A 288358-nucleotide genomic window follows, 5' to 3' on the forward strand; every position below is an offset into this window, starting at 1 on the left:
ATGAGATATTCACCAAAGAGATAGAAGACATGTAGAAGAACCAATGAACTTTGGAACCGAAGAATATAACAACTGAACTGAAAAATCTAAGAGAGATCTTGAGCCTCGGATACAATCAAGCAGAAGAAAGAGTGAATTTGAATACAGGTCATTTGAAATTATACAGTCATGGGGGGAAAAAAGCACAAAAAGTAGTGAGGAAAACGTACCAGATTTATGGAACACTATCAAGCAAAACAATATATCTTTTATAGGAGCTCTAGATGGAGAAAATAAAAAGGGACATAAAGCTAATTTAAAGAAATGACTCAAAATGTCCTAAATCTGGAAAATAAATCCAGACACAAGGGCTGTAGATACCAGATTTACAATACCCACAAGACCCTGACTAGATTGAACATAAAGAAATCCACACCAAGACACATAATTAAACTGTCAGAAGTCAAAGGCATAGAATTTTGGAAGCAACCAAAGAAAAGTAACTCAAGAATAAAATGAAAAGTTTTCAAAGAGAAAACATAAAAAAAGAACCAATGAACTTTGGAACCAAAGAAATAACATCTGAACATAAAATAGAAAAAAAAAATAAGACTATCAGTAGATTTCTCAACAGAAACCTAGCAAGCCAAGATAGAGTGTGGATTGATCAAAGTACTGAGAAAAAACTGCTAACAATACTGTGCTCTGCAAATATATTCTTTAAATGAAGGGGAGATTGTCTTTTCTATATTAAAAAAAAAAACTCCTTAGTTTCTCACCAGTGGATTGACTACCTTTTAAGAAATATTTAAGGGAATTCTTCAAATGGAATATAGAGCATACTAAGTGGCAATGTGATAACATGAAAATATAAATCTCACTGATAAAATCTCACCATTTGTAGTAAAATATAGAATAATATTATACTCTAATGGTAGTGAGCAAATTGTCACTAACATTAATGTAAAAATTTTAAAGATAGAAGTATTTGAATAACTATGACCACAGAAGTTGGGTAACTATATAAAACTATATAAAAAGAAGAAAACTCTGACTTCAAAAAGACAAACTTTGTACGGGAGAAAGTAAAGATGTAGAGTTTTTTTATGCAATTGAACTTGAGTTATCAAATCAAAATAGAAGTTTATAATTATAGGAAAACTTATACAAGTCTCATGGAAATAAAGGAAAAATGTAGAATATATATGCAAAAGATAAATGAATCACCATAAAGTAAAATAAAAGACAAGAAGAGAGGGATATGAAAACAAAATGACTGCAAATCAGAAAATAATTAACATGGCAGTAGTAAGCCCTTACCCATCCATAATTACTTTAAATGTAAATGCATTAAACTCCCCAATCAAAATGCATAAAAAAGCCTGAGTGGATAAGAGAATAAAAGCTACCAGTATACTATTTGCAAGAAACTCATTTTAGCTATAAAGATGAAGATAAGCCAAAAATGAAGGGATGGAAAAAAAAAAAGATAATCCATGCAAGTAGTAATCAAAAAGAAAATAGGGAATTTCAATTGGTTGTACACTTCTGAAATTTGCTTGTTTCAGAAGTGTACAACCAATTGAAATTCCCAGTAAAGCCTACTGATCTTAAGAAGAGAATAGAATCCTTAATTGACCGGGACTACATGGAAAGAGATCAAGAAAATCCAAACCAGTACAACTATATTGCACAGATGTTGACCTTGGCACGCTTGGGGTCCTATGCAGTAGCCAGTGATAAACTAACCTGTTGATCCTATATTATCTGACTCTGTTTTTTATTACCAATGACCAAACGAAGCGGTGTAATGGAAATAGTTGAGTGAACATTTTTTTTCAGTGGTTAACATGCCCATTTTTAAGAGTAATACTTACTTTAAGAAGAAGTGGGAAAGGGGAGGGTTGTGGGTGGGAGGGACGGTATGGGGGGGAAAGCCATTGTAACCCATGAGTCGTACTTTGGAAATTTATATTCATTAATTAAAAGATAAAAAAAAAATAAAGTAAATTTGTAATTGGCAAAAAAAAAAAAAAAGAAGAATGCTGTTGAACTCTTTGCATTTTATTTAGTATGATGTGCAGAAAACTCTTAAGAAAGTACCTGGTCTTCATGAATCCTCTTTGGAACAAGGGAAGAGGTCCCTACGACTATTAAAAAAAGGGAGGGGGGTTCTTATACACCATTAATGATGAGGCAGAAGGTTTATTTGCTTAAAATGTCATTTAAAGATACAAAATTTATTTACTGTACAGAGGTCTGGATGTATTTATCAAATAGAAAAACTACCCTGGACTTGGTTATTCACCTGTTTTGTGATTTTCCTTGAAAAGAAAAATAAGTTGTCATAACTATTAATATTTTACTAGGTAATGTTCTGTTACACTGAAAGGAATATTTGAAAAAGAACTTACTTGGAAACAAGTTTTCAGGTAGGGGAACAGTTGCTTATATAGTATCATATATTCACATCCTAAAATTTTCCATTTATGAGTATGGGATGTATGTATGTGGCTTAGCCCCAGGTTTACTGTGCTGATTAAGAGGTACTTCTAAAAATAGCCAAAATAGAACACTGCTGATCTGTTGTACTAGAAGAACATCATTGGAGAGAAAACTCCAATACTTTCTTCATGTTAAAAATGAATACAATATGAAAATTACAAAAGTGAAAAAAAAAAGAAAATAGGGACTGCTATACCTATATTAAACAAAATTGACTTCAGGTAAAAAACTATCACCAAAGACAGGGTTATTATATAATAGTAAAAGGTTCAATTCAATGGAAGGATTATAATTGTAAGTATATATGCACCCAACCTAAGAGCACCCAAAATATAAAATAAGATACATATCTGGAAAAATTGACAGCAATATAATAGTAGTCGGAGTTCTAAAATGCTCTAATTTCTTTCTTTCTTTTTTTTTGTGTGTGTGTGTGTGTGTGTGACAGGCAGAGTTAGACAGAGAGAGAGAGACAGAGAGAAAGGTCTTCCTTCCGTTGGTTCACCCCCTAAGTGGCCGCTACAGCTGGCGCACTGCGCCAATCCGAAGCCAGGAGTCAGGTGCTTCCTCCTGGTCTCCCAGCGGGTGCAGGGCCCAGGCACTTGGGCCATCCTCCACTGCCTTCCCGGGTCACAGCAGAGAGCTGGACTAGAAGAGGAGCAACCGGGACAGAACCGGCACCCAACCGGGACTAGAACCCGGGATGCTGGAGCCGCAGGAGGAGGATTAGCCTAGTGAGCTGCAGCGCTGGCCATAAAATGCTCTAATTCCAATATGGATAGCACATCCAGACAGAGAATCAATAAGAAAACAGCTACTGTTGAATACTACTACAGATAAAATGGACCTGATACCAACAGAACTTTCCACCTAAGAGTAGAAAAATACAGTTTTCTAATATGTACATAGAACATTCTCCGTGATAGTTCATGTTAAGTCTTGACAAGTTTAAGAACATTGAAATATACCAAGTATCCTCTCAGATAACAATGAAATCAAACTAGAAATCAATGACAAAGAATATAGGAAAGTTCATAAACACTTGGAAACTAAATAAACTCTTGAACAGCCATTGAATGCAATAAAAGAGTAAATTAAAGAAGTATTTAAAAAATACTTTGAGACAACTCGCCTAAATTTATAAGATTGTGCAATAGTATACTAAGAGGAAACTTTACATTGGAAAAGACGTATATTAAAAAAAAGAAAGATCTCAAAAATCTAACTTCTACTAAAAGAATGCTAAGAAAAAAGTTTACAGTGGTAACTGCCTACATTAAAAACATATATCAAATAAGGTAACTTCAGTAATGGGACTAGAGAAAGAACAAACCCCAAATCTAATAGAAGGAAGGAAATGATAGAGTTTAGAGCAGAAATAAATGAAATATATTATAGGAAAACATTGGGAAAAAAACAAAATATGTAGATTGTTTGAAAATATAAATTGACAAATCATTAACTACGAAAAAAAGAAAAGACTCAGAATCAGGAATCAGAGAGGAGATGTTACAATAAATAATACAAAAATAGAAAAGGTTATGGGATGGAGATTTAGCATAGAGGTTAGGATGACTGTCCTGATCCAGAGTACCTGGGGTCAGTACCTGGCTCCAGCTCCTGACTTCAGCTAATGCACACCCTGAGAGGCAGCAGTGATGACCCAAGCAATTGAGTTCTCAGTACTCAAATGAGAGACCTAGATTGGGATCCCAGCTCATGGTTTTGGTTTGACCCAGTCCCAGATATTGCAGGCATTTGGAAGCGAACAAGCAGATAGGAATGAGCACTCTCCCTCTCTCCCTCTCTCCAATAAATGAAGAGTTCTTAAAAAGGGATCATGTATATCAGGAAATTGTAGTAACCTAGAAGAAGTGATAAATTCAACCATTTGAAACATACAACCTACCAAGATTAAATCAAGGAGAAACAGCCTGAACAGACCAATAGCAAAGAGAATCATCCGTCAGAAACTTTCCAATGTGTCCCAGGACCAGAGAGCTTCATGGGTGAATTATAGCAAACATTCAAAGAAAGAGTAACAACTTTCCTTAAAGTCTTCCAAGATTCAGAAAAGAGGAAACACTTCCAAACTAATTTTATAAGGCCACCATTCTCCCTGATTCTTTTTTTTTCTTTTTTTCTTTTTTATTTATTTATTTATTTATTTTTTTGACAGGCAGAGTGGACAGTGAGAGAGAGAGACAGAGAGAAAGGTCTTCCTTTGCCGTTGGTTCACCCTCCAATGGCCGCCGCGGCCGGAGCGCTGCGACCAGCGCACCGCGCTGATCCGATGGCAGGAGCCAGGAGCCAGGTGCTTTTCCTGGTCTCCCATGGGGTGCAGGGCCCAAGCACCTGGGCCATCCTCCACTGCACTCCCTGGCCACAGCAGAGAGCTGGCCTGGAAGAGGGGCAACCGGGACAGAATCCGGCGCCCCGACCGGGACTAGAACCCGGTGTGCCGGCGCCGCAAGGCGGAGGATTAGCCTAGTGAGCCGCGGCGCCGGCCTCTCCCTGATTCTTAAGGGAAACAGAGACACTACAAGAAAACTGTAGGCCCATATCTCTGATGAACGTAGATGCAGAAATCCTCAATAAAAGCTAGCAAACAGAATTCAAAAGCACGTGCAAAGACCATACACCAAGCTGGTATTTATCTCTGGGATACTGTGCTGGTTCATGTGATGCACCACATTAACAGAATGATGGATAGGAACCACATGATCATCTCAATGGATTGAGAAAAAAAATTGTAAGAATTAACACCCTTTCATGATTAAAAAAATAGGCATACAAGGAAAAAAGCTGAAAGATTTTCCCGTAAGGTCTGGAGCAAGAACGATGGCCCCTTCCTCTAGTGCTGTTTAACATGGACTGGAGGTCCTCATCAGGATACTCAGGCAGCGTTTGAAATGGCATCCAAAGTGGAAGACACAAAATTATCTCTGTCTGCAGATGACATGATCAGGTATATATGGAAAACCTTGAAGACTACAAAAAATGATTTAATAAGTAGATTCCAGAAGACTAGAAATTTGCAAGATAGAAAAATCAACATATAAACATCAGTGTCATGTCTCTACAATGACAATGAATTATCTGAAAGGAAAACTAAGAAAATAATCCCATTTACATTAGCAACAAAAAGAATAAAATATTTAGGGATTAACTAAAAGAGATGAAAGACCTATATATGAAAATCATAAAACATTGATGAAAGCAATTTGAAAAGGTACAAAGGGAAGAGACTTCATGTTAATGGACTGAAAGAATTAATGTTGTGAAAAAGTTCATCCTTCCCAAAGTGATCCCCACATTTAGTGCAGTCCTTATTAAAGTCTCAATGGCACATTTGTACAAAATGGAAAAAAATCCCTAAAGAAATTTATAGATCACATATACAACAAAGAGTTAAAATTCTACACATCTAAAGAAATAATATAATTCAATAGCATTAAAACATAATTAAGACACAAAGGACCTACATATACACTTCTCAAAGAAATTCAGTGGATCAACAGAAATATGAAAAGGTGCTCAACAACTCAAATTATAAGGAAAACATAAAACCACAGTGAGATATCTCTTCATAACTGTTAGGCTGTTATCAAAAATGATGTGTTGATAAGGATGTGGAGAAAAGGGAAACTTTTGTCTTGTTGTTGGGAATGTATATTATAGCCATTATGGAAATTATTGTGAAGGTTTTCCAAAAACTTAAACATAGAACTGGCATTTAATCCAACAATCCCAGTCCTATGTATATACAAAGGAACTGAAACCAGGATCAAAAAGAGATATCTACACTTCATGTTTACTGCAGCATTATTCACAATAACCTCAATGTGTGATTAATGTGAAGTATCCCTCAACAGATGAATGGATAAATAAAATGTATGTCAATACAATGAACTAGGATTCAACCTAAATAAGAAGAAAATCATACCATTTGTGATCCCAAGATTGGAGCTGCTGGGCATTAGGCTTACCAAATAACCAAGACAAAGAGAAGTACTGCGTGATCTCACTTATGTGGAAATTTAAAGTAGTCAAACTCACAGAAGCAGAGAACGGATTTGTGATTGTCAGGGCCTGGAAGGGGTGGGGGGGGATTGGGGTGATATAAGTCGGAGGATGAAAGTTTCAGCTGTGCAAGATGAATAAGTTCTGAATATCTAATATGCAACATGATAATATCTGACGAACTGCATTATATATTGCAGGCGTACACCTTCCGGATAGGTTAACGCCGGCGAGACCTCGGAGACACCAGACGCGTTTATCGGCTTTTCAGCTTCACTTTATTTTTCAGCAGACTCGCGTTACATGTCGCGAACGCCCGCCCTGTTACCGGCATTCATTCACAACTCCTTCATTCACCACTACCGCTTACTACTGGCGTTCATTCACAGCTCCCGCCTGTTACCGGCGTTCATTCATAACTCCCGCCTGTTACCGGCGTTCATTCACAACTCCGCCTGTTACCGGCGTTCATTCATTCACTCCGCCTTTTACCAGCGTTCATTCATAACTCCGTCTTTTACCAGCGTTCATTCATAACTCCGTCTTTTACCAGCGTTCATTCATAACTCCGTCTTTTACCAGCGTTCATTCATAACTCCCGCCCACCGTCCACCTATTTATATATGATTCACGGAAAACATGTTACCAACTAAGTGTGGGAAACATGCAATAACAGGATGCTTAAAGTCAAAACAGCATCTTGCAATTAGCAACGGGCAGGGTGGAAAAAGCCCAGCACTAAACTTCTTGTGCTTGTACATGTCGGCAGGGGCACAGCTGGCCAGGCTGTCCCGTTCCCCGACAATATAGTTTCTGTTTGCTGAGAGAATAGATCTTATATCTCAACACATACACCATAACTATGTAGAGATAAAGATGTGTTAATTACCTTGGATGTAGGCAGGCAGATGGGATAAAATTGATTGGAGTTATGAGCTGGAAGACCACTCCTTTACCACGACCCCTATGTGATTCCATGCCCCTACCTGACCCCACCTATATGCCAACTTGCCAATCAGGCTACATAACCACACCTCTTTGGAAGTGGATAAAAGGTCTGGAACACGGTGGGCCTGGCCTTTTTCCCATTTCCCCTTATTTTCCCTCGCTGCCTTGGATCCCCTTGTTGCCCCACACCTTCAGGGTATCCTCTCTGCCTTCACTTTGCTACCCATGCTAAGCTGCTTGTGGCTGCTCATAACCAGACTCTTGCTGCATGTGCCTCCTGGCCTGCTCTCTGCTTGGCATGGCCCCAACTTAATTTCCAGACTTTTCTTTCTCCCTTAGATAAAGCCCTCACTCCCCTATGCATTTCTCTCACTAAATAAAAAGCTTAAAAAAAACTTACCATGCTGCCTGGTCTATTTGAGCCAGTATTCAGAATTCTCTTAATTTTTTGGCTTATTAATTGTGGCTCTGAATTGTGGCTTATTAATTGCAGAAATATTGATAAGCAGATCGATTTCACCTCCATTGAAAATCCTTTTACCATGTATTCATTTATCAAAATTTAAAGTCGTGTACCTTAAATACTCAATTTTTATGTGGCATTTTGTTTTTATAAAGCTTTTAATAAAAAAAAAAAGATCTTTAAGGGGGCTGGCACTGTGGCAAGCAGGTAAAGCCACCAGCTGCAGGTAAAGCCACCAGCATCTCCATTACAGGTGCCAATTTGAGTCCCAGCTGCTTCAGTTCTGATCCAGCTCCCTGCCAATGGCCTGGGAAGGAAACGGAAGATACTGCTAGTGCTTGGGCACCTGCATCCATGTGGGGGACCCAGAAGAAGCTCCTGGCTCCTGGCTCCTGGCTCCTGGCTTCAACCCTGGTTTTTGCAGCTATCTAGGGAAAGAACCAGCATATTGAAGACCTACCTCTCCATCTCTCAAATAAATATATTTACGAGGGACCAGCACTGTGCCACAGCAGGTTAAAGCCATGTCCTGCAGTGCCAGCATCTCGTATGGGTGCTGGTTCAAGTCCCGGCTGCTACACTTCCAATCCAGCTCTCTGCTATGGCCTGGGAAGGCAGTACAAGGTGGCCCAAGTCCTTTGGCCCCTGGGCCCGCATGGGAGACCCGGAAGAGGCTTCTGGCTCCTGGCTTCAGATCAGCTCAGCTCTGGCCGTTACAGTCATTTGGGGAGTGAATCAGCGGATGGAAGACCTCTCTGTCTTTCACTCTCTCTCTCTCTCTCTGGCTCTACCTCGCTAAGTAACTCTATCTTTCAAATAAATAAAATAAATATTTAATATATATATATTATATATACGAAAGAGTATTTTGCTATATTTGTAGATTAACTCCAAGGAATACAGAACATTAGAATTAGGAAGATAAATTAAGTTTCTTTAACTGAATAAACTAACTAACTTGTTTTCATTTCATTTGAAAGAGAGGGAGACAGAAAGACAGTGGGAGAGATAGGGAGAAAAACATTTCCATCCTCTGGTTTACTTCCCAAATGCTTACAATAGCAAGGACTGGACAAGGCTGAAGCAAAGGGCCTAGAACTCAACCCAGGTCTTCCTTATGGGTGACTGGGACCCAAGCACTTGGCGCCATCATGTGCTGCTTCCCAGGGTGTGCGTTAGCAGGAAGCTGGACCAGAACCAGAGTAGCCAGGACTTACCAGGCACTCTGATACAGGATGTGCGCATCCAAAGACCATAGCATTTACCCTTATTATTGATGGTGGAACAGATAAGTAAATAAAAAAACAGTACAACACGTATGAATTGACTCATGTTTAACATGTTTTGTGTAGGCTGTTATAGCGTGTATACATTTATTTTCCTTTATAATCCCAGCACCACAAAGTAGGCATGTATTTATTATAGCTTCTAACAATCAGAATTATCAGTGACTTCCTTATCTCTTATTCTTCAGTAATGCTGAACCCCTTTTTCTTCTGCATCCCTCGGCCCACAGTAGGTGTTCCTTCAATGTTGATTGAATGACTTCATGAAAGAAAGAAAATACACTACACGTAGGACCAATAATGCAAAGTCTAACTCTGGAAATAAGAGATAAGAGGTCCTGAAAGGACTGTTTGCTATCAGCCAGTCCATCTGCGATTGTAGCCAACAATGGAGAAGATTAGAGAAAGACATTGGCTGTAGCACGGTACTCAAGAAGAAGGAAATGGTTCCTCAGTTCAGAGTTAATATTGATATAGTAAAATATTTTTCAGAAGGATACTCTTAAATTTTTTTAAAAAAAGCAAAGATTTTTTTAAATATACTGATCTCTTTGACCATCTGTTACTTTGTAATAAACACACGCAGACAGAGTTTAGGTGACTAGGACCAGATCCTAAATTGCTGCTGCAAGGGGTGGCAGTGGACCAAGGAAGAACTCATTTGCAGCTGTTTCAAGCATCTTATATTCCAGTGGAGTTTAAAATCCTGTCTATGAAATGCAAAATTTTTGGTTCCCAAGGTGAGCCTTAAAAATTATTTTCCTTCTCAGTGTCTTTTGTTGTTCACAAAGAAGTGAGTATCTGACTGAAGGACTGAATAATTCTCTATATTCTAACTTTCAAAGGTAACTGACCTATTCGATCTGAAACCATGGTTACTTCTTAATTAAGAATTAATATAATAAGTACTTCATGTGATATTTGTGTGAATATTTAAGCAAAAGCATCTCAATGAAATACAGCCCTCTGTTGTTTTTCACTATGAGTTAAATCTTAGTATGTTACATTTAAGTGGGACTAAAAAATAGAAGTGACCCCGACAGGAGAAAATCATTCTGCTTTAATTTGTATAGTATCTAAAGGTCTGCAGGTTCATTTTTGTAATAGAAAGATGTTTTGTTTGTTTTTAAACTATGATAGTGTATATTTCCTATCAATTTGCTTGACAAAGGTTTGGAACAAAATTTGACAAAACACTGTATTTCCAGCAAAAGTAATGCAGACAAGCATAGTGTATTTTCTAAAGATCCTAAACCAAAGAAATTAAACTATTTATTAAGGATTACCATCTATACTTGGTGATTTACATCCATCATTTATTGATTTTCTTAACATGTCTGTAGTTACAGGAGGATATGTAATCTCAGTTTTGCAGCATAAAGATCTGATGATGGTAAATCTTGCCTTTGAATCTAAACCCAACTTTACCTCTCAACTAGATGATTGGTTAAAAAAAAGAAAAGCCCAAAACTCAGCTTGTTACAGTTCATCTGTTTTTAATTGGTGGAGCTTGTATCTCTTCAGAAAGAACCTCTGTGGATTAAAATAAAAATTGAACTCATATTAATGCATTACAACTCAGGGCAAACTTCCAACATCCAAACACACACACACACAAAACCTCATTTCACGAACTTAGAAGTTGGATGGAAGTGTATGAAAGGAACTGAACTGAAGTTATTTTAACTCATGCAAGAGTTCCTCGAAACAAGAGTTGCTGCATGAGACAGTTGCAGTAAAGGGCCAGGACAAGCTTCCTGTGGAGCTCGGCCACCCCCTTTAGGCACGCCTACATTTCTGCTGCAGTAAGCTGAAAGGACGTTAGCTTTCTTGGTTTATGACACAGTTCAGAAAGAAGGTAAAGAAAACATCTTCAATGAAAGACAATGTCTTTGAACATAGGAAGTAGAATAAGCATATCTTGCAAAAGGTTTCCACTTACCAAATAAACTCATTCTTCACAAATTTACTAATTCTCTTATTTTTAAGTAAAATTAGCAATATATGAAAACAAAGATTTGGAGGTGGATTTGTGCATATATAATTCTCAAATAAATGAGTATACAGACACATACTTTGGGGCTTACAAAGATCATGAAAAATACACATTATCTTTTAATTCCATTTCCATGAGTTTTTGATGCCTCCTGGTATGTGTGTGTACTTATGGGTGTGTTTTTATATTTGTAAAGAGTTGGCAACAGCAATGCGTTGAGAAATAGCATTTCCTGAGAACTTTCTGAATCTCATTTTTGTCTACCTGTGAAATAGTATGTTAGTACACATTCCCTCCATCCTTCAGGAAGTACTGGGATTAAATGGGAAAATATAGGTGGATATCCTCTGACACAGATGAGGCACTGGCTTTTCTGCATGATCTGAGAAAGGGGAAGTATAGTTTGGAAAACTGTACCCCCGGCACAATAGCAATACCTTTGGTTCTGGAGATGAACAGAACCTGTGTTCTCCCAGTGTGTCGCCTGTGTTAGTTCATCTTTATTTTCTCACCTGTGAAAAAATGGAAGATATTTTCATAGGATTGCTGTGCTCATTTAGAGAGTTAATGCACGTGGAGCAGCTAGTGCAAGGCACCTGTCATTACTAAGATCCCAAGTCAGTAAAGCAGTGCTTCAAAGGATCATTAGGATCTAACTGGAGAAATAATGAGTATAAGCTATGTGGATACATGTAGAAAAATATTCAAAATTATTTTGAGCGATGGGACTGAATTATTCAGAATTTTTAGAATGGTCATTAAGTTTGCTAGTCATTGAGTTGATACAGGTTGTTCAGTGCATGCCTGGGTTTGGATTCTGTATGGTGGTGGTACCTGGAGATCTCAAACTGTAATTTTACTATCTACAGAGTCGGAATGGTACTTCCCGAGGAAGGGTCTGTGAAGAATACCAGTAAATGAGGTGAATGATTTAGGAACTTTTTCCTGTCATTAGTTTCATTGTTTTGTGCAACAATCCACTGAGGGGTAGACAGCTACCTTGGCCTCACTATTTTTTTTTTTTTAGAAAGTTATGTTAACTGTGGGTAGCTTTCCCCCCATGGCAGAATCTCCTTTGTAGATTTTACAGATGAATGTAAAACATGCATTCAGCCTCTAAGAATGCTGTTGCTCATTCAAATTGTAGAGTGACTTCTCATTAAAGTGTTATTAACGTATTGTTGTAAAAGCAAAGATAAATTTAGTTGAGAACATGTCCTCAGGAACTGATTTCAATCCTATGTTGGATTTGGCACAATCATATTTTATAAAACGAACCATATTCTTCTGTGTTGGAGGGTATTTGAGGCAGAAGGTGGAATGAATCGTCCCGATTGAGCATAAGCGACGCTAGACCGCCTCAGGCATCGGAGCCTCTCTGTTGCTATTAGGGACTTTGCGTGAAGGGGATTGAGCGGCATCTCTTTCAGAAGACTGTACGGTTTTTGTGAACACACACGCGCGCACACACACACTTATTTAGTATTAGATCTTTCTCAGGTTTTCCAGGTTTAGATTCTTCAGATGAAATTAAAAACCATTTAGATTACCAATGTTCCTTTCTAGAGGTCCCAGTCTAGGAAATGTCCTCTATATGTATTTTTACAAATTACTGGCTATTATGTGAGCTTTATATTTTAGCTCTTGAATCTTAGTATAAATGCATTATATGGTCTGAACATTGGTTATATGTGTGTCCTCTGAGGTCAAACACTTAACCATGTAACCTTAGACAATATCTAATTTCTTTGTGGTTCCATTTACTCATCTATAAAATGAAGATATAATCAATCCCAATGTGGGGGGTCTTGAAGATTAAATTAGTTACTATTAAGTGTTTTAAGCAATAGCTAGCACATGATAAGGGCTCTATAAAAATATTTGTTACATAACAATAATTGAGTTTATCTAAAACATTTGTCTTCTGAAACAATTAGTATAGCTCCATTTTGTCCTGTTTTTAATAATATCCTGTTGTTAAATATACTGAAAAATGTATTGAAAAGGAATCGACCACTCTATGCAACAAGGACATGTTAAAAGAATTTTGAATTTTCCTAAAGCATGGGAGAACTTATGCTATCCGGTTGTTCTTTGTGGCCCAGCAGTTGTTCGCGTGCGATATACTCCCACAACTGGGCTGCATAAAGAATGTGTTTTGGCATAGAAGCTGCATAATTTGGAGAGGTTTTTGTTGATAATCTTAAACAAAAGCAGTCAAAATTATTGCAGTTCCACTGGAATCCCAGAGGGGAGTTATTTCTGCCAAATGAGAGGAAACATGCCAGCTTTAGACTTCGGGAGTGTTTTCAAACATTCATGCTGGGAAAATGGAAAAAAGGATATTTAACTTTGGTGAGTTTTTACCTACCAAACATTTAAAGCCCTGTAAAACTATTCCTACTAAAATTGTGTAATAAATAATAGCTCGTAATTGATACACCCTGTTGTCATTTTCTAGAAGTTTTACTTATTTTGCTTTATCCCTTCTTAACATGTTTACGAATTAGGTAGAGCAGGGATTAAAATTTACATTTTGAACAAATGAGAAAACTCACTGTTTGGGTTAAGTGTCTTTTGTAGTTTCACACAGTGGGAATGTTAGTGGCTGAATCAGGACTTAACACCAAATGTTAGTATTTTCCCAAAAATGTCCTATAGAGTTTTCCACTTTTATTAGTTAATTCTCCTTTGGTCTTGAGTTCTTTGTTGGATCATAAGAGGAGATATAATTTCCAGGGATTGCTCCATTTCTATATTCGAGGAGCTTTGTTTCCATTATTCAGAGCTTTTTGTTTGTCAGCAGCTCCAAACACATGCTGTTTCTGCTCCCACTCTGCCCCCACTCACCAGTTCATCTACCTGTTAACTCACCTCTGCTCCACGAACAGGGAGGGAAATTAAACCAGTCAACTAGTAACTTAGAAAAGGTTCATTGTGAAGAGTCCATCAGAATTTTCTTAAATCCAGTGAATCTTAGTTATCACAAAAAAAATACAAATTATCATAATTTGCAAATAATTTTTCTCGAGGATAGGGTTCAGAGATGGAATACTTGAAACATACCTAATATTCACCTCATTCATGTAATGTGCATGATTATAATATCCAGGCCAGAAGATGGCGAGACTTTTGATTGTTCATATTCAAAGTCAGTAGTTCCAGATCATAACTGATAAGAATCAATCAGGAAGCATGTTAACAATCTCAGCCTCTGGACATCCTGATACAATGAATTTAGCTTCTGTGTTTTTAGAGTTTCTCTAGATGATTGTAATGCTTGCCCAGGTTTGAGAAACATGGTTCTAGCACCTCTTCATGGCTGCTCCTTCGTGTGGGATGCTTTTTCTGATTGTAATTTCTGGTTTTTAAAATATTTTTATTGTGTTACACTTTTGACCATCTGGTTTTTATTTTTGTGTTTTAGAAAAATAGGACAACGGGGCTGGCTTTGCCTTACGGTGGGTTAAGTAGCTTGTGGTGACAACACCCCATATCAGCACCAGTTTGAGTCCCAGCTGTTCTGCTTCCCATCCAGCTCCCTGCAAATGCACCTGGGAAAGAGCAGAGGCCAGCGCAAGTATTGAGGTCCCTGCCACTAAGGTGGTGGTGACCTGGATGGAGCTTCAGCTCCCGGCTGTGGCCTCACACAGCCCTAGCCATTGCAGCCATTTGGGAAGTGAACCAGTGGATGAAATATCTCTTTCTTTCTCTCCCTCTGTTACTCTGCCTTTCAAATAAATAAAATACAACTTTAAAAAAAAGTAAAGAAAAATAGGCCCCAAATGCCTTGAGCAACAAAGAGGATAATGGTTGGACCTTGATTTCCATGTGAATGTGTGGATGGGTGCTTCAAAAAGTTTGCAGAGACTGAAATTAAAAGAAGTTTATTTTGGTGCAGAAAGTTGAAATCTATGCAAATGATGGGTCTTCAAAAAGTTCATGGCAAATGTGCCTTATGAAAAAACTTCACAGGTTTAAAAAAATGTTTTGCACCAAAATAAACATTTTAATTCAATTTTCATGAGCTTTTTGAAGTCTCCTCATATCTTCTGAATTATTCACAGCTGACCTTTAGGTCTCAGGTGTTTTTCCTTCCCTTCATGTAAACAGCTGGTGAAGTCACTAACATATTTGTATATTCATTAAGCAAATATTAAGAACCTGCTATGAACTAGATATGATGAGTAGCACAGGGTAAATATAAAATAAGGAGATACGCCTTGACCTCTCACAAATACTTTATGGAAACATGTAACATAAGTGTGCAAAGGAGATGTTTAGATGGGGAATTATAAAGTGTGAAAGCAAAAGAGGGGCCGGCATTGTGGCGCAGCAGGTTAACACCCTGACCTCAAGCACCAGCATCCCATTTGGGTGCCAGTTCAAGTCCCATCTGCTCCACTTCCAATCCAGCTCTCTGCTATGGCTTGGGAATGCAGTGGAAGATGACCCAAGTCCTTGGGCCCCTGCTCCCACGTGGGAGACTCCGAAGAAGCTCCTGACTCCTGGCTTCAGATCAGCACAGTTCCGGCCATTTCGGCTAATTGGGGAGTGAACCAGCAAATGGAAGACCTTTCTCTCTCTCTCTCTCTGCCTCTCCTCTCTCTGTGTAACTCTGACTTTCAAATAAATAAATAAATAAATCTTTAAAAAAAAAGAAAGTGAAAGCAGCTACCTCCTTAATAAGAGAAGGAAGATACTACAAAGGAACCAGCCCTTCATCTTGGTCATAAAGGATGATTTTATCAGGGGAGGAGAGACAGGACATTGGGACTTACAGAGAGTCAGGGAGAAGACCACCCATGAGGGAACTGCCAGAACTTTAGTATGGCTGGGGTCTAAAGGAATGTGGTGAAATCGGGGTCCAAGACAAGGCTAAGATATGCGGTAGAATCACATCAAGGCTTTTCTCTGTATACTTTATTATAGAATTAATGTTTTATCTACTTTCCAAAAACATATTTGGCTGCTCAAATGACACTTCAATCTTATAGTATCATTAAGCATGTATAAATGACACCCCACAGGTCATATTAAGGCCAAGGGGAAGAGTTGGGTGGCCTGTGTTTCTGCAGCCATTTTTCATCTTGTATGTTTACTGAGCAACTGTGCATTGAATACTCTTTATGTCATAAACAAGTTACTGACTTATTAAATATCCTTAAGGAACTTTCAATCTAGCTTAGCCAATTACATAAGAGATAGCATAAAAGAATATTTGCTGACGAGTCAAAGGATAGTATCAATTCGAAGGAAGAAATGGAGTAAGTGGGAAAGGAGGAAGTGCTGTATGTGGAAACAAGGGAGCAGTGGCCTAAAGTGTGGAATCCAGGGTCAGCAAGTTGATCACTTGCCTGGGGCTAGGGTTTCCTGTAGCACATCACTGAGTATCCATCCACACTAAGTAATAGCTTTTTAAATGAAATGAAGTCTTTAAAAAACCTTGTAACAAAGGCTGTTCCTGAGTTTACTTTTGATCCATTTTAAAAATCTCACTCAAACCCCAATTGAACTCTTAAAAGTAAATATTTTGCAATATGAAAGTATTTCCTGGCATTAAGATCCTTTCAAACACTAAACATTGCCAGAGATTTTCTAGCTTATCCCATGCTGTTTGAATGCATTGAAAAGAGCTTTAGTTAGTTTTTTATGCTGGCTTTAAACTTTCTTTTCAAAGAAAAAATCGAAAAGTATAGCCATTAGCCCGGTGTGCACAAAAGCATTATTATCCTATCTTCATCTGCAAGATACCTGCATCTTTGGGGAAGAGGAGTTTGCCTTCATTGTTTTCCTATAGACTGAATTTTAGTGATAATTCCTTCTGCCTTGAACCAAGAGTGAAACCATATAGATAAGGGCCACCACTACTTAGACATGAAAGATGAATATAAAAATGGTTTCTGGTAAACTTAGAACCATTCGTATTTTATATGTTTTTCTAGGTAAAAATTTCAGCTTTAATTGGACTTTTCAAATGTTTATTAAAAGAGGATTCAGAGAAGTAGTTGTATGAAAGTAAAAAGCTTGATATAACCTTAAAGTATATTGTGTATTTTATTGCAATATTTTTGCATTTTCTCAGACATTTTTTACAAATTTAGTATCCTACCATTGTAATGTTAACATGCAGATTTCTTTATTTTTCTAAAATGATACACAACGACATTTCTTAATGGCTGCTTCCTATTGTGTTGAATTCTATAACGTAACTTAACAATCGCGTTATCGTTGGATATTTGTGTTGTTCTCTAATTGTGTAAATCAAGCATGCAAACTGGGAAGGGACATGTTTGCACCGAAGGTGGGTTATCTGATCTACTAAAGCAGTGTGCAAGCAGAAAATGGACGACAGAAGGTGATTCCTCCTTCCTTGTTTGTGCCAGAGCCCTCCCTTGTTGACATACGAGCTAGCCTTGGTGCCATTTTCAGAAGCTTTATTTGTCTCACTTGCTTTTTTTTTTGGTTTGGGCAAAGCTTAAATATAAAAATCCATCTGCGAAGCATATTGTATATTCACATTGAAGGCTAAAAACTCATTTTTAATTAAAACTTTATTCAGCACTCATGGTTCACTTTGTCCTGTTTTTATTATGAAACACTTCAGTCTTCTTCCTAAAGCACATATGTCTTGAACATTTCAAGATGTTCCTTGTTGTTCATGCAAAACTGGTTTCTTTATGCTGTCAGCTCACTGCCATATGTTCCGCTGTTCATTTTGCTTCCTTTACTGGCATTTATGTAGGCAACATCTTGTATGTAGCACAAGTTAGTTTTATTCCCTTCTCTTTTATAAAACTTGTCAGAAGGTAAAATAGCAAACTGGAAACATTGAATAATACTCTGGCATGTTAGGTTTTGGTGATTATAAAGGATGTAGCTTTTCTTAAATTCCTGATGTTAAGTATGAAGGCGCTATGTGTCCAGTAACACCAAAAGTCTTGCCATATGTGAACAATTACAATTAAGATACCATTGGTGTTACCTGTCAGCAACACACATTATAGAAATTGTAATTCTTTGGTATTGATTATTAAACCAAATGTGAGGATTGGGAGGTAGGGGGAAGGAAACAAGAAAATCAAACTACCCCTTTTATTTTCAACAACACACCATCATGTTGTCAGCTGGGAGTTTCTTTGCCAGACTGCCCACAGCATACAAGTGGTTTTGAGATCAGATGTGTTATACCTCAAGTTAGGTATAATGAGAGCTGAGTTAGTTTAAAAAGTGGTGATATTTAAGTTGAATCTGAACTGAAAAGGCAATAATATATAAAATGATATTAGAAAGTTTAACCTGCTTTTAAAGAAAATTATTAGACAAAATAGACTTTATATTCTTCATAATGCAAGTCCTAAAGCAGTCAGACTTCTGTTATGTGACCTCTAATGAGTTTCGCATACCTGGATTTTTCAAATAGTTCTTAATTATGTTTAAATTGTTCCTTTAACTATGCTGACTGGAACACTTCTGAATCAATCACATATTTCCTGTCCTCCTTGAACATACCTGAGCTGAGCCTCAGCTCCTGCAGCAGCCAGTGTAGTGCAGAGCTGCTGTGGGAAGACAGCACCAGCGGCGTCTGCAGGGACTGCCCCAGTGCTGCCTGTCTCACTCCTGTTTCCTTCTCAGCATTTGTCTCTCTTGGGTGTTTGTCCTTCCCTTCCTGACAACTGGCACAAATTTCAGCATCTAGTTTTCCTTTCCAACTTCACTGCTTATGTTACAGAGTATACTTGGATCCAGGTTAGGAGTTTGATTTGTTTGTCTTAGTATAAAACAAAAACAGAAATGTCCTGAGTCAGGGGCCTTTTAAGTATTGCTATTATGTAATCAACTTTGACTGTCGGGAGCATTCCTTTGTTTGCTTCTTGTTTAATCTAGATGAATGAACGTGCAGCTGCCAAAGCGGGTATGTTAGTGTGAGTGTTGACCATCTATCCCCCTCAAGTCCAGTTTGGCACTTAAGGATAAAATCATTTTGGTCTGATATTCTTAATTTTATAGACATTTTAATATGCGAGAAACATAAAAGCATTTAGACACATTTAGATTCTTTCGTATGATCTATGTATCACAAAGCTTCCACCTCAGATAGATTAGAATGCATATCTTAGATGTTTTGACCTAGGATTAAGGGTGATGTGAAAGTGATTGCATTGGGTAGAAACCATACTCTGGATTTTGAATTGCAGGCTTCTCTCAGGCTAGCAATATGTGCTCTCTTGCAATGCTGAGCAGCAGCAGTGAGCGGCAGCTCCCGCACAGGCACCCAGTCACCAGGGCCCACAACCAGCACTCTACAGCGCACCACGTCACTAAGCTAGGACGGTTGGTAGGTTAGGTGTAGCACATGTATTTTTGACTTAGAATGTTTTCCTTGTTTTTGGAAACATAACTCGATTGTAAGTTAAGAAACTGTAGTTTTGCACAACTTATGTTGCAGAATTCATGATTGTACCAATACAGATCATATGGTGTGCTCTAATTACACTCATGGTTGTTTCTTTGATCTTTGTAAGGAAACCTTTCTTTAGTTGCGACACAAATAAAAGAAGAAGCTAAAATAGAGGGTTTTGAATATTTTGTATGACCATTTGGAAATGGGCTAATAATTTTTTTAATTTTTTTGATAAATACTTTATTTAATTTCATTAAATACATCCTGAACTATATCATGCAATTGATAAGAGTTCTTCCCTCCCTGAATGAAGACACATAGCCATGCACACTTAGTAAACAACCTAGTAGGTCTCAGAAACCCCTGCACACATCCTACATGCCTGTGTTTGTCTATGCAATGCACATTTGTTGAGCACCGCAGCCCTAGGCACAGTGTGGGTGCCAAAGAAGGAGTGCGTAGACGTGAATGACACTCTGACCCTGCTCTTGAGGGACTTAGAGTCCTGAGGTGAATGAAACAGGTGAGTTGTATTTCAATCTGGAAAATACGGTGTATACACACACACACACAAACTCTAGAGGCTGAGGGAAGAGTGAAAAAAGAAAAAGATGAGAAGTGGGTACGTGAGTATAAAATGCTCCTTTCTGTTTCAAGGAACAAGATAACTGCATATTCTCAATATTGTGTGAATGCTAGAGCTGCTTTCATTAAACATTTTTGAAGGCTGTTACTATCCCATCTTGGTAAAACGAACTATGCCAGGTAGAGAATACTGTGGAGACAAAAGGGCAGATAGGGTTAATTCTGCTAGAGGAAGGGAGGATCCAGGGAAACTGGTGCAGACATCTGAGCCAGGCCTTGAAAGACACGTGAACTTCAGTAGGCAGAGATGCGCATAAAGATGGTACTGGCAAAAGGAACAGCTGGAACACAGGGAGAGGAAGTCGCTGCAGTGAGGACGGCGCTGTGCTGCCACATCGATTCTCTCCTGATAGAGTAGGAAGTACTCAGTGTGGCGCAGTAAAAGCCAGGGGCTTGATCGTACCAGCTGAGTTTGAGGGGTGTGCACCAGCTGTGTGAGTTGGCAGCAAGGGGCAGAAGCATTCTGGATCTCCATTTCTATATCTGAGAGAGAGACACGTAGCCCAGGGCTGCTGCACTCACAGCTAAGAGAGGCAGCATTCCCACGGGACTCAGGGGCTCTCCCAGGCGAGTTGGGAGGACTGAACCAGATACTCCACCTCACATACTTTAGCATGGCAACCGGCGTGTGGTAAGCACTCAGTACATGCTAGTTACTTCCATCGGACCACCGTAATTTTGAAGATTGAATTCATTTGAAATCCTTTTTATTTAAAGGTTTATGCAGCTTTGTCATTGTTAAAGTAATCTATGTGTTCCTTAGAGTAATTTGAATGGGATGGAAGATGTTCTCTGCTTAATTTACTGAGCTTCATAATTTGTTATATAGGAAATATACATAGTTAAAACCAAAAAACACATGAAAACAAAATTTTAAGAAAATAAATCCCCTCGCATTTTGATTGAGCATCTTCCCACTAGTTGTGAATCATTCGATTCATGCCATTCATCCTAAGTACGTACATTTTGGGTGGGGTGGGGGGGACCAACTTTCATTATCTGAAGGAATGGTACAAATTAAAGTACGCAAGTGGATGTTTTGGTACAATGTCTAGCAAAGGTAAAAGTAGCCCCAACATGCACGCACTGCCGAGGGGCACTGCCGGGGAAGTTAGCCTAAGGCTTTAGCTCTCACTAGCACTGTGTCCCAGGGTGTGCTTGTCAAAGAGATAACTCCGCCATGCCAGATTCGGGGCCTCCACCTTGCACACGTTGGTTACGTGGTCACCCAATTCTTTGATGGACTTCATCTGCTCATTCGGGTAATGCGTCTCCAGGAAGTCACACAAGTGGGGGTCACCTTTGTCCGTGGCCAGTTTGTGCAGTTCCAATAGTGACTGATTCTCACTTTTTTCCAAGTGCAGTGCACACGCGACTGCATTCAGCCCACTTCCCCAGTCATCATACTCTGGTCTCTGGATGTCCTGAAGGAAGATTCGGCCCCCTCGCCGGTTCTGCAACTTCATCAGTTTCTCAGCGGGCTCCCTCTCCTCATGAGACTGGTGGAGAAAGTATTTGGCAAAGTTCTCCAAAGCCACATCATCACGGTCAGAGTAGTAAGACTGAAAGGAGAATATGGACACGTTCATGGACAGGTCGACACAGGAGGCGTCGAGCTCCAGGTGGATCCGGCGGTTGATGGCGTGCTCCGGGTCCTGGTGGTAGTTCTGGCGCACCTGCAAGGAAGACGCGGTCGTCATGGCAGGCGACTGAGACGCAGAGGCGGAGGCTGCAGGGAGCTGGAGCTGTGGCGGGCCTGGGGGCCGTCCCCGAGCGCTGTGAGAAGGTGGCCGCGGGCTGGCTCTGACCAGCCGCCTGGGGCAGGGGTCGAGCGCCGGGTCCGTCCCAGCACTGCTGAAGCAGGAAACCCGCAGCGACTCTCCGGGAAGAACATCTCAACTACGTTGATTTTTATTAACAAAATCTTGCGTGACCACTCAGTGTTTCCATTGGGAACATTTTCTAACAGTTTTGTGATTCTGAAGCTGAACGATGTTTGTTTTTTCCTCCTCTTTTATATCTAGAAGCAAGGTTATTTAGAATGGGTTAGTTGATAAGAACATCTGACTCAGAAAATGGGACAGCCATGAATTTGGCTGAGGATTCAGAAACATGGCTAGGGGTCAATGATTATTACCCAACTTCAAATGTCAGCAAACACTTCAGGGTTGCAGGAGACAGAAAGTAAAACACATAAGGTTTAATGGGCTTTGCTATGGGGTTCTTTGGGGGCAGTTTGCATGGAGTTGTTTGCTGAACACATGATTGTCTTGTTGTGACTTGCCCATCTAAATTAATTGAGGCCCGTTACTGTTCTGTCTTGTGAAATAGAAAATAGGCAGTAGCGCCTCACCAGTGCCCATAGAAAAGGCAGTCATTCAGTCAGGGTCTATCTGCAAAGAGCTAGGCTGAAGAGCCTAACAAAGCTGCACCTACCACGCCACAGGCAGGCAGTCCAAGGAGGCTGCTGAGCCGTTTAGGACTTGGAGTTTGGTGGGCAGGGTGTTCATTAGACACTACCCTTGCACCCAGACCACTGGGGGGAAGGCGGGGGCGGGGGGCAAAGGGATGGGCAGGAAGGGAGGTTGGTCGGACATACAAGCTGACAGCAGCCTCAGCCACACCCATAGGGAGCTCTGGGCTAATGTCCTGTTGGGCCAGAATGGCCATGTCTTTACTGTTACTTACGAGTTGTTGGATATGGACTGCCCCCGAAGGGTGGGGCCATTGGCAAGGAGGCTGTGCAGGTGCGGCGCCATCAGGGCTGCTGAGGCTGCCAGTTGAAGTGTTGCTGGCACCTGAGGCGACAGGTCTTCCCTGGCAGGAGGGATCTGACAGCCCCTCTCCCTTTCCTTGCCTCCCTTCCTGCAGCACCCAGTCCTGTTGCAACATGTGCACCTGTAAGCCAAGCCAGCTTGCAGAAATGTGACAGGACGAAGAGCAGCTCCACCCTCCTAGCTTCACCCACAAAAGAAAGTCTCAAGTATTTCTGTATTCCAAAAGTTGTTCACACCAGCGGACAGCACCACCACTGCCGACACGGAAGCTCAGGGCTGACAGCTGGGTCTATGAGGAAGCCACGAGCATCACCTGACTCTATCAGCAGACACTGCTGGGTAGCAGGAGAGAGAAAAGAAAATGCATAAGTTTTGATGGATTTTGCTATGGGCAGTTTACTTTGTGCTTTTCCCAATCAAGAATTATAGGAAATGTTTACAGCCCTAATCTCTTTCAGATGCGCAGATATAAATAACTATTTGGCATTGCCAGTGGAATATCCAGTGCGTACCTGAAAATCAGCGTGCTTAAATCAATTCACTTTTACTTCCTTCTCAAGATGAAATCTAGTTCCTGTACCTCCATGCGTTAAGCCATCTTCCCTCGAGGTCTGAACCCTGTGACTTGTTCTTGGTCTGTTTCCCCCAGAGTCAGCAAGCCCTGCAGTTTACTTCAGAAATGCCTTTTACGCCCAGTCCTCACACTCCTCTTCACTGCTACTGTCCTAATTCAGGCCCTCATTCAAAGGTGGTTGTCTTTTTGTACTTGTTCTAATTTTTAAAAATCAGAGCAATATAATCTCCTGGTACAAACAGTGCAGTACAGCTTATGATGATAATCAAGTTCCCCTTCCTTGCCCCCCACTGCAGGTACTAAGGGACAGCCTCCTTTGAATGGTCTGCCCCAGTGTTCTGGTGGATGCCTTCATAACTCTAGACATTATGCCCTTAGCTGTTATCTTTTTTTTTTTTTTTGACAGAGTGGACAGTGAAAGAGAGAGACAGAGAGAAAGGTCTCTTCTCCATTCACCCCACAATGGCCTGGCCGCTGCGGCCGGCACACCACGCTGATCCAAAGGCAGGAGCCAGGTACTTATCCTGGTCTCCCATGGGGTGCAGGGCCCATCCTCCACTGCACTTCTGGGCCACAGCAGAGAGCTGGACTGGAAGAGGAGCAACTGGGACAGAATCCGGCGCCCCGACCAGGAATAGAACCCGGCATGCTGGCGCCACAGGCAGAGGATTAGCCTAGTGAGCTGTGGCGCCGGCCCTTAGCTGTTACCTTAACTTAGGCAAGGCAAGACCACCCTCCACACTGAAAGATGAAACTTGGATGTTTACTGCCTTTCCCCCTTTTCTCCTACTCGTATTTCATTGATAACATTTGTAACTTTAGTAATTGACTGAAACCTTTATTTCTTGCCCCATCTACTTTCAACAGTCTCTTGACTATGTCCATTGCAAGAAGACAGATGTTCATACTCCTATCTGTCCATCCCTGCCCTCCCAATCCCATATTTTGCCACTGCATGCTTATGTTGTCAGACTTGTTAGTTTTCCATGCTTCCTATTCATTTTTTAAGATTCTATTAACATTTTGTTTTATTTTATTTAGCACATCCCTGCTTACCCTTCAATCCTTTTTAAAAAAAACTGTGATGAAATATACACTATACTGGGGCCAGTATCGTGGTGCCGTGGACTCAGCCACTGCTTATGATGCTGGCAGGCTGTTTGGGTGTGGGTTTGAGTCGCAGCTGTACCACTTCCGATCCAGCTCCCTGCTAACATACCTGAGAAAGCAGCAGAAGATGGACCAAACACTTGAGCCACTCAGATGGGAGACCCTGAGGGAATTCCTGGCTCCAGTCTTCAGCCTGATCCAGCTCCAGCTATTGAGGTCATTTGGGGAGTGAACTAGCAGGTGGAAGATCTCTATCTCTGTCTCTTCCTCTGTCTCTAACTCTGCTTTTCAAATTTATAAAATTAATCTTTAAAAAAAGATTAACATAATATTTATAATTTTAGCCATTTTATGTGTACAATTGAGTGGCATTAGATACATTTACAGTGTTGTATGCTCATTGCCTCTGTATTCACAAAGTTTTGCATCATTGACAACATAAACTCTGGGCCCACTACCAGTATATCTTCTCTCGCCCCTCTCCCGGTCTGCTGGTAACCTCAGTGTTAGTTTGTCTCTTTGCATTTCCCATTCTAGGGACCTCTGTAAATGGAAATGCATGACATTTGACTTTCTGCATCTAACTTATTTCACCCAGCATAGTGGTTTCAAGGTTCATCCACGTTGTAGAATATATCACAATGTCATCCGGGCAGTGTTTGTTGTTTGTAGAGATCTGTGGATCCACACAGCTGTGGATGGGCTCTCCCCTTTCCATCTGAACTGCTACTGCAACAACCTCCTACGTGGCCGTCACTTAGCAGTCTCTGCCTCTGCGATTTAGTCTCTTCCTTTTGCCAGAATGTCTTTCTTTAATAAATATGGTGCTGCTTGGTTGTATTCATTGCCCTTACTCTCTCCAACTCAGTCCAATTCCAAGCCACCCAATTTGTAGTGGCATTCAGTGTCATCAGTAGCACCTCTGTCCTGTCTCCAAGCTCTTCTAGGTTCACTCCCACATTCCTGTGCTTCAGCCACACCAAGTACCTTACGCTATCCACAAAATGCCAAACACTTTTACCCACTCATCTTGCTTGGCACTGTTTCTTCTGTTTGAATTTTAGCTCATTGTTTCTCTACACTGAAATCGCTACTCACAGAATAGAGTTAAATGTCAAAATACAAGTTAAATGTCATTTTTTGTGATGGTTTCCCCAATTCTACCAGGTAATCCGTTGTTCCTTTCTCTGGTTGCCAAAGTATTTCGTGTGTGCTTGTAATTCCAGTCCTTCTGTGATAGTGTGCTTACTTGCCTGTCTCCTTTATTCGATTGACTTCTATTTGCACTGCAGATTGTTCTAAGTGTTCAATGATCCTAGAAACTCACAACATTCACAAAGGATGCTTCAGTAGTGAGCAGTGCAATGAGAGTAGGGCTGAATGTAGTAGAATCCTAAGTCTGGAGTCAAGGACCAATTTGGCCACCAAGTGGCAAGCCTTGGACGTGTTATTTCATCTCTCTGACTTATTCTTCACTTGCTTATGATCAACATGCTGGAGTGGTGATGACTGACGTGGAACAAACAGTGGGGATGTAATTTTGCAGTAAATGATTCATATGAGTTGTTTTTATATTGTTTGTATAAATGGTTAAAAACTGCATGGATGCAGTTTATTTAATTTTTATTTTCACTTTATTGGAAAGACAAAGACAGAGATAGAGATGGAGAGAGCTTCCATTTGTTGGTTCACTCCCCAAATGCCTGCAGAAGCCAGAAGCTAGGCCAAGTCAAAGCCAGGAGCCTGTGACACAAGCCTAGACCCCTGTGAGGGTGGCAGGGACCCAAGCATTTGAGTCATTGCTCTGCCTCCCAAGATGTGCATTGGCAGGAAGCTGGATTTGAAGCAGGAGAGCTGACACTTGAACCAAGCACCAGGATATGGGATGTGGGCATCCCCAGCAGCATCTTAGCTATTGTGCCGAACGCCTGTCCCAGATGCAGAGTTTAACCAGTAATGGGAAGAACTTCTTTCTTTTCTTTTTTTCTTATTTTTGACAGGCAGAGTGGACAGTGAGAGAGAGAGACACAGAGAAAGGTCTTCCTTTACCATTGGTTCACCCTCTAATGGCCGCTGCGGCCGGCGTGCTGCAGCCGGCGCACCACGCTGATCCGATGGCAGGAGCCAGGTACCTCTCCTGGTCTCCCATGGGGTGCAGGGCCCAAGCACTTGGGCCATCCTCCACTGCACTCCTGGGCCACAGCAGAGAGCTGGACTGGAAGAGGAGCAACTGGGACAGAATCCAGTATCCCGACCAGGACTAGAACCCAGTGTGCCGGTGCCACAAGGCGGAGGATTAGCCTATTGAGTCGTGGTGCCGGCCTCTTTTCTTTTTAACAACAAAAGATTTATTTATTTGAAAGGCAGAGTTACAGAGAGAGAAGGATGGCTAGAGAGAGAGAGAGAGTGAGAGATAGAGAGAGATCTTCCATCTTCTGATTCACTCCCCAAATGGCCACAATTGCTGGAACTGGGCCAGGTGAAGTCAAGAGCCTGGAACTCCATCCAGGCCTCCCACATGGGTGGCAGGTCCACAAGTACTTGGGTCATTTTCTGATGCTTTCCCAGGCGGGGCTCATATGGGATCCCACGCGGTGACTTAACCCTCTGCACCACAACACCAGTCCTGGGAAGAACTTGCCAATTGTCAATGTGGCCCAGTGATGAGTGCTGCGTCTCAGGAAGGAGTCCTTCCCCCACTACTGGAGTGTGCCCGCAGAGGGCTGCCTTAGCTGTCAGCGAGTCGGCTCAGAGAGATCCTGACCTGCACTGAAGAGCCCAGACAGGCTGCACCGGCTCCCTTCTGAGGCTCCTTCCCATTCTGCACCTGTTTAATTCAAAAATTTACATACAAACCACACAGAGACATGAACCCAAACTCTTGAGTTGTACTCAGAAGATAGAATATAAAGCCCCCCTGCCCTGAAGTGAAAGTGGTGACTTTTATAGATCACAGTGGGGCTGGTGCTGCAGCGCAGCTGGTAAAGCCGCCACCCACAGTACCAGCATGCCATAAGGGCGCTGGTTCGAGGCCCGGCTGCTCCACTTCTGATCCAGCTCTCTGCTATGGCCTAGGAAAACAGTAGAAGATGGCACAAGTGCTTGGGCCCCTGTACCAGTGTGGGAGACCTGGAAGAAGCTCCAGGCTCCTGGCATTGGATCGGTACAGCTCCAACCATTGTACCAACTGGGTAGTGAACCAACAGATGGAAGATCTCTCTCTCTCTCTCTCTGCCTCTCCTTCTTTCTCTGTATAACTCTTTCAGATAATAAATCTTAAAAAATAAATCTTAAAAAAAAAGATCACAGTAAGAAGTCTGACATTTCTACTTTGTGAATCTTAGCTAAAGCTGAGGTTTGATTTTGAAATATGAAAGTAAACTGTGACTACCTCAATTTAAGTCTCTAGGATTTATATTTATATATAACCTTTAAATCCTCCCAACTCTTTGCCCTGAGAACAGAAGCTGTAATCTTACTTACAGCTACAAGTCTAGAGAGACACTTGTTCCAGGTTAATGGAAAACCAACAACTGCTTTTGCCTGGGCTCCTAGAGGTTTCCATCACCTCCTGATGTGAACGCTCATACCCAGGGACACATTTGTGAGTCTCACACGTTAAACTGGGCCCTTTGTAGGCTATGCTCAATTGCAAATTGCTTCAAAAACATTACAGCCTGATATTTTCGAGAGCACAGTTTGTTTTTAGACACCATCCTTCCGCAGTCGAAAGCTACTGCTTATCGTTGTTACTGCTAATGGCAAACCCACTTTACCCTCTGAAAACAACTTCTCGGCATCTTATTTGTGCTGTCACCACTCAAGCAGGCCTGTGGCTGACTTTCCCTGAACGTCTCCAACACCACCAACCCCCTGCCCCGTGCCCTACCCCAAGCAGAGAAGGGTGGAATGGAACAGGGCACACACAATGCCAGCGTTGGGAGGGTCCTGATAGTCCATCTCATCAGATTCAAGACATTGCCCCTCCTTCTACTAGGGATGAGGAGCACATATGAGGTGGGGGTGACGTCTCAAAGCAAGCGGCACCAAAGCTGAGCTGGGGCGCAGGTCTTCACCTCTGCTCTGTGCCCTGGGGGAGGTGGGTTGGGGTAGAAGCTCTGAAAAGTTGTAGGGAGGTGGTTGTAGCTGTCATGGGTGACTGCCAGCTGGCCATCGGACTTGCAAGCATGTCACCCCCTAGGGCCAGGGGAGACATGAGCCTGAGAACAGGGCCTTGATGAAGGAGGAGAGAGTGAGGTGGAGGTGGAAACTCAGAGAAGCGTCACAGAGGCTGATGTGCTGCCCCGAGACTGGGGCAGCTACGGTACACCTGGTGGACTAGTGCTACTCTCTGATACTCCTCAAGCAGCTTTGCGTTCTGAAGTGAAGAGGGAGTTGCTGGAAGGTAGAAGAGGCTGCCTGGCTTTTAGTTCTCTGGTGCTGTCCTCCAGTTCACATGGGGGCACCATTGGCCCATCTGAAAAGGCAGCGATGTCTGTCTGCCACCCTGGAGGAGCTGTAGGAGTGTGATAAGACCTCACACCTGGTACAGCCTTGACACTCTGCAGTCCATGCACTGGATTCCTCATCCTTCCTCTTGGTTATGGCGGAGTTAAAATATGGAATGGGGGCCGGCGCTGTGGCATAGCAGGTAGAACCACCACCTGCAGTGCTGGCATCCCATATGAGCACTGGTTCTAGCCCCGGCTGCTCTACTTCCAATCTAGCTCCCTGCTGATGGCCTGGGGAAGCAGAAGAAGATGGCCCAAGTGCTTGGGCCCCTGAACCCATGTGAGAGACCCGAAAGAAGCTCCAGGCTCCTGGCTTCAGATCAGCCCAGTGCCAGCCAAAGCGGCCGTTTGGGGAGTGAATCAGCGGATGGAAGATCTCCCTCTCTCTCTGTCTCTCTGTCACTGTCTCTATAACTCTGACTTTCAAATAAATAAATATATCTTTTTAAATATCCTATGGAATGAATCTAACAGGCACACATTCATTCCCTCACTCATTGGACATTTGCTGAGCGCCCTGGTGCTGTGCAATCCCTGGAAAAGCACAATGCCTACCTTCAAAGAGCACCAGACAGTGACGCAGGAGAGGGAAATGTGAACACAGGCTACGGTAGAAGCCCAGGGGCCCCCAGAAGCCAGAGGAAGGACCGCAGCCAACTTGGGTAGCTGTGAGAGGCTGCAGGAAAGGTTGGCAGGAAGAGACGATCCCTGGAAGGGAAGGAGGGCACAGGTGAACATTTCAGGCAAAGAGGGAGTCACGTGAACAGTGGTGTGGGATGGGGGAGGGGGACCGGACATGCAGACCTCGGGCCTCTTCGAGCAGTGCAAGTGTTACATTTATGAAGATGCAAATGTACCTGTGACCTGTGTGCCCACAGTGGACGCGTCCAGGGCCTGGTGGTGACAGAGGCTTCGAAAGGTCAGCCTCGCCTCAGCCCCTCCCCTGCCACACCGGCTTGCCCACCACCCGGGACACACTTCCAACTCCGAGGACCTGGGCGGCCGTCATTGCTCCTCTGACCTCAGCTGGCGCTTCCGCCTCCAGAAGACTCGAGTTTCCTCTTGTGTGAGATACAGGGGTCTGCTGAGCTGGCCCCTGAGGTCCGCTGAGCGTCCTGCACTGCTGCAGTTTGTCGTGGGCCTCTAAATCCCCTCCCCCGCCAGCCCACCTACAACCTCTCCACCTTCCAAAAAGAAAGCTCTTGGCGTTCCTCCCGGGATCCAGACTCGAGTCTCGCGGGTTTTTCCTTCCCACCCCAATGCCTCTCTGATTCCATCGTAACAGTTAAGGAGAAATAGCTTGGTCCTCAGAGAACTCAGAGCCTCGCTGGAGGACTAGAGAGCTCCAAAACGTGGACACAGACACCACCGCACCCCAGTGCCTAGAACAAGGTGCGGCCCGTGATGTGGTATTTGTAACATGCAGTGACAAAATGGGAGGAATCTGGGTTGTGAAACCTCCAAACCCAAGGAGACCTCAGAGGCTCTGTCTGCCCCTCGGTCTGTCTGGAGCCCTGCCATCCAGAACCCCTCTGCACTGCCCGCAGTGGGGCTGAGGCCTGAAGGTAGAGACGAGGGAGCGCTGTCCCCGCGGAGAAGACTCCAAGGGCGGAAGGCGGCAGGCCTTGCCCCTTTTCATTCTGCAAAGCCCCAATTCTAAGTCTGATTTCCGGCCAGCTGACTGTCACGGTGTGGTTTTCCAGAAGCAGCGGGTGAGACCAGGCGCCAGCAGTTTATCTGGGAGAGGATCCCAAGAAACACCCCCAGGGAAGGGGGAACTGAGACAGGGAAGGGGAAGGAAGCCTCACCGGGCACCTGATGCACCTATTAGTGCTCTGGGCAGCTGGGTCCCAGTGCCTCTGAGGATTCGAGGGGGGTGGGGGTGGGGATCCTAGAACAAGCCTCCAAGGTGTCCCACTTGTGGACGTGGACAAGGACCATGCGTGTTCTCACACCCTTGTTCACTACTGGTTTACGGCTGCTCCTGGGTGCGCTAACTCCCACCGCGTCCAGCCTGTCGTATGCAGGCAGGAGCAGGCGCTGAGCGTTTTCTGTAGCAGAGGAAAGTTCTGAAGGGGGTTTCAGCTGTAAGTCTCAGCCAAAAGGCAGAGTGAGTGCACAGGGGTGTGGGCGCTGGCAGCCCCTCTCCCGTGGCCGAGTGCCCAGTAAACCTCACAGCTCTGCCTTAGAGGTAAGAGGCTACAAATAGGATTTGTAAGGGGAAAATAAATACATCCAATTGATGGTCGCAAAGGACTAATAGTATCTGTATTTTATGGAAACTCATTATGCGCTTTGTATCCTCAACTTTCCTACATGCTGTCCTACCTCTCATGACCTATTCTAGAAAACCCCCATTCATTTTCCATAGTCCGGCAATGGTCACTTCTTTTATGCCCTTTACTGATTTCTGTGATAGAAGCATCTGCTCCCTGCTCTTTGCTCTGACAGCTTGTTATGCTAGCACTGAAATACCCTTGCCGTGTCGCGTCCTGTCTCCTTGCGTGCTCATCTCACCTGCTACTAAGAGCACTAAGAATCGCTGATGGTCGTCAAGTGCTTTAGTTATGTGTCAGGAACTCTTCAATACTTCATTTTAATTAACTCATTCAAACCTCTGAATAATCCTATGAAGTAGCTGTAATTATCCTTTCCATTTTGTGGATGAAAAAATCTAGGACAGAGAAGTTAAACAATTAAGCAATGTTCCCAACATCATGTAGTTATTGAAAGATAGAACTAGGATTTGGTTCCAACAGGTCAGTCTTCCAGGTCCCTGCTCTTAACCCCTGTGCAAAACAACCTCTCTTTGACTGGAGTAGAGAATGGGATCAAAGGTCTAAACTCTGGGGATGTTTCTAGCAGTTTTTACAGGGCCCTCATATCATGCAAGAAAAGATGGTTTATAGAGATTCTTCAATAAGAAATATGCAAAATATAAGATTTGTATTGAGGAAGGATCACTTTTGTTAAAGTACATGGGATCAACGGAAAGAGGAGACACCAGGAACAGAGGGAAAATTTGAGGGGTTGTGAAGGTGACCCAGGGAAGAGAGGAAGCCCCAAGTTCAGCATGGAACCTCATCTTCCAGGCCTGCACCGGCCCCTCCCCAACACTCAGAGCTGCTTATCATGCATGTGCGACTGCAGCTGGCCACAGGGCATGGGGGCTGGAAGGAACCCGAGCTGTATCTGCCCAGTGGGAAGCCTTTTGCTCACTAAGGACTGGCAGAGGCCCTGCCCACACACACTATCCACTCCAAACAGCTTAAGCTATTTTATTCCTGGCTGTGTCATGGTTTTCCCTACTTCTGCATTTTGAATATCTGGTTTCCTCTGCTAAGATGCTCTTTGACTCATTCGTTCTTTCCTTCCATTTATTCATACAACTCATTTTTTAAGCACCTACCATGTGTCAGAATCCTCTCTGGTGATGAGGATTTGGTGGGGAGCTCACAATCTAGGGAGGAGATACACATGAATGAAATAATCACACAAATGTAGCAGTATACGCTCAGACCCATGCTTTGAGGGTCAAGTCAGGGGGCCTGTGTATTGGCTGCTGGGGACTCATCTGCTTTGGGATGCAGGTGGCTGTGGTGAGATCATGAATGGGACAATATGGCTTCCCCTAGGAAGGGACTTGAGTGCTGAGGTGTGATGAACAAGTAGGAGCTAACCAGGCAAAGATAGTAGGGATGGGGGTGGCCCTCCCTCCTGCAGTCACCCACACATGCATGAATCTCTGAGCCACTTGAGATGGGTCTGGAGTGGAGTGGAAGTTCAGCAGGGAGGGAAGGGGCTGAGAACCAAGGCAGGAGGGTGGAGCTTGGAGAATGAGGAGGACTCTGTGAGAAATTCTCATAGCAGGCTGCCAAGGGACTTTTTAAAATAAACAGGTTTATTTATTTATTTATTTATTTGGACAGGTAGTTATAGACAGTGAGAGAGAGACAGAAAGGTCTTCCTTCCATTGGTTCACTCCCCAAATGGCCGCTACCCCCAGTGCTGCACGGATCCAAAGCCAGGAGCCAGGCGCTTCCTCCCGGTCTCCCATGTGGATGCAGGGCCCAAGCACTTGGGCCATCCTCCACTGCACTCCCGGGCCACAGCAGAGAGCTGGCCTGGAAGAGGAGCAACTGGGACAGAATCTGGCACCTATGTGGGATGCTGGTGCCGCAGGCGGAGGATTAACCAAGTGAGCCACAGCGCCGGCCCCAAAATATCTCGTTTTAATTTGTGCTTCTATGTTGTAAAATTCTTCCCCTTCCCAAACTTTCAGCAAAATCCTTTGCACACAAGTGATGTGTGCGCACAGCTGTGGGGAAATCAGGGCGATGGCTGAGTACTCAGTGCAGGCCAGCGGGGGACAATGGGGAGAGCAGTCACCTGGCACAAGGCACAGTGAGGAAACAGGCAGCTAGAAACCAGAATTTGGAGGCAGCAGTGACAGGAGCTATTCATGGAATCAGCTACACCTCAAAGACACAGACTTTTGTTGGCATCCAATTGTATTAGTGATTAGTGTGAAATGATCATCAAAGATAGCATTAAAGAGATATGATGAGAGCAGGCACAGCTTAGGCAGCTGGAAGAAGAAAGGGACATTCCCACGGTGGTCTCATTCTAGTATCCAAGACACAGTTGTTTAAATGCCAATGTAAGGTCCCCGAAAGTCACTACCCAGCCAGCCACAGCCCAAAGTACACGAAAAAGTCCTTGGAGAAATGATTAATTGGACATGTATTTGTTGAACGCTTCTTATTTTTGGGGTACAAAGTCACTTGGGAGCGGTCCTTGGGCCCTGCCCCTTCAAGCACTCAGTATAGGAAGGAGAAAACATGTGATCAGTTCTGTGATGGGGCAGGTGCAAGCATGGTGAGAGTAGTAGAGCTTGACCCACCCGGGGCATTAGGACAGCTTCCTGGAGAGGGGACACTTAAATGTGGGTGCCTGGCAGGCAAAGGGAGAGAGGCAACAGGCCAGAAGCGGAGGCTCCTAGGTTGTCTATGCTGCCTCCTGCTGGTCTTACCCTTAAGTACAGAGTGCTGGGCCTTGATTCCTCTTGTTTTCAACAAGTCATCTCTTTACCACTCAATCCTAGGACTTTGTGGTATGGTGCAGCTTTGTGCATGTTTGAATTTGAGAGTAGGAAGAGCTGGAGTTGGATAGGGGCAAGGACCGTCCATTGTTCAAGAATCTCCTGCCCCAAATACCAGCCGCTACCATATTTAATTCCATCTTTGGCCTCTTACTCCTTTGGCTCTGACAACCACCACTAAGGAGACACCAATACAAACAAAAAGCCCTCCACAGTATACATGTGCTGCAAATAGATTCCTGGAGCTTAAAATCAGAGAAGATGTAGAGGCAGAGGAAGGGGAGTAGGGAATAACAGGGAGCATTTGGATTTTTGCAAATTTCTTGCTACTTCTTTTCTTGTAGACTCCACTTTTCTAACCTCAAGACACACATACTGTAAGAGTTCCTAAGTCGTCTTAACAGAGGTAGGAATGTGAGACAATGTAATGGAGAGCTGGAGTCCCTGGACCCAGGGTGAGTCTGGCTGTGTGACCCTGAGCACACTGAGTGCTCTCTCTGGCCCGCATTTCTGCACTTGTCAAGTGAGCAGTTGGTTAGATGCTCCTCAGGGGCTCTTGTAGTCTCAGCCTCTGTAGCTTCTGGCCTGGACAGCGAGCAGGTAGACAGCCTGTCTCTGTGGCTGGTCAGGCTTGGGCCACGTGTATCTACCTTAGCTAGACAGGGCTGCAGAATCATGCAAAGTAGCCCCAGAGGAAGACATTGATGGCTAGCAGGATGATGGCGTTGACATCACAGATGCTTCTCCAGAGTGGCTCCTCCTCGATGCTGGTCAGCTTCTGCTCCAGTGCAGCCTTCTCTGATGGACTCAGGGTCTGCTCTGGGGCCCGGGAGAGCCCACAGAACCAGCCCCAGAGCAGCTTTCCCCAGGACCTGTGTGGGGCTGGAGGAGAAAAGCCAGAGGGGGAAGGGAAATTGGGAGGAGAGGCAAATGAGAGAGCAGGAGGAGAGATGATGAGAAACCAAAGAAAGGGGTGAGGATGCCCAGGAGGTGGGGGGGTGGCCTTTTTTGCGAAGCCCAGGCAGGTGCCAAGGCCGGCTCCAGACAGCACTGACTACAGCCAGACAGCGAATGCATCTCATCACTGCAAGGGATGCGTGCTGAGGACGGAGCATAAGGCAGTTCGCCCAGATTCAGAGCGTGAAGGAGCACTGCCTGAGCTAGGCAGGGCCAGCTCCGCCTTGGGTTGACCAAGGCCGCACCCAGATCACTCGGCTCCTCTGAGCTGCAGGTTCTTCTCTCCCAAATGCGGCCACGACAGATGCCCTGCTGAGCTCCAGGTTTTCTGAGCGTCAGATGGGGACAGAGACTTGACAGCGCTCTGAAAAGCATCATGGCTGGAGCCGGGCATGAGGATCTGGTGAATAAAGTGCCCTCACTGTGCAGGAGGCTGAGTGAGGCACACACCGTCTCCCCAGTGTGGGCAGCATTAGAAGGAGGTACAATTCACCAAAAAACAAAGAGAAAGTAAATGTTTTAAAGTTAGCACATAGCATATTAAAATAATATAAAACCCTTTCACTGTGATGGAAAAGAATGCACTAGGAATGGATGGTTTATTATCTGAATGGCCTTAGAATGTAGTCCTTGGTAAGTCCAATGCAACCAGAGGGCATCAGAGAAGCAAGGACTCTGGGTACCATCCAATCTGGCTCCCTCATTGCGCAACAGTGAAGGTGCAACAGAGGGAGGAGACCTGTTTAAGGCCCCAGGGCCACAGAGCTGCTTCCACAGCTCCAGCTCACCCCCAGCTCTGTGTGCCTACCTCTCTCATTGGATTCTGAGAATGGTCCTGGAGGTAGAGGATGCACAGGGCTCTCTGTGAGTTCACGTGCCCTGGGACTCTGTGTCACAGCAGCAGTGACCAAATGCTATGCAATAGCTCGGTAAATCTACATCCATCTAAAACCTGGAACACATATGCTGCTTTTAGATCTACTCTGTCATCCCTTTATTTGGGAATAATTCACACCACCTGGCTTATGTCTACTGCATGCCTAGTGGGAGGCGTGCTCCTGCTGTGTCCATTCCGGCGGGGAGGGGCATTTGCACACATCAGTGCCAGCCCGTCCCTGCCCTTTCACCCCTCCTTGGTGGTGATTTGGGGAGGAGCATGAATTTCCCTCATTGGACTTCTTAACCAAAGAGGTGCTTCTTTTTTCTCCTTTGAGAACAAGGCACCCACAGGAAGCGGGTGCTGCTCTCTGCTCTCCAGGGCTGGCACTTCCCCTTGGCCTGGGGGCCAGCCGGGGAGAAGGTCTTGCTACTATGAGTCTGCTGTTTCTGGGGTTCGGTGGTGGAAAGGACCGCTTAAGCTGTCCCCTTCTCTCTTCCCTGGGGAGTCACCTGTGGGGTTCTTCCCTCCCTCTGTCCTCCCTCTCTCGGTAGCTATTTTGTTGTTAGGTTGCTCTCTTCCAAGCTCTAAGTTTTACAGGGGTCACTGCAGTGATGGGCGCAGTAGAGAGAAGCATGGGCCTCAAAACTTGAAGAGACAGGGAGTTACATTCTGCGAATCAAAATACACCAGAACCAACTGGGCTCAGTGATGAGAGGGTGACTCGGTCTTCGGGGCTGCCTTATGAAGTGAGCCTGTATGCGTGTTGATGTTGGATGCTTTTTGTGGGGACCATTGGCCTTGGCCTGCTGCAGCTTGGACAGGAAGCTGTGAACTTTAGATTTTGGTGGGATTCTGGAACTTAGCAGGTCGTCAGCTCTAGGCACGTGACTGCTTCCCCCAAGTCAGGGTCTTAAGCAAAATGAAGAGTCACAGTAAGGCTGGCAGCCTTCTCAGGCCTCAGGGACAGCCCAGGGCCCCTAGAACTGGTTAAAGACCTGAGCACCGAACACCATGCCATTGCCAGCCGCATGGCTCAGCAAGCGATGCCCTGATAGTCTTGTCTATGCTTGGAACCTGCTGGAATCATTCCAAGTTCGACACGCCGGAATCTGGGTCGAGAACTGAGGTATCGTCCAAGGTCCTGATGGAGTTAGGCCAATCCAAAGGCAGAAAGCAGCTGCTAGAGGACCCCCGCCCACCGTGGAGGCATCCTCTCACTGAGGCAGGACTTGCACTCAGGGTTTCCTTCGCCTGGCATCTGTCAACCGCAAGGCCAAGCGAAACTGACTTTGGACTTACCAAATGAACTGATTTAACTTTTTGAATTTGAAAATTTGCCTAGGGAAGTTTATAGTTGGGAAATCTCTATAATGCCACTGTTCGTTGGTACCTAATCCTATGTATCATGTCCAAAATAGATACGTTTTATCTTATAATAATTTTCAACATTAGGTACTAGATGGTTTTGCAGGAAATTTGATGAATGGACAATGCTAACTCAGTTGCAAACCCCCAGGAGGCAAAATCAACAGCTGCAGGAGACAGCCCTGGGTGTGGTGGCTGTGGGGGAACCTTGTGGAGACAGACACAGCTACGTGCACACGTGGCCACTCTTGACCCTTGAGGGCCAACCATGCTTTGTGTGGCTGTGGACAGAATCGCACAACACAGAAATGCTTAATAAAAGTGGTGCTGAGGTCTGTGGGGGAAGGGGTGTCTCTAGCCTTCCATGTGGAGGGAACTCAGCAGGTGGAACCCTCTTGCTCTCTGCCCGGGGCCCATTCATTCAGGTGGATTTGGGAAGGATAAAGAAGACCTTCCTGCTTAGTCCCTCCCTCCTTCACAGGCTAGGCTGCGCCCTGGATCAGTTCTGGAGGTGACTGGATGCAGTGTCTGTCTAATCCTGGGGTTCAGTGTTAGCAGGTGCACCTCCCCGGGGGTATAAACCAGATCTCTTGTCCTACGCTTTATCAGTAATGAGGGCAATATTTTCACCCCCATCTGCCTTCTTCATTTGTCTGTTTTTTCTCAAGTAATTCAAGGGCATTATGGGAAGGGTGATATTTTGGGGGCTTCCTCAGAGACCCTATTCCCAATGACCCCAAACGGGGGCTTGGTGGGCCCTGGCATGGTGTCTGTGTCCACCGTGCATTCCCCTGTGTGGCCCCAGCCTACCTGCCGGCTTCTCCCTGCCCTGACTGGAGTTCTCTGCTGCTCCACTTCCTGCAGGGCACGCTCCTGCCGGCCTCTCCGATCTCCCCGGAGAACTCTCCAAGGCCTCCTCTTCTTGGCCAGGGTGGGGGCAGTCGCGCGTCCACCAGGTCAGGCGGGCGAGCTAGAGGAAAGCAGGCAGTGTTTGCAATCCCTCCCTCTGGCTAGAAGCTGCAGACAAAGCGAGTCCCGCTCACGGGAGGCTGCCAGAGCAGCAGCAAGGAGCACCAGGAGCAAGGCCAGGGCGGGGAGCCAAGCGAGTGGCCCAGTGGGAACCCTGTTTGTGAAACATGAGCACTTGCCCTGTGCCAGGGTCCCGCCCGGTACTGGCATTCAAGCCGAGCCAGGCACAGGCCTTGGCCCCAGGGAGCTCGCAGGCTGGGAGACACAAGGCTGCGCAGGGGGTGAGTACTGATAACAAAGGCTTGGAAGGTCTGTGACAGAGCTGATTTTTTTAAAAAGTTGGTTGTTGGCGATGTAGAGTCACCGCGGACTTTAGGCAGGGGTGGAGACCGGATGTGAGGGGATTTTCAAAAGTCTCTTGGAGTGAACTGAGGACTGGAGGCTGTTGCCGGATTGATGCAAGAAATAATAAGTGTGTAGGGTGATAGGCAGGCAGGAGCAGCCTTGAGGACCAACAAGGAGGTAAAATCTCCTAACCAGGGTGACTGAAGTGCCAGGGGAGGGGGCGGGGAGAGGCTACCAGGGCTCCTGCTCCTGCCCTGGATGATCAGGTGGGTAATGGGGCCCCTCCCAAGGACAAGGAGTGCGTGTTGGGGGGGAGTGCGAGAGGACCTGCACGCACACACAGGTGACGACCAGCTTGCAGGGTCTGGAGGAGCCAGGCGAGCAGAAGCAAAGCAGTGTCCGCTGGACAACTCTGCGGCTGGCTTTCCGTCTTCTCCCTCGCGGGGACTCGGCAGAGGGAAACACGGCCAGCTCTCCGGCTGATGTCAGCGGTGGTGGACCCAGCCGTGAGCTCTGAACCGGCTCCTTTCCAGCCAGGCTCTCCTGGCCCACAGTTGTTTGCTACATGTTGGGCCGAGTGTGTGCAGCTGTGCCCAGCCCAAGCAGGCTTCCCAGTGGGATCATGAGAGCTTGGGCCATTTCTTTTCCTGTCTGCATCCCTCAGCGAGCCTTACATTTGTGCTGTGTGGCAGTAGTGACATATGAGCTGTGTCTCTGTGCCACCAAGAGGCAATGAGATTTGGCAGTTTTTTAATCTTGGGGGAGGGGAGTTTGGCTGGAGATCAAGAATTAAGCAAAGCATCATGTTTCTGTAGAACGCTGTTGAGTTCCTAGTCCAAGGACACCGCAAAGTGGGAAGTGTAATGGGTCACAGGTGGGTTATCACTTATATTTTATGGGGCATGGACCAAACAAAGCCCATGAAGTCAGAAGAGTGAGGAGCAGGGTAGAAAAATACTCAGGAGGGAGAACATCATGGAAGTGAACCGAAGAGCGATCACCAGGGGACAGGAAGTGGTCAGTGGTGCCTGCGTCTCCTGGGAACTCAGGAGGAAGATGGAGAGGTAACCCCTGTTTCACCGGAAAGAGGCTATCAGAGAGCTGGGCGAGAGCAATTTCACAGGACCGCTGGGGCCAGCGGCCAGGCTGCCGAGGCTTAGGAAAGAAACAGGAGGTGGGAAGTGGGGGCAGGGAGTGGAGACCGCTCTTAGCACAAGTTTGCTGGAGAAGGAGGCAGCAGTCACTGAGGGAGAACAGGACCCAGCGAGGGACCTCAGATTGGGAAAGACGGCCGGCCGGCCATGTGAGAGTGAGAAGCAGATGCTGGGGGAGAATCTGGATGCGGAGGCGCAGGAGGGGTTGGTTCAGGAGTGAGGCACCAGGAAGGCAGCTTCCTAGTGGGTGGTCTGCTTGCTGCGGGACTCAGTGAAACCAGAGCTCTACTGTCCTGCTGCAAACCCTAAAGTGCCACCTGCACAGGGGCACTGATAATGAATTCCCCCAGTACTTCAGGGACTGACACCTGCCATGGCCTTTGTTATGGCTGCACTGCACCCCTGAGAATCCCTGTGTTAAAGGCCTAACCCCTAGTGCCTCAACACGTGATTGTATTTGGAAATGGGGTCTGAAAGATAAAATTAAAAGGGACAGCACTGTGACACAGCCATGTAGGCCACTGCCTGCAACGGTGGCATCCCATGTGAACTCCAGTTCAAGTCCTGGCTGCTCCACTGCTGATCCAGCTCCCTGCTAATGCTCCTGGGAAAGCAGCAGGGGATGGCCCAAGTGCTTCGGCCCCTGCACCCATGTGGGAGAACTGGATGGAATTCCAGGCTCCTGGCTTTGGACCAGCCCAGCCCTGGCTGTTGCAGCCATTTTGGGATTGAATAGTGGATGGAAGATCTCTTTCTCTCTTTCCCTCATTCCTTCTCTGTAACTCTACCTTTCGAATAAATAAATACACGCTTAAAAATAGAAAAAGTGAAGACTGAATGAGGTCATTAAAATGGGTCCTAACCCAATATGGCTACTGTCCTTAAAGCAAGAGATGGTCACAGACAGGCACAGAGAAGTTCACGTGACCACAGAGAGAAGGCAGACATGTACAGCCATCGAGAGAGCCCTCGGAAGAAACCAGCCCCGTCGACGCCTCGGTCTCGTCCTCCTCAAATTGAGAGGCAACCAATGCCTGTGGTTGAGGCCACTCAGTCTGCAGTGCTCATCCATGGCACTGCCAGCCAGCTGATGCGGGGGGTAAGGATAGAAAGGACTTCACAAGACTGGGCGTCACTGGTAAACCAGGAAGCTTGGGAGAGGTGAGAGTCCTCCATCTAGAAGACTGTTTTCTCAGGCACTTCTCCCCCAGTCACCCCCAAAAATCTCCATTCATTCTTCAAGGTTAGACTCTGTGGGTGCACTCCAGTCCCAGGGTGACTGCCTCCCCTTCTGTGCTTGGCCCCTCCCACTGAGCTTGGTCCTCCTTTGCATGGGGAGGGATTGTATGGCACCTGCTTCGCCCTGGGGACAGACACACGCAGGGACTCTCATCTATGGCACCTGAGCACAAGGCCTGACACACAGCAGGCACTCACAGAGAGGTTGTGAATTGCACGGGCTGCTTTCTGCTTGGGAATTCACAGCCCCACGAGTTCTCCCTCCCAAGGACAAGTGCGTGGCCATGGGGATACCGGAACCAAGCAAACGAAGCGCTGTCCCGGCACTGGGCGGGGCAGGAAGCGCCACTTGCCTTTTCCACAGGGATGGGGGCTGTGCAGAGGCTGACAGTGACGATGACTATGGCAGTGAGTCCGCAAAGGAGCAGCGCGAAGTACAGGTAGTGGAAGTCCTTCAGCACGGCTGGCCTCCGGTCCACCTCCCCGCAGGCCGGGGCCGGGTACGAGAACTCCAGGACCATGCGCAGAAGCCCCACTCCCAGGCCAAACATGAGGCCCCAGAAGGCTCCCTGTGGAGAGAGGGGTGGGACCCAGGGAAGACCCCAGGACCCTGCAAGCCACCTGCCCCCGCTCAGTCTCCCACTGGCTTCCCCCTGAGTGAGCTCCCAAGCCATGCTGAGACCTTCTCTGACCTAGGGACAAGCTAAGGGGTGTACTGCCAGGGACAGGGGCTGTACCAGGTCTGGCAGGCAGAGCAGGATTTGAATCCGGGCTCCATGTCAGAATGACTCTGAACCAACCCCCTGACCCTGCCAACCGAGAGTCCTCCCTTGGGCAACGATCAGTGGACTTAGTTAGTACCAAGGAGTGGGTACTTGATATTCAGCTACAGCGGAATAAGCTTGTGTAATAAATGGGGAACACCAGGATCCCCAGCCACCTTTGTGCTATGAAGAATCAGAAAGAACAGAGATTTTGCTTTCTTCACTAGAGCTCCCCTAACCTGTTACCTGCTCCTGTGCCTGTTCGGATGACTTATATTTTAAAAAGTGAGATTCTGGGAGCGGCGCTGTGGCGCAGCGAGTTAACGCCCTGGCCTGAAGCGCCATAATCCCATATGGGCACTAGTTCAAGTCCCGGCTGCTTCACTTCCGATCCAGCTCTCTGCTATGGCCTGGGAAAGCAGTAGAAGATGGCCCAAGTGCTTGGGCCCCTGCACCTGCATGGGAGACCCAGAAGAAGCTCCTGGCTCCTGGCTTCGGATCAGTGCAGCTCTGGCCATTGCGGCCATCTGGGGAGTGAACCAGCGGATGGAAGACCGCTCTCTCTATCTCTACCTCTTTTTGTAACTCTTTCAAATAAATAAAATAAATCTTTAAAACAAAGAAAAAGTGAGATTCTGATCATGACATCAAAAACTCTCGGATGGGCAGAGACACCCGAATTGGACGACGAGGTCTTGCTGTGTGCTGGGCTCATCACCTGGCTTAGGGAGGCCGTCAGGGAGAGACTCTGAGATCTTCTCTGCAGTGAACGTGAACTCTCACGATGTCCTTGTGGAGTTGTGTCCACGGCATCACTGCCCAAGGCCCAGCCTGGAGAATCGGGCCTATCTGTTCTATGTACTCCTGGGGAAGGACCAGCTCTCCAGTCCCGGGAGCCCTAGCTTCCTCCCGGCCTGTCAGCTTGCAGCGTGGTCATGCGGGTGATGTGTGCTCAGGCCCCGCTGTGAGTTCACACCTGGCTGCCTTCCTGCCAGCGCTGTTTTGCTCACGCACAGAACTGCAGGGCGCTGGAGACAGCGTGGACTCTGGAGAGCTCCGAGCCTGCTTTCACTCTCACACACACTATCCCTCCTTCCCGTGGGTCTCTCAGGTCTCAGCTCAGGTGTCACTTCACCCAGGGAGTCCACCCTGACGCCCTCCCAGGAGACCCTAGGCTGAGTGCTGTGCTTGATGCCCCCAGCAGCCATTAAGCATTTGTACATTAGCTTGTTAGGTCATTTCTGCCCCCTGGGGGCTCAGCAACCTTCCCAAGAATTCTACCATTGCGTTCCTGGAGCGGCCCTGAGTCAGTGACTGAATCTAGACCTGTTGCTATGGTCAGGGAGACGGACGGCCACAAAGACCAGAGCATCGGCGGGAGCTCCAGACCCCGTGCTGCAGGGGCAGGGACAGGTACGCTGCACTCACGGGCTCCGTGACCCTCTTGCAGAAGATGGCCAGCAGGAAGAGGGCGGTGATGGGCGGGGCCAGGTAGCTGGTGACAGACTGGATGTAGTCGAAGAGCTGCCCGCTGTTGGAGCTCTGGATGAGAGGGATCCAGAGGATGCTGACGACCACCAGGAACACCACGAACACTCTGCCAGGGAGAGCACAGCGCGCCGTGGGGCACCCTCGGCTAGGCCTGGCGAGGGCTGGGGGAAGGGCGAAGGGCTGGGGATGCGTGGTCACTGACGCACAGAAGGTCAGAAAGCCGGAATCCCAAATATTAAGGTTCAGAAATCAAGAGTGCTAAAGCCCCGGAACACAAGAATTCCCAATCCAAACCCCCAGAATTCATCGGGCGCCTTCGAGATCATGTCACTCACCTATTGCTCATGGTTTGTTCCATACCTTTCACTCCACCACCCGCCCCAGTACAAGGCCTCAGATCTCTGCTTGGGAAGCTTTTCCTTCTCTTTCATTCCCAACCCTGCACGGGGCAGAGGCCTTGTCCACGCTCCTTCAGCTCCCACCGGCTCTCCTTGATGTTGGCACTGAGCTTAGGGAAGGAACCCATCCTCCTCATCCTGGCCTGAGCCTAAATCCCTAAAGTACTCCTGATGTACGATTTGTGCAGATGTGGGAACAGAAAACTTTTCTTGCAAGGGCTTGATGTAGTGATACAAATAGCCACAAGATGGAGCCCAAATCCCACTGACTGATGAAAGAAGTGGCATGGAGACCACAGAGTGTGCCAAGAGACAGGGGCTGCTTCCTTTGAGATGTCTTTGCACACCTGTCTTCTGCCTCCCCTTCTCCTTCTCCCAGGCTCCACCAGAGCAGTGGCCACCCAAGTGGCTCCTCCTACCACTCATCCCCTCCCTCGTCCTCCGGCCAGATCCTGGCTGGTCTCTCCTTGCTCTGAGCTGGGGGTGCACATCTGAGCAGGCAGGAGGACCCCGTCAGGATCCCATGGAGGGGACAGTGAGTGCAAAGGCAGGGGTGTGAAGGAACATGACATCTACTTAATCCACAGAACGTCTGCATGCATCCAACGGTGGGGGAAGCTAAGAACCTCTGTCCAGAAGCTCAGTTAGCCAAGCTTAAAGTACAAAACCAGGATTTCAGAGAGGGCGCATCAACCCCATGGAAACCACAACCCCCCAGCCTATGGAGAGCAAGACTACTCAGCCACCACGCTACTCCTTTAAAAGCATAAAACAGCCCCCTACAATGTGAAGTTCCAATTCTTTGGCTTGGTGTCAAGGCTCTGTGTCACCTGGAGACAATCTGCCATGACCTCTCTGTGTTCCCTGTTGCTCCATCTTAAACAGTGAGCACCCTGAGGCAGGGCTATGTGACCCTGGCACGGGGACATGCAAGGTGGATCTGAGGGATGAAATGAGCAGCCTCTTGGGTGTCTGGGGGTAGCAGCCGGGGTTGGGCTGAGACCCTGGAGGGAGCCGCTTGCTCACTTCCCTCCCCTGTGCACCATTCACCTGTCCTAACCCAAGAGCTTTGCCATCTTGTCTCAAGCACCCCGTTGATCAAGTCAAGAGAAAAGAAAGAGGCAGGGAAGAGATTTTTTTTCTCCCTCCCCATTATTCCAGAAGGGGTGGAGTGGCCCACAGTGGGGTAGGGGCTTACCTAAGGGCACAGGAGAGTGCTGCTGGTCCTAGAACCCAGGGCCCTGTCTGCAACCCAGGGTCCCACCCCAGCCAGAGTCTTCAGGGAAACCAGAGCAGCAGGAGACCAAAGAGGGGCGGGGCTCGGCCTGCAGGGAGGGGCTGCTGGAAGGAGGGAAGCAAGGGCCGGCGCACCTGCCCACCACCATCAGCTCCTGCTCTGTTGCCTTGTTGCGGAGGCGCCGCCACACGTCGACTGCGAACAGGGTGCTGCTGCTGTTGAAGGTGGAGGTGAGCGAGCTCATGAGGGCAGCCATCATCACGGCGATCATCAGGCCCCGCAGACCTGGCGGACAGGAGCCGTGGGAGGATGGCCAGCCGGTGGGGCCTGGCAGGTGGGACTGAAGATGGCCGGGAAAGGCCCTGGGGGAGTTCCCACCTGCACCTGCACCTGCACAGCCAAGGAGTCCAGGAGCCCGCAGAGCCAGAGCAGGGTCTGGCCAGGCCGCGTGGCCTTGGGTGTGGCTCATTTGTCCTCTCCAGCCTCAGTTTCCTCATCTGTGCCATAGGGCATGGGAGACAAGGTGCTATTTAGAGCTCTCTGCAGCTTTCTAGTCTGTCTGGATCCATAGCTTTGTAGACTTAGGCAGCGTCAGTAACACCCTCCATGTGGGGCTAGGGTGACTGCTGCTGACCAGTGCCTGTTGACAACTGTGTGCTGTGTGGAATTTTGTGCCTTCTTCCTGACACCTCAGTGCTGGGCTGAAGCCCCAGCCTGAGAGGCAGATGCGGCGGCTGTTTGTGAGTTCTGCTGGGAACTGGCTGGGTGAGTGCCGCTGCTCCCTGGACTGGTCCTGTGCCCTTCTGAGCCTGGTTCTCCACGCAGACAAGGGGAGGCTCCCTGACGACAGTGACGAAGCTACTGGAACTGCGACTCCCGGGGGGATGACCTCCAGCCTTGGTCCCACCTCCGTCCTCTTCTCTCCATGTTCTGATGGAGCTAGACCCCTCCCTGTGGTTGAAGAGGCTCACCCCACCTCCCTGGGGGACCCCCCAGGTGGGTTGCAGTCAAGTGTTGCAAACACAGGTCCCCACTTCCTCGGGCCTCCCACTTCCCTCGGAAGTTGCCAGCATCTTTCTGGTCCCTTGCCGTACACCTCAGGGTTATCTTAGGCCCCTCCTTGACTCTCCACCCTTCATCGGCCCCTCTGTGGCTGCTCTGTCCTAGTTGGGTCTCCAATCAGCTCTGCTATTTCTTTGACTTATTTCTCATTTTATGGGCAAGATGGAATAGCCCTGCTCACCCACTGCCTGCCACAAGCCCAATCTCAGTAGCCTTGCCATCCTACCTTGCGCAGCCAGGAGCTGGGAGCCCTCTTGGAGCCCCCGTCAGTCACCATACCCTGCCCGTTCTGCCTCCCGGACACCTTCAGCTCCCTCCTCGTCCTCTCTAGAGCTGCGGACTCATCCCAGTCGCACTTCCCTGGACTGGACTGCTGCCACCCCTCCTCCACTGTCTCCCGGCTCCTGCCTAAGCCTGCCTCCACGCCCCAGAGGTGCAGTCAGCCATGCTCTGTCCTAAAACCCCAGTGCCCTCTGCCGTCTCTGGAGCGAAGGCTACGTGCAGGACAGGGTCTGGCCATGGCAGCCTCTCCAGGAAGGCTGTCTTTCTTCCTCTGGCCTCCGAGTCCGCCCTGGGCCGCTCTAGTTCAGAGGTCACAGTCTCTCCGCCTTGGGCCTTTGCACACCCAGCCTCTCATCCCTAAAATGGCATTCCCAGGCCGCCACCCCCAGCTTTGTCAGCTTGGGATTTGCCTTGGGACATAGCTCCATTTCCTCCTCTCTGGGAGACCTTCCTGACTCTTCCCAGACTGGGTCACAGCCAAGTCTCAGCTGAGTGTCCGGAAACAGCAGGAAGCCGGGCCAGGGCCTGGCCCTCCTCTGCAGCCCCAGGACCCGAAAGCCGAGCAGGTGCCTTCCAAACACTGCTGCAAAGTGTGGCTGTGTGCATGTGTGTGTCAGGCAGGGGTGCGGAGTGAGGATTTCTCTTTGCTCTTCCCATCTGTTCTTAGTGCTGACCCTGGTGGGCAGCAGGGATCAGAGGAGGCTGAGCAGGGAGATGGGACTCACCAATGGGCATGAGCCCCATGACCAGCTTGGGGTAGGCGATGTTGGAACATCCCACTCGGGCCCCGCAGACTCTTTGGCAGATGTCGGGGTCCACACAGCCCACCTCGTCTGCAAAGAAAGGGGTGGCAGTTAGAACAATGGGGCCCTGTGCTTTCTCGGGGTCACCCCGTTTGCTCTCTGACTCCCGGAGATGCTGGCAATGACCATGACCCTGGTGGTGTCAGGGCCTCTGGCCAGTTTCTTACTTGTGTTCTACCCTGCAAAGCTTGAGAGTTCTTTGGGTGTCAGGCCTTGCATCTTTGTTCTTTTTTTTTATTTGTTTGGAAGGCAGAGTGAGAGAGACAGAGGGAGGAAGGGAGGAAAGGAGAGAGAGAGAGAGAGATGGAGGTAGGAGGAGAGAAAGAAGGAGAGAGAGAGAGAGAGAGAGAGACAGGGAGAGAGAGAGAAATCTACCATCCACTGATTCACTCCCCAAATATCTGCAACAACCAGATCTGGGCCAGGCTGAAGCCAGGAGCCAGACCTTTATCCTGGTCTCCCACTCGGTGGGCAGGGATTCAAGTAGTTGGGCCATTTTCTTGTGCCTTCCCAGGCGCATTAGCAGGAAGCAGAGTAGCTGGGACTGGAACCAGCACTCTTCTATGGGATGCGGGCTTCCCAAACAGTGGCTTAACCTGCGGCACCACCATGCTGGCGGCCAGGCAGTGCCTGATGATAAAGGAACGGAAACATCCTTGGGAGGTGTTTTCCGCCCGTGAGGGGGAAGCAGGGCTTTCAGACGGCATTCAGACATTGGTCTCTTCCACTGAAGGGCGACGAGTTCAGCCCACAAAGCCCAGATGCTGTCTCTGTTCTTACCAGGGAAGCAGCCTCAGCTCCCGCCCAGCATTGCCCAGGGCACCTTGTCCTCGCATCCCCTGCCAAGGAGCAAGGCGAGCACTCACCTGGGTACAGGGCCCGGCTGATCATGCCCGGCATGACGATGAAGAAGGTGGGCAGGATCTTCAGGTAGCCCCCCAGCACTGAGCCTCCCTTGGCGTGGGACAGACTCTTGGCGGAGAGTGACCGCTGCACAATGACCTGCACAGGAGCATAGCACAGGGGTGTGGCCCCTTGCCGGGGGAGCTCTGCCCAGCCGCACGTGCGCCCTGACCCCGTTCCTGTTCCCAGCCCAGGACCAGGCCCACTCCTCTGTGTCTCCTGTGCCTGAATTCTCTGCAGAAAGCCCCCCCCACTCCCTGGTGGGCTTGGATACACCTGCCTGGGGCATTACCTGGTCTGTGCACCAGCACCAGGTGGCCAGCACGGTAAGTCCAAAAATGAGACCCGGCCATGGGATGTCCCCGCTCACAGGGTCCCGAAGCATGTGGAAGGCGTCTGGCCGTGGGAGGTGACAGGTGGTATTGGGGACTGTGACGTTAGGGATGGCCTGCCTGTAGCGCTGCTCCAGGCCTGGGTACCAGCCCACCTCCTGAAAGCCTGTAGGAGCAGACACAGTGAGAGAAACAGCGCCAGGAGCTCACTGGACTGGTAACGCAGCCCAGCCCAGCTCCCAGCTCCATGTGGGCCCCCCGGGGTTACAACTGACAGAGGGGTTGGGAATGGGGCAGGGAGACAGGGGCTAGGCTCAAGACACCTGGTTTGGAAAGAGAATCCTGACCTGGAGAAGAGACATGGCTCTGAGCTGGGGAAGCTTCCAGACAAACCACAGAGAGGGCAAAGCCACATCAGAGAGGACTTTGGGGTGAGCTTAGGGGGGTGTGTATGCCTCTTCCTCACCCAGAAACATGAGGACCAGGGCTCCCCCCACCATGATCAGCGTCTGCAGAGCATCTGTGTAGATCACAGCCATGAGGCCCCCTGGGGACAACAGCAGAGGGTTCATCAGTCAGCATTCCCAGCAGCGCGCCCCCTAGCTCCCATCCTGGGAGGATCCAGGCTGGCCACAGTCAAAGTGCTCTGGGCTAGTTCTGTCCGGTCTGGCGGTGGCCATAGCTTCTCCTTGCTGTTTGGTTTCCCAGGGCCATTCCTTTGCAGGTGCTGTTAGCTCCCCTGGGAGTACAGCCTCCTTTCCCTCTCCATCTGAAAGTCCCCAGCCTATGCAAGTCTGCCCTGCACCGGCCTCTCGGGCCGCCCAGTCTTGCATGGGCGACGTTGAAGAGACAGAAGAGGGTGGATTTGCACTTTTGCATGGAGCTACCCATGGCAACTGTGGTCTAGATCACGGGCCCCTAATGTCGACCCTACACCCTGCTGCCATGGGCCTTTCCTGTGTCTCCTGCCATTCCTCCTTCCTGTCTGCCCTTGTGCGTCCCGCTGTGTCGCTCAGTCTCTTCCTCCAAGCTGCCCCCTGGCTGTGTGTCCCCGTCTCTGCCTGTCTGTCTCTCCGCCTCTCTCTCCGGTCGTCTCTCTCCCTTGGTCATTCTCTCGGTCTCTGGGTCACTCAGAAGCTGCCCTATCTCCTCCCGCTGGTCTCTCAGTGTCTGCACAGTGCTGAGATCCACCCTCAGACCCACCTGCAATGGTGTAGATGGCTGTCACCACCAGCAGAAGCGCCGTGGAGAGATAAAGGTTCCAGCCCAAGGCCATCTGGATGAACAGGGCTCCAGAGAAGATGTCCGTCTGCAGAGAGCCAGGACCCATGGAGCCAGCCCACCTGAGGCCCTCAGTGTGGCGGCTGTGGGCGTGTCACTCAGCTGCTCCGCCCCTCAGTGCCCCGAACCCTGGCCACACAACAAAGAGGGCGGGGCCTTGTGTGCCACACTGAGGACCTGCTCCACCTGGCTGACAGCCGTGGATACGCAAAGCCTGCAGCTTTGAGACTGAGAAAAGTTGAACCCAGTGACGCGGCCAGGCTTGTCTGGTGGCCGTGAGGGGAGTGGTGAGAAAGGGATGGAAGGCTGAGGAAATGAAGAGGAAGCTGGGGTGGGGAGGAAGAGGCCATTTGGGAGGAGAGAGTGGGACCCCAGGGGTCCCGGACTGCTCCTGGACAGAGCAGGGGCCCCAGCTGACCGGTCAGGAGCCCTGTCCTAGGAGACATCTGTGGGCCGGGTGGGCTTATTCGAGGCCCTGGGGAGCAGCCTGCCCTAAGCTGACCCAGACTGTGTTCAGCACTGGAAGAACAGGGACCTTAGGGAGGGTCATTTTCAGCACCAGGCCTGGCTACTGGCTGGCTGAGCTCCCTGTGGTATGCGTGGGGCCCAATCGTGACCGTTTTGTGAACTCCGTACAGGGTGGACAGCCTCACAGCGTGGACAAGAGCCGGCCTGGCCGCTGCGGCTCCTCTTGTGGACTTGGGCAAGGCGGGCCACTTGACCAGCTTTGCTTCCTGAGTTGAGCTCAGTAGAGGGACACTAAGCTTTTTTCTGTCTAACATTCTCGGTAGTTAGTGCCTGGTCACTGAATGAGAATCAATTAATCGGAAGATAAATCAAGGAAGGAACGAATTATGAGAGCGTGAGTTCTTTGAATACAGGGACTTTCATTCACTCAGCAAGCGTTCATCCTTCGTCCCTGCTTGCCCCGCTGCTGTGTGGGGAGCCCGTGCCAGCGGTGTGCGTGGAGCTGGCTGGCCGTCCCTCTCCTCTCCTGCAGTCTCGCCCCTGTCCGTGACCCTCAGCGTCCCCTACGCTGTAAGCCCGTGGCCACGCACGCGGCAGGTCTCTGCACCCAGTGTGCTCAGGGACGAGGCGACGGCAGCAAGCAGGCACCCACCGAGATCTTGGTGAAGATGTAGATGATGAGAGACAGGACGGACAAGTACATCTGGATCCTCTGGCCCCCGAAGCGCTTCCTCAGGTACTGTGGCATGGTGACCACTCCTGCGGCGATGTACACAGGGACGAAGACCCAGCCCAGCGCCAGGAGCAGCCAGGTCGCCTGGGAGAGGGGGGAGAAGAAGGCCTGCAGGCAGCAAATGCAGATGGAGGGGGCCTCCCATCTGCTGTGGACGAGCCCTGGCCAGGGAGGTGTGGCACTTAGGCCACCATTGCAGGCCTTCTATGTGGCCTCGGATGACCCCTCTGCCTCCTCCAGGCCTTGGTTTCCTCCTCTATAAAATGGGTCCCCAGTTCACCATGCGGCCTCCCAAGCACCTGTAAGATCCCTAGCACTAAGGCCGGAGTTGGGGGTGGGTTCAGACCCTTCCTCCCCAGGCCAGGTCAGCTTCCTTACGTTCCACTCGAAGCCTCCCACGGCCAGGCCACCAGCAGCCCCTGTCCCGGCCAGACCGATGAACAAGCCACTGCCCACATTGCTGGACATCAGAGACGCTCCGATCTGCAAGACACAGGTGGGGTCAAGGGTCAGGATTCCTCTGAACCAATCAGGAACCAGGCCTGAGAGTGAGGCGGAGGCGTGCTGCAGACATTTGTAGGGTACCCGCTGGCCGCCACATGCTCCATCAGGTACATTATGCGCGTTAACACGTGTAATCCATGCACATATCCAGATGGAGGACTAATAATTTTCCCAAGGCACAGAGGAAGGAAGGAACGGCAGGAAAAGAGGAAAAGTGAAAATGAGCCCAGTGGCTCCAAGTCACCCGGAGAGTCGGTGGCAAATCTGGAAGGAAGGAAGTCAGAGAAGAGGCCCCGCCAGGGGGGATAAAGCCGCGCAGTGGGCCGTGGACGCAGGCCTCAGAGAGGAGGCAGTGGAGGGGGCAGGGGAGCCCCCTGGGGGTGGGGGGAGGCTCCCCCACCAGTTCCCGCAGGCTCCCGGGTGAGGCCCCAGGGAAGAGCTGAGGGGCTGAGCACAGGCCAGGCCGCCAGGAGCTGAGCGAAGATTTCTCTTCCAGAGGCAGAGGGCAATGCTAATAATAGCAGCAGCGACACTGATCGGAGGCCCGGGGCACTCGCCAGGGCACTGCCGCCGTAATTAACATATTCAGTCCCACACACACCCCACGAGGTACGTGCTATCACTGTCCCCAGTTTACTGATGGACGGACTGAGGTGCCCGAGTCCTACAGCTGAGAAGGGGCAGAGGGAGGATTCACCCCTGGTGCTCTGGATCCCGGAGCCACTGCCCAAAACCATCGCTTGGCACCTGCTAAGCACTCAGTCACTGTTCTCTCTCATTAGTAGGTGGGACCCTTGCCGGGGAGGGGAGACAGGAAAGAGAGAGGGGCTGTGGGGTCTGGGAAGAGGCCTGGAGGAGCCCTCCAAGGCAGGACGGGGGTGGGGGCTGGAAGGGAAGCGTTGTGTCCTATGTCACCTTAATAAAATCCCTTCCTCTCCCACAACCCCAGCTGCTTCCCCTGTGAAGGGTGGGGACTCACCTCCCTATAACTTCCTGTTCTCCTAGTGTTCTTGGGAAATAGAAGCGTATGGAGGAACTCAGAGAAGAGGCAGCATAGCAGGGCAAAGGCACAGAGGTAACAAATGTGGCCTGCTGTCACCACAGCCTGGTGCTATGCTGCCCTGACACCTGTGCACACACACATGCAAATACACCCTCGCACACATGGATACATGGTCACACATACATGTGCACACATGTGTGCACACACATACACACGCAAGTCCCCACATGTGCATACAGTACACACACATGTACAAGCCATTTATGCATGCGCATGCACACACCTGCACACGGACTCACAGTGCACCCCCACATGGTGCACGAGGCCATCCAGCGGGGCTGTGGGTCCCTCAGAACAGGCAGAATGCCCTTCACAAGCAGACTGCCAACCGTGGCTGGAGAGCTTGTCTTCAGACCAAGCGCCGTCTCCCATACTAATAGCTTCTTGCGCTGCATGCGTGACCTTGTGGTTTTAAATCACACCATCAGGGTGGTTGCAATCTTTCACCCAGAACTGGCAGAGGAAGGGGCTGAGCCCTTGGGGAGAGTCAGGCTGTCTCCAGGAGACCCCTGGTATCTCCATGAGCCCCAAGCCAATCAGCATACCGTAGGGGAAACCCCTTGTCCAGTGGGCACCCCCTTAGAATGACCCAGTGAAAAGATGGTGATGCCTCAAAAACCCTGGACACTTCCTGAAAGCCAGCGTCCTGTTCAGGCCCTCCATCTGCTCTCCTCTTGGACCGGATACTTTACTGTCAAATAAAACTTTCTGTCTCTTTGCAAATTGTTTCTTGGCCTTTTATTACTATACTGAGCTGAGGAAAAGAACACACAAAACTCACTCCAGCAGCCACTCTCCCCTGTGCGACATATATGCAAACATTCACACTCACAATCCACTCACACAATGCATTCATTTGCAAGTACAGCCTTACATGCACAATGCACAGTCACACATACATGCATACCTATTATGCACACACTGAGCACATGTGCATGTACTCACACATGCGACCCCACACAGGTGCAGACATGCCATACATGCATGCACATACATGTGAACACTCACAATGCACTCTCACATACACACATCAATTCATGCCTACACTTGCTTGCACATGCTCACACGCATGCACACACTCATTTACTCTCAAATGTGCACACACACATCCTGCCAGGTGGTCCGGTGTGATGCCAGGGCTGGGCTGGGCCACCTGACAGAGCAGAGTCCCCCAAGACCTCCTGCTCCAAAGCAAGAGCTGCCAGGCCCTCAGCGGCCATGGCCACGGCCCCAACCCAGCCCTGGGATTCCTTTATACTGAGCGGAGCGAGAGCTCACCGCCCCTTCTTCCTCTCCCAGATCCTGGACCTCCCAGACAGCCCACAGAGCCTGCAGGGTCTCCTTTGCTCCTTAGAGGACCTGGAGCTGATCGTGGGCCAGGGAGATGGTGAGAGCCAAGACAGGGGAGGGAAGCGGTGGGAAGATGGCTGGGGCATGAGTCTGTGAGCATGTGGGTGTGAGAGTACATGAATGTGAAAGTGTGTGAGTGTGAGAATGTGCGAGTGAACACAGGTGTATGAGTGTATGTGTGTGAGGGCCCTTGCATGTGAGCAGAGGGCTGTGTGTCAGCATGAGAGTGTTTATATGAGTGTGTTTGAGAATGAGAGTGTGTGGATGAGTGTATGAGTGACAGTGAGAGTGTTGTGTGCATGTGAGGGTGTGTGCACATGAGCGTGTGAGAGTGTGGTTAAAAGTGTCAGAGTGAGTGTGTATATGAGCATAGGAGAGTGTGTGTGTATGAGTGCTTTACTGCATGAGAGTGTGAGCATCAGAGTGTATGTCAGTGTGTCAGTGGTGTGATAATGAGAATGTGTGTGAATGCAAGGGAAAGAGTGTCATATGTGTATATATATAGTGTGAATGTGTGTAAGTGTATCATATAGGTGTGTGTATGTGAGTGTGATAGCATGTATATGTATGTGTGAAGATGTATGAGGGTGGGTATGTGTGAGTGTGTATCAGTGTGTGAGTCTGTGAGTATGAATGAGTGTAAGTTTGTATATGAGCATAGGAGTATGTGTGAGTCAGAGTATGAGTGTGTATATATGAGTGTAAGTGTGTGTGAATGTATATGAAAGTGGGTATTTGTCCCACAGAATCTGAGTATATATGAGTGTGTGAGTGAGTGTGTGAGTGTGAATGAGTGAGTCTGTATATGAGCATGGGGGTGTATATGAGTGTGTATATGTGAGTATGTATGTGAAGATGCACAAGGGTGGGTATATGTCCCACAGAGTATGTGTGAGTGTAGGTGAGTATGTGAGTCTGTGTGAATGAGTGTGAGTTTGCATATGAGCATGGGAATATATATGAGTGAGTGTGAGGTTGTGTAGAAGCATGGGAGTGTGTATGAGTGTGAGTCTGAGTGTGAATGGGTGTGAGTTTGTGTATGAGCATGGGAGTGTATGTGACCGAGTCTGTGAATGAGTGTGAGTTTGTGTATGAGCATGGGAGTGTATATGAGTGAGTGTGAATGAGTGTGAGTTTGTATACAGGCATGGGAATGTATACGCGAGTGTATCAAAGTATGAGTGCACGAGAATGTTGTGAGAGCACGTGTTTGTGAGTGTGCAAGTGCTTGTGCACACATGCAGTGCTTGTGAGTGCTGCTTGACGGGCTGTGTATAGAAACAGCACCCATTACTGCTGGGGCTGACCCCCTACAATTCCCTCCTGTTTCGGGAGGAGGGAGGTGGGAGAGACTGGCGTTGGTAAAGGTCTCAAGATCAGTCCCTGGAGCCTGTTGGAGTTTTTGCCTCTGATTCCCCTCACTTAATCCTCTGGCTTTAAACTTGTTTGTTTCTTTCCCAAAAAAGTCTCCCCTAGCCTCATCCCAGGGGACCCAAGGGCTTCCACCAAACTCATAGGCCCTGGGTTTCCTTCCAGCTCAGCAGGGGAAGCTGTTGCCTTGGTCCAAGCAGGAGACAACGAGAGGGAACGTGGGTGTTGGCGTGGAGGTCAACTCACCGGCCACCAGCTCATGGACCTCCCCGCCAGGAAGTAGCCGCCAACGGTCCCTCGACTTGCGCGGATGGACGACTGGAAAGGAAACAGCAGGAGCTGAGAACGCCTGAGCCTCCCTCTAACCTCTCCGTGTCTCCATCCAATACCCTGCCCCTCAGCCCGGCGCTGTGAGGTGCAGAGGGCAGGGTGAGGCAGCACGGAGCTGTCCGAGGGCTGGCGGCTTCCCCAGCTTTGCGCTGTGTGCTTTGAGAGAGCTGCTGCCTCCCCGTGAGCCTCCGCTCATCTCCACGCAGCAGTAACTTGTGTCCCCCACCCCGCCCGCACTGGCTTACGGTGTCGTCCTCAGCTGCAGCGCGCCTACCCCTCCCCGCGCTCCAGCGGGGCTCCCATGCTGCGGGGCGGCGGGCAGCTATTCTGACTGCTCTGCCTGTGGGGCCTGGGGCCTGGCCGGAACTCAGACCACACCACGGAGCCCCATCCAGGCCCCTGGAGGAAGCACGCTGAGCACCAGGAGCTGCCCACTCAGCAGCTGGTTTGGGGCACTGCTCTGCAGCACGCAAGGAGAGTGAGGCAGGCAGGAGCCTTCTCCCGGGACACAGCAGTGAGGGCAGGCGATGGGGAGGGAAGAGCAACCCAAGTGCTCAGATGCCGGACTCCACAGGCCTCCGACCCGGCCTGGGAGCGGAGAAACAGTCAAGGACGGGGAGGAGAGGGGACATTTGAAAAGAAGCCTCTTTCCCCAGGGGAGAGCCATTAGTGATGAGGGACTCACAGTTGCGCAGGGCCTGGTGCTTGAAAGAGAGAGAGAGAGCTAGAGCGAGAGTGAGCGAGAGAGAGAGAGGTTGGTCTTCTACCTGATGGTTCACTCTTCACTCCTCCAGATGCCTGCAACAGCCAGGGTTGGGTCAGGCTGAAGCCAGCAGCCAGAAACTCCATTCTGGCTCCCACATGGGTGGCAGGGGCCCAAGCACTAGGGCCGTCTGCTTTCCCAGGTACATAAGCAGGGAGCTGGACAGGGACTCTACCCAGGCCTCCCACGTCGGTGGCAGGAAACCAAGCTCTTGAACTGTGTTCTGCTATCTCCCAGGATGTGCATTCGCGGGAAACTGGGAGAAAGGGGGGAGGAGCCAGGCTGCAAACCCAGGCGCTCTGATGTGGGATGTGGGGGTCCCACGTGGTGTCTTGGCAGGTGTGCCAAACGCCAGCCCCGGTTCTTCCCAGCAGCCCTGGGTGGGCAGGAACTCCTTGCGTCCCTCTTCAAATGAGGACGTTGCTGCCCTCACCATAGCCTAGGGGACTGCAGGGACTCGAGTCACAGTCTGTCCCACAGAGAGTCTAAAGGTGCTGGCTTTTATGCAGCTCTCTGGGGTGATAATCTCAGGCATTTATTGCCTGTGAGCTGTGTGCCAGGCACCATGCCGGGGCTTATCGGTGCCTTGTTGTGGAATGCTTCAGTTCCACAGTACAGTCCCTGCTCTGCTTGTCCCCATGGGGAAACTGAGGCTCAGAGGAGGCTTGCGTGCACCCAGAGGCCCGTGGCTGTAAGCGCTGGAGATGGGATCTGAACTCAGGGCTCCCTGACCCTGGACACTGCATTTCCCCTGAACAGTGTGGACAGAGGGGCTTGGGAACCTGCTTGGCACCCTTCCCTGAGAGCACAAGAGCCCTGCTTCTTGGCCAGGCCACTAAGCAGTGCAGGATCGGGGCGGGCAAGCAGTCAGGCCTTTGCAGAGGTGGGAGTCTTGGATGAGGACGAGGCAGGAGTGAGGCTCGGGGCAGCCCAGGGTGGGTGGGGCAGAGGCAGCAGGTGCATGAGACAGAGAGAAGGAGGCAGGAATCGGGAGCCCCAGCCTAGACTACTTTTGGCTTGCTGTGTGACCTCAGGCAAGCCACAGCCCTCTCTGGGCCTCAGGCTCCCCTTCTGTGGAAGCAGGGGACGGATGATTCCTGAAGGTTCTTTCATCTCCGCTCCCTGTGGAGCTGTGACCTCCATTCTGCCCACAAGGACTCCCAGTCTGAGATGAGAAGCTGCCCCTGCCCCAGCTTCAAGGCCACTCACCCAGATCCCCACGGCCAGGACGAAGACAAAGTAGATGACCACGACCACGATGTCATAGGTGTGCAGGCTGACGCCAGGGCCCGCTGCTGAGCGTGGAACTGTTTCAGGCCTGCTCCCGGCCCCTGAGGCTCCGGGCCCCATAACTCCCAGCTCCTTGCTCATCTGTGCGCTGGTCCCCTGCAGGCTGGACTTTGAGGCGCTCCCGGCTTCATTCCTTTCCTTTAATGATTAAACAGCCCGGGCACCATGAGCCTGGCACACAAAGTCCTCCCCACCTGTCCTCCCACCTGCCACCCCCGGCCCCGACGGGACGCCCTCCCTCTTTCTCTGGCTCCTTCCTCCCCAACACACACCCCTGCACACATGTACATGCACAGACACACGTGCTCTCCCACCCCCAGGGGAGGAGGAGGGGGAAGAGGAGGAGGGATGAAGCAGCCCCTGTGTCCCAGGGCTGGAAAGGATTTCGGAAATCGAGGGTGCAAGCTCCTGCTTGTGTGCAGGGGATGCTGAGGCCCAGGGAAGTAAAAGTGGAGCTGGGCCTGCAGCCAGGCTCCCTGACAGGCAGCTCTCGCAACTGTCCTGCGGCCAGCAGGAGGGACACCTGCAGGCTGCCCCCAGGCCTCGTGAGTGCCTGTCTCCATTCCTGAGGGGCCATGTCCCCTTCTCCACGGTGTAAGAAATTGAGGCTGGAAAAGTGACCGTGGTTCACTCCCAGGAAGAGAGCAGGGCAAGGCCAGGCCAGAATTCACAGCTTCTGACGCCTGGCCCACACTTTCTGCCCCGTGCTGGGACAGATGAAATGGCTGGGATCCAGAGACCCTTCCTGAGAAGGATGCAGATTTCCGCCTGCAGGGTCTCAGGCAGCTCGGCCTGCAGTCCTGAGTGTGCATCTCGCTATTCTGCAGGTGACCTTGGGCAGGTTGTTAAATGTCTCTGAGGCTGGACGTCTGGACCCGCACCCTGCCTGCCTCAGCACCAGTGAGGTTACCATGTGCTCCTGACATTGTCTACAGATCCTGAGTTAACTCACACCCTCGAGGCTAACACAGAGAAAGTGATGCCAACCACCATCCGGCCGAGGAGGGACCCAGACACCACACACACAGGCTTGCCTGCTCACTCGGTCCCTCCAGAGTAGCTGCATTTGGGACAGCTCAGTCTGGTGTCTCTTTGCATGCACCTGCTGCACACATAGGCCAGGGTCCTGAGCCACAGCAGCAGCTAAATGGGCCCGATCGCCCTGTCCCACTTCCCAGCATCTAGTGAGGGTTCAGGGTTGGGTGTTGGGGCCTGAACCTCTCCTCTTCCCCTCTTGGAGAAAGGAAAGTGAGAAGCAGGGTGCTGGACTTCTCTTCTGGCCCCCTAACAGGGAAGATCCAGCACAGGTCACGCTGAGCGGGGGGGGGGGGGGGCCAGTTCTGACCAGGGAGGAGGGCAAGCTAGTCCCCAACTGGGCAGGGCTCAGCAGGCTCCCACAGCCTGAGGCTTACCAGCCAGAATGGCAGAGAAGTCACTGCTCCAAGTCCCTCCTTCACATTTAATGAGGAAATAAGTTTATCTGATAAACAAGAGGACTAAGGGGGCGGGGCTGCATTCGCAACATCAAGAAACCCAGACGGACCAGATCGTTGGATGGTCAGCCTGACAGTCCCATGGGGTGAGCTGCTTGGGGCGGTGGGAGGTGGGGCTGATCAGAACCGGGAGGAGGGAGGAGGAGGGCTCTGAGCTCAGGGCTGAGAGCACCAGGGGCAGGGCTCCCGGGTGGATCTTTCTTCCAGAAAAGGGAAGGGGAATGCTGCGCTCTAGTAGGGAGATGACGGCTGAATCCCGCTCTTCCTCCTTCCCTTCCCCCTAGGAAGGGCTTACCTTGACCCTGAAGTCTGCCTACAAATCCTCGGAACATAGGTCTTCAGTACACAGCAGGCCAGCATTCACCCACCCCTTCTTTCCTCTTAGCTGAGGGGCTCAGAGGATGGGACAACCAAGGGCGGTAGAGGTGACCGGGAAAGCTTTATGGGGTGGGAGGGCTTAGAGAGCATACAGACACAGAAGTAAGACAGATCATTTATGACAGCTTCCAGGGAGACCCCAGGACACACTGCAAATAAGCACCAAGTGGATAGCTTGCATTTCCTGACTTCAAAACGTAATGACAAGGCTACAGCAATCAAAATGCTGTGGTACTGTGTAAAGAAAGCCATATAATCCCACAGAATAGAATAGAGATCCCAGAAATAAGCATCACATAGCTGGTTAAATAATTCCGGAAAAGCCTGCCAAGATCATCCAAGAGAGGAGGGAAAGTCTCTTCAGCCAGTGGTGAGGGGGATCCTGCATATCAAAATGCAAACAAAAGAGGTTGCAGGACGAGTGTTTGGTGCAACAGTTAAGATGCTGTTTGGGTGCCCACATCCCACATTGGAGTGCCTGGGCTTGGGTCATAGCTCTGTTTCTGACCTTAGATTCCTGCTAAAGTGCACCCTGAGAGGCCACAGGTACTTGGGTCCTGCCACCCATGTGGGAGACCTGAAGGGAGATCTAGGCTCCTGGCTTTGACCTGACCCAGCCCTTGCTGTTGCAGCTTTTGGGGCGATAACTAGCAGATGGTAGCTCGCGCGCTCTCTCTCTCTCTCTCTCTTTCTCTCTGTGGGTCTTTCTACCTTTCAAATGTAAATAATCAATGAAAATTTTTAAAAAGAAATAAATTATAACTTTACACAATACCAAATATAAAAATGAACTCAACATGGATAGAAGATGTAAATGCAGGAGCTAAAATGATAAAACTCTTGGAAGAAAACATGAGGGGAAAGCTTCATAACATTGGGCAATGATTTCTTGGCCATGACATAAAAACCCAAGCAACAAAACACAAAGTAGATAAATTGGATTTTACGAAAATTTAAAATTCTGTAAATCAAAGGACATTGCCAGCATAGTGAAAAGGCAACCCATGGGAGGAGAGAAAATATTTACAAGTCATATATCTGATAAAGGATTGATATAAATCCCTAGTATATAAACATTGCAATAAGTCAACACAAACAAATCAGACAGCCTTATTGGAAATGGGCAGAGGACTTAAAGATTTCTCCAAAGTGGTTGCACAGATGCCAATAACCACCTGAAAGTAGCTCAATTGTTCAGAAAATGCAAGTCCAAACCACAATGAGAAACCATTTCACACCATTAGAAATGTTATTCTAAAACAAATAAAATGGAAGTGAAAGTTTGGCGAGCGGTTAAGATGCCTGCGTTCCTCATGAGGGCGCCTGGATTCAAGCCCTGGTTCTGGTCTGCACTCCAGCTTCTCCTCGCTGATGTTCACCCTGGGGAGAGGTGAGGAAGCAGTGACACTTCCAGGACTAGTTCCTGCCACCCATGCGGGAGACCTGGATTGAGTTCCGGGCTCCTGGCTTTGGCCCAGCCTCGCCCAGGCTGTTGTGGGCATTTGGGGCTCGGAACAATGGATGGGAGCTCTCTCTTTCCCTCTCTTCCAGGTTGGAATACCTATTATAAATGAAATTGCTTTTTTGATTTCTTTTTCAGATAGCTTGTCACTGTTAGTCTACAAATAACCAAAGCAGTTCTGAGAACAAAGCAGGAAACATCACATCAGCTGACTTCAAAATGCACAACAAAGTTATAGTAATAAAGGGGCGGGTGCTGCAGCGTAGCCGGTAAAGTCCCTTGGCTGCAGTGCCAGCATCCCATGTGGGCGCCAGTTCAAGTCCCGGATGCTCCATTTCCAATCCAGCTCCCTGCTAATGCACCTGGGGAGGCAGCAGAAGATGGACCAAGTGCTTGGGCCCCTGCACCCATGGGGGAGAACCGGAAAAAGCTCCTTGCTCTAGGCTTTGGATCAGCTCAGCTCTAGCCCTTGTAGCCATTTGGGGAGTGAACCAGAGGCTGGAAGACCTCTCTCAGATCTCTGTCTCTCTGTCTCTCTCTCTCTCTCTCTCTCTCTCTCTCTCCCCTCTTCTGCCTCTCTGTAACTCTGCCTTTCAAATAAAATAAATATATCTTTAAAAAAATGCTATAGCTACCAAAATAGCATGGTTCTAGCGTAAAAACAGACACATAGACCAAGGGAACAGAATAGAGATCTCAGAAATGAATCCACACGTTGACAGCCAACGTTGTCTTAACAAAGGTGCCGAGAACATACACTGGGGAAGCACAGTCTTTCCAGGAACAGATGCTGGGAGAACTGGCTATCAGTGTGCACAGGAATAAAATTAGACCACCATCTTTCAGGATACATACAAGTAAGTGCACTCAAAACGGATTAAAGACTTCAATTTAAGACCAGGAACTCTGAAATTACTGGACAAAAACGAAAATACAGGGGAAATGCTTTTTTTTTTCTTGTGACAAGACCTCAAAAACACAGGCAAGAAAAGTAAAATGGACAAATGGAATGACAGAACAAAGCTTTCGCACAGCAACGGAAACTATGTAGTGAAGAGAGGAAACACAATAGCCAAGACATGGAGTATTATTAAGCCACAAAGAAATGCACTACTGCCATTTGCAACCAAATGGATGGAACCAGGACATCGCATTGGGTGAAACTAACCAGGCCCAGGAAACAAACACTGCATGTTCTCATTCATGCAGGGAAACTAAGAAAAACATTGATCTCATAGAAATAGAGTGGAAGAGTGGTTACTAAGGCAGAACAGGGTCGGGGAGAGGGAAAGATCGCTCACAAGGTCTGACATTGCGGTCAGACAAGAGGGACAGTCTCCAATGTCCCACAGCACACGAGGGTGGCTATAATTAACAACAATTTATGGTGCACTTAAAAATAACAATAACAGGGGCCGGTGCTGTGGTGTAGCGGGTTAATGCCTTGGCCTGAAGCGCTGGCATTCCGTATGGGAGCTGGTTCAAGACCTGACTGTTCCACTTCTGATCCAGCTCTCTGCTGGCCTGGGAAAGCAGTAGAAGATGGACCAAGTCCTTGGGCCCTTGCACCTACACGGGAGACCTGGAAGAAGCTCCTGGCTCCTGGCTTCGGATCGGCACAGCTCCCATCTAGGGAGTGAACCAGTGGATGGAAGATCTCTCTCTCTGTGTCTCTACCTCTCTCTGTAACTCTGTCTTTCAAATAAATAAAAATAAATCTTTAAAAAAAATAACAAGAACAGAGGATTTTGGATGTTCGAACCATAAAGAGAGGGCAGCTGTTTGGGGCGATGGCCATGCCACTCATCCTGACTTGATCCTTACATATTGCATACATGTACCCAAATATCACTCAGCACACCTCAAATGTACGCAATGATTGTGTGTCAATTAAAAATGAAATTTTAAAAATAAAATTGCTTTTAGGATCACTCAGTACGGAGTCCAGTTCACTTCCTCTACAGTTCACCATAAATGGAGTACCAGGCAGGCCCTACTCAGGCATCCGAGGCCTGCTCTTTCCTGTAGCCTCGCTGAAGATTCTGCAAACCAGAGTTCTGCTCGCTTTGGCTCACTCACTCACCTGTCCCATATCCCTACCCCTCCCCACCTTGCCACTGCTCCTCTCAGCAGTTCTTCAGCCAGCCAAACAGACGCCTCTCTGTCTCAAGCTGTCCTCAGACAGACTCTCTGCCGACTGCCCAGAGACCTGGTTGTCTCGTGGCCACCTTCTTCCTCCACAGCTTCTCATTCAGAGCCTCTTCCTTCCCCAGTGCCTCTTAGAGACAGGGTCAGACCCCTCCTGGGGTTCCCTTGCTGCTCCACTATCCTATGCGTGGCTCCCGGAAGGGCCACGCCCCCCGGCTCGTGTCTTCCATTTTCAGTCCTTGGAGGTCGCCTCGGACTCAGCCTGGCAACACCACTACCCCGGTGGGACCCCCGTTTATCTCTCTGAATGCGATTGCTGATTTGCGGCAGGGCTGCCTTAGGAGTGAGCCAGCCCCTCAGGCTTGGGAGCCTGTGTCTCTGCTGCCAGTGAATGGAGCATGGCCGCCCCCTGGCGTTCAATGTGGGGGATGGACAAGAAGGAGGCACCTGAGCAGAGAGGGGCCCTGAGTTGAGGGGTGAGGACAAGAGGGTCCCGGCTGCTCTTAGGGGACTGGAAGGCTGCAGAATTGCTAAGCTTCTAACCCCGCTGGGGTCCTGCCCCGACCCCTCGGTGGGCCTTCCCCTCAGCCAGCTCCCTGTGCCTGCAAGTGCTCATTCACTGCACAGGGCTGTGGGTGAGAAGCGGCCTCGGGTCACCTCCAGGCCCACAGGCCCTGGCATGGCCACTGGCTGGGAGCCTTTGGCTAAGGGAATGAAGCCTTCATGGTGAGGTCCCGAGCATAGGGCGTCAGCTGCTGGAAGATCCATGCTACTGAAGGAGTTTTTGAGTGGCTAAGAATGCTTCGATTGTTAGTCCGGCTTCCTGCCTCCCATTAGACAAGCATTCTCAGTGCACAAAGTGGTACCACAATTTATTCCAACGGCAAGAAAGTGAACACACATACACGCATGAGCGTGGGCAGCCCCATATGGAGAAACACCTGTTACCAGTGGGCAGTGGCCAGAGGATCGCCTGAGGGACGGAGGGGTGGGGGAGGGAGGGAGCTCGCACCTGTGCAGCTATGTTGACAGGGTGCCTCTCCAGATGGTTTTCCCTTTAATGAGGTGGGGCGAGCGTTAGAGAGTGATCTCTACAGGTGTGAAGCCACCTGGGAATTTCGTGAATCTGCCACACGTTCCACATGGAGCTTCATTTCCGCATTTTCATGGTATCCCCTGTTAGGTCCCAGGTGAAGCAGGTGCATCCTGGGAAAGGGGCCATTTTGACGGACAAGTAGGATAGAGTGACATTTGGGCCTTGCAGACTTCCGGCTCAGCAGACCCGCGTAGCTATTCATCCCACATCATTCTCATATGGAAAGAAAGGCCCCCTTTGTACCGCTGCCCACGGCTCCTCCACAGTCTCCCACTGGCACTGCCAACCCCGAGAACAACCCCGGGCAGCTTCCATGTCCCTGTGGTTGGCCTCCAGCCCGACAGCCGGCAAGTTCTTCCTGAAAAACCACTCTCGGTCAGCGTCCCTGCTGACACCCCTCTCTTCCAGAACAACGCTCCCGGAACAGGACGCTACTGTTCACCAGAATGTTCCAGAAACATTGAGTGGGGCCCGTCACGAGATGATCTCCGTGGTCAGAGCACTCGTATGAGTTGGCTCTATTGCTCCCACTCTTAGAGAGGAAGTGGGGCTCACTGGCCAGTTGCTGTGGCCTGTGTGGGTTTTCAGTCTGCACTTATCTGGCTCCCAAACCTTGACTAACCACCGTCCCCTCTCTGCTGGTCCTGTGTCTAGGGAAAGAGCCTGAGGGGGTGTCCCTCCTGGGGGTGGGAGAGGAAATTGGCACTGTGTTGCCCCCTCCAGTGGCACAAAGATTCCCTGGCAGGAGTCCCCCTGGGCCCGGGCCCCTGTTGTAGATCTCCTGCCGGGCCCACTCCTGCCGCCCCAGCCTCCACTCCCCCCATGCTCCTGGCCGCCTTGGCTCCTGCCCCTGCCCCACTCCACCCATCAGCCTGCAGGGCCCAGAGAGGAAGATTCTTCTCCATACGCCTGTGCTCAGCTCCTCTCAGCTCAACTCCAATCCCATGGAGTTCCTGCCACTCACTCACTCGGCTTACTCCTGCCAGGCTCTGGCTCAGGCTGTGCTGCTGCACAACTCCAGGGGTCATCATCCCCCAAGAATCCAAGGCCGTGGTGGCCCAGCCCTGTGGAGACAGTGCGTGTGCTCCCTGCATGGGGCTGGAGAGAGAGGCAGAGCTGGGTCCCACTGGGGATGGGCACCAGCTGGCTGCTCCTGTGCCCCTTCCCCAGCCCCAAGGACCCTGGCATCTGGAGCGTGCCCATGTCCAGATCACACCTGGGGAAGGTGGAGACCTCATGTGGGCAGGAAAGAGGAAAGATTATTATGTAAGAGAGTAAGACGGAGACAGATGGCGACCAAAACCGGGCACGGAGGAGAGCAGGGAGAATTACACATTCTAGCCACTGGAAATTTCTCCCTGCCAGACTGGACGACCCCTACCTGCACCGCCTGGCCTGAGCCAGACCTCCTGGGCCTGGTCCCCGCACCTGAGGCTCCCGACAGCAGCTCCCACTCCCAGGTGGCTCTGCCTGGCCTCTGACAGCTGCTCCGACAGCTCAGGTAGGGCTGCAGGTGAGTCTGGGTTCCGCCCCCGGCTGAGGCGGCAGGAGGGGCCCTGAAACCTCAGCCCAGCCCACTGGGCCTGGGGTTCTGAGGGACAGCCCCTGTCCTTGCTAGCTGACCTGGGACGTGATCCTGCAGAACTGAGAGTCTGCTCTGGGCTTGGAGCTCCCCAGGCCACCAGGGTCAGGTTGGCACGGAAGACTATGGTGACAGTGAGGGGCCGGTGCCACCGCCGCCGGCAGCCGTGTTCCCACGTATACCTGGGCAAACAGGTTTCTCAAGGCGGGAGGAGGAGACGATTTTCAGCTCTGAGACCAATCAGTTCTGGGGCCCCAGAGCTCGCGGCCATGGTCAACGATACTGCGTGGGAGAGCTGAGGTTCATGCATGTGCTCAGCACACACACAGAATGGTGACTCCATGATGCTTGTTAATCGGCTCCATTGGGGTCCTCCCTGCACAATCATCATATGAACAATTTCTACTTGTCAATTGTACGACAATAAAGTGGGAAAGGTAAAGTGACACACACGTGCAGGCAGGAAGAGAGGCTGGCTGCTGCTAGGAACCGCACATGGCTGGGGCCTGGGAAGATCTCATGGCGGGCCACAGGTCATGTGCAGGCGTGACATCACAGTCACACACACACACGTGCACACACACGTGCCACCGGCGGCTTGTGTAGGGAGACGCTGCGGGGCAGGGATGAGTGTACGAACCTCAGTCAGAGCAGCCCCGGCTCACACAGGCTCCTTCATGCCTTGGCAGGTGGCAAAGCAAAGCCCTGGAGACCTTTAACGCCCCCTTTTGTCCCCTATAAAGGGAGACAGCATCTATCTCACAGGTTGATGGGTGGATGACATGAAAGAGTGACAGGGAAATGTTTTCTAAACCACAGAGTGAGTGCCCCGGGGACACCGGGCTGTTTTGGAGCTCCCAGCAGGAGTCTGGGATCCTGTGTGTTTGGCCAGGGGCTGGCAGGCAGCTCTCGTGGGCTGGGGCTGTGAGTCCTGCTCTGGCTGCTCAAGAGCTGCACGTGGGTGCCCACTGACCCTGGGGTCCTGCACCTGCAAGATGAGATGGCACTGCCTACTTACAGACTTCGGGAACTTAAATGAGATAATATATGGTACACGGGGTTGAAACGGCACTCTTTGTGTCTTGGTTTTGGCTGAGTGGTTGAGTACCATGTAACAGGTGCCTTTCCCAGCCGTTCCAGAAGAGAGGAGAGCCGAGGCCCAGGCACGGCGGCTGGGAGATGCCCCAGCTGGGAGGGCAAGAGCTGCAGCTTGTGAGGCCTGCACGGCTTACGCGGTTGGAGTCCCTTGCGCGAAGCCTCTGAGCTCTGATTAGGCTGTTCCTCCTTGCCCTTCCATGCAGGAATCACCCCTGCCTCCTGAGGTGGCCGCCGTGGTGGGGACATTCTCCCTGGTGGCATGAGGCAAGTGGCAGTGAGCTAGTCCCCAGTGGCCGCATCAAGGCTGTCAGGTTCAAGGGAAACCATCGGGCACGCCCTGGGATGTCCGTCCAGCCTGCCACTGGCTCCACTCAGGCACTGAAATTGCTTTAAAAAACACCGATCAGTCATCAGTTAGCTTTTAATCATCAGCACTCAGTAAACTTCTACTGTGCATCAAGCCTGGGGCTGGTCAGTGACGGGGAACACAGGGAATCCTCAGGAGACTCAGGAGCAGGGGAGAGGGTGAGGGTCTGAGAGGAGACAGGCTCAGGTTTGACCACAGCGCTGCCGTACACAAACTGTGAAATCTCAGGGAGTAGAAATTAAAGCGGTAAACTGCTGCTCACTGCAGGGTCCCTGGGAGGTGCTGTCGGTGGTGGGTGGTGGTCACTGTGCCCTCACAATACAACCACTTAACAAGCAGCAGGGATTCGGAGAGGGAGAGAGGCACGTGGGAGTTTCCTAGTAGGGCCTCAGCTTGTGAGCCCTAACACAGACCCCTGTGATCTTTCAGCATGTGCAGTACAAGACATGACCACAAGGGGGAGGACAAGGGCCCACGCCAGCAGCTCCCAGCCCACCTCTTGAGGGCAGAGAGGCACACAGCCAGGGGTCCATCCTCTCTTTGCTCCCTCCCACATAGGCTAGCTGTAGAAACCTGAGGGGCTCCCCAAGCTTGTCATTTTGCAGCACGGTGTAGAATGTTCTCCGACCCGTTCCCGCCATGTAGGAGCCAGTGTGTCCCCATCTGACCTTTCCCCTACTCTCAACCAAGAGCCAGGCTCTTCCTCTCCAAGGGAAGGGACCTTGTTCTGAGCCACGAGGGCCCCCAGCAGTCACATGAGCCAGTGACTTTTTTTGGTTTTCAAATTCTCTGTGTAAGTGTCCCAATCTCTCCCTCTGAACACCTGCAAGCTACCGACGGCTCTGAAAGTTCTGGAAGCCTCCTCTGGAGCTCTGTGACTCCCCAAAACATTATGATGCTCCCTCAAACGCTATGACTTGCTGGGAGTCTCCCGAAGTCTTTGTCCGGGGGTCTTTGATCTCCTGTGCTCTTTGAAGCCCACGTTCTGGTGACTCTCGAAGACCCCAGACCTCTGTCCTCCAAGGCTCATTCTCACTCAGCTAATGGATGCTGGGCACAGACTGGTGCTGTGAGGAACCCCTCCCCTCTCACTGGCTCAGGTGACTGCTGGGGGCCCTCGTGGCTCAGAACAAGGTCCCTTCCCTTGGAGAGAAAGAGCCTGGCACTTGGGGCAGTCAGGCCAGCTTTGATTCTCCACTTTTTTTTTTTTTTAAACTGTTTTGAGCAAACCACTTCTCCTCCTACCCCCAAGACACTCCATCCTGGTCAAGTGAAAATCTCAACGGAGCAGAGCTTTCTGAAGGTCGGGGGTGACACTCCATAGGCCACCAGCTCTGTGCTTGTGGGCAGGAAGGCGGTAACCAAGGCCGCCACGGCTTCCAGGGAGCAAGTTCAGAGAATGGAGGGATGTGTGTGCATGTGTGTATGTGTGTACACGTACATGCGCATGTGTGTATGTGTGTACACGTGTGTGTGCATGTGTGTGCGTGCGTGTATAGGTGTGCGTGTGTGCATGTGTGTATGTGCATGTGTGTGTGTGTGGGTTTCACAAGCCCTTGATATGGAAAGACAGTGACTCAGAAAGTCTTCAGGGGTTTGCATTGTGTAAACCCACATTTCCTCCTGGGGTTTCTTGCTTGCTTGCTTGCTTTTTTCTTTCTTTCTTTTACTAAGACAAAATTCATCTTTAAAAGTTTATCAGCATTTTATGAAGTTTTTGTTTTGAAGATTAAATTTCTTTTTTTTTACTTTTTTTTTTTTTACTTTTTTTTTGACAGGCAGAGTGGACAGTGAGAGAGAGAGAGAGACAGAAAAGTCTTCCTTTGCTGTTGGTTCACCCTCCAATGGCCGCCACGGCTGGCGCGCTGCGGCTGGCGCACCACGCTGATCCGATGGCAGGAGCCAGGTGCTTATCCTGGTCTCCCATGGGGTGCAGGGCCCAAGGACTTGGGCCATCCTCCACTGCACTCCCTGGCCACAGCAGAGAGCTGGCCTGGAAGAGGGGCAACCGGGATAGAATCCGGCGCCCCGACCGGGACTAGAACCCGGTGTGCCGGCGCCGCAAGGCGGAGGATTAGCCTAGTGAGCCGCGGCACCGGCCAAGATTAAATTTTAAAAGCCATGTAAACCAGCCATGAATGAAGTTTCATAATGAGCATCTCAAACGAATCACTTTAATACCTTTTGCTCATGGGATGACAGCAGCATCACTATACTAGTATTGCTTTCTTATTGCTATTAGGATGAGCTCCTTTCAGGATTATCACTAGCAGGTTCTGATGCTTAGTGCAGGTTGTGGATGTCTTATCTGGAACACTCGGGATTTTGAAATGACTCCATAAATACCTGAGGTACGAAGGGACTGAGACCTGAATCCAAGCATGAATTTCACTTATGTTTTATGTAAACTTGGTGTGCATAGCCTGAGGGGATTTTTTAAAAAGATTTTATTTATTTACTTGAGAGGAAGAGATATAGATAGAGAGAGAGAGACAGTGAGAGAGGTCTTCTATCTGCTGGTTCACACCCAAATGGCTGCAAAGGCTGGAGCTGGACAGGAGCCAGGAGCTTCTTCTGGGTCTCTCACGTGGGCACAGGGGCCCAAGGACTTGGGCCATCTTCCACTGCTTTCCCAGGCCATAGCAGCGAGCTGGATCAGAACTGGAGCTAATATGGGATGCTGGTGCTACAGGCGGAGGCTTAGCCCACTACGCCACAGCACTGGCCCCAGGGTGGGCACCTGAGGGTGATTTTGTACAGAATGTGTGACAACATTGCCGTCAAAGGGTTCTGAGGTGGGATGTCCTACTTAGACGCTGTTGGCCTTGTGAATGTCTCCGATTTTTTAGTGTTCAGGATTTCAGATTAGGGGTGCTCAAAGTGAGCTGTGCTAAGGCAAGTCTGGCATTAAGTATTCTTACGCTCGTATTCTAAAAGCAACCTTAGTCCTCACCTGAACTTTGTGCTCCAAAACTTTTTGATTTTAAGGATATTTACACAACACGCACAAGTGTCATCCCTCAGCCCTTCCTCCTCCCTGAAATACGTGCTTTCTTTATCCCTGGCGTCCCACGGCGTCTGATGCCGAGGCAGCACCTGAACTGGGCTTCCATCTTTTTTGGTCCTTCTGCAGTCTTGCTTGTTAGAAACTGTGGCCTGGCTGAGGCTCCAGAGCAGGGCTTCCCCTTCATCTCTCTCTTCCACTGCCTACATTTCTTCTTGTGGTTCAAGAACTTTCTTTTTTTCCTTTTTTTCTTTCTTTGGAGGCTCATGCCCCCCAAAGGACAGATTTGTTTTTTAAGATTTTTATTTATTTATTTGATGGGTAGAGTTACAGACAGTGAGAGAGAGAGACAGAAAGGTCTTCCTTCCGTTGGTTCACCCCCCCCCCCAGATGGCCGCAATGGCCGGTGCGATGCACCAATCTGAAGCCAGGAGCCAAGAGCCAGGAGCCTCCTCCTGGTCTCCCATGAGGGTGCAGGAGCCCAAACACCTTGGCCATCCTCCACTGCCCTCCCAGGCCACAGCAGAGAGCTGGACTGGAAGAGGAGCAACTGGGACTAGAACCTGGCACACATATGGGATGCCAGCGCCGCAGGCGGAGGATTAACCGAGTGAGCCACGGCGCCGGCCCTGCAGACAGGGGTTTTAAGGTCCACTCTCCCCACACACACTTGCAGCACTTGGATTTTTCAAAGTTGTTTCGTCTTCAGATGCACTCAGCTTTTCTTCCCTTGTCAATCACAACACTTGCTTTGCTTTTTATCAAAATTGTTTTTGTCAAATAACTGCTTGTTGTTTATTGCCCTGGTGCAGTTTTGCACAGACTTTATCTAAAAACAGAATGAATGCAACCCCTTTACTCCTACTGTGATCTTTATCTTTCATGATAGTAATCTTTGCTGTACTTGGAAAATACCCTGTAGAAGTCATTGTCAGGGAGAAGGGCAAGTTGGAGACGTACAGTGTGCTTTTACTTGGGGCCAGTGCAGTGCGACTCACGTCTTCAGCTGCGGTGGCGGGGTGTTGGTGGGCCAGCCCTGGCCAGCCAGCTCAACCTGGACTCTCTGCCCCTGGCTGTGCCCTCCCTCTGCTGATATGGGGGACACAGGATCTACATTCTCACGTTAAATGTGCAATGTCAATAGTTGGACACAAGGTGGCACAATGAGGCAGGTTTCTACATCTGCCGCTGTCTGTCCTGTTAAGAGTGAAGCATTTGGAGGCGTTTCCAGGTGTTACCTCCTGTCTACCCCACCTGCCCACAGGGGTGAGCATCAGATGGGGACGGGTTTGGCACCTGGAAGTCTGAGCTGTACCCCACTGCAGTCAGCACGCACTTAAACCGGCATCGTTCATGAGAAATTTCTGTGATGATGGACATGTTTTACGCCTGCGCTGTCCAAAGTGGCAGCCACCAGCCACACGTGGCTTTAGAACACTGGAGAGGAGACGAGTGTGACTGAGGAACTTAATTTTTAACTGAAGATACAGACAACCACATATGGATAACGGATTCTGGACTGAACAGCACAGAATTCTGCAGAACTCCAGTTTTTCCAGCTCCCCTTGGAGCTTGGGTTTCTACAGATGGATTAGTCAGCTCGTCTCCTAAGGAGCTCCCAGTGGAGGTGAGGAGGGGGCCAGAGGTGTAGGTCATGCTGAGGGTTGCCTTTGCTTTCGAGAGCAGCGCACTTTACAGAGGGATGATGGTGCTCAGAGCATTCCCGGGAGATCTGCAGATGAGGGAACCACACGTGGCCCAGTGGTTTGTTGTTTGTGGCAGGTGTTCAGAAGCCCATCTGGGTGAGCCTCTCCTGAAATATGCATGCCCAGCTGGTGTGGGGTTTGGAGGAGGAGTGCATCACTCCAAGTGGGGCTGTGAGTGCAGGCTTTCTAAGAGGGTTGGATTTGAGCAGGGCAGGAGGAAGATGCAAAGTTTCTCTCGGGAATGGGAGAAGATGGAGTCCCAGCAGAGGGTCATGTAAGCACGTGGGTGAGAAATGCTGGGGCAGGCTCAGCACAGGAACTCATGAGGAGCAGCACTCCTCCCTTCTCCCGGGCTGGCCCCCAACAAGAGGAAGTCTGTGCTTGTAGGAAAGTAGAGAGCAGGGTGGATATCGGGGTGCAGTGCGTTAGGCTACTGCTCGCTTGGGATGCCCTCATCCCGCGTCAGAGTGTGTGGGTTTGAGTCCTGCCCTGACTTCTGATCCAGCTTCCTGCTGATGTGCACCCTGGGAGGCAGCAGATGGTGGCCCAAGTACTCGAGTTCCTACACCTGATGGGAGACCCAGATGGAGCTCTTGGTTCCAGGATTTGAACTGACCCAGCTCTGACTGTTGGGGTCATTTTGGAGAGAGCCAGTGGATGACAGACCTCATTTCTCTCCCTCTCTCCCTCTCTCTCTCTCTCTCTCAAGCACAAATGAAAATAAGTTAAAAATATTAAAAAAGAAAAATAGAGAAAGCGTAACCCAGGGAAAAGAATTGCCTTAGACCACTGGTCTGGGAGACTGGGGTGTCCCCACAGGAGCTGGAGGGATGGGACAGGAGGCAATGGGGCTCCCTCCAAGCAGGTCAGCTAGTGGAGTGCAGATGCACACTCCTGGACACTGAGCTGCCGGTGCAGGTACAGCTTACAAAGGCTGAGCTCTGAGCGCTTGAAGAAGAAGGGAACGGAAGGAGCCAGCCAGCAGGTCTTGCTAGGGGCAGATTGCGTCAGACCCCCTGCTTTGTACGTTTGCTCAGGCATACCAGATGGACAGATCCAGTAACCAAGCAATCAATTTAGCAGCTCTTAGGTATCACTTCTGTGGTGTTCCCAACAGAGAAAACTTTTCATATTGCTTTCAGAAAGATCTTTTCCAAAATCCCTCAGGAGGAAATGTGAAGAAAGTGCTGTTTGGTGAACTCGTAGTTTAGGCTCCGATGACAACCTGGAGGCAGGTCCCCAGCCGTTCAGCATTTAGTTCTGTCTTTGTGGACGTTCTTGACAAAAGCATTGGGTGGCGTGAATGAAGACTGTAGCTGAAGGCTTAGCAGATTTGGTAAAAGAGCTAAACTATTACTCAGAACCCAGAAGTCATTCATTCCCTGCCATAATTGATTTGACTCTATCAAGGTTATATCTAACACAAACACTACGAAGTCTAGCATTTAGCCTTGGGAAAATCAAATCTTAAAGGCAAGGGGTGTCTGGTTTGGTAATGTCAGTCTCTCAGCCAATGTGGCCTCTGGCTCTGGCTGTGAAGATAGCGCGGCCCATAAGCCACAGCTCTCACGGTTCTCACGCTCCTCACAGCACAGCGCTCATAGAGCCGGAAGGATCAGCATGTACACCTGCCGTCTGAGTGGGGCTGCGGACGCCGCCCATCCCGATGTCTACACCCTGCCGAAGGCTGCGCAGGGGTTTCCCGGTGCCATTAGCGTACCCCTCAGAGCCCGGCACACAGTCTCCTGACCTCCACATGGTCCGCTCTGCAACCTCCTGTGGCCTTGCTTCGGCCTCCGTGTGCCACTCCCGGTGATCTTCCACTTCCTGGCAGGACACTGCTCCTCCCCACGGGCGGCCTCTGCACACACTGTGGCCTCTGTCCAGCGAGCTCTCTGAACCCTGGCTCTCTCAGAGATTCATATTCTCATAGGCCCCAGGGGCCAGTGATTGCCTGGGTCCCACTCACTCTGTTTTCCCCAGCACAAGGCACACACACCCCTAGCTGTTGAAAGAAGTTTCTTTCTAGAGGGCAAGATCTTCGAGTTGCCCATCAGATTTAGTATCTAGGAAAGTATGTAGTGTGTTTTCCTCTTCTCCTCTCATTTGACTTCTGGGTGTGTTGGGTCGAGATCTTCAATCATGGCTGGGAAGGCGTTGGCATTGGCAAAAGGCTACCGAGTAGGCGGGGAGGTTTTGGAGGGTGTTGCAAGTGGGGAGGGAGGAGTTTTTCTAGGCTGTTCCAAGGATCCGCCTGCTTTGCCAGTCATTGTTGTCTTTCCTGCTAGGCCCACCCCCCAGGTCCAGGAAGTTAATCTGAATGAGTGGATGATAAGCAGAGCCTGCCTCCAGGCCCAGAGCTGTGAGGGAGCTGAGGCCCCAACAGCTTGAGAAGCAGGGTGCCCGTGAATCCTGGGCCTGTGCCGGGGAGGAGAAACCTCTCTACCACCTTCAGGTCTCCGGCTGGGCCCAGGAACTGAACTGACAAAGCAGACTAATAGGAGAACACTGCGCAAATTCTGGGCCTCCACCTAGGTCTGTGAAATCAGGAAGTTTGTGTTGTAACAAGCCTTGCAGTTGGTTCTTATGCACTAAAGTTTCACAGTCTTTTTTTTTTTTTTTTTTCTCATTAAAGACTTTGCATCTTAATCTTTTACTTATTATTTTAGAGATAAATAGTTTAAATTTACATCGTAGTCAAAGGCTTAATGGCTCTGCTAAATAAAGAGCTCAACAAATAAAAAGTAAAAAGACCATGTTCTCTCAGGAAAAGAGACGAGGGCTAGGCACAGTGATCAGATGAAAAGTGTGCAACTTCACTCCAAGTAGATTTTAAAATAATCACAAAAATCATTAAAACCATAGTCTTTTATAATTCCTATCAATTTGTTTGACAAAGACTTAAACCAAAATTTGACAAAACACCATATTTTCAACAAAACGGATACAGGCAGGCATTTCTTTTTCTTTTTTAACTTTAGCTCTCAAATATAAGGGAGAATATGACATTTTTGGCACAAACAGTACTGGAAGGAAAATGCCAAAATGCTAACAGTAATTTTCTTTAACAGGCGAGGCTACAGTTGTGTGTGATTGTATTAAAATAAATTATTCTGTTTTTTAGATTTTTTGTGGATTCCTTGGATTATGTCCCATCTATAAATCTCAAAAAGTACAGCAAAATTCTTGGTTCCTTTTTGTGAATCATCAGCATATATTTATCAAGTCTGAGAAAGATGACAGGTATTTGTGGCTGATGAGAACAGCAATTTTTCCATTTGAGATTTTTAAAATTTTGAATAATTATAGCACAAGAAATTCCAGAGGCAGAGCTGAAACCATTTGACCACGGCATCCTACAACCTTGCTATAACTTCTTACTGCTCCAGGAGTTTTTTTATTTGTTTGTTTTCTTTGGGATATCCTGGGATTTTCCATATAGAGAATCATAGAGTCTATGAACAAAGGCAGTTGTATCTCCCTTTCCTATCCGTACACCTTTTGCTTCCTTTTCTTATCTTATTGCGCTATCCAGAACTTCCAGTATGCTGTTGAATAGTAGGGTGAAAGGAAACATGCAGAGACAAGGGCTGTATATAGGAATCCAAGTCCAAAATGTCAATTTCACTCCTATACGTTACAGTTTTGGTACTGGGTATAAAATTCTTGCTGACAGCTTCTTTCTTTCAATGTTTTAAAGATTTATTTATTTACTAGACGAGTTACAAAGAGAGAAGGAGAGATAAAGAGCAAGATCTTCCATTCATTGGTTCACTCCCTGGCACCTGGGCCATCCTTCGCTGCTTTCCCAGGCACATTAGTAGGGAGCTGGACCAGAAGGGGAGCAGCTGAGACACAAACTGGTGTCCACGTGGGAACCCGAGTCCCAGGAGGCAGCTTTACCCACCATGCCACATTGCCTGCCCCTCCTTCAAGGTTTTAAAGATTAATGTTCTGGTTTGATGCATTTCCTGTGAGAAGCCTAAATTAATTCTGATCTTTTTCATCTGCCTATTGTTTATTTTCTCAATTAGTGATTTTAGTCTGTAGCCTCAGCTAATGGTCAGTGGCAGAAGTCTTTCAACTTTCAATCTTAAGAGATGTATTCTGTCCTAATTATTTAGTCCAATTGCAACAAGGCTCACCTTTCTGGTTATGTGCTAAGCTTCAACCTACATAGCTCCTAAATGAGAACCAGTGTCCAAGCTGCTTCTATCATCTTTACCTTGTCTGTGGAACAGAACAGTGGATGGGCTGATACTGAATACAGGGGCAAGTCTGATATTCCACGACTATGGGGGAAGTTGGGGTGGTGGGGACTTAGGCAGCAGGAAGTATGAAAGGAAGTGCTTTGGGCCAGGGAAGTTGGAGGCAATTGACCTGGTGCTTAATCACATGGGCCCTAGAATTAGATGGCTAGTGTCAGATCTTGGCTGTGACATTTATTGGCTCTAGGGTTTGGGGTAGTTGAAGCTTTTAGACTTCATTTCTCATGTGTTTCTCATGGAGCCTTACCAGTACTTCTAGATTAAATTACATAATTAAATCTTTTACCATAGGGTTTTAGTTTTATATGGCTTTTACAAACAAAAAGTTAGTTGTTACCAAGTTGTTTTTGAACTGAGTTCTGAAGAATGTATTATTTTCATTGAGGGAAACTAGCACGGTTTGCTTCGCTTTGTGAAAGAATAAAGCCTAGAATTCTTTCCACCATGATACACAAATAGAGTAGGTTGGGTGATTCCTTTCTTTGATATTTCTGATCAGTTTGCAGTGGATTTTGGATATCCCATCAATTATTCTGAGTGTGCAGTAAGGTTACCAATTACATTATGACTATACCAAATGTGTAGAAATTAAACAATTTCCATGCATTAACTTGTCAGAGTAGTTTTATTTCTTACAATGAATAGAGATGAGGACCTTGAAAGGGAGATGATATATTGTAAAGAAAAGGAAACTGTGATTTAGAAAATCTGGGCCTTATTTATTTATTTACTTTTGTTTGAGAGGCAGAGGGAGAGAGGAGAATGAAAGAGGCAGAGAAAGAGAGGGAGGGAGAGGGGGAATACTCCCCTCTACTGGTTCATTCCCCAAATGCCCACAAAGGCTGAGGCTGGCCAGGGGCTGAATTGGGAGCTTGGAGCATAACCAAGGTCTCCCACGTGGGTGGCAGGAACCCAAGTGCTTAAACAATCACTGCTGCCTTCTAGAGTCTGCATTGACAGAAGGTGGGAGTCAGGCAGGCTTCAAACCCGGGCACTCTGATGTGAGACACAGGATCCTTAACCGCTAGCTTCAACATCTGCTGCAGAAATTTGGGTTTTAGAGTTGGCTTGTGACTACGTGTTGTCAATGTATTCACGCTTCAGGCACATTTCTTTCATGAGTCACTTAAACAAGGAGTGGTTTATTTAGAAGTCTCAGAGGGAAAAACAAATGGAGCCGGATGTTGTGACGCACAGTGGGTTAGGCCACTGCCTACAATGCTGGCATCCCATGTGAGAGCACTGGTTCAAGTCCTGGATGCTTCATTTCAAATCCAGCTTCCTGATTATGTGCTTGGGAAGGCAGACGAAGGTGACACAACCCTGTCACCCATATGGGAGGCCTGGATGGAGTTCCTGGCTCCTGGCTTCAGCCTGGCTCAGTGCCATTCAGGGAGTGAACCAGCAGATGAAAGATTCTCTCTCCCTCTCTCTCTCTCCCTCCCTCTTACTCCCCCCATCACTCTGCCTTTCAAACACATTAAATAAATATTTTAAAAATATGTGGCAGCAAAATCATGCACCGTGTTGAATCTGCAGTCATGGTGAAGGAAGAATGGATTTTTTGAACATGATGACAAAGTTGGAATATTTCTTTTTTAAATACTTTTAAAAATGAACAATGATCATATTTATGAAGGACAATGTGACATTTCATTACACATATACATTTCAACTGATCAGAGAAAGGTAATTAGCATTCATCTCCTTTTTATTTAAAAAATTTAGCAGACATAAATATTGTGCATATTTATCAGGTATTATGTGAAGTGTCATTGCATGTATATGTTATGTCCAAACAGCGTAACTATATTCATCTTTTCAAGCATTTAACATATCTTTATGATGAAAACATCAAACATACTATCTACTACTTTTTAAAATGGAGAAATACACAGCAAATTATCTATTATCTATCTTATCCTAATGTGCAAGAGAACATAGAACTTCTTTTTAAAAACTTTTATTTATAAAAAGGGAAAAAATTTCATGTATTTTGTATATATAGTTCTAAAAGCATAATTATAGTTTGCATCCATCTCTCTCTTTTTTTCTTTTAATTTTCACTATGACATACTTTCAATTTTCTTTATAATCACAAGCTTAACACTTCATTAAATTAAGAATTCAACAAACTGTAAGAAAAAAAGATTATAGACAAGGGTTGTAAATAATCATGTCTCAAAATATCAGTTCTGCTCATATACATTATATTTTTATACTCTGTATATTAGTTGTCACAAATTAGAGCAAACATATATTTGTCTTTTTGGGACTGGCTTATTTCACTAAGCATGATGGTCTCCAATTTTATCCATTTTGTTGCAAATATAAGAATTCATTCTTTTTATGGCTGAGTAGTATTCCATTGTGTGTGTATACATATATATATATATATATATATAACATAATATATACCATAATTTCTTTATCCAGTCATCAGCTGAAGGACATCTGTGTTGATTCCATATCTTAACAATTGTGAGTTGAGCAGCTATAAACATGGGGTACAGATAACTCTTTCATGTGCTGATTTCATTTCCTTTGCAGCAATGTGATGGTTGGGTCCTACGGTAGCTCTATTTTCAGATTTCTGAGAAGTCTCTGTATCATCTTCCATAATGGTTGCATGAGTTTGCATTCTTACCAACAGTCTATTAGGTGATCTTTTCCCCGCATCCTTGCCAGCATTTGTGTTTTTTCTTTTGGTTTTTGGATTGTAGCCATTCTAACTGGGGTAAGGTGAAACCCCATTTGGTTTTCTTCTGCATTTCCCTGATGGCTAGTAATCTTGAGCATCTTTTCATGAGACCGTTAGCCATTTGTATCTCATCCTTTGCAAGATACCTGTTCATATACTTAGCCAACTTCTTAACCAGATTGCTTGTTTTGTTGTTGTTGCTTGAGCTCCTTATATATTCTGGATGTTAATTTCTCATCAGATTTATAGTTTGCAAATATTTTCTCCCATTCTGTTGGTTGCCTCTTTATTTTGATGAGTGTTCCCTTTGCTGTGTAGGAGCTTCTCAGTTTCTAAGGTCTTTTCCAAGAAGCATTTGCCTATGCCAATGTCTTGCAGCATCTCCCTGATGCTTTCATCTAGTAATTATGTGGTTTCAGCCCTTATGTTTAGATCCCTGTGAGCTGGTTTTTGTAGAGTGTAAGGTAGGGTCTTGTTTTATATTTCTCTATGCAAAAATCCAATTTTCTAAATACCATTTTTGAAGGGACTGTCCTTTCTTCAAGGGGTGACTTTTAGCTCATTTGTCAAAGATTAATTGGTTATAGATGAATGGAATAATTTCTGGGGTCTCTAGTTCATTCCATTGATTTATGTATCATTTACTACACCAGTACCAAGCTGTTTAGACATTAACTGTACTGTAATATGTGTTGAAATCTGGTTGGTCGGCGCCGAGGCTCACTTGGTTAATCCTCCACCTGCGGCGCCAGCACCCTGGGTTCCCGGTTGGGGCGCCGGATTCTGTCCCAGTTGCTCCTCTTCCAGTCCAGATCTCTGCTGTGGCCCAGGAAGGCAGTGGAGGATGGCCCAAGTGCTTGGGCCCTGAACCCGCATGGGAGATCAGGAGGAAGCACCTGGCTCCTGGCTTTGGATCGGCGCAGCACGTCGGCCGCAGCATGCTGGCCTTAGCGGCCATTAGGGGCGTGAACCAAGAGAAAGGAAGACCTTTCTTTCTATCTCTCTCTCACTGTCTGACTCTGTCTGTCAAAAAAAAAAAAAAAAAGAAAGAAAGAAAAGAAATCAGGTATTGTGATGTCCCCAGCTTTATTTTTATTGCTTTAGATTGCTTTAGTTATTTGGTTTTGTGATATTAATATCTCTGTTTTCAAGAAAAATTTTAAAAAGTAAGAAAAATATCACATGGGCAGAGCTGTGACTCAGCAGGTTAAAGCCATAGCCTGCAGTGCTGGCATCCCATATGGGAGACAGTTTGAGTCCTGACTGCTACAATTCTGATCTGGTTTCCTGTTTGTGTACTTGGGAGGGCAGTGAGGATGGCCCAAGTCTTTGAGCCCTTGCACCCACATGAGGGACCCAGATGGGTCTCTTAGCTCCTGGTTTCAGCCTTGCCCTGGTCATTGTGGCCAATTGGGAATGAAATTATTTTCTCTCTGTCTCTCCTTTTCTCTCTATATAACTCTGCCTCTCAAATAAATAAATTAATCTTTAAAAATAGTAATGAAAACTTTCAAACTTTTATAAAAATATTATAATGATTTTGAGACTCATCCATGTGATTGGATATATCATTAGTTTTTCTTTAATTGCTGTAATATTCTATTATAAGAATACACTTTAATTTACCCATTTGCTTGTTAATGGCAGCTGGGTTATTTCTACTTTTTCACTATTATGAGTAAAACTGCTTCCCAACATGGGAAGCAAGATACACAGTAGATGCATAGAATGGCAGATGTCCTAAACAGCACTATGGCCTCAGAATCAGCACTTAAGGCACGCGGATCTGGCTGAAAAGCCCATGAGAGTATTACAGGCATGGAAAGCCAAAACACTCTGGCAAAAAAAAAAAAAAAAAAAAAAAAAAAAAAGAAAAAAGAAAAAGAAAAAAAGAAAAAGAAAAAAAAAACCACTAAATGAAAGATCTCCGTGAGTGAGATCCCAGTGGAAAGAACAGGTCATCAAAGAAGGAGGTACCTTTCTCTGAAGGGAGGAGAGAACTTCCACTTTGACTACGACCTTGTCTAAATGTGATCAGAGTTGGTAAACTCAAAAGGCTTCCATAGCCTTGGCGACTCATGACAAGAGCCTAGGGTGATTACTGATGCCATAAACAAGAGTGTCAATTCAATTTGTTAAGTCAACCATAGGAGTCACTGTGCACTTACTCCTCATGTAGGATCTCTGTCCTTAATGTGCTGTACATTGTGATTTAATGCTATAACTAGTACTCAAACAGTATTTTTCACTTTGTGTTTCTATGTGGGTACAAACTGTTGAAATCTTTACTCAATATATGCTAAGCTGATCTTCTGTATATAAAGAGAATTGAAAATGAATCTTGATGTGAATGGAAGGGGGGAGGGAGAGGGAAATGTGAGGGTTGCGGGTGGGAGGGAAGTTATGGGGGGGGAGCCATTATAATCCATAAGCTGTACTTTGGAAATTTATATTCATTAAATAAAAGTTTAAAAAAAGATATAAGAGAATAAAAAAAAACTAAACAAACAAAAAAATGAGTCAAACTGCTATGAACATTCTTAAGAAAATATTTGTAGATATGCTGTCATTTTTCATGAATAAATGTTTGGGAGTGGAATTGTTGGGCCATAGCATGGATGCATGTGGAATTAAAAGAATCTACCAGACTTAGGCACAGCACCAGTGTTGGGGCTGCTTTTAGTAATCCACGTCTTTGGTTATAATATTGTCAGCTTTTTTTTTTTTTTCATTGTATCTACCTTAGTGGTCCTGAAATGGAATCTGATTATAGTTTTACTTTTAGTTAAAACCCCTAATAGCTATTATGTTGAACATTTTAAATTTACTTGTTGGTTATATCTTTAAGTGTCTGCATAAGTGTTTTGCTCTCTTTTAAATGGATTGTATTCAAAATCATTAGTGATTATAGGAATTCTTTATGTATTCTGGATACAAAACCTTTGATGTATGTATTGAAATCAGCTCATATAAGTTATTCAACTTTGCTTTTTCTTTCTCTTTTTTTTAAAATTATCTTTGGGGGGCTGGCGCTGTGGCACAGCAGGTTAATGCCCTGGCCTGAAGCGCCAGCATCCCATATGGGCGCCAATTCAAGACCCGACTGCTCCACTTCCAATCCAGCTCTCTGCTATGGCCTGGGTAAGCAGTAGAAGATGGCCCAAGTCCTTGGGCCCCTGTATTCATATGGGAGACCTGGAAGAAGCTGCTGGCACCTGGCTTCAGATCGGCGCAGCTCCGGCCATTGTGGCCAATTGAGGAGTGAACCATCAGATGGAAGATTCTCTCTCTCTCTCTCTCTCTCTCTCTCTCCCCCTCCCCCCACTCTGTGTGTGTGTGTGTGTGTAACTCTAACTTGCAAATAAATAAATAAATATTTAAGAAAATTATCTTTGGGAATTCTAAGTCCTTTGCTTTTCCACATACATTTTAGAAACCGTTGAGAACTCCTCCAAAGAAGTGCCTATCTGAAATATTCATGAATGCTCTGCACTTCAGGGGACAGTGGGGACAGAGAAGCTGAGATAACCAGCCCCGAGGACCCTAAAAGCAATAGTTTCTGCCAGTGTAGCTAAACGTGTAGGAACAGCCAAGCTTGACTTGCCCTCTAGTCTCAGCATTGTTCCTGTGGAACAGCTGTAACAAATAATGCTGCAGAGTTTGGGAGTAAAGATAATGAAAATAATGAGCTCAATGCCAATGCCAATGCCAGCAAGGCCCAGACATTAGTGAAAAGGAAGACTAAGTAGCTTTACTTTAGTGAGAGATGGAAGGACACATACAGCTGGATGAGGGAGTTTAGCAAGTGACATGTTGAATCATGGCAATATAAAAGTATTCCTCCTTGCTCTGAGATACTTGGATTTGAAAAGAATCACCTTCTTGGTTTCTATGAAGACTTAAATGAAATACCAGAAAGCATAAAATAGAAGATTTTTGACATCTTGCCCATGTACAAACACGACCAGACTTAGTTATCTGCAAATTCAGCAGACAGTGCAGGTACAAACGTTGGCAAATTCCATTCACTCCCTAGTCCTCTTAATAAAGAAAACGAAAAGATCTTGTCTGTTAAGTGTCCTCACATCTCGTGCTCAGGACTACCAACAAGGGTGTGATGTGCTTTGCTGTGACATTGAGGTTTTCATAATCAAAGGCTTTGGTTACTTTTCAGTTTCCCCGAAACATGTAGAAATGCTGAATGAGATTTTGACTTTGTAGAAGGGGAAGCAGATAGACTCTTCAGACATATGCCTACGAGACAACTGCCATTGCTGCCAGTCAGAGGAAAGACGCTGAGACGTTGGCCTTACATCAAGTCCTGTTTCAAAGTGGAAGAGAAGAATGTTCACCTTTAATTTGAAATGACTGAGACAGAAAATAAAGCAAATAATTACAGCACCACAAAAATGTAGTTGCTTTTTGTCCAGACCTGCTTGATGAGCTTTGAAGAAGCCATAAGGAGCCAACAAAAGGATAAACTGACTGTCCCTGAGTTATTAGATGTTATATGTAAGTTGTGACAAAAGCTCCTACAGCTCAGAAATGATGCATTTCTTTTGGAAAGAAGACTCCTGCAGAACTAAGAAAAAACTGTCACCAGAAAGAGGCAGCCGAGTTATACAGGAATTTCTCAACTTCTTTGATAGAACTATGACCTTTTGGAATCCAATTTCAATTTGACAAGTTCAGATTACCTCTGTGCTTTGAAACCGTTTTCCCTGGGACAGAGAGGTTGAAGTTACAATGACCTCCAGTGTTCCTCTGAATGCTTAACAACGATGGACATCATTTTATATGTGGACAGCCTCCATGATGAATTTGTCAGTTTTATTAGGAAAATCTTTTTTTAAAGAAAGCTTTATTTATTTATTTGAAAGGCAGAGTTACAGAGAAAGAGGGAGGGAAAGAGAGAGCAGGCAAGCAAGTGCTTCCTTTTGCTGGTTCTCTCCCCAAATGGTCACAATGGCTGGTACTGGGCCAGGCTGAAGCCAGGAGACAGTAGCTTCTTCTCGGTCTCTAATGTGGATGCAGGGGCCCAAGCACTTGGGACACCTTCTGCTGCTTTCCCAGGTGCATTAGCATGGAGCTGGATCAGAAGGAGAGCAGCCAGGACATGATCCAGTGCCCATATGAGATGCCAATATTGCAGGCGGTCGCTTAACATACCATGCCACAATGCTGGCCCAGGAAAAATTTATACCATATCGAGTGAAGGCACTTCCCAACTCTTCTTTTTAAAAATTTATGTGTGTATTTATTTGAAAGGCAAAGATAGGTAGGCAGATAGGTAGATGGTATAGATTACAGGTAGATGATAGATGGATAATAGTGCAAGTTTCCATCCTCTGGCTCACTCCACGGAATGGCTGGGGTTGAGCCAATCCAAAGTCGGAAGCCATGAATTCAGACCTTGTATCTCATGTCGGTGGCAGGAACCCAGCCACTTCCAGAATCACTGCCTCTTCCCAGGTTGTGCACTAGCAGGAAGGTGGAATCGGGAGCAGAGCCAAGACTCAAACCCGGGCATCCTGATAGGGATATGGGATTCACAACTGGCCTCATAACTGTCAGGCAAAATGCTCGCACTTCCAACTCTTCTTGTCACTCTCATGTCTTGTCTTCTAAAGAGGAACATAACTTGTTGAAGTTAGTGAGGGGTTGGGCTTTTGAGGAACCTTGTACTTCCTTCGATGGAAGACTACAGGGGACAATGCCAAGCAATAGGTTAGGGTCAAACATGTTCTTGTGCATCCTACTGGGAAGTTAAAGCTGTATCAGAAGAAGGTGATCATAATGGGCTAACATGGGGAAATGACAGTAGATTAACTATGGCTCTGCCTGGTGAAGAATGCATTAGAAGACAAGTTACAGACGATTAGCTCTAAAGCACTATTTCATCTGTATGCCACAGGAAAAGTGATGGTGGCCTGAACTGGAGCACTGCTTGGAGGGATAGAAATACTGAAAGTGCCTGAAACCCTGAAGAGGCATAACTGATGATTGACTCATGATTGAATATAAGGGTAGAGTAGGGATGGACTTTGGGATAATATAGTGTATATTGTATATATGTATATAAAATGCCATCTTCTAAATAGGACATTGGGTAAATATAATATCTTTTCATACACTAACTATTATACAAAGAAGTAACTTTCATGACCTATTCAACAAAGAGAAAATATATAACAAAGGTTACATTACATTTTTGACAACATGCTATTGGTTTTGCATGATATTACTTATTTTTACATCATCATTGCTCTTGTTTCTTGAGTATAATATGACTTCTCATGTCAAACCTGCTATCATCCTGGACAGTAGTAGGTCTCAGATTATAAAACTGTCTTCCTCCTGATGGTTTGCCATTGCATTGTTTTAGATATACTAAAGAGATGTCTCTTGAAATCCATCAAACTTATGAGGTCTTTCTTATCTTTGTTCACAAATTTGAGGATAGCTTATGTAGTTATATTATACATATCAATTATTTGAGAGGCCGAAGGGCATTACCATTTTTAAAAACTGTAATGGAAGTGAAATATTTGGAAACCAACCACTGAAATCATCATAAATTCTCAATACATTGAGATACATTGACTCTTCTATTTTTATCTTATTGGTTATTTTATTTTATTTTAAAATTTTTATTAATATAAAGAGAACAGATTTCATGTATTCTATAGGTATTATACCAAGAAGACAATAATGTTACCCTGCTCCCCCAGCCCCTCTCTCCCACCCCTTCTTCATCAGTTTTTGCAAAAACATAATTTTAATCCATTCTATATTCACAAACTTAATTCATCATTAATCATAATATTCAACAAGTAAAATGTAGGAAGACCACATTTCCACAGGAGTATAAACAAGGGCTAAAAAGGACAATCATATCCCAAAATGTCCAGTTCATTCTTATACATTTTTTGCATTCTATATTAACTTTCACATATCTGGGAAAACACATGATATTTCTCTTTCTGAGACTGGCTTATTCCACTAAGCATAATGGTTTCCAGTTGTATCCATTTTGTTGCAAAAGACAGGATTTTATTTTTTAATGGCTGAGTAGTATTCCATATTGTATATACACCACATTTTCTTTATGTGGTCATTAGCTGATGAACAACTGGGTAGATTCTATATCTTAACTATAGTGAGTTGAAGTGCAATAAACCTGGGCATACAAGTGAGTCTATCATATGCTGATTTCATTTTATTTGAGTAAATTCCATGAGTGGGATGACTACGTCAGATGGTAGATCTATTTTCAGCTTTCTGAGGAATCTTCATTCTGTCTTCCATACTGGCTGTACTAGTTTATGTTCCTAAGAACAGTCTATTAGGGTACTTTTCCCCACCTCTTCATCAACATTTATTATTTTTTGATTTTTTGGGTGACAGCCATTGTAACTGGGGTGAGGTTAAATCTCATTGTGACTTTTATTTGAATTTCCCTGATGGCTAGTGATCCTGAGCTTTTTTCATATAGCTGTTGATCATCTGTATTTCATCCTTTGAAAATCACCTGTTCACATCCTTTACCCATTTCTTAACTGGATTGTTTTATCATATTGAGTTTCTTGAGCTCCTTACAGATTCTGGATATTAATCCTTTATCAGTTGCATAGTGTGCAAATATTTTCTCCCATTCTGTTGGCTGTCTATTAACTTTGTTGAGTATTTCCTTTGCAATGAGAAGTTTCTTAGCTTTATGTAATACCATTTGTCTACTTTTATCTTTATTCTCGGTGCTTCTGGGGTCTTTTGTAAGAAGTCTTTGCCTATGCCAATGTCTTGCAGTGTTTCCTAGATGTTTTTCTCTAGTAATTTGATGTTATCAGGTCATAGGTTTAGATTCTTGATCTACTGTGAGCTGACTTTTGTATAAGGTATAAGGTAGGTAAGGGAGGGATCTGATTTCATTCTTCTGCATGCATAGGTCCAATTTTCCCAGTACTGTTTGTTGAAAAGACTGTCCTTTCTCCAGGAATTGATTTCAGCTCATTTGTCAAAGATTAGTTGGTTATAGATGTGTCAATTAATGTCTGTGTTTTCTATTCTGTTCCATTGTTCTACATGTCTAATTTTGTACCAGTACCAGCCTGTTTTGATTTAACTGCCCTATAGTATGGCTTAAAGTCTGACACTGTGACGCTTCTGGTTTTGCTTTTTGTTGTTTAAGATTGCTTTAGCTATTCAGGGTTTCTTGTGTATCCATATTAATTTTAGCATCATTTTTCTAGATTCAGGAATGTTGGTATTCTGATTGGGATCACATTTAATCTGTACCTCTCTTTGTGTAGCATGAATATTTTGATATTAATTCCCCCAATCCACAAACATGGGCAATTTTTCCTTTTTTTGTGTTTTCTTCTATTTCTGTAGTTAATGTTTTGTAGTTTTCTTGTAGAGATTATTCATATTATTTGTTAAATTTATTCCAAGACATTTAAATTTTTCATAGCTATTGTGAATGGAATTGATCATACAAATTTTTCCTCAGCCATAGCATTTCCTATGTATATAAAGACTGTGGATTTTTGTATGTTGATTTTATATCTCTCAACTTTACCAAACTCTCTTGTGAATTCCCATAGTCTCTTTGTGGAGTCTTTTGGTTCCCCTATATCTAGAATCATATCATTTGCAAACAGGGATAACTTGACTTTCTACTTCCAATTTTTATTCCTCTGATTTATTTTTCTTGCCTAATGGCTCTGGCTAAAACGTTCAGAACTATATTGAATAGTAATGGTGAAAGTGGACATCCTTGTCTGGTTCCAGATCTTAAGGGGAATGCTTCCAGCTTTTGCCCCTTTCATGATACTGGCTACGGGTTTGTCATATACTGCCTTGATTCTGTTGAAGTTTGTTCCTTCTATATCCAGTTTGATTAAGACTTTTATCATGAAAAGATGTTGTGTTTTATCAAATGCTTTCTCTGCATCTATTGAGATAATTTTATGGCTCTTATTCTTCAGTTTGTTATGTGATGTATCACATTTATTGATTGATTATATTGAACCACCTCTGCATATCAGGGATAAATTCCACTTGCTCCAAGTGAGTGAACTTTCTGATGTGTTGTTGGATTCAATTAGCTGGTGCTTTTTTTGAGGTTTTCTTGAAACTACGTTCATCAGGGATATTGGTCTATAGTTCTCTTTGTTACATCTTTTTCTGATTTCGGAATTAAGGTGATGCTGGCCTCATAGAAGTTCTTTGGGAGGATTCCCTCTCTTTCAATTGTTTTGAATAATTTGAGAAGAATTGGAATTAGTTCTTCTTTAAATGTTTTATAAAATTCAGCAGTGAAGCCATCTGGTCCTGAGCTTTTCTTAGTTTGGAAGGTCTTTATATTGACTTAGTCTCTGTTTTAGTTATTGGTCTGTTTAGATTTCTATGTCCTTGTGACTTAATTTGTGGTAGATTGCATGTGTTCAGAAATCTATCCATTTTTTCTACATTTTTCTACATTTTCCAATTTGATGGCATATAACTGTAGTAGTTTCTGATGATTTCTTTGACTTCTTGGGTATCCATTGTTACATCTCCTTTTCAATCTCTGATTTCTTAATTTGCATTTTTGGTTAGGACAATGGTGTATCAATTTTTTAATTTAAAAAACTCTGTTTCACTGATCTTTTGTATCTTTTTTATTTCAATTTTTATTTCTTCTTTAATTTTAATCATTTCTTTCCTTCCACAAATTTTGAGTTTTCTTTGTTTTTGTTTTTCCCTTTAGATCCATTAACAATTCTTTTAAATAGGCAGGGGCCCTGGCACTGGCTAGATATACATTTACTGTAGTCACATTTTCCTGTTGAAATGTTCCCTTAATCATTGCATAATGCCCTTCTTTATCTCTTTTAACAGTTTTTATGTTAAAGTATATTTTATCTGATATGAAGATGGCTACACTGCCATTTTTCCTTTCTGTTAGCATGGAATATCTTTTTCCATCCTTTCACTTTCAGCCTGTTTATAGTTTTGTTGATGAGGTGTGTTTCTTATAGGCAACAAGTACATGGTTCTTGTTTTTAATACATTTAGCCAGTCTGTATATTTTAATTGGGGGTTAGGCCATTTAGATTCAAGGTTATTATTCATAAGTAATGACTTCACCCTGCCATTTTCCTTAAATATTCCTATTGTTTACTTTGGATTCCCTTCGCACTTTTACTAGGTGATTTTCTGTCTTCACATTCTTTCATAATGTTGACGCTATTTTCCCAGGCCACAGTAGAGAGCTGGATCTGAAGTGGAGCAGCTGGGATTTGAACTGACACTCATATGGGATGCTGGTACTGCAGGCCAGGGCTTTAACTCCCTGTGCCACAGTGCCAGCCCAACCTCTACTCTCTTTAAGATGGTGCTTTCTCCCTGTTGGTTGGTTGTAGGGGCAGGAGAGAAAGAAATGTGCTCTTCCTTCACAGGATTAGGTGGGTACTCTGCTCCCCACTAGCATTCCAGGCCGGACTCAAAGTCTGTGTGGTCTGCAAGGCTCTCCCTTAGGCAAGATCAGCAGTGACAAGGGCTGCAGCAGTCTGCTCTCACCCCGCTCCCAGAAGATGGATCCCCCTGGTCCCCCGCGGCAGATGTCGTGGGTGGTGTCCCTGCTCACTGCTGCGTGTTTGTACTGTCCATGCTGCTCTAAGGAGTCTGTTCTCTCTGTAGAACTTCCAGTGCAAACTTCTCTCCAACTTTCCCCTGGGAATGCACTTCCTCTGGCTTTCTTCTGTTATCTTCCCCTGGTCAAAATCAGCATATCTTTTCCTTATTCAGCCATGGTGGAATCCCACCTCTTCTCTTTGTTGCTTTTTTCCATTATGGAGCTTTGCCAAGTGGTTTCAGTTTGTTCCAACGTTGACACACCTATCATCCAACCATTTTACAATGAGAATTTCATTCCTGTAGCAAGCCTGTAATCTTAAAACCCTCTTGCTTATTTTTTCAACCATGAGGTTGTTTTCACAGGATACTTGTTTAGCCTGTTGTCCCTCATGATGCCTGTATTCGAATCTAATGGAATCCACTGTTTCAAAATTGTACCAAAAACTCATAACTAGTGAATAGCCTGTCAAAAATAGCATTGTGAATTCTCTAACATTTCAAGTATTTGTAGAACTACCTTAGTCCCTAGCACACAAGTCAAAACTTATCAACAAATAACTACAATAGCAACGTGTTAGGGTTTGTCAAGTAGCAGTGCAGTATAGTACAAATTACTATCCAGTATACCTTGTCCCAGTGTCCTACTGATAGGACAACTATGTTCAAATATTATTTTGAGGTGTAGTGCATTCTTCAAAATAAAATGGCAGTCTAGTTCTAGAAAATACTTTCATGAATGCACTCATTATATCACATAACAGTTAGGTACATAATCTTTTGTTCAGTTGAACATTTAGTAGAAGTAACTTTGGGGGCTGGCATTGTAGCATAGTGGGTAAAGCTGCCACCTGTAGTGCTGGCATCTTATATCGGAGGTGGTTTGTGTCCTGGATGACCCACTTCCGATCCAGCTCCCTGATAATGGCTTGGGAAAAGCAGTGGAAAATGGTCCAAATGCTTGAACCCCTGATACCTACGTAGAAGCCCTGGAAGAAGCTCCTGGTTCCTGGCTTCAGCCTGGCTCAGCCCCAGCATTGTGGCCATCTGGGGAGTGAACCAATGGATGGAAGATTCTCTCTCTCTCTCTCACCCTTTCCCTCTCTCTATCTTTGACATTCAAATAAATAAATAAATCTTGGGGCTGGCACTGTGGTGCAACAGGTTAAAGCCCTGACCTGAAGCGCCAGTATCCCATATGGGCACCTGTTCGAGTCCTGGCTGCTTCTCTTCTGATCCAGTTCTTTACTGTGGCCTGGGAAAGCAGTAGAAGATGGCCCAAGTCCTTGGGCCCCTGCACCTGCATGGGAGACCTGGAAGAAGCTCCTGGCTCCTGGCTTTGGATCAGCTGAGCTCTGGTCGTTGTGGTCATTTGGGGAGTGAACCAGCAGAATGGAAGGCCTCTCTTTCTGGCTCTACCTCTCTTTATAAATCTGTCTTTCAAATAAATAAATCTTTAAATAAATAAATAAATCTTATTTTAAAAAGTAACTTGCAATAGTAAAATTTATGTCTTTCCATAATTAATTTAAAAATATTTTCAAATTCACTAATCATTTACTTCTTACTTTTCTCAATAGAATTCAAAAACCATAATATTTATTTCAAAGTTACAAAAAGTGATCTAATTATTGCTCAGTTTATTTTTATAGTTGCTTCATACATAGGCTGATGGGACACAATGGGTTAAGAACTTTTTCTCACGCTGCTTTGTTCTTCTACTTTTGTTATTTGCCTTTCTTCCTGAACTATTTCTTTGTGCTCTTTATAACCACATTTCCCCCAAGCAATAAAAATAAACTCTCCTAGTCCCTTAAATCTTCATTTCAAACCCCTGCTTCTTGCCTTGACTGAAGTCTGAGCCTCTCAGAAGGCACTCCCTTGCCACCACAGCCCTTTCAAGTACAATCTGTTGATTTGTTTGTACTTCAAAAGGCCCCAGGCTGAGCTTTCCCTCCATCTTCGCCATCTTCGTGGCTACTTGGGGACCTTACTCCGTTAATTTTCCCATCTCTCTCGTATTTCCACTCCTCCCTTCTCTACAGACTCATCTCCAAAAGAATCTGTAGCTCTTTAATCATCACTTCCTCTTCTTTCAACCCATACCCCATTCCAGGCAAGTGATCTTTCTTTTACTGTGTCCTAGTTTGAACTTCATAGATTTTTATATAAATGGTATTATACAATATTCTGTTCTTAAATTCAGAGTTGTTATTTGGCACAGTGGTGAAGTTGCCACTCCTGCATCCATTATCAGAGTGCCTGGTTTGAGACTTGGCTCTGCTGCTTCCAGTCCGACTTCCTGCCAGTGTGCATCCTGGGAGGCAGCAAGTGATGGCTCAGATACTTGTGCCCCTTCCACACATGTAAGGCACATGGATTGAGTTCTGAGCCCCCAGGTTCAACCTGGCCCAGCCCTGGATGTTAGGGGCACTTGGGGAGTGAAGAGGCAGATCCCTGTATTTTCCCTTTTCTCTCCCACTGAAACAAAATGAAAACAGATTAATAAAAATTTTAAAACATGCTCAACACTTTTATAGTACAAAAATTAATGTAATTGTCCACTGGAGGTGGGTGGTTGGTGAAGCAGTTAAGATCCTGCCTGGGAAGCTGGCTTTGTGGCTTAGAGGGTTAAGTTGCTCCCTGTTTTGCAGGCATCCCATATGGACACCGGCTCCTGTCCTGGATGCTCCACTTCTGATCCAGGTCCCTGCTGGTGGCCTTGGAAAATCAGTGGAAGATGGCTCAGGTGTTCGGGCCCCTGCCACTCATATGAGAAACCCAAGTGAAGTTCTTGGCTCCTGGCCTCTGTCTGGCATGGGCCTGGCTATCTGGCTGTCTGGGGTGTGAGGCAGTGAATGGATGATCTCTCTCTCTCTCTCTGATTCTTTCAAACTAATAAATAAATCCTTTTTAAAAGATTTAGTTATTTATTTCAAAATCAGAGTTACACAAAGATAGAAGGAAAGGCAGAGAGAAAGAGAGGAGGAAAAAGAGAGAGAGAGAGAGAGAGAGAGAGAGAGAGAGAGAGAGAGAGAGAGAAAGGTCTTCCATCCACTGGTTCACTCCCCAAATGGCTACAAAGGCTGAAGCTGTGCTGATCCAGAGCCAGGAGCCAGGAGCTTCTTCTGGGTCTCTCATATGGGTGCAGGGGCCCATGGACTTGGGCCATCTTCCGCTGATTTCTCAGGCCATAGCAGAGAGCTGGATTGGAAGTGGAGCTGCTGGGACTCAAACTGGAACCCATATCGGGTGCCTGCACTGCAACCAGTGGATTTACCCACTCTGCCACAGCACCAGCCCTCTTTTTTTTCTATTTTTTTTTAAAGATGGTGCTTTTAATGCCTGCATCCCATATTGAAGTGACCATGGTTTCAAGTCCTGGCTCCACTCTGAGTCTAGGTTCCTGCTAATGCACTCTTTGGAAGACAGCAGGTGATGCTATAAGTACATGGGGCCCTGCCACTCATGAGGGAGACCTCAGCTGAATTCCTGGCTCCCGGCTTTGGCCATTCTATTCCTGGTCATTGTGAGTATTTGGGGAGTGAACCAGTGAATAGAGTATATCTCTAGTATGTCTTCTGTCTCTCTCTCTCTCTCTCTCTGTGTGTGTCTCTGCCTTCCAAATAATGTGAAAATAAATACATAAGTAAACAAAATGCCACTAGACACCCTCATGCAAATTAATAAATTTAAACTGCAAGTTCACACCATTTATAAACATTAACTCAAAAGGAACAAAAGACCTGGATGTGAGAGATAAAATGATAAAACTCTCTGAGGTAAACACAGCAATAAATATTTATGATCTTTGGTTAGGCATACCCTTTTTAAATATGACACCAAAATCATAGACAGCAAAACAAAAGCCAAATAAATTGGCTTTCATAAAAGTTAAGCATTTCGTGCTTCATAGAGCAGGCATTAGCCTAGCAGTTAAGACACCCATGTCTCGTACCAGAGTACTTGGGCTGTGTGTCTGGACTTGCCTCCCGACTCCAGCTTCCTGCCAACTCACACCCCGACAGGCAGCAATAACTGCTTAAGTGGTTGGGGTCCTGCCACCCACGTGGGAGACCTGGATTGCATCCCAGCTTCTGGCTCCACTCCAGACCCGGCCCTGATTGCTGTGGGCACGTGCGGAGTAAACCAAAAGATGGGAGCTCTCCCTATATTTTTTCTCTCTGCTCCTCAAATAAATTAATAGATATAAAATTTTTAAAAATTGGTACTTTGAAGGATATTATCAAGAAAGTAAAAAGACAATCCATAGACTAGAACATATTTTCAAAGCATGTATCTGCTAAGGGGCATTGTATCTACATTTATATACTTAACTACTTAAAATGCCTTAATAAAAAGACAATTCAAATAGAAATGGCAAAGGATTTGAATAGTTGGGTCCAAAGAAGTTATGCAAAGCACCAGTAATCACACAAAAATGTGTTCAGCTTCATTAATCTTCAGGGAAATGCAGATGAAAACCAAAATCAGATATCTCTTCACGTCCACCAGGATGGCTACAGTCAGCAAGACAGAAAATAACATGCGTTGGTAAGGATGTGGAGAAACCGGAACCTTCACATGTTGCTGATGAGAGTGTGAGATAGCGCAACCACTATGGAGAATAGTTTGGCAGCTATTCATAAATATAAGCTTCCAGATGACCCAGCAATTCCACCTTTGGGAATATCCAAGAAAATAGAAAACACATGTTCACACAATGATTTGTATTGAAATGTTCCTAACAGTATCATTCATAATAACCAAACAACCCAAATTTTTCTCAACTGATGAATGAATGAATAATGTGTGATTTGTGTGTAGAATGGATTATTCAGCCACGGAAAGAATGAAGCACTGATACAAGCAAGGTAACAAAGGAACTAGTTTGTCCTCCTCCTTTTCCCTTAGTGACATACGCTGGAGATCTGTCCTGTTAACATGGATGGGTCGGCGCTGTGGCGGAGTGGGTTAAAGCCCTGGCCTGAAGCACCAGCATCCCATATGGGCACCAGTTCTAGTTCCGGCTGCTTCTCTTCCAATACAGCTCTCTGAAATAGCCTGGTATAGCAGAAGACGGCCCAAGTCCTTGGGCCCCTGCATCCATGTGGGAGACCCAGAGGAAGCTCCTGGCTCCTGGTCGGATCAGTGCAGCTCTGGTCGTGGCAGCCATCTGGGGAGTGAGCCAGCGGATGGAAGACCTCTCTGTCTCTACTTCTCTCTGTAACTCTTGCAAAACAATAAATTAAATCTTTAAAAAAAAAAAAAGCATACATGCACGTTATCTTCATTAACTTTGTTTGCAGTGGCAGGGTACTCAATGCTACATGCGTGCCACTGGTAATTCAATCAATGCTATTTTATGAGCATATGGATTATTTCCATTCCTTTAATTACATAAAATGCCACAGTGAATAAACATGTGCATGAGCCTTTTTTTATTTGAGCAGATGAGCATGTAAAATACATTCACAGGAGTAAGACTGCCAGACTGAAGGATTAATGAATGTATACTTTTACTGCAAACTTCTCTGCTTCAGAGGATTTTATCATTTTGCTATGCCACCAGCACTAAATGGAAGTTATTGCTTCCTTTTTAAAATTGCAAAGGTTTTGAAACTTCTAAATTGAAATTTGGTGTAGATGTAGATATATATATATATATTCAGAAAAGCATACAAACCATATTTGTACATCTCCCTGTAAGTTTACATACTGAAGGTTCCTAAGTAGATACAACCAGACAAAAATATAGATCATTCATAGCGCTACAAACGTTCTGCTAACCCCTTTGTCACAGATAATTTCCTTAAAGGTAATTTCTTTTTTTAAAAAACCTTTTATTTAATAAATATAAATTTCCAAAGTACAACTTTTAGATTATAGCGGCTTTTACCCTCATAACCTCCCTTTCGCCCACAACCATCCCATCTCCCACTCCCTCTCCCATCCCTTCTTCAACAAGATCATTTTCAATTATCTTTATATACAGAAGATCTATTTAGTATATACTAAGTAAAGATTTAAACAGACTGCACCCACACAGACACACAAAGTATAAAGTACTGTTTGAGTACTAGTTTTACCGTTAATTCGCATAGTACAATGCATTAAGGACATGGGTCCTACATGAGGAATTAGTGCACAGTGATTCCTGTTGTTGATTTAACAATTGACACCCTTATTTATGATGTCAGTGATCACCTGAGGCTCTTGTCATGAGCTGCTAAGGCTATGTAAGCCTCTCTTGAGTTCACAAACTCCAACCTTATTTATATAAAGCCATAATCAAAGTGGAAGTTCTCTCCTCCCTTCAGAGAAAGGTATCAAAGGTAATTTCTAATCTGACTTCTACCACCATAAATAAATTTTGCTTGTTTAACTGTGTAAGTAGAAATCTTGCAAGTATTATTTTGTCTTTTTCTTTCATTTAACTCTTGTATTTGTGAGCTTAATTTATGTGCTTCACAAATTTCTACTTTATTAATTTTTATTGCTGTATGACACTCATTTTTGCCTGACTATAGCACAATTTATTTATATATTTCTACCATTCTATATTTGGGTTGTTTGTTATGTTAGACTATTAAAATATCCTTGTTCCTGCCTTTGGTGAAGATAGATATTCATTTTGATTAGGTAAATAACAAGGAGTAGAATTTCTGGGTCATAAGGTATGCATATATTCATTTTTAAATAATTCTTTTCATTTTAGAAGTATTTCAAATTTATAAAACAAAAATTGTGAGGCGGTACAAAGAGTACTCATACACCCTATAGGGAACTTCTGCTATTGATTTTTAACCCTTTCTTCAAAAATTTATTTGAAAGGCAGAATTACACAGAGAGAGAGGCCTTCTATCCACTGGTTCAAACCCAAATGGCTGCAATGTCCAGAGCCTGGCTGGTTGGAAGCCAGGAGCCAAAAGCTTCTTCCAGGTCTCCCACATGGGTGCAGGGACCCAAGCACTTGAGCCATCCCCTGCTGTCTTTCCAGGCACATTTGTAGGGAGCTTGAATGGAAGTAGAGTAGCTAGGACTTGAACAAGTGCCCATATGGGATGCTGGAGCTGCAGGCTGGGTCTTTAACCTGCTCTGCCACAGTGCAGCCACCCCCCTCTTTTGTTCATATCTGTTTTTTAAATTTTTTTATTTAGTAAATATAAATTTCCAAAGTACAGTTTATGGATTGCAATGGCTCCCCCCCCATAATTTCCCTCCCACTCGCACCCTTCCCATCTCCCGCTCCCTCTCCCATTCCATTAACATCAAGATTCATTTTTAATTATCTTTATATACAGAAGATCAATTGAGTATATATTAAGTAAAGATTTCATCAGTTTGCACCCACACAGAAACACAAAGTGTAAAATACTGTTAATATCTTATCACAGTATTATATGTTTGCCACCGTCTATAAACCACACTCAGCTTCCTATGTTTAACATCTCCTGTTAGTGTCACATATTTGTCATGATTAATAAACCACACCCAGCTTTTCTTTTTAAAAATAAAGCTCCTTGTACCCTGCTCGCGCCCTTCTCAGTCTCTTGTCTTCAGATTGAGGGTTCTTATTTGGTTGGTTGGTTGTTTTGTTTCTTGAGCTCCCACACAGGAAGGAGAACATGTATTAGTCTCTCATGTTTGGCTTATTTCACTTAATGTGATGTCCTCCAGCTCCATATTGCTGCAAATGAAAAGGTTTTTATTCTTTTCTATGCCTGCATAGTTTTCCATTATGTATAATACCATGTTTTCTTTATACATTCATCTGACGATTGGCATCCTGGTTGATTCCATATCCTGGTTAATGTGAACAGTGTTGGAATAGGATGGCAAAGCAGGTTATCTCCTGATACAACGATGTCATGTATTTCAGATATATAATCCAGTAGCTGGATCATGTGGTAGTTCTAGTTCTAGATTTTAAAGAAATCTCCATACTGTTTTCTATAGTGGTTGCACCAATTTGCATTCCCACCAGTGGTGTGCAAGTTTCACTTTCTCTACAACCTCACCTTCCTCTCAGATCTGGAAAAAGACAATCAATGCAGCATTGGGAGAATTATCACGAGCAATTGGGAAAGGAGGAAATAAAGGACATTAAATTTATTTTTATTTTTTTAAAGATTTATTTATTTATTTGAAAGTCAGAGTTACACAGAGAGGAGAGGCAGAGAGAGCGAGAGAAGTCTTCCATCCGCTGGTTCACTCCCCAGTTGGCTGCAATGGCCAGAGCTGCGCCAATCCAAAGCCAGGAGCCAGGATCTTCTTCCAGGTCTCCCACACGGGGGCAGGAGTCCAAGGACTTGGACTGTCTTCTACTGCTTTCCCAGGCCGTAGCCGAAAGCCGGATCAGAAGTGGAGCAGCCAGGTCTCGAACCAGTGCCCATAAGGGATACTGGCACTTCAGGCTAGGGCATTAACCCATTGCGCCACATCGCCGGCCCCAACGACATTAAATTTATAAAGCAGAAGATCAAAATATTCATGTTTGCAGTTGACGTGATTTCGTATATGGAAAAAACCTGTTAGGTTGATAAATCAGTAAAGTTACAAGATGTAAAATCAACATACAAAAATATTTGCATTTTTATACACCAATTTCAGCAATAATAACCATGATAAAAGAGAAATCAAGAAAGAAATCCTGTTTAAAGTAGCTACAAAAATTAAATTTATAAATTTAACTGAAGAAGTGAAAGACTTCTAACATAAAAATTACAAAACACCTATGAAAGAAATCATCGAGGGTATAAAAATGGGAATTTTTAAAATGTTTCATGGATTGGAAGAACTAATATTGTTAAAATGCCCATACTACCTTAAGCAATCTACAGATTCAATGCAATCCCCACCAAAACAGCGATGACACCTGTGGGGAGCAACTCGGACTAGACTAAGTTACTGGAATTAAGACTTATTCTATGCATCTGCTCTCCCACAATATGGCGCTGGGAGAGGAGTAAACAGCTTCTGCGCAGCTGCCTCTCGCCAATTTGATTGACTGAGCTGCAGGAGCTGATCCTGCTCCTGATTGGAGGAGAGCAGCGTACTCGGCGTGTGGGTGGCAGAGTTGGGATTGGCGGAAGAGGACTATAAAGGAGGAGAGAGATAACATGCACCAGGAACATCTATCCGAAGGAACACCTGAGCAGCCCCCGAGAGAGCCGGCCGGGGGTGTGCCGCTCCTCCGTGGAAGTGGGGAAGTGGCAGGGGGAGCCGCCCTTCCACGGAGGTGGAAGGGTCGGTAGCCAACCCGGGAAGAACCAGCAGCTAACCCGGGAAGGGCCGAGCAGACAAAAGAACAGCGCAGGGTCCTGTGTCGTTCCTCTGCAAAGAGGGGGAGCGACAGACACCCTTTACAAAAAAAAAAAAAAAATCCTAAAATTTCTGTGGAACTGCAAAAGACACAGAACAGCCAAAGTAATCGTGAGCATGAGATATAATCAAGCTGGAGGCTTCACAATACCTGATTTCAAAGCATACTACAAAGCTATAATAATTAAAACAGCATGGGACTGACATAAAAACTGACACATGTCAATGCAACAGAACAGAGAGCCCAGAAGTGAATCCATGTACATACTGCCAAATATTTTTCACAAAGGTGCCAATAACATACATTGGAGAAGGGATAATATTTAAGTAAATGATACTGGCAAAACTAAACATACACATGTAGAAGAATGAAATTAGGTTGCTACCTCTCACCCTGTTAACACAATAATTAACTCAAGCTGAATCAAAGATCTAAATGTAAGACCTAAAACTATGAAACTGCTGGAAGTATACAGAGAACAAGCACTTCAAGGCATCAATGTAGGAAATGACTTTTTGGATATGTTCATTTTTAACAGATACAACTTTCAGAATGAACACTATTGATGTCAAGTGTCTGTTCTATACCCTTGGCTATCCCTAATGTCATCAGAATTTTAAATTTTAGCCATTTTGTTATATTTATAATGGTATCATTTGCAGTTTAATTTTCCTGATGAGTAATAAGATTGGGTATCTTCTAATAAGATTAGTGTCCATTGTGACTTACTGTGAAGTAGTTTTTAAGAATCTTGCCCATATTCCTAATGCTTTTTTTCAAGTTAAGCTACAATAAACATATATTCTAAATGTGAATGTTTTATCATAAATAAGTATATTATTACAAATATTTCCCCTTCTGTGCAGATTAACTTTTCTCAGTTTTGCTAAATAAAAGTTTCTAATTTTAATAGAGCCCAAAGTATCACTCTTTTCCTCTATGGTTAATGTCTTAGGTTTCCTTTTTACGATATCTTTCCCTATCCTGAGGTGGGTGACATTGTTGTATTTTATCTTCTCTGTTATTTTATCTTTTTCATTGTTTTTCTATCCCTCATATTTAGAGTTTCAATCCTGGAATTGATTACTGGGAATGATGTGAAGTATAGGTAATTATTCCTTTTTTCAAATTTTTATAATTGCCCCAGAACAGTAGATTCAGAATGTTGTCTTTTTCTCACAGCTTCCACTTCCCCTTTTGTGAAATTCAGAACTCTCTTCAACTGTAGTCTCCCTCTGACCGCTTCTTTTCTGTAGCAAGCTGAAAAATACCAGCCCCCTCAATATGATGTCTGCAACCTCTGAATGTCACTCTCATGTCACATGGAAACGGCTTCTTTGCAGACACAATTAGTTGAAGAATCTTGTGATGGGGACATTATCCTGGATTATCTAGATGACCTCTACGTATGCTAACATCTAACTGTGTAAGAGAAAGGCAGGAGAAATTTGGCACACATGGAGGGCTATGTAAAGGAGACATTTTTTTCTAATTTTTTTTTTTTGACAGGCAGAGTGGACAGTGAGAGAGAGAGACAGAGAGAAAGGTCTTCCTTTTGCCGTTGGTTCACCCTCCAATGGCCGCCGCGGCCGGCGCGCTGCGGCCGGCGCACCGCGCTGATCCAATGGCAGGAGCCAGGAGCCAGGTGCTTTTTCTGGTCTCCCATGGGGTGCAGGGCCCAAGCACCTGGGCCATCCTCCACTGCACTCCCTGGCCACAGCAGAGGGCTGGCCTGGAAGAGGGGCAACCGGGACAGAATCCGGCGCCCCAACCGGGACTAAAACCCGGTGTGCCGGCGCCGCTAGGCGGAGGATTAGCCTAGTGAGCCGCGGCGCCGGCCTGTAAAGGAGACATTTTAAGCAGAGAACAGAAAAAAGAATTTTTAAACTTTTATTTAGCAAATATAAATTTCCAAAGTACAGCTTATGGAGAACAATGGTTTTTAACCCCCCCATAACTTCCCTCCCGCCCGCAACCCTCCAAACTCCCGCTCCCTCTCCCATACTTTTTTTCACCTCCTTCCAATTGGTCCTTTTTTATATTTTACACTTCTCTCTCACTATGTTCTTGTGCTTTGTTAAGTAATTCCTTTCTGCTCATTTTATCATCTTTGTGATTGCTCTTTCCATTTACTGATTCTTCTCTCTGCCATGGGTCACCTTTTCATCCTTTTTGGCATATGTGGTAATTTTTTATTGGATGCTAAGGAGTATGAAATATTATGTGGTTGAGTTTATGAATTTCATTGTCCCTTTTGGATCTTTGGGCTTTGTTTTGCACTCAGATATGCTACCTGCTGTCCAATTTGATTCCTTAACATTCTGTTTTCAAGCTTTGTTATAGGAGTCTAGAATAGGCTTCACTCCAGGGGCAGTTGAAGCCTAATACTATGGTTTGACCTTTCCAAGGACTCCACTGAATTCCATGTGATACTGCTAAAAGTTCTACACTCTGGGTGATTTAAGCTTGAATATTTTTTTGAATTTCTTTGGTTCTCCCAATTCTTTGGCATACAATTACTGGCATGTCTTTTTCAAAGACTTTCAATTTCACTTAACTCATGAACTAATTAATAGGAAATTCTCGGAGGATTATATTGGAAGGTTTCTCGAGCCATTTTTCTTAGTAGCTGCCTTTTTCCTGTTACTCAGTGTTACACCTTCATGAAATCTATCTTCTGGGTCTCCTCAATTCAACTAGATCACTTTGGGGTTTATTTGTGTCCTTGGTTTGTCTGACCACAATAAAAATTGCCTACAGGTAGAAAGTGGAGACAATCCTAGGCTTGCCTTATTGATTTTCTTGGGTCTGTCTTCTAAAATTTAAAACATTTAGGTCATCCTTTTTTGACAGAGTGTCTTGGCTTTCCATGCCTGAAATACTCTCATGGGCTTTTCAGCCAGATCCGCATGCCTTAAGGGCTGATTCTGAGGCCAGAGTGCTGTTTAGGACATCTGCCATTCTATGAGTCTGCTGTGTATCTCGCTTCCCACATTGGATCATTCTCTCTCTTTTTTATTCTATCGGTTAGTATTTGCAGACACTATTCTTGTTTATGTGATCCCTTTGGTTCTTAGTCCTATCATGATCAATTGTGAACTGAAATTGATCACTTGGACTAGTGAGATGGCATTGGTACACGCCACCTCGATGGGATTGAATTGGAATCCCCTGGTATGTTTCTAACTCTACCATTTGGGGCAAGTCAGCTTGAACATGTCCCGAATTGTACATCTCTTCCCGCTCTTATTCCCACTCTTACATTTAACAGTTTCAACACTTAAGTTTCAACACTTATTTAAGTTTGAACACTTAAGAATAACTGTGTATTAATTACAGAATTCAACCAATAGTATTAAGTAGAACAAACAAAAAAATACTAAGAGGGATAACGTATTAAGTTGTTCATCAACAGTCAGGACAAGGGCTGATCAAGTCACCCTTTCTCATAGTGTTCATTTCACTTTAACAGGTTTCCTTTTTGGTGCTCGGTTAGTTGTCACCAATCAGGGAGAGCATGATATTTGTCCCTTTGAGACTGGCATATTTCACTCAGCATAATGTTTTCCAGATTCCTCCATTTTGTTGCAAATGACCGGGTTTCATTGTTTTTGACTGCTGTATAGTATCCTATAGATTACATATCCCATAATTTCTTTATCAACAGTCTATTGTTGATGGGCATTTAGGTTGATTCCAGGTCTTAGCTATTGTGAATTGAGCTGCAATAAACATTAAGGTTCAGACCGTTTTTTTGTTTGCCAATTTCATTTCCTTTGGGTAAGTTCCAAGGAGTGGGATGGCTGGGTTGAATGGTAGGGTTATATTCAGGTTTCTGAGGAATCTCCAGACTGACTTCCATAGTGGCTTAACCAGTTTGCATTCCCACCAACAGTGGGTTAGTGTCCCTTTTTCCCCACATCCTCACCAGCATCCGTTGTTGGTAGATCTCTGAATGTGAGCCATTCTCACTGGGATGAGCTGGAACCTCATTGTGGTTTTGATTTGCATTTCCCTGATTGCTAGTGATCTTGAACTTCTTTTCATGTGTCTGTTGGCCATTTGTATTTCTTCTTTTGAAAAAATGTCTATTGAGGTCCTTGGCCCATCTAGAAAGAACAGGTCATCAAAGAAGGAGGTACCTTTCTCTGAAGGGAGGAGAGAACTTCCACTTTGACTACGACCTTGTCTAAATATGATCAGAGTCGGTGAACTCAAAAGGCCTCCATAGCCTTGACAACTCATGAAAAGAGCCTAGGGTGATTACTGATGCCATAAACAAGAGTGTCAATTTGTTAAGTCAACAACAGGAGTCACTGTGCACTTACTCCTCATGTAGGATCTCTGTCCTTAATGTGCTGTACATTGTGATTTAATGCTATAACTAGTACTAAAACAGTATTTTTCACTTTGTGTTTCTATGTGGGTACAAACTGTTGAAATCTTTACTTAATATGTACTAAACTGATCTTCTGAATACAAAGAGAATTGAAAATGAAACTTGATGTGAATGGAAGGGGAGAGGGACGGGAAATGTGAGGGTTGCGGGTGGGAGGGACGTTATGGGGGGGAAGCCATTGTAATCCATAAGCTGTACTTTGGAAATTTATATTCATTAAATAAAAGTTAAAAAAAATAATAAAATTTAAAACAAAAATATTTATTTCACATGTTTTTCTCATCACTATTTATGGTATAATCTTTATTACTTAATATGGAATAATTCACTGGAACAAAAATTTCTACCCCATATTTGGGTTTCTCATGCTGACTGAAGAACAGGCAGAGGTAGTATATACTTATCAATAGGAAGCAGTAGAGCTAATGTTACACAGTAGAGGTGGAAGGAATATATTTGTTTATGGCATGGACCAACTCTATTTGGTTTGGATTGACTGTATCATTATCTCTAGAATTGTTGACCTTTGGTTAATAATAAAGAATTAATTAACTAAAGGTATATGATATTCTGAAAGTGTGAATCTGTTGGTTGTATTAGAGCAATATTACTGTCTATTTGCCTGGCTTAGTGGTGATAATTTAATTTATGATTTGCACATGATTTCAGTGGAATATGAAGAGTGAGAGTTGACAACGTTTGAAAATTGAGTTTTGTAGCACAGCCAGAGCAGACTTCAGTAAACAGTCTAATATGAGACCCACTATCATGAAGATATTTCTGTTTTCCTGCACCTGAGAAGCTTCACCTAAACTCTGCTGGTAGTTTAAGGCTTGGAGATAATTCATATCCTGTGTGACGGAACCCAGTGGTTGGGAAGTGAGGAAACCTACCACTTAGAACTCCAAGTCCCTTTGAATGCACACCCTTTTTCTGCTGCTAATGTATTGTACCCTTTGTAATAAGGTCGTTTTATGAGTATAAACTAAGTCTTTTGAGTTATCTCAATGATTGAACATTAACTGTTACTAAGTGTATATTTTGCAGTTTGACTTCTTTTTTATACTCCATTTCTCAATATTAAAGGATATATTTTATTGAAATATCATTTACATTGCATTATAAAACACAACCATTTAGAGCATGATTTGATGGATTTTGAAAACTGTATAACACTATCACATTCAAGATAAAGAATGTTTCCATTAACCCCAAGAGCTCTCCCTTGTCCATTGTCCCTTGTCCCTTGTCCCATTCTCTTTTCCAAATCTTAACAGGAAATGAGGAAACATAACACTCATGAGTTGAGAAGGTCAAGGTCAAGGTCTTAGACAATTCAGGGATAAAGGTTTAGTTTATCACATCAGTTGATGTGCATAGATTCACAGAGATGCAGTGAGAGAGTAACTAAAAGTGAGAAAAATCTAGAGCGGTAGAAGAGGGAAATGGTAATTACAGATTGTGTCCTCATGATCTATTGCAATGTCTGCAGAAAAAAGACAGCATCTTCACTCCTAGATAAAATTTATTATAAAATGCACATGGATCAAGGAGTGCATAGGGTGGCAAATAGGGTGCATCACTCCTTGATGCATAGGGTGGAAAATAGTAGACTCAGGAACCTTCAGAACTTAGGTACTTATTCCCCTAGTTATTAGGAGCATTGTTGGTTAAAGTTTATCAACTGAGAGAACTTACCTCAAGAAAGCAAGTTCCTTCCCCAAAGTGTAGGCATCGTCCTCGAGTCCAAGGTGGCTTGTATGAATCACTGGCCCTTGTGGTGGTATAGAGACTTGTCTCTCCTGCCTCAGGACTGGGAAATCCTAAAGAACCATCCTGCCTTACTGTGGGATCAGCCTTTGTAGTAATTCCATTGCAGTTCAGAAATCCTTCCTACTACATCCTACTTCTTTCACTTTACCTTTGGTGTTGATTTCATGCATATTCCCCAATAAACTTCCTCACACAATTCTACATCTTGAGATCAGTTCACCAGGTGCCTCATCTAAGACATTTCTATTATGTGATTTCCAGAAAGAGAAGCCCCCTAATGTCTAAAAAAGTTATTACCCTTGCCAGATAAATGATGACTTGTGTAAACAGAAATACCCATAATCATGGACAGGATGTTTCAGTGTATCAATTATCTTCCCATAAATCCAGCAGGTTTATTTAGCTGGAAAACATTAAGTAATTCTAAAATTTATATGATGAAACAGTAGTAACTTTGAATATCTATGAAACTCATGAGTCTGGTCCAAGAACAGGTAGTCCTAAATTCCACAGTGGGGCAGGTGACAGCAATTTACCAAGTCAGTCTCACTTGGCCCCACCCTAAATGTGGGTAAAGTGTTGAGGTGTGGGATGAACAGATCTCTTTTCTTATTCCAAACACCCTAAAATGAACTTTCACTTTCCCTAAGGCAGTGACTTAGAATGGGAAAGAGTACTTACTGATCTTCCAAGAGTCAGGGGTGTTTTAAAGGAAACGCCTGGATGGTTCTAATTTTTTTAGTGTGCATAAATAAACTTTTATTGGAATACAGCCATATTCCTTCATTTGCATATTGCTTTTAAAACATTTTGTTGAAATGCAATATACATACAAAGAAATGGAAATAAGTGTAAAGATAAATGAGTTTTTGGTTCTCTGACTATTCTCACAACCAACACCCAAAATAAGAACAAAACACTACTAACACCTCCAAATTCCTGGCTATTTTCTCCGTTCTCCATTTCTTTTTCTTAATGCAGTAAAGAAGAGTATATTGTCATTTGCATGGCATAGCTCAATGAAGCAATATTTATAACACACCAAATGATATGACATCCACACAATTTTTATACTCTCCATATATAGTAGCTACCACAAATAAGAGAAAACATGTATTATTTGTCTTTCTGTATATACCACATTTTCTTTATACAATCATCAGTTTGTGGACATTCAGGTTGATTCAATATCTTACTTATTATGAATTGAGCTGCTATAAACATGGCAGTGTAAGTAACTCTTTAATATGCTCATTTCATCTTCTTCAGATATATTCCCAGGAGATGAATAGTTGGGTAATACAGTAAATCTAACTACAGTTTTCTAAGAAAACTCCATACTGTTTTCCATAATGGTTGTACCAATTTGCATTCCCATCAACAGTGTATTACAGCGCCCTTTTCTCCACACCATCACCAGCATTTGTTATTTTTTATGTTTGAGTAATAGCCATTCCAACATGGGTAAAGTGATAGATAATTTGTGTTTTTACTTGCATTTACCTGATGGCTAGTGATCCTGAACATTTTTTTTTTCATCTGGCTGATGACAATAATTTTTTCATCCTTTGAAAATTGCCTGTTCGTATCCTTAGCCCATTTCTGAACTGGATTGTTTGTTATGCAGTTGTTGAGTTTCTTGAGTTTCTTATATATTCTGGATATTAATCACTTATTAAATGCATGGTTTTCAGATATTTTCTCCCTTTCTTTCAGTTGCCTCTTCACTTTTTAATGGTTTCCTTTACTTTGTAGAAGCTTCCTCATTTGGTGTAATCCGCATTTGTCTGTTTTTGCTTTTACTGCCTGTGCTTCTGGGGGCTTATGCAAGAAGGCTTTGCCTAGACCAATGTGGTATAGCATTTCTCCTATGTTTTCTCCCAGGAACTTGATGGTTTCAGGTCTTAAAGTTTAGGTCATTGACCGATTATGAGTTAATTTATATGTAAATTGTCGGGTATGGTTCTTGTTTCAAAGTTTTCCATATGGAGATTGAATTTTGCCAACACCATTTGTTGAAAAGACTGTCCTGTCTCCAGGGAATTATTTTAACTAATTTGTGAAAGATTAGTTGGTTGTAGATTTGTGGGTTAATTTCTGAAGTTTCTATTTTTTTCCATTGGTCTACATGTCTATTTTATGCCAGTAACAGGTTATTTTGATTACAACTGTGCTGTGGTATGTCTTAAAATGTGGTATTGTGATACCTCTAACTTTGTTTTTATTGTTTAAGATTGCTTTGGCTATTCAGGTCTGTTTTGTTTCCATATGGATTTTAGGATTTTTTTCTAGATTTGTGAAGAATGTTCTTGGTGTTTTGATTACGATTGCATTGAATCTGTAAATTGCTTTGGGGAATATGAACATTCCAGTGATATTAATTCTTCCCACTCATGAACAAAGATTTTTCCATTTTATATCTGCTTATTTTTGTTTCATTAACGTTTTATAACTTTTGTTGCAGATATCTTTCATATTCTTGATTAAATTTATCCTAGTATACTTAAATAATTTGCATCCATTGTGAATGGGACTGATCTAATAAGTTCTCTCTCTGCCAGAACATTTTTGGTGTTTAAGAATGTTATTGACTTTTGTGTATTGAATTTATATTCTGTTATTCAGCCTAATTCTCTTATCAGTTCCAATAGTCTCTTAGTGGAGATTTTTGTTTTCCCTATAGAAAGGATAATGTCATCTTCAAACAAGGGTAATTTTACTTCATCCTTTCCAATAAGCATCCCTTTGATTTCTTTTTCTTGCCTCAAGAAAAAAAATGGCGAAAACTTCTAAACTGTATTGAACACTAATGGTGAGAGTGGCCATCCTTGATCCATATCTTAGGAGAAACAATTCCAGCTTTTCCCAACTCAGTGTGATGCTGGCTGTGGGCTTGTCATGCATTGCCTTAATTGTGTTGAGGTATGTTCCTATTATGTCCAATTTTTAACTTTTTTATCATAAAATGATATTGTATTTTACCAAATGCTTTCACTACATCTATTGAAATCATCATTTGGGTTATTTTTAAAGATTTCATTTATTTATCTTGAGAAACAGTTACAGACACAGAGAGGGAGAGAAAGAGAAAAATGTCTTCCATCCACTAGTTCGCTCCCCAAATGGCTGCAACAGCTAATTTGAAGCCAATAGCTTCTTCAGGGTCTCCCAAGTGGGTGCAGAAGCCCAAGCACTAGGACCATCTTCTACTGCTTTCACAGGCCATTAACAGAGAGTTGGACAGAAGAGGAGCTGGGACTCAAACCAGTGCCCATATAGGATGCCAATGCCACAGGTAGAGGCTTAAACTACCGCAGCATAGCACTGCCACCCACCCATCATTTGGTTTTCATCCTTCCTTTTGTTGATATGCTGTATCACTTTTTGATTGCATCCCAGGGATACAAATCCACTTGGTCAGGGTGGATGATCTTTTTAATGTGTTGTTGGATATGATTTGCTAGTATTTTGTTTAGGATTTTTATATCTATGTTTATCAGTGATATTGGTTTATATTTTTCTTTTTTGTTGTATCTTTCTCTGGTTTTAGAATTCATGTAATACTGGTCTTAGAGAATGAATTTGGAAGGGTTCCCTCTCCTTACATTTTTGGAATAGTTTAAGAAAACTTGTTATTATTATAAAACTTGTTATATAGTTCTTCCTTTAAAATTTGGGTGAAGCCATCTTGTCCCAGGCTTTTCTCTGTTGGGAGGCTCAGTCTTGGTTATTGGTATATTCAGATTTTCTGTGTTTTTTTTTTTGTCTCAATTTTGTTAAATTGTATATGTCTAGAAATCTATCAGTTTCTTCTAGATTTTCCAAAATGTTGGGAAATAGGTGTTTGTGACGATTCCTGATGATTCTTAGCATTTCTGTGGTATCAGTTGTAACATCTCCTTTGTCATCTTTGATATCATTAATTTGTGTCTTTCCCTTATTTTGGTTAGTTGGGTGTATGGTATATAAATTTTGTTTAACTGCTCAAAAATCCAGCTCTTAATCTCACTGATATTTTATATAGTTTTTAAAATGTCCACTTTGCTTATTTGTTCTCTAATTTTTGTTATTCTTCCATTCTAGAAATTTTGGGTTTGGTATGTTCTTGCTTTTCTAGGTCCGTGAGATGCATTGTCTGATCATCTATTTGATACCTTGCTAATGTTTTAACTAGGTACTTTTTACTTTTTTACTATATAATTTCCTCTTAACACTGATTTTGCTATATCCTCTAAGTTTTGAGATGTTATGCTTTCATTTTATTCTTCAAAGCATTTTTTTGATTTCCCTTTTGGTTTTCTGTGGCCCACTATTCATGCAGGAGCATATTGTTCAAAGTCCAAGATTTGTATGCTTTCTGGAGTTTCTAATATTGTTAATTTCTAGCTTAATTCCACTGTGGTCAGAAAAGATATATAGTATTACTTCATTTTTTAATTTGATGACACTTATTTTATAGCTTAGTATATGGTCTATCCTAGACGAGTGTTACATGCACTAATGAATGTATATGTATTCTGCAGCTGTGGGATGATATGTTCTGTAGATATTTATTAGGTCCATTTGGTCTACAATGTAGACTAGCTCTGTTATTTCTTTGTTGATTTTTTGTCTGATTTTTTGATTTGTCCATTGATGAAAATGGGGTATTAAAGTCCTCCATTATTACCTTTTTAAATTTTTTTTACTTTTATTTAATGAATATAAATTTCCAAAGTACAGCTTATGGATTACAATGGCTTCCCCACCATAACGTCCCTCCCACCCACAACCCTCCCCTTTCCCACTCCCTCTCCCCTTCCTTTCACATCATGATTCATTTTATATTCTCTTAATATACAGAAGATCAATTTAGTATACATTAAGTAAAGATTTCAACAGTTTGCACCCCCATAGAAACACAAAGTGAAATATACTGTTTGAGTACTAGTTATAGCATTAAATCTCAATGTACAGCACACTAAGGACAAAGATCCTACACGAGGAGTAAGTGCACAGTGACTCCTGTTGTTGACTTAACAAATTGACACTCTTGTTTATGGCATCAGTAATCACCCTAGGCTCTTGTCATGAGCTGCCAAGGCTATGGAAGCCCCCTGAGTTCACCGACTCTGATCATATTTAGACAAGGCCATGGTCAAAGTGGAAGTTCTCTCCTCCCTTCAGAGAAAGGTACCTCCTTCTTTGATGACCCATTCTTTCCACTGGGATCTCACTCGTGGATATCTTTTATTTAAGTTTTTTTTTTCCCCAGAGTGTCTTGGCTTTCCATGCCTGAAATAGTCTCATGGGCTTTTCAGCCGGATCCGCATGCCTTAAGGGCTGATTATGAGGCCAGAGTGCTGTTTAGGACATTTGCGATTCTATGAGTCTGCTGTGTATCTCAGTTCCCATGTTGGATCATTCTCTCCCTTTTTTATTCTATCAGCTAGTATTTGCAGACACTATTCTTGTTTATGTGATCCCTTTGGTTCCTAGTCCTATCATTACGATCAAGTTTGTTGTAGATGCATGTGTTGATTTCTGGAGTTTGTATTCTGTTCCATTGATCTACACACCTATTTTTGTGCCAATACCAGGCCATTTTGATTATAACTGTGGTGTAGTATTTCTTTCTTTCTTTCTTTCTTTTTTTTTTTTTTTTGACAGAGTGGATAGTGAGAGAGAGAGACAGAGAGAAAGGTCTTCCTTTTCCGTTGGTTCACCCTCCAATGGCCGCCATGGCTGGCACACTGCGGCCGGCACACCACGCTGATCCGAAGGCAGGCTTCACCTGGTCTCCCATGGGGTGTAGGGCCCAAGCACTTGGGCCGTCCTCTACTGCCTTCCTGGGCCACAGCAGAGAGCTGGCCTGAAAGAGGGGCAACCGGGACTAGAACCCGGTGTGCCGACGCTGCTAGGTGGAGGATTAGCCTATTGAGCTGTGGTGCCGGTGTAGTATTTCTTGAAATCAGGTATTGTGGTATGGTGATACCTCCAGCTTCGTTTTTGTTGTATAAGATTGCTTTAGATGTTCAAGGTCTCTTGTGTTTCCATATGAATTTTAGCATCATTTTTTCTAGATCTGCAATGAATGTCATCAATATTTTGATTGGGATTGAATTGAATCTGTAAATTGGTTTTTATAATAGGGACATTTTAATGATGTTAATTCTTCCAACCCATGAACATGGAAGATTTTTTTCCATTTTTAATGTCATGTTCTATTTCATTCCTTTAGTGCTTTGTAATTATCATCTTAGAAGTCATTGAAATCCTTGGTTAAATTTATTCCAAAATATTTCATTCTTTTATAACTGGTTCTAATCTTAAAAGTTCTTTCACAGCCATGGCACTGATGGTGTCTACAAAGGCTATTTTTTGTGTTGATGTTATATCCTGCCACTTTACCAGACTCTTTTATGAGTTCCCATGAAGTCTTTTGGACCCCCTATATAGAGAATCATGTCATCTACAAATAGCGATAATTTGATTTCCTCCTTTCCAATTTGTATCTTTTGTTTTATATTTCTTGCTTAATGGTTCTAGCTAAAACATCCAAGACTATAGTAAATAGCAATGGTGATAGTGGGCATCCTGTCTAGCTCTGGTCTTATGGGGTATGTTTCCAGCTTTTCCAAATTCAGTAGGTTGCCGGCTATGAGTTTGTCATAAATTGGCTTGATTGTATTGAGGAATGTTCCCTCTATACACAATTTGCTTAAGGTTTTTATCATAAAAGGATGCCATATTTTATCAAATGCTTTTCCTGCATCTATTGAAATGATCACATGGCTTTTATTATTCAGTTTGCTAATGTGATGTATGACATTTATTGATTTTCAGATGTTGAACCACCCCTGCATACCAGGGGTAAATCCCACTGAGTCTAGGTGATTGATCTTTCTTTCTTTCTTTTTTTTTTTTTTTTTGCAGGCAGAGTGGACAGTGAGAGAGAGAGACAGAGAGAAAGGTCTTTCTTTGCCGTTGGTTCACCCTCCTATGGCTGCCATGACTGGCGCGCTGCAGCCGGTGCACCACGCTGATCCGATGGCAGGAGCCAGGTACTTATCCTGGTCTCCAATGGGGTGCAGGGCCCAAGCACTTGGGCCATCCTCCACTGCACTCCCGGGCCACAGCAGAGAGCTGGCCTGGAAGAGGGGCAACTGGGACAGAATCTGGTGCCCTGATTGGGACTAGAACCCGGTTGTCCGGCGCTGCAAGGTCGAGGATTAGCCTAGTGAGCCGCAGCACCGGCCTGATTGATCTTTCTGATGTGTTGTTGTATTCGATTAGCTCATATTTTGTTTGGGATTTTTGCATCTATGTTCATCAGGGATATTGGTCTATAGTTCGCTTTCTCTGTTGTATCCTTTTCTGTTTTAGGAATTAAGGTGATGCAGTCTTCATATAAGGATTTTGGGAGGATATCCTCCCTTTCAATTGTTTTGAATAGCTTGAGAAGAATTAGAATTAATTCTTCTTTAAATGTCTTGTCTTTAAATGATTGGTACAATTCAGCAGTGAACACCTTGTCCTTGGTTTTCTTCATTAGGAGGGTCTTTATTACTGATCCAATTTCCATCTTGGTTATTGGTTTGTTTAGGTTTTCTATGTCTTCATGACTCTATTTTGGTAATTGTTTTTAGAAATTCCTGATGATTTTTTTAAATTCTGTGGTATCTATTGTTATATTTTCTTTTTTACCTCTGATTTTATTAATTTGGGTCTTCTGCCTCCTTTTTTGGTTAGTTGGACCAAAAAAACCAGTTCTTCACTTCACTGATCTTTTTTATATTTTTGTTTCAATTTTGTTTATTTCTTCTCTAATTTTAATTATTTCTTTCCTCCTACTAATTTGGGGTTTGGTTTGTTGCTGTTTTTCTAGGCCCTTGAGATACATTGATAGCTCATTTATTTGGTACCTTTCCAATTTCTTCATGTATGAAACAATTGTTATAAAATTTCCTCTTAACACTGCTTTTCTTGTAGCCCATTAGTTTTGATAGATGTATTATCATTTTCATTCATTTCCAGAAATTTTTTTTATTTCTCGTGATTCCTTCTATGATCCACTGTTCATTCAATCATGTTGTTCAGACTCCATGTGTTTGCATATGATTTAGAGATTCTTGAGTTATTGATTTCCAGCTTTATTCCATTTTGGTCAGAGAAAATGGATGGTATAATTTAACTTTTTTTTTAATTTTCTGAGATTATCTTTATGACCTACCATGTAGTCTATCCTAGAGAAAGTTCCATGCACTGATGAGAATAATGTGTATTTTGCAACTTTGGTGTGAAAAGTTCTGTAGATATTAGTTAGGTCCATTTGTTGCACAGTGTCAGTTCTCTTTATTGATTTTGTGTCTAGTTATCTGTCCATTGATGAAAGTGTGGTTTTGAAGTTCCCCCATTACTATTTTATTGGTGTCTATATTTCCCTTTAGATCCATTAACATTTCTTTTAAATAGTCTGATGCCCTGTAATTGGGTATGTATAAATTTATTGTATTCATATTTTCCTGTTAAATTGATCCCTTAATCATTTCATAGTGCCCTTCTTCATCTCTTTCAGCAGTTTTTGAGTTAGAATCTATTTTGTCCAATTTTAGGATGGCAACACCTGCCCTTTTTGCTTTTCATTAGCATGGAATATCTTTTTCCGTATTTTCACTTTCAGTCTGCATGTATCTTTGTTGGTGTAGTGCGTTTCTTGTAGGTAGTATATAGATAGGTCTTGTTTTTTTTTAATCCATTCGGACAGTCGGCATCCTTTAATTGGAGAGTTGAGGCCATTTACATTCAAGGTGACTATTGATAAGTAATGATTTGCCTCTGCCATTTTTTCACAAATATTCCTATTTCTTACTTTTAATTTCCTTTGTAATTTTACTGGGGGATTTTCTGCCTTCACATTCTTGCATAATGATGACTATGTTTGTGTTTCTGTGTATAGAACATCTTTAAGCATCTTTTATAAGGCTGTATGGGTACTGAAAAATTCTTTCAATTTCCGTTTGTATTGAAAAGTCTTTATTTCACCTTCATTCATAAATGAGAGTTTTGTAGGGTATATAGTATTCTGAGTTGACCTATTTTTTTCTCTTAAAGCTTGGACTATTTCTCACTATTCTCTTCTAGCCTGTAGGGTTTCTGACAAGAAGTCAGCTGTGAGTCTAACTGGAGATCTTCTAAAAGTAATCTGGCATTTCTCTCATGCATAATTTAGAATCTTATGTTTTACTATTGAAAGTTTGACTACAATGTATCATGATGAAGATCTTTTCTGGTCATGTCTATTAGGAGTTCTATGTACTTCCTGTACTTAAACATCCCTTTCTTTCTCCAAATTGGGGAAGTTTTCTGTAATTCTTTCATGGAATAGGTCTTCTAGTCCATTCTGTCTTTTCACACCTTCAAGAACTCCTAAGGCCCATATGTTGGATTGTTTGATAGTATCCCATAAATCTCCACCACTGTTACAGGGACCTATGGGCCAACTTCTGTTGCTTTCCTGGATGCCTTAGAAGGGAGCTGGATTGGAAGTGGGCAGCCAGGTCTTGAACCAGTGCCCATATGGGATGCCAGTGTTGCATACAGCAGCTTTATCCACTATACCACAACAATGGCCCTGTTATTTTTAATTTTTAAAAAAGATTTATTTATTAGAAAGGCAGAATTAAAGACAGAGAGGGAGACACACACACACACACACACACACAGAGAGAGAGAGAGAGAGAGAGAGAGATCTTACATCCATTGGTTCATTCTCCAAATTTCTGTAATGGCTGGGGCTGGGCCAGGCCAAAGCCAGGAACCTGGAGTTTCTTCCTAGTATCCTATATGGGTGGCAGTGACCCAAGCACCTGGGCCATCTTCCAGGCACATTAGAAGGAGACTGTATCATAAATAGAGCAGCCAAGATTTGAACTGGCATCCATATGGTGTACCAGTATCACAGGTGGCAGCTGTGCCACAGTGCTACTTCTCTGTATTTTTATTTAACTTATTAAATGTTCTATTACTAACACCTCTGATACTTCTGTTTTGTTTTTCTTCAGTATCCCTAGCTCTCTGCAAAATTTCTTGCTCATGTCATGTACTGATTTCCTCATTTCATTTGACTTCTTTGTTATTTTGTGTAAACTTAGAACTAATATTTTTAATTCTTTCTCTGGCATTTCATAAATCTTTCCAGTACAATATTAACATAATATTTTGTTCTGTTAGAGGAATAGCATTGCCTTCCTTGTTCATGTTTCCAGTGTTTCTATGTTGAAGTTTCTGCACCTGGGGGATTTCTTGTTTCTAATGAGAAGGAAGGGATTTTGTTGGCTTTTGATCGAAGGCTTTGATTTTGCATATGTGCCTCTGGTGTTTGGTGGAGTTCCTAAGGCTTCCACCTGAGTTCCAGAGATGCGTCCTGAGTTGAGCCAAGGAGCTTTGGCCACAGTTTGTGGGTGGGGCAAGAATGACACCCAAGATGTGTACGGTGGAGTGCTTCTGGATGCAGTCAGTGCTAGAAGGAATGCTGGAGCTGCCTAATGTGCTTTGTGTGCCACCCCTTCTCTAAGCCAGGCCGAACCAGCTCACAGCCTAGAGGGAGCTTTTGATTGCCTTCCCATCTCACCCAGCCAGGCACAAACATCATCCAGAGTAACAGCCCACTCTGCAGCGTCTCCAATAGCCCCTCCCCAAGACCCATCCCCAGAAGGCAGGGAGCTTGGACTCTGCAGCAAGGCCTTGTGCATGCATGGGAGCCCAGCCACAATGCAGTACCCTCTCAGCTCTCTGATCTGTGCCCAGAATTCCCACATGGACAGAGTGCAGGGGACCCATTCTCTGCCCTGCAACTTGCCCTGGCAGCCTCCATCAGAAGTGGGACTGCTCCCAAGTCAGAAAAGAGTTCAGATGCATCTCCATCCCAGCAAGTTGTGTCTTGCTGTTTGATTGCCGGGAGGCAATGTGGCCTCCCTTCACAGTATAAAGTAGTCTCCTAGATCCCCACCAGTTCCCTAGGCTGAACTCAAAGCCAGTGGGGACATGGAATTCTCCCTCAGTCAAAGCCACCAGTAATGGTGGTTGCAGCAGACTCAACTTATCCTGGCAAGATGGTGCTTCCCATTTAGCATCCAATCTTGTAGATCCAGGAGTGGCTGGTGACACCATAGACAACAGTGTGTCTGTCCACTCTCCTTCCTGCCTCCATGAAGCTTGTTCTGTTCTACCTGTTCCCCACTGAGAATTTCTCCCCATCAGTCCCCTGGCAATGTGGTCCTTCCTGTGTTTTTCTGCTATCATTCCGTGGCTGAGGTCAGTGCTGCTTCTTACTATTCGGCCATCTTGGATTCCCCTGAATGTTGTTTATCAAGGCAATGATTTCTAAGATCCTTACAGTAGCTCAGCAGAGTGATGACTCAGTAGGTGAGTTAGCTCAACAGAACATAGTAAGAACTAGTAATTTTATTAACTTTGGAGCCACCTCTGTTTTAGAGTCATAGAAAAGTTTCTTACTTCTAGTCCTTTAAATAAATAGAGCATTACAGTAGCAGGGGCTCCTCTCCACAGAGTTTTGGCCATGATGCAGTCCAATCCTGCCTAGCCTAAGCACATTACCCATGAGATAATGGTAAATTCATGGATTTGTCTGTGGTCTTCCACTTCTCAGCTTATGAATTATGTTCTTCATGAGCCTATATATGTTATCCACAGTTGGTGGTATGATTGACTTGTGCCCATGTCCCCTTTAGAACAAAATCATTAAAAGTTCCACATGGAACTTTTACATTTCCATCAGAGGTTGCTAAGACTTGACCACATTCCGTTTAATCTAAAAATTAAATTGTTTGAAAATTATTTTCCAAGTGTTTACTTTGTGTCTTTCTCTGTTCTGTAAATTGAGGGTAGTGTAGCTTTCAGGAAGCAAACACAACTGGAGTGAGGCAGTAGAAAGGATAGTGTTCTAGGACTGGATGAGTCAGAGAAGACTGTGAACGGTGTTTATCAGAGTAACCCGCAGGCCCTATAGCTTCAGAGAGCAAGAATTTCCCTGAAGTGCTTTCCAGCAGTCACATGATGTCAAAGAAAGATCCAGGGGGAAAATGCATGGAACGTGATAGCTTGCCTCAGCTGTCATGTCAGGCTGTCATGTCATGTTGGAGCAGGTCTGATGCAGCTGTAACGCAAAGACTTCTTGAGTGGTGCAAGGTGAACTGCAAATGTATTTGAGCAGTAGAGATTTTGTAATGCGTAGAAGAGACACCTTGCTGTTTTCTCTGGGAAGGGTTGTTGATTTCAAGTTGACAGAAAAAAAAAAAGCTCAGGTGGCAGGCAGTAGATGGAAACTCTAGTATGTAGAGTTCTCAGTTTGATTATAGTATAAGAATCGTGACTCTCAGTGTAGGTGCACTGTTAAATCACTTTCAGGCACTGAGGCAACTTTTTGACAGACCTAAAAAGAAATTCTCTCTGGATTTCTGGATTCTGGAGCTCAAGTAAGTGACCAGATTATTGATAATGGTTGGCAAAAAGGCTGCTTTCTTTGTCCTTCAACTTAACCTTAGGGGCTCTCCTTTTCTTCTAATTCTATCATCTTGACAATCTTTTGATCACAGAGTAAGGGGATGTAGGAGTTTAGCAAGTTAAAGACAGTGATATACTTCTAAAAGAGAAGATTTGTTTTTTTCAATATTTGTTTTTCATATTGCTAATAACAGTCCAATTTGCTCAGTTTCAAAAATTGTCCCATGTATTGAGTGTTTTTTTAAAGAATACAGGGAAAATGAATTGCCTGACAGACACTCCATTATCAAGACTCCTCTGCTGAAATATAGTTGGTACAATTATTAATTAGAAGTATCCACTAAAAGGTTATTACTAATATTTTTGGATTTAATTTTACTGGTGCCCTTTTAAAACAGATTTTTGAAGCATGATTTACATACATCATATTACATATATGTAAGGTGAGTAATGTAAATTTTACATATATATATTTATACATCCTTGAAGCTATCATGGCAATCAATAAAATAAATATATCCCTGACTCCCAAAGGTATCTACATATACTTTCGTAATTTCTCCTTTCTCTCTCTTATCCTGTCCCCAGGAAATCATTGATATCATGCACATTTTCTAGAATTTTACATAATGAAATCATGCAATATTAATCATTCTTTCATCTGACATCTTCAATTCAGAGTAATCCTTTTGAGATTCATGTGTTGCTTGTATAAATGCTTCATTCCTTTTTATTGCTGTATTCTTGTATATTACATCAAAATGATAATACAACTTGTTTACTCATTGATCTGTTGATAAAAACTTTGAGTAATTTACAGGTTTGGCTATTAAAAATAAGGCTACTATAACCATCTATTTATAAATCTTCATATGGGCATATGCTTTATTTTTCTTCTGGTCTGCTTTTAAAATGAGTATCATCAATCTTTCATACATTCAGGGTTTCTGTTAATGATTCTGAATAGGAGTGGGCAGAAATGGAAGGAGATACCAGTACACCTGAAACTTATATCCCTCTGGAAATTATAATGTGCTTTTCTAGGTGGTATGCCAGCCAACTTTATTTCTCATAGGATATGAATCATCTAATGGACCAGTGTTAGTATCAATTATTTATCAGATTGGTAAAATACAGAACATATAGCATGTTATTTTAAGTATTTTCACATTGACTATATTCATTTTCCCACAATATTAGGTTGTTTTGGTGTCCAGGATCATAGGAATTTTTCCTTCAGATCTTGACTTTTTTCTCTAGCACATAGCTATGGTTTGAATAAAGTGCTACATTTCTCTTTAAGATATAAATTTTTGAGCTATATTTTTGTTGTTAACGTGTATGCTTATTTGATTTACTGACCCTGTAAAGCAACTCATATATTTCTTTCTTTTTTTTATTTGACAGATAGAGTCAAATGAGGAATAGCATTGCCTTCCTTGTTCATGATAGAGTCAGTACTTTTTTTATTTGACAGTGAGAGAGAGAGAGACAGAGAGAAAGGTCTTCCTTCCGTTGGTTCACTCCCCAAATGGCAGCCATGGCTGGAGCTACGCTGATCCAAAGCCAGGAGCCAGGTGCTTCCTACTGGTCTTCCAAGTGGGTGCAGGCCCCCAAGCACTTGGGCCATTCTCCACTGCCCTCCTGGGCCACACCAGAGAGCTGGACTGGAAGAGGAGCACAGGACTAGAACCTGGTGCCAATATGAGATGCCGGTGCCACAGGAGGAGGATTAACCAAGTGAGCCACGGTGCTGGCTCTGGAACTCATCTATTTCTGACTTGTAGGTAAACTAGGATTGCCAGATCCAAGTATGATATGTATGGTTTAGCTTGTATTTTTATCAGCAATGAGTCAAATTTGGAGTATCTCTCTTTCAAGTGCCAAAGATAGTATTACATATGCAAATATACATACACATATGCACACACACACACTTTGCTGAAGTTAGTTTTTTTAATCATGAAGGGATGTTGATTTTGTCAAGTGTTTTTATGGATCTATTGAGAGGATCACGTGATTTTTGTCTTTTATTATATTAATAGGGTGTATGATATTACTTGATTTGCAGATATTAAACCAATCTTGTATCCCTGGGATAAATTCCATTTTGTCATAGTATATGGTCTTTTTATATGTGTCTATATTTGGTTTACTGCTACTTTGCTGAATTTTTTATGTTTGCAATCATAAGAAATGTTGATGCATAAATGTCCTTTCTTGTGATATTTTTGTGCTGCACTGGTTGCAGGAAAATAAGACCCTAGAATTCTTTAGCCAATATTACCTCCTTTTCTGTTTTTTGGAAAGATTAAATGAAAAGTTGGTATTAATTCTTCTTTAAATAAGTAGCAAAATTTATCAGTAGTACCATCTGATTATTCTTTATGGAAAGTTTGTGATTACTAATTCAACATCCATTTGTTATGGATCTAATCAGACTTTACAGTTATTCTTTTTTTTTAATTTATTTGACAGATAGAGTTAGACAGTGAGAGAGAGACAGAGAGAAAGGTCTTCCTTCCGTTGGTTCACCCCCCAAATGGCTGCTACAGCCGGAGCTAAGCTGATGCGAAGCCAGGAGCCAGGTGCTTCTTCCTGGTCTCCCAAGCGGATGCAGGCCCCAAGCACTTTGGCCATCCTCCACTGCCTTTCTGGGCCACAGCAGAGAGCTGGACTGGAAGAGGAGCAACCGGGACTAGAACCCAGCACCCATATGGGATGCCGGTGCCACAGGTGGAGGATCAACCAAGTGAGCCACTGGGATGGCCCCTCATTTTAGATTTTTATAAGTTGCAACACTTGTAGTGCTTTACATTTTTGTATTTGAATCCATAATTTTTAAAGCACCTTATTTTCCAAAGACTATTCTTTCTCAGTTGAATTACTTTGAGTGAGAGTGGGAGGCTATTGTAACCAAACAGCATGATGTGGGCATAGGGATAGACACATTGATCAATGGAATAGAATAGAAAAACCAGAAATTAATCTACACATCTGTATCCAGCACATCACTGACAAAGGTACATAAATACTCCTCTGAGAAAGAGCAGTCTCTTCAGAATGGTGTTGGGAAAATTGTATTTCAACATGTAGAAGTTTGAAACAAAACCCCTAACTTAGACCTATAAGAACAGCACAGTGACTGAGAGTCAGCAGAGAGACAGGAACAAGGCGTAGTGCAGCTCCTGCCTCGGCTTCCTGACTACAGGGACAGAATCCTGCTGGTAAAAGACCAGAATAAAGCACCACAGCCCCATCACCACCACAGACTGGCCACCCTAGTCATGCGAGAGTTCCACAGTTCTTGCTGCCGAAGTCCAGTGGAGAAAGCTGGTAACGGTCTGAACAAGTACTCTGCTCCTCGACTGCCCACAACGTGCCAGACCTGAGCTTCTGCCTTCCGGCCACGGCCAATGTCCATTCTGCCTATGTGACAACAAGTAGCCCCATCACTACCAGAATACCAAGAACCAAGGCCAGGATTCTTCCCAGGGAGGAGAGAAGACCCTGTGCATCCCGCACACGCGGGATTTCTGAGCACTAGCCCCAGAGCCACATTATCTTGGGACGTTTCCCTCAGTTTTGGGGGCTTGGCACAAGCAGCATACCGTGCAAATTCCCTGAGGACAAGATCAAGGAAGTTCTCTTCTTCCGCCCTTTCACAGGGTACTGGTGGCCAGGGCGCAAGCGTGTTCTGTAGGAACCGGGGCAGTTCCCTCTGCCCTGCAGCTTTGGGACTCACTGTTTGTGCTACCGTCTCAGGAATAACTTGCAGTTAACTGTTGGATCTTGAGGGAGGACCCTACCTGTGTTTCTATGCTTCCGGCTGGAAGCTCTCAATCCTCAGTCCTCAGAGTAGCTGACGCTCACCCTGTGAAACCTAGGTAAGGACTTCCCTTCCTCCAGGACTGAGACTGCTGTTAGCATATTCCTCACAGCCATTGGAACCTACCCTACAGGACCCAGAGAGGAAGCTACTTGCATTCCACTGCTCCAGACCCATACCTGCTAGTGTACAATTCCCAGCACCTGTATTCCTCTTGTGGGACTGGGGCTAGGTACCCTTCACATACCTCAATGTTAGGACAAGGGCTTTTGGTGCTGTAAGTCCTAACATCCATTATGTTCACCCAGCAGGCCATGGGAAGGTTCTATCCATGTCACACAGTCCCATGAGTACAGTTCTTGATGCCACAGGCCTAAGAACCACTGGGGTTTGCAAAGCAGGACAAGAGGGCAGCCCTCTCTCTGTCCCACACTAGGAATGTGCCTATAGTCATCACATACCATAGTGTGACTGGCAGTTCACTATTTGGGGAATGAAGACACACACCTTTGGAAGCTCACATACACCCTTGGAAGCCTCCCTCCATGTCACTCTGGCTGGGGGTCTTTGACTCTAATAAATCTTGCTTTTAAATCTCTCTGCTTGTCTGCTTGGAAATTCTTCTTCCACGTGAGACAAAGCACCAAGGTCATAATATTGTCTCCACTGACATTCCCTACAACATTTTGGTGCCATGACTCGGATAACAACTCCAATGTGATACGGATCCTGCTCGAGTTCAACTCCAGCCAGTGTCGGATCATCCTGCCAGACCAGTGAGCATGCAGACCACTATATCTTTGTTCAGAGAGCCACAACTCCTCCAGCGTAACTCCCATTTTCTCAAAAACAGCAGGTCCCTGTCAGCCCGTTAAATGTGATTAGCACGAATGCTGGTCTCAAGACTCAGGGGTCAGGAATGCTGACCAAGGCCGGAGAAATCCCCTGGAGCTGAGACTCTATCCTATCCCCTCTTTGGTGTGGTTTGGCTCTTCCACTGGGACTGGCAGAAAGACTTGAGGCAACTAATAGATTCTGGCTGGGGCTCCACTCCAGTGTTTCTGGAAGCTCTGTGGCCAGGCACCAGACCCCAGTGGCAGTGGGCTGTGAAACACCTCCCCTCCCTATTGTGTGGGTTGGCCCTTCATGTGGGACTAGCAGAAGGACTTGAGGTATCTGATGGATTCTGGCTGGGGATCCACACCAGCGCCAGTCCAGGTCTCTTGTCCCAGTACCAGACCCCAACAGCCAAAATGGTGTTGGGCTGGGAAACGCACTTCCCGGCAGGGAGCAACTCCTCTGCTGTTTGGGAGTCCTCATGAGCTGTAAAGCCAGGGGCCCTACTCTTCATACTTCTCATCTCAGCTCTGGAATTTTGGCTGGTCCAACTCAGCTTCCTTTCATGAGGATTGGCCTATCACACGGGACTGGGAGAACGGCTTGGAGTCATCTTGAAATTCAGGTCAGGGCCACTCTCTGGAATTTTTCAAGGACTCCCTGATGGACACCAGATCTTGATGACCCATTAGGGTGCCAGCCGAAAACTGCATTTGGTTCTTCCTTCCTCAGAGATTAATTTGTCAGTAAGATGGGGCACAGCTTAGAGCTAAGCCAAGGGCTTTGGGCTCCATGCCTCAATGAGTTTTTCCCTTACCCCAGATCCTGACAAGATCTCTGTCTCTGCTCTTCTAAATGCTTGCCATACATCTCCAGGTCTCTTCAATTCCTACAAACTCAAATTCTTGGCCCCATTAGCAGGTATTTCCTCAGTATTTAGTTTGATAGCAGACAGGTAGCTTGTCAATCCAGACTCTCATTAAGTCACCATGTGGCCTGAACTTGTGCAGACAAGTCTCAGCATGTCTCTGGGATCCCCTAGCTTCCCCTCTTGAGTCCGTTCTTCTGGGTCCCACTGTTGGATCTTCCTATGTAGTTCCTGCCTCAGGAAGTTTGCTGTTTCTTTATTCCTTGTCTGCCTAGTCACCAGCCTAGGCAGTAACCAGCACTGGCACTCTTTCACCAAACTCTAGCTTAAAAATACCTTTGCTAAGGCTCCCGCCATGAAGGCTCATTGTCAGAATCAGGCCTATTAGGTAAGACTCAAGGTTAAAGGGCATAGATCAACTATTTTTCCCTACAGACAAATGCCTCGTCTTCTGCACCGTCATCTGGCCTGGGTACAAGCTAGAGGATGGAGAAGTTAGCCTAAGTGAGTTGTGAAAAGTGCCACCCCCTCTACTCTGACTCTCCATCTCTCAGAACCTTGTTTCCTAACTGGTCTCTTCCCTCTCTCACCCGGTATGTACTCCAATATGCATTAAATTCTTTTCCAGAGTGTCACAGCGTCCTTGGGTCTATTTAGTGAAGCACCAGTGTCCCTCTGTTATGGAGTTTGACTATTGTTGAGGCTTTTAATCCCAGAGGAGGGTTTTTTTAATCAGGTGACCGTTGCCCCATTGTAATTTTGCCAGGGGGCTTCTAGGCAAGTAGCTAGGCCCAACAACTTCAGATGCCATTGAATGTATATGTTGATATAAAGCCTTGAAATTGAGACACCTTCCAACCTGATTCTAGGCTGGGGCTAAAGATTCTGGGTTGTGTCTAAATGTAAACTTTGGTACTCTTAACATCTTATATTATATGGAAAAACTATTTGGGTTGCTAACATGCTTTCATAAATTGTCCGTATGAAAATAGTTTAATGCTGCTTGAAAGTAACTAAGGTTGAAATTGACCCTTTTTTATTTTAGAAATAATGTATACAATCACCGACAACATATTTCAGTTACAGCACAGCTTGGTATCATCTTAGTTGTTCAAGCACAGGAATCCTGCAGAAGCTTTCCTTGCCTTACTGTGTGTGTTTAGGCACCCACATCTTTGTGTTTGCCTTTTGGTTCCATCCTCCCAGTCTTTCCCTTGGAATATTGCCAGCTGGAGAAACTGCTCCTTTAATAAGTCACGAAGTGGAAGAGAGAAATGTGGGCATGAAGGAGTGGGACTGACGGATTGTGAACCTGAGAAAACCATGCAGCAGGATGTGGTATGTTTATTGAGCAATAAGAAGAATAATTCTCTGAAACAAAAGTCTTAAGGCTGCCCGTTCTTGCAAACTTCACTTTGTGCCTCTGTGCAATCCACACCCCATGTCTCAGGGCCCTTATGGTTCTGATCTCCTTTCTAGCTATGAAGATTAAATCCTCTTCTTTACCTGGGTATTGCTTATGCATTCTCCTGCAAGTGCTGTCATCGGTTTCAGGTAAGGACATCTTTTTTTGCCTTTTTTTTTTTTTGTACTCAGCCACAGCTTCAGGAAGAAACTCGGTAGGTTTCCAGTGTCCAGAACAGCATCTAAGGATCTTAGGCATCCACACCCCATCTTAGCTTCAAATGAAAAGCTGAAAAGCCAAAAATCAACAAGTCCTCTTAGATGCATACAAGAGAAGAGATTGCAGGACAATCTGCTGCCCACGGAGTTGGAGTGACAGGCAGGTAGACACAGAGAAATGTGTGCTAAGAGACCTCCGAGGGAATCACCAGTGGGGTGGGGCAATCGAAGCTAATTATGGAATTACTGGACACCAGTGTGGACCAATCTGAAAGTGAAAGCTTCCCAGATGCCTGGTCCTTGACAGCACGCTTCCATGCCTTTGACCCCAGGATTTCTAGCAGGTTTCCACAGCGACTGTTGAAGAAAAATCCTTCTTGCTTCCTGCAGGTGGGGAAAGTAATATTTTGAAATATCTCTTAAGAAGTCCTGCCCTCAGCAGAAACTATACCAGAGCCTCACTTATTAGGTTTCCTCAGAATTTAACTGATCTTGGGGGAGGGAAAAATCCAATCCAGCCCTCGATTACCCTATCCCACCTATGGGGGGAGTGCGCGGTGGGGGGGTACTGAACAGCCAAGGGCACAGCTTCACCCTGAGACTTAATCACGCACTGGGGAAGGTTTCCTCTTCCCACGCCTTTCACCACATCAGCCAGAAGCCTTTCACCAGTTACACTGACACAGCATGTCCCGGTCAGCTGTTGATCATACAATGAGGCACATTTTAAAAGGAGGAATCTGTCACTTTTTGTTTTCTGTATGCCTTTTAGATGTTTTGTACTTCATTCCCTTCATTACTGTATTCTTTTTCTTTTTTAAAATGAATTCTTCATTTCATTTCATTTTGATTTCTCTTCACTATCACGCTTTCCTCTTCTACTAGTTTCTGTGTTTCATTTTGATTCCTCCTTAAGATTTAATTTTCACGAGAGAGATTTTATATGCTGTCCAGTAAGGATTTCTGTAGTTCAAGAATTTGCTTTTGAAAACTTCTTAATGTTCTTATCATAAATTTTTTGAAATTCGTAGCTTGCATTTCTTCTATCTCATCATCTTCATAATCTTGGCTTCGGGTGTTTTGTTCATTTGGGGGTGTCATAATGTCTTCCTTGTTCTTTTTTTTTAACTTTTATTTAATGTATATAAATTTCCAAAGTGCAGCTTATGGATTACAGTGGCTTCCCCCCATAACGTCCCTCCCACCCGCAACCCTCCCATTTCCCACTCCCTCCCCCCTTCCATTCACATCAAGATTCAATTTCAATTCTCTTTATATACAGAAGATCAGTTTAGCAAATATTAAGTAAAGATTTCAACAGTTTGCACCCAAATAGAAACACAAAGTGAACAATACTGTTTCAGTATGAGTTATAGCATTAAATCACACTGTACAGCACATTAAGGACAGAGATCCTACATGAGGAGTAAGTGCACAGTGACTCCTGTTGTTGCCTCAACAAATTGACACTCTTGTTTATGGCATCAGTAATCACCCTAGGCTCTTGTCATGAGTTGTCAAGGCTATGGAAGCCTTTTGAGTTCACCAACTCTGATCATATTTAGACAAGGCCATGGTCAAAGTGGAAGTTCTCTCCTCCCTTCAGAGAAAGGTACCTCCTTCTTTGATGACCCGTTCTTTTCACTGGGATCTCACTCGCAGAGATCTTTCATTTAGGTTTTTTTGTTTGTTTGTTTGTTTGTTTGTTTTGCCAGAGTGTTTTGGCATGACAAGAGCCTAGAGAAGCAAAGATAGCTTATTAACTTTTGAAGTCCTAAAAGAAACATTCAGAGGCCAAAGCTGTGGATAGCTGGTAAAACCACCACCTGCAGTACCGGCATCCCATATGGGCACAAGTTGAAGTCCTGGCTGCTCCACTTCCAATCTGGCTCTCTGCCTCGGCCTGGGAAATCAGGGAGAGATGGTCCAAGTCCTTGGTCCCCTGCACCCACGCTGGGGACCTGGAAGATGCTCATGGCTCCCAGACTCAGACTGGCCCAGCTCCGGCAGTTGTGGCCATTTTGAGAGTGAACCAGCAGATGGAAGCTCTCTCTCTTTCTCTCCCTAACTCCACCTTTCAAATAAATGAGTACTAGAATAGGTAGGGACATATTTTAAAAGCACATTGCACTAAAAACTATACTAGCATAATGTTCTTAACCATTGGCTTTTACAAACTATATTTGCAGCAATACTGATTCGCACAGACGTTTCTTTTTCTCTTTCTTTTTTCTCTATTTTGTCTGCTTTTTAAATTTTATCTTGCACATAAAAGGGAGAACATATGGTATTTGTCTTTCTGGGTCTGGCTTATTCAATCAACGTGATGTCCTACAGTTGTGTCTATTTTGCTGCAAGTAGTAAAATTTCATTCTTTTTTATAGCTGGTAATATTACATTGTGCTATATGCCATATTTTCTTTATCCATTCATCTGAAAATGGACACCTTGGTTGATTGCATATTTCGGCTACTGAGAACATTGCTGCTATAAACATGGTGGTGCAGGTATCTCTTTGATACATTGTGTTCAAGTCTTTTAGATATATACCCATTAGTGGGATTGCTGGATCAGTTGGCAAGTCTATTTCTGTTTTTTAAAGAAGTCTCCACACTATTTTTCACAGTGGCTGCACTAATTTACATTTCCAGCGACAGTATGTAAGTGTTCCCCTTTGTCCACATCTTTGCAAGCATTTGTTACTCTCTGTATCTTGGATTTTAGCCATTCTGACAAAGGTGAAGTGATACCTGATTGTGGTTTATCTTTATATTGCCCTAACAACTAGTGATATTAAGCATTTTTTATACATTTGTTGGTCATTTGTATTTCCTCTTTTGAGAACCGTCCATTGAAGTCCTTAGCCCATTTCTCAACTGGATTGGTTGTTTATGTGTTGTTGAGTTTTATAAGTTGCTGATATATTTGGGGTATTAATCCTTTGTCAGATTTGTGGTTTGCAAATATTTTTCCCATTCTGTTGGATGTCTCTTCGGTCTATTGATCATTTCCTTTGCTGTGCAAAATCTTCTGAGTTCGATACAATTCAATTTATTTAGGTTTTCTGTTGTTGTTGCCTGTACTTTGGGGGTTTTTCCCAAGAAGTTGTCCCCTATACCAATGTCTAGGAGTGTTTCTCCTCTATTTTCTCCCAGTAGCTTCATAGTCTTGGGTCTTAAAGGCCTTTTATCCATCTTGAGTTGATTTTTTATATGGTAAGAAAAATATATTTAATTTCATTCTTCTACATACAGTTTTGTCATTACCATTTGTTGAAGAGATTATTCTAATTTCACTGTATTATCTAAGCACTTTCATCAAAAATCAGTTGGCTGTATGTACATGGATTAATTTCTGGACTCTCTGTTTTGTTCCATTGATTTCTTGTTTGGTTTTTATTACAGTACCAAGCTGTTTTAATTACTATAGCTTTGTACTATGCTTTGAAATCAGATATTGTGATGCCTACAGCTTTGTTTTTCTTGCTCAGGATCATTTGACAATTTGGGTACTTTTGTGATTCCATATGAATTTTAGGATTGCCTTATCTAACTGTAAAGAATGCCATTGGTATTTTGATAGGTATTGCATTGAATCTGTAAATTTCTTTAGGTAATATAGACATTTTAATGATATTGCTTCTTCCAATGCATAAGTAAGAAATATCTCTCCATTTTTGTGTGTCCTTCATAATTTCTTTAATTAATGTTTAATAATATTTATTAAGGTGATCATTCACTTCTTTGGTTAAAATTTATTCCTAAATATTTGATTTTTGTGACTATTGTGTGTATTCTTTTCTTATAGTTAATTTTTTGTGGTAAAGTACATAAATTCATTTCTTATTTACTTTTATAAATTTTCCATATCTATTGTCTTTGTGACTACATAGGGATATATTTAACTTCCTAACATTATTCTACTCTAATTTGAAATTCTGCAGTCTTAACTTTGATAACATGCCAAAGCTCTACTCTTTATGATTCTGCCCTCATCTTATTTTATTTCTGATGCCATAAAATTGCATCATTATACATTATAGGTCCCTAAGCATAAACTAATAATTCTTTGAAATTCATTAGACTTATGAAACTATAAACAAATTGTGAATTTATGAACCAAGGTTTCCATGACACTAACTTTTAGAATAATAATTATTTTAAAAATGTATTAGTATCTTAAGTGATATAAAAATGAAGAATTACAAGCCATTACTACAATAATACCATCTTTTAAAAATGTGACCTTTTATAATGGCTCATGCATTTATTGCTGTTGAGATTTTCATTGTTTTCATGTGGTTTAATATTACTTTCTACTGCCCTTTCTTTCACTTTATGGGACTCCTTAGAACATTTCTTGCAAGACATGTCTAGTGATAATCTCCCTCAGATATTATTCAACTAGATGCCTTAATTCTTCCTCCTTTTTAAAGAATAGTTTTGTTGATTATAGGATCACAAGAGATAGATTTTTTTCTTTACACTTTGAGTATAATGGCCCACTGCCTTCTGGTTTCCAAATTTGTGATAAGAAATATATTGAGGATCCATTGTATGTGATGAGTCACTTTATTCCAGCTGCTTTCAGCATCCCATCTGTGGCTTTAGAAAGTTTGATTATAATACGTCTCATCATGGGTGTCTTGGAGGTCATCTTAGAGTTTACTGAGTTTCTTGAATGTTTGTATTCATGTCTTTCATAAAATTTGAAAATTTTTCAGCCGTAATTTCTTCAGTTTCTCCTTCCTTTTAGCTCTCTTCTCTGGGTATTCCCAGGCTGCTCAGTTTAGTCTGTTTTGTGGTGTTCCACAGGTTCTTTTGTCTCTGTTCACTTTTCTTCAGTATTTTTCTTGGTATTTCCCATATTTGATCATTTCCAATGTCTTTCATCTGCCTGGAAAAGTCTGCCTTTGAATAACCTTTTGAGTTTTTCCCAGTTATTGAAATTTCAGTTCCAGAATTTCTTTTTGTTTTCTCTTTATTGATATTTGCAATTTGTCATACATCATTTTACTGATTTTCTCCACACGTTACTTCTGTGAGCATATTTGATAATAATTTTAAATCTTTGTCTGGTAGATCAGCCATCAGTTCTTTTTTGAGGGGATGGGGTGGGACAGTTTTATTTCATTTACTTTTTTTCTTTGAATGGTTTATAGTTTCCTGCTTCTTTATATATTCTGTGTTTTTTGAAATAAAAAAAATCAGGCATTCAAATATAGAAAGCATACTAGCCCCTTTTCTAGGATCTGCTGCTTTAAAGATTATGATGTTTATTTGGGGGGGCTTCTTTGTTTGATTATTTGTTATAAGATGATTCTGTGACCAGGATATCCATGAGGTGTAAACTTTAGGTATTCTCAAGTCCTTTCTGAACTTATGCCTTTTCCTGGGAATGCATATTCATTTTCTGATTTTTCCTGTATTTTCATTTGGTTTTGAATTTCCTAGTTTTTAATATCTGGCTGCCAAATGAAGAAGAGGAAAAATGAAAGTTTATAAAAAGATGCCAACCTTTTAAATCCCTCTTATATAACCTCAGCCAGAAAGGGAAGTCTTTGCAACAGTGGGGGGGGGGGGGTAGTATAACCCAATGGCCCCCTACCTCTTTGCAAGTATGTGAACAGAAGCAACAATCAGTAAGCAGAGAGCAAACCCTCAATATGTGAAGGATATAATTCTTTCTTCCTATCCTGGGTCCCACAAGCTAGGTGCAGGCTGAACATATACACAACTGTCTGCCAGGGGTGAGGGTAGGGGATGGTAGTTGGTGTTGTACTTAAAGCTGTAGTTGAATGTAATTAGCCACATTTTACCATCCAAAACTTCCCCTGGAAATCGCAAACCTTCAAAAGCCCCAAGAGTTCTAAGATAGTCACACTTGATCTTTGCAAAAAGACTGAGAAGCAATATAACATAGTCATATCAGACAAATTGTGCCAGTGAAAATGATCTTTAGGTGGGGATACAGATATCTGTTTTTTTTTCTACTCTATTATATTCCCAGAGCCTTTCAAATGAATATAAATATATAGGTATATATTAAATATTTATTTATTTCAGTGTAAACGTGACAGAGTGGGAAAGATAACACACACACACAAAGACAGATTTTTCATCCATCCACTGGTTCACTCTGCAAATGGTCACAACAGCTAGAGCTAGGCCAGGCTGAAGCCAGGAGCCAGGGACTCCATCCAGGTCCCCAACATTGGTGGCAGGGGCCCAAGTTTTGAGCCATTTCCTGCGGCTTTTACAACCACAATAACAGGGAGCTTAATTGGAAGTGGATAATCCAGGACTCAAAGAGACACTTTTATACAGGCTGCTGGCATCACAGGCAGTGTTGTAACCAGCTGTAGCACAATGCTGGCTCCAATTGATTATGTGAATATATTTTAAAGAAAATGATGTCATATATTTGGTTTTATAAAATATAAAAATTTGTTTAATCAGAAAGGAGTATAATCAGATTTGGATATTTAGAAGAGCCACTTTAGATGGGCAAAGTTTGATATGTTATTCCAATCAATGAGTAGCAACTGGGATGTTTTTGGCTTCAGACTTAACTTGATCTTCTGTCTTCTTCCACAGAAAAGTTGATGGTGATCACGCCCATGGGACACGTGGTGGCTATGGCAGGAGGACAGGCTGAGCTCAGCTGTCAGTTGTCCATACCATGTAGTGCAGAGATGCGGCCACCATGAACTTGAGTTTGGCAGGTAAGTATGGAACATTGTATACCAATGCCCTAGTGATGCCAAAAGCTGAAATATGTGGAAATTATTTTTATATTTCTTTTTATTTTTCTTCTTTTAGTATTTGAAAATATCTCAAGTATTATAAATAGTAAACTCACATGAACTGCAAAAATATACTATGTGATGAACAGACAGTACAGGGTTAGTCTACATTGTAACTTAGATATGCATTTGATAATTACTTCTTCTTCGGTGGTTGCAGAACCCAAGATTGAGACTCCCTTTCTTTCACATTTCCAGCTTAACCACAATATCTTTTTTCATTTCCACCAGCACTTGGCTTGGAGACCCAGATCCATGTTCAGGCTTCTGGCACTAAAAGGACTCCTTGTGGAGTGTAGCTCCAGATGATGGTTCCCACAGCCCAAAATGGAATGGAAAGATGGCAGGGAAGAAGTAGTTCCACATTTATCAAAATCACACTCACAGGATGGAGCCAAAGTGTTTGATGTGAAGATGACTCTTCTTCTCCAAAACCAATCACAGGACAATATAACTTGTTGTATTTACAATCCTCTGACAACTGACAGGAAATGAATAAATGTCATCCTAGCAAGTAAGTATTCACTTGTCTACATGGAACCCGAAAGAGAAAACTAATGAGTTAATGTTCAAGAGCCAAGTACCAAATGTGACTCTTAGTAATGGTTGTACATTTTGGTACTGAAGATGTTATCAGGCTCTAAGAAGAGGACTTTAGAAGAAAAACATATAAGAATAATGACAACCCATAATTAAACCATTAGAATTTTTGAAGTATTTGGAGTTCATGATTTTTTTTTCTTTCAAACTTTTATTTAATGAATATAAATTTCCAAAGTACAGCTTATGGATTACAATGGCTTCCCCCCCATAACGTCCCTCCCACCCGCAACCCTCCACTTTCCCACTCCCTCTCCCCTTCCAGTCACATCAAGATTCATTTTCAATTCTCTTTAGATACAGAAGATCAGTTTAGCATATATTAAGTAAAGGTTTCAACAGTTTGCTCCCACACAGAAACATAAAGTGAAAAATTCTGTTTCAGTACTAGTTATAGCATTAAATCTCAATGTACAGCACACTAAGGGCAAAGATCCTACATGAGGAGTAAGTGCACAGTGACTCCTGTTGTTGACTTAACAAATTGACACTCTTGTTTATGGCCTCAGTAATCACCCTAGGCTCTTGTTACGAGCTGCCAAGGCTATGGACGCCCCCTGAGTTCACCAGCTCTGATCATATTTAGACAAGGCCATGGTCAAAGTGGAAGTTCTCTCCTCCCTTCAGAGAAAGGTACCTCTTTCTTTGATGACCCATTCTTTCCACTGGGATCTCACTCGCAGAGATCTTTCATTTAGGTTTTTTTTTCCCCAGAGTGTCTTGGCTTTCCATGCCTGAAATAGTCTCATGGGCTTTTCAGCTGGATCCGCATGCCTTAAGGGCTGATTCTGAGGCCAGAGTGCTGTCCTGACGGTTGATGTACAATGTAATACTTTATCCATTTTAGTATTTTTTTTTGTTCTAGTACCATTGGTTGAACTCTGTAATTAACACACAATTATTCTTAGGTGTTTAAATTTTATCTGAAAAGTGATCCCTGTTAGGAATTTGGAAAACATTATGCTGAATGTAATAAGCCAATCCCAAAGGGACAAATATCACTTGTTTTCCTTGATAGGTGACAACTAACTGAGCACCAAAAACGGTGACTTGATCAGTTCATGATTTTTTTAAAATGTTTATTTAATGAATGCATTTTTACATAGATACAACTTTAAGAATATAGTGGTTCTTTCCCCCATAACCTCCACCCAGCTCCCATCCTACCTCCCTCTCCCATCTCCTTCTTCATTATGATAATTTTTAATATGACTTTATATACAGAATACCAACTCTATGCTAATCATAGACTTCAATAATTTGCACCCATGCCCACACACAATATATAGAGTACAATTTGGTGAGAGAATTTGCAGTCAGTTCTCATATTGCAATTCAGACGAGATCGGGTGCGTATGGCCGTAGACTCTCATTGCAATTCAATAGAGACAGAGGTCCTACCTGGGGAGCAAGTGCACAGTGACTACTTTTGTTCCTTTAACAATTAACACTCTTTTTTTATAAGGTCAGTGATCATCTGAGACTCTTGCCATATGCTGCCAAGGCTATGGAAGCCTTTTGTGACCATAGACCCCATAGGTATTTGGACATGGCCATAAGCAAAGTGGATGTTCTCTTCTCCCTTCAGAAAAGAGTATCTCCTTTGACGACCCTTTCTTTCCTCTGAAGTCTCACAAAATCCTCCGTGTAGGATATTTTTTTGGTCACAGAGTCTTGTCTTTCCATTCCTGAAATGCTCTTGCAGGCCTTTGAGCCCGACCAGAAAGCCTTAAGGGTTAATTCTGAGGTCAGAGTGTTATTTACTGTGAATGTCATTCTAGGAGTCTGCTGTGTGGACTGCTTCCTATGTTGGTCCTTCCTTCGTTTTTAATTCTATTGTTGGTACTTTATGTTATTTATCTCATCCCTTTTAAACTTAGACCGATCTATCTGTTGCCTTTAACATTTAATATGATCATTTAACAGTAAAGATGGCGTTTATACCACTGGTTCTTTTGAGTCTGGAGCCCCATGACTAGTTCTTAGGCTGCACCCTGAGAGGTAAATCTATATGCCTGTATGCAGAACTAGACTGTTTTACAGTTTTAGACTACCTGCTCCATCTCTTATTCCCTCTCTTATTTTTGACTGAGATCTTTCTCCAATTGCTTTAAAATACGTATAATTAACTTTGTGTTACATAGAGAGTTCAGCATATAGTATGAAGTAGGGAAATGAGAGAGAAAGAAAGAAAACAAAGAACAAACCAACAAAACAAAACAAAACAAAAAGGGTATACACAGTAAAAAGTAACAATGGTAAACTGTCCCTTGACAATCAGGTCAAGGATTCTTGAAGACATTTGTTCTAAAAGTGGCAATTTCGCTTTTTAGACCCTACCAATATTTATGTGTAAAGTTACCAAAGCTCTAGTTCAGTAACTTAAAGGATGTCACTAGGCTTCCAAAATTATAGTTTTATCACCTTAAACTTAATTACAATTTATGAATGTTTGTGAACCACAAATGAATTAGTGGAAGCAAAAAGCTTTGCTTAATGTCATGCAATATTTGGTAATAATACTGTCATTTCAAACTCCTTGAAAATTCAATAAAGAAGGATTATTATGGCCATTTTATGTAGAGAGATGGTCAGAGAAACCACTCAAACCAGCAGGAAGTAACATGTAGACCTAAAGCCTGGATTCCTGGTTATTGGTGCATCACTTATTCTTTGGAGGCTTGATGGATGGTTGTCAAAGGTCCCTCAGGAGAAGACCATGCCCTGTGTGCAACCAAGGTACCACTAACACCTCTGTTGAGAAGGCAAGGTTGAATACAGGAGCAAGGTGAAGGGTGGGACAAATGTGGTTGCAGATGTCACTTTAGGGTGTCCCTTTCTAGTCTAATTGAAGACATCGATTTTACTCTGAGGATTTTCTGGAGGATTAGAAAATGAGCTGAAAAATATAAATATTTACTGGACCAGATAGAATTCTATAACAGTATTCTAAGATGTACGTAGTAAGAGTTGGTAAAATGCCTTAAACATTTTAAATGTACTGACGGTGTCTGTTGATGGATAGAACATAGGGTAAGCATGAACTATAGAAATGAAGAATGATTCCAAGGTTATGAACCTAAGTCATTAAAGATAAATTTTCATCTCCTGAGCTGGGAAAATTTTTGGAGTGAGCCCCACTTGGAAATAGCACCATGTTCATAAGACTCGCAAGTGAAAATGTTGACCAGGAGTGGGATAATCTTAGTCCTGTGAACACCAGGCTTGAAAAATAATGTGGCTATCTTCAAACTCAAGAGACTATTTAAAATAACAAAGCAGGACAAAGAAACAAAAGGAATTAGAATAGATCCAGTTTTTCCTTTTATAACTGAGACTCAATACTGAAACTAAGGCTGCTTTTCAGCCCACTACAACCTCAATATGAATGTTATCCTCAAGACAATTCTAATCCTTGCTTTTGCCTTGTTTTTATCACTATTCCAGTTCCACTAATACCTAGCCTTGATCCAAACACAAAATTATAAAAAAATGCAAGACGTGGTAGAGAATTCTGCTTTATTAACTGCTAGTTCCTAATCCAGTGGTGCTCCATGTTGTGAGTTTGTTGATCTCCAAATGTTTTGTGCTTTCTTTCAGGGGCTCTGTTTAATGCTGACCACGTTTGGATGAAAATTTGGATTTCATTGTTAACTGTCATATATTTTTGGTTGTTGGGCACATCTGCTTTCTGGTTTACACTACAAACGGTAACAGACGTCACAAGGATGGGATCATTCAAGGCATTTCCTTTAACTTTCTGCTCAGATCAGAAAGGGCGATCCCAATGTCGGGACTCACATAGGGAGAGTTATGGCCTGTTTCTCACTTTAGTGAGTTCACACCATTCATTTATGAGCTTCCCAAGGCAACAATGTTTTTAGGAAGGAGGCCAATACAGCTATCTTTTATTAATCACTTCAGATCCACAGATAATTTCTACATCCTGAATGGGGTGCTTTGTCTCTCAAGAAACAGTCACCGTCCATTCAGTCAAAATGAAGTGGATCTAACTTCTGCTCCATCAAAACCATTTAGTGACAAATGAATCCTGCAAGTCTGCCGTGGGATACATTTAACTTGATCATAAGATACCTGCCTACCCAGATTACCATTAGTTTTCAAGATTGCAACTTCCTCCATTCAAAGTCTTGAGTAAAATTAATATGAGAAACAGAAAAGTGTATAAAACAATAGTAGATCCCTCATAATCAGACCCTTCCTGATGATTTTTTGGCTGCACTAAATGAATAAATCATTCTTCCAAAATAATACAGTAATCCATCAAATATGAGGTCTCTGTCAGAGATATAAGGTGTTTTTAAGAACACCCTTTTCTCAATTTATGACCAAGCGAACACATCATATATAGGGAAATAAAACTTCTATATAGAAAGAATGTACATTCAGAGAATGGAGAGATGATTTACTATCAGTAACAATAAGATGTATTAACAGTAGCAATAAGATAACCATAGCAATATAAATTCCAAGCGATAAAGGAAGGATGACATTTACCAGACTCAACATTCTGAGTCAAGGAAGTTGCAATCTGTTGTTCCTGTTATATCTAATCCATAAATCCCTGTAGCACATTTACGGAGTCAACACCTTATGCTAGGGAATGTGGTCATTGTGAATTCTTTACAGAATTTATGTAAATTAATCCTAAAAGGCAGTTCTATTTTTGTCATCACTTCACAGATGAAGATGGAATGAGTCACATAGGTTATAAGTGGCAGATCCACTACTGGACAACACATTAGAACTTAAATCTCATGCTGTAGTCATTATGCTCTTATTTCCAGTATTTGGTTTCGAGATTATTATACACCCTCATGCTTAAAGACACCATTAGTCATGAGACGGCCTTCCCAGAGTGATTGCGGGAACTTTCTTCCCTTTGGACACCAAATCATTTCCTCAAAACAGCTCCAATTATAATTCTGGAAGCACAAAGAGTAGGCTTTTTTCTGTTTTCCTATGAAGGTCTTTCAGAGACTTGAGATCATAACCACACTCCACAAGCTTCCCTATGTATTTCCAGCTACTTCAACTTCACAAATTTTTCAGTCTTTCTCCGCAAGAAGGTGATGTAAGTCAAAGATCAACATTTCATGGATGCATATGCACACTTTAGTAATATATGGTAAATACTTCTTAATGATGTCTGCTTAGCTTATGGAAACAAGTCTCTTAATAAAGTGCTTCAAGGTAAAGGGTATAAGTGTATTTCCTGCACTACATTAGAAGCCAAGATCTTCTAGCTCTTCTGCTCTGTGGATACAAGGCATTTTTTTTTCTTTAACCCAATGCTGTGTCACCAGACTAACCTCTCTCCAAACTCCAAATCTCCAGAATTCCCACCCATCTGTTGGGGATGACTACAGCCTCCCCCAAGACCTCCAGAAGGATTGACTTTGCACTAGCTTAGGTGGTGAGAATTAGGAAAGGAACCACTTCATAACCCTGCTAGTTCCGCAAATCCAATCTCACTGAAACCTGCCACCACTAACAAACCAACCTCACAGCCTGACACCTACCTAGGTTTATGGGGGCATGGAGGAATGAGTCCTGCCTTTCAGACAGTCTTTAGGCTAGTGATGCCCCACAATCTACTGTTCTTAATTGATTCTAACTCTCTCTGTTCTAGGATATGCACATCAATGTCTTCATGGGTTGAACTCATGGACTGGCCAAATTTCATGTTTTGCATTCTGTTCTGCAATAGTCCTTGGTGTGTATTTGTCATTCCAGAACAGAGGTAAATGAGATTGATGGGTGTGGACTTTCCCGTGGCTGCTCTCCTTTTCCCGGAAATATTTTTCCTAGGGGCTGTTCAGTCAAAGGTGTGGTCCTTTCAATATTTCCAGGAGGATCAGTGGTTGGGTGACAATCCTAGTGGATTAAGTTCTTGTATCAAAATTGTTGTAGGTGCCAAGAAGCTGCTCTGACTGCCGCCAGGTTTTCAGTTGTACTAATGGCATAATTCCTTCTACTACAGGCAGAAAGAACTTCCTACTACCAGCTTCAGAAAATATGCTTCACTCAGCCATTCACTTACTTTGAATGTTTTCTGAGTTTACTTAAATGTTGTTGTACATTTGTGACGGTAGATCAATGCTTCTTATCTATTTGGGACTTAGAGTTTACATCGAAAATATGACATGAAATATAAATGTTTCTATCCAGTTATAATTCTAATAATTTCAAAGGTGCAATTTCAGGACATTTATGAAACATTGAAATCCTTCCTTCAGTCTATTACTTATGAAATATGGCCATCAATCAGAGGTGAAATTAATGAATTAATATGGTATTCAAAAACAGCATCTTGAGATTTAACAACTGTTCATTATTTAGAGATTTATAAGGGAAATGTGTATATAGGACAGTTATCACCAATCAAGACAAGGAAATACTTTATTTTACTTGCTTCCAAACCACAAAGAAAATTTCAGAAAATTAAAGTGGTTGTCATTAATGCTGGCCTTCCTCCCACTTCTCATCTCCTTGCTAGAAAGGCCTATAGTCACAGCATGCGTAAGCCTGTATTTCAAGCATTTCCACAGAGGATTGCAGAACTTATCAAATCAGTAAACAAAAAGTCATATCACAATGAAATATTAATATTAGCAAGTCAAGCACCTGGATTCAGTGTGGGAAAAGTTATAAAGCACCTAAGCCAACATTTCCCTGGATATCTTCAGTTCAATTGTTAGCACTCACTCCTAAGGATTCTGTTGGAGCTGATGTGTGGGGTCAAGGGACAAAGACAGTGATTTTTTGAGTGATTGCAAGAACCAGAGGAAGCCAATATAAATTTCTCTCACTTGTCAATGGTTTTTGAAGTTCAGTGACACCTCCCTAGCTGTGGTCAGCAATTCCTTTTGCATGAATACCTAGAAGTTAAGCTCAATCTTATGGTAGGTGTTTGTTTGCTTTTATAAGAAACTGCTGAAATGACCTTGCCATTTCATATATCATCAAAAACAAATAAGAGCACTTGTGTCTCCTGCTTTTCAATATTGGATTCTGCCATACTAAACCCAAGAATCACAGTTGTGTAGCAGTGATTTAAACACAGGTGTGCACAGCAAGTGGATCTCATCGCCTTTGGGGCTGAGGCTGTGCCACTGGAAGTGAATCTGGAAGTCTTACACCCCTGCAGAAAAAAGGAGAAAAAATACTAGGTTCTGTTAGTCTTTATAATTTTAGTCATTCACTAGACTGTTGTATAGTGGTTTCTCATCTTGGCTTTAATTTTTTTTTTTTGAGATTTCTATATAGGTAAAGTCAAGCAACACTTCTTTTTTAACACGAGTCTTTCATTTAGCAAAATGTCTGTCCATATGGGGTGTATGTTAGTACTTCATTCTTTTTTATTGATTAAAAATAATAGTATGTATATAGAATGCCCCCCCATCCTTCAGAGTGTACTCTGCTTTTTTTTCTAACTTGGACTATTATTAATATTTAAATTCTGAACATTTATGAACAAGTTTTTGTGTGAGTATATAATTTTCATTTCTCTTGAGTGTCTAGCAGTATCTCTACATTTCACATAGGAAATATGAAAATGTTTTTCAGATTGGCTTTAACAGAAATGTAGGAAGATTTTAATTTCTATTGACATCTAAAAATTGAGATATATTTACTTTCTTTTCACTCTATATGCCTTTAAAAAATAAAATCACAATATTAAGATATGATTGACAGACTAAAAACTGTACATATTTAATGTATACGACTTCCGAGGTTGCAAGCATATTCCTGTGAGACCATCACTACAATCTATGTTATAAACTTATTTATCACCTCCAAATTTTTCCTCCTACTTTTGTACTATTACTTCTTTTTATGATAAGGACACTTAGCTACCCTCTTAGCATATAGTGAAGAATACAACACAATAATATTAACTGCAGGCATTATGTTGGAAGTAGATCTCTAAGAACTACAATCCTCATGTAACTGATATTTGCACATTTTGACTAGCACCTACCTGTTTTATGGTTTCTCCAGTCTCTAACAATCATTCCATTCTCTGCCTTAATTAATCTGATGATTTTAGATTCCCCATATTAATGGTATCATGCACTGTTTGCCCTTCTGTTTGCTAGTTAACTCAGCATGATGTCCTCCAGGTTTATCCATGTTTTTGCAAATGGCAGGATTTCCTTCTTTTTATAAAGTTTATTCCACATTTTTTGTTCATTAATCCATTAATGATTACTTAGGTTAATTCCTTGTCTTGGTTGTTATGAATAATGCTGCAATAAGCATGGGAGTAAAAATATATATTTGAGATCCTGAGTTCTATTCCTTTAGAAGTATATATATATATATATATATATATATATATATATCACTTTCTGTGTAGTTTTTCTCTGATTTTGACAGCAGTGTATTGCTGTAAGCTTGCACTTGGAAACTGGAGTTTTATCAATGCTATTTTCATTTGCAAATAGTTGGCAATTTTGTGTGTGTGTGTGTGTGTGTGTGTTTTCCAGGGTTGAAAGCTGATGTATCCTACTCTGCTATATTGCTTAATTTTGTTTCTGATTTCTTCTATGTCTCTGGTTGTTTGTATTTTTGATTTCTTCATATTTGTTCATTTTTCCTTTTATTTCGAGTTTAATTACATTGTGTTCAGAAAAGATACTTAGATGTCTGGTAATAGTAATAGATAGAATTAAAAAGGAGAGAATGTTCCAACATGGGAATCAGTTCACATAGCAGACTCATAGAATGACAATCACTCTAAACAGCATTCTGATCTCAGAATCAGCTCTTAAGTCATTCTGATCTGGCTGAAAATCCCATGAGAGCATTTCAGGCATGGAAAGCCAAGACACTGTGGTAAAAAACGTTCTACATGAAGGATCTCTGTGAATGAGACTCCAGTGGAAAGAAGTGGCCATCAAAGAAGGATTTACTTTTCTCTGAAGGGAGGAGAGAACTTCTACTTTGCTTATGGCCTTGTCTAAATACTGACAGAGAATGTGGATTCTAAAGGCTTCCATAACCTTGGCAGCTCATGTCAAGAGCCTCAGGGGGTCCCTGATGTCATACATAAGAGTGTTAATTGTTAAATTAACCGCAGGACTCACTGTGCACTAACTCCTCATGCAGGATCTCTGTCCTCAATGAGTTGTATTACGAGTTAACTGTAAAACTTGTTCTCAGTGTGTGTGTGTAAATTGTTGAAATCTTTACTTAGTATAGAGCTAGTCTTCTGTGTATAAAGTTAATTGAAAATGAAATCTAATGGAGAATGAGAATGGGAGGGGAGAGTGAGGAGGAGGAGGGGTTGGAGGGTGGGTATTGTGGGAAGAATCACTATATTCCTAAAGTTGTGCTTATGATATTTGCATTCCTTAGATAAAAGGTTTCTTTGGGAAAAATAAATTAAAAAAAGAAAAGATACTTGGAACGATTTCACTCTTCTTACATTTGTTAAGACTTCTTTTATGACCTGTCACATGATCTATGCTATAGTAAGTTATGTGCACATTTGAGAATATAAATTTGGTTGTTTTTGAGTGAAATGTTCTGTATATATCTGTTAAGTCCATTTATGCTGTGCAGTTCTTCAAGTCTGCTCTTGTTGATTTACTGTCTGTATGATTGGTCTATTATTTTATGTGGTGTATTAAACTCTATGTCTGCCTTCAGATCTGTCAATGTATGCTAGGTGCATACAAATTTAAAAGTAGGTTACAATTATTTGAGATCCTTTGGGCCTCATGTATCTGGATCTTTATTCCCCTCCCACCTCCATACCCAGGTTTTAGATATTTTTTTATTTTTTATTTAGCAAATATAAATTTTCAAAGTACAGTTAATGGATTACAATGGCTCCCCCCCCATAATTTCCCTCCCACCCGCAACCCTCCCCTTTCCCACGCCCTCTCCCGTTCCATTCACATCAAGATTCATTTTCAATTATCTTTATATACAGAAGCTCAATTTAGCATGTATTAAGCAAAGCTTTCAACAGTTTGCACCCACACAGAAACACAAAGTGAAAAATACTGTTTGAGTACTAGTTATAGCATTAAATCACAATGTACAGCACATTAAGGACAGAGATCCTACATGGGGAGTAAGTGCACATTGACTCCTGTTGTTGACTTAACAAATTGACACTCTTATTTATTTATGACGTCAGTAATCACCCTGGGCTCTTGTCATGAGTTTCCAAGGCTACGGAAGCCTTTTGAGTTCGCCGACTGATCATATTTAGACAAGGTCATAGGGAAAGTGGAAGTTTTCTCCTCCCTGCCATCTCTAGTATTTCTGTTTGGTTTTCTTCTTTATGTCTTCTATCTCTGTCAAATGTCTCATTCTATTAATCTATTGTTTTTCTGATATTGCTTAGTTGTTTATCTGGGCCCTCCTGTAGTTTCTTTTAGATGATTATTTCTTTATCTTTTTTGAAAGATTTATTTATTTATTTGAAAGTCAGAGTTACACAGAGAGAGGAGAGGTAGAGAAAGAGAAAGAGAGAGAGAGAGAGAGAGAGAGAGAGGACTTCCATCCGATGGTTCACTCCCCAGTTGGCTGCAATGGCCGGAGCTCAGCCGATCCAAAGCCAGGAGCCAGGAGTTCTTCTGGGTCTCCCATGTGGGTACAGTGGACCAAGGACCTGGGCCCTCTTCCACTGCTTTCCCAGGCCATAGCAGAGCGCTGCATCAGAAGTGGAGCAACAGGGGCTCGAACCGGCACCCATACGGGATGCTGGCACTTCAGGCCAGGGTGTTAACCTGCTGTGCACAGTGCTGGCCCCCTAGATGATTATTTCAAATTTTTTCTTCTTGCTCGTATATCTCCATTAATGCTGGGTTGGTCTTAAGCTATACTTTTTATTGTGGTAGTATCATATTTCCCTGAATTTCTGTGTTCTTTGTGGCTTGTTGTTGGTCTCTGTACATTTAAAGAAGCAGTCAGCCAGTCTTTGCAGAGCATTTTCAACTTCGTTTATTTTCAGTACAACTTTTATTTTAAAGTTTGCTTTATCTATTGATAAACTATCCAATTCATCTTCTGTTACTCTTTTCTTAGTTTTTTCCCATTTCTTTACTTTGAATCTATTTATATCTTTGAACCTACAATATGTTTCTTGTAGACAACATATATTTGAATCATGCTTTTCTAACTGATTCTAAAAAATATCTGACTTTTTTCCAATGCACTTGTTTCTTTTACATCTAGGATAGCATTTACTATTCCTTCCATATTTCTTAATGTTTTCCATGCACTTTTATCTTTTGATTCCCCTCTCCCTTGATTATTTTATTTTTTGTGTAAAATAGATACTTTGTATAGTGTGTCATTTTAATTTTTAGTTTTATTATTTTTTATTTTTGGAGGTGTCCTTGATAGTTTCTGTAAGTGCTACAGTTATCAGCTCTAGCACATCAAATTATGAACCCTAAATATCTTCACATCCTGTTCCTGGGACTGTGGATACATTACTTTACATAGTGAAATGGAATGTGCAGTTGTGATTAGGAGCTTTGAGAGGGGAGATTATACGGATTGTGTGGGTGGGTCAGTGTTACCAGAAATGTCCAGTGAAAGGAAGCAAGGGGATTGGAATGATCCAGAGAGAGAAGATGTAAGGAGAGAAATGCATGTAAGAGTCAACATGATTGAAAATAAAGAGCCATCACATACAGGTCATTCTCTGAAAACTGGGAAAAGCAATACAATGGATCCTTCCCCAGAGCCTACAGAAAGAGTGCAGGACTGCAAACACTTTGAGACATATTTAGGTTGTTGGACAATTTTGGTTCCTTGCATATTTGTGGGACTCGGATCCCATTTCCTGGCTGGCTGTCTCTTGGGAGCCTAGAGGCTTCCCAAGGTCCTTTACATCCTCTCCAAGTGTCTCTGTCAGCAACAGTGGGTCAAGTTCTTTTCCCTCTTGAACCTTTGACTTCTCCTTCACACAGTTCTCTCTGAGTCCAGCCAAAGTCTCTGCTTTTATGGGCTTTACGATTAGATTAAAATACATTAATGTTTTAATGTTAAATGTTTAATGTTAAATACATTTTATATTTTCAGAAAATCAGAAACATACATCATTCTGTACCTCTGACGATATTAATAAATTAGTTCTTAGGTGTGATAATGGTATTGTAGCTATGTTGGGGGACATTCTTTTTATTGCTATGTACTGAAATATTTATGAATAAAATGATGTAATTTCTAAATATACTATGCTGATTTCTATTTGGGTAAATTCCCAGGAGTGGGATGGCTGGATCATATGGTTTGTCTTTATTCAGATTTCTGAGGTGCCTCTATAGTGTCTTACACATTGGCTGCATCAATTTACATTCCCATCAACAGGATATTAGGGTACCTTTTTCCCAACATCCTCAGCAGCATTTGTCATTTATTGGTTTCTGTATGAGAGTCATTGTAACCGGAGCAAGGTGAAACCTCCTTGTGGTTTTGATTTGCATTTCCCTGATGGCTAGTGATCCTGAGCACTTATTTATGTGTCTGTTGAATTTGAATTTCACTCTGGAGACATGCCTGATCAAGTCCTTTGCCAATTTCTTATAACTGAATTGTTTGTTTTGTTGCTATTGAATTTCTTGATCTCTTTATGGGTTCTGGCTATTAATTCTTTATCAGTTGCATAGTTTGTAAATATTTTCTCCCATTCTGTTGGTTTCTCTTTACTTTGTGGAGTGTTTCTTTTGCAGTGCAGAAGCTTCTCAGCTTGATATAATCCCATTTGTCATTTTTGGCTTTGATTGACTGTATTTCTGGGTCTTTTCCAAGAAGTCTTTGTGTATGCCAATTATTTGCAGAGTTCTCCAATGTTCTCTAGTAATTTCATGATATCAAGACATAGATTTATGTCTTTGCCCTGTAGTATGTCTTGCAATCTAGGATTGTAATGCTTCTGGATTTGTTTTTATTATTTAAGTTTGCTTTAGCTATTCAGGGTCTCTTGTGCTTCCACATGAATCTCAGCATCATTTTTCTAGATCTGATGGGAATATCCTTGGTATTTTGATTGGAATCACAAACATTATTGATTTTATGTGTTAATTTTATATTCTGCCACTTTAATAAATTCTTTTATGAGTTTCAACAGTCTCTTGGTGGAGTCTTTAGGGTCCCCTTTTGGGTTCCTTCTTTCCAATTGTATCTCTTTGATTTCATTTTCTTGCCTAATGGCTCTGTGTAAAACGTCCAGGATAATATTGAATAGCAATTATTAGAGTGAGCATCCTTGTCTGGTTCCAATTTTAGGGGGAATGATTCCAACATTTCCTAATTAAATAAGATGGTGACCATGAGTTTGTCATATATTGCCTTGACTGTGTTGAGGAATGTTTCTTCTATACCCAATTTGTTTAGGGTTTTCATCATGAAAGGATGTCGTATTTTATCAAATGTTTTATCTGTATCTATTGAGATAATATGGTTTTTGATCTTCAGTTTGTTAATGTGATGTATCACATTTATGGATTTGCAAATGTTGAACCTTCCCTGAATATCAGGGATAAATCCCACATGGTCTGGGTGAATGATCTTTCTGATGTGTTGTTGAATTCTGTTAGTGAATATTTTGCTAATTTTTGCATCTATGTTCATCAAGAATATTGATCTATAGTTCTCTTTCTCTGCAGTATCTTTTTTTAGTTTAGGAATTAAGGTGATTCAGGCTTCATACAAGGATTTTGAGAGGATTCCCTCCATTTCAATTATTTTGTATAGCTTGAGAATAATTGGAATTAGTTCTTCTTTAAATCTCTGGTGGAATTCAGCAGTGAAGTCATCAAGTTCTGGGCTTTTCTTTGTTTGGAGGGTCTTTATTACTGATTCAATCTCTGTCTAGTTTAGGTAATTACTGAATTTTGCTAAATTGTTTGTGTCCAGGAATCTTTCCATTTCTTCTAGCTTTCCCAATTTGTTGGCATACATATCTTTGTAGTAATTTTTGATAATTGTTTTTATTTCTCTGCTATCTGTTGTTACATTTCCTTTTTCATCTCTGATTTTATTAATTTGGGTCTTCTCTGGTTTTTTTAGTTAGTTGGAACAATAGTGTATTTTTTCAAAAAACCAGCTCTTCATTTCATTGATCTTTTATATTGTTTTTTGTTTCAATTTTAATTATTTCTTCTGTGATTTCAATTATTTCTTTCCTCCTACTAATTTTAGGTTTGGTTTGTTGTTGTTTCTGGGTCCTTGAGATGCAATGATAGCTCAATTTTTGGTACCTTTCCAATTTCTTCATGTAGGTATCAATTGCTATAAACTTTCTCTTAACACTGCTTTTGATGTTATCTCATAAGTTTTGATATGATGTATTGTCATCTTCATTTGTTTCCAGAAATTATTTGATTTCTTCTATGATCCACTATTCATTCAGGAGCATGTTGTTCAGACTCATGTGCTTGCATATTATCTAGAGATTCTTGGGTTGTTGACTTCCAGACTCATTCCATTGTGGACAGAGAAGATGCATGGTATGAGTTTGATTTAGTTTTTAATTTCCTGATACTTGATTTATGGCCTAGCATAAGTTCTATGCTAGAGAAAGTTCCATGTGCTGATGAGACGAATGTATATTCTGCAACTGTGTAGTGAAAAGTTCTGTTGATATCCATTAGGTCTATTTGGTCCATAGTGTTGATTAATACTGTTGTTTCTTTGTTGATTCTTTGTCTAATTGATCTGTCCATTGATGCCATTGATGAATGTTGGATGTTGAAGTCCCTGTTACTATTGTGTTGAAGTCTATTTCTCCCTTTAGATCCATTAACATTTCTTTTATATAGTCAGGCACCCTGTTATTGGATGCATATACATTAAGTATAGTCACGTCTTCCTGTTGAATTGATCTCTTAATCATTGCATAGTGACTTTCTTCATCTCTTTTAACACTTTTTTTTGTTAAAGTTATTTTGTATGATATTAGGAAGGCTACATCTGCCCTTTTTTCCTTCCATTATCATGTAATATCATTTTCCATCTTTTTCACTACCAGTTTGCATTTATCTTTGTTGGTGTGTTCTTGCAGGCAGCAAATAGGCAGGTCTTATTTTTTAACTCACTCATCTAATCTGTATCTTTTAACTGGAAAGTAAAAACCATTTACATTTAAGATTACTATTGACAAGTAATGACTTTGCCCTGATAGTTTTCCATAAGTATTCCTATTATTTACTTTGGATTTCTTTTGTACTTTTACTGGGAGATTCTCTGCCTTCACATTTTTTCATAATGATGGCTATCTTTCTGTGTTTCTGTGTGTAGCACCTCTTTAACCATTTTTTGTAAGGCTGGACAAGTGGTAAAATTTCTTTCAATTTCTGTTTGTTATGGAAGGTCTTTATTTCACCCTCATTCATAAATGAGTGCTTTGCAGGGTACAGTAGTCTTCTTTGATTTTTTTTCTATTAAAACTTGGGTTATGTCTCTCTATGTTCTCATAGCCTGAAGAGTTTCTGATGACAAGTCAGCTGTGAGTCTAATTGGAGACATTAAGAAAGTAATCTGGCATTCCTGTTGTGCACATTTTAGAATATTTTCTTTCTGTATTACTGTTGAAAGTTTGACTATAAAGTGTCATGGTGAAGATCTTTTCTGGTCATGTCTATTAGGAGTTCTAAGTGCTTCCTGTACTGGCACAAAAATAGATATGCAGATCAATGGAACAGAATAGAAACTCCAGAAACCAATCCATGCATCTGCAACAAACTTATATTTGACAAATGAGATAAAAAATCTATCCCTGAAGCTAGGACAGTCATCAACAAATGGTGCTGGGAAACTGGATCTCCATGTGCACATGTATGAAGCTAGCCTCCTACCTTGCACCTTATACAAAAATCCACCAGGCCGGCGCCGCGGCTCACTAGGCTAATCCTCTGCCTTGTGGCACTGGCACACCGGGTTCTAGTCCCGGTCAGGGTGCCAGATTCTGTCCCGGTTGCCCCTCTTTGAGGCCAGCTCTCTGCTGTGGCCAGGGAGTACAGTGGAGGATGGCCCAAGTCCTTGGGCCCTGCACCCCATGGGAGACCAGGGTAAGTACCTGGCTCCTGCCATTGGATCAGTGCGGTGAGCAGGCACAGCGTGCCAGCCATGGCAGCCATTGGAGGTTGAACCAACGGCAAAGGAAGACCTTTCTCTCTGTCTCTCTCTCTCTCACTGTCCACTCTGCCTGTCAAAAAATAAATAAATAAAATTAAAAAATAAAAATTAAAAAAAATCCACCCAAAAGGAACAAAGACATAAATCTATCCTGATATCATGAAACTACTAGAGAACACTGGAGAAACTCTGCAAGACATTGGCATAGGCAAACACTTCTTGGAAATGACCCCGGAGGCACAGGCAATCGAAACTTAAATTGACAAATGGGATTATGTCAAGCTGAGAAGCTTCTGCACTGCAAAAGAAACACTCCACAAAGTAAAGAAGAAGCTGGTAGAATAGGAGAAAATACTCGCAAACTATGCAACTGATGAAGAGTTAATAGCCAGAACCTATAAAGAGCTCAAGAAATTCCGCAATAAAACAAACAATCCAGTTAAGAAATGGACAAAGGGCTTGATCAGGCATGTTTCAATAAAGAAATTAAAATGACCAATAGACACATAAAGAAGTGCTTAGGATCACTAGCCATCAGGGAAATGCAAATCAAAACCACAATGAGGTTTAACCTCACTCCAGTTAGAATGGCTCTCAAACAGAAATCAACAAACAGCAAATACTGGTGAGGATGTGGAGAAAAAGGTACCCGAATCCATGTTGGTGGGAATGTAAACTGATGCAGCCACTGTGGAAGACAGTATGGACATACCTCAGAAATCTGAATAAAAACCTACCATATGATCAGCCATCCCACTCCTGGGAATTTACCCAGACTAAAAGAAATCAGCACATGAAAGAGTTATCTGTACCCTCATGTTCATTGCAGCTTAATTAACAATAGCTAAGATATGTAATAAACCCAGATGTCCATCAACTGAAGACTGAATAAAGAAATTATGGTATATATACACTATGGAGTACTACTCAGCCATAAAAAATATGAAATCATATTTGGTTAAGATACCTGCATCTTATTTCAAAGTATGTGGCTCCAGTTCCCAATTCCAGCTTCCTACTAACGTGAACTCTGAGAGGTTTGCAATTAATTGAGTGCCTACAACCTCCATGGGAGATCTGGGTTGAGTTGCTCCTGGTTTCTGCCTGGCCCATCTCTCTCTCTCTCCCCCTTCTTTCCTCTCTCTCTCTCTCCATCTCCCCTCCTTTCAAATAATTAAAAATTGAGCAAAATACTTAGACATTTATCCAAGGAAGGTATGCAATTAGCCAACAAATATATGAAAAAATGATCACTATACAAATCAAAATAAAATGCAATATCTCTTTACATCTCTGAACATTATCAATCAATCAGGAACATTGTTTTTGAGGATGTGAGGAAATTGGAAGCCTCTGTATTCCTGGTGAAAATTTAAAATGCTGAAGTCATCTGAGAAATAGTAAGAATGTTCCCCAAAATATTAAAGGTAGAAATACTATTTGATCCAATAATCTTATTTCTGGGTATACATTCAAATTAATTAAAGTTACAATTTTGAAGAGATTTGTGTGTTCTCATATTAATTGTGGAATCCTGTACAATAGTCAAAATACGGAAGCAGCATAAATCCCATCAGTGTATGAATGAATAAAGAAAATGTGTTACACACATACAATGGAATACTATTCAGCTTTAATAAAGAAGGAAATTCTTTCATGTTCTGATTCAGGAAAATCTAGTAAATGAACATTGACTGACCAGTGTGGAAGGGACTGTGAAACTGAAAAAAAGCACAAATATCCAGGTTTAGGGAGTTAGGAAATGTGATCTTGGGTGGCAGAGAAAAGGAAAGAGGTTTTACAAAGTTGTCCTGTGGCTGACCAGAATGCACCTGGACTTTCTCAAGAAATATTTACATTTATAAGAGACATGATGGCCATCAGGTAAGAGTGGCATTTTATCTAAATGACACTATCCTACATGGTTTGGGGTGACTGTCAGGGTGATCTAGAGAGCAAGATGGTGGTTACAATCAAGATGGCCACAGTATTATCAAGCTAGATCTCTACAGTCCACCACTTGCAACTGGCTCTTACAGCCTCACTCTCTCCCCTCTTCTAGGATGTGACATAGACCTTCAATGGATTTTTGACATGGTCTTGCCAGCATTTACAGACTCTATTGAAGCAATATAGATTCATAAAAGAGACAAGAATGATTACTGGAATAACAATAACATTCAATACTTCCCACTAGGAACTCAATAAGTCAAACCAGTGACATTGGCAGACATCGTGGTTAGTGGTCACACATGAGCTTCTTGGGATACTTTGTCCATTGCATCATGGCCATGGGCGCCTTGTTCTCAGCCATCTTTTGGAGCAGTTTTGTTTGTAAGGGTGTCTTAACATTCCTGGTGGAGGTCAGCAATGTTTTCCTTATCACACACATGATGATGAAGATCCACAATGCCCAGGATCGTCTCCTCTGCTGTGTCAACAAGTATGTCAGCTTGGTCATGTACTTTCTCTTTCACTTGTCCCCTCAGGCCTACCTCGCCAATTTCTTACTGTAGTATGTGGGCCAGAGGACCCTGGACAGCTTCCTTCTGAGCATCCTGCTTGTGCTGGACATACTGATCCTCATTTACTTTTCACACCTACTACAATTTGACTTCTACCCTGAGCATGTCTCCAAGCAGCCACACAAAGACAAGTTCTTGATTAAGTGACAGACACAGAGCCTGGGACTTGTGGCAAGGGCAGCAGATATAGCCAAGAACAGAAACTGCCTCACACATCAACTGGGACTTAGCCCCAGGCCTGGGTGTCCTGGGCCCAGCCTCACCACCTTGAACCTGAAACCTACACCATTGAAAACACTAATGAAAGAATAAAAAAGAGGGTGTAGAATATGAGAGAAGACATAATATAAGTGATTTGGGTACTCATGTGTGACATGAGGTTTGTGGTATCAGTATTATCATAAGGGATGTCCCCTCGGAATTGTGTCCTAATAATAGCACAGATTCCCCCCCCCCTTAGTGTACTGTTACACTATCAAGGTGCATGTGGTTCTGTGGTGCCACTTTTCTTGTGTAAGTTACTTCATAGTTGACCATAACTAATTCATATTTTCTATCACTGAGGGCATGTAGTGTAAAGATAGTTAGGATCTCAATATGTGCAATGACATAATGAGGAAATGAGAAAAGAAGGCAGAAAGTCGTACCATTGAAAACCAGAATGGGATCACCATGCTTGGAGGAGAAACAGGTCAAAAGCTGAGGCAGAATTGAAAGACCTCTACCCTGTGTCCATATGAAGCCTAGTGTGGAATGGTCTAACTACCAATGCTGCAACCAAGGCCATGGATTAGTGCCACAAAGCCATTAAGTCCCATTAGGGGCGATCCAATAAATATTTGATCACTAACTCTAATCTGTGGCAAACCTGTTTTTTTAAAAATGATTTATGGTGTGATTAAAATGCTCTGTTTGTATGCAATTCACATGCCTAGTATGATTAGGATGCTTGTATCTAGTAGAATTCGCTTGTTTCCAAGATAAGGCTACAAATTGACTTAAGGGTCAATAACCAGGGATCACCCACAAGAGCCTGTCTGAAATTTTCTCAAAATCTCCTTGTATCTGTACATTTGTGACTTTTGGCTTTTTGGGTTCAGCATAAGGCCACACTTCCTTTTGTTTGGCACTACACTCGAGCATGAAAAGGAAACCATGACAAGGTTGATTTAGAAAAGATTTTATGAGTCACTGAGTAATGTTAAGATTTGCTATGTCAGACATAATCAAGTGCTTTGCAACTGTTGGGCCTCATGATGTATTTACTCAAGGTTTTCCATTCTGACCTCTGTGGGGATAGCCATCAAAGTAGTCCAGGTAAACTTGACAAGGGAAGTTGTCCACATACCCAACATGCAGAGACATTACAGCTCTGTGCATAAAGGTGAGCCTATTGTAGGAAAATATTGGCTTCAAAAACAGACCTCACCAGAAACAGCAGCAATAAAAGTTTCAGGCCATAGCTAGAAGTGAAAAAATAAATGTTGAGCAGGTACTTATAACACTAAATATGCGCCATCCAGCAAGACAACATGGGTATTGTCATCTCTGTGAGACCTGGCAGAAGCAGCTAGGGCCTGCTGCAGTGGAACATAACATACACATTGACTGGCGGGATGGGGTCCATCAGTGATTTCTAAATTCATGGTAAAACAGCATGCCAAACACAGAGACCAACTTTAGTGCCCCGAAGTGTTTCCTTCAGCTCATTATGACATAGCCACAACCAAAGGGTGAGAATCCACCAGGATCAACAGGAGTCACTTTAGGTGGGCCAGAAACTTCTGACAGGTGGGAAGAACATCTAATCCATCCTGAAGGAACACTTCATTTGAGTTTCCACTTAATTTTCCCTTCCCCTGCATTAGCATCTGCAGTGTTCAAAACAACAGTTCTCCATCTGTGCACCAACTCAGGCAGCACAGCATCTGGATGGTGTTTGATGCTGGGGTCAAAGCCCCTGGTGTTCATATGGGGCAAGAATGATAGTGTCTTGGTATTTAAATTTAACAATGCTTCACTAAGAATTTTAGTCAAGCTGGCCAAGGTAGGTTTACCTAATAAGACTGGGATTTGGTGTTTTAATAAGCTGTTCTTTGTCTCCACCATACTACTGCCTGAGGGTTATAAAAGGTAAAAGTGTCATGCTATATCATGTGTTGAAGCATAATTCTGGATAGCATTTCTCGTGAAATGGATACCTTGATTCCCGTAAATGTGGTGAGAGTATCTGTACATCACATTTACCTTTTTGAGGTCTTTGATGATGGCACTTTGGTGAGCTCTCTTTCTAGAAAAAGCTTGAATGAGTCCAGAAGCTGTACCTGCAAAGATTAAAGTATGTTTGTGTTTCTTACTGTCCAGCAAAGGGAGAATGTATTTGAAACTCTTACCAGAAAAATGAAGCAAGAAGAATAAATAAAGGACATAAAAACTGGAAAGGAGGAAATTAAACATTGATTGCTGCAGATGACCTGAATTTATATACACAAAAAATCAAAGTCTCCACCAGAAACTATTGGAACTCATAAGCAAACATAAATCAAAAAACCAATCCCATTTATAATACCTACAAATAAATAAATAAAATACCTAGGAAAAATTAAGCTAAGAAATAAAAAGATATCTACAAAGGAAACTATAAAGCATTGATGAAATAAATGGAAAAGGACACACAAAAATGGAGCAGCATTTCATATTAATGGACTGGAAGAATAAACATAGTTAAAATGTCCATATTACTCAGTTATCTACAGATTCAGTATAATCGCTATTAAAAAACAATGACTTTTTTACAGAACTGGAAAAAACATCCTAAAATTTATATAGAAGCACAAAAAGTCCCAAGTGGTAAGTGTGATATGAAGCAAAAGGACCAAAGCAAGAGGCATCACACTACCCCAATTTACAATATACTACTTGATTGTAATCACAGCAGCATGGCATTGGTTGAAAAATAGATGTATAGACCAATGGAGCAGGAGAGAACATAACAGTGAACCAGTACACCTATGATCTCTGCCAAGTGCTAAGAATACACACTGGCCTTTTCAATAAATGAATGCAGAAGGTATCTTTCTGCAGAAGAATGAAATTAGACCCTCTGTGTCTCACCACATACAAAAAAATCAACTCAAATTACAATTTTTAAAGATTTATTTATTTATTTATTTATTTGAAAGTGAGAGTTATGCAGAGAGAGAAGGAGAGGCAGAGAGAGAGAAAGAGAGGTTTTCCATCTACTGGTTCACTCACCAGTTGGCCGCAACAGCCGGAACTGCGCCTATCTGAATCCAGGAGCCAGAAGCTTCTTCCAGATCTCCCATGCTGGTGCAGGGACCCAAGGACCTGGGCCATCTTCTACTGCTTTCTCAGGCCATAGCAGAGAGCTGGATCAGAAGTGGAGCAGCCGGGACTAGAACCAGTGCCCATATGGGATGCCAGCACTGCAGGTGGCAGCTTTACCTGCTACACCACAACACCAGCCCCTCAAATTACAATTGTAAATGCAAGACCTGAAAACGTGAAACTATTTTGAGAAAACACAGGAGTAATATTTCAGGCATTGGAATGGACAGATTTTTTGAATAAGACCTCAAAACCAGAAAACAATAGCAAAAATAAACAAATCATATTACATCAAAAGGAAAAGTTCTGCATGTAAACTTTGTTTTATACCTTTGTCAAACCAATGGTCAAAAATGTTATACTGCTATAGTTTTAATGATCTGTGATTACTTTAAACTTTGGGTGAAATGGTCATTTTTCCATTCAATTTTTATATTCCCACTAAACTAGGGTCTCTTTTCTTTTTGTTAAACTTCTTACTCAGTGAAGCATTAAACCTTTTTACTATAATATAATTTTAAAATATGTTATCTCAAAAACTTAAAAAATGAAAGAAACTGAGAAGGAAAAAGGGACTGAGGGAGAGGAAGAGGGAGGGATTGAGGAAGGCAATATCATTATGTTCTTAGAATTGTATCTACAGGGGCCATCGCTGTGGCCTAATTGATAAAGCTATTGCCTGCAGTGCCAGCATCACATATGGGCGCCCGCTCAGGTCCCAACTGCTCCATTTCTGATCCAGCTCCCTGCTAATACGCCTGGGAAAGCAGTAGAGCATGGCCTGCAAGTACCTGGGTCCCTGTCACCCACGTGAGAGACCCGGAAGAAGCTACTGGCTCCTGGCTTCTGATCAGCTCAGTTCCAGCCATTGTGGTCATTTGGGGAGTGAACCAGCAGATGGAAGACCTCTCTCTGTCTCTACCTCTCTCTCTCTGTAACTTTGCCTGCCAAATAAATTAATCTTTAAAAAAACCTACAGGGCCAGCACCGGGGCTCACTAGGCTAATCCTCCACCTGTGGCACCGGCACCACGGGTTCTAGTCCCGGTCAGGGTGCCGGATTCTGTCCCGGTCGCTCCTCTTCCAGTCCAGCTCTCTGTTGTGGCCTGGGAGGATGGCCCGAGTCCTTGAGCCCTGCATCCGCATGGGAGACCAGGAGAAGCACCTGGCTCCTGGCTTTGGATCAGCACAGTGCGCTGGCTGCAGCATGCTGGCCACAGAGGCCATTGTGGGGTGAACCAACAGAAAAGGAAGACCTTTCTCTCTGTCTCTCTCTCTCTCACTGTCCACTTTGCCTGTCAAAAAAAAACCTACAAAAAATTGTTTTTAATAGCTATAAAATATTGAACCTTGGAATAAATTTAACCAAAGATGTGAAAGACGTCAACACTAAAATTTACAAGGTATTATTGAAGGAGATTGAAGACACAAAAAAAATGGATGCAGGTAAGTTTATGCATGTGGAAGACTTTGGCATCACCTACAAAATGCTGGTTTTACAAGTGCTCAGAATGCAAGAGTTATGGGGTCATGGTGGTTTCCGCCATTTCAACAGAAAGCCTGGAAAGCCAGACAGAGCTTTGCTGCAGCGTGGGAGCCTCTGATGAGGTAATGCCTAGTGGAGTTGTGAGAGTGAAGCCAGTGTAACCAGTAATGCTTCATGTCCATCTGGAAAAGCCTCAGAGAGCAGTCATGTAGGCAGATGCCCACAGGGCCACGGGGGGCACAGAGGCCTTCAGTTATATTTCAAAGGATATCTTGGACAATTTGGGACCCAAGCACAGACCCGCTGTGAAGCAGAGCCACTGAAGAGAGCTTTGACCAGGCCAATGCCAAAGTGGGAATATGGGGTGGGAGCTTCCACAGAGTTCCCACCAGAACAGGGGCTAGTGGGGTGACAGAGATGAGACTCCATGCTGTGCAAACTCAGTTATGAGCTACGACCAGGAAAACCACACAGGGCCTGTCCCAGTCCTGAAGAGCCCAGCCCATGCTGTGGGCATAGTATCTCAATTTTTGCTTCAAGTTCTTTTCCCAGCAGAAATAAGATTCAAAACAGAAGCACACATACAGTGCACAAGTGAGAGAATGATTTATTTAAGAGAGAGTGGCTATACATTCATGGATGAGTGTGGGCATCCCCATATGGAGACACACCCATCATGTTGGGCAAGAGAGCTGCCTATGAGTAATGAAAGTGGGGGTTCAGAGAAGGACCCAGAAGCACAGCCCGGAAACCAAAAGGTAAAAAGCATTTCCACAGGTATCAATCCTTTCTGTGAGGTAGGGAGTGGTGTCCTGATTAAATAACAAATTGTGTTGATTCTCAGTGGGGTTTAGTGTATATAAGTCTCTCTGAGTGTTTCATGGCACCTCCATGTGAATCTTCACTTCCACATGGCCATAGTGATCTCTTCCTTCTTGGTCCTGGATGAGACACAGGTGCATCATGGGAAAGAGGGCACACTGGATTGACAGGTAAGGGTGTGGGGTGAAAGTGCAGGGCTATACAGAAAGTAGGGGAAAATATTTCAGCTCATCTGTTCCTACCTTATCTTCTTGCCTAATTCCCCCATGGCACCCTCAACGCAGCATGCCCTGGACACCAGACATGTAGCTTTGGAATTTAACACTTGCTTTTTTGGGATTTCAGACTTCCTTGTCCAATTACTCCTGTCTACTTGCCTGTTATCATATGTTGGAACGGAAGTTTAGACCATGTACCTGTCGTATCTTGGAGGTATGTAACATGCTCTTGCTTTTACAGGGTCTCACTGGTAGAAAGGTTTGCCTTGAGTCTTAGATGAAATTTTGGACTTTTAAATTAACATCTTAACTTTAGGGCTATAGGACAGAATGACTGCATTTTCTATGTGAAAAGGACATGAGTTGCAGGAACTCATTCAATGGGCAGAATGCTATGATTTGAAGGCAATTTTGCTTCTGAACACTGTGCTCTTTTCTCTCCCAGAGCAAGTAGAAACTGGCTAACACTTGTCACTCAATGATTACTACCCAGATGGTAGGGAATAGGGAGACGTCCTCTGTTGTCCTGCACTATCTCAAATTTGGGCAGGTCTTGTGTGCCTGAGTCTCAGATGTGAGACTTTCTCAATCATCCTAGCTTCCTCTATTGGGAGTTGTTTCTAACAGTTTATGCCAAATACAGTTTCCTGACCCTTTATCAGGGGTAGAGGAAACTTTCATTTCCTTTTGATGTAGCAATAGGTCTTCACTTGTACCTGTAAGTGATGGAGTTTGCTGCCCCTCTGCCAGGGTCTTAACACTGATCCATAAGCTGGTGTAGCTTTTGCCTTCTCTGTAGACCAAGCTTCCACTTCCTCCTAGGCTTGTATGACAAGGGAAGCTTTCTCGGGTCACTTTCCCTGCCTCCCGTCATTCTTGTGACTAACTGCTGAGGTCCAGAGCAAAGCTCCTGCACGTGGTTGCAAACTCCTTTTGTGTGCTCGTCCTGTAAACATTTATACAAACCTCATACTAGCCCACACTCGATCTTTACCTCTTTACAATTCGAGCTGCAATCTTAATACCAATTTGCTTTCTTTGCTCTGTCCCAGGTGAGTAAGTGCCTGTGCCTCACCAGTTCATGGCAATTTCAGGCTATCTGTTTTCCTGGAAATTGCAGAGATACAGATAAGTTATAATTTTGTTGCTTATAAACTTTTCCTTTTGCTTAAGTTTGGGTGACACTTGAAAATTTCTGGCAAAAGCCAGAAATCTTCAAAATTGCTTGAAGGAGTGAGTATTTTTAATTTTTGATGAGATTTTAACTATCATTGCTTTCTTTTATGACAATTGCCTTATGTGACCTCTCAATTTTTTTAGACCGTGTAAATCTACCTACTTTGTTTCAGAAGGGTTTTTTTTTTTTTTCCGTATCTGAATTTAAACAGAGAATGAATGCAAATGTTCTCATTACATAATTCAATGGGTGGAGATAACAACATATGAAACTACTTCTCATTTAACAGTTTCTCCATAACACAGCAAGCACTCCCACACTCATAACTAAAAAATCAGAATAGTCACAGAACACCAAAGCTAATAATGTTTGGAATTGATTTTCAATACCCCAAATTAGAAAGCTCAGCTACCATGACACTCATAATTCTTAAAAACTAAACAAAATAACTCTTAAGGTCAAATCAAAAACTTTTATTGGTTATTGGTTATAGAGAGTGTCGCTCCCCCTCTTCGTGGAGGAACAACACTAAACCCTGCCTAGGTTTCCTATCCGAGTCATGGCACCATTATGTCGCTCCCCCTCTTCGTGGAGGAATGACACAGGACCCTGCGCTGTTCTTTCGTCTGCTCGGCCCTCCCCGGGTTTGCTGCTGGTTCTTCCCGGGTTGCCTACTGTCCCTCCACCTCCGTGGAGGGGTGGGCCCCCTGCCACTTTCCCCACTTCCGCAGGGGAGCGGCACACCACCGGCCGGCTCTCTCGGGGGCTGCACAGGTGTTCCTCTTAGATGTTCCTGGTGCATGTTGTCTCTCTCCTCCTTCATAGTCCTCTTCCACCAATCCCAACTCTGCTACCCACACGCCGAGTACGCTGCTCTCCTCCAATCAGGAGCAGGATCAGCTCCTGCAGGTCATCACTCAAGTTGGTGAGAGGCAGCTGCGTAGAAGTTGTTACTCCCTTCTCAGCGCCATATTGTGGGAAAGCAGATGCATAGAATAAGTCTTAATTCCAGTAACAGTCTAGTCCGAGTTGCTCCCCACAGAGAGTAACTTTCTTTTTAAATTTAAGGTATACAAACCATGCATTTTATAGATAGAAATTTAGGAACATAATGATTCTGCTCACCCTACTGCCTGCACTCCCACCCTTCTTCATCTTCCCTCTCCTAGTCCCATTCTTATTTTTTAACTTTACACACATAAGATTATGGATTGCAAACTTTTAAAAGTACCCATGCATTCTCCACTCAAAGTAGTTCTGAAATATCTCCCAGGTGACTCAACTGTATAGGAATGGAGAATTTGATACAGAGGAGTGCTGAGAGCACAAGGTGAAGAGGTGAGGCAGGGAGAGAGTATAGAGCACACCCATTTTATATAAAATAATTCTTGGGTCCTTACCACTGAGGTGGGAGACCTGCTTGGAGTCCTGGGCCCCTGTTTTGACCTGGCCCAGCCATAGTTATTGCTGCAGGCATTCAGGACAGTAAACCACCAGATAGAACCTCTCTCTCTCTCTTTCTCTCTTTCTCTCTTTCTCCCTCTCCCTCTCCCTCTCCCTCTCACTCTCCCTCTCCCTCTCCCTCTCCCTTTCCCTTTCCCTTTGTGTGTGTGTGTATGTTGCTCTACTTTTCAACATAAAAATCAATAGATAGGGCCAGCGCCGCAGCCCAATAGGCTAATCCTCCACCTTGCAGCGCGGGCACACCGGGTTCTAGTCCCGGTCGGGGCGCCGGATTCTGTCCCGGTTGCCCCTCTTCCAGGCCAGCTCTCTGCTGTGGCCAGGGAGTGCAGTGGAGATGGCCCAAGTGCTTGGGCCCTGCACCCCATGGGAGACCAGGAGAAGCACCTGGCTCCTGCTTTTGGATCAGCACAGTGCGACGGCCACAGCGCGCCAGCCGTGGCGGCCATTGGAAGGTGAGCCAATGGCAAAGGAAGACCTTTCTCTCTGTCTCTCTCACTGTCCACTCTGCCTGTCAAAAAAATCAATAGATAAGCTTCCTTTAAAAAATAAAGATAACGAGATATCAATGGTGGCTATGCATCGCCTCCTCTGCACTTGTTGTGACATCCATTCTGCCTGGCTCCATATATCAGGCATAAGACACATTCCTACATTCCCAGATTACTGGGTTCAGTTCAGAAAGGAGAAGGACACTACATTCAGGAACTCAGAAATGGTCAGGTTTAGGGATTTTGACTATCTTGGGGGCTTGGTCACCAGGAGAGCAGAAGGAGCAATCTTAGGTAACTCAACCATGTCATTCTTTGGGGATTTTCTCAGTCTACTTCCCCATGTTTCAGGGTCCAAATCTTTCAACACATTCATCAAATTAACATCTAACAAAATTCAATCTGGGTTCTAGTCTCTTAAGTATAGAATCCTCCAAACCATTTCTGCTTTGCTTATGAAGGAAAACCATAAAGAAGTAATCAGTTACAGGAAGTTGAATGATGTTCTTCTTTTAATGTGAGCAACTAGAAGAAATAATAGAGCTCTACTACAGATCTCAAAGCATTTTTATGAGCACATCAGGGTATAAAGCCTAAGGATCAGTTCTCTGATCATTTTTAAATATTGTAGAATTGGTTACATCTAATTTACTTCATTAACCTACCTGTTTTCCTAAAAGAACTAGAATGAAACACTCAAGAGAGGGGTCAGTTGCCTTATCTGTATGCAACTATGCATGAGGGATCTAAAGTGATTGTGTCACCCATGCTGAGGCAGTGGGTACAGTTGGAATATGATGGGGGCAGCAACTTGGAAGAGAAAATCCTGGGCACTGCAAGAGAAGATGAACTCGTATTAAAAAGGCTGGTAACTGGCCCTAACTGAAGCTCTGGAAGAGGTGATCAAAGACATACCAGGAATTCTAAGCCTATCCAACCAAATTCCTCTTGAACATCACACACTCAGAATCCCCACAGTACATTAAAATCAGTCTGTTCCTAAACTTATTCATTCACAGTCACCAGTTTGCCCTAATTTGTTAAAAGTTCTCTTCTTCCATGAAGCCACAGCTAAACTACTCTTCTCTCCATTCACCAAACTTCTTCATTCTGTCAATTCTGTGCCCTAAGCAGATCTCAAATCAATCTAGCTGTACAGCATCTCCTCTGCTACTATTTTTGTATAAATTCTCACTCTACTCTTGCCTGATATTTATGCCATGCATATTTTATATGAACATATATTCATATATGTGTATATAGTCTTATATTCGTGCAAATCTAGACATCATTATATGTATATGTAAAATATATACAGTTATACATTTAGCATAACTTACAAATATACACGTATTGTACATGTGTGCACATAAACACACATATATTTTGTATATATGGATATAAGCGTGTATACCTAAACGTGGAATTCATTTATAAATAAATACATATATGTGTATACAAGTACAAGGACCCTTCACAAAGCTTGTGGAAAGTGGAATTAAAACACAAGTTTTGGGGTGGTTGCTTGACCTGGTCGCTAAGATGTTGGTTATAACATAAGCCTCCCATGGCCGGCGCTGCGGCTCACTAGGCTAATCCTCCTCCTTGCAGCGCTGGCACACTGGGTTCTAGTCCCGGTCGGGGCGCCGGATTCTGTCCCGGTTGCCCCTCTTCCAGGCCAGCTCTCTGCTGTGGCCCGGGAGTGCAGTGGAGGATGGCCCAAGTGCTTGGGCCCTGCACCTGCATGGGAGACCAGGAGAAGCACCTGGCTCCTGCCATCGGATCAGCGCGGTGCGCCGGCTGTAGCCCGCAGGCCGCACCAGCCATTGGAGGGTGAACCAACGGAAAAGGAAGACCTTTCTCTCTATCTCTCTCTCTCACTGTCCACTCTGCCTGTCAAAAAAAAAATAACATAAGCCTCCCTTAGAGAGTACCTGACTTTGAGTCCCAGCTCCACTGCTAATTCTAGCTTCCTGTTAATGTGCACCTTGGGAGGCTGCAGGTGACAGCTCACATAGTTGGGTCCCTGCCACCCATTCAAGAGAACTGCATTGAGCTTGCAGCTGTCAGTTTGGCCTGGCAAGCATTTGGGGAGTGAACCAGCAGATGGGAGCATAATTAATGCTCTCTCTCTCACTCTCTTTCTATCTCACTGGTTCTCAAATGAAAATAAAAGATAAGTTAATTTTTCTACAAGGTGTCTTTAAAATCCATCCATTGTTTTTGTAGAATATGCATTTTCCATGAATTTTTGGAACTTTTCATGTATAAGCCTATATATGCAGCTATTACATGTTCTTACGGATGGATATTATCTATATCACATGTAAGTGATATGTTTTATATATTATGTGTAAGTCTTAAGTTTGTGTATACTTTTCTCAAAATTGTACTCTTCATAATTTTACCTTTTTCTCTCTATGGCTTACCTCTCATCTTTCCCTCCTATTCTCTCTCCCACTAAAGCCACAGTCAACTGCTTGTAGCCATCTGAGTTCATCATATCCTCTTATGTCCTTTCAGTCAGCTTTCTGCCTCAGCCTGGAAAACCCACTCTGTTGTTTCACTGAAGTGGGCTAACTGTTAATTTTGTTTCTCTTCTCAGCCATTGATAGCTCCCTGAAGTCTTCCTTAAGTGGCTAATCTGGATTTTTGTTTGTGCTTCCATAGCTCCCTTCCTTTTCTCCCTAAGTACAGGTATGACATTAAAAATATTATTCTGCACTAATTACATGAAATGCATTAGTCAGGTTATGTTTGACTTATTCTCAGCGTGAGTTAAGTCATGTCAGTACTTGAATAATGCCAGATGTGATCACTGAAGTTTTACAAAGATTCATACCTGCAGGTTGAAGCAGCCAGCACCCTGGGAATTTCCCTTGGCAAGAACGTAAGTATCAGGCTGGGAGACTCAGATATGCAGTGTGACAGCAGCAGAAGGGTGGCTCATATGCCTGGTCCCTTCTGACTCTGGAACATTTTGCCCAGTCCACAAGAAAATTGCTAAAGCACTGTTGAAAATTCAGGTGACTCAACTGGAGCTCAAGCTGTAGGGACATTGGAGACCTGATCTGGAATCAGAAGGCTCGAGTGAGTGGGGAGATTTAGTCAGCTGTAAGGATACAGTTTTCTCTTCATGATGGTCTTCACTTCTTCCACCCCTCTTCCTCTCTTGTCCTCGGGGAGGCTCCCATCCCATCATCTCTGGTCTTGACAGATCTCTACTGGAAGACTAGTGAGATCTGGAAATCAAAAGGATGTGATGAACTCAGAAGTCTCAATTGCCTCTGGGGAAAACTTTTCTCAATGTTCTCTATGATCAGTTGAAACTCTGTGTCTTAGCCAATGTCAGGCTCCGACCCTGAAGTACAGTTTGATAAGGAATAAGGAAAATATTACTCCTGTGCATACGATTCTCAGTCGCATGGTAGTGAGACTAGTCCTTTTGCATAATATTTTTATGGTAGCATCTAGCATTCTACGTAGATCTTCGTATTAAACTGTTGGAATTGAGAGCCGGCATACGAAATAAACCTCCAAAAATAGATCCTGAAAGGCACTTTCTGCTTAGGGCAAGTAGTCATGGATGAAGCATGTAAACAAGCTGGTTTCTCTGGACCACACCAGCCAAGTCAGCTTTCTCCATGGCTAGCCGTACCAGCTCTGCCCTCTCTTCTGTTTACACCAGCCAGACCCCCGTAGGTCTAACCCAAGATTTTTTTTTTTTTTTTTTTTTTATTTTTGACAGGCAGAGTGGACAGTGAGAGAGAGAGACAGAGAGAGAAAGGTCTTCCTTTGCCGCTGGTTCACCCTCCAATGGCCGCCGCTGCAGCCGGCGCACCGCGCTGATCCTGGCAGGAGCCAGGAGCCAGGTGCTTTTCCTGGTCTCCCATGGGGTGCAGGGCCCAAGCACCTGGGCCATCCTCCACTGCACTCCCTGGCCATAGCAGAGAGCTGGCCTGGAAGAGGGGCAACCGGGACAGAATCCGGCGCCCCAACCGGGACTAGAACCCGGTGTGCCGGCGCCGCAAGGTGGAGGATTAGCCTATTGAGCCACGGCGCCGGCTCCAAGATTTTTCTGTAGGACACCTTGGCCTATCTGTCAATGATGGAAACATGTTGCTAAAGGAATCACAGTGTTGAGAGAGAAAAAAATATTTTAAAAGCTGCCAATTGAGGTCATGGCTTCTCCATACTTATGCCATACCCCAGAATACAATAAATAAGCAATTAGAAAATGTTCAAGTATGAAGGGATTTCCTCCTCCCCACCAAAAGCATTGCTCTCTAAAGGAAGCTGGTTTCTCTGCAGCCACACCAGTCATTCAGAGAGCTCACTAGACCTGGTTTTGAAAATAAAACAAAATTACAATCCTGGGAAGAGTTATTGTGCAATGTGGAGTACTCGGTCTTCCTTATAAAGAAAAAGGTACCAAAGTGTGCACCCTATAGACAGACCCTCAGATTCTGCCCTGTGATTCTCTGTATGGATCACAAAGTGTCACATGCCTGTTTTTCTAGAGCTAGGACTTGGGGAGTTTTGGCCAGTGCTGAAATCATGCATAGGATTGGTTTACTAAATAAAAACCTTATTACGTGGTCCTCCAAAAGACAGCTGAGAGTGGAGAGGTTTTATTTGGTGCTGTTAGAGGTGGCCATTAGAGCAGAGGCACCAGGGAAATGGTTTAATGGTAACTGCCTTTCTTCATGTCAGGCTAGAGCTCCAGCTGGAACTTGTGTTACATGCAGGATTGATTGGATAGCAAACACTCCTGGACAAAGAGCTACATATTAGACATTGAGTTACAGGGAGGAGATGGGAGGGTTTCACATTCATAACAGAGCTCAAGACATTACAGCGCAGCAGCTCAATAGGCTAATCTTCCGCCTGCGGCGCCGGCACACTGGGTTCTAGTCCCGGTCGGGGCGCCGGATTCTGTCCCGGTTGCCCCTCTTCCAAGCCAGCTCTCTGCTGTGGCCCGGGAGTGCAGTGGAGGATGGCCCAAGTCCTTGAGCCCTGCACCCGCATGGGAGACTAGGAGAAGCACCTAGCTCCTGCCATTGGATCAGCGTGGTGCTCCGGCCGCAGCACGCCAGCTGCGACGGCCATTGCGGGGTGAACCAACGGAAAAGGAAGACCTGTCTCTCTGTCTCTCTCACTGTCCACTCTGCCTGTCAGAAAAAGAGAGGCATTACGAATTCATGTTGACAGGTCTATGGCATTACCAAAGGAGGCTACAATGGAATTACGAATACTTTACATGCATGGTAAAAGGACATTTTCAGCATCTGGTGGGAAAATCAATTGCATATTTTTGTAAGCATAGTTCCTTTTCTCTAATGGGGCAATAGTTGCGATTAACAAAAATAGGAAAAGAGAAATCCCTTTTTGTGAGATGTTTATGGCCAACTCAAAAAATTACTTCTGAAAATTTTCGCTTTCTCAAATAAGCCAGGCACAGAAATACAAATACTGTGTGTGTGTGGTGGAAGCTGAAAAGGCTGACTGATAGAATCAGATAATAGAGGTCTCTAAGGGCTGGGGAGGAGGGAAGAGCCCAGGAACAGAGGAAGGTCAGATAACTGGTACCATCTACAGTTAGGAGGAATTAGTTCTCCTGTTCTACATTACAACAGGGTGGCCACAGGCTATGATTTATTATGTATTATATAAAGAGAGAAGTGTGAATTTTCCAAGAAGAAAGAGATGATGTGTTTAAAGAAATAAAACTGATAATTACTCTGATGTGATCAATACAGATCAGATATGTGTATCAACTTATCACACTGTACCCAATAAATGTGTAAACTTACTATATGTCAATTAAAAATGTGAAACAGAAAAAATTACTTTCAACATATGACATTAAAGCTTTCGTAAAAATATATTTTAACTCAGTTACCTTAATAGGCAAGAGGAGTTATGAGGAAACACTTTGATTTTATTTATATAAGCACATAACAGAAGAGGGATGGACCAGGAAAATTTCCATGAAACCTGTGTGTTCTACCACAGGAGAGCTGGCCACTCAGCCACTAGTTTAAGACAGATCTCGTGTGTTGCAGGGCTAGTGTCCTGTCTAAACCTGTCTCAACCTATGTCGAGTCAGCTGTATATTGATCACGGGCATTTGGTAAAATTAGTGAGCTCCTAGGAGCACTTCCTTTGCTATAAAAACTATCTCCCAGCCAGAGACAAGGTTGTATGGAATACTATGGGAAAAAATGCATGGTATTTATGTAGAATGGTTGCACATGAAGAAGTGCTACAGGGACTAAAGCCAGTTCTAATAGTAGAGTAAGCATCTACCTCTCAAAGTCCTCCTATGATGGATGTGACATTAAACCCAGAAGACAAAAAGCTGAACACTCAGCAGAGGTGAGAATGGAAACCCGATTTCAGAAGTACATTTTGACAATCTCCGGGAGCCACTTCTGTATCAATTTCTGCATCACCCAGGGTTCTAGTGAGACACAGATGATCAAACTCGTATATATAAGGAACATTCCATAAAGAGCTGGTCTACAAATGTGCGGACAAGATGTAGGGAAATTGTGAGAAATAATGCAGCTTCAAGAGCCAAAACAAAGGGAGTGTGAGCAGCCCAGGCCTGAAGGAGTAGCAATAGAAAGAAGTAGCTAAAATCTGAGGACAGAGCGAGCCACGGGGGAGACAGGTAAGAAAATGGATGCTATGACTTTCGGTTGGGCATACAGCTCATCACAGAAACACACCAGTTACGGAGCTGCAAGAAACTCCAGCCTCTCTCACTTTCATTGCTGTGGTCTCCTGCTTATTGTTGGTTTGCTCGCTAAACTTGTCCAGAAACCAGAGGGAAGGAAGTTGATTAACTGTGGACAGTAGAGTTCAGCTTTCTTTGAAACAGAGTATGGTGGCGAGGAGTAGAGATTGGATCTGAAAGAGCAGGCAGGAGGTATCCAGGAATCTAATATATGCTAAACACAAGGAGTAACAGCATGTTTTGGGGGGAAGACGATTTCATTCTTAAAAATCTAATGGTGACGTACCTTCATTCCTGCAATCTCCTGGTTCCTGTAACAATCTCTTACTGTGCCTTAACAATTATAACAGAGTGTGATAAGTGTGCAAAGTATAATAGAACCAATAAAGAAGCTCAAAATTGGACTTAATGCAAAGCTCAAGTTTCAGGTCATGATAGATGAGATAATTTATTCATCCAATGACACATCCAGGAAACCTGGTGATTGTGTAAAACCACATCTCTATTATTCTCTGCACTCAGAGACTCCTTGAATCCCAGCAGTTGTACAATTGCTGTGGTTCTTATATTTCTTTCCTTCCCTAACAGCACGCACTTAGGCTACATTTTTGTTGCAGCTTGCCAGGGTCTGCCCTTTCCTAGCCTTCAGAATCACATTTTGAATATGTAAATTGGAACATTCTATTCCACTACTACAAATGTTGTATTAATAGCTAGAGACTCTATGTTTTGAACATTTTTATGTCCCATTCTAATATAAACACCTCATATTTAGCCAATTTAGTACTGTTAAATTAATCCTATTTTATTATCTGTTTTATGGAGGGTGAGCTGAGATACAGTGAGATTACACAATAAAGCAAGTCCTTGCAAGCTAAATAGTGGTTCCAGGATGAGAGTTTGTTGACAAAGCCTCCACTTTCGATCTCTATTAAATGCTACTGAACTTCAAAAATACTGAAACTATAAGAACATAAATATTTTATAATTCTTAAAATATTTAGATCACTTACATTTTATGGTACTCCATAATATAGTACTTAGCACTATGCTGACCACTTAGGATATAACAACTCGCCAAGGAAAAAGAGAGAAAGGAGGAGGAAGGGTGGGAGCATGGATGGGGGGAGGGGAGGGTGGGAAGTAACACTATGCTCCTAAATCTGTACATATGAAATACACGAAATTTGTTGACCTTGAAAAGATTTTAAAAACAAGTTCATTTTTTAAAAAGATATAACAACTCTATTAATTCCAAGAGTAGATAGAATGAGGAAGAAATTATTATCTCCTGTCTACAGGTGAAAAACTGGAGCCACAGAGTTTTAGTAACTTGCTGAGCTCATACAATTAAATTAAAGACAGGTTTTCAACCTGGGCAGTACCTGGCTTTTAGACACCATACATCCTGGGTCAGTAACATGGAGGATAAAGCTTACATTTATTAACCTAGTACGTAAAGCCTTCACAATTTGATAACTTGCACAGTTTTCCATCTTACTAGATTTTCCTTAATCCCCTGTGGCGAATGAGGTTTGCACATATTGATCCTGATGTGTGTCCTCACTGGTTTCATACTGCTCGAGAAAGATGAGCCACCTCTTTCTTCACGATGCGGATGCCACCTTCTCACTAAACACTCTGGACCTTCTTGATACTGAAGAGCAATTTTTCTCTCCAGGGTTCTATAAGGTGACATTTGCACATTATTGTTACCAAACAACTGTCTGTTCACTTTTGAATATCCCTAGCACTTAGCAAGATTCTCTTTTTTTAATGTAGAAATAGACAACTATTACATTTGTCTGCTGAGTCAAAGCCAAACCATTATAAAACCGACAAAATGCCTTCACATTTGAATGATAAAGACAAGTTCACTTTCACCTTCATTCTTTATTGGCTGAATGGGTCCACACACCTATCTCTGATTATGATGTCTCCAGCAACTGAGAAGTCAGAGTGATTGCTACTACTCAGGGAAAGTAAGTCCTCTTTTCCTCTAAAACAGTTACTTGGTTCACCCCACCAGAAGGCTAACTCTCTGTCATTAAACTTGACTGTGTCTAGGGTGATTACTGATGCCATAAACAAGAGTGTCAATTTATTAAGTCAACAACAGGAGTCACTGTGCACTTACTCCTCATGTAGGATCTCTGTCCTTAATGTGCTGTACAGTGTGATTTAATGCTATAACTAGTACTTAAACAGTATTTTACACTTTGTGTTTCTATGTGGGTGCACACTGTTGAAATCTTTACTTAATATATACTAAATTGATCTTCTGTATATAAAGAGAATTGAAAATGAATCTTGATGTGAATGGAAGGGGAGAGTTAGAAGGGGATGAGAGGGAAGTTATTGGGGGGGAGCCATTGTAATCCATAAGCTGTACTTTGGAAATTATATTCATTAAATAAAAGTTAAAAAAAAAAAACAGACCCGGGAAGACAGCAGTGATAGCTGAAGTGCTTGAGTTCCTGCCATCCACAGGAGAAGTGGTTTCAGTCCTGGCCTCCTGACTTCAGCCTGACCCAGTCCTGAATGTTGTAGGATCTGGGGAGTAAACCAGTGAATGGAAGATTTCTATATATTTCTGTCTTTCTGCCTTTCAAATAAATATTTTTTAAACAGGAAAAAAAACCTGACTGTGTAACTTATTATGACAGATGCTTACATTAGCAAGGACTTGGAGATAGGGAACTGTTCCCTAGGCCTGCCACCACCTTCTCTAGAGAAACTGGTTAAAACCAAAGGATAAATAGCATCAAGCTTTGTAGGAAACAATTATTTAATTGGAAAGAAACCTCTGGTTGGATTTTCATTGTACTGAACGTACATGAATATTCTATGTTCTCCAAATTATCTATATTTATTTCTATTTTGCATAGATCCCCTCACACATGCAAATTCTCGTCACCTATAAAGACTCCACCAGCCTATTCCATTTTGCCTCATCTTATGCTTCAAAGTAAGGTTCCAAGTCTCAGCAAATAAAATTTATAGGAGGTTAAATATTGCTGGGAAAATGGTTATATAAACACTATTAATTGCTTATCTAACAAAATCTAACTGGGCATCTTGCATTTTATTTGGCAGCTCTACTTGAGAGTTTATTATTGTAGAATGACAAGGAAATATTTGATTTCTACAATAACTTACTTCACTTATCACTATTTCTGAACTTGTCCCATTACTTACTACAGGTAGAATGGGAACCACAGGACTATCTCTCTCCAGATATTTGGTTGTCACGCACCTTCTTCAGAGGGTAACACCAACTTCAGGTATGAATCTCTCACCAGCCTTATGAGCCTTTGTGATATTAAGAATGCCAGAAAAAGCAAGGGACAAGCTCATTTGATCATTGTTTTTAAGGTTTAATATATAGGGGCCGGTGCCACGACTCAATAGGCTAATCCTCCGCCTGCGGCATCAGCACACTGGGTTCTAGTCCCGGCCGTGGACTAGAACCAGTCCATCTCTCTGCTGTAGCCCGGAAGTACAGTGGAGGATGGCCCAAGTGCTTGGGCTCTGCACCCTCATGGGAGACCAGGAGAAGCACCTGGCTCCTGGCTTCAGATCAGCGTGGTGTGCCGGCTGCAGCGGCCATTGGGGAGTGAACCAACGGAAAAAGGAAGACCTTTCTCTCTGTCTCTCTCTCTCTCACTGTCCACTATGCCTGTCGGAAAAAAAAAGGTTTAATATATAGGGTATAATATATAGGGTATAATGTGTGCTATGGGATCCAACTTCTTATTAGGAAGAATTAACTATTTCAAATCAGCAAGTTTTCTTTATCATGTACGTAGATTTGGGTTAGGGTCCAGAGAGGAAAAAGAAATGAAGAAGTCCCAATAGTTTGCCTTGACAACTCAATATTAATTTGAGAAGATGTGATTTACTTACATGGATCCATCTTGGAATCCAGGTCAGTTATCAGTACCATAGGGCATAAGATGAGGCAAAATGGAATAGGCTGGTGGAGTCTTTATAGGTGACGAGAATTTGCATGTGTGAGGGGATCTATGCAAAATAGAAATAAATATAGATAATTTGGAGAACATAGAATATTCTGAAATTTTATAAAAAGACCTCAAATTTCTAGCATCCACTGTTAAGTGGTAGAAATCTTACTGACGAATATCTATTGATGGTATACAATTTTTAACGAATAAAAAAAAATTGCCACAGACATCTTTGCACATATGTTTTAAGTACACCTGTAGGGAATATCTGTATGAATGGAGCTGCTTGTCAAAGGTTTTATTATACTGAAAATGCTATTTGAAATAGTTAACAATTTGCAGTTCTACAAATATCATATGTGAGTTTTTCAAGTGGGTATTACAGGAATCAGAGCCTTTTCTCTTCTCCAGACATAACAGAAGAAAAACATGATCTCACAGTCATTATATTTTACCTTTTTAATTAATGAGTCAGGTTGAGTATCTTTCCAAAAATTATTTTTTCACTGAAATTCCTAACTCCACATATTCTTGACATTGTTAGTCTTTTTTTGTTGATTTTTAAGAACTATTTTAAAAAATACTTATTTATTTTTATTTTAACAGCTTGTAATGTTCACTTTATGTGTAATTGTCATATACATACACACAAATTTATTTTTTCTTAGAAGTAGGAATATCAATATTACATAGTGTGGGATTCATGAAAAGGATCATAAAATGAGGAAAAATGGTATATCAGTATATGGGGTATAATTCAATGAAGACAACTTTTTTTAACTTTTTTTTTTTAATCTTTTATTTAATGAATATAAATTTCCAAAGTACGACTCATGTGTTACAATGGCTTCCCCCCCCATACCGTCCCTCCCACCCACAACCCTCCCCTTTCCCACTCCCTCTCCCCTTCCATTCACATCAAGATTCATTTTCGATTATCTTTTTTTTTTTTTTTTTTTTTTTTTTTGACAGGCAGAGTGGACAGTGAGAGAGAGAGACAGAGAGAAAGGTCTTCCTTTGCCGTTGGTTCACCCTCCAATGGCCGCCGCGGCCGGCGCCCTGCGGCCAGCGCACCACGCTGATCCGATGGCAGGAGCCAGGTACTTCTCCTGGTCTCCCATGGGGTGCAGGGCCCAAGCACTTGGGCCATCCTCCACTGCACTCCCTGGCCACAGCAGAGAGCTGGCCTGGAAGAGGGGCAACCGGGACAGAATCCGGCACCCCGACCGGGACTAGAACCCGGTGTGCCGGCACCGCAAGGTGGAGGATTAGCCTAGTGAGCCGCGGTGCCGGCCTTCGATTATCTTAATATACAGAAGATCAGCTTAGTATACCTTAAGTAAGTATTTCAACAGTTTGCTCCCACACAAAAACATAAAGTGAAAAATAATAGATGATTTTTTTAAATGATGATGAAATCAGATCAGACCTATTGTCATGTTTAATCCCAGTGAGAGTCAAGTTGGGAATTGATAATTTCTTTCTTTTTTTTTTTTTTTTTTTTTACAGAAGATCAGTTTAATGTACATTAAGTAAAGATTTCAGTCGTTTGCACCCCCATAGAAACACAAAGTGAAATATACTGTTTGAGTACTCGTTATAGCATTAAGCCTCAGTGTACAGCACGTTAAGGACAGAGATCCTACATGAGGAGTAAGTGCACAGTGACTCCTGTTGTTGACTTTACCAATTGACACTCCTGTTTATGGCATCAGTAATCTCCCTATGCACCAGTTATGAGTTTCCAAGGCTATGGAAGCCCCTTGAGTTCTCCGACTCTTATCTTGTTTAGACACGGTCATAGTCAAAGTGGAGGTTCTCTCCTCCCTTCAGAGAAAGGCACCTCCCTCTTTGAAGACCTGTTCTTTCCACTGGGATCTCACTCACAGAGATCTTTTTGCCAGAGTGTCTTGGCTTTCCATGCCTGAAATAGTCTCATGGGCTTTTCAGCCAGATCCGAGTGCCTTTAGGGCTGATTCTGAGGCCAGAGTGCTATTTAGGACATCCGCCATTCTATGAGTCTGCTGAGTATCTCACTTCCCATGTTGGATCACTCTCCCCTTTATTTATTCTATCGGTTGGTGTTAGCAGATACTAGACTTGTTTATGTGCTCCCTTTGACTCTTAGTCCTTTCATTATGATCAATTGTGAACTGAAATTGATCACTTGGAGTAGTGAGATGGCATTGGCACATGCCACCTTGATGGGATTGAATTGGAATCCCCTGGTATGTTTCCAACTCTACCAATTGGGGCAAGTCAGCCCGAGCATGCCCCAAATTATACATCTCTTCCCTCTCTTATTCCCACTCTTGTATTTAACAGGGATCACATTTCAGTTAATTTTCAACACTTAAGAATAACTGTGTGATAATTACAGAATATAACTTTTATTTAATGAATATAAATTTCCAAAGTACAGCTTATGGATTACAATGGCTTCCCCTGCATAACTTCTCTCCCACCCGCAACCCTCCCATTTCCCACTCCCTCTCCCCTTCCAGTCACATCAAGATTCATTTTCAATTCTCTTTATATACAGAAGATCAGTTTAGCATATATTAAGTAAAGGTTTCAACAGTTTGCACCCATACAGAAACATAAAGTGAAAAATACTGTTTCAGTACTAGTTATAGCATTAAATCTCAATGTACAGCACATTAAGGACACAGATCCTACATGAGGAGTAAGTGCACAGTGACTCCTGTTGTTGACTTAACAAATTGACACTCTTGTTTATGGCATCAGTAATCACCCTAGGCTCTTGTCATGAGCTGCCAAGGCTATGGAAGCCTTTTGAGTTCACTGACTCTGATCATATTTAGACAAGGTCGTAGTCAAAGTGGAAGTTCTCTCCTCCCTTCAGAGAAAGGTACCTCCTTCTTTGATGACCCGTTCTTTCCACTGAGATCTCACTCACGGAGATCTTTCATTTAGGTCATTTTTTTTTTTTTGCCAGAGTGTCTTGGCTTTCCATGCCTGAAATACTCTCATGGGCTTTTCAGCCGGATACACATGCCTTAAGGGCTGATTCTGAGGCCAGAGTGCTGTTTAGGACACCACCTGCCATTCTATGATTCTGCTGTGTATCTCGCTTCCCATGTTAGATCATTCTCTCCCTTTTTTATTCTATCGGTTAATATTTGCAGACACTAGTCTTGTTTATGTGCTCCCTTCGGCTCTTAATCCTATCATTATGATCAACTGTGAAAGAAATTGATCACTTGAACTAGTGAGATGGCATTGGTACACACCACCTTGATGGGGTTGAATTGGAATCCCCTTGTATGTTTCTAACTCTACCTTTTGGGGCAAGTCACCTTGAGCATGTCCCAAATTGTACACATTTCAACTATACAGAAAATAATATGAAATCCAGTTTTATGCTCTATATATTCACTCCAGTATTAAGAATTCATTTTTGAACGGGGCCATCAAAGAAGGAGGCACCTTTCTCTGAAGGGAGGAGGGAACTTCCACTTTGACTAAGACCCTGTCTGAATAAGATCGAAGTCAGCAAACTCAAAAGGCTTCCATAGCCTTGGCAGCTCATGACAAGAGCCTAGGGTGATTACTGATGCCGTAAACAAGAGTGTCAATTTGTTAAGTCAACAACAGGAGTCACTGTGCACTTACTCCTCATGTAGGATCTCTGTCCTTAAGTGGAGCAGCAGGGACTTGAACCGGCACCTGTATGGGATGCTGGCACTGCAGGCAGCAGCTTTACCCACTATGCCACAGTGCTGCCCCTATAATTACTCTATCTGTGATAATTTTAGCTGTTACATATTTGAAACACTACAAATAATAAATATTTAGACGTGTAATTTAAGTTGTATAGTTTAAGGGAATAAAATTGATTGTATCAACAATGCTCAAATATATGAAGTTATTTTCAGAGATTTATTGTATATGTTCACAATAAATTGGGAATAGATGATTTATTCCTAAAATAGTTTCCCTTTCCATGTACCAAATAACATTTTATATATTAAATAATAGTTGATTAATCACACATTTGTACTTAAGAATTCTTAGTTCCTAAATGTGAGAAAAGTGTGAATTGATTTGGAAGTCTACTGAGTGACCTGTAACAGGAGGGAGTGGGAGAGACAAGGATGGCCATCACATTGGGGAAATGGAGAGCACCTGAGCATCAACTAATTTTTCATCTTCCCTTCAAAGAGTGGAGTCAAGGACAAAAATGGGAGAGTCTTAAATGTCCCCTAATCCCGCATAATATTCCAGTCAAAGACTAAGTTCATCTTGGGGAGTTTCTGAGTCTCCAAACTGAAAGAACACCTATTATACTACAAGGGTAAAACAAAGCATGAAACATCTTGATCCAGGACACTTGAAGGAGCAGATGGATAGTGCATGAAGTCGTGATAACATCCAAGAGAGTTGAGCGCCCACATGCTAAACACAAGGCTCCCATAATAAAAAAAAAAAAGTAGGAGATAAACAATGAAATATACAATGAAATGTTCAATGGTTGAGAATTTTGAAGAATTGGGAAAGAGTTATCCAATTCAATAAGCACTATGAGGCTTAGCCAGCAAAAGAATCGAATGCATTCCTACACTCATTAAAGTTCAGTGAATCTCAAAGCAGTCTCTGAGAATTATGCCTGTGAACTCTATAGGAACCATTAAATCTAAAAAGCTAAAACTAAAAAATAGTAAATTTGAAAGTTAAAAAAGACAAAAGCAGTCTGAGTGAAACAGAGTTTATAATGAGTGAAATGAAAGAAAGAAGGAGCAGCCACTCGACTGGTGGTAGCTTTAACAGAACTGGAAACCACCCAGCAGCAGTGGAAATCCGAAGCCAGGAGCCAGGTGCTTCTCCTGGTCTCCTATGGGTGCAGGGCCCAAGGACTTGGGTCATCCTCCACTGCACTCCCTGGCCACAGCAGAGAGCTGGCCCAGAAGAGGGGCAACCGGGACAGAATCCGGTACCTCGACCAGGACTAGAACCCGGGGTGCCGGCGCCACAAGCGGGGGATTAGCCTATTGAGCCGTGGCGCCGGCCACAAGTAAGTTTTAAACAATGTCCTGAAACTTGCTTATGTTCTCTTAACTGTTGTGCACTCTAGTTTGATATAGCAATATTTTATTTATATATTTATATATTTTATTTAAACCATGTTTTATGCAAAAACTTACAAAAAAGTTTCAAGTAAAGTTGCAACTTTGCATTTATAATATTGTTGATTATTTATAATTTTTATGGTGGTTCAAAAGTGACTAATCATGAAGATATAAGAAAAAAACATGAAACCGGACACCTCGGGGGCGGAGCCAAGATGGCGGAATAGTGAGGGCGCGCACCGATAGTCCGGGAAAATTTAGTTTAATAAAAGGGGAGTTACGGTAGCCGCAGAAAAAAGAACCAGGAAAAAATTGCACGGGAATCGTGAATCGGAGGACCTACTGGGAGAACAAGGTCGCCCACCGCGCGGAAGCCAAGTCGCGGGACCGAGCCGCAGAAGCCCCAGTGCTCCAAGGGGAGTGCATGCCACACAGACAACAGCGGGGAGACTTGGGACGCTCAGGGCTCCGAGTCCACACATCGGCGCTGGAAGGGGAGGTGAGCTCAATAACCCGAGACATTGGTGGGGAAACGGGGGTCAGAATCTAGAGGGGGGCCGGAAAGTGCAGCAAACTCACTACCGGAAAGAAGGGGAAAAAAAAGCTTCGGGGTTTCTCTTCCCCCTAACCTTGCAAAGGTTACAAGGCTGCAAGGCTAGAATTCCCAAGAGACAAAGAGCAGGCCTGCTCTCTGGATTTACATATCAATGGGGGAGAGCTAAGGAACTGAGTCACTACAATTCAGTAGCCTAGGCAACCCAGTGGGAGTCCAGAGGAGCCAAAGACTGGAAGCTAAATACCATCAATTCTGCACAGCCGTGCCCTGCGGTGTTACTTACCCCCTGAATAAATAAAATAAATAAATAAATAAAAAGAGAGAGATTTACCACGCATAACCTGAGGGTGTCACCTTTGCACACCCTTAACCTGGAAGAACCAGGCAGAGCTCTCAGGCCGCACCCATCTCAAGCCTCCAAGGCTCCTCCAACAGCAGGCAGTCCACTTAACACGGACACAGTATAAATAAAAAAAAAAAAAAAAGAAAAAAAAAAAACGCACAGTGACGCAAGAAGAATTAACTATGCCGAGTAACAAACACAGAAATAGAGGGAGCAAGATCAACGATGACACTATGATGCCTCCAAATAAGCAAAACACCCCAAGCCAAGAGTATGAAGATGATGAGATAGAAGAAATGCAAGATACGGATTTCAAAAAATTTATGATAAGAACATTTAGAAGTTTTCAAAAGCAAATCCTTGAACTACAGAAATCCTTAATGGACAAGATTGAAAATCTCTCTCGTGAAAACGAAATTTTAAGGAAGAGTCAAAATGAAACTCAGAAACTAGTAGAACAGGAAAGTGTTATAGTGAAGAGAAATCAAAATGAAATGAAGAGCTCAATAGATCAAATGACAAACACATTAGAAAGCCTTAAAAACAGAATGGGTGAAGCAGAAGAGAGAATATCGGACTTAGAAGATAGAGCACAGGAAAACATACAGTCAAACCAAAGAAAAGAAGAGGAAATTAGAAACCTAAAAAATATTGTTGGGAATCTACAGGATACTATTAAAAAAACCAACATTCGAGTTCTAGGAGTTCCTGAAGGCATGGAGAGAGAGAAAGGATTGGAAGGCCTTTTTAGTGAGATACTAGCAGAGAACTTTCCAGGTTTGGAGAAGGACAGAGATATCCTAGTACAGGAAGCTCATAGAACCCCCAATAAACATGACCAAAAGAGATCCTCACCACGACACGTGGTAATTAAACTTACCACAGTGAAACATAAAGAAAAGATCCTAAAATGTGCAAGAGAGAAACGTCAGATTACTCTCAGAGGATCTCCAATCAGACTCACAGCTGACTTCTCATCAGAAACCCTACAAGCTAGGAGGGAATGGCGAGACATAGCACAGGTGCTAAGAGAGAAAAATTGCCAGCCCAGAATATTATATCCTGCCAAGCTCTCATTTGTGAATGAAGGTGAAATAAAGACCTTTCATAGCAAACAGAAATTGAAAGACTTTGTGGCCACTCGTCCGGCCCTGCAAAAGATACTTAAAGATGTGCTACACTCAGAAACACAGAAACACGGCCATCAACATGAAAGAAGGGAAAGGAAGAACACCTACCAGTAAAAGAGCATGGGAAGCTCAAAGCATATACTAGAAAATATTTCCGGGAAAATGGCAGGGCAAAGTCACTACGTATCAATAGTCACATTGAACATTAATGGTCTGAATTCTCCAGTTAAAAGACACCGTTTGGCTGACTGGCTCACAGAACACAACCCAACTATTTGTTGCCTACAAGAAACACATCTCTCTAACAAAGAGGCATGCAGACTGAAAGTGAAAGGTTGGAAAAAGATATTCCATGCCAACAGAAACCAAAAAAAAGCAGGGGTAGCCATATTAATATCAGACAAAATAAACTTTAATACAAAAACTGTTAAGAGAGACAAAGAGGGACACTATATAATGATTAAGGGTTCAATTCAACAGGAAGATGTAACTATTATAAATGTATATGCACCTAATTACAGGGCACCGGTCTATTTAAAAGACATGTTAAGGGACTTAAAGGGAGATTTAGATTCCAATACAATAGTACTGGGGGACTTCAATACTCCACTCTCAGAAATAGACAGATCATCCGGACAGAAGATCAACAAGGAAACAGCAGATTTAATTGACACTATTGCCCAAATGGATCTAACAGATATCTACAGAACTTTCAACCCTACATCTACAGACTTCACATTCTTCTCAGCAGCGCATGGAACCTTCTCTAGGATTGACCACATACTAGGCCATAAAGCAAGTCTCAGCAAATTTAAAAGAATTAGAATCATACCATGCAGCTTCTCAGACCACAGCGGGATGAAGCTGGAAATTAGCAACTCAGGAAACCCCAGAAAGTATGCAAACACATGGAGACTGAACAACATGCTCCTGAATGAACACTGGGTCATTCAAGAAATCAAAAGAGAAATCAAAAACTTTCTGGAAGTAAATGAAGACAACAACACAACATATCAAAACTTATGGGATACAGCAAAAGCAGTATTGAGAGGCAAATTTATAGCAATAGGTGCCTATACCAAGAAATTGGAAAGGTACCAAATAAATGAGCTTTCAGCGCACCTCAAGGACCTAGAAAAACTGCAGCAAACCAAACCCAAATCTAGTAGGAGAAGAGAAATAATTAAAACCAGAGAAGAAATTAATAGGATTGAATCCAAAAAAACATTACAAAAAATCAGCCAAGCGAGAAGCTGGTTTTTTGAAAAAATAAACAAAATTGACACCCCATTGGCCCAACTAACTAAAAAAAGAAGAGAAAAGACCCAAATCAATAAAATCAGAGATGAAAAAGGAAACGTAACAACAGACACCACAGAAATAAAAAGAATCATCAGAAATTACTACAAGGACCTGTACGCCAGCAAACAGGAAAACCTATCAGAAATGGATAGATTCCTGGACACATGCAACCTACCTAAATTGAACCATGAAGACATCGAAAACCTAAATAGACCCATAACTGAAACAGAAATTGAAACAGTAATAAAGGCCCTCCCAACAAAGAAAAGCCCAGGACCAGATGGATTCACTGCTGAATTCTACCAGACATTTAAAGAAGAACTAATCCCATTTCTTCTCAAACTATTCAGAACAATCGAAAAAGAGGGAATCCTCCCAAATTCTTTCTATGAAGCCAGCATCACCTTAATCCCTAAGCCAGAGAAAGATGCAGCACTGAAAGAAAATTACAGACCAATATCCCTGATGAACATAGACGCAAAAATCCTCAATAAAATTCTGGCCAATAGAATACAACAACACATCAGGAAAATCATCCACCCAGACCAAGTGGGATTCATCTCTGGTATGCAGGGATGGTTCAACATTCGCAAATCAATCAATGTGATTCACCACATTAACAGACTGCAGAAGAAAAACCATATGATTATCTCAATTGATGCAGAGAAAGCATTTGATAAAATTCAACACCCTTTCATGATGAAAACTCTAAGCAAATTGGGTATAGAAGGAACATTCCTCAATATAATCAAAGCAATTTATAAAAAACCCACAGCCAGCATCCTATTGAATGGGGAAAAGTTGGAAGCATTTCCACTGAAATCTGGCACCAGGCAGGGATGCCCACTCTCACCACTGCTATTTAACATAGTTCTGGAAGTTTTAGCCAGAGCCATCAGACAAGAAAAAGAAATCAAAGGAATACAAATCAAGAAGGAAGAAGTCAAACTATCCCTCTTTGCAGACGATATGATTCTGTACTTAGAGGATCCAAAGAACTCTACTAAGAGACTATTGGAACTCATAGAGGAGTTTGGCAAAGTAGCAGGGTATAAAATCAATGCACAAAAATCAACAGCCTTTGTATACACAAGCAATGCCATGACTGAGAAAGAGCTGCTAAGGTCAATCCCATTCACAATAGCTACAAAAACAATCAAATACCTTGGAATAAACTTAACCAAGGACGTTAAAGATCTCTACGATGAAAATTACAAAACCTTAAAGAAAGAAATAGAAGAGGATACCAAAAAATGGAAAAATCTTCCATGCTCATGGATTGGAAGAATCAACATCATCAAAATGTCCATTCTCCCAAAAGCAATTTATAGATTCAATGCAATCCCAATCAAGATACCAAAGACATTCTTCGCAGATCTAGAAAAAATGATGCTGAAATTCATATGGAGGCACAAGAGACCTCGAATAGCTAAAGCAATCTTGTACAACAAAAACAAAGCCGGAGGCATCACAATACCAGACTTCAGGACATACTACAGGGCAGTTGTAATCAAAACAGCATGGTACTGGTACAGAAACAGATGGATAGACCAATGGAACAGAATTGAAACACCAGAAATCAACCCAAACATCTACAGCCAACTTATATTTGATCAAGGATCTAAAACTAATTCCTGGAGCAAGGACAGTCTATTCAATAAATGGTGCTGGGAAAACTGGATTTCCACGTGCAGAATCATGAAGCAAGACCCCTACCTTACACCTTACACAAAAATCCACTCAACGTGGATTAAAGACCTAAATCTTCGTCCTGACACCATTAAGTTATTAGAGAACATTGGAGAAACCCTTCAAGATATTGGCACAGGCAAAGAATTTCTGGAAAAGACCCGGGAGGCACAGACAGTCAAAGCCAAAATCAACTATTGGGATTGCATCAAATTGAGAAGTTTCTGTACTGCAAAAGAAACAGTCAGGAGAGTGAAGAGACAACCGACAGAATGGGAAAAAATATTTGCAAACTATGCAACAGATAAAGGGTTAATAACCAGAATCTACAAAGAGATCAAGAAACTCCACAAAAACAAAACCAACAACCCACTTAAGAGATGGGCCAAGGACTTCAATAGACATTTGTCAAAAGAGGAAATCCAAATGGCCAACAGGCACATGAAAAAATGTTCAAGGTCACTAGCAATCAGGGAAATGCAAATCAAAACCACAATGAGGTTTCACCTCACCCCGGTTAGAATGGCTCACATACAGAAATCTACCAACAACAGATGCTGGCGAGGATGTGGGGAAAAAGGGACACTAACCCACTGTTGGTGGGAATGCAAACTGGTCAAGCCACTATGGAAATCAGTCTGGAGATTCCTCAGAAACCTGAATATAACCCTACCATTCGACCCAGCCATCCCACTCCTTGGAATTTACCCAAAGGAATTTAAATTGGCAAACAAAAAAGCGGTCTGCACCCTAATGTTTATTGCAGCACAATTCACAATAGCCAAGACCTGGAACCAACCTAAATGCCCATCAACGGTAGACTGGATAAAGAAATTATGGGATATGTATTCTTTAGAGTACTATACCGCAGTAAGAAACAACGAAATCCAGTCATTTGCAACAAAATGGAGGAATCTGGAACACATCATGCTGAGTGAAGTAAGCCAGTCCCAAAGGGACAAATACCATATGTTCTCCCTGATCAGTGACAACTGACTCAACACCAAAAAGGAAACCTCCTGAAGTGAAATGGACACTATGAGAAATGGTGACTTGATCAGCATAGCCCTGACTGCTAATGGACAACTTAATACATTATCCCTCATAGTATTTTTTTTTTGTCTGTTCTACTTAATATGACTGGTTTAATTCTGTAATTATCACACAGTTATTCTTAAGTGTTGAAAATTAACTGAAATGTGATCCCTGTTAAACATAAGAGTGGGAATAAGAGAGGGAAGAGATGTATAATTTGGGACATGCTCGGGCTGACTTGCCCCAATTGGTAGAGTTGGAAACATACCAGGGGATTCCAATTCAATCCCATCAAGGTGGCATGTGCCAATGCCATCTCACTACTCCAAGTGATCAATTTCAGTTCACAATTGATCATAATGAAAGGACTAAGAGTCAAAGGGAGCACATAAACAAGTCTAGTATCTGCTAACACCAACCGATAGAATAAATAAAGGGGAGAGTGATCCAACATGGGAAGTGAGATACTCAGCAGACTCATAGAATGGCGGATGTCCTAAACAGCACTCTGGCCTCAGAATCAGCCCTAAAGGCACTCGGATCTGGCTGAAAAGCCCATGAGAGTATTTCAGGCATGGAAAGCCAAGACACTCTGGCAAAAAGATCTCTGTGAGTGAGATCCCAGTGGAAAGAACAGGTCTTCAAAGAGGGAGGTGCCTTTCTCTGAAGGGAGGAGAGAACCTCCACTTTGACTATGACCGTGTCTAAACAAGATAAGAGTCGGAGAACTCAAGGGGCTTCCATAGCCTTGGAAACTCGTAACTGGTGCATAGGGAGATTACTGATGCCATAAACAGGAGTGTCAATTGGTAAAGTCAACAACAGGAGTCACTGTGCACTTACTCCTCATGTAGGATCTCTGTCCTTAACGTGCTGTACACTGAGGCTTAATGCTATAACGAGTACTCACACAGTATATTTCACTTTGTGTTTCTATGGGGGTGCAAACGACTGAAATCTTTACTTAATGTACACTAAACTGATCTTCTGTAAAAAAAAAAAAAAAGAAAGAAAGAAATTATCAATTCCCAACTTGACTCTCACTGGGATTAAACATGACAATAGGTCTGATCTGATTTCATCATCATTTAAAAAAAAATCATCTATTATTTTTCACTTTATGTTTCTGTGTGGGAGCAAACTGTTGAAATACTTACTTAAGGTATACTAAGCTGATCTTCTGTATATTAAGATAATCGAAAATGAATCTTGATGTGAATGGAAGGGGAGAGGGAGTGGGAAAGGGGAGGGTTGTGGGTGGGAGGGACGGTATGGGGGGGAAGCCATTGTAACCCATGAGTCGTACTTTGGAAATTTATATTCATTAAATGAAAGATAAAAAAAAAAAACCATGAAACCATACATTTCATGAGATCTGAGGGTGTTTTGGGTTCATTATTTTAATCCAAAGACATAACCTATCTCCTAGACTTAGTAAATAACCAATAAATATTTTTAAGTGAATGAATGAATCAATTAAACAAATAGGCATGTCCTGGTCCATGTAGAGGATGGCTTTTATTTCTCTGTTTGGTTTCCCATCCCTTCACCTAAAATACTGCTCTTCCTCTTTCTTTCCAACCAGCAGCAAGCTTAGAAATACAGTTTCTTGTATATCCTCCCAATATCAAAGATGTTACAGTGGAGTGTAATTCAGAAGGATGGTTCCCAGAGCCTCAGATGGAATGGAGAGACAGCAGAGAGATCATTCCACCTGCATCCAAATCCTACTCACAGGGTAGAGACAAGTTGTTCAACATGAAGATGACCCTCCTCCTGACTGACAGCTCCCACAGGAATGTCACTTGCTGCCTTAGAAACCCTGTGACTGGTCAAGAGTAAAGGGCGAGCCTGATTCTATCAGGTGAGACTTGTGTGCCTGTGCTTCTAATGATGGCCACCACCACATGATTTATAAACTAATCAGAAAAATGAGTATACTTTCTTCACTTCTATTCCAAGACAATACTTTCTCTTGACTTTATTCATCATCTTGCTTGTTTTCTTTGCTACATTTAGTTTTTTGTTCTCTGCCTTCTTTATATTGGAGTCCAGTGCAGTGTTCTTGAGTAGTTTCTCTTCTGTGACTTCATTCTGCCCCGTGTCTTTAGTGCCATCCCTATGGTGGTGGATCCTCAGATTATACCTCCTGCCCAGAACTCTCCCCAAGTGTTCTTATCTGAAATCCCAACATCTCAACATAGAAGTCTAATAAATATCCCAAACCAACACATCACAAACAAATCTCGATTCCCTTCAAATTGAATATACTTTGTATTTTCAGCTTCTCAAAACAAAATCCTTAAAATCATTCTTTTCTCTGTTTTCTACTCCCCTTTCTGTTAAAATACCAATACTAGCTCTCCCTTAAAGACACATGCAGAGTCTCGCCAACTTCTCACCACCTTTCTACTGCCATCCCAGTCTGAGACATCATCCCTCATGGTCTGAATGTTGGCAATATCCTCCTAAAAGTTCCCTTCTTTTAGTATTGTTCACCATGATATATTCTCAATGTGCAGAGTGTAGGACTCATTGTACAAACAAAGCACAAAGCATCACCTTCTGTTCAAGACCCCACAATTGTTCCCCATTGATGGAGTCAAACACCTCATGATGTTGTTTCTCTGACTCCATATTGTAATGCGTTCCTTTGTACACAGCCTTCTGTGCTGTTCCCCAGCATGCTAGCCAGGCTCCTGCCTCAAGGTCTTCAGTGTGGTTGGTTTTAATTCCTAGAATGCCTTAAACTCCATGAGCTTCCTTATCGTCAGCTCTCACCTTCTAACTAAGGTCTACCTGGACAAACCAGCTTGCCCCTAGGACTCCCAGGTCTCCACCCAAGAGTCTCTATCACTTCAAACTCTTTAATTTTTCTTTTTTACATGGCACTATTTTATTTGTACCTCTTGTATAACGTATTTATGATGTTTATTGTCTCTTACACACCCCCAACTCTAAAAATTGAAAGTACATAATTGATTTCTTAAATGATTGTGATAAAACCACATGGATGTCTTGCAAACTTCAGGAAAATATACATGCATCAATCAGTGTTTCTGCTTGTCCATGAAATTAATGTGAATGTGCATTTTTAAAGCATGTTTTTAAAGAATTTTAATTAACACAAACTCAGGGCAGTGGGTTACAATTCCTGGGAAACAGAGACATCTCAGACAGATCTTATGTTCCATTCACTGATTGTCAGAATACATGTCTAGGATCAAAAAATCATGATAATGAAACTCTAATGATCAAATTTAATCTCGCATGGAATTTTTCTTGCCTGATTTATGAGTTGGGCAGTGGTCTTTTTGAGCTCATTGAGTTGTGGAGTGAAGGAGCATATATGGATATAGGACTGGTTCTAAAGCCAGGGGGCTCTTAGTCCTATTAATTCCATGCACTGAAAACACCAACCCACTCCAGGTTTAGACTACACCAGGCATATTTTCTTTTTCTTTCTTTCTTTCTTTCTTTCTTTCTTTCTTTCTTTCTTTCTTTCTTTCTTTTTTTTTTTTTGACAGGCAGAGTTAGACAGTGAGAGAGACAGAGAGAAAAGTCTTCCTTCTGTTGGTTCACCCCCCAAATGGCTGCTGCTGCTGGCGCGCTGTGCCAATCTGAAGCCAGGAGCCAGGTGCTCCTGGCTCCCACGGGGTGCAGGGCCCAAGCACTTGGGCCATCCTCCACTGTACTCCCGGGCCACAGCAGAGAGCTGGATTGGAAGAGGAGCAACCGGGACAGAATCCGGCGCCCCGACCAGGACTAGAACCCCAGAGTGCCAGTGCCTCAGGCTGAGGATTAGCCTAGTGAACCACGGTGCCGACCTACACCAGGCATATTTTAAATGGGCTGATGAGCACTGTGGACTCAGAATCAGCCCTTAAGGCATGCGGATCCAGCTGAAATGCCCATGAGACTATTTCAGGCATGGAAAGCCAAGACACTCTGGGGGAAAAAAAAAAAAAAAAAAAAAAAAAAAAAAACCTAAATGAAAGATCTCCAAAAGTGAGATCCCAGTGGAAAGAACGGGTCATCAAAGAAGGAGGTACCTTTCTCTGAAGGGAGGAGAGAACTTCCACTTTGACCATGGCCTTGTCTAAATATGATCAGAGTCAGTGAACTCAGGGGGCTTCCATAGCCTTGGCAGCTCATGACAAGAGCCTAGGGTGATTACTGATGCCATAAACAAGAGTGTCAATTTGTTAAGTCAACAACAGGAGTCACTGTGCACTTACTCCTCATGTAGGATCTTTGGCCTTAGTGTGCTGTACATTGAGATTTAATGCTATAACTAGTACTGAAACAGTATTTTTCACTTTATGTTTCTGTGTGGGAGCAAACTGTTGAAATCTTTACTTAATGTATGCTAAACTGATCTTCTGTATATAAAGAGAATATAAAATGAATCATGATGTGAAAGGAAGGGGAGTGGGAGTGGGAAAGGGGAGGGTTGCGGGTGGGAGGGACGTTATGGGAGGGAAGCCATTGTAATCCATAAGCTGTACTTTTGAAATTTATATTCATTAAATAAAAGTTAAAAAAATAAATAAATGGGCTGATGAGACTCTTGACTGACTCTACAGTGGCTTCTTAGGTTCATTTCCTTGGTCAGCAGTATGGGACAAAATGGAATGCTCCTGATGAGATTAGATTGTTTCTAATTTTTTAAAGATTTTTTATTTATTTATTTGACAGGTAGAGTTACAGACAGTGAGAGAGAGAGACAGGAAAAAGGCCTTCCCTTCGTTGGTTCAGTCCCCAGATGGCCACAATAGCCAGAGCTACGCCGATCTGAAGCCAGGAGCCAGGTGCTTCTCCTGGTCTCCCATGCAGGTGCAGGGCCCAAGCACTTGGGCCATCCTCCACTGCTATCCCAGGCCACAGCAGAGAGCTGGACTGGAAGAGGAGCAACCAGGACTAGAACCTGGCGCCCATATGGGATGCCGGCACCGCAGGTGGAGGATTAACCTAGTGTGCCATGGAGCCGGCCCCAATTGATTGCTTTATAATGTTACAGGGTAGAGATTCCCAGGCAAAATGACAGATATCCATGCCCATCATGCACAAACCAGTAGATTAAAGCAGATACTTGTTCATATCAGGGAGGAAAGGTCATGTAAACTTCTATCTCCCTGAATGTATTTGGGAAGATTAATGCCAAACACAACAAGCGTGTTGGAGAATTAAGGACTGTAGTAGTACTGATAATTTAGAAAAAGGACTAAAGGCTTACATTCAGACTGACTTTATTATAGTCCCCTGGAAACCTGTTCTGAGACCTAGGAAAGCTTGCTCCCTCTCTTCCCTTTTGTCAGGAAAAACTTGAGCCAGAATAAATGGGAAGGAATAAAGGTTCTTCTTTATGCCAGTCTCACACCAAATTACACCAACCCCACACTACCCCCTACCCTAATTTCACCCATCCAATCATGCACGTCCCACACTGACCTTGGTGTGGTATTCCAGAGTGATGGGGTCATGAATGTAAATATGCTTTGGATGCATTGTCATTCCAAGTGATGTGATTTGTGACTCTCAGATAAACTATTTCCATGGAACTCTACTTGGAAAATGATTCTGATTGCCAGTCTAGCTGTGTTGGTGGTCTTCACCATGGTGCCGAGTGTTAAGCTCCAAGTCAGAGTGCAAAGTCAGTAGGTTAAAAGGGTTGGAGATACGAAGTGAGAAGTACAAGCTGAAGCTGCAGGACCCTTACTTCTGAAGCCTGTCTGCTCAGGAAGTTCTAAGCTCTTTGCACATATGTTAGACGTGAGCCCTCTACCCATCCCTGGGTCCTACATATCCTTCCCTTATCGCTGGGGCTGCTGGCAATGCTGTTTGTCTGAAAGCTGGGCCTCCTTGTACCTCAGTCAAGGCCCAACCCTCTTATTCTGTGGTGACAGATTTCCAAGCAAACTGGAAAGGCTTTTTAAAATTTAACACACTTAGGCCGGCGCCGCAGCTCAGTAGGCTAATTCTCCGCCTAGTGGCGCCGGCACACCAGGTTCTAGTCCCGGTCAGGGTGCCGGATTCTGTCCCGGTTGCCCCTCTTCCAGTCCAGCTCTCTGCTGTGGCCCGGGAGTGCAGTGGAGGATGGCCCAAGTGCTTGGGCCCTGCACCCCATGGGAGACCAGGAGAAACACCTGGCTCCTGGCTTCAGATCAGCGCAGTGCGCTGGCCGCAGCGGCCATTGGAGGGTGAACCAACGGAAAAGGAAGACCTTTGTCTCTCTTCTCTCACTGTCCACTCTGCCTTTCAAAAATTAAAATAAAATAATGATACTTGGGATGCCTGCATCCCCTGTTGGAGTGCTCAGGAGCAAGTCCTGCTCTTTCCTGACTTCAGCTTCCTGCTGATGTGCAGCCTGAGAGACAGCAGGTGGTGGTTCTTGTGGTTAGGACCCAGTAACCCACATGAGAAACCCAGACTGAGATCTCAGCTTCTGGTTTTGGTTTGACCCAGCCCTGGCTGTTGTGAGCATTTGGGGAGAACTATGCCAATGGAAGATCTCTGTGTCTCCAACGTGCTCTCTCTCTCTCTCTCTCTCTCTCTCTTTCTCTTTCTCCCTTTCTGTTTACTTATTAACACTATCCAAGTTGTTGAGATTTCTTTTTTTACAATTTCCCTGCCTCATTATATCTTTTAATGCACTTTCTTTTTTTACTACAAATCTACTTCTGTGGATCTTTTACTTTACTAAGCACTCTAAGGCCACATATGTAACAACCGTTACCATTTCTCAAACAGCTGTTTGGAGATTTATAATCAGAAAGCTTTGCCAGGAGATTTTCTCAGTTTTTCAAATGCTCCTTACTGAATTAATATAATCTTTTAATATTCTATTTATCTTTATCTACAAAGTGTTTGTCAATCATTTAGAATGGATGCAGAGTGAATTTTATAACTAGAATTGTCACATCACCATTAAAGGCTAATTTTATTAAATTTTTAGTGTTGACAAACCCAATATTAAATATTTTTATGCTTACTAATGGATTTATCTTCCATAATATACTTTGAGTTAAATATTAATTTCTACCCAATATTCCATATGCAGAAATTAATCAACCAATGTTAAGTATCCAACCTCCATCAACCAGCAAGTAAAGGTTTCCAGACTGAACTTAAGGCACATGAGCGCCTGCATCCCATAATTAAATCACCAAGTTCACCTGTGCCTCCAATCTCCAGCAGAGGAATGGCCACCACCTCTGGTAGTAGGTTCCACATCATAGCAGGTTTTCATGGAGTGACTAGATAGCAAAAGAAGCTACAATGAAACACGCTAAGTAAGAATTTTAAAATATGTTGTTTAAAGATCCTTTAATTCACAAGATTTTTGAATCTAATGCTCAAATGATCTCTTGGGCAGTTCAGAGTTGTCTAGAACTATCCTTCCCTCAGCCTTTCCCAGGTGCATTTAGAGGACCATGACCAGCACATAACTTTGTCTCCTGCTCTCCAATGAGGCCCATTGATTGATGGGAGATGGACAGAGAGAAAACACTGCTTTCCTCCAAACCTTGAACTTGTCCCATCCTAGAAAGAGCTCTGCTTCATGTCCCTGTTACTAACACTTCCCTGATACTTCAGACCTAAGCCTAGATCTATTCCAAATGAATGAGGGACTGGCATCAAACTATCGTTATCATTTTTTGGTACACTTTTCCAGGACCCAAAGTGTCTCCACACCAACAGCTGATGATTATGGCATTTCTTTTTCCTCGGGTGACTTCTGGAAATACTTTTCTCCTTGGTTTGTGGGAATAATTATAGTCATTGCTTCAATGACTGTAACCATCCCAATTATTAGCTGGTTGCATCTAAAAGAAAGAGGTATGTGGGGTTAGAGGATGAGAACTTTCTGAAAATACCTCCTTTCCCCAGTGCCCAGTCTCCAATTAGCCAAAGAGGAATAATAGTTGTCTGAAATACAGAAACAATTGACACCTGGGCTGCATGTCATAGGAATTGGATTCCAACCTTGCCGCGGTCCAGCCTCGGCAGGTCCAAGGGGTCCGGAAGGAGGGGATGCGTCAGCAAAGAAAGGAGAAGAGGAGAAATGGCTTAGGCAGCAAAGGAAGGCATCATTCTGCCGTTACATCTCATAGGTTTCTTTTATACTCTTTTGACACATATTTTTCATTAAGCTTTCTTCCTCCTAAGCCTTTTTTCTCTCTGATAAAGAACACATCACAAGTGATAGTCTATGCATAATCTTTCTCTGTTAGTCTTCTTTTGTTGCATTTTCCTTTCATGGCCTCATTGTAACCTTCCCATTAATCTTTTCTCTATTCATAGTAGATGCGTCAGCTATAAGAAACTTGCTTAACTATCTAAAGGTGCTAGACAAAAAGTCTAAGGTTTTATAGGTTAATCTATTTATTTTATAAGGTTTAAACTGTATGGAGAAAGTTCTAATGATTATATCCTATTTTTCTAAAGGTAAATCACACCCCAACAGCTGTGTTTTTTATAAAACCTATTCCATTGCCTAATGTAAGAGTTCCTTGTTCCTTTGTTCTACATTTCCAAGCAGGGGCGTAACGTCCTAACCTTTGTAAGAATGGCAGTGGTTGTACATCAATCCACTTGCTGTAATATTAACTACGTACCTACCATTCTCATCATACACTCCTGTGTAAGGCAAGCGGGGGTCTGTGGGAACAAGCACCTGCATGCTCTTTCTGTTCTATTTTCTCACAGAACTCCTCATTACTCATGTTCCTAATAACATTTTGTTCTAGACAAATTTTAGGACATTCCCTTCTTATTTCTCCAGTCACCTCCTGTAACTCATTTTTCTTTTGTAAGAAGCAACAATTTCACTTACATTGGTAACAAGATTCCCATACCCAGACCCAAAGACTACATCATTATTAAACCTAATAAAAACAACAGAGACGATGGCTTCCCTTCAGTTAGGGGCTTTGCAGAGTTCTCCCTCCTCCAGCTGTGACTTTGTCATACAGCATGGATGGCATCACCTCCGCCACAACCTCCTGAATTTTATGGGCTTAACTACAAAATTCGGATATTCCATAATTACTTTATTTGCCCCCCTAAAATCCAGCCACATCACCTAATGTAGTATGCTGATCTCCCTACACTTGAAGCCTAGAGGAGGAAATAATTCAGGATATTTTTAATTTGAGGGGTGACATATTTTATTCAGAGGCTGATGCAAAACAAACAAAGTTGATTCTCTTCTCAAAATAATTCATATGTACATATAAATTTCATTCAATTTCAGTGTGTATATGAACACTATCTTTGAGATGGAGTTGGTAATTGTGAAAATTTTGGGATAATTTTTTTTTATTTTTTTAACTTTTATTTAATGAATATAAATTTCCAAAGTACGAATTATGGATTACAATGGCTTCCCCCCCATACCGTCCCTCCCACCCACAACCCTCCCCTTTCCCACTCCCTCTCCCCTTCCATTCACATCAAGATTCATTTTCGATTATCTTAATATACAGAAGATCAGCTTAGTATACATTAAGTAAGGATTTCAACAGTTTGCTCCCACACAGAAACATAAAGTGAAAAATAATAGATGATTTTTTTAAAATGATGATGAAATCAGATCAGACCTATTCTCATGTTTAATCCCAGTGAGAGTCAAGTTGGGAGTTGATAGTTTCTTTTTTTTTTTTTTCTTTTTTTTTTTTTACAGAGGATCAGTTTAGTATGCATTAAGTAAAGATTTCAACAGTTCGCACCCCCATAGAAACACAAAGTGAAATATATTGTTTGAGTACTCGTTATAGCATTAAATCTCAATGCACAGCACATTAAGGACAGAGATCCTACATGAGGAGTAAGTGCACAGTGACTCCTATTGTTGACTTTACCAATTGACACTCCTGTCTATGGCATCAGTAATCTCCCTATGCTCCAGTCATGAGTTTCCAAGGCTATGGAAGCCCTCTGAGTTCTCCGATTCTTATCTTGTTTAGACAAGGTCATAGTCAAAGTGGAGGTTCTCTCCTCCCTTCAGAGAAAGGTACCTCCTTCTTTGAAGACCTGTTCTCTCCACTGGGATCTCACTCACAGAGATCTTTTTGCCAGAGTGTCTTGGCTTTCCATGCCTGAAATACTCTCATGGGCTTTTCAGCCAGATCTGAATGCCTTTAGGGCTGATTCTGAGGCCAGAGTGCTATTTAGGACATCTGCCATTCTATGAGTCTGCTGAGTATCTCACTTCCCATGTTGGATCACTCTCCCCTTTATTTATTCTATCGGTTAGTGTTAGCAGGTACTAGACTTGTTTATGTGCTCCCTTTGACTCTTAGTCCTTTCATTATGATCAATTGTGAACTGAAATTGATCACTTGGAATAGTGAGATGGCATTGGTACATGCCACCTTGATGGGATTAAATTGGAATCCCCTGGTATGTTTCTAACTCTACCATTTGGGGCAAGTCAGCTTGAGCATGTCCCAAATTATATATCTCTTCCCTCTCTTATTCCTACTCTTATGTTTAACATGGATCACATTTCAGTTAAATTTCAACACTTAAGAATAACTGTGTATTAATTACAGAATTAAACCAGTCATATTAAGTAGAACAGACAAAAAAACTACTAAGAGGGATAATGTATTAAGTTGTTCATTAACAGTCAGGGCTATGCTGATCAAGTCACCATTTCCCATAGTGTCCATTCCACTTCAACAGGTTTCCTTTTTGGTGTTCAGTCAGTTGTCACCGATCAGGGAGAACATATGGTATTTGTCCCTTTGGGACTGGCTTATTTCACTCAGCATGATGTGTTCCAGATTCCTCCATTTTGTTGCAAATGACTGGATTTCGTTGTTTCTTACTGCGGTATAGTATTCTAAAGAGTACATATCCCATAATTTCTTTATCCAGTCTACCGTTGCTGGGCATTTAGGTTGGTTCCAGGTCTTAGCTATTGTGAATTGAGCTGCAATAAACATTAGGCTGCAGACCGCTTTTTTGTTTGCCAATTTAAATTCCTTTGGGTAAATTCCAAGGAGTGGGATGGCTGGGTCGAATGGTAGGGTTATCTTCAGGTTTCTGAGGAATCTCCAGACTGACTTCCATAGTGGCTTGACCAGTTTGCATTCCCACCAACAGTGGGTTAGTGTCCCTTTTTCCCCACATCCTCGCCAGCATCTGTTCTTGGTAGATTTCTGAATGTGAGCCATTCTAACCGGGGTGAGGTGGAACCTCATTGTGGTTTTGATTTGCATTTCCCTGATTGCTAATGACCTTGAACATTTTTTCATGTGCCTGTTGGCCATTTGGATTTCCTCTTTTGAAAAATGTCTATTGAGGTCCTTGGCCCATCTCTTAATTGGGTTGTTGGTTTTGTTTTTGTGGAGTTTCTTGATCTCTTTGTAGATTCTGGTTATTAACCCTTTATCTGTTGCATAGTTTGCAAATATTTTTTCCCATTCTGTCGGTTGTCTCTTCACTCTCCTGACTGTTTCTTTTGCAGTACAGAAACTTCTCAATTTGATGCAATCCCAATAGTTAATTTTGGCTTTGACTGCCTGTGCCTCCCGGGTCTTTTCCAGAAACTCTTTGCCTGTGCCAATATCTTGAAGGGTTTCTCCAATGTTCTCTAGTAACTTGATGGTGTCAGGTCATAGATTTAGGTCTTTAATCCATGTTGAGTGGATTTTTGTGTAAGGTGTAAGGTAGGGGTCTTGCTTCATGATTCTGCACGTGGAAATCCAATTTTCCTAGCACCATTTATTGAATAGACTGTCCTTGCTCCAGGAATTAGTTTTAGATCCTTGATCAAATATAAGTTGGCTGTAGATGTTTGGGTTGATTTCTGGTGTTTCTATTCTGTTCCATTGGTCTATCCATCTGTTTCTGTACCAGTACCATGCTGTTTTGATTACAACTGCCCTGTAGTATGTCCTGAAATCTGGTATTGTGATGCCTCCGGCTTTGTTTTTGTTGTACAAGATTGCTTTAGCTGTTCAAGGTCTCTTGTGCCTCCATATAAATTTCAGCACCAATTTTTCCAGATCTGAGAAGAAGGTCTTCGGTATCTTGATTGGTATTGCATTGAATTTATAAATTGCTTTTGGAAGAATGGACATTTTGATGATATTGATTCTTCCAATCCATGAGCATGGAAGATTTTTCCATTTCTTGGTATCCTTTTCTATTTCTTTCTTTAAGGTTTTGTAATTTTCATCGTAGAGATCTTTAACGTCCTTGGTTAAGTTTATTCCAAGGTATTTGATTGTTTTTGTAGCTATTGTGAATGGGATTGATCTTAGAAGTTCTTCCTCAGCCATGGCATTGTCTGTGTATACAAAGGCTGTTGATTTTTGTGCATTGATTTTATACCCTGCTACTTTGCCAAACTCTTCTATGAGTTCCAATAGTCTCTTAGTAGAGTTCTTTGGGTCCCCTAAATAAAGAATCATGTCATCTGCAAAGAGGGATAGTTTGAGTTCTTCCTTCCCAATTTGTATCCCTTTAATTTCTTTTTCTTGCCTAATAGCTCTGGCTAGAACCTCCAGAACTATATTGAATAGCAGTGGTGAGAGTGGACATCCCTGTCTGGTCCCAGATCTCAGTGGAAATGCTTCCAACTTTTCCCCATTCAATAGGATGTTGGCTGTGGGTTTTTCATAGATTGCTTTGATTGTATTGAGGAATGTTCCTTCCAAACCCAGTTTGCTTAGAGTTTTCATCATGAACGGGTGTTGTATTTTATCAAATGCTTTCTCTGCATCTATTGAGATAATCATATGGTTTTTCTTTTGCAGTCTGTTAATGTGGTGTATCACATTGATTGTCTTGCGCACATTAAACCATCCCTGCATACCAGGGATAAATCCCACTTGGTCTGGGTGGATGATCTTTCTGATGTGTTGTTGCATTCTATTGGCGAGAATTTTATTGAGGATTTTTGCATCTATGTTCATCAGGGATATTGGTCTGTAATTCTCTTTCAGTGCTGCATCTTTTTCCGGCTTAGGAATTAAGGTGATGCTGGCTTCATAGAAAGAATTTGGGAGGATTCCCTCTTCTTCGATTGTCCTGAATAGTTTGAGAAGAATTGGAGTTAGTTCTTCTTTAAATGTCTGGTAGAATTCAGCAGTGAATCCATCTGGTCCTGGGCTTTTCTTTGTTGGGAGGGCCTTTATTACTGTTTCAATTTCTGTCTCAGTTATGGGTCTGTTTAGGTTTTCTATGTCTTCCTGGTTCAATTTAGGTAGGTTGCATGTGTCCAGGAATCTATCCATTTCTGATAGGTTTCCCTGTTTGCTGGCATACAAGTCCTTGTAGTAATTTCTGATGATTCTTTTTATTTCTGTGGTGTCTGTTGTTACATTTCCTTTTTCATCTCTGATTTTATTGATTTGGGTCTTTTCTCTTCTTTTTTTAGTTAGTTGGGCCAATGGGGTGTCAATTTTGTTTATTTTTTCAAAAAACCAGCTCCTCGTTTGGCTGATTTTTTGGAATGTTTTTCTTGATTCAATCCTGTTGATTTCTTCTCTGATTTTAATTATTTCTCTTCTCCTACTAGATTTGGGTCTGGTTTGCTGTAGGTTTTCTAGATCCTTGAGGTGAATAGAAAGCTCATCTATTTGGTGCCTTTCCAATTTCTTGATGTAGGCACCTATTGATATAAACTTTCCTCTTAACACTGCTTTTGCTGCGTCCCATAAGTTTTGGTATGTTGTGCTGTTATCCTCATTTACTTCCAGAAAGTTTTTGATTTCTCTTTTGATTTCTTCTATGACCCATTGTTCATTCAGGAGCATGTTGTTCAATCTCCATGTGTTTGCATATGCTCTAGGGATTCCTGAGTTGTTCATTTCCAACTTCATTCCTTTATGGTCTGAGAAGCTGCATGGTATGATTCTAATTCTTTTGAATTTGCTGAGACTTGCTTTATGGCCTAGTATGTGGTCAATCCTAGAGAAGGTTCCATGTACTGCTGAGAAGAATGTAAAATCTTTAGCTGTAGGATTGAAAGTTCTGTATATATCTGTTAGATCCATTTGGGCTATAGTGTCGTTTAAATCTACTGTATCCTTGTTGATCTTCTGTCCTATTGATCTGTCTATTTCTGAGAGTGGAGTATTGAAGTCCCCCAGTACTACTGTATTGGGGTCTAAGTCTCCCTTTAAGTCCGTTAACAAATCTTTTAGATAAACCGGTGCCCTGTAGTTAGGTGCATATACATTGATAATTGTTATATCTTCCTGTTGAATTGATCCCTTAATCATTATGTAGTGTCCCTCTTTGTCTCTCTTAACGGTTTTTGTGGTAAAGTTTATGGTGTCTGATATTAAGATGGCTACGCCTGCTCTTTTTTCATTTCTGTTGGCTTGGTATATCTTTTTCCAGCCTTTCACTTTCAGTCTGTATGGATCTTTGTTGGAAAGATGTGTTTCTTGTAAGCAGCAAATAGATGGGTTTTGTTCATTAACCCAATCAGCCAAACGGTGTCTTTTAACTGGACAGTTCAGGCCATTCACGTTCAATGTGACTAATGGTAAGTGGTAACTTTGTCCTGCCATTTGCCAAAGATAAGTTCTAATATATGCTTTGAATTCCCTGTGATCTTTTGCTGTGAGGTTTCCTTCCTTGGTTTCCTTCCTTTACCTTCTTTCATATTGATGACCGTGTTTCTTTGTTTCTGTGTGTAACACATCTTTAAGCATCTTTTGCAGGGCTGGACGAGTGGCAACAAATTCTTTCAATTTCTGTTTGTTATGAAAAGTCTTTATTTCACCTTCATTCACAAATGATAGCTTTGCAGGATATAATATTCTGGGCTGGCAGTTTTTCTCTCTTAGTACCTGGGCTATATCTCGCCATTCCCTCCTAGCTTGTAGAGTTTCTGATGAGAAGTCAGCTGTGAGTCTGATTGGAGATCCTCTGAGAGTAATCTGACGTTTCTCTCTTGCACATTTTAGGATCTTTTCTTTATGTTTCAATGTGGAGAGTTTAATTACAACGTGTCGTGGTGAGGATCTCTTTTGGTCGTGTTTATTAGGGGTTCTGTGAGCTTCCTGTACTAGGATTTCTCTGTCCTTCTCCAAACCTGGGAAATTTTCTGCTAATATCTCACTAAAAAGGCCTTCTAATCCTTTCTCCCTCTCCATGCCTTCAGGAACTCCTAGAACCCGAATGTTGGGTTTTTTAATAGTATCCTGAAGATTCCCAACAATATGTTTTAGGTTTCTAATTTCCTCGTCTTTTCTTTGGTCTGACTGTATCCTTTCCTGTTCTCTGTCTTCTAAGTCCGATATTCTCTCTTCTGCTTCTCCCATTCTGTTTGTAAGGCTCTCTATTGTGTTTTTCATTTGATCTATTGAATTCTTCACTTCAGTCACTATCCCAGTTTCCTGTTGTACTAGTTGTTTCGTTTCATTTTGATTCCTCCTTAATATTTCATTTTCACGAGAGAGATTTTCTATCTTGTCCATTAAGGATTTCTGTAGTTCAAGAATTTGTTTTTGAGAACTTCTTAATGTTCTTATCAATTTTTTGAGATCTGCTTCTTGCATTTCTTCTATGTCATCATCCTCATAATCTTGAATTGGGGTGTCTTTTTCATTTGAGGGCTTCATGGTGACTTCCTTGTTTTTATTACCTTGGTTTTTACGTTTGTTATTTGTCATATTGGAGATATTTGGTTTCTTCACTGTGGTGCTTTTTCTTGTTATACTATGACTCTAGATTAAGTGGACTATCTGTTTTTGATGGAGCCTTAGGGCTTGAGATGGGTGTGGCCTGAGAGCTCTGTTTGGTGTGCCAAAGGTGACACTCCCAGGTTAGGCGTGGTAAACCTCTCTCTCTCTCTCTCTTTTTTTTTTTGATTCAAAAGGGAAGTTATTCTGCACAGCTGAACGAAGTTGGAGGTAGTTAGCAGGCAAATGATATACCCACAGGAGCCAGAGATCGGAAGCTCTTTCCCAAGGACCACACAGGGAATCTGTTCGGCCCTCAGAGTGGGCTCAAAGTCTCCTTCAGTCTCCCACTGGGTTGCCAAAGTTACGGAATTGTAGCGTCTCTGGAGAGTGCTCACGTGAATTCCGTGAGTTCTCTCCCCCACCGTCTCTTTTTTCACAGTCTCAGTTCAGTAGCACCACAAATTTACTAGGTCCTAATCTCCTGTTAATTCGCCCCGCCCAGAGTCAGGTTTTTCTGCTAGGCTCAGGGCCGGTGCAGACCTGAGGTCGCTCTGCTTATGACGTATGTCCAAGATGTCGCCTGCTCTTTGTCTTGCTCGCCCTTCAGAGGTGAGCGGAGAGAGAGAAACCCGTGTCTGTACCAGTCACCTTTTTTTTTCCCTCTCTCTCTCTTTCAGTTAGCTTGGTGAAGTCCCCCCCCCCCCCCCGGGGAGTCGTTCCCTCTAGTCTCCTCTCTCCGCTTGCCTGCCGGTGTCTCGGGTTATTGAGGTTCGGCTCACCTCGCGTTCCAGCGCTGGTGTGTTGAGTCTGCCGCTGGTGTCCCGAACTGTGGGCTCCCACGCTCTCCACGCAGGTCCACTCCCCTTCCAGCGCTGATGTGTGGACTCGGAGCCCTGGACGTCCCAAGTCTCTCCGCTGTTGTCTGTGTGGCACACTCCCCTTCGAGCACTTGCGCGCAGACCCTGCAGCTTGCGCAGCTCGGTCCCGCGGCTCGGCTTCCGCGGCTCAGTCCCGCGGCTCGGTCCCACGGCTCGGCTTTCGCGCGGTGGGCGACCTTGTTCTCCCAGTAGGTCCTCCGATTCACGACTACTGGATCCAGAAGAGTTTCCTCTGCAATATTTTTCTGGTTCTTTTTTCTGAGGCTACCATAACTCCCCTTTTATTAAACTAAATTTTCCCAGACTATCGGTGCGCGCCCTCACTATTCCGCCATCTTGGCTCCGCCCCCCTAATTTTGGGATAATTGAACACAATATATTTGAAGTCTGACCCATCTTTGAAGTCCCCATGGAAATTGTATATAAAAGGCAATGATTAGAAAAATATAATAATTCTTTATTATTGTAAATTGGAACTATAGCCAAAATCACAATGCATAACTTATAGAACAGATCAGGACACTTCAGAATATTTTGTTTATTAATTTTCTCCTGTGAAATGAAGACACAAAGGTCTTTAAACTAAACCAAGTTGGAGTGCCCTTTGTATTTTTTTCTAAGAAAGTCTGTACTTGAACCTTGCAGATTAAGAGTAGAAGTGGTCAGCGCCACAGCTCAATAGACTAATCCTCCACCTGCGGCACTGGCACCCCAGGTTCTAGTCCCGGTTGGGGTGCTGGATTCTGTCCCAGTCGCTCCTCTTCCAGTCCAGCCCTCTGCTATGGCCCGGGAGTGCAGTGGAGGATGGTCCAAGTGCTTGGGCCCTGCACCCACATGAGAGACCAGGAGAAGCACCTGGCTCCTGGCTTTGGATCAGCGCGGTGCACCAGCCACAGCACGCTGGCCACAGCAGCCATTAGGGGGTGAACCAACGGAAAAAGGAAGACCTTTCTCTCTGTTTCTCTCTTTCACTGTCTAACTCTGCCTGTCAAAAAAAATTTTTTAAATAAAAAAGAGTAGTAGTACAAAAAACATCACATCATCCATCAGTACTAGAAAAGAGTAAAATGATATAACAATTATTTATATAATATATATGAAATTCTTATGTGCTTTGTGGACTTTTTGGTGTTGTTAAAGTAATTTTTAAACATTTATTTACATAAAGGGAACAGATTCCATGTATTTTAAATACACAGTTTTAAAAACATAATGATACTTCCCTTTCACTTCCTTCTTTTCTTGTTTTTCTTTTAATTCTTGTGATGACATACTTTCAATTTACTTTATAATCACAAGCTTAATCCTCCACTAAATAAATTCAAAAAGCAGTAAATACAAAGACCACTGTTGCTCAGGAGTGTAGACAATGGTTATAAACGATGATCAAATATCAAGACGTCACTTTCACTCATATTCTTCACTTCTTTGTAGTCTAAATATTGGTTACCATAAAATATGCGATATTTGTCATTTTGAGACTGGCTTATTTCACTAAGCATAATGGTCTCTGATTGCAACCATTTTTATTGTGAAAGACAGGATTTCGTTCTTTTTTATGGCTGAGTGGTATTCCATAATGTGTGTGTGGGGGGGGGTCACATTTCTTTATCCAGTAATTAGTTTGTGTACATTTCATATCTTAGCTATCGTGAATTAAGCTGCTATAAACATCAGGGTACAAACAACTCTTCATATGCTTATTTCATTTGGATAAATCCAGGAGGAGGGTAGCTAGGTCATATGGTAGATCTATTTTCCTATTTCTGAGCTATCTCAATACTTTTTCACAATAGTTGTACTAGTTTACATTTCCACCAATAGAATATTAGGGTGATTTCTTTTCTCCATGTCTTCACCGCATTTGTTACCTTTTTATTTTTGGATGATAGCCATTCTAAGTGGAGTGAGGTGAAACCTCATTGTGGTTTTTATTTGTATTTCCTCGATGGCTTGTGATCCTGAGCATGTTTTCATGTGTATATTGACCATTTGTATTTCATCCTTTAAAAAATGCCTGTTTAAATCTTAGCCCATTTCTTAAATGGCTTGTTTGTTTTGTTGTTGTTGAGTCTCTTGAGCTCCTTGTATATTCTGGAGATTAATCCTTGATCAGATGTATAGTTTACAAATATTTTCCCACATTCTGTTCGTTGCTTCTTCACTTTGTTGAGTGTTTCCTTTGCTGTGTGGCAGCTTCTTAGCTTGATGTAATCCCATTTGTCTATTTTTACTTTTATTGCCTGTGCTTCTGGGGTCTTATCCAGGAAGTCTTTGCCTAGACAATGGTCTTGCAATGTTTCCCATATGTTTTCCTCTAATAATTCAGTGGTTTAGGTCTTCGGTTTAGATCATTTGCAATTGTGAGTTGATTTTTGTATATGGTGTAAAGCAGAGGTCTTGTTTCAGACTTCGGCATGCAGAGATCCAATTTTTCCAACATCATTTGTTGAATAAACTGTCCTTTCTACAGGGAGTGATTTTAGCTCATTTGTCAAAGATTAGTTGGTTGTAGATGCGTGGATTAATCACTTGGGTTCTAATCTGTTTCATTGGTTCATATATCTAGTTTTATGCTAGTACCAGGATGTTTGGTTTATAATTTCCCTATAATATGTTTTGAAATCTGGCATTGTGATGTCTTCAGCTTTGCTTCTGTTAAGATTGCTTTAGCTGTTCAGAGTTTCTTGTTTTTCAAAAAAGTAGAAAACCTAAAAGAGAAACTGAACTCAAAGATACAGCAAGTGAAATGAAAAATTCACTAGAGAAACTCAAAGGTTAATATGAGCAGACTGTAGAGTCAATGAAAGTGATACTTTCCAGTTCCAACCATATGTGGAGACTGTATAATGCTGTACAGTGCTCCTGGAGGAAGCTCTCAGTTAACAACTCAGTTTCTGTGAACCTCTTCTTCACACAGGACTTGTCAGAGCATAACTTTGCCAAATTTTGTTGGATTTGTAAATATGTCATTTATCTCTCCCTAACTTAGGGCATTTCAGAAGAGCACCACTACATTTGTGCAAACACTGGCTCTAAGGGTCTCAGTGATATTATTTGTTTTTCACCCCATAAGCTCCACAGATCATTGTCATTTTACCCCCAAAAGTCCCAGAGACCTGCATGAATACAGGAAATTTATTGTTTGTTCCAATGTCTCAGTTACTGAGGTGAATATACATGTTTAATTCTTCCTAAATCCTTGTAAGATAGTTAGTGATACATATTAAATTCTCACTAGGGTGACACCTCCCTGTTTTCATGTTGTGATGTGAAACCTAACTCATTTCTAGCCTGATTTTCTTCTTTTCTTATCCAGCTGGATACTATGTGGTTGGAAGATATGAGTGTGATCCTGTGTGTGCTGATGGCCTTCATTGCCGTGCTGTCTTCCTTTATTTACTTCAGACTGAGAGGGAAGTGGGAGTGGGAACGGCCACTCCTCGGATGCATCATTCCTCCGAGAGACCTCCAGATGTCCAGAGGAATGACATTCTCATCCTTGTGTCTCAGTGCCTGGAGGAAGAAAAAAGGACTATGTCCTATATAAATGCTTCCTGGTTGCAACATTTTTGAGGCTCCCAGGGGTTCTAGCAAGGCCAACATCAGTGCTTTGAATGCCGTCTTAACTCCGACTGCACATCTGCAACCGCTCTCCAGGTGAATGTGGAAGTCCCTGCTGTGCTCCCTCCACAAGCATTCACTAAAGTTTTCTGTATGACAGGTCTTCAAAAGGTTCATGAAAAAATGTATATATGATAAAACTATAAGTTGGTTTCTAAAAGGTTTTGCACAAAAATGCACCTCATTTTCAGTTCCATTTTTCCGTGAACTTTTTGAAATACCCTTTTATACTGAGCTCTTTGCAAGGCTTCTTCTTTTCTGATATCAAAGGCAGAACTGAGAATTTTATATGGTAGTTTCCTCTTTCAGAAACATGTAAATGCCCACAGGGGCTGGACTAGGACACTTTCGTGAACCCGCTTTCACAGAAGGCCGTATAGCTTTGAAACATCCCTTAATTCCCAGAGGAGAAGAGCCCTGGCTTTGTTCTTCAAATAGAACTTCCTTATGCACACGGAGGGGAATATAGAACCATAACCCAGAAGGATGATTTTAATAGTGGATTTTTGTATTCCACCAGTGATCTGCAGTCCTAAAAAGTTTCATTTACAAGGATATGCTAGCTAAATGTTTATATGCTGCTTGGATTACCAGAGGGCTCTTCTCCTCAAAAAAGGTGCATATCCATGGGCAATGAATATCATGGACAATATAAAGATATTACTTTTATCTAAGCAAAAAGAAAATCCCCCATACCCTAGAACCAAAAAAAATTATCTACATTGTCTTTTCATTTTCATGTCCATTCACTCTTGCTTTCTCTAGACTAGCTATTGGATCTTGCTTGGTGTTGGATTGATCAATTTGGACAAGCCACACTGACAGCCTTTCCCTCTTACTCAGTAGTGTAAGAGGCCAAAAAGGAAAGGGGTGCCTGTTCCCCAATGTTCCATTTTCCCTCTGAAGTAAATTGGACAAGAGTCAGCTGACGGGCAATGCAAGTCGGGGAAATCATCTAGCTACAAAAAGTTCCTGCCATGGCATAAAGTAGGAGAAGGGGCAAGGGGATACAGGCAAGGGCTAGGAATGGAAATGCACTGAGTCAGAGGGAAGAGGGTTATGTCAAGACACTCCCCAAAGTGCAAGCCTCCGCAGAGGTGACAGAGAAGCGCCTCAGGTGAGGCCCCCACAAAGAGGCCTCCAAAAGAGGTTCCCAGCTCAAATGAGGATGTGCAAGTGAGCGGAGCGTAGGAGACTGAGCTGGGGACTGCAGCTCTCTCCAGAAACTGCTGCATACTGGCTGTGGGGAGGTCAGCTTCCGTCTGGGCTCACCTGTGCAAAGCCTCTGTCATTTCCCATGTTGGGCCACGAAGGGTCACACACAGGACACTGACCCGGACTCGGACACCTCTAGACTCATTGAGATGAAACTGAGACAGATGCATGTCCTTGCTGCAACGCCGATGTGTCTTCCTTGCACTCAGCTTCCCCTATGAAGATAACACTTTCACGACCGCTGTCTCCACAGGGATGAAATAATCACAGAGGGAAGTAGAATAAAGCCTGTAGCCAGTATTTTTCAGGTCAAGTCACACTTCCCTCTTGATCCAGTGGAATTCTGAGCAGGCTTAGCATCAGAGAAGTTTAACTGCCTCCCAGTGGAGGAGACCAGAGGAGCTGAATGAAAAACCAGACTTATTTCCAGCTGCATGGAGGTGCAAGGGCACCTGTTTATGCTGCTCATCCGTGTCCCATTCATGGGATCAATGAAGGAGTCATTTAGCCACTCAGAGATTTTATAAACTTTTCTTGTGTGCTTCTCTCAGAATTCTAGGTGGGAAGGGAGGAGGAGGAAGGTTAACACAATACATTAATTGATTTGGACTACAGACTGCATGGTGCAACATCTAAAAAGACTACACTTTCTTTTTTTAATGTGTGTAACTGCTTTTATTATATGGATGTATCATAACTTTTGAACAATTGCATGAGAATCTGTATGCAATCCAAAAATAAATAAATATTATGCTAAACTGATCTTCTGTATATAAAGAGAATTGAAAATGAATCCTCATGTGAATGGAAGGGGAGAGGGAGTGGGAAAGGGGAGGGTTGCGGGTGGGAGGGACATTATGGGGGGGAAGCCATTGTAATCCATAAGCTGTACTTTGGAAATTTATATTCATTAAATAAAAGTTAAAAAAAGTAAAAAAAAGACAATAAAATTTAAAATCCAGTAAAATTAAAAAAAATCTTTTAATTTCATTAATTTAGTCTCATTTCCTTATTTTCAGAGGCTTATTTTTAAATGTAAATATTTGATTAGTTTTTCCAGGATTTTAAAAAATTGTTGATTTATTTATTTTTATTTGAAGGAGAAAGAGAGAGAGAGAATGAGATCTTCCATCCACTGGTTCACTCTTCAAACTCCTACAGCTTCCAGGACACTGGGCTAGGCTAAAACCAGGAACCAGGAACTCAATCTGGATTTCCCACATGGGTTGCAGGGACCCAGGCACTGCAGTCGTCACTTGCTATTTCCCACCCTGAGGATGATCAGGAAGCTAGATCCAGAAGCAGAGCCTGGACTGGAATCCAGACACCAGTATGGCAGTTACTTGCTGAAAATTTCTTTGGTAGATAAGTTTTTTTAAACTCATATAATTTTTTAACTTTTATTTAGTAAATATAAATTTCCAAAGTACAGTTTACTGATTACAATGGCTTTCCCCCCACCAATAACTTCCCTCCCACTTGCACCCCTCCCATATCCTGCTTCCTCTTCCATTCCATTCGCATCAAGATTCATTTTCAATTATCTTTAAACACAGAAGATCGATTTACTATATATTAAGTAAAGATTTCATCAGTTTGCACCCACACAGAACATAAAGTGTAAAATACCATTTCAGTAATACTTATAGCATTAATTCACATTGGACAACACATTAAGGACAGAAATCCCACATGAGGAGTAAGTACACAGTGACTCCTGTTGTTGACTTAACAATTTGACATTCTTGTATATGGCGTCAGTAATCTCCATAGGCTCTAATCATGAGTTGCCAAGGCTATGGAAGCCTTTTGAGTTTGCTGACTTCGATCTTATTAGACAAGGTCATAGTCAAAGTGGAAGTTCTCTCCTCCCTTCAGAGAAAGGTACCTCCTTCTTTGATGACCTGTTCTTTCCACTGGGAACTCATTCGCAGAGATTTTTCATTTAGGTATTTTTTTTTTGGCCAAAGTGTCTTGGCTTTCCATGCCTAAAATACTCTCATAGGCTCTTCAGCCAGATCCGCATGCCTTAAGGGCTGATTCTGAGGCCAGAGTGCTATTTAGGACACCTGCCATTCTATGAGTCTGCTGTGTATCCTGCTTCCCATGTTGGATCATTCTCTCCCTTTTTTGATTCTATCAGTTAGTATTAGCAGACACTAGTCTTGTTTATGCGATCCCTTTGACTCTTAGACCTATCAGTGTGATCAACTGTGAACACAAATTGATCACTTGGACTAGTGAGATGGCATTGATACATGCCACCTTGATGGGATTGTATTGGAATCCCCTGACACATTTCTAACTCTACTGTTTGAGGTAAGTCAGCTTGAGCATGTCCCGAATTGCACATCTCTTCCCTCTCTTATTCCCACTCTTATATTTAACAGGGATCACTTTTCAGTTAAATTTAAACACCTAAGCATAATTGTGTGTTAATTACAGAGTTCAACCAATTGTATTAACTAGAACAAAAAATACTAAAAGGGATAAAGTATTACATTGTACATCAACAATCAGGACAAGGGCTGATTAGGTCACTGTTTCTCATAGTATCCATTTTACTTCAACAGGTTTCCTTTTTGATGCTTGGTTAGTTGTCAGCGATCAGGGAGAACATATGATATTTGTCCCTTTGGGACTGGCTTAGTTCACTCAGCATGATGTTTTCCAGATTCCTCCATCTTGTTGCAAATGACCGGGTTTCATTGTTTTTGACTACTGTATAGTATTCTATAAAGTACGTGTCCCATAATTTCTTTATCCAGTCTACCGTTTATGGGCATTTAGGTTGGTTCCAGGTCTTAGCTATTGTGAACTGAGCTGCAATAAACATTAAGGTGCACTCCATTTTTTTGTTTGCCAATTTAATTTCCTCTGGGTATATTCCAAGGAGTGGGATGGCTGGGTTGAATGGTAGGGTTATATTCAGGTTTCTGAGGAATCTCCAGACTGACTTCCATAGTGACTTAACCAGTTTGCATTCCCACCAACAGTGGGTTAGTGTCCCTTTTTCCCCACATCCTCGCCAGCATCTGTTGTTGGTAGATTTCTGAATGTGAGCCATTCTAACTGGGGTAAGGTGAAACCTCATTGTGGTTTTGATCTGCATTTCCCTGATGGCTAGTTGTGCCTGTTGGCCATTTGGATTTCCTCTTTTGAAAAATGTCTATTGAGGTCCTTGGCCCATCTCTTAAGTGGGTTGTTTGTTTTGTTGTTGTGGAGTTTTTTGATCTCTTTGTAGATTCTGGCTATTAACCCTTTATCTGTTGCATAGTTTGCAAATATTTTTCCCATTCTGTCGGTAGCCTCTTCACTTTCCTGACTGTTTCTTTTGCAGTACAGAAACTTCTCAATTTGATGCAATCCCAAATGTTAATAATTTTGGCTTTGACTGCCTGTGCTTCCAGGGTCTTTTCCAATAAGCCTTTGCTGGTACCTATTCTTCCAAGTTTTCTCCAATGTTCTCTAATATATTAATGGTGTCGGGTCATAGATTTAAGCTTTTAATCCATGTTGAGTGGATTTTTGTGTACAGTGAAAGGTAGGGGTCTTGCTTCATGCTTCTGCATGTGGAGATCCAATTTTCCCAGCACCATTTATTGAAGAGACTGTCCTTACTCCAGGGATTGGTTTTAGATCCTTGATCAAATATAAGTTGGCTGTAGATGTTTGGGTTGCTTTCTGGTGTTTCTATTCTGTTCCATTGGTCTATCCATTTGTTTCTGTACCAGTACCTTGCTGTTTTGATAACAACTGCCCTGTAGTATGTCCTGAAATCTGGTATTGTGATGCCTCCAGCTTTGTTTTTGTTCTACAAGATTGCTTTAGCTATTCGAGGTCTCCTGTGTCTCCATATGAATTTCAGCATCCTTTTTTCCAGATCTGAGAAGCATGTCTTTGGTATTTTGATTGGTATCGCATTGAATCTATACACTACACCTTTCTGTTTGTCACCATTAGGTGACTTTAGGCTCTACTAATCACACACATTAGGCTCTACTAATGTGTGTCACTTTGCTAATATGATAGGTGTGTAGCAACAGACAAAATTGGATGTAATCAAAACTGAGTATAAATTGAAATGTCCTAAATTAGCTGATAAGTTGTTGTTTATTTTTAAGTTATTACTTTTTTATTTATTGGAAATGGAGAGAGAGCCTGAGAGAGGTATTCTCCATATGCTAAATTTTTGATTTAAAAAATTAACCAACTGCCGTACTCAGATCAATTTTCATTTATAAGAACAAAATAATTGCCATACATATATAGACATATACATATATATATTATATATTTTAAAATATACTTGTGTTTATTTGAAAGTCATAGTTACAGAGAGAGAAAGAGAGAGGCCATGATCAAGGAGATGGATTGGAAGTGGAGCATCCGAGACATGAACCACTGCCCATATGGGATGCTTGACCCATGGTGCTGCAACACCAGCCCCTATATACGCATTTTTCTTCATGTTTTTTTCAGATCTACAAAATTTTAATGGGATATATTTCATTGCTTTTTCAGTAGCTAGATCTTCTGTCGCCTTTCAGTGAATCAGTTTAGCTCTTTTCATATATTGAAAAGTTGATTATTGCAATTCTGTGTCTTTTACTTTGCACATTCAAGAATGTCAAGAAGATGTATAAGGGGGCAGAGCCAAGATGGCGGAATAGTGAGGGCGTGTACTGATAGTCTGGGAAAAGATAGTTTAATAAAAGTGGAGTTACTGTAGTCTCAGGAAAAGGCTCAGGAAAAAATTGCAGAGGAAACTGTTCCGGATCTAGTGGATGTGACATGGAGGACCTACGGGGAGAGCAAGGTTGCCCACCGTGTGGAAGCCCAGCCACAGAGTCTGTGTGCCAGCGCTGGAAGGGGAGGTGAGATAAAAACCTCGGTAACCCAAGACATAGGTGGGGAAAGGCAGAAAGAGCCTAGAGGGAACGAGGCTTGAAGCCCCGCTGGGGAAAGTTCACCAGGCTGACTGGAGGAGAGAAAAAAAAAATAAATAAATAAGGGGAACCGGCACGGACACTAGCGTCTCTCTCCACTCACCTTACAAAGCTGAGCAAGACAAAGGGCAGGCGCCATTTTGGACATTCTTAAAGTGGCGCCTGCCATCAGCCAAGCAGAAAAACCTGACTCTGGTGGGGAGAAATAATAGGAGGTTAGGACCTAGTGAAAGTGTGGAGCTAATGAACTGAGGCAGTGAAAATCTGAGGGGGCGGGAGAGAACTCACCAAGTACACAAACTCGGTAACCTTGGCAACCCAGTGAGAGACTGCAGAGAAATTTGAGACCACACTGAGGGCTGCATAAATTCTTTGTGTGGTCCCAGGGGTAGAGCAGACGAATACCCACAGGGGCCAGATTTCATACATCAACTACCCTCAATTCCACTCAGCTGTGCGGAATTACTTCCCAACTGAGTCAAAAAAAAAAAAAAAAGAGCGAGCGAGAGAACAATCTGGGTGAGTCACCTTTGGCACAACCTTAACCCTGAGGAACCAAACGGAGCTCTCTGGCCACACCCATCACAGCCTCTAAGGATCCATCAAAAGCAGACACTCCACTTAATCTAGAGTCATAGTATAACGAGAAAAAGCACCACAGCAAAAAAAAAAAAAAAAAAAAAAAAGAATATCTCCACAAGCCAAACAAAGGCAGAAACCGAGGTAACAAGAACAAGGAAGACACAATGATGCCCCCCAAATGAAAAAGATACCCCAATTCAAGATAATGAAGATGATGAGAAAGAAGAAATGCAAAAAGCAGATCTCAAAAAATTGATAAGAACATTAAGAAGATCTCAAAAACAAATTCTTGAACTACAGAAATCCTTAATGGACAGGATAGAAAATCTCTCTCATGAAAATGAAATATTAAGGAGGAATCGAAATGAAACAACTAGTAGAACATGAAACTGTGATAGCGTTGAGAAATCATAATGAAATGAAGAATTCAATAGATCAAATGACAAACACATTAGAGAGCCTTAAAAACAGAACGAGTGAAGCAGAAGAGAGAATATCAGACTTAGAAGATATAGAACAGGAAAGTATAGTCAAACCAAAGAAAAGAAGAGGAAATTAGAAATCTAAAAAATATTGTCAGGAATCTAGAGGATACTACTAAAAAACCCAACATTCGCGTTCTAGGAGTTCCTGAAGGCATGGAGAGATAGAAAGGATTAGAAGGCCTTTTTAGTGAGATACTAGCAGAAAATTTCCCAGGTTTGGAGAAGGACAGAGACATCCTAGCACAGGAAGCTCATAGAACCCCTAATAAACTTGACCAAAAGAGATCCTCACCACAACACGTTGTAATTAAACTCATCACAGTGAAACATAAAGAAAAGATCCTAAAATGTGCAAGAGAGAAACGTCAGATTACCCTCAGAGGATCTCCAATTAGACTCACAGCAGACTTCTCATCAGAAACCCTACAAGCTAGGAGGGAATGGCGAGATATAGCCCAGGTACTAAGAGAGAAAAACTGCCAGCCCAGAATATCATATCCTGCTAAGCTCTCATTTGTGAATGAAGGTGAAATAAAGACCTTTCATAGCAAACAGAAATTGAAAGACTTTGTGGCCACTCGTCCAGCCCTGCAAAAGATACTTAAAGATCTGCTACACTCAGAAACACAGAAACACGGCCATCAATATGAAAGAAGGTAAAGGAAGAAAAACCACCAGTAAAAGAGCATGGGAAGCTCAAAGCATATACTAGAAAATATCTCCAGGAAAATGGCAGGGCAAAGTCACTATGTAGCAATAGTCACATTAAACATTAATGGTCTGAATTCTTCAGTTAAAAGACACCGTTTGGCTGACTGGCTCACAGAACACAACCCAACTATTTGCTGCCTACAAGAAACACATCTCTCTAACAAAGAGGCATGCAGACTGAAAGTGAAAGGTTGGAAAAAGATATTCCATGCCAACAGAAACCAAAAAAAAGCAGGTGTAGCCATATTAATATCAGACAAAATAAACTTTACCACAAAAACCGTTAAGAGAGACAAAGAGGGGCACGATATAATGATTAAGGGTTCAATTCAACAGGAAGATGGAACTATTATAAATGTATATGCACCTAATTACAGGGCACCGGTCTATTTAAAAGATATGTTAAGGGACTTAAAGGGAGACTTAGATTCCAATACAATAGTACTGGGGGACTTCAATACTCCACTCTCAGAAATAGATAGGTCAACCAGACAGTAGATCAACAAGAAAACAGCAGATTTAATTGACACTATTGCCCAAATGGATCTAAAAGAAATCTACAGAACTTTCACTCCTACATTTAAAGATTTTACATTCTTCTCAGCAGTGCATGGAACCTTCTCTAGGATTGACCACATACTAGGCCATAAAGCAAGTCTCAGCAAATTCAAAAGAATTAGAATCATACCAAGCAGCTTCTCAGACCACAGTGGAATGAAGTTGGAAATTAGCAACTCAAGAATCCCTAGAGTATATGCAAACACATGGAGACTGAACAACATGCTGCTGAATGAACACTGCGTCATTCAAGAAATCTAAAGAGAAATCAGAAACTTTCTGGAAGTAAATGAGGATAACAGTGCAACATACCAAAACTTATGAGATACAGCAAAAGCAGTGTTGAGAGGAAAGTTTATAGCAATAGGAGCCTACATCAAGAAATTGGAAAGGCACCAAATAAATGAGCTTTCAGCGCATCTCAAAGATCGAGAGAAACTTCAGCAAACCAGACCCAAATCTAGTAGGAGAAGAGAAATAATTACAATCAGAGAAGAAATCAACAGGATTGAATCAAAAAAATTGCAAAAAATCAGCCAAGTGAAGAGCTGGTTTTTTGAAAAAATAAACAAAATTGACACCCCATTGGCCCAACTAACTAAAAAAAGAAAAGACTCAAATCAATAAAATCAGAGATATAAAAGGAAACATAACAACAGACACCACAGAAATAAAAAGAATCATCAGAAATTACTACAAGGACATGTATGCCATCAAACAGGGAAATCTATCAGAAATGGATAGATTCCTGGACACATGCAACCTACCTAAATTGAACCAGGAAGACATAGAAAACCTAAACAGACCCATAACTGAAACAGAAATTGAAACAGCAATAAAGGCCCTCCCTACAAAGAAAAGTCCAGGACCAGATGGATTCATTGTTGAATTCTACCAGACATTTAAAGAAGAACTAATTCAATTCTTCTCAAACTATTCACAACAATAAAAAAGCTGGAATCCTCCCAAATTCTTACTATGAAGCCAGAATCACCTTAATCCCTAAGCCAGAGAATGATGCAGCATTAAAAGAAAATTGCAGACCAATATCCCTGATGAAATAGATGCGAAAATCTCTTTTTATTTAAACTTTTATTTAATGAATATATATTTCCAAAGTACAGCTTATGGATTACAATGCCATCCCCCCCATAACGTCCCTCCCACTCACAACCCTCCCCTTTCCCACTCCCTCTCCCCTTCCATTCACATCAAGATTCATTTTCAATTCTCTTTAGATACAGAAGATCAGTTTAGCATACATTAAGTAAAGATTTCAACAGTTTGCTCACACACAGAAACATAAAGTGAAAAATACTGTTTGAGTACTAGTTATAGCATTAAATCTCAATGTACAGCACACTAAGGACAAAGATCCTGCGTGACGAGTAAGTGCACAGTGACTCCTATTGTTGACTTAACAAATTGAAACTCTTGTTTATGGCATCAGTAATCAACTTAGGCTCTTGTCATGAGCTGCCAAGGCTATAGAAGCCCCCTGAGTTCACTGACTCTGATAATTTTTAGACAAGGTCATAGTCAAAGTGGAAGTTCTCTCCTCCCTTCAGAGAAAGGTACCTCCTTCTTTGATGACCCGTTCTTTCCACTGGGATCTCACTCGCGGAGATCTTTCATTTAGGTTTTTTTCCCCCAGAGTGTCTTGGCTTTCCATGCCTGAAATACTCTCATGGGCTATTCAGCTGGATCTGCATGCCTTAAGGGCTGATTCTGAGGCCAGAGTGCTGTTTAGGACATCTGCCATTCTATGGGTCTGCTGTGTATGAAAATCTCAATAAAATTCTCGCCAATAGAATGCAATAACACATCAGAAAAATCATCACCCAGACCAAGTGGGATTTATTGTTGGCAAACAAAAAAACGGAGTCCCCCTTAATGTTTATTGCAGCTCATTTCACAATAGCTAAGACCTGGAACCAACCCAAATGCCCATCAACAGTAGACTGGATAAAGAAATTATGGGACATGTACTCTATAGAATACTATACAGGAGTCAAAAACAATGAAACCCGGTCATTTGCAACAAGATGGAAGAATCTGGAACACATCATGCTGAGTGAATTAAGCCAGTTCCAAAGGGACAAATATCATATGTTCTCCCTGATTGCTGACAAGTAACCAAGCATCAAAGGGGAAACCTGTTGAAGTGAAATGGACACTATGAGAAACAGTGACCTGATCAGCTTTGTCCTGATTGTTGATGTACAATGTAATACTTTATCCCTTTTAGTATTTTTTTGTTCTAGTTAATACTATTGGTTGAACTCTGTGATTAACACACAATTATTCTGAGGTGTTTAAATTTTAACTGAAAAGTGATCCCTGTTAGGAATTTGGAAAACATTATATTGAGTGAAATAAGCCAGTCCCAAAGGGACAAATATCATATGTTCTCTCTGATTGGTGACAACTAACTGAGCACCAAAAAGGAAACCTGTTAAAGTGAAATGAACACTAGGAGAAACGGTGACTTGATCAGCCCTCACCCTGACTGTTGATGAACAACTTAATATGTTATCCCTCTTAGTATTCTTTTCTGGTTGTTCTACTTAATACTTTTGGTTGAATACTGTAATCAATACACGGTTACTCTTAAGTGTTGAAACTTAACTGAAAAGTGATCGCTGTTAAATATAAGAGTGGGAATAAGAGAGGGAAGAGATGTATAATTTGGGACATGTTCAAGCTGACTTAACCCAAACGGTAGAGTTAGAAACATACCAGGGGATTCCAATTTAATCCCATCAAGGTGGCATGTACCAATGCCATCTCACTAGTCCAAGTGATCAATTGCTGTTCACAATTGATCATAATGATAGGACTAAGAGTCAAAAGGATCACATAAACAAGACTAGTGTCTGCAAATACTAACCGATAGAATCAAAAAGGGAGAGAACGATCCAACATGGGAAGCAAGATACACAGCAGACTCATAGAATGGCAGATGTCCTAAACAGCACTCTGGCCTCAGAATTAGGCCTTAAGGCATGCGGATCCAGCTGAAAAGCCCATGAGAGTATTTCAGGCATGGAAAGCAAAGACACTCTGGGGGAAAAAATGGCCTAAATGAAAGATCTCCACGAGTAAGATCCCAGTGGAAAGAACAGGTCATCAAAGAAGGAGGTACCTTTCTCTGAAGGGAGGAGAGAACTTCCACTTTGACTACGACCTTGTCTGAATATGATCAGAGTTGGTGAACTCAAAAGGCTTCCATAACCTTGGAAACTCAAGACAAGAGCCTAGGGTGATTACTGATGCCATAAACAAGAGTGTCAATTTGTTAAGTCAACAACAGGAGTCACTGTGCACTTACTCCTCATGTAGGATCTTTGTCCTTAATGTGCTATACGTTGTGATTTAATGCTATAACTAGTACTCAAACAGTATTTTTCACTTTGTGTTTCTATGTGGGTGCAAACTGTTGAAATCTTTACTTAATATATGCTAAACTGATCTTCTGTATCTAAAGAGAATTGAAAATGAATCATGATGTGAATGGAAGGGGAGAGGGGGCGGGAAATGGGAGGGTTGCAGGTGGGAGGGAAGTTATGGGGGGGTAGCCACTGTAATCCATAAGCTGTACTTTGGAAATTTATATTCATTAAATAAAAGTTAAAAAAATAAAAAAGACGCATAAGAATATTTAAGAAAATTGAAAAAAGAAAATCCACAGAGCCCCTGCAATTTCTGATGTATCTTGTGATAATGAATACCATTTTGTATGCAATAGCCTTCACCCATAAAACACAGTATATAGCAAGTCACTATACAGAGAGAATTCTTTTATTATAGTTTCAAGTGTGTACCTATTAACTTAAGTAACAAAGAAATTATATGCAAGTTAAATCAGGACCTTATCTAGAATGTCTTTCTTTTTCTTGCAGACGTCCTCCTAGCATTTTTCCCCCTCTTATTGATTTAAGCTACAGAATGCAAGTGCATTGATTTCTAAATTAAAAGTGCTTCTCATTTTTCCGAAAATATCTTTGGCATAGCAGACATCATTATGTTCTCCAGCATGTTCACATCTCAACTCCTTGCCTTTAGTAAGATTTGAATTTGCAAGCCTTGAATAACTTTAGTTTCCTGAACAGGTTTCCTTCAAATGGGTTAGCTTCAAGCATCCCAGCTGAAACTCTGCAGAGAGAGATTATGCTGGCATAATATGCTAAGACCTCAAGAAAATCATTGTGGCTACACAGTTTTGCACTTGACCAAATAATTGCCACATGGAGAGCGAAAATATTTGTATATTAAAATTTGCTTATATTTGTAGCTCTAATATGAGCTATGTTTACTCCAAAAAAGGTGGAAACACAATCAGAAGATAAGTTAGAGGAATAAAGAGAATCAAACCAATAATCTAAGGAGTAATTTAGAAGAAACTCTCTGAAAATAGAAATAAATATATATCAGTAATTGAATATTATATTTATGACTTATTTATGACTTAGTTAAAAGTACTCTCAAATCTATGATATTTAAAAAGACAACCAAAATTTAAGATATTTAAATATAGAAATACAGAGACAAATACTATGAAATTACACCAAATATATGTGGGAAAATATATTTATATTAGGGACAAATACCACTTGTTCTCCCTGATAGGTGACAACTAACTGAGCACCAAAAAGGAAACCTGTTAAAGTGAAATGAACACTAGGAGAAACGGTGACTTGATCAGCCCTCACCCTGACTGTTGATGAACAACTTAATATGTTATCCCTCTTAGTATTCTTTTTTTGTTTGTTCTACTTAATACTTTTGGTTGAATACTGTAATCAATACACAGTTATTCTTAAGTGTTGAAACTTAACTGAAAAGTGATCGCTGTTAAATATAAAAGTGGGAATAAGAGAGGGAAGAGATGTACAATTCGGGACATGCTCAAGCTGACTTACCTCAAACAGTAGAGTTAGAAACATACCAGGGGATACCAATTCAATCCCATCAAGGTGGCATGTACCAATGCCATCTCACTAGTCCCAGTAAATCAATTTCTGTTCACAATTGATCATAATGATAGGACTAAGAACCAAAGGGATCACATAAACAAGACTAGTGTCTGCAAATACTAGCTGATAGAATCAAAAAGGGAGAGAACGATCCAACATGGGAAGTGAGATACACAGCAGACCCATAGAATGGCAGATGTCCTAAACAGCACTCTGGCCTCAGAATCAGCCCTTAAGGCATGCGGATCTGGCTGAAATGTCCATGAGACTATTTCAGGCATGGAAAGCCAAGACACTCTGGGGGAAAAAAAAAACTAAATGAAAGATCTCCGCAAGTGAGATCCCAGTGGAAAGAACGGGTCATCAAAGAAGGAGGTACCTTTCTCTGAAGGGAGGAGAGAACTTCCACTTTGACCATGACCTTGTCTAAATATGATCAGAGTTGGTGAACTCAGAGGGCTTCCATAGCCTTGGCAGCTCATGACAAGAGCCTAGGGTGATTACTGAGGCCATAAACAAGAGTGTCAATTTGTTAAGTCAACAATAGGAGTCACTGTGCACTTACTCCTCATGTAGGATCTTTGTCCTTAGTGTGCTGTACATTGAGATTTAATGCTATAACTAGTACTCAAACAGTATTTTTCACTTTATGTTTCTGTGTGTGAGCAAACTGTTGAAATCTTTACTTAATGTATGCTAAACTGATCTTCTGTATCTAAAGAGAATTGAAAATGAATCTTGATGTGAATGGAAGGGGAGAGGGAGTGGGAAAGGGGAGGGTTGCAGGTGGGAGGGACGTTATGGGGGGGATGGCATTGTAATCCATAAGCTGTACTTTGGAAATTTATATTCATTAAATAAAAGTTAAAAAAAGAAAAAAATAAATAAATAAAAATGAAACATAAAAAAAGAAGAGAAAGAAAAAAAAGTAATTATTATGGATAAAACATAAGATAAAACCAAATGCAAAAGAAAGATAGCAGCCATATATCAAAACATCCTTGAAGTTTTTGTATAATACATATGCACTAAAAAGTCTTGAAATCTGTGAAGGCAATATTTAAAGATGTTAAAATAAAAACATACACTTCTATGCTCCTTGGCACAATTTTAATGCACATCTTTTAAGAATTGGAAGATTAAATAATAGTTATTATCTCATAAATCTTAATGATGATTATCTGATTTAATATTTCACAGCAATTATCACAAGTCATGGAACCAAGGAAAATTTATTTATAAAATAAAAGCAAATAAAATATGTGAAAATATTCTTGTTTTAAAAAGATGTATTTATTTATTGGAAAGACAAAGTTACAGAAAGACAGAGGCAGAGAGAGAGGTCTTTCATCTGCCAGTTCACTCCCCCAAATGGCTGCAACAGTTGGAGCTGGGCCGATCCGAAGCCAGGAGCCTAGAGCTTCTTCCAGGTCTCCCATGTGGGTGTAAGGGCCCAGGGACTTGGGCCATCTTCCACTGTTTTCTCGGGCACATTAGCAGGGAGCTGGATTGGAAGTGGAGCAGCCGGGACTCAAACTGCCACCCATATGGGATGCCAGCACTACAGGTAGCAGCTTTACCCACTACGCCACAGCACTGGCCCTTGTGAAAATATTCTTAAAACCCACTATTCAGGATAAATTAAATTCAAAACAATGATAATTCATCTTACTGCTATCAGAGTAGCACATGTTTAAAAGCATCAAGTTTGTATGGTTGTTTAGGGAAATAGGAATACATGTATTCTTGATTTAAAAATAAATTAGTACAAACAACTTAGAAAATTGTCAATAACTAATAAAAACTATGATACTATAAGGACAGATTAAAATGTATTATCCCCTTATAAATACCCTTAGACTAGGTATTTGTTGCATTTCTGAATGGAATTATAATATGGGGGGGGGTAGAAGAGAAAGGGAGAGAAAGAAAGAGAAATTATCATTGCAATTGGCAATTTTGGAGGTGAAAAGTAAAATAACTGAAATGAAAAATTTACTAGATGAACTCAATAGAGAACTGACCCTGTAGATGAAAGAATTGGCACACTTAGAATTGTGTAGCAAATATTTTACCATCTGAAACAGGAACTCCGGACAATATAAATCTGCACATGGAAGGAATTTGACAAACTCCAGATGGGATAAACACAAAAGGATCCACATATTATAGTCAAACTACTGAAAGATACAAATAAAATTTCGATAGCAGGAAGAAAGAAAAAAAGGCTTATCACATAAAAGGGAACCACACTTAAAAGTTTACTTGTTATCAAAAACAAGGGAGAACAGAGATAATGAGATAATATATTCAAAGTGCACAGAGTGTACTAACATATCTATGACCATCTTCATGGCATTCTGCACAGCATTGCTGTGATCAGACAACTCACTTCACAGCCAAAGAAATGGGCTTGCACTCTTGGAATCCACTGGTTTCACCATGTTTCCCACCATTCTGAAGCAGCTGGCTTGATAGAACCATGGAACGGCCTCCTGCAGTCTCAGTTATAGTGCCATCTAAGTGACGACACCAGGCAGAGCAGGGACAGAGTTCCCTAGAAGATTGTATATGCCTGACGCAGGGTCTAATATAGGGTACTGTTTCTCCAGGATCCACAGGTCCAGGAGTTAAGTGGTGGAATCAGGAGTGGTCCACTCACCATTACCTCTAGTAATCCACTAGTGAAATTTTTTGCTTTCTGTTTCCATGACTTTGTGCTCTGCTAGTCTATATGCCTTTGACCCAGAGGAAGGAAGGCCCTTTCGGGAGATACGACAGTGATTCTGTTGAACTAGAAGATTTCTAGTTATCTGGCTGCTATGAACTCCTCACACCTGAGTGGACAGCTAAGAAGGGAGTTGCAGTGTTGGTCGGGGTGGTTAGGGTGACAGATCTGGAAAGCATACTTGGAATACAGGGAATCCTTCATGGTATTTTTTACTATGAATATGTCCTGTAGTTAAGGTTAATGTGAAACTACAATAACCAAATTCTTCATGAATGAAGATTTGAGTCACTCCACCAGATAAAGAAACATGATAGGCCAGTGCCGCGGCTCACTAGGCTAATCCTCCGCCTTGCGGCACCGGCACACCGTGTTCCAGTCCTGGTCGGGGTGCCGGATTCTGTCCTGGTTGCCCCTCTTCCAGGCCAGCTCACTGCTGTGGCCAGGGAGTGCAGTGGAGGATGGCCCAAGTGCTTGGGCCCTGCACCCCATGGGAGACCAGGATAAGTACCTGGCTCCTGCCATCGGATCAGCGCAGTGCGCCGGCCGCGGTGTGCCGGCCGCAGCGCACTGGCCGCGGCGGCCATTGGAGGGTGAACCAACGGCAAAGGAAGACCTTTCTCTCTGTCTCTCTCTCTCTCTCACTGTCCACTCTGCCTGTAAAAAAAAAAAAAAAAAAAAAAAAACATGATCATCCAATATGCTTGCTGAAAGCAAAGGGACTGCACAATGAGTGGTAAAGAAGATAGTTATAAATAAAAGCTATCACCCATTTCTCCACATCATGATAGAGAAACTAGTTAGCTAAGCCAAATTCACTGGACAACATGACCAGCAAGAAATAAGTGACAATGCATTCTCACAAATTAAAGAAATAAGAATTTTTTTTAAAATATAAGAACTAGTAAATACAGGCAAAGATGTAAAATATGCACAATAGTAAACCTTGAAATGTTAAAACAAATAGAGCAGAAAAAACACTAGAAATTAATTGTTTCAAAGGTTTATTTATTTATTTGAAAGGCAGAGTTACAGAGAAAGAGAGGGAGAGACCCATCTTCTGGTTCACTCCTCAAATGGTCGCAATGGCTGGAGCTGGGCAAATCCGAAGTTAGGAGCCAGGAGCCTCTTCCAGGTCTCCCATGTGCAGGGGCTCAAGCACTTGGCCATCTTCTGCTGCCTTCCCAGGCACATCAGCAGAGAGCTGGATTGGAGGTGGAGCAGATGGGACTCAAACCAGTGCCCATAAGGGATGCCGGCACTACAGGAGGTAGCTTTACCGGCTACACCACAGCACCGGCCTGAAACTATAAATTTTTTTAAAACTATCATTAAATTAAAAATCATTTTGATCTATATGTTGACTAAGCAGTCTATAAACAAGAGAATACAGACCCAAGCAACCAAGCACAAGACACGTGCAATTAATATTGCTGGACATTAAAGTAAAAGAAAAAAAATCCTCTGAGTGCCTAGATAAAGCAATAAATTTTAAAACAAGGAAATAAAATCAAATTATTATCAGATTATTTCTTTTTAAAATTTTATTTAAGGTATTCAAGTTTCATATGTTTCATATATACAGATTTAGGGACATGATGATACTTCTCACCTACCCTCCCTCCTCCCACACTCCAGACTATCTCAGCAGTAATAATTTATGCCAACAAATGTCTTTCAAATGGAAAGCAGTTGCTCATGCAAGCAGCCTCTTGCTCCAAACTCTGAAGGGCCTGAGCCATGATCCAAAATAGGGGCCTGCCAGAATCTCCAAACAGCATGCCTATCCGCCAGTGACATCTCAGGTACCATTGGATCTACCAGATCATAGGCGAAAAGGACAGAGCATCTCACACAGCAGCCTGGACATGTTGTAGAGCCTTCACATGCTCAGGGCTCCACTCAAAACCATCAGCTTTTTAGGTCACCTGATAAATGGGCCGGAGTAAAACACCGAAATGGAGATTGTGTTGCCTCCAAAGTTCAAATAGATACACCTGGCGCTGTATCTCTTTTTTGGTTTTAAAAGGAACCAAATGCAATAACTTCACCTTCACCTTATAAAGGCTATCATGGCACGTTCCACAACACTGGGCCAATAGAAATTTCAGTGAGGTGCCAATTCCTGAATTTCAATCAAATTTATTTCTCACTCTTTTGACATGAGAATATCTTTCCAATGAGTCCAGAATGGTTGCTGCTTCATGGTCATTAGGTCCACTAAGCATAGTGCCATCAATGTAAAGGACCAGTGTGATATCTTGTGGAAGGGAAAGGCAGTCAAGATCTCTAGAACTCAGTCGTGACATAAACCTGAAGAGTTGATGTATCCCTGATGTAGGACAGTGAAGGTGCTTTGCTCGTCTTGCCAGCTTATAGAAAACTGTTTCTGGTGTTTATTTTTGGATAGGTGTGGAGAAAGGGGCATTTGCTAAATCAAGAGCTGCTTACCATGTGCCAGGAGGTGTGTCAATTTCCTCAAGCAATGAAACCACATCCAGTAAAGCAGCCGCCATTGGAGTCACAATTTAGTTAGGCTGCTGTCGATCTCCAAAATCCATCTCTCTCAACTCTCCAGATAAGAGTTGAATAATGAGGATATTCATCTTTTAAGACCTTGATAATGACACTAATCTTCCCAGTTCCTTTATCCTCCCCAACCCAAGAGGCACACTATAGATTTTTACTTACAGTTGTTGGGTAGACGCAGGTGTAACGCCTTCCAATTGGTCTTTTCTACTGCAATAGCCCTGGTTACTAAATCAAATTAGGGATTTTGCCAACCACTAGGGATATCTATTCCAATTGTGCACTATGGAACTGGGAAAATAACCACAGAATGGTTTCAGGGACACACTGGACCCCAAAAGTCAGATCCCAGATAAAACTGTAAGTTCTGCATCTTTAAACTGGCTCAAGTCGGGGAATTAATGCAAGAGCCATGTTTCTGTTTTTATTATTGGACTTAAACTTTTTGTTGCTTAGCCTAAATTTTTATGCTTATGTAAATAAAGTCCTATTTCATTTCTAGGAACACTGTGATTAACTAGACAATGCCACAGGTCTATGTATGTCAGGCTATTTTGATTACTGTTTAACTTCTCCTGTCAGTTACAATAATGATATCCACCTGACCTTTGGATGTTGTGGCCACTGGTTGGCCCCTACCGCCCTGGAATCTAATTACTCCTCTTGCATTTAATTTTTCCAATGAGTTACTGTGGTTCACACTATAAAGTCTGCCCTTCAGAGACAGCTGTGGAGTGCTCCGGGGGTATCAGGACTGCCTTCAGGAAACTGATTTCTCAGAGTATTGTGGAAAGGCTGTCTTCTGGACCCAGTGTGAGGAGTGGGTTTTAGGTTAAAAAAAATCCACTCTAGCACTTCCATTTCCCTAAGCGTTTGAATCACTCTCTCTTTGTTAAATCAAGGGAGACTGGAATCTTCAACTGGCTCCTCTTGGGTCATCTTTTAATCTGTGTTTCAGTGAACCAAGCAAACTGCTAGTGCCCTTTTAAAATTCCGGATGCCTAACACTGAAGGTAGACTCTCTACTTCATGGGCCCAGGTCCATAAATCCAGCATGCTCCAATTTTATGTTTCTTCCATGGCTAGCCCACACCCTTATTATCCATTCTCTCACACATTCGATGGAGTTTTGCTTGTATAAAGTATAGTGTGTTTCCTTATCTATCTATGTTTTTTTCCTTATTTTCTGTTGTTTTGTCTTTCTGTTCTCTAGTTTGGATATTTACACTGAAAACTTCCCATTCACAAATCTAATGTGCTGTCTTCCTAAATTGCTGTGTGACTCTTAGTGAGTATTGTTTTTCTTTCTGAGATTATCTTTTCTTTTGCTAGAGTCCCTAAGTATTCTCCTTTTGTAGATTCCACTTTTATGGAAAAGTTACCTATCTCTTCCTATACAAGTTTGCATGAATCAATTGTAGCTTACTTTAAACCTATCAGCTCATTCCATCATCTCAATCAACTGTAAGTTCATTGGGTTTGCTAATATTGTGTTTTGTTTTACTTTATGTTGAGGTGGTTCTATCTACTCTAAAACATGAAAATTTTGATTTAAGGAAATTTGATAGCTTTATATTGTGTGAACTTGGCAAAGCTGAACTATAGTTTCCATAATGTTGCTTCTTCTTCTTGTGCCTATAGGAAAATTCTGGCTGCTGATTTCAAGGCTACTTTTGAGCTGGGGATCTGGGGCTAGGACCAAGGTAACAGTTAAAATTCCATAAAGTTCAGTGTTCTTGCCAAACTTCAACTTTTTTCTTACTAAATACCCATCTGTGATTACTGAAAGCTTTTGGTTACTTTCCAGATTTCTGGGTAAAAATTATTTCTGACTCCCCCCACCATTTAGTTTTTGTTTTATAGGAGGAATGTACTAGTGATCTTGGAAGGAAAATTCTGTAGACTGAGCAGCCTAAACAACAGATATTGCCTTTCTCACAATTCCAGAGGCTCAAGGACTGGGCTCAGGATGCCAACATGGTTAGTTTCTGGTGAGATCTGTCTTCCTGCAACTGTAGGAGGTCACTATCTGTACTCACATGACATCATACCCTGGTTGTGCACAGAGGGTGAGAAAGTCATATCTCTTGTGTTTCTTCTTATAACTACATTAATTCCACCCTCTGGCCTCACTTAACCTTAATTACTTCCACAAAGGCCCTGTTGCTAAATACAGTCTCACCAGGGGTTAGAGTTTCAACACATGAATTTGGGAGGACACAAACATTCAGTCTGTAACAGGGAAGAACTTTTGGAATTTCTTTTTCTTTTTTTTTCTTCTAAAAGATTTCTTAGAGAGTCAGGGGAGGCACTTGACCCACTGGTTCTCTCCACAAACACCCACAATGGCCAGAGGGACTGAATATGGAGCTGGAAACTCAACTACTTGAGCCATCTCTGCTGCCTCCCAGGATCTGCAGTAGCAGGAAGCTGGCAACAGAAACCAGAGCCTGGAACCAAGCCCGGTTACTCTGATGTGGGACACAGACATCCTAATGGGCCTCTCAGCCACAAGCCCAAAGGCCCACCTCTCTTGGGGATTTCATTGATATCCTGAAGATCCTTATACATGCATGTTTCATTCATCTCTTGAGTGGTTGACAAAGAAGATCTTGCAAACAGTTTGTCCTGTCATGGCTTAAGGCAAACTTCCATTCTTCTCTCTTTTGTTTTTCTGTATGCCCTGTCTTTATCACCCCCCATAATATAATTTAACAATGCTGTGTTTATTTTTCTGGGAGAAAAGAAGAATTCTGTTGTAGAACATTTGAACATGTTTCTATTTATTTCTGCTTTTATATTATTTGATACTATCTTGTTGAAATTATTTTCTAGAATATCGATTTGTAATTATCTTCTTGATTTGGTGAAGGCATAGTTTCAAAAGAAACAGGACTCCTGTGTCCCGAATCTAAAGCATTCGGGCCGGCGCCACGGCTCACTAGGCTAATCCTCCGCCTTGCGGCGCCTGCACACCGGGTTCTAGTCCCGGTCGGGGCGCCGGATTCTCTCCCGGTTGCCTGTCTTCCAGGCCAGCTCTCTGCTGTGGCCAGGGAATGCAGTGGAGGATGGCCCAAGTGCTTGGGCCCTGCACCCCATGGGAGACCAGGAGAAGCACCTGGCTCCTGGCTCAGATCAGCGCAGTGCACCGGCCGCAGCGCCCAGGCTGCGGCGGCCATTGGAGGGTGAACCAACAGCAAAAGGAAGACCTTTCTCTCTGTCTCTCTCTCTCACTGTCCACTCTGCCTGTCAAAAAAAAAAAAAGAATCTAAAGCATTCACTGCAGCCTGAAGAAGTGTAGCATCCAGTCAACCCACCCAGTGCGTACACAATGCGTACACTACGGCACACACAGGGCTGAAGTGTGTTCTCCGATGGTTCGCGTGTGGGAAACTTGGTACTCAGTGTGGCAATGTTGGGAGGTGGGGCCTTGGGGAAGGCTTTAGGTCAGTTTGGGGCATGCCTTGAGAAAGGATTATGGGACATGTTCTCTCTCTGGCTTCCGTTCAGTGATGCGGTCTGGTCTCACATACATGCTCCTGCCATCTGCCGGGCGGCCCTCCTCACAGCTAGCATTGTGCTGCTTGAACTCTCAGCCTCCAAAAATGTGAGCTAAATATACCTCTTTTCTTTATACAGCCAGCCTGCCTCAGATATTTTGTTACGGTGATGAAAAATGAACTAAGATACCTACCTGCTTCCAAGTTTTGCCAGTGGTACTTCCTGTCAGCAACGTCTCAAAGCCACCCAGGTCTGTGACGCCGAGCAGGTATACCTTTTTCAGCCCTTCACCTGTGTCCTACAGTAGTGCACACCTGTCTTCCCAAGTGGGTCAATGATTAAAGGAAGCAATATTTTCTCCAATTATAGGTTACATATCTCTAATTCAAAATGCTGGGGACAAGAAGCAGTTCAGAATTTGTTTTCTAGAGTTTGGAAAACTTACATAGATACTACCAGTCAAACAAACACTCCTAATCCAAAATTCAGAATTACAAGGTAAAACATTTCAGCACTCCACAGTTTCAAACTGGGACATTTTACATTTTGTACTTGCTGATTAAAGATGCTCAATCTGCATAATATTTCCAATACACTGTATTTTTGAAAGAATATTTATAGTATTAAATAGATAACTTTAATCCAATTAGTTTTGAATTAGGAAGAGATTTGAAATCTTTGTAACCGCTTTTGGGGCATCAGTTGGGCTTATTGTCATTATTACATTTCTCACTGGAACTGTGGATGTAGTATGTTATGCTAAAAAGTTTACTAATGTTAAAGTATCATATTGTTGTGGGATTATAGGTAGCTGGTGGAGAAGCTGAGGCCTGACAGCTCCTTGCCAACCACAGGACAGCACAGCTTGACTGAAAACTCTGGCCAAGCTGAGGCCTGCCAACTCTAGCTAAACTGAAGCTGAACAGTGCCCTGCTGAGCCATATGACAGTGCCTGTGGGTGATTGACAGCTCTGGCCAAACCACTGTTGACAGCTCCTCCTTAACCCCTGTGGGCTGGGTAACTGATAGCTCCAGGTGATTCGGTGATCCGCAGTTGGATAATGGGGGTAAACAAGCCACGGCAGGCTGCAGCCAGCCCACATGACAGCCAGGCGAGCCCACATAACAAGTCCCCTTTTGGGGCAGGCGCCGTGGCTCACATGGTTAATCCTCTGCCTGTGGTGCTGGCATCCCATATGGGCACTGGTTCTAGTCCCAGTTGCTCCTCTTCCAGTCCAGCTCTCTGCTGTGGCCCAGGAAGGCAGTGGAGGATGGCCCAAGTGCTCTGGCCCCTGCACCTGCGTGGGAGACCAGGAAGAAGCACCTGGTCCCTGGCTTTGGATTGGCGCAGCACCGGTCATAGCGGCCATTTGGGGGGTGAACCAGTGAAAGGAAGACCTTTCTCTGTCTCTCTCTCTCTCTCTCTCTCTCTGCTATAACTCTACCTTTCAAATAAATAATAATAATTAAAAAAACAAGTCACCTTTTGTGCACCATGCAAGCTCCCTTCCCTTTCTGTGCATAACCCAAGCCTCCTTTTCTGTGCATCCTGCAAGCCCACCTCCACGCACCAGCAATTCCCGCCCTCCCTCCCTATTTCCAGGTAGCAGAAACCACCAGTTCCATGATGTTGTGGACTTGGAACCAGTGCTAGCTGGAAATATCCAACATGGCTGCAGGATGTATTCTCCATCCCACCCCCATGACCTTTAGGTCATTATAATATCATTGTAATAAAATTACCATGGTGGGCACACTCACTCCCAGAATGTACCTGATGCTGTGACTCTTCCCGTATTTCCTAAAAAGGACACAGGAATTGGAGGTGCTCGAATTCCATCAAAGCCCCGCCCCCTTCTGAATATTCAGCTGGGCTCCACTTCAGACATCCCCTCCTGTGCCTCTGTTGGGTTTCAAGGGCTCGCTAACCTTGTTGACCAGGATTTGTCTTTTGTTAGCGTGTTCGTCTTCGTGGAGGGTTTTTTCACGTTGAATGTTTTTCCTTGTTGAAGGGTTTTTCTTTGGGGACTTTTTGGATTTTTGGCTGGCTGTTCACACACTACTTGGTTCCATTTTTTTTTAAAGATTTATTTATCTATTTATTTGAAAGGCAGTGCTACAGAGAGAGAAGGAGAGACAGAGAGAGAGCTCTTCCATCCCCTGGCTCACTCCCCAGATGACCGCGACCGGCAGGGAATACTGGCTTCGCAGACTGCAGCTGAACCCACTGCTCTACAACCTCCGTCCCAACCACTGGGTTCTTAAATTGGCACTTCTGCTTTTCTCTGCATAAATCCTGCTTTCCTGTACCTCGTTATGCCTCCACCTTCGAATTCCTTCACACATGGAGGAAGAGCCTGCAATATGCCTCACTAGGAGCCCCATAGCCCACAGCAATGTTGTTCCTCTATTTGGCTAGAAGATACTTTTCATGCAATGTTAATTCTACTCACTAATATTAAAAATGTAACACAAAAATTTCAAAAAGCATATGGTGTTTGTGCTATTTTTGGCGTGTTTGCATAGCAATCAACTATATGCTGGCTTTGCCAAATCTCGTGGGAAGATTGCTCTCCATTCTTCCTTCCTTTCAGAAATAAGCTCCTGTAAATTGAAGATTTTTAAAACAAAGACAAGTCAGTCTCCAATCTGAGAGAAAATTTTGTGTACGTCAAAGGCCACACTGGTATTTACTGGTATCCATTGGACAACAAGATCAAGGTCAAAACCTACATTTTCTAGAAAACAACCTATTTCAGTGTGTATTTTGTAGAGTCAAATTCTATAGCAGAAGCCAATATCAACAGTGATTCTCACAGGTAGCTCAGAACACACTCATGTTTATATTTTTATCTTTGTTTCAGAGCTACAGAGACAGATTATTCTGAAAATGTCACATAGACAATACATTCAGCCTCTGAGTAGTTGGGCAAATCAATAATGTTTGTAACTGCAACTCAGAGGTAGGAGAAGGAGCTTTAATATGCAACAGACATAGGGTATGGTCACAGTATTGGAGGAGTTCGAGTGAATCCACGTGACAGATGAACGAAGACGACACAGAAGGAACATGGTCACTAGACTCAAATGTTTAAAGTATTTTCAGAGTGCTGAGACTCTAGATAGGAACCTTGATTCCATTAATGCAAAACATTTTCTGGCTCGTTATTGGAGGCGCAGAACTTGGAAATGTGCCTGTCACAGCACAGGCGCTTATCAAAGATCGGCTAAATGGAACAAAACTACAAACAAGCATTCAATAGAAATGACAAGCCAGATATAAAGCAATTTTAGATATTCCAATTATGAGGCAGTCTGTAAAACATCTATATATATTATATTTTTAAAATTTAACGAGATAAGCTAGAAAATATCCACAGGGTAGAACATTATAAAAAATAACACAAAACATGGCATATTTGGAAACTAAATAAACAGAACCAATGACATTTAAATATAATATATAAAATTAAGAATTCAAAAGAGATTCCTCACTATATTGACCACATTGAAGTATTTATTTAGCAAACTTAAAAATAAATTGAGAGGGATAGGCATTGTGGCTCAGTAGACTTGGAATGCCCACATTTCTCATTGGCGCAGTAGTTCAAGTCTCCACTGTTCCACACTTCCAGATCAGCTTTCTGCTAATGCATCCTGGGAGACAGCAGATGACATGGGAAGTGAGATACACAGCAGACCCATAGAATGGCAGATGTCCTAAACAGCACTCTGGCCTCAGAATCAGCCCTTAAGGCATGCGGATCCAGCTGAAAAGCCCATGAGAGTATTTCAGGCATGGAAAGCCAAGACACTCTGGGGAAAAAAAAAAACCTCAATGAAAGATCTCCGTGAGTGAGATCCCAGTGGAAAGAACAGATCTTCAAAGAAGGAGATACCTTTCTCTGAAGGGAGGAGAGAACTTCCACTTTGACCATGGCCTTGTCTAAGTATGACCAGAGTTGGTGAACTCAGGGGGCTTCCATAGCCTTGGCAGCTCATGACAAGAGCCTAGGGTGATTACTGATGCCATAAACAAGAGTGTCAATTTGTTAAGTCAACAACAGGAGTCACTGTGCACTTACTCCTCATGTAGGATCTCTGTCCTTAGTGTGCTGTACATTGAGATTTAATGCTATAACTAGTACTGAAACAGTATTTTTCACTTTATGTTTCTGTGTGGGAGCAAACTGTTGAAATCTTTACTTAATGTATGCTAAACTGATCTTCTGTATAAAGAGAATCGAAAATGAATCTTGATGTGAATGGAAGGGGAGAGGGAGTGGGAAATGGGAGGGTTTCGGGTGGGAGGGACGTTATGGGGGGGGAAGCCATTGTAATCCATAAGCTGTACTTTGGAAATTTATATTCATTAAATATAAGTTTTAAAAAAAGTCCCTGGGACCCTGTCAGGTGTGTGGGAGACCCAGAGAAGTTTCTGGCTCATAGCTTTGGCCTGGCTTTGCCCTGGTTGTAGAAACATCTGGGGAGTGAACTAGCAGATGCAAGATCTCTGTGTGCCTCTGCCTTTTTCTCTGTTACTCTGGTTTTCAGATAAAATTTTAAAATCTTTAAATAATAATGATATTAACATAATAATAAATTGGAAGACATTAACATCGAGAGAAAAAATAGACAATGTAGAAAAGGTTGCAGACATATAGAAAGTTCCCATCAGTGCTTATCCTAAGCTGTAAAAGAAGAGGAGTTAAAGAATGGAGAAAAGGAAGCATTTGAAATATTGATAGAATTTTTGAGATCTGATAAAAGACATTAATGTAGAAAACTCTGAAGCACAAGGAATCCTTATTACGAAAAATAAAAGAACTTCACGCTGCAGTGTGTGTGCACACACAACACACACACACACACACACACAATGAAAACTGCTTTAAGCAGCCAGAATAAAAGACAGTTGAGATTCAATAACGAATTAGACTGAAAGCAGACTTCTTAATAGTAGGAACAGGGAAAGCCAAAATAGTGAAATAATACGTTCATGTGCTGAAAGCATATCTTGAACCTGCAATTCTGTGGCCATCAAAATAAAGGTGAGGTAAAAGCCACTAGATAATGTGATAGCATTTATAAACTCTGACATACAAGAAAGGATCAAAGCAAAACAACAGTAAATACATGAGTAAATACAAATAAAAGTGCTACATAAATAATAATTACAACATACTCTTTTGAGGTTTAAATAACATGGAATTAAAAATCCCCAACAATCATAATATGTATCTCAACAGGGTCAAATGTTTAAACCAATCCAAGTTATTTCTTATCTTCTTTGAATGCTTTGATATTAATTGAATTTAGATTGGATAGTTAGGCATACATGTTGTAATTTCTAAGGGAACCATTAAAATGATTGAGAACACTGTATAGAGTGCATGCCAATTATAGATGAAGATAGACAGAACAACCAAAGTTATAAAAATGGAAATGGAATGATTAAAAATACATGACACAGTGAAAATGAAGACAGGGATGGAAATATGTATTCAGAATAGGAAGGCCAAGTAGGCTCAAAATAATGTTAAAGATTTGAGACATCAATAAGCAAAAGAGATAAATGATCCATTTAAATGACAATAATTGTCAGAATATATTAAAAATTAAAATCTAATTATATCCTTTCTCAAGAGGCATTGAAAAGCACAATTATGCAGAAAAGCTCATAAACAAAGTTTGAATAAAAAGTTAGGAAAGTATACAATGAAAACAAATCAAAATATTGCTGGCATAATCATATTACTATTGAACAAAATAAATGCTAAGATAAGAAAGGACCACTCGGGGCCGGCACCATGGCTTAGCCGGTAAAGCCGCTGCCTGCTGTGCTGGCATCCCTAATGGGCACCAGTTCATGTCCCAGCTGCTCCACTTCAGTTCCAGCTCTCTGCTATGGTCTGGAAAAGCAGTAGAAGATGGCCCAAGTCCTTGGGCCCCTGCACCCACGTGGGAGACCCGAAAGAAGGTCCTGGCTCCTGGCTTCGGATCAGCTCAGCCCCGGCCATTGAGGCCATCTGGGGAGTGAACTAGCAGATGGAAGACCTCTCTCTCTCTGTCTCTACCTTCTCTCTCTGTAACTCTGCCTTTCAAATAAATAAATAATAAAAAAAAAAGATTTCTTTCCCATGGTTGTTTTGTTTTGTTTTTGTTTTTGTTTTGTAACCACTTCTGGTCGTCAGAATGAATCTGACAGTGTTCTGAAACAATGGTGACTATAGAAAAGCTATTAAGTTTTTTCAAACGTTATTTATACCTGTTACTTTCGGTTCTTGCCCTCTAAATACTGATGACAGATGTCAGAGACAAAAACCCGGACAAACGGGAAGACCATCAAAAGTGAATATCACCTGTGTTTTCAGATAGATCTAAGCGTTTCAGTGTATAGCAGCCTTTTCATTTCACATTTTTAGTAAGAGGCTGACGCAGTGCAGCAAATATGCAAAGCATCTTCTTTCATACAGTCCATGCAGAAGACATCTAATTTGAAAGAAAATAAATAAAAATCTTTAAAAGAAAAAGAAAGAACAGGAAAAATCAATATGCTGATATCAATCACCTCAAAATTATGTTATTAAGTTAAAAAAAGAAGTTTCAAAAAGTACATAGCATATTCAGACTAATTTATAAATAAGACATAAATACATTGATACTTATTTGTATGTCTGTACATCTGTACTATGCATGTACATACATATGTTTGCTTATTCAACACAATTATATATACATACATATAAAACCTCAGGCAATGTTACATTTAAAAAAATCACATCAGTTGCCTGTGGCAGGTGAATTTCATGATTCAATGGCTAGAGAAAGAAATTTGGGGGGGAAGGTGTCACCTTACATGAAAGGCAGAGAGACAGAGAGAGATCTTCCATCTTTTGTTTCACTCCCCAAATGCCCACACAGGCGGAGCTAGGCCAGGGCCCTGCCAGGAGCCTGGAACACAACCAGAGGCTCCCCTGCGGGTAGCAGGGTAGCAGGAAGCACTGGGGCCATCTCCTGATGACTCCCAGGATGCACAGTGTCAGGCAAATGCATTGGAAGGGAGCTGGGACTGGACCCAGGGAGCCCATCATGGGATATGGGTGTCCCCAGCAACATCGTAACTTGTGAGCCAAACATTCAGCTGGAAATGCTTCGAAATATGGATCCTTTAAACCGTCAAACTTTGAATCCTGAGAAGGATCTTTACTCAAAAATTAGAAGAAAAAAATGAAGGAAGCAGGGGGTGTTGAGAGAGGGAGGGAAGTATGGTTATCTTCTTAGAATTCTATCTATGAAATATGCAAAATCTATTCTCTTTATATTAATAAAAATTTTGAAAGTAAATGCCATTAAAGCAAAAAATGGAAACTGAACAATTTTTAACTTTCCTATATCATAACCATCATCATTAAAATTGGTAACACGAGCTCTCAGTGGCTAAATAGAGGTGCCCAACACTCATTCAGAGTAACGTAACCAACAGCGCCTGGAGGGACTCTCCTCTGTCCTTGCCTGCCACTCTCAGACCCACAAAGGCCTCTTGACAGGTGTTACTGTCTTCAAAGAAACAGTGGTGCTTCCTACCATCAAAAATACTGGTATTATACATCCTGAAGGTCATGCTGTCCTCTCCCAAGGCATCCTTCAGGAACACTGTGTGGTCCAGATAGCCTGGAGTGCTTTCTCCACTGTGTTCTTCCCCATGCTCGTGCAGAGAAAGCAACCGGGAGTCGCGATGCCAGTGCTCAGTGCCGGGTCCATGTGCTGTGCACTCTGTGGTGGGAACCTCTGGCCTCTGAACTCAGCCTGTCTGCCTACCATGTCCACTCAGCGGCTCACAGAGCTTCTCACGGTGACTGCCCTGGGGAGGAAGTTGGAGACCAAGATTTAGCCTACAGGCTACATCAAAGTGCTGCACCTGGATCCCTTCTCTCCAGATGCACCGCTTTCTTTCTGGTCCCTGATGCCAAGTCCTCTCTATCTTCAGAACTTTGCTTTCAGTGTTCTTTCCTCTTTCCTATGTAATTCTTGTCACTTGGCTCCCACATTAAACATCAACTCCTTAGAGAAATGCTTTATGGTCACCCATTCTAATGATACCTAAACATGTTTTGATAGCACATATCACTACCTGATACTTTTAATGTTCCTTTATTTTCCCAGTGTTCCACTAAAATGGTTGTAAGTCACGCAATGAGAGTCTCTATTTTATTCTAGTTTATATCCCCAGTGCATAAAACATTTGCAGAGTGTGGCAGAAACTCTAAATATTTGGAAAAGTATCGGAGAATCTTCCCATTTTCAAGAGGTGGGAGGTAGATCATGATTGCTGAAATCAGTCTTTACTTGAAAAATACACGAGCTACTTTTTCCAATATCAGGGTTTTTTATGACTAGAAGTGGCCATAAAATTTTTTATTCCCCTTCTGTGAAAAGGAAGGGTATGTGTCCCTTCCTCTTAAATCTATGTGCTATGGGATTTCTTTGTTCAGTAGAACATGGAAGAGAACACATTGTAGCAGTTTCTGTACTTGTCTTTAAGAAACAACTGCCATTCTTTTCACTTGTAAAAGTCTTCCTGGAAGGCCTGCACTGCGGCTCACTAGGCTAATCCTCCCCCTTGCGGCGCCAGCACACCAGGTTCTAGTCCCTGTTGGGGTGCCGGATTCTGTCCCGGTTGCTCCTCTTCCAGTCCAGCTCTCTGATGTGGCCAGGGAGTGCAGTGGAGGATGGACCAAGTCCTTGGCCCCTGTACCCACATGGGAGACCAGGAGAAGCACCTGGCTCCTGGCTTGGGATCAGTGCGGTGCGCCGGCCGCAGCAGCCATTGGAGGGTGAACCAACGGTAAAGGAAGACCTTTCTTTCTCTGTCTCTCTCTCTCACTGTCCACTCTGCTTGTCAAAAGTCTGACTGCTCTGTGACCACCATCAGGGAAAGGCCACGTGTATCAAACCTGTCAAAAATCTCCACTGATTCCAGCCTTCCAACCTAGCTGCTAAAATGCTAAAATGGTCGAAATGTGAATGAAGCCACATTGTGCCTTTCAAATCACCCAGCTCACCAGCTGAAAACACCAAATGACTTTGGTTTGTCATATGCAGCAAAAGAACCACCCAGCTGAGCACTGGCTAAAATTCTTGTACCACAAAAATTATGAGAAAGTACAGATAAGGCCGGCGCTGTGGCGTAGCGGGTGGGGCTGCCACCTGATGTGCCGGTATCCCATGTGGGCACCAGTTCGAGTCCCGGCTGCTCCACTTCCCATCCAGCTCTCTGCTGTGACCTGGGAAGGCAGTAGAGGATATTCCGAGTCCTAGGGCCCCTTCACCCATGTGGGAGACCTGGAAGAAGCTCCTGGCTCCTGTGCAACTCCGGCTGTTGCAGCCATTTGGGGAGTGAACCAGCAGATGGAAGACCTCTCTCGCTCTCTGCCTCTCCTTCTCTCTGTGTGTAACTCAGACTTTCAAAGAAATACATGAATCTTAAAAAAAAAAAAAAGAAATCACAAACTAGTTTTGTTTTCAATAGCTAATTTGAGGGATAGCTTATTATAAATTTATATACAACTATCACACAGTTTCCTTAGTTTTTGCTTCTCTCAACTATTATAAATTCATTCCTGTCTCTTCCAAGAGTATGTATCTCCATCTCAACATAAAGAATCTGAATTAGCAAACTTAGTGGCCCATTACTCTAAGAAAAAATTTGTGGACAGCTCCTATTTACACCAACTTCTTTTTATCAGAGGTATATTAAAATTACAATTCATGTGGTAATATAAATTGTGTCATTAAAAGTAAGAGATTCATTACTGTCTGCCAGTAAAAATTTGAGCTTCCCAAGAGGAAATGTTAGATGTGTATCCTCCTTATTGCAACACAGTGGCATGTAGTTGGGGCTAAGAAAGACACAGTAATTTAAGCAACATTTCTTAATCATAAATTGTTTTAGCCCTCGTTTTTATCCTCAAAACTACAACTAAATTGTAGAATCTGTGGATTGCCAGTGAATAAAATCATTCATTTCCTTCAATTGCATTTGCCACTATAATCTTTCTTTGTAGATGTGATCACTATGAAAAAGAAACAGGTATCCCCACCTGCTGTGAGCACTACTCTCTGTAGGAGAAGGAGGGCTATGAAGTATCCAGATGACGAGGACCAGGCAGGCTCCACCACACCTGGAAAGAAATTGTAGGATTGGGCAGCAAGAACAACAGTAATACAAGACAAAACGAGGACAAAAGCAAAATACAGACAATTCTGAAATCCTATCTTTTGAGATAAGATCACCAAATGATAGTCAAACCACAGATGTCAACCCTGCTGGAATTCTCCTGCCTCCCTTCTCCTCCTTGTGATTTTACTTGGCTCACTGTCCTCATCAAACTATTATGAGGAGCAGCTGTGGTATATAAATGCTTCAGGGTGTTTTACACCCAAGTGATGCACATCCCCACACTCTCTTACTCCATCTGCCCTTTGGCCTAGGCCACTTGCTCTGCAGAGAGCCCTGGCTGCTCACTCCAAAGTCATTTTGATTCCTAGTGCAAGCAACTGTTTGTCTTCTGCTATGAGAGGAAGGGTAGCTTCAGCAAAACGTCCATAATCCCACTATTATGGTGCAGGAGGCACAGCCTGACCTGAGTACCATGGAACTCCTGGCTCTGTCCACCACTTCCACATCCAGATGAAACAGCACAACACAGAAATGGCATGTAGATGTCCCAGTGGCTGACCAGAGCGTCTGAGTAAAATAGCCCACATGTAAATGGGTGTTACACTTTGATTGGTCAGATCAAACAGGATGAAGCAAGCAGATAAGAGCCTCTCTCCTTTCTTGCTTCATTTGCTAATCTCCACTCCTTCTCCTTATTTTTGCTGCTTATAATTGCATCCCCCTTCCAATAAAGTGCAAGCGTAAGTCTGAGTACAGGTTCTTTATCCAGGGATTCTCAGGTAAATAAAAAACACCCTGCGAAGATATCTAAATAACACACTAGACTGAGGAATATATATTGGATTTCATATATTCAACAGTGAAGCAAAGTATGCTTCATGAAGTCTCATTCAAGTATACTAATATTTATTCTACCCCTCAGAAAATGGAGGGTATACATGAAAAACACAGTGTAATTTCATGGTGAAACTTATGTGTTTTTTTGTTTATTTTTTATTTAGTAAATATAAATATTCAAAGTACAGTTAATGGATTACAATGGCTTCCCCCCCATAATTTCCCTCCCACTTACACCCCTCCCATCTCCCGCTCCCTCTCCCATTCCATTCACATCAAGATTCATTTTCAATTATCTTTATATACAGAAGATCAATTCAGTATATATTAAGGAAAGATTTCATCAGTTTCCACCCACACAGAAACACAAAGTGTAAAATACTGTTTCAGTACTAGTTATAGCATTACTTCACATTGGACAACACATTAAGGACAGATCCCACATGAGAAGTAAGTACACAGTGACTCCTGTTGTTGACTTAACAATTTGACACTTTTGTTTATGGCGTCAGTAATCTCCCTAGGCTCTAGTCATGAGTTGCCAAGGCTATGGAAGCCTTTTGAGTTCGCCGACTTTGATCTTATTCCGACAGGGTCATAGTCAAAGTGGAAGTTCTCTCCTCCCTTCAGAGAAAGGTACCTCCTTCTTTGATGGCCCCGTTCTTTCCACTGGGATCTCACTCGCAGAGATCTTCCATTTAAGTCTTCTTTTTTTTTTCCAGGGTGTCTTGGCGTTCCATGCCTACAATATTCTCATGGGCTCTTCAGCCATATCCGAATGCCTTAAGGGCTGATTCTGAGGCCAGAGTGCTATTTAGGACATCTTCCATTCTAAGAGTCTACTGTGTATCCCACTTCACAACACAAGAATATAAAATAACGCATACAAGGAAACTGGCATGGGGTCCCAGACTCCCATGAACCACACAATAGCAATAACATTTCAGATGTTTAATAATAGAGACAGAGCTGAAAATGAAAGGGTATTTCAGGGTGGAAGCCATCCAGATAGGATGGTAGTCACTGTAAGCAGAACCTGGTGACCTCAGAGTATACCCAGGGGGCATTCTGCTATGATTAAAGGGCCCATAAGAGATTGTGTCATGTATGGGCAACCAGAACACACCTGAAAAAGAAGTGTCCCCACCAGGAGAACCACTAATCTGTGCTCCCAATGTAAGAGAAATGCTCAGTGGAAGAGGGACTGTCCTTACCTCCAAATGGAGAGGAGCACTTCCAATTCCCTCATGACATTGTGTGCAGACTGATATGGCCAGGAGACCCAGTTTGCTTAGCTATCTGGGGTCTCTTGTGTTTCCATATGAATTTTAGCATCATTTTTTCTAGATCAGGGAAGAATTTCCTTGGTATTTTGATTGAGATTGTAAATTGCTTTGGGAAGTATGGACATTTTAATTATATTAATTATTCCAATCCCAAACATGGTAGATTTTCCATTTTTTTGTGTCTTCTATTTCTTTATTTAATGTTTCATAATTTTCATTGAAGAGTTCACTTCCTTGGTTAAATATATTCCAAGGTATTTAATATTTTCTGTAGCTACTATGAATGGGATTGATTTTACACGCTCTTTCTCAGCCATGGCATTACCTGTGTATCTGAAGGCTATAGATGTTTTTGTGTTAATTTTATATCCTGCCACTTTACCAAACTCTTTTATGAGTTCCAGTAGTCTTTTATCAGATTCTTTTGGTTCCCCTATATTTAGAATCATGTCATCTACAAATAGGGGTAGTTTGAGTCCTCCTTTCCAATTTGTATCCTTTTGAATTCTTTTTCTTTCCTAATGGCTCTGGCTAATCTTTCAGGACTATATTGGAGAGCAATGGTGAGACTGAATATCCTTGTCTGGTACCAGATCTCAGTGGGAATGCTTCCAACTTTTCCATATTCAATACACTAGCTGTGAGTTTCATAAATTGGCTTCATACACAATTTTGCTTAAGGTTTTCATCATAAAGGATGCCTTCTTTTATCAAATGATTTCTCTGTATCTATTGAAATGATCACATGGTTTTATTCTTCAATTTGTTTATGTGATGTATCACATTAATTGATTTGTGAATGTTGAACCATCCCTGCATACCAGGGATAAATCCCACTCTGTCCAGGTGAAGGATCATTCTGCTGTAATACTGGAATTGATTAGCTAATATTTTGTTGAGGATTTTGCCACATATGTTCATCAGGGATATTGCTCTATAGTTCTCTTTTTCTGTTGTATCTTTTTCTGGCTTAGGAATTAAGGTGATGCTGGACTCATAGAAGGAGTTTGTGAGGATTCCCTCCTTTTCAACTTTTTTGAATAGCTTGAGAAGAATTGGAATTAGCTCTTCTTTAAAAGTCTGGTAGATGAGGCTGGCACTGTGGCATAGCTAAGCCTCTGCCTGCAGTGCCATGATCCCATGTGGATGCCAGTTCGTGTTCTAGTTGTTCCTCTTTTGATCCAGCTCTCTTCTGTGGCCTGAAAGGCAATGGAACATGGTCCAAATGCTCCTGCACCCTGATAAGAGTCCTGGAAGAAGCTCCTGGCCCCAGGCTTCAGATTAACCCAGTTCCGGCCATCATGGCCATTTGGGGAGTGAACCAGCAGATGGAAGACCTTTCTCTCTGTCTCTCCCTCTCTCTGTTTGTAACACTACCTGTCAAATAAATAAATAAAACATTTAAAAATGAGAGAGAGATAGAAGTTTTCCAGAACTCAGCATTGAAGCAATCCAGTCCTGGGCTTTTATTTGTTGGGAGGGTCTTTATTACTAATTCAATCTCCATCTTAGTTATTGGTCAGTGTAGGTTTTCTATGTCTTCATGATTCAATTTCAGTAGATTGTATGTAATCTATCCATTTCTTTTAGATTTTCCAATTTATTAACACATAGCTCTTTGTAGTAATTCCAGATGATTTTTTACAGATTTATTTATTTATTTGAAAGGCAGAGTTACAGAGAGGCAAAGGCAGAGAGAGAGAGAGAGAGAGAGAGAGAGAGAGAGAGAGATCTTCTATCTGCTGATTCACTCCCCAGATTGCCCCAATGCCCAGAGCTGTGTCAATCTGAAGCCAAGAGCCAGGAGATTCTTCTGGGTCTCCCACATGGGTGCAAGGGCCCAAGGACTTGGGCCATCTTCTACTGCTTTCCCAGGCCATAGCAGAGAGCTGGATTGGAAGTGGTGCATCCAGGACTCGAACAAGCACCCATATGGGATGGCAGCACTGCAGGTGGTGGCTTTACCCACTATACCACAGTACTGGCCCCCTGATGATTCTTTTTATTTCTGTGATATCCATTGTTACATTTCCTTTTCCATCTATGATTTTATTTATTTGGTTCTTCTCCCTCATTTTGCAGGCCAATGATAAATCAATTTTGTTTATTTTTTCAAACCAGCTCTTTGTTTCACTGATCTTTTGTATTTTTTTGTTTCAGTTTGGTTTACATCTTCTCTAAGTTTAATTATTTCTTTCTCCTACTTATTTTGTGTTGGGTTTGTTGTTCTTTTTTCTAGGCCTATAAGATTCATTGGTAGCTTATTTATTTGATTCCTTTTCAGTTTCTTGATATAATAACCAATGGCTATAAACTTCCCTCTTAACACTGCTTTTGCTGTATCCCCTAGGTTTTGATAAGTTGTATTGTTGTCTTCATTCATTTTCAGAAATTTTTTTAATTTACCTTTTGATTTCTTCTATTACCCCTTGTTCATTCACGAGCATGTTGTTCAGTCTTCAAGTGTTTGCATATGTTCTAGAGATTCTTGAGTTCTTAATTTCCAGCTTCATTCTATTGTGGTCAGAAAAGATGCATGGTATTATTTTTTTAATCTGCTGAGACTTGCTTTATGGCCTAGCATATTGTCTACTCAAGGGAAAGTTTCACGCACTGATGAAAAGAATGTGTATTCTGCAACCGTGGGATGAAAGATTCTGTAGATATCAGTTAGGTCCATTTGGTCCATAGTGTCTGGTGTTTTTTGGTTGATTTCCTATCTAGCCGATCTGTCCATTGCTTAAAGAGTGGTGTTGAAGTCCCCAGTAGTATTGTAATGGAATCTTTGTCTCCATTTATATCAGTTAACATTTGTTTTAAACAGCCCAGCACCCTGGCGTTGGGTGCATTTACATTTATTTTAATAATATCTTACGGTTGAATTGATCCTTGAATCATTACATAGTTCCCTTCTTTGTCTCTTTTAATAGTTTTTGTGTCAAAGTCTATTTTGTCTGATATTAGGAAGCCTACATCTGCTCATTTTTGCTTTCCATTAGAATGGAATATTATTTTCCATCCTTTCACTTTCAATCTTCATATATCTTTGTTGGTGAGGTGTATAGGCAGCAAATACATGGGTCTTGTTTTTTAATCCATTCAGCTAGTCTGTATCTTTTAATTGGAAATTTTAGGCCATTTACACTCAAGGTTACTATTGATTAGTAGTGACTTGGCTCTGCCATTTTCCCATAAATATTCCTATTGTTTGCTTGGGATTTCTTTTGTACTTTTACTGAGAAATTTTCTGCCTTCACATTCTTTCATAATGATGACTGTCTTTCTGTGTCGCTGGTTTGCAGGACATCCTTAAGCATCATTTGTAAGGCTGGATGAAGGGTGACAAATTCTTTCAATTTCTGTTTGTTATTGAAGGTCTTTATTTCACCTTCATGCATAAATGTGAGTTTTGTAGGGTATAGTATTCTGACTTGACAGTTTTTCTTTTAGAACTTGGACTATGTTTCTCTATTCCTAGGCTATATCCTAGACTATATGTTTTCTGATGATAAATCAGCTATGAGTCTAATGGGAGATCCTTTGAATGTAATCTGGCATTCTCTTGTGCACATTTTAGAATCTTTTTATATTTTATCGTTGAAAGTTTGACTACAATGTGTCATGGTGAAGATATTTTATGGTTATGTTTGTTAGGAGTTCTTTCTCTAAATTATGGAAGTATTCTGTAGTTATTTCACTGAGTAGACCTTCTAATCCAGTATCTCTTCCCACATCTTCAGGAACTCCTAAGACCCATATGTTTTTAATTTTTCTAATTTCTTTTATTTTTTGGTCTGAGAAATTTCCAAAGATTTGTCTTCTCCCTCACCAAGTCTGTTTTTAAGGCTTCCCACTGTATTTTTTATTTCACATGTTGAATTCTGGCTCTCAGCTGTGAGGGTGTATCCATGATAGTTGCTGTGCATCCACACTGTCCTTGCTGATCCAAGCATCCCTCTTCCCTCTGCAGAATTTCCACTGCTTGTTGCTCTCTCACTCTTCCTGGAGAATGCACTTCCTCCAGGTTTTTTTTTTTTTTTACTATTTTTCCCCTAGCCTAAAGCAGTATGTCTTTTCCCTATTCTGCCATCTTGGAATCTGTATCAGGAGTTTACTTTTTGAGGTAATAAACCTCACAATACATGTTACTTTTGTTAACTGCTAAAACTAACTACTCAGCAAAGAAAGAAGTGAAAAAATAACAAAAATAAAACAAAAAAATGCCATAAAAAAGTACCTGAGATCAAGAACAAAGGATAGCATTCTATACAAAGCATATGGCCAGGGAAATTAGAGAAGAAAAGGGTGGTCCACTGAAAAGCACCTGAAATTTTCTCACTGAGGTGACCCCAGAAAATGGAGGACTCTTCTAGAAATTATGATGGCATCTTGTGAGTGCCTGGCAAATCTGTGCACCAGTCAGCTGGGTTCCTGCTATCACAGCAACCAGTATTAAATGGCTACAATCTCTCAGCAATCAGTAGAACTTTCCATAAGAGTCTCAATGAAAACTTGCATGCAACAGCTATTTTTCCACTCTAATACATATAACCCTTCATAAGAGAGAATAATATAACCCCTCATAAGAGAAATCTGAAGGCAGCAGCCTTACCCAGTGTGCAGCTTTCTTTTTTTCAAGCTTGTTTTTAACACCAAGATTCAATAATAATGCTCAAGAAAGCACCTGTCTCAACTGGACTTCCCTCTCCTTGAAAATAAATCATGGCCAGCGCCACAGCTCACTTGGCTAATCCTCCGCCTGTTCTGGCACCCCGGGTTCTAGTCCCAGTTGAGGCGCCGGATTCTGTCCCGGTTGCCCCTCTTCCAGTTCAGCTCTCTGCTGTGGCCCGGGAGTGCAGTGGAGGATGGCCCAAGTGCTTGGGCCCTGCACCTGCATGGGAGACCAGGAGGAAGCACCTGGCTCCTGGTTTCGTATCGGCACAGCGCGCCAGCTGTAGCAGCCATTTTGGGGGTGAACCAACGGAAAGGAAGACCTTTCTCTCTGACTCTCTCTCTCTCTCTCACTGTCTAACTCTGCCTGTCAAAAAAAAAAAAAGAAAAGAAATAAAGGAATCATGAAGTAATGCTTAGTTATTTTATGATTTGAGTCATGTAAATTGTCTATAAAAACTATAAGCATCACAAGACATTGATTCAAACTATACTACAAAGTTATAGCAATCACAAGAGTATGGTGTTGGCATAAAAACAGACATAAACCACTGGAATGTAAAAGAAAGTTCAGAAACAAATCCACACATTTACAGTCATTTATTTTTGACAGAAGTGCCAAGAACACATATTGGGGAAGTGACAATGCTTCTGGAAATCGTTCTTGAGAAATTAGATATATACATTTGCAGAAGAGTTAGACTAGTTCCCTACCTCTTACCATATAAAAACATCAATTACAAGAAGACTACAGGCTTAAACATAAAACTCAAAACTATGAGACTACTAGAGGAGAACAGGGAAATGCTTCTTGATATTGGGCTGGACAAGGATTTTTAAAATGAGACCACAAAAGCCCAAATAGGATTACATCAAGCAAAAATTTTTGCTCAGCAAAGGAAACAATCAACAAAGTGAAGACACAACCCATAGCATAGGAGAAAATATTTGCAAACTATTAATATGTGAAAATATCAGAAATTTAAACAAGTCAACAGCAACAAAACAAATAACTCAATTTGAAAGTGTGCAAGAGGGGATGTCCAGTATAATGGTTAAGGGAGTGCTTGGGAAGATGTATCCCATATCAGAGTGCCTGGGCTTGAGCAAGTTCTGTTCCCAATTCAAGTTTCCTGCTAACACACACCCTGGGAAGCAGCAGGTGATGGTTCAATTAACCAGATCCCTGACACCCATGTGGGAACCTGGATTGAGTGGGCAGAACTTGGCAATGGCCTAGCCTAGAGTTGGCCATTGTGGACATCTGAGGAGTGAACCAGCAGATAAGAGATCTCTGTCTGTCTCTCTGTCTTTCCTTCTCTCTCTTTCTGTGCTTCAACAATATATATTTCTCAAAAGAATGTATACAAATGGCCAATGAGTGCATGACAAACCACACAGAATCACTAATCATCAGAGAAATGCAAAACAAACCTACAATGAGATGCCATCACTCTGCTCAAAATTATTATTATAGAAAAGACAAAAGACACCTTGGCCAAGATGTGGAAAGGGGAAACACTTAACACACTGTTCACAGAAATGCAAGTTAGCTAAGTCATTGTGGAAAACAGTATGGTTATTCCCTGACAAATTAAAAATAGAGCTACCAGCAAACCTACCTCCCTACTGGGTGTACAGCCAAAGGAAATGAAATCATTATGTCCAAGAGCTATCTGCACTACCATATTTATTACATCACAAATCACAAAAATGAGGACTCAAAATCAATCCAAATGCCCAACAATGAATGAATGAATGGATGGATGAAGATGTGGTAAATCTACAAAATTGAATGTTACTCAGTCACAAGAAAGAATGAAATCCTGTCATTTGAAACAATATGGACTAATCTGGAGGATATTGTTAAATGAAAAAATTCACACATGGAAACATAAATACCACATGACCTCACTCATATGTGGAATCTAAAAAAGCTAATCTCATTGAAGTAGAAGCTAGAACAGGGTAATCAGAGAGTGAGGAGGGTTTAGGGGAGGGGAGGATGGGAAGAAATTGGTCAGTGGGTAAAAAGTTACAAGTACATGAAAGTAGAAATTCTAGTTTTATTTTGCACAGTAGAATAACTACTGTAAACAACAAGGTATTGTACTTTCAAAATAACTACAAGTTTTTTTACATTCTTCCAAGAAGAAATGATACATGTAAGAGATGATGCATATGTTAACTGCCCTGATTTGAGCACTATACAATGTACACAGGTATCAAAACAATGTATACATATACCCCATAAATATATATAATTAAAAGTGTCAAAAATAGTCTCTCCAACTATTAAACATTCTATTAAAATGTAAGTGTAAGTATTTATAGAAGATTTCATTCAGCAAATGAAAATGCACAGTATTTTCAAGAATATCTGTAGCATTCACTGATAATCCAAACACCAGACCATAAAACAAATCACAATAAATTGCAGAATCAAAACTCTAGAAAATATGCCCTATGGCCACAAAGGATTTAATATACACATCATTTTAATCTAAAATACAGACAAATAGTTTAAATTGAAATGATTTATCCCAGAATTTCCCATTGATCAAAAAATTTAAAGGGCTATTTTAAGATGTTGTGAGTGAATGGCAGCACTGTGGAAGCAACACTCAGCTAACAAGGATGGAAGTGCAGAATAAGAGGGAAGTTGATCAATAGGCATCAGCTTGTGACAAGGGATCTCAGCAGTCAGAATCTGTGAATAGAAGAATATTGTTGGGCCGGCGCAGCAGCATAGCAGGTAAAGCCACTGCATGCAGTGCCGGCATCCCATATGGGCGCCAATTCAAGACCTGGCTGCTCCACTTCCAATCCAGCTCTCTGCTATGGCCTGGGAAAGCAGTAGAAGATGGCCCAAGTCCTTGGGCCCCTGCACCCGGGTGGGAGATCCGGAAGAGGTTCCTGGCTCCTGGCTCCGGATCGGCACAGCTCCGGTCATTGCCGCCAACCGGGGAGTGAACCAGGGGATGGAAGATCGATCTCTCTCTCTCTCTCTCTCTCTCTCTCTCTCTTTCTTTCTCTCTCCCTCTCCTCTTTCTGTGTAATTGTGACTTTCAAGTAAAATAAATAAATCTTTAAAAAAAAAAAAAGAATACTGTCTCAATATGATAAAGGATGTCTAAAAAAAATCCCTTGTTTATAAATATTAATCACTTTTCCCTTAAGATAACTACCAAGGCCGGTGGCCCGGCTCACTAGGCTAATCCTCCACCTGCGGCACCAGCACACCGGGTTCTAGTCCTGGTTGGGGCGCCGGATTCTGTCCCGGTTGCTCCTCTTCCAGTTCAGCTCTCTGCTGTGGCCCAGGAGGGCAGTGGAGGATGGCCCAAGTGCTTGGGCCCTCCACCCGTATGGGAGACCAGGAGAAGCACCTGGTTCCTGGCTTCGGATCAGCGTGATGCACTGGCCACAGCTGCCATTGGGGGGTGAACCAACGGAAAAAAGAAGACCTTTCTCTCTGTCTCTCTCTCTCTCACTGTCTACTCTGCCTGTCAAAGAAAAAAAAAAGAAAGATAACTACAAAAACAAGGATGTCTGCTATTATTTCTATTTAATAGTGTGTTTGTCCTTTCCAGGTCAAGAATGCAGGAGAAAAGACACAAGGAGTAGAAAGAAAAAAGTAAAATTAATTCTATTCACTGATGATCTGATGGTATGCACAGAACACCCCCATGTAACTGACAACAATAACACACAAAACCAATAAACGAATTCAATAACACTCAGGAACAAAGGTCAATAAACAAAACGAATTTTATTTCAGATACCATAAACTATAATTACTTTATATTAGAAGTAAATCCAACAAAATGATTGTAAGAATTTTGTACAGTGAAAACTGCAAAATATTCTTCAGGGAGATTAAAGACACATCAGTGGAGAGATATATTCAAGCTCAGATATTGAAAAACTCACCTATTTCCAAAATTTATCTACAGATTAGACTTAATCAAAAATCCAAGCATTTTTTGAAGACACTGCCTTAATGCATATAAAATTATATGAAAATTTCAGGATATAGTATATCCAAGCCACTTTTAAATACAGTTGGAAAACTAACGTTATTCAATATCAAGATATATGGAGCTGTAATAAAATACTATTATATTGTCAGAAGGTTCCTGTATTGACAACTGACCTTTGACAATGGTGCAAAGTTCAGGAAGTTTGGATCTACTTCTAGACTTTCTATTTTGTTCCACTAATCCTCTTGCGCATCTTTGCAGCCACAGCACACCCTCTTGATTATATAATTTCATATTGAACTTCAAAACCAGATTCTCCAACTGAATTATTCTTTCTCAGGGACCATTGTACAAATCTCTAGAGATTTGGAGAAAATGAAAACTCTCTTCTGCTAATATCTATTGTCCTTTGGAGGATCAGCTTCTGATCCTGAACTCTGGTAGATTGAATGACTAATAATGAGACTTCAAGTGACCAAATGTAGCTACACTGGCTCATAAACGTCAATTTATAGGCTGGTTAGCAAGTCAGAATGTTAGAAGGATCCAAAATGGAAGATTAGTACTAAGCAATCTGCAAACATGTGACTGCACTTCTCAGAATGAGCACAAAATCCCATCATTTCATGAATTATTTGCATGGCCATCCGAGATTGTCTGTTGGAAAGGGAATCTTTATGGCCGGCGCCGTGCCTCACTAGGCTAATCCTCAGCCTGCAGCGCTGGTACCCTGGGTTCTAGTCCCGGTTGGGGTGCCAGATTCTGTCCCAGTTGCTCCTCTTCCAGTTCAACTCTCTGCTGTGGCCCGGGAAGACAGTGGAGGATGGCCCAAGTGCTTGGGCCCTGCACCCGCGTGGGAGACCAGGAGGAAGCGCCTGCCTCCTGGCTTCAGATTGGCACGGCTTGCTGGTTGCAGCACACTGGCCATATCTGCCATTTGGGGGGTGAACCAACGGAAGGAAGACCTTTCTCTCTGTGTGTGTCTCTCTCTCACTGTCTAACTCTGCCTGTCAAAAAAAAAAAAAGGAAAGGAAATCTTTAATAATCAAGTGGATAAATTGTCCCATTCTGTGCATGTCAATCAGCCTCTTAACAGAGCAGTTCTGGTGCTTGTTGAGTTGGCTCAGGTACAGAGCTGTCATGGTGGTGAGATGAAGGTTGCAACACTACCCCTACAGGATGAAGTCTTTTCCTTGAATCAAGGTCCTTAGTGTGGAGCATTTTAATTCCATTGTCAAAATACCTAGTGTCAAGACCAGAGAGAAAAAAGGTTCCTCCCACCATCATACCCAATAATCCATTCATTATACTGTCACTCCCCTTTCCAGCAACTTCAAGCTCTGTCAGTCTAAAAGTCTTCTCAAGGGAGAAAAATCTTCAGATAAGTCAGCAGTACTTGTCCAGGTGACATAGAAGTGAGAGTGCCCCCAGCCAATGCGGTTGGTTCTTAGTGGCACTGAATCAACAAATGAATAAAAAGGGATTGATTACTAAATGTCAAAGGGAGATTAAAAAAAAACCACTGGGACAGAAGGAACTATGCTTTGGAATCCAGCAGATTGTGTGGGACACACCAAATTTCTTCAAGTTCAGTGGTAGATGCTAATAAAGTACCACAGTAATGCAGTCAAGACTGCTATTAGACTGGTGTTAAAGCCATTAATGACTGAAGTGCGTTAGCAATAAAGAGTCCACCTCTCCCCCCCAGATAAAGAAATTTAATCAGCTGAGATGCTGCCTAAGGGCAAAGGTGATCTGCACCAGGTAGTGGAAAACATTATTATCTATAGATTTACTGCTAGTTACTGAGAGACTACCACAACTTTGTCTATTTTCTGTCCATTGCAGTTGTATTACAAGAATATATAAACTGGGATACTGAGTAAAAACAGTTGAAACACTGACAATCTGAACTGATGAAAAATTTGCTGTTCTAAGAAAATGCAGTTGTTTGTAATATAGATGCATGTCCGCTGGCAGAATATGAATGTATCCTTTCTGAAAGAGCTTGTTCTCCAAATCATCACACTGTGTCCATTGATACTCAGCCTGCTAAGGCAGCACTTCAAATCAAGTGGAGAACAGTCTAAACGATGCTGGTCACCTAGGAAAATGAGAACGCATCTTAGTAGGAAAGAAAGATGAGCAGCCTTGAGATTATTCTGGAGCTAGATGCACTTCTTCTGAACTTCCTGTTTCTATTAGTGTGCATCCAATCTAACCAACAAGAGGGCAAATGCTTTCGCCATCTGCCTTTCTCAGCATCTAATTTGCCTCTGAACCAATCACAAGACTCAACATATTTACCTTTGTGAGCTTTCCCCAAACCTGCCAGTATCAAACACCTTTTTCAAGTACAGCAGAAGCCAATACAATAGGAAAATTAATTTTCTTGTTAAAAAGCTACAGAGTGGAATCTGAGAATGGTCGCTTTCAGAATGGAAGAGATGTATTAGGCTACTCACCTGCCTGTAACTTAATCTGAAATTTCAATACATTCTCATTCCCTGCAGGTTCTCGGAAACACGACCTTGGTAACCAACAGTGCTATATGATGAGAAAAAAGCAAGGCAGAAAGGAATGATCACAGTGGTTGGTTCAATTAGAAGAGTCAAGTCAAGCCACGGCAAGTTGCTACCAGCCTGGAAGAGGCGCCTGAAGATCCAAGTACCAGCCACACTCTGAAGTGAAGGAAATCCCCTCTCAAACTTCACCTTACAAAAGTCAGTGTGGTATTTCTAGAGCTCTACTTAGCATAATGATAAATAAAAACTTTATATAGTTAAGATATACAACTTGATATTTTCAAATACATAATCATTGTAAAATAATCACTTTGGGAGCTGGTATTGTGGAATATTGGGTTAAGCTACTGAGTGTAGCACAGGCACCCCAAATGGGCACCAGTTCAAGTCCAAGCTGCACCACTTTCCATCTAGCTCCCTGCTAATGTGCCTGGGAAACCAGTGGTTGATGACCCAAGTGCTTGGGCCCCTGCACCCACGTGGGAGACCTGATTGAAGCTCCTGGCTCCTGGCTTCGGCCTGGCCCAGCCCCAGCCATTGCAGCCATTTGGGGAGTAAACCAGCAGATGGTAGATTTTTTTTTCTCTCTGCATATCTTTTTGTCTAACTCTGCCTTTAAAATAAATAACTAAATCTTTTTAAAAAATAATCACTATAATTAATCTAACATAGTCATCATCTAACTTAATTATTTATTCCTTTTTCTATGGAAAGAACATGTAAGAACTACCATCTCAGCAAATTTCAAGCATACAGTGTAGCACAAGAGTGCTTCAAAATGTGTGTAGATAAAAATTAAAAGTTAAGTTGATTTCAGTGTGAATTTATATTTTTTGCTTTTTATTTTGAATATTATTTTAATAAAATAATTGAAAGAAATAGGGATGCAATATTTTATATTTACCCAGAAATGATCACTCATTGTACTCTATTCTTCCCTAAGGATCTAAGTTGCTGACTGTTCATTAGCTTGAAGGAGTGTTTCTTTAGAATTTTTATGTGTAAGTCAGCAATTATTAATTCTCTCAGTGTTTGACTAGCTGGGAATGCCTTTATTTTGTCTTAATTTTTAAATTATTGTTTCTCTGGATAAAAAAAAGTTGACATATTTTTACTAAATATTTATTTACTTTTTTATTCATTCTATATATTAACATCCACATATAGAAGCAAAGATGATGTTTGTCTTTCTGTGTCTGGCTTACTTCACTTAGCCTAATGATTTCCAGCCCCATCCATTTTGTTGCGAATGTCAAGACTTCATTCTTTTTTGTGGTTGAGTAATGTTCCATCATCTATAAAAACCACCTTTTCTTAACCAGTCATCAGCTGGTGGAGATCTAGGTTGAGTCCATTCCTTTGCTATGGTGAATTGGGCTGCAATAAACATGAGAGCACAGGTGCCACTTTTAGATGCCGACTTCATTTCCTTCGGCTATCTTCCCGGAAGAGGAATACCTGGATCATACGGCAAATCTATTTTTAGTTTTTTATGAAATAGCCGTACTGCTTCCCATAATGGCTGTGTTAATTTACATTACCGGGCCGGCGCCGTGGCTAATAGGCTAATCCTCCACCTAGCGGCACCGGCACACTGGGTTCTATCCCAGTCGGGGCGCCGGATTCTGTCCCGGTTGCCCCTCTTTCAGGCCAGCTCTCTGCTGTGGCCTGGGAGTGCAGTGAAGGATGGCCCAAGTGGTTGGGCCCTGCACCCCATGGGAGACCAGGAGAAGCACCTGGCTCCTGCCTTCGGATCAGCGCGGTGCACCAGCCGCAGCGCGCCAGCCATGGCGGCCATTGGAGGGTGAACCAATGGCAAAAAGGAAGACCTTTCTCTCTGTCTCTGTCTCTCTCTCTCTCTCACTATCCACTCTGCCTGTCAAAAAAAAAATTTACACTACCACCAACAGTGGGAAAAATTTAAGGCCTTGGCAGTTTTCATAGTATTTGTTTTGCACGATGTCATGAAGATCCCTCATGTTGCTGACCGTGGGCACATCACGGCACCTCAGGGCTCCAGCACCTAATCACCTGTGCCTGGAACTTTGGACCTTTTGAAGAACATTATCCCATCTCCTCCTCCTCTCAGGCCCTGGAAACTGCCTTCCCACTCCCTGCTTCTGTGAGTTCAACTCTTCTGTATTCGCATAAAGTGAGATGACACACAATTTGTCTTTCTGTGTCTGGCTTATTTCACCAGCATAGTGTCCTCCAGGTTCATCCACATGGTTGCAATGGCAGGGATTTCTTCCTTCCCAAAGCTAAATAGAATAATACTCTATCACGGATAAACATCATTTCTTCTCTTCAGCCATTCATTCTTTGTTAGGTATTTAGGTTGATTAGAAATGTTGGCTCTTGTGAATTGTGCTACAAGGACCACAAGAGTGTAGATATATCTTCAACACGCTGATTTCATTTCCTTTAGATATATGGCCAAAAGTGGGATTCCTGGATCATATGGTACTTTTATTTTTAAATGTTTGAGGCACTTCCATGTGGTCTTCCACAATGGATATACCCATTTACATCCCCAAAAGGAGTATACAAGGGTTCCCTTTGCTCCACACCCTTTTCAATACTTGTTATCTCTCTCTTTTTTAAAAAAAATTCTAACAGGTGTTTGAGGTCTCATTGTGATTCTGATTGTCATTTCCCAGAACAGTGTTGTTAAGCACCTTTTCATCCGCCTGTTGGCCATTTGTATGTCTTCCTTCAAGAAATGTGCATGCAGGTCCTTTATCTACTTTTTCATAGGGTTCTGTATCTCTCCTGCTATGGGTCCAATATGTGTTCTGGATGTTTATTCCTTAACAGACGTGTTGTTTACAAGTATTTCTTCCCCACTCTCTAGGCTGCCTTTGCATTATGTCGGTTGCTCCCTTTGATTTTCAGAGACATCGCCCAGACCAATGGGAAGGAGGCTTTTTTCCATTTTCTTCTAGTAGTTTTATGGTTTGAGGTTAAGGAACATCGATAATTTTCTCAAAATACCATTTTTACTCCCGTGAGAGTTTTTTTTTTTTTAATTTTATTTCAGAATGATTTTCACCCTACAAAACAAAAATTGTGACATAGCAACGCAAAGAGGTCCCATATATCCTGCAACCCATCTCCCCATTAATATCTCATATGAATATATCTGTCACAATTAATGAACCACATCCTATTACATTTATCCAAACTCCTTTTATCTGTCCCACCCCTCTTAACTTCTAGTAATCAACATTCTGTGTTCAGAATGTGGGTGCTTTTTAAAAGTAAATTATTTTAGTTCCCACATAAAAAGGAGAATATGTAGTATTTGTCCTTCTGTGTCTGGCCTGGTTCACTTGACATGATGCTGTCCAGCTCCATCCATTCGTCCATTTTCCCACAAATGGCGGGATTTCCTTAATTTAATAGCTGGATAGTATTCCATTCTGTGTGTGTTTGGGGAACCCCAAGTCACATTTTCTCTATCCATTCATCTGATGATGGATCCCTGGGTTGATTCCATATCTTGGCTATTGTGAAGAGTGCTGCTATAAACATGACAGAGCAGGCATCTCTTTGATACAATCAGTTCATGTCTTTTGGGTATATACACAGGAGTGGTGTTGCTGGATCATATGACAGTTCTATTTCTATTTTTTTAAGAAATTTCCATACTATTTTCCACACTGTTTACTGACAACAATTTTGTCCCCATTGTGTTTTCTGACACCATTAGCCAAGATAAGTTGTGCATAAATGTCTGGATTTATTTCTGTGATCTCTGGTCTGTTACACTGGCTCATATGCTTGCTTTCATGCCACTATCAGATAAATGATTACGATGGCTTTGCGTATATTCTAAAATCAGCAAGTGACAGGCCTCTAGCTTTGCTCTTGTTGTTCAAGATTCCTTTGGCTAGTCAGGCTCTTTTGCAGCTCTCTATGAATTTTTTCGATCTTTCTATTTCTGTACCAATACCATTGGAATCTTGATAAGGATGGCACTGAATCTATGGATCATTTTAGTATAGGCATGTCACAATATTAATTCTTCCAGTCCAAATCTATAAAACTTTTTCCATTCATCTCTATTCTTTAATTTTCTTTATCAATGTTTTATTGTACAGGTCTTTTTGTCTCCTTTGTTTTATCTATTCTTAAGTATATTTTTGATGCAATTACGAATGAGACTGTTTTCTTATTTCATGTTTTAATTGTTCATGATTGGTATGTAGAAAAACAAGTTATTTTTGGTTTTTTTTAAAGATTTATTTATTTTATTTGAAAGGTGGGGGGAAGAGAGTGAGAGAGAGAGAGAGAGGGAGACAGAGAGAGAAAGAGAAAGAGAGAGGTCTTTAATCTGCTAGTTCACTCCCCAAATGGCCACAACAGCCGGAACTGGGCCAATCCAAACCCAGAAGCTAGGAGCTTCTTCTGGGTCTCCCATGTGGGTGCAGGGGCCCAAGGACCTGGGCCACCTTCCACTGCTTTCCCAGACCATATCAGAGAGCTGAATTGAAAGTGGAGCAGCCAGGACTTAAACCAGCACCCATATGGGATGCCAGCACTGCAGGCAGTGGCTTTAACCACTACGTCACAGCATTGGCCCCAACAAGTGATTTTTGTATGTCAAATTTTTGTTCTGCAACTTCACTGAATTTCATTACTGCTTCTAATATTTTCCAAATTGCCTTTGGATTTTTCTACATAGATGATCATGTCATCCACACACAGAAACTGCTTTATTTCTGCCTCTTCGACTTGGATGCTCATTTCTTTTTCTTGCCTAATTGTTCTGGGTAGGTCTGCGAGTAATATGTTGGATAGAAGTTTCAAGGATGGGTATACTTTCCTTGTTTCAGATCTTAAAAGAAAAAAATTCTGTTTTTCCCCAATATTGATTATGTTAATTGTGGGATTTTCACATATTATCTTTATTATATTAAGATATATTGGATGGAAAATGAATAAATATCTGACTTGAACGCACCATAGATCAAATGGACTGAACAGACATACACAGAATCTCCCACCCAGCAGTCGAAGAATGCAGACTCTTCTCAGGCGAGCCTGGAACGCTCACTATCCTGATCACAAGTTGGGCCACAAAGCAAATCTTAGCAAGATAAAGAGAATGAAAATAATTCAAAGTTTCTTTCCAACCACAATGGAATGAAACTAGAATTAAATAACAGGAAGTAAACAGTGTGGAAATTTTAAACATGGTCTTTAGTAACTATTGGGTCCAAAAAAAAGAGAGAAACTAAAAGGGAACTTTTAAAATATCTCAAGGCAAATTAAAGTCTAAATACAACTTACCAAATATAAGGAAGGAAGCAAAATCAGTAACAAGGATGCAAAAAGGAAAATAAAGAAAAGAATGAAGGAGGGGGGATTCAGAGAAGGTGGGAAGTAGAGAGAGAGTGTGATTATCTTCTTAGAACTGTATCCCTGATATCCATGAAATCTGTTCTCATTATATTAATAAAATTATTAAAATAAAAAAGAGCTCAAATTTTAAAACCTCAAAATCTAGTAAAAGAGCAACTAAGCCTAGAGTTAGCAGAAGAAGTGAGAGAATAAAGAATTGAGCAGAAATAAATCAAGTAGAGAATGGAAAAAGCAACAAAACCAAGACTTGGTTTCATGAAAAGTTCTTTAAAAAGCCACTCAACCAGACTGAAAAAATAGAACACTCAAATAAATAAATCAGAAATGAAAGATGAGGCATTACAACAGGTGGTTTAGAAACAGAAAGAATCATAACTCATTCTTATAAGCAAAGCCACACCAACAAATTGGAGAGCCTAAAAGAAATGTATAAATTCCTAGCAACATATAAACTACTAAAGCTTACTCAAGATGAAATACAACCTGAATAGAAAAATAACAAATAAGGAGACTGATCAATAATCAAAAATTCCCAACAAAGAAAAGTCTAGAACAAGATGCTTCAGGGGTAGATTCTACTAAAGTATACCAATCTTCCTTCAACTCTTTCAACAGAGTAAAGGCAACACTTCCAAACCCATTTTATGAAGGCAACATCACCTTTACGCCAACGTCAGACAATGGCACCACAAGCAAAGAAAATTGTAAGTGAATTTCCTTGATGAATATAAGTGAAAGACTTTTCAGTAACCTAGTACTAAACTGAGGTCAGCAGCACATTGAAAGGATTACACATCAGACTATTAAATAAATACTTATCCCTGGACAAATTTAACTGAATTACAAATCAATAAATGTGAAATACTGCACTAACAAAATGAAAAATAATAATCATCTTGATAGATGCAGAAAAGGCATCTTACAAAATGAACCTCCACTCATACTAAAAATTATCAGCAAAACAGGTATAGAAGAGACTTATATTAGCACAATAAGTGCCATATGTGTTCCTCTAGAACGAGATGTTTGTACAATCAATTATCATTGTTTTCTGAAATATTGTCTTTTTTGAGTATCCATGTGGTATTGACCCAGGACCGCTCGTGGATATCAAAATCTAATGATGCATAAATACCTTAACTGAAAGGCTGTAGTATTTGCATATAACCTGTGCAAATCTTCCTGGATACTTTAAATTATCTCTAGATTACCTATAATACCTAAAGCCATGTAAATGCCATATAAATATCTGTTATACTGATTGTTTAGGGAACATTGACGAGAGATTAAAGTTCACGCATGTTCAGTACAAATGCAATTTTCCTTTAGCTTTTTGATCCACAGTCAGTTGATTCTGCAGATGTAGCAGATGTGGAATACAGAAAGCTAACATTACATACAAGGTTGAAAAACCATCGTATTTTAGGTTTGAAAAAGGGAGTTACGCAGAGAAGGGACAGGATTCTGATTCCCTGGTACTTAAGTCAAAGCAGTAGAAAAAATGAGTTATTTCTTTTTTTAACTTTATTTAATAAATATAAATTTCCAAAGTACAGCTTATGAATTACAGTGGCTTTTCCCCCCACCATAACTTCCCTCCTACCCACAACCCTCTCATCTCCTGCTCCCTCTCCCATTCCATTCACATCAAGATTCATTTTCAATTCTCTTTATATACAGAAGATCAATTTAGTATATATATATTTTTTCCTTTCAAACTTTTATTTAATGAATATAAATTTCCAAAGTACAGCTTATGGATTACAATGGCTTCCCCCCCATAACGTCCGTCCCACCCGCAACCCTCCCCTTGCCCACTCCCTCTCCCCTTCCATTCACATCAAAATTCATTTTCAATTCTCTTTATATACAGAAGATCAGTTTAGCATACATTAAGTAAAAAAAATTTAGTATATATTAAGTAAAGATTTCAACAGTTTGCACCCACATAGAAACACAAAGTGTTTCAGTACTAGTTATAGCATTAAATCACAATGTACAGCACATTAAGGACAGAGATCCTACATGAGGAGTAAGTGCACAGTGACTCCTGTTGTTGACTTAACAAATTGACACTCTTGTTTATGGCATCAGTAATCACCCTAGGCTCTTGCCATGAGTTGCCAAGGCTATGGAGGCCTTTTGAGTTCGCCGACTCTGATCTTATTTAGACAAGGTAGTAGTCAAAGTGGAAGTTCTCTCCTCCCTTCAGAGAAAGGTACCTCCTTCTTTGATGGCCCCGTTCTTTCCACTGGGATCTCACTCACAGAGATCTTCATTTAGGTTTGTTGTTGTTGTTGTTGTTGTTGTTGTTGTTTGCCAGAGTGTTTTGGCTTTCCATGCCTAAAATACTCTCATAGGCTTTTCAGCCAGATCCAAATGCCTTAAGGGCTGATTCTGAGGTCAGAGTGCTATTTAGGACATCTGCCATTCTATGAGTCTGCTGTGTATCCCGCTTCCCATGTTGGATCATTCTCTCCCTTTTTGATTCTATCAGTTAGTATTAGCAAACACTAGTCTTGTTTATGTGATCCCTTTGACTCTTAGTCCTATCATTATGATCAATTGTGAACAGCAATTGATCACTTCAACTAGTGAGATGGCATTGGTACATGCCACCTTGATGGGATTGAATTGGAATCCCCTGGCACGTTTCTAACTCTACCATTTGGCGCAAGTCCGATTGAGCATGTCCCAAATTGTACATCTCCTACCTCTCTTATCCCCACTCTTATATTTAACAGGGATCACTTTTCAGTTAAATTTAAATACCTAAGAGTAATTGTGTGTTAATTACAGAGTTCAACCAATAGTATTAAGTAGAACAAAAAAATACTAAAAGGGATAAAGTATTAACTTGTTCATCAACAGTCAGGACAAGGGCTGATCAAGTTACCGTTTCTCATAATGTCCCTTTCACTTCAACAGGTTTACTTTTTGGTGCTCGGTTAGTTGTCACTGATCAGGGAGAACATATGATATTTGTCCCTTTGGGACTGGCTTATTTCACTCAGCATGATGTTTTCCAGATTCCTCCATTTTGTTGCAAATGACCAGATTTCATTGTTTTTGACTGCTTTATAATATTATTTCTTAACTCAGAGTGAGGATGCAACATTTTATGAGGCATTGAGAATGAGTATCACATTTGACCACCAGGGGTCTCACGGCTCATGCCCTAGTGCATCTTAGGACATTGACATGGTCACAGCAGACTGAGGATTTATCTCCTTTTCCTCTTTGGAGCTTAGTCCAGTGTCATTCATGTCCATCAAGGACGTCCCAACCTAAGTAGTGTCTCACTAGAGATGTCTGATTCATAAATGCTTCAGACCGTAGACAACAGTCAGAACCTCTTTGAGACGTGGTTCACTCAGCATTAGTTATGATAAGAAAGCACAGAAAGTGCTTAGGATGAAGCCTTAATGACGTAAGAGAGTAGCTGTATGGGAAAATGTGTGAGAAATCCTGAGGGTGCAAAACTACAGTTAGAAATTTCTATTTTGTACCATAAGATTTCAGATAGGTGGGACAGTTTCCAATGATGCCTGAGGCTAATGAAGTATAATCTCTATGACTTAAAATCACTGCCATAGTGTAAGAACCAAGTGGGCTTATGAGCAGTACTTACCCACCCATCTGCCTAGCCCCTAGCCCCTGGGACCAGCTGAACTGAAATATGTGTCTAAAGAACCTTAGAATTGTTACATTTCAATTTCATTTTTTCATTATTATTTTCACCTATATATATATATATATTCTCCTCTATAATACTTACAAATGATTGCTTTGAATCACTTACCCATATACTTACCACTCGTGTTCTTCATTCTTTGCTATTTATTGTATTTCCAACTGGGCTCACCTTTTCTGCCTGAACAAACCCCTTTAGTGTAGTTTCTAGTGCAGGTCTGCTGATCACAGATTCCCTCAGTTTTTGCTTATCTAACAATGCTTTCCTTTCAGTTTTACTTTTTGAACAATCTATTTACTGATAGAATAGAATCGTAGCCTGGTGCAAGTGCTGGGCATCTGTGTGTTAGCACTTGACAGAACTCAGCACACTGACTTATGGATTCCACTAGTTCTGTTAAGAAGTCATCTATTAGTCTTTAGGCATTTAAAGTTTGGGGGCATTTTTTAAGACTAATTTATTTATTTGAAAAGCAGAGTCACAGAGAGGGAGAGAGAGAGAGAGAGACTGAGAGAGAGAGAGGGAGGTCTTCCATCCGTTGGTTCACTCCCCAATTATCCACAATGGCTGGAGCTGCGACAATCGGAAGCCAAGAGCCAGGAGCTTCCTCCGGGTCCCCCTCATGGATGCGGGGGCTCAAAAAGTTGAACCATCCTCCACTGCCCTCCTAGGCCATAACAGAGAGCTGGATGGGAAGTGGAGCAGCCCAGACTCAAACCGGTGCCCATATGGAATGCTGGCACTTCAGGCGGCAGTTTTACCTGCTACACCACAGCACCATCCCCTTAAAGTTAATCTGACTTTTTGGAGAGAAAAAATGAGTATAGTTTCATTTGGGATTCATGAGACGGTTCTATCATTGATGAAGTGATGGTTGTACAACTCTGTAAATAAACTAAAACCATCAACTTAAGCACTTTAAATGGTGAATTTTAGGGTACGTGAATTAAATTTCAATTCAGCTGCTATTTTAATTTTATTTAAGCTATAAAAATTTCATGTATTTAATATATACAGATTTAAGAATATGGTGATACTTCCTACCCTACAGTCGCTCCCTCCCACACAGGAAAAGAGTAACAAAATATAAGGCATGCATAAAAAATAAATGGCCAATTGGCACCTATAAATTCAGTTACTTTAAAAATCACATTAAATGCACATTGATCATTCCATTCAAAACAGAGATTATCAGCCTGAGTGAGAAGTCATGATTCAACTGTACTTATAAAAGACACACGTCAGCAGCAGTGTCAGACCCTACCTTAACTGCTTGCCTGCTTCATCCTCATAGTGTGTTCAATAAATCTAGTCCTGCCCTTTCTAAAAGACAAGTGGTGTACAAAATAAACATTAGAATGCATATATTATTATTTACATAAAGGATATTTCTTAATGATAAAAAGGTCAATACTTTAAGAATACACAGCAATTATAAATGCCATACATATTACACACACACACAGGGAAACAAACATACAGGTGAGCGTAGCTTCAATGAATATATTTACCAATTTTTATGTATTCTGTCAGTTAAAGTTCAGTTAAACCTTTTCCACTTTCTTTTTCTTCTTCTCCTTGCATTTTATATCTGAATTTCTAAAATTCTTGGCAAGCACAGTAATTTCTCCAGATTTAGATATTAAACTAACCACTCATTTCTCACGAAAGGCACATCATTATGAATTACAATTTCAGATTTTCCTGTGGCTGGGACTGCCAACTTCACATTCGCATCTGTGTGCTGGTATTAAGGTTGGCGTAGTAAGTCATATGATTGACAGAAATGGGCCAGCATTATCAAAAGGTGTTTTGTTGCTGTTGCTGTTGTTTATATTTCAGTGTCTATTCTGAGACTCTGTCTCAGAAATGGGAAATTTATCCTCTCCAGGTAGTAAACAAAGCAACTGTGAATTAAATGGCACAATGTTTGCAATTCATTATAGTATTTTACATTTTGGCACCTTGCATGAGTTGGAATCTTGAATAGTTGGTCTTCTTTCTCTTAATCTTATTTTACGTTTATAGCCTTTTAAGGGTCCTGGAGCACCCAAAAGAAGAGCAAAACCACTTTGTAGTAAGTTGGGAAGTTTTTATTATCCTTGTGAAATCAGGAAATTCAATGACACAATAGCACACAAATAGAGTATTTCAAATCAGGTATAAAAATCAGAGAAATTCCTTTTTCTCAATGATCAGTGAGAGTACAGATAGCATGCTTTGGATTATGCTATTCATAGAGTGATAATCTTTATAGCAGAGCTTCCCAGAGTGTAGTAGATGGGCTTTTAGGTGAGCCCAGTAATAATCATCTTTAGCCTCCAGGGTTTCCGGGCCAGGCAAAGGGTTTCTACTCCTTGGGCCAATCTCATCTTGCCAGAAGCTGATGTGAGAGCCTCAGATGATGGCCAAAGTAGGAAGGTGATTGATGGTGGCCTGTAGCTCCACAGTCCACTTAAAAAGTCTACCACAAAAGCTCTGTCACCTGCACTATGACCGTTTCCAAGGATGGACAAAGAACCATGTTAAACGAATTACATTTTTATCTCCCCAATAGCACAGTGTTGGATTGGCCATTGGGAGGAAGGGTAGTCAGGCAAGACGGGCATCCTAGCAGTCAGAGCATCATAGGGAAACCCCAGTTCTCTATCCTAACAAATCTCAGATATTTCTGAACAATTTCCACCTGAAGTTCTAGAGGAGAAAGATGGTTAGTATGTTCCAAGTTGCCATTAGTGAAATTAAAAAAAAAATCTGTGAAATGTACTTTTCTTCAGTGTGGGAAGGTGAACTGTATGGTGGTCCCACTCCTTGATGTTCACTCCCTTGTGTAATCCCCGCCCTTGGATGTGAGCTTGTCTATCAGTCTGCCTCCAACCAATGGACTACTTCAGTGCTGAAGGGATTTCACTTCAGTAACCAGTTAATGCAAGATTCTAATTTCCGTCTGCCAATGTACTCCCACCTTTGTTGGCACGGAAGAAACAAGTTGCCACACTAGGAGGACTTACAGGGGACTGAAGGAGGTCTCCAATGAACAGTTAAGAGCTGAGGTCCCCAATCCAGTACCCCAAAAGGTGCTGAATGCTGTCAACAACCATGCAAGTGATTTTGGAAGCAGATTTTCCCTCTCAACTCTTCAGGTGAGACCCCACCCTGGTGATATCTTGATTAAGGGCTCATGAGAGATTCCAAAACAGAGGACTCACATAAACCACACCAAGATTCCTAACCTACAGAAACTATAGAGTTCTCAATCTGTGCTAGCTTAATAACTAATAATGTAATCATCTGATATGCAGCAAAAATTAACGAACATAATATGAAAGGACACTTGAAAATCAATAAGAAAAATGCCCATCTGAGTAGAAAAAAATGAATAGCCAAAAATGTAAATCAAGAATTTACAGGCTGGTGCCACGGCTCAATAGGCTAATCCTCCACCTAGCGGCGCCAGCACTCCGGGTTCTAGCCCCGGTTGGGGCGCCAGATTCTGTCCCAGTTGCTCCTCTTCCAGGCCAGCTCTCTGCTGTGGCCCAGGAAGGCAGTGGAGGATGGCCCAAGTACTTGGGCCCTGCACCCATGTGGGAGACCAGGAGAAGCACCTGGCTCCTGGCTTCGGATCAGCACGGTGCACCAGCCGCAGCGGCCACTGGAGGGTGAACCAACAGAAAAGGAAGACCTTTCTCTCTGTCTCTCTCTCTCACTGTCCACTCTGCCTGCCAAAAAAAAAAAAAAAAGAATTTACAGAATATACATCAAAATCTAAAAATGCTTGTTCTCAGCCCCCTTATTTCCTTAGAATATGAATCATTTTTGAGGACAAAAACTAGGTTAATACTCAGGAGGAATTTCTTAGGAAAAAAAGCTTTATTTTTGACTTGCAGTTTGGAGGTTCACATTCCAAGATTAGGCAGCCCCAGTATTCTGGCATCTGATGGCAGAGCAGGTGTGGAGAGAGAATCACATGGTGAGTCAGAAAGCAGAGCAACATGGAAGCGTGCTTGTCCTCAAACCTCTGTGTGATCCCTCTTTATGAAGCCATCATGAAACCTTCAACAAATGGTGCTGGCAAAACTGATGCATATATATAGAAAAATGAAGTTAGATCCCTACCACTCACCATATGTGAAAATCAACTCAAGATGGATCAAAGACCTAAATTTAAAGTCTGAAACATGAAGTTGCTAGATAAAATGTTGAGGAAACACTTCAAGACAGTGTTGTAGGGCCAAGTTCTCAGAAAAGACCCCCAAAGCACAGGCAGAAAAAACAAAACTGGACAAGTAGGATTGCATCAAACTCAGAAGCTTCTGCACATCAAAAGAAATAATCAATATTGGCCGGCGCCACAGCTCACTAGACTAATCCTCCGCCTGCGGCGCCTGCACCCCGGGGTTCTAGTCCCAATTGGGGCATCGGATTCTGTCCCAGCTCCTCCTCTTCCAGTCCAGCTCTCTGCTGTGGCCCAGGAAGGCGGTGGAAGATGGCCAAGGTCCTTGGGCCCTCCACATGCATGGGAGACCAGGAGGAAGCACCTGGCTCCTGACTTCAGATTGGTGCAGTGCGCCAGCCGTAGCAGCCACTTGGGGGTGAGCCAACGGAAAAAGGAGGACCTTTCTCTCTGTCTCTGTCTCTGTCTCTGTCTCTCTCTCTCTCACTGTATAACTCTGCCTGTCAAAAAAAAAAAAAAAAAAACAAACAAACAAATAAATAATCAATAGCATGAAGAGGCATCCAACAGAATTGGGAAAATATTTGCAAGCTACCTGTCTGACAAAGGATTAATATCCAGAATATATTAGAAACTCCAAAAGTTCAACAATAACAACAAAAGTCCAGTTAAGAAACAGGCAAAGGACCTCAATCTGTAGTTCTTGAAAGAAGAAATCTAAATGACCAACAAATATGTGGAAAAAACAGCTCAGCATCATTAGCCACCAAGCAAATGCAAATACTGAGATATCCAAAAGACAGATAGGAACAAATGCTAGAGAGGATGCAGAGAAAGGGCAACTCTTATATGCTGCTGGTGGGAATGTAAATTAATGCATTCATTATGGAAAACATTACAAAGATTTCTTGAAAAACTAGAAATAGACTTGCCATATGATCCAGAAATCCCACTACTTGGTATATACCCAAAAAGATAGGAACACGTTATATTAAAGAGATTCCTGCACTATCATGTTTATAGAAGCACTGTTCACAATAGCCAAAACATGGAATCAACCAAGGTGTCCGTCATCAGATGAGTGGATAAAAAACGTGGCACATTTGTATGTTTATATTTATTATATATATATATACAATGGGACATTAATAAGCTATAAAAAAGAATAAAATTCTATGATTTATATCAAAATGGTTGCAACCAGATGACATCAATGTGAGTGAAATAAACTGGACACAGAAAGACAAATTGTGCATGTTCTTCCTTATGCAGGAGTTAAAAAGAAAGCAAGAAATGCCTGTATTAATTTGGCTGTGATTGTAGTACTTTGTCAAACTTTGTTTTGAATCTTTGTCTAGAAATAGTTAGGAGTTAGGCACTCTAAAGCTGTGATGATCTGTGACTACCTTGAAGTTCACTATATTTTGCTGAATATTATATCTTTACATTTGATTGTTGGTTATGCTCCTTGCCTGTGTACCTGTTGAACTATGATCTTTTTGCATTTTGTCTGTTGAATCTTTATTTGAGCATTAAGCCTTTGACTATGAAAACACATTATCTTAAACATTTAATAATAAATAAATAAATATTTTAAAGGCCATCGTGACTCATACATAGGGTGTCAGCCTAGCAGTCTAATCCAGTTCAATCACTTCCCAAAAGCTCCACATCAACCACATAACTGGATCAAGTCTACACCATAATCCATCAGTTGTTAGCATTAATCCATTCACTGTTAATGTAAAGTCATGGGATTTGAATATCTACAGAAGTTTGGGGATCCAAATCCTGTTCAGTCCTTAATAATTGATAAGATTATAGAAACCACCTAAGACTCTTCCAAATCGTATTCTTGTGTTACAAGTGTTTCTCTAACACAGGTCATTATTTTTCTTATGAAAATGGAATTGAGAGGCAGACATTTCAGACGTTGTATGGGGCCCCATTAAGTCAGTGGAGATAAAGACCTTTTAGTATTTCTACTTAGCTACCCTGGAAGCATTCGGCTTTCATCCTCAAGGTCACCTCACGATCATATGATGACTTCTAGAGCTTAAGCCTTTGTGTTCTCCGATCGGGAATCAAGAAAGGGGAAAGCTAAATGGCACTTATCAGCCAGCTCAAGTACCTCTATAAAGCTTCTTCTAAGCCCACTCAACATCCATTTACCACCCCTTTTCTGCAAAAGATAGTATTTTAGCTGAGTACATTGCCATTCACAAGATGTTCGGTGGTATCAGGAAGGGTCAAGTCAGAAGGCAAAAAAAAAAAAAAAAAAAACACCCAGATGTTCAAACGGGGAAATTTTTAAGTAAAACTATTTCCTAGGCAGAAGGCAATTAATTACTCACTCAGGGGTTTGTAAGTAGTGGGTGCAGCGGAGCAGCCTTGTATCTCAGACTAAGGAACAATGGAAAATAAAGGAACCGAGGAGTAACAGAGTGCCCCGTCCTAAGGCTGAGATTCAGCCCTCCCAGGAAAGGGCATGGCTACCACAGATACATGCACTCTGCAGAGGCCACTGGACAGCCCTGCTCTGTACAAGTGGCCCAGTAACCCTGAGAACATGGCAAGTGTGGAGGGATCCTGCGGAAGCTTCCCGGTGTGGAAGAAGGGTGGGAGGAGCCAGAACCGTTCTGTTGAAGCCATCTGCCAGTGCCACACAGTGTGGCGAGGATAGAGTTCCTCGGAAGTGGCTGCTGGTGAAGAGTGTGACTACACACACAGCAGGAGCTCATCCACATGCCTGCTACTTCAGCGAGCTGCAACGGTGTGTGAATGTCAGCCAGGCTGGATTAAGTCACAGTGTCGTTAGATCTTCCACTGATCACCTGACTACTCACTCAACCACCTACTGAGAGAGGGGACTCTGTGATCTTCAAATAAATATGTGAATTTACCTATTTCTCCTTTTTGTTCTATCAGTACTGCTTCATATATTTAAATAATGTGTTATGTACATTAATGTTTACAATTATTTTTATTTTAACTTTTATTTAATGAATATGAATTTCCAAAGTACAGCTTATGGATTACAATGGCTCCCCCCCCTTAACTTCCCTCCCACCCGCAACCCTCCCCTTTCCCTCTCCCTCCCCCCTTCCATTCACATCAAGAATCATTTTCAATTCTCTTTATATACAGAAGATCAGTTTAGCATATATTAAGTAAAGATTTCAACAGTTTGCACCCACATAGAAACACAAAGTGTTTCAGTACTAGTTATAGCATTAAATCACAATGTACAGCACATTAAGGACAGAGATCCTACATGAGGAGTAAGTGCACAGTGACTCCTGTTGTTGACTTAAAAATTGACACTCTTGTTTATGGCATCAGTAATCACCCTAGGCTCTTGTCATGAGTTGCCAAGGCTATGGAAGCCTTTTGAGTTCACCAACTCTGATCATATTTAGACAATTATTTTTAGATATTTATTTGTTTGTTTTTATCAACCTGAAAGGTAAGTCAGTAGAGAGAGATAGAAGGAGGAAGATCTTCCATCTACTGATTCACTCCCCCAAACCTCAGCAGCAAGGGCTGGGCTAAGCCAAAGGCTGGAGCCAGGAGCTCCATCCAGATCTGCTGAGTGGGTAGCAGGGGCCAAAGCACTTATGACATCATTTGCTGCTTCCCCAGATGCATTAGCAGGAAGCTGGATTAGTACCAGAGTAGCTGGGACTTGAACCCACACTCTAGTGTAGGATACGGATGTCCCAAGTGGAGTTTTAATCCACTGCACTACAACATCCACTCCTGTTGAAACTCTTGAATCTCCTACATGAATGTCCCTTTCTCAATTATTAAATAACTCTCCACCCCATGTAATATTTCTTGTTCTAAGATCTACTTTGTCTGGCATTAGTACAGCCATCTTTAATAAAAGCCAGATGAATCTTTCCCCATCCTATTACTTGACATAAATGTGTCTTTTCATTTAAAGTGATTATTATAAGCCAACATAAAAAGATGTTTATTTATCATTAATGAACTGAAAATTAAAACAGTGGTATACTATTGCACAGCCATGACTATAACTAAAATTCAAAGGAAACAGGTCACACAATATGCTGGCAAAGACGTGGAGCCACAGAAAATCTCATTCCTAAGCTAGTGGAATGCAAAATTGTATCAACCATTTGGAAGACAGTTTGATAGTTTCTTTCTTACAAACTTAACACACTCTTTTTTTATTTAATGAGTGCATTTTTACATAGATACAACTTTAGGAATACAGTGGTTCTTTCCCTCATGCCCCCCATCTTGCTCCATTCCCACCTTCCATTCCCTCTCCCATCTCCTTCTTCATTATGGATCATTTTTAGTATGACTTTATATATAGAGGACCATCTCTATGCTAATCATAGATTTCAACAATTTGCCCCCACACCCACACACACTATATAGAGTACAGTTTGGGGAGAGAATTTGCAGTCGATTCTCATATTGCAATTCAATAGGGACAGAGGTCCTACCTGGGGAGCAAGTGCACAGTGACTACTGTTGTCCCTTTAACAATTAACACTCTTTTTTATGACATCAGTGATCATCTGAGTCTCTTGTCGTGGGCTGCCAGGGCTATGGAGGCCTTTTGTGACCATAGACTCCGTCGTTATTTGGACACGGCCATAAACAAAGAAGATGCTCTCTCCCTTCAGAGAAGAGTGTCTCCTTTGATGACCCTTCCTTTCCTCTGAGGTCTTGCAGAGATCCTCCATGTAAGGTTGTTTTTTTTTTTCCATAGAGTCTTGTCTTTCCATGCCTGAGATGCTCTTGCAGGCCTTTCAGCCCGACCAGGAAGCCTTGTGGGTTGATTCTGAGGTCAGAGTGTTATTTACTGTGAAAGTCATTCTAGGAGTCTGCTGTGTGGACTGCTTCCCATGTTGGTCCTTCCTTCCTTTTTTAATTCTTTTATTTTTACCGGGTACTTGATGCTGTTTATGTCATCCCTTTTAAACTTAGACTGGTCTATCTGTTGCCTTTAACACTTAAGTTGATCATTGTAACATTGAAGATGGTGTTTATACCACCGGTTCTTATGGGTTTGGAGTCCCATGATTAGTTCTTAGGCTCACCATTAGAGGTGAGTCTATATGCTTGTATGCATAACTATACTTTTTTACAGTTTTAGACTACCTCCTCCATCTCTTATTCCCTCCCTTTTTTTAAGCTGGTATCTTTTTCCAATTGCTTTAAAATACATATAATTAACTCTGTGTTACATAGAGAGTTCAGCCTATAGTACTAACACAGTCTTATAATAGGATCCAGCAAGGGGACTCCTAAATATTTATTCTGATTTCATTCTGAATCTACATCAAAACCTACACATATTGATCACTGTTAAAAATAAGACTAGGAGGCCGGCGCTGCAGCTCACTGGGCTAATCCTCCGCCTTGCGGCACCGGCACACCGGGTTCTAGTCCCGGTCGGGGCGCCGGATTCTGTCCCGGTGGCCCCTCTTCCAGGCCAGCTCTCTGCTGTGGCCAGGGAGTGCAGTGGAGGATGGTCCAAGTGCTTGGGCCCTGCACCCCATGGGAGACCAGGAGAAGTACCTGGCTCCTGGCTTCAGATCAGCGCGGTGCGCCGGCCGCAGCGCACCGGCCATGGCGGCCATTGGAGAGTGAACCAACAGCAAAGGAAGACCTTTCTCTCTGTCTCTCTCTCTCTCACTGTCCACTCTGCCTGTCAAAAAAAAAAAAATAAGACTGGGAATAAGAGAGGGAGGGGATGTAGAGTTCGGCACACATTCCCTTGGACTTACCCCTAAGGGTAAAACTAAAAACCTGACGTGGGACTCCAAATTCCATTAAGTTGGCAGGTATCAATGCCATGTAACTAGTAAAAATGATCAGTTTAAGTTCATAACTGATCATAAAGATAGGATTAAGTGTCAAGGGATCACATAAATAAGACCAAGTGTCCACTAATAATAATAGATAAAATTAAAAAGGAGAGAACGATTCAACGTGGGAAGCAGGACTAACAGCAGACACATAGAATGACAAATGCCCTAAACAGCACTCTGGCCTCAGAATCAGCCCTTAAGGCATTCAGATCTGGCTAAAAAGCCCATGAAAGCATTTCATGCATGGAAAGCCAAGGCACTGTGGCCAAAAATGACATACAGGAAAGATCTCTGTGAATGAGATCCTGGTGGAAAGAAGGGACCATCAAAGGAGGTATTTTGCTCTGAAGGGAGGAGAGAACTTCCACTTTGATTATGGCCTTGTCTAAATAATGTTGGAGTTTGTGGACTCAAGAGGCTTCCATAGCCTTGGCAGCTCATGACAAGAGCCTCGGGTGATCACTGACGTCATAAAGAAGAGTGTCAATTGTTAAATCAACAACAGGAGTCATTGTGCACTTGTTTCCCATGTGGGACCTCTGTCCTTAATTTGTTGTACTATAAGAATTAACAGTAAAACATGTCTTCTAACAGTACTTTATACTTTGTGTGTCTGTGTGGGTGCAAACTGTTGAAATCTTTACTCAGTATAGAGTTGATCTTCTGTATATAAAGATAATTAAGAATGAATCTTAATGAAGAATGGGATGGGAGAGGGAGTAGGAGGTGGGATGGTTTAGGGGTGGGAAGGTGGGTATGGGGGGAAGAACTGCTGTAATCCAAAAGTTGTACTTATGAAATCTATATTTATTAAATAAAAGCTTTTTAAAAAAATTTAAGAGTCACAATAGATGGAAGTGGAATGAACCCAAGAAAGTCCACACTGAAACATAAAATAATCAGATTGTCAAAAATTATGAAGAATTTTGAAAGGAGCAAGACAAAGTGTCTCATAACATACAAAGGAGCCTCCTTAAGATTAATGGAAAATTTCTGAGTGGCAACCTTGCAGAGCAGAAGACAGAGGATGGTATATTTTAAATGCTGACAGGGGAAAAGAACTAACCAACAAAAAACATTATATCTGGCAAATCTTTCCTTCAAAAGTGAAGGAAAAATGACCCTAGCAAGATGATAGAATAGGAAGTTCCCAACGTTAGCTGCCCTCACAAAAAAGACCAAACAACAATTTCTCAATGAGACAATGCATTTGTGAAAGTAAAAGAATCCAGGGGTAAGGCAGTAGTGCCCCCCTTGGCTCAGTGGAAATGAGAAAATTCAAGATACAAATGGAAGAAGGGTGGTTTTGCTATGACCTTGTCTAGGCTAGCACAGTACCAGATTGATAGTATTCTCCTATGCCTACAACTTCTCCAGGATGGAAAAGAAAGCCTGGACAGATATCCAGCTTCCCCAATATCCCAGAGAACTTTCCAGAAAGCCCATTTTTATGTAATCTCACAGAGAACATTGGAGAAATCAGCCGGGCTACACCATGTAAGGTCAACAAGGAGCAAAGATGAGGCCAGGGCTCACAGAAGTTAGCACATGGATCTTGATGAGGGCACCATATTAAGGCCTGTGGCGGCCCAACCAGAGAGCCCCATCAGTGGCTCCAAACATTTACCAAACTGAGTAGCCCCTTCTGTCCAGAGAGCACTGTTCTCAATTCTTCCCAGCAGGAGTGCCCAGCTAGTGGTGCAGCACAGCCACAGAACAGAGCTGTCAGCCAGCATCCTTGCCCAACTAAGGAGCACAGTTTGCAGTCCTACCCACCTAGGAAGCCCAACCAGTGACCCCTCTAACCAGAAACTGGCCTCCAACCCCACTCAACTGTGGAATTATATGTTCAAAATACTGAATGGGATGATAGATTCTATTAATGAAATTTTAAAATGGCCAACTAGTAATACTAGTTGAGGTTGGCCTTTGGAAATGAATGAGAGATCAAGACTTCTGTAAACAAACTCTTGGGAAATTTATCACCAGTAGACATGCCTTGTAAGAAATACTAAAGGAAATTCTTTAATCTGTGATAAAACATGCTTACTAACAATGTAGAAACCCAGGAATATACAAAGTTCACTTTTTTTTTTTTTGACAGGCAGAGTGGATAGTGAGAGAGAGAGAGACAGAGAGAAAGGTCTTCCTTTGCCATTGGTTCACCCTCCAATGGCCACCATGGCTGGCACGCTGCCGCCGGCGCACCACACTGATCCGAAGGCAGGAGCCAGGTGTTTATCCTGGTCTCCCATGGGGTGCAGGGCCCAAGGACCTGGGCCATCCTCCACTGCACTCCCTGGCCACAGCAGAGAGCTGGCCTGGAAGAGGGGCCACCGAAACAGAATCCGGCGCCCCGACCGGAACTAGAACCTGGTGTGCCGGTGCCGCTAGGTGGAAGATTAGCCTAGTGAGCCACGGCGCTGGCCCAAAGTTCACTTTTAAAAAGATAAATGTATACTCAAAGTTAGAATTCTTTAATATTATAATGATTGTGCATAATGACTTTCAAGTCTAGTATAAAATTTAAAAAATTGATGAGTTGAGGCTGGCGCTGTGGCGTGGCAGATAAAGCCGCCACCTGCAGCCAGTTCCATTCCCTGCTGCTCAGCTTCCAGCCCAGCTCTCTGCTGTGGTCTGGGAAAGCAGTGGAAGATGCCCAAGTCCTTGGGCCCCTGCACCCAAGTGGGAGACCCAGAAGAAGCTCCTGGCTCCTGGCTTCAGATTGGCTCAGCTCTGGCCTCATGGACATCTGGGGAGTGAACCAGCAGATGGGGGACCTCTCTCTCCCTCTGCCTCTTTGTAACCTTACCTTTCAAATAAATAAATAAACCTAAAACAAAACCAGATGAATTAAAAATAGCTACAATAAAACGTGAGGATGGGGGAATTAAAAATGTAGTTATTATATGTAATCAAAGTTTAGCTGTTATCAATTTAAAAAGAGAAATTTTAACTATATTATATTTTATATAATGCTTATAGTAACCACAAAACAAAAAATGTAGCATATAAGCAAAAGAGAAAGAAATCAAAGTACCCCACCAAAAGAAGTTATTAAATCATAAAGGAAGACAGGAAGAGAGCAAGAAAGCTACAAAGGAAACCTAAACAGTCAGAAAACAATTGACAAAATGACAGTAGTAAGTCCTTACCTATGAATAATTACATAAATTATAAATACATTAAATTTTCCAACCAAAGCACAAAAGTGGTTGTGTGGATTTTAAATATATTATTAAGGGGCTGGAACTGTGGCATGGTGGGTAGGGATGCTGCCTGCAGTGCCAGTATCTCATGTGGGCGCCGGCTTGGGTCCTGGCAACCCCACTTCTGATCTGGCTCTCTGCTGTGGCCTGGGAAGGCAGTGGAGGATGGCCTGGGTCCTTGGGCCCCTGCACCCATGTGGGAGAACTAGATGAAGCTCCTGGCTCCTGGCTTCAGATCAGCTCAGCTCTAGCCATTGCAGCCAACTGGGGAGTGAACCAGCAGGTGGAAGACCTCTCTCTCTCTCTCTGCCTCTCCTTCTCTCTCTGTGTAACTCTTGACTTTTAAATAAATAAGTAAATATTTAAAAATAAATAAATAAAATACATTATTAAAAACTCCTAAAATTCAGTAACAAAAAAACTTAATTAAAAAGTGGGCAAAGTGGCCGGCGCCGCGGCTCAATAGGCTAATCCTCTGCCTGCAGCGCCAGCACACCGGGTTCTAGTCCCAGCCGGGGCGCCGGATTCTGTCCCGGTTGCCCTTCTTCCAGGCCAGCCCTCTGCTGTGGCCGGGGAGTACAGTGGAGGATGGCCCAAGTCCTTGGGCCCTGCACCCCATGGGAGACCAGGATAAACACCTGGCTCCTGCCTTCGGATCAGCGGCGGCCATTGGAGGGTGAACCAATGGCAAAGGAAGACCTTTCTCTCTGTTTCTCTCTCACACTGTCTACTCTGCCTGTCAAAAAAAAGTGGGCAAAGTACTTGAAGAAATATTTCTCCAAAAGAGGTTGTACAACTAGCCAACAGTCATATGAAAAGGACTCAGGAAAATCATCAGAAAAATGCAACTCAAACTACAATAACATATTCCCTCACACCTGCTACAATAAAATTATCAAAAAAAAAAAAAACATAAAATAAAAAGTGTTCACAAGGATGTAGAGAATTGGAACCCTTGTATGTGTTGGAATGAGAAGGACATGCCAAGATGGCAGCTGGCAAGTGAGGGTCAGTTACTCAGGAATGGCTTTGGAACCCATCTGGCAAAGGAGCCTGCCTGGCAACAGGCAGTGATTGGTTAGGGCATAAACCACCCCTTGACCAGAATGACTGCCTTAGCTATATAAGCTGCTGCACCAACTGAAATAAATGAGCCTGTGGGCTGCTTGCCTCTTGCCTGCTTTCACCTGATTCCCAGTGTCTGTGTGGTGACTCTGCACCTCTTGCCCCTACCGCACTTCTCCTTTCAGAACGAATCCCCCTCAACACTTGTACACCATTGATGAAAATGTCAAATGGTGTAGCCACTATCAAAAACAGTATGGAGGTTCCTTGTGAAATTAAAAACATAGCTACCATATCCATGTGACAACAATCCCACTTCTGAGTATTTATTCCCAAGAATTAAAAACACGGTCTGAGCAGATATTTGCACCATCGTGTTCACTGCAGCATTAGCCAGAATAGCCAAGATAAGGAAGTAAACTAAATGTGCATGGACAGACGAATGGACAATGCATGCTATCCAATATTACCCATCCCCACAGGTGGAGGAAATCCTTTCATACGTGACAACACAGGTGGATACTGAGTATGTTATGGTAAACGAAAGAAGATAGTCCAAGAAGGACAAACAGTCCACAATTCCACTTGCATGATGCATCTAATCTAGTCAAACCCACAGGAGGAGAAAGCAGAATGGTGGTTTCCAAGGGTTGGAGGAAGAACGGGGAGCTGCTGGTCAACGGGTGTAGAGTTTCAATTATAGAAGATGAAAGAGTTTCAGGGGCAGGCAGTTAGCCCAGCAGTAAGGATGTCAGTGGGGCACCCACATCTCATATTGAGGCTCCTGGGTTGGAGTCCTGGCTTTACTTATGATTCCAACTTTCTGCTGATGCAGCCCTTGGAAGGCAACAGGTGATGGTTTCCAGGCTGTGGGAGATCCAAACTGAGTTCCCAGCTCCTTGCTTCAGTCTGGCTTAGCCCCAATTGTTGCAGGCATTTGGGGTGTGAACCAGAAGCTGAAATCTCTCTCTCTCTCTCTCTCTCTCTCTCTCTCTCCCCTGCTCACTTTCTCTCCCTTTATCCCTCTCCCCTTTCAAATTAAATGGAAATAAATAAGTAAAAATTTTAAAAGAAATTTTTCTGAAGATCTGATGTACCTTGTGTTTATAGTTAACAATGCTGTACCATACACGTAAAATTTTATTGAGAATAGATTTTATGTTACATAATTTTTACTACAATAAAAAAAATTGAAATAAAATTTCTTGAAGGAAACTCAGGAGAAAACCCTTGTGGCCTTGGCTAAGGCAAAGATTTCTTATATATGAAGCCCAAAAACATAATCCATAAAAGAACAAGTTGATCATTTGGACTGTCTAAAACTAGAAACCCCTCAGCAAAAGATATTGCTTTAAAAAGTGAAAAGATAGGGGATGGGGCTGGGGCTCAGCGGGTTAACACCCTGGCCTGAGGTGCCGACATCCCATATGGCTGCAGGTTCAAGACCCGGCTGTTCCACTTCCAATCCAGCTCTCTGCTATGGCCTGGGAAAGCAGTAGAGGATGGCCTAAGTTCTTGGACCCCAGTACCTGCGTGGGAGACCCGGAAGAAGCTCCTTGCTCCTGGCTTCAGACCGGCGCAGCTCCGTCCATTGCGACCAACTGGGAAGTGAACCATTGGGTAGGAGACCTCTTTCTCTGCCTCTCTTCTCCCTGTGTAACTCTGACTTTCAAATAAATAAAAATTTAAAAAAATGAAAAGACAAATGACAGACTCAGAGAAAATATTTGCAAAGTACTAAAATGTAAAGAACTATTAATAGTTACAAATAAGAAGCCAATAAAAGATTTAAAAAGACATTTCACCAAATAAGCAATTAATAGAAATATCAATTAAAATCACAGTGAAATAACATCACAAGTTTTTTTTTTTTTTTTTTTTTTTTTTTTTTTTTTTTTTTTTTTGGACAGGCAGAGTGGATAGTGAGAGAGAGAGAGACAGGGAGAAAGGTCTTCCTTTGCCATTTTTTCACCCTCCAATGGCCGCCGCGGCTGGCGCACTGCGGCCAGTGCACTGCACTGATCCGATGGCAGGAGCCAGGTACTTATCCTGGTCTCCCATGGGGTGCAGGGCCCAAGCACTTGGGCCATCCTCCACTGCACTCCCAGGCCACAGCAGAGAGCTGGTCTGGAAGAGGGGCAACCGGGACAGAATCCGGCACCCCGACCGGGACTAGAACCCGGTGTGCTGGCGCCGCAAGGTGGAGGATTAGCCTATTGAGCCGCGGCGCTGGCCAAGTCTTTATTTTAAAAAAGACTTATTTTATTTATTTTAAAGTCAGAGTTACACAGAGAGGAAAGGCAGAGAGAGAGAGGTCTTCCATCCACTGGTTCACTCCCCAACTGGCTACAACAGCCGGAGCTTCACGGATCCAAAGCCAGGAGCCAGGAGCTTCTTCCAGGTCTCTCCCACGTGGGTGCAGGAGCCCAAGGAATTGGTCCATCTTCTACTGCTTTCCCAGGCCATAGCAGAGAGCTGGATGGGAAGTGGAACAGCTGGGACTCGAACCAGTGCCCATATGGGATGCCAGGATGGCAGGCAGCAGCTTTACCCACTACGTCACAACACTGGACCCACAAGTCTTAAAATGGCTAAAATTGAAAAGAAATCAAGGTTTGACAAGAAAAGGGCAATTGCCACACTGCTGATGGGAATGTAAAAAGTTACAACTTCTTTGTAAATAAGATTTTTAACAAGGGAAAAAAAAAGGATATCTTTATACAAAGACTTATTGTGTCAATTTCTTCTGCAGTAGCCATAAAGCAGAAATAACCTAAAAGTCCAACAGATGAACGGATAAACAGACTGCAGCATATAATTGTAATAGTGTACTGCTCAGAACAAGACAAAATGAACTATCAGTACACAAAGCAAGAGGGGTGGACATCAAAACACTTGTGCTGAGTTAATGAAGCCAAGACCAACAGAAAAAAAAGAGGAACAGAATGGATACTGTACACTTCCAGTTATATATACAGTTTTGGAAAATTCTTAGCCGTTACCTCTCCACATACTGCTTTTCTCCCATCCTCTGACTCTTGTCCTCCCGTGATTATCATCACACTCCTTTTAGCCTCTATACCACTCTCACGCTTGTTGACATTCTATTACATGTTTTGTACTCTTATCTCTCTGTGCTTCAGCTGGAATATGGAGTCTTTCTTATTCTCAGCTGACTGTTAATTTCAAATTTTATTTTCAGTTTTTAAATCCCCACTTAATTCTTTTTCTAAATTCCAGTTTTCTGTTGAACCGTCCACACACTCATCTGCCTTGGCGCAGACTGCCATAACACAACACCACAGAGTCTGTGGCTCAAGCATACAAACGCATTTTCCTGGAGTAGTGGAGGTGGGAGGTGTGACCAGGGTGCCAGCCCATCGGTTCTGGTGAGGGCTCTCTCCCTGGCTTACAGATGACTGCCTTCTCTCTGTGTACAGAAGCTTTTATTTTGTCTTCCTAACTTTCTATTAAAGTTTTTAAAATCCAAATCTTGATTTCCAGTGATTTGTTCTAATTGTTTAATGTTTAATAGTGTATGGCCTGATATTGGCAGAGAAAGGAGGGTTATTTTATATTTGCATCTATTTGATTTTGTACTCTTATTCTCTAAATTTATCTGTTTCTTTCTGTTTTAAAAATATTTTATTTAGTTATTTGATAGGCAGAGAGAGAGAGACAAGTTCCCACCTGCTGGCTTACTCCCCAGATATCCACAACAATGGCAAGGGCTGTGCTGAGGCCAAAGCAGGGAGCAGGGAGTCCAGTCCAAGTCTCCTATGTGGATGGCAGGAGCCAACACTTGAGCCATTATCACTTCCTCTCTCTCTGTAACTCTGACTTTCAAATAAATAAATCTTTAAAAAAGGAAGTCACACACTCTAATTGGTCTATATGGGATGGAGGTGTCAACCATTATGCCAAACACCTTTTAATCTTACTTATTCTCCTTTACACTGCACTTTCTCAAGTATCCTGCAATCATTTATACCAAGGTATATTTAAGACTGAAGAAAATGAAAGGCAAACTCAGAGCTCTGCTAGTTGAATAAGACTTATGGACATTCAAACTTTATCAGGCACCAGCAAGCCAGCCATTGTTCTGGAACACCCCTGCCCAACAAAAGCACCTGGATATGGAAGCCTTTGTATTGGTCAACAACCACTAAGCTTGCTATCCTGGATTTCCACAAATGGCTGGTTCAGTATCTTTTAAAGGAAACTTCTGGTTTTTGTGTGTTTGTGGTCTGTTGAATTGGCTGCCAACGTGTACGTACTGGCTAAGGCCATTTCTGTGCATGAGGGTAGGAGAGCAAGCCAATCGCTACAGATGCAAACTTGAACTCATGCTCCTGTCTTCCCCTCAATTTTTTTTTTTTTTTTTTGACAAGCAGAGTGGATAGTGAGAGAGAGAGAGACAGAGAGAAAGGTCTTCCTTTTGCCATTGGTTCACCCTCCAATGGCCGCCACGGCTGGTGCGCTGCGGCCGGCGCACTGCGCTGATCTGAAGGCAGGAGCCAGGTACTGCTCCTGGTCTCCCATGGGGTGCAGGGCCCAAGCACTTGGGTCATCCTCCACTGCACTCCCTGGCCACAGCAGAGAGCTGGCCTGGAAGAGGGGCAACCGGGACAGAATCCGGCGCCCCGACCGGGACTAGAACCCCGTGTGCCGGCGCTGCTAGGTGGAGGATTAGCCTATTGAACCGTGGCGCCGGCCCTTCCCCTCATTTTTAATACCCATTTTTTTCTTATGCAGACTCTCAAGTCTTTGCTTTTAGCTGAAGCTTCCTTGGAATTAAGAATGTCAATAGAAAACTCATTCCTTCTGATTGCTCAGGTTTCAGCTCCAACATCACCCAGAAAATCTACCATGACAGCCCTTTCTAAATAAGCCCCACCTCAACCAGTGTCTATCATGGTTTCCTATATGTTATCCTCAGAGTATTTACCATCATCTGAAATGATTGTTATTGGGTTGTTACTTACATCCTCTACTAACTTGTCAACTCTTAAGCAAGAGCATTGTGTGTGTATGTCTTAATCCTAGCGCCTCTCCCAACACCTGTGATGTGAGAAGTACTGATATTTATTGAATAAAGACATGGTCATATGGGCACTGGGTAGCAGGTGGGTGAGGAGAAATGCTTCAGCTCCAGGTCAAAATTCAACTAGTCCAGGGGCTGGTGTTGTGGCACAGCAGGTTAAGCTGTCAGAATCCCATATCAGAATGTTGGTTTGATTCCTGGCTGCTCTGCATCAGGTCCAATTTCCTGATAATGCACCTAGGAAGGCAACAGAAGGTGACCCAAGTTCTTGGATCCCTGCCACCCATGTGGGAGACCAAGATGGAGTTTTTGTCTCCTGGCATTGGCATGGCCCAGATCTGGCTGTTGCAGCCATTTGGGGAGTAAACCAGCAGGGTATAAAAGTAGAAGATTGATCTCTCTGTCTTTCAACATCTCTTGATATCCCTCTCTCTCTCCCTCTCCCTCTCCCTCTCCCTCTCCCTCTTCCTTTTTTCCTCTCTTTCCTCCTCCCACTACCATCACTGTCCCTTTCAACAATAAATTTTTTTTTAACTTTCAACTAGCCCAGCCCTAGTCCCATTCCCAGAACTTCTCTTCCAAAACCCAAATGTGGGGTATATGTTGTAGCACAATGAGTTAAACCAACTCCTCCGATGTCTGTATTCCATATTGAAGTGCTGGCTTGAGTCCTGGCTGCTCCTCTTCCAATCCTGCTTCCTGCTAATGTGCCTTGAAGGCAGCAGATGATGGCCCAAGTACTTGGGTTCCTACCATTTATGTGGAAGACCTGGGTGGAGTTCCTGGCTCCTATCTTTGGTTTGATCCAGCCCTGGGCATTTGAGGAGTATCACTCGGCCTTTCAAATAAATAAATCTTTAAAAAGACTCAAATTCACTCACCCCTCTCCACACCTCAAAAACCTGGGACGATATAATCTGTTTTTCAGCAAAGTCTCCTCACCTCTGGTTCTGATGCTCTTAGTTTGGTGATTGTCATAGATCTTTGGTCCCTTTCAGGACCACTCTCCAGACACAGTGCTTATGACTGCAATCCTGACCCTGCCTTGCCCCACCCCCGTCTACCTCTGAGTTTCCACACATTAGGAAGGGGAGGAGCAAACAAGGAGTCAGAAATGCGGGACTAAAAAGACAAGTCTCCTCCACCTGTTGCTGAGACCAGGCTGGTTTGTGCTTTACCCCGGGGAAGGGCTGGGCCAGGACCCTCTCCCCTTGCGGCAGTCTTTGCAAGCATTCAGAGAGGACGGCAGCTGCTCTGGCCACAGGGCTGTCTCAGTGCACCTGCGCTGTCTGCCTCAGATTCACATACAGGATGCCGGGCTGGTAGGGCAGCCCAGGTCCCTTTTAGACGGAGAGACAGTGATGTGAATGAGTTAATAATAAATAAAACAGTAATGTGTTTGTCCTCCGGTATTTTATTAACCATGGGTGGATGCCAAGCCTGGAGAAACACACTGAAGTTCGACAAAGTTCAGACAGAACCCGCCGGGTTCTAAGAAATCCAAGCAGAAGCTCTAAAGGTGCACGACTGCCACCTGGAGGTAAAACTGTTATTGCAGCATTTTTAAAGGCTGCTCATAAAAAGGACAGAGAAAGGGGCTCCAGGAACCCTAAGTGATGAGAGCCCCGATGGATCTTCCCCTGCAGCCTATAACTGGCAGTGAGCAAGTTTTTCCCCTCCATGGCACGATCTGCCACCACCTTCCCTGCCCAGCACCGACCACAGCAACCTCCCGCCTCTGACAGATCCTCATGTGCTTACTCCCACTTTTAATTAGTCCTAAATCAGAGCACCTTGTCTCTTCAGCACATCTTCCTCCAGCCATATTCTTTATGCCAAACTCTGTCAGCAGTGCAATTCAGCGGACTCAAGAGTGAAGCTCTGTCTGGAAGGGACATTGTCTACCTCCCCAACCCCGCCCACGGCAGGAGCACCATAGACCATCTCTGAAATGTGCTCCCTACCCTCAGCTGACCCGGATACTCTGGAAGAGCACATGCCGCCGTCCCCAGGCCATGTGGACAGCTGCAAGCATGACTTTGTGTAGTGGAAAGCAAAGGTTTTGAAGTCAGCCCATGTGCCCTTGAATCATCTCTGTCATGTATAGAATGTGCAAACTATTTAAACTTGGGAGAGTATTTGAGCTCTCTGAGACTTGGTTTCCTGGTTTGTTAAATGGAATGATAATGCCTACCTTGTGGTAAGCATTAGCAGTGTATGTGTTAGCCATGTGCAACTGCTATGGTTTGAATGGGATATGACTCCCTACCTCAGACAGGCATTAAACACTAAAGTCACTTAGAGGTACTGAGGGTAGAAACTAGAAACAATCCAACTAAGTGATTGGAGGTGAAGCCTGGTGGGAGGGACTTAGGTCTCTGGCACCTGCTCCCAGACAGCAGCTCTGGCTCAGGGTTGGTTACAAAAGGCTGAAATGAGCCCAGCCATTCTCTCTGCTCCCCTGCTCATCAGGGCGTCTTCCTACAGTAAGTCCCTCGCCATCCTCCATCCCCTGTGAAAGGCCACCCAGTAGGGCTGCCCAGGCTTGGACTGTGAACCCCCAGAATCCTGAGCCAAAAGAAGCCTCTTCTCTTATAAAGGTAGTTTTATTGGCTACTTCGTTATAATAATAAAAAGCTGGCTAGCACAACAGCCTAGCATAATTCCTGGAACACATAACATGCCAAGAAATCTCAGCCTTCACGGCCTGCATTGTGGCATAGCAGATTAAGCCACTACCTGTAGCACCAGCTTCCCATATGAGCACTGCTTTAGATCCCAATTGCTCCACTCCCTACCCAGTTCCCTGCTAATGTGCTTGGGAAAGCAGTAGAAGATGGCCCAAGCACTTGAACTCCTGCACCCATATGAGAGATCTGAATATATTTCCAGGCTTCCTGTTTTAGCCTGGGTCTGCCTAGGACCACTGTGTCCACTTGGGGATTAAACCAGGGAATGGAAGATTTCTCTCTATCTTTCCCTCTCTCTGTTACTCTGCCTTTAAAATAAGTTAATCCTTTTAAAAAATAAAATTTTGATTTTTTTTTACTATTGCTATGGTAATAACAGCAATTCTAACTATGAAATTAACTTACCTACATTGAAAAATAATGACAAGGATCAAATTATGTACATATATGTGATTGACTGCCAAGCAAGAGAGAATTTAAATTTTTTTCATTAAAAGAATCTGCCAGTGGCTTCATCTGAGGAACAGTGTAAATCTTATCACCTTGGAATACATCTTTGATGTGACTATTATAAATGTATATGCACCTAATTCCAGGGCACCTGGCTATCTAAAAGAAATGTTAATGGACTTAAAGGAAGATAGAGAGTCAGAAACAATAGTAACGGGGGATTTCAATACCCCACTTTCAGCAATAGACAGATCAATCAGACAGAAAAATCAATAAGGAAATAACAGAGTTAATTGACACTATAGACCAAATGGTCCTAACAAATCTCTACAGAGCCTTCCACCCTACAGCCATGTCTTTCTCACCAGTGCATTGAACTTTCTCTAGGACTGACCACATGCTAGGCCATAAGGCAAGTCTCAGCAAATTCAAAAAAATCAAAATCATACCATGCATCTTCTCAGACCACAATGCAATGAAACTGGAAATCATCAACTCAGGAATCTCTAGAGCATATGTAAACACATGGAGACTGAACGCCATGCTCCTGAATGAACAGTGGGTCATAGAAGAAATCAAAAGAGAAATCAAAAAATTTCTGGAAACAAATGAAGATGACAATACAACATATCAAAACTTACGGGATACATCATTTCTTAGCCTTTTGGCTAAGATCAAGTGTAAAACTTATGGGATACAGCAAAAGCAGTGTTAAGAGGAAAGTTTATAGCAATTGGTGCCTACATCAAAAACCAAGTAAATGAGCTATCAATGCATCTCAAGGATCTAGAAAAACAATAGTAAACTAAACTCAAAACTAGCGGAAGAAAAGAAATAATTAAAATTAGAGAAGAAATCAAAAAATGGAAACCAAAAAAAAAAAAAATACAAAAGATCAGCAAAATGAAGAGCTGGTTTTTTGAAAAAGTAAACAAAAGAGACACACCATTGGCCCACTAACAGATACATAGACCAATGAAACAGAATAGAAATGCCAGAAATTACTCCAAGCATCTACCCCCAACTTATATTTGACCAAGGAGCTAAAACCAACCCCTGGAGCAAGGACAGTCTCTTCAACAAATGGTGCTGGGAAAAATGGATTTCCACATGCAGAAGAATGAAGCAGGATCCCTACCTTAGACCTTAAACAAAAATCCATTCAAAATGTATTAAAGACCTAAATCTATGACCTGATACCATCAAATTATTATAGAACATTGGAGAAACCCTGCAAAACATTGGCCCAGGCAAAGAGTTATTGGAAAATACCCCAGAAGCACAGGCAATCAAAGCAAAAATTCACAACTGAAATTACATCAAATTGAGAAGCTTATGTTCTGCAAAAGAAATACTCAGGAAAGTTAAGAGGCAACCAACAGAATGGGAGAAATTACTTGCAAACTATGCAACTGACAAAGGATTAATAACCAGAATATACAAAGAGATCAAGAAACTCAACAACAATTAAACAAAAACAACCCAGTTTAGAAATAGGCCAAGGACTTAAACAGACATTAGAAATGGGCCAAGGACTTAAACAGACATTTTTCAAAAGATGAAATCCAAATGGCCAACAGACACATGAAAAAATGTTCAGGATCACTAGCTGTCAGGAAAATGCAAATCAAAACCACAATGATGTTTCACCTTATCCCAGTTAGAATGGGTTTCACATGCAAATCAACAAACAACAAATGCTGGTGAGGATGTAGGGCAAAGGATACCCTAATCCACTGTTGGTGGGAATGCACAAACTGGTAAAACCACTATGGAAGACAGTTTGGAGACACCTCAGAAATCTGAATATAGACCTACCATATAACCCAGCCATCCCACTCCTGGAAATCTACCAAAGGGAAATGAAAGCAGCAAATAAAAGAGTTATTTGCACTCTCATGTTTATTGCAGCTCAATTCACAATAGTTAAGACATGAAATCAACCTAAATATCCATCAACTAAAGACTGGATAAAGAAATTATGGGATATATACTCTATGGAATACTCACAGTGGTAAAAAAAAAAAAAGAAATCTGGTTATTTGCAATAAAATCTGGAAATAAGCCAGTCCCAAAGGGACAAATACCATATATTCTCTCTAATCTGTGATAACTAATAGAACACCTAAAAGGAAATCTGTAGAAGCGAACTTGACATTTTGAGAAGCAATGACTTGAGCAGCTTTTGTCTAAACTGTGAAGAACAGGGTTTTCTTTTCCTTTTTTTCCCCTTATCTTCTTCATACTATTTGTTAGTATTTGTTAGAGTTAGTCATATGTGCATAAAGTCAATTGAAAATAGATCTCAGTAAAAAAAAATAAGAGTGGGAGTAAGAGAGGGAGGAGGAAGTTTGTAACTGTAAAGCTATGTAGTTCTGCATACATTCCTATGGATTTACATCTAAGGATACAGTTTAAAAACTTGCCATGGGACCTCAAATCCCATTAAGTTGGGTGGTAAAAATGCCATATTAAGTGGTAAAATGATCATATTAAGTGCTAAAGTGATTATATAGATATTATTAAGAGTTAAAGGGATCATATACTTAAGATCAATGGTCTGATAATAATAATAGATAGAACTAAAAAGGAGAGAATGTTCCAACATGGGAAACAGTTCATGCAACAGACTCATAGAATGACATTCACTCTAAATAGTGCTCTGACCACAGAATCAGCCCTTAAGGTATTCTGGTCTGGCTGAAAAGCCCATGATAGCAATTCAGTCATGGAAAGTCAATACACAATGGCAAAAAATATGTCCTATATGAATGATCCCTGTGAGTGAGACCCCAGTGGAAAGAAGGGGCCATCGAGGAAGGATGTTCTTTTCTCTGAATGGAGGAGAGAACTCCCACTTTGTTTATGACCTTATCTAAATACTGACAGAGATTGTGGATTCAAAAAGCTTCCATAGCCTTGGAAGCTCATGTCAAGAGCCTCGGATGATCACTGATGTCATACATAAGAGTGCTAATTTTTAAATTAACAACAGGAGTCACTGTGCACTTACTTCCCAGGCAGGATCTCTGTCTTCAATGAGTTGTATTATGAGAATTAACAGTAAAACTTGTTCTCAAACAGTTTGTGTGTGTGTGTGTGCAGATTGTTGAAATCTTTACTTAGTATAGAGCTGGTATTCTGTGTACAAATTTAATTGAAAATGAATCTTAATGGAGAATGGGACTGGGAATTGGAGAGAGGAGGTGGGGTGGGAGTGGGGGCAAGATGGCGGGTATGGTGGGAAGAATCACTATATTCCTAAAGTTGTACTTATGAAATTTGTACTTATTAAATAAAAGGTTTCTTTGAGAAAGAAAAGAAATACATCTTTGATTTTTCTCTGATTGCTTCAGTTGTGCTTCTTAGTTAATGCAAATGAAAGATAACAAGGTAGAGTTACTGTCACAGGAATCTTTAATACTTAAAAATACTTTTTAAAAAAAATCGCCCTTTGCAAAACATCCCAGGATGTGCCTATTTAGGAGAAAGGGCTAAATTTTCACAGCATTGCACCAAGTTCTTCCCTCTGGCAATCATCAAGATTGGAAACTCCGGCATCAGCGCTGTGGCGTAGCAGGTAAAGCCACTGCCTGCAGTGCCAGCATTCCATATGGGTGCCAGTTCTAGTTGCAGTTGCTCCACTTCCGATCCAGCTCTCTGCTATGTCCTGGAAAAGCAGTAGAAGATGGCGCAAGTCCTTGTGCCCCTGCACCTGTGCGGGAGACCCAAAAGAAGCTCCTGGCTCCTGGCTTCAGATCGGCACAGCTCTGGCCATTTTGGCCAATTAGGGAGTGAACCAGTCCATGGAAGACCTCTCTCTCTCCATCTCTCTCTCTCTCTCTTTCTCTCTCTCTCTCTCTCTCTCTCTCTCTCTCTCTCTGCCTCTCCTTCTCTCTGTGTGTTAACTTTTGACTTTCAAATAAATAAATAAATCTTTAAAAAAAAGATGTACTCTAGTGGATTGAGTACATTTGAAAACATCACCAAACCCTTTACCCTACACAGTGTTCTTGGAAAAGCCAAGAAACATAGCTCCAAAGTCATGAACTGGAAAGTGAAAGTGATGCACCCTACTCTGCACCTGGCTCTGGTGAAGGGGGCATGTGAACTGTACAAAAGCAGCATGGACACGCCCAGCAGGGCACCTGGAAGGGGGCAGCCCTCAGCCAGTGCTAGCTCTCCCCGCTCCTCTTACTGTTCCACCTGGCTTCCCGCTACTCCAATCCAGAGCTCATGGTATCTGGCAGCAGCCTCATCTGTGAATGTTCAGTCAGTGGTTAGGCTAGAGCCCCACCAGGCTGGAGGGAGAGACTGTAGGGCAGGGACCCAGGCCAGGCTGCCAACACAGACACGACTCAGAATTCTAACATGCTCTTCACATACTTCCCCTGCAGAGAAGCATCTCGAAATAAAACGCTTGCCCTTTGTGCATGTCCCGTAGGAAGCCCTTGCTCCATCCACACAGCTGCCTACAGAGGAGCTGCCCAGGCTTCGGTCAAGTTCTCCTGTTCCTTTTCCTCCAACCCGCGTTCAATGTCTTGCACCGTGTACGGGAGAACAAGCAGGGCAGGGAATGAAGTAATCGTTCTCAGGGATGTGACAAAGTCCAGAGGCCTCGCGCCTTGCCTTGAGTGTGCTGTGCTCTCTCCCAGTGGCCCTCCCGCGCTGGCTCCGGGAGTAAATGCACTCTGAGTGCTGGAACAACAGCACAGTCGCCTCCACACAATGGCCACGGGAAGGCCAAGTGTCGCTGCTAATTTGCATCTGCACAGCGCAGCTTTCTCTATAATGCACACTTAATTACATCAGAGGCCCGGGGAGTAAATCACACTCCCCTCGCTTGTTGTCGGGGTCACCTCATGCACGCAAGCGTCCAGACCTCTCTCAGGGTTTATTGGTGATGAACATCAGCCATCGTCGTAAGGCTGCAATAACATCATCTACTGCCACAGGACGCCAATTACATGGAGGGAAAGGCCTGGAAAACAACCTCTGGATCACAGGCACCCGGAGCTGCCAGGGGCCAGAAACCGCGCCTGAGCCATCTCTGCCTCAGAGACGCACGCACACCAGGGAGCTCTTAAAACGCGCAGTGCGCAGGCCCCGCCTTGGGCCTCTCCAGAGCTGGGGCCCGCTGAGCGGCGCTGCTCTTAACCCTCCGGGTGACTGCTCCTGCAGTGGAGACTGCGCACTGCTGGTGTGAAGCAGCTCCGTGATCACCAGCAGATGCTGTGAGCTCCAAGGCGGAGCGCACGCGCGCACACACAGAGAACCGGGGGCCGGGCCGGAGCTGGTGGTGCTGAGTCCCCATGACACCCCCCTCCCCACAGCTGGCACCTTTCCTCCAGGCCGCCACACCCTGGGCCTCCTCACCTCGGTTCTTTCATCCCCAACAGCCCATCCCTGCCTCCAGATCATGACTTCGCCCATGGATTTATCAGCCCTGTGTGGAGCACCTACTATGTGCCAGGAAACCCTACTCCTGGGACATCCTCCCTTGTCTTGGGTCTGCCACGCCTCCCGCCCACTCCCCAACCCCCCGCACGGTTTTCTTAGCATTCCTAAAAGGCCTTGGGAATAGATAGGCGGACAAGTGCTAGCGCTAGCCAGGTGACCACGGTCAACAACCGGAAATGATGGCTGGCGACTCAGATTTGATCCTTCTGCAGGGTATGCACGTATCAAGTCATCACGCTCTGCCCCCTAACTATGCACACTTTTTCACTAGAAATAAGGCATTGCGCCCCTGCAAGCAACACCTTCTGAGTAATCCAACCACAAGGGGGAGCCAAACAGCCGTGCTCTTCTCCAGAAACCCAGGTAGTGGACAAACCCTGCAGGCTCTCTGGGGGGCTCAAGAAGGACCCCTGGGAAGGTGGGCGATGATAAGTTAGAAATGGCAAAGTGTCAGCAGTAAAGGAACTCTCACTTCCTAGGCCTGAAATGCTTGGGAGCTGATGGAACCAAACAGTAAAACCCATGTTCTGCATGTAAGAAACAACAGTGCCTCACGCCCACTCAGCTCCCCTAGCACTGCCTGCTAAGATTGTAAAACGAAGCAGAGCATGTCTGAAAAAGAAGAGTGCAAGCCACACTTTTAGAAATTTTGGTCAAGATCATTTCAGGCGAACAACTACACTAGCCGGATTTTGTTTAAATTGTAGGCACCAGTGGTGACACTCAGCCATGTCTGTTGGGTCTCACACACATTTGACGACACATGCTGCATGACTTGCCCATCTAGCAATTTGGAAGTCAGTGTTTAATTGTCTACTAATCCTCCAGGTCGTGTTACTTCTAGAATTATCTCTTAATCTTAAGTAATTGGATGGCTGTCCATAAAAAATAGATTTACGTGTATTAATTGGCCACCGTCATATTATCATATATTACCCTCTTTTATGGTATGATTTATTCTATCTTCTGTATTTCAGAAGGATTATAATGGAATGTATTTGATAAAGAAGACACATGGCTTTTTAAAAGAAAAAAAGACCTCTGACCAACATCTTAGCCTGAGGACCGGCTGCCCACTGGAAGGCGGCCACGGCTTACTGTGCACGCCAGCACCGCTGACACACCTGGCACACCCGGCACACCCAGAGCCTTGCTGGCCAGTGCTTCACCTCTGCCATCATCTGTAAAACCGGCCCCAGAGGGGGGCCAGGCACAGGAGCGCTCTTGGGACACAGCTTGGACTCCACCTTGTGACGCCCTCCTACCCTGCTCTCCCGCCTTCTTACATCCTCATCCTACACTCGTTCAGTTTGCCCAGAAGCCGCGTCATCCAGGGGAGGCCTGGTCACAGGGACTCCACCTGGGGGTGGAATTCACCACGTCGCCTCCCCTGCTACAGGCCCACCCCAGACACTCTGCACGCCACATTCTCTGAACTCCAACGGCGCTGTCGTCACCAGTCCTGTACCAGATACCACCCCACCCCAGCCCCCCCAGGCAGGGGAGCCAGGGCAGCAGTACAGAGTCACCTGCAGTGCCCCGGCTCACCCCTCCCCAGACCTCCCTGAGCGCCCAGCCCCACTGATGAGCCGTCTGTGGCCTCTGCTGAACACTCACTGCCCCACAAGGCTGCCCCAGCTTTGAGCTGCACCTAGCTCTCCACGAAGGCATCTGCCTCTGGCCTGCAGAAAGCTGAAGCCAGAGAAATGGCCCTGGGTCTTCTTTCCAGCAGACTTCTACTGGCAGCCCCGCCCCCCTCTGGGGAGGGCTCCCCCACTTCCTGGTTGCACCCCTGAAGATGCCTGGCTCAGTGCGGTGAGCCAGGGACTATTGCCAGCCATAGTCTGAGCTCCATACACTTGTCGCTGCGGCCTAGTCTGCATAAACTTGGGAGCAGCAGGTGAGCCTGCTCGTTCCCATGCACCTGGTGCCACCTCGTTTCCCAGACTGTTTTCCATGAATGGCTCAGGAGCCTGAGCTCCCTAACACTGGATGCTTATTGCTTGGAGTGATAGCCAGCTCATCCCCGCCTGCTGCCCTGCTGCTCCCTCTGCCTCTCCCATACACACAGATTGGTGCCCGTCAGCCAGCAGCCACGGAGTTTGGTCTGCCTGGTTCTGGGCCTGCCTCAGCCCTGCCAGCAATGATAGGTACCCCGAGCAAATGGAAATGGCACTAGGGCCAGTGCTGTAGCGTAGTGGGTAAAGCCACCACCTGCAGTGCCTGCATCCCATATGGTCGCCAGTTCGAGTCCTGGAAGCTCCACTTTCAATCCAGCTTTCTGCTATGGCCTGGGAAATCAGTAGAAGATGCCCCAAGTCTTTGGGCCCCTGCACTTGTGTGGAACACCTGGAAGAAGCTCCTGGCTTCAAATTGGTGCAGCCATTGCAGCCATCTGGGGAGTGAACCAGCAGATGGAAGAATTCTCTCTCTCTCTCTCTCTCTCTTCCCCTCCCCCCACCCTGCCTTTCTGTAACTCTGCCTTTCAAATAAATAAACCTTAAAAAGAAACGGCACTCCCCAGCCATGACAGCAGGTGTGTGCACTGCGGCAGGCAGTGGCAAGGCAGAGCCAAGCCCAGTTTCTCAGGGAGGTGATGACGGCTGTAGATACCTCTCAGAGGCTGGGCAGCTGCACAAAGGGGCTTCAAGAAGTTCGTAGAAAGTGGATAGTATGAAAAAACTAGGCATGCGTTTCAAGATTGTGCAAAGCAAAACCATCTCATCTTCTCATTCCATTTTCCATCGGCTTTCTGAAGTCTCTGCCTACATAGAGCCATTCATTCATTCCTAGACAAGAGGAATAACAGAAGATGATCAAAGCAAAGGCTCCTAAGTCAGACAGAGCTGGGATTTGACCTTGGTTCTTCCATTAAAAACGCTGGGAGACTCTGGGGAAGCCACCTGGGTCCCTCCCTCTTTTAAAGATTGTTGTGAAGATTAGATCAGGTGCTGTGCACAGCGTGGTTACCTCTGCAAGTCTCACAGGGAAGACCCTCTTATCCCCATTTTACAGACCAGGAGCCTGAGGCAGGACCAAGAAGGGAAGGTTGCTTCCCGAGTTTGCACAGTTTTGCCATTGGCAGAAGCTGGACACAGAATATACTCTTCTGACTCGCCAGCCTCTGCTGCTTCCCTGTTCCCACGGAGTTCCTCTTGCAGGACCAGGCATCACACAGCTCCCAAAGCCCAGTTTCAGCATCCTCCGAAGCTGTGGCTGCTCTCTGTCCTGGCTTCCTGGCTCCCACTGCCAGCTAGGTTTGCAGAAGACAAAAGCTCTGCACCCTGCCAGCCACTCGTGCACGTGCAGTGAGAACAAGATACTGCCCCCACTCTGAGCTTTCTCTGCCTTCAAGAAGTGACCTGGGCAGCTCTTTCCTGCTGCAGAAGCCTGCTCCTAGGGGCCTTGTGCTCCAAGCAGGTGCCTGGTTGGGGTTGGTTTCCTGCCGCCAGAGACACACCCCCATGTGAGCCCTTCAGCCGGCTCTTAGGGGCCCTGGCCCACCTCATGCCCCCCGTCTGCTCCCTTCGGCTCAGGACAGGGAACTCCTGGGCTTCGTGGTTCTCTTTGCCTTGTGCCTAGAGAACAACCTCCACCCCCACCCCGAGCACATGTCTGGGAGTAGCCATCTCCACACCGTGGGCAAAGGGGTAAATTTGTATGACTCCAAGGGGTGGAGAGAGCATCAGACTCACCTTCAGTGGTTAGTGTAAGCTATCTTCCTACGAGAGCTCCTGACTCAGAAGAGCTACGGTGAGCCCCAGCGAGCTGCACTGCTAACTCTGGGAGGTCCTGAGCCTGGCCCCAGAGGCCGTGGTGCTGTGATGCCCCTGCCT

At 42.7% G+C, this 288358-nt stretch overlaps 3 protein-coding genes and 1 non-coding gene across 4 annotated transcripts; 2 read left to right on the top strand and 2 right to left on the bottom strand.

The window, feature by feature from the left end:
* Positions 1-21229: 21229 nt before the first annotated feature.
* LOC100339493 (ferritin heavy chain) lies at positions 21230-22127 on the bottom strand. Its single transcript, XM_089337369.1, has one exon. It carries the CDS (start codon positions 21947-21949, stop codon positions 21374-21376), a length of 576 nt encoding a protein of 191 aa, XP_089193495.1. The 5' UTR covers positions 21950-22127; the 3' UTR covers positions 21230-21373.
* An 11587-nt stretch (positions 22128-33714) lies between these two features.
* Positions 33715-65989, bottom strand: SLC5A9 (solute carrier family 5 member 9). The gene is made up of 15 exons (XM_008265286.5): positions 65615-65989; positions 57576-57794; positions 55520-55591; positions 51364-51468; positions 50905-51069; positions 49707-49812; positions 48970-49050; positions 48464-48669; positions 48135-48270; positions 47191-47298; positions 45256-45406; positions 43424-43592; positions 41585-41800; positions 38335-38494; positions 33715-35204 (listed from the first exon to the last, which is right to left on the bottom strand). Exons 2-15 carry the CDS (start codon positions 57735-57737, stop codon positions 34996-34998), a joined length of 2046 nt encoding a protein of 681 aa, XP_008263508.2. The 5' UTR covers positions 57738-57794; positions 65615-65989; the 3' UTR covers positions 33715-34995.
* An 8143-nt stretch (positions 65990-74132) lies between these two features.
* LOC100354698 (selection and upkeep of intraepithelial T-cells protein 1-like) lies at positions 74133-226045 on the top strand. The gene is given in 7 exon segments (XM_089299399.1): positions 74133-74202; positions 131331-131417; positions 183232-183510; positions 187189-187303; positions 189322-189485; positions 222176-222237; positions 225845-226045. Coding segments are annotated over 7 exon segments (978 nt in total).
* LOC127493831 (small nucleolar RNA SNORA68) lies at positions 139177-139304 on the top strand. The gene has a single exon (XR_007924369.2). It is a non-coding gene; the product is annotated as a small nucleolar RNA SNORA68 (small nucleolar RNA).
* Positions 226046-288358: the final 62313 nt, after the last annotated feature.

This window comes from Oryctolagus cuniculus, chromosome 7, assembly GCF_051225735.1.
Source record: "Oryctolagus cuniculus isolate XC-2025 breed Fujian yellow rabbit chromosome 7, ASM5122573v1, whole genome shotgun sequence".
NCBI classification, from domain to species: Eukaryota; Metazoa; Chordata; class Mammalia; order Lagomorpha; family Leporidae; genus Oryctolagus; species Oryctolagus cuniculus.

Excerpts from the sequence above, each read along its gene's own strand:
- LOC100339493 (XM_089337369.1), bottom strand. The coding sequence starts at position 21,949 with ATGACGACCGCGTCTTCCTTGCAGGTGCGCCAGAACTACCACCAGGAC.
- SLC5A9 (XM_008265286.5), bottom strand. The coding sequence starts at position 57,737 with ATGAGCAAGGAGCTGGGAGTTATGGGGCCCGGAGCCTCAGGGGCCGGG. Across the intron at positions 45,407-47,190 it reads CATGGGGCTCATGCCCATTG|GTCTGCGGGGCCTGATGATC; the intron begins GTGAGTCCCATC and ends CCTGTCCGCCAG. Across the intron at positions 38,495-41,584 it reads CCCCCATCCCTGTGGAAAAG|CTCGCCCGCCTGACCTGGTG; the intron begins GCAAGTGGCGCT and ends GCTTTCCTCTAG.